Below are 288358 nucleotides of genomic sequence, written 5' to 3' on the forward strand. Positions count from 1 at the left end.
CTTAGTACATTCATTTCCTTAGAAAAATCCAACTTGGGGCTGGAGAGTTGGTTCAGTGGTTAAGACACACCAGAAGAGGGCATCAGATCTCATTACAGATAGTTGTGAGCCACCATGGGGCTGCTGGGAATTGAACTCAGGACCTTTGGAAGAGCAGCCAATGTTCTTAACCACCGAGTCATCTCTCCAGGCCCTAGAATTTTTTTAAGGTAGCTTTGACTAACCTGGAATTTACTGTGTTTAGGTGGTCTCATACTCAGAGATCCGGATGTCTCTGAGTGCTAGAATTAAAGATGTATGCACCCCTATTTGCTTAGAATTTTAATATGAAATGGATAAAATTCATAGGGCCAATTGAAGCCCATCTCTATGGGTCTGATCCCCCTCTGCTAAGCCCCCATGGCCTCAAGTTTGTGACTTGATACCTGCTGCTCATAGCTAGTCCTGCCTCTCAGACAAGCTGACTGGAACCCCACATAGTAGGGTTGCCATCTAATCATCATAAGCTTCTGCCCAACTTCTTTGTCTAACACTTAAGTCCCTGACTGCTGGGCTTTGAGCTTTTGAAGGCCTGATGGGAATATTGATGAGCTGGAGAGGTGGTTCAGTGGATAAGAGCACTGACTGCTCTTCCAGAGGTCCTGATTTCAATTCCCAGCAACGACATGGTGGCTCACAACTATCTGTAATGAGATCTGATGCCCTCTTCTGGTATGTTTGAAAATAGCTACAGTGTACTTATATATAAGAAAGAAAGAAAGAAAGGAGTGCAGATTGATATAAAAATATGGTACTATCCTATTTATTTACAGGACAGATTAGATATATAATTACTTAAGAAAGTTCTATAATTTTCCCGTACTGCCACCCATTAGGAAGCTGTCTGAGGGCTTCCATTGCTATGAAGAGAAACCATAACCAAGGCAACTCTTACAAAGGCAACCATTTAATTGGGGCTGGCTTACAGTTCAGAGGTTCAGTCCATTATCATCATGGTGGGAAGCATGGCAGAATCCAGGCAGACATGGTGCTTTAGAAGGAGCTGAGGGTGCTGCTTCTTGATTCAAAAGCAGCCAGGAGAAATCTGTCTTTCAGGGAGCAAGGAGGAGGGTCTGAAAACCCACTGCCATAATAACACACTTTCTCCAACAAGGCCATGCTTCCTAATAAACTCCCTGGACTGAGTCTATTCAAACCACCCCAGAAGCACTAGGGAAGTTCTTTAGGAAGAAAATCCCAATCCAGATGTTTTAGTCATTCCTTAGTTGCTATGAAGAGACATTGTGACCAAGGCAACTCTTATTAATGAAAACACGTAATTGGGGCTGGCTTACAGTTTCGGGGGGGTTAAGTTCATTAGCATCTTGGCGGGGAGCACAGTGCCCTGCAGGCAGACACTGAAGTAGTAGCTAAGGACTACATCCTGATCCATAGGCAGAGAGAGACACTGGCCTTGGCACAGGCTTTTGAAACCTGAAAACTGACCCTCGGTGACACATTTCTTCCAGCAAGACCACACCTCCTAATACTTCTAATCCTTTCACGTGGTTCCACTTAATATATGAGTCTACGGGATCCGTTCAAATCACCACTTGAGCCAATTAATGGAATATTCCATTTTGTCTCATATCGAATGTATATAACCTTTTCTATAATGGTACCCAACACTCAGGAGGCTGAGGCAAAAAGTAGGCTGTATAGTAAGACTTTATTTTACAACACCAACAGCCTTTCCCCCACCCCCTGACACTGTTCAGTTTTACTAACATAGATCCTTATTTTCTTGATTCTATCATGGGCGACTTTTGATTCAATTGTATATTTTCTTTGCTGTGTTATTGTATCATCAGTTGTTTAAAACACTGAGCCAAAGCTGGGTGGTGGTGGTCCATGCCTTTAATCTCGGTGCTTGGAAGGCTGAAGCAGGTGGATCTCTGAGAGTTCTTGGCCAGCCTGGTCTTCAGAGTGAGTTCCAGGACAGCCAGGCCTACACAAAGAAACCCTGTCCCAAAAACAAACAGCATTGGGCCAGGCCTGGTGGTACACATTTGGAATCCCAATACCAGGAAGGCCGAGCCTGGAGGGTTGTCACAAATATGAAGGCAGCTTGGGTTACATAGTAAGTTCCAGGCTGGCTTGGGCTATGGAGTGAAGTCCTGTGGAGACTCAAAGGGCTCATGCAATAAAACCCTTGTACTCTGGCAAGAACAAACAGAGCCCTTGGGGCAGAGAGTGCGCTGAAATTACCTTTAACTCATCACTTTCTTCAGTGGAGGAAAAGAGACATGAATTCAATGTGATCTGGATTGAGTGATTGGGAGTAGGGCAAAATGAAACCTCTTCAAACAAATGACCCAATTACCTTCTGACCTACATAATCAGTACTGAGCAGGAAGCAAATAGGTCCTTTGGAATCAGCATGAGTTTGAGGGAAATAGGGCCAGAGAATTCCAACAATCCACATATACCTGCTGTTGCCCTCTGAGTAGTCTGCATTTGAAAGTTTAAAAACTTAGCTAGGTGGTTAGTGGCATACACCTTTGATCCCAGCACTTGGGAGGCAGAGCAGGTGGATCTGTGAGTTTGAGGCCAGGCTGGTTTTCAGAGCAAGTTCTAGGACAGCCAGGGCTACATAGAGAAACCCTGTTTCAAAAGAGGAAAAAGAAAAATTTTAAATGTTTTTAGACTTATTTATTTTATTGTATGAGTTTTGCCTGCCTTTTATATATGTGTACCACAAGGGTGCCTGGGGCCCATGGAGGTCAGAACGTGGTGTCAGACCCCCTTAAACTGTAGTTATAGATGGATGGTTTGAGCTACCACATGGGTGATGGATCTTCCAAAAGCAGCAAGTACTCAGCGCCCTCAGCCATCTCTTCAGCTCCTACATTTGGAAAAAGTTTTAGGTCTAGCTTCTTATCCTCCAATGACTTTAATTAATTAATAGTTAATTTTTTGAGATGGCTGGCTTCCAAGTCACAGAGATTTGCCCGCCTCTGCCTCCCAAGTGCTGGGATTAAAGGTGTGTGCTACTGGGGATGGGGAGATGGCTCAGCGGTTAAGAGCACCAACTGCTCTTTCAAAGGTCCTAAGTTCAATTCCCAGCAACCACATGGTGGCTCACAACCATCTGTAATGAGATCTGATGCCCTCTTCTGGTGTATCTGAAGACAGCGACACTGTACTTATATATATTATATAATCTTAAAAAAAAAAAAAAAAGTGTGTGCTATCACCACCTGCTTACACTTTTAAACTTTCACATGTAGACCACTCACAGGGTAGTATTAGGTAAGTATGGTTTATTGGAATTCTGTGGCCCAGGTATGCAACCACTCTTATTTCTAGTCATTAACAGTATATGTGTGTGAAATGTACAAAGAGTATTTGGCAATAGGCAGGTAAAAAAAAATTATGTTAGGGGCTGGAGAGACGGCTCAGTGGTTAAGAGCACTGACAGCTTTTCCAAAGGTCCTGAGTTCAATTTCCAGCAACCACATGGTGGCTCACAACCATCTGTAACAGGGATCCAATTCCCTGTTCAGGTGTTCCTGAAGACAGCTATAGTGTGCTTCTATAAATCAAATAAATGAGTCTAAAAGCAAAAATAAAGAAATAACTTTATTTGGGACAGGGTCTCTGCTCTAGGATATGCCGAGTGAGCTTTTCTAGTGCTCAAATTCTCCTGTGTGACAGTTTGGCTCCTATCAGGTGAGTGGAACCACTTAGGACCTAAATATAGGGCTGAGCGTGCCTGTCCTGGACGGAGAGGACAGGCTGCAGGACAGATCCTTGGCTGATGGCCTGGCCAGTTTTCATGTGACAGAGCTTTCCAAATTAACTCCGTGGAGTCTTTGAGCCTTTAGGGAGTTAAGACATGGACAGGCAAGAGGTGGCTTTAGACCTTCACAGGGACTAGCCTGGAAGTAGAGAGGTAAAGCCCATAGATAGCATCAGAGGAGACAAATGGGGTGTGAGAGGACCCAGAACAGATCTGGGAGACTTAATAGAGGAAAGGTGGTAGGGGGCGCACATGGGTGGTGGGGCGTGTGTGGGGGTGGTGTCTGAGCAGCACGGCACCTGAGAAGGATGGGGAAGCTGTGGGAAGCTGAGGCAGGAAAGTGGGCGATCCTGCAGTACTGTAATTCACACTTCTGAGTAGCTGGAGGGAAGGGGAGGGCAGGAAGGACAGACAAAGGAAGCCTGCCAAGAGGATGGTGAGCAGGGCTTCTTCCCACCTGTGCCAAGAAGCCTCCAACACCTGACAATCAGGGAGGCGCTTGACTGTTTCCTGAAAGACAAATGTAGCCACTGACTGCCACAAGGAAGGGAGAGTGGGCGAGACCCTGGACTCAGACCTCGGGCTCTGCCGTTCTCAGTAGTGCTGGTCTCTCAGACTCCCCAGATGCTAGGAAGAGTGACAGCCAAGAAAGACGTCCAGGAACTGACCACTGACCCTTTACAGCCTTGTGTCCCCACGCAGCTCTAAGGAGCATCAGCTTTTGTTTTTATTTTGAAGCTGTGTGGTGGTACATATCATAGGTTCACCTCAAACTCATGACACTCTTGACAGATTGGTAACATTTATGCAAGAAGATTACTACTCTCTGAATGGAATAAACCTCTGCACCCCACATGCCCTCTCATTTCCTCTCGTCTCTTTTTCTGTATCTCTGTATTTTGAGACAGGGTTTCATGTAGCCCAGACTAGTCTCGAACCCATGACATAGTCAATGAAGGCCTTAAAATCCTAATTCTCCTACCTCTACAGTAAGTACAGGTGTCTTCCACTACACCAGGCTTTACAATAAAGGCTTTAAAAAATAGCCAACTAAACATTTAGAACAATCAAAAACTCTTTAAGAAAACGTTTGGTTAGCTGGGTGGTAGTGGTACACACACCTTTAATCCCAGCACTTGGGAGGCAGAGGCAGGTGGATCTCTGAGTTCAAGATTATAGCCAGCTCTACAGAGTGAGTTCCAGGACATCCAGGGCTACATAGAGAAACCCTGTCTCAGGGCATGGGGGTGGTGGTGGTATCTTGTTATGTTGTGAATGTTGAATTGATTCTTAATAACCACAGTAAAACTGTGTGATTATACAGTCATAGCAAACAAATTTGGGTGCTGCAGAGATGGCTCAATGGTTGAGATCACAGTGCCCTTACAGAGGACCCAAGGCTGATTCCCAGAACTCACAAGGTCACTCACAGGGCCTCCAATTTCAGGAGCTCTGACATCTTCTGGCCTCTGCTGATACCAGGCATGAACATGGTACACATGCAGTCGAAACACCCATACACATAAAAACAAAACAATAAAACATAACTTCAGGATGGGGAGGGGGAATGGGTGGCTCAGTGGTTAAAGTGCTTGCTGTGTGAGCCTAAGGCTTGAGTTTTGATCCTCCAAACCCACCACGTAAAATTCCAGAATGGCGGCTCATTTGTCACGCTAGCCTCTGAAGGCTCACAGAAGGGATCCTCAGAGCAAGTTGGCTAACGACACCAGCCTTATCTCTGAGTTCAGGGTTTGACTGAGAGAACCTGCCTCAGTGAGTAAGAGCAACTGAGGATGATTGTGCACATCAACTTTGGGTCTCTATATGCATCCGCACAAATGCAAACATGCATAGATATGTGCCTGTGTACACACACACACACACAGAGGGAGAGAGAGAGAGAGGGAGAGAGACAGACAGACAGACAGACAGAGGGAGAGAGAGAGAGAGAGAGAGAGAGAGAAAGAGAGACAGACAGACAGACAGACAGACAGACAGAGAGGGAGAGAGAGAGAGATGGAAAAAGAAGATGCACATAACTCTACATGCAATTTTAATTATACAGAATTAAAAACTTGCTCCCATTGCCTGCTTAGCTTCTGCTTGAATGGATCAATTGAACGGATCAATCAATACAAGGCTGGAGATGGGAATTAAAGGGCTATGCTGGTGTTCGTGAGCAGCCCTGGGTCTGAGCTGCAGCCACACAAGCAGAGGAAAGGCATGTGGACTTCTGAAAGAAAAGAGGGCAGGAGTGAGAAGAGACCCTGCTCCCCACAACCCCTGCTCCCCCAGCTGAGCCTCTGAATCTGCCCGACCACCTGGGACAGTCTGAATCAGTGGGGCTATCCTGGGGCCTCTGGACTCGCCCTCTGTGGTATTCCAAACAGGACCACTACTGCCGCCAGGTGGCATCAAACTGTAGCCAAGCCTGGCATGGATTTAACACTGTCAGCCAGGCTCCCAGAGTCCTCACACTGGCCACTGCATTGTCAGCTTCACAAACCCTCATGGCTCACACGCCCGGATTCTTGGCATTTCATCCAGCCGACTGCAGTCGGGTTTTACCGTGTCAATTTATAACTAGAACTGGGGGACGTCCTCTTAGACAGAATGACAAAGGAGAGGAAGTTAGGCATTGTGATAAATATCTCATGTACGTCAGTTGATTGAACCCCCTTTGTGCATAAGGTATTGACAGAACAAAGTGAAAGCCATTTTTGTAAGTTAAGCATTGACGTCGCAGCACAGTTCAACCTGTAAGTTAACTGCTGCTGATTGACCATCCCTAGGGCGTGGAGTGGTGCAGACACACTTATCCGTTGTCTTTAAAGTTTTAACATGGGCATTTCAGAAATCTCAATTTCTCTACTGTGCGGGTGCATAAGGTACGCGTATACTGGGGGGGAGTCGCGGTGAGCTATGGTGCATATATAGGAGACGGATGGTAGTCTCACGCACTTGGCTCTCTCTCACTTATTTTTTAAAAATAATTTTATTTATTTACTTATTTACTTATTATAAGTACTCTGTAGCTGTCTTCAGACACACCAGAAGAGGGCATCAAATCTCATGACAGATGGTTGTGAACCACCATGTGGTTACTGGGATTTGAACTCAGGACCTCTGGAAGAGCAGTCGGTGCTCTTAGCTGCTGAACCATCTCTCCAGCCCCTCTCTCTTACTTCTATATGGGCTTGGAGATAGAACTCAGGTCTCCAGGCTCTTGCGGTACAAGCATTTACCCCCTGAAATATCCTGCCAGTCCCCCTATCCCCTGACCCCTCACTGTTTTCTGAGATAGGGTCTTTCTCGGAACTTAAGCTCCACAATTTGACTAGGCCAGCTGGTCCCCTGGGTTCTGCTGTCTGGATTTTCTCAGTTCTGAGATTCTAGTGCACCTGTGCAGCTGGCCCTGGACTGATGATTGATTGATTGATTGATTGATTTTACATTGGTTTTAGGAACTCAAATTCAGTTCCTCATGCTTGTACAAGCAAGCACTTTATAGACTGAGCATCTCCTCAGCTCTTGGAGTCATTTTCTTCCTTCGTTCGTTCGTTCGTTCGTTCGTTCGTTCGTTCGTTCGTTCCTTCCTTCCTTCCTTCCTTCTTTCCTCTCCCTCCATCTCTCGCCTTTTCTCTTTCTTTTTTGGACAAGGCCTCAAAACCAGGCTGTCCTCGAAGGAATAGAAATCCACCTACCTATATCTTTCAAGTGATTAAAGGGTTATGCCACCAAGCTGGCTTTGTCTGTACTTGTGTGTGTGTGTGTGTGTGTGTGTGTGTGTGTGTGTTCTAATGAGGCTTCAGCTAGCCATGAACTCATGATTCCTCCTGCTTCAGCCTCCCTACTATTGTAGTTACAGGCATGAGCTACCACATTTACTGGATCAGTTCCTGAAATGTACTTGTTAATATTTGTTTCTTCCTACAGTTTGTTCCAGGTGTGTGTCTCTGTGCCTGTGGGGAAGGGGGTTGTGATTTTGAGGTTGTATGATTAGAAACACACAAATAGTTTGATTTTTTTTTTTTTTTGAGGCAGGGTTTATCTGCATAGCCCTGTCTATCCTGGAACTAATCCTGTAGACAAGGCTGGCCTCAAACTCAGATCCACCTGCCTCTGCCTCCCGAGTGCTGGGATTAAAGGCTTGTGCCACCATTGCCCGGCTAAGTGTTTTGGTCATTACATCACCTTGCTCTTTGTTCTCTGGAGCAATAACAGCCTATGACAGCACGGAGCACCAAGCCTGGCTTCTTAAGTAGTGCTAGGAACTCACACTCAGTGCCTTCAGTCCTAGAGCAAGCAGATCCCTGGGAGTAGGAGGCCGGCCTGGTTTACAGAGCAAGTTCCAGGCAGGCCAGGTATACAAACTGAGACTACGTCTCACAACAAACAGACAAAACCAGCATATGATGTCCTTCTTTGTCCCTTATGGTTTTCCTCCATCTTTTACATTTTTCTTTAAGACAGTCTCAGTTGTGTAGCCATAGCTGGCCTGGAACTTGCTCTGTAGATCAGGTTGGCCTCAACTCATAGAAATCTACCTGCTTCTGCTAGTTTTAAAGATATAAGCCATCATGCCTGACAAGAAAAAAAAAAATATATATATTAATTTGGAGAGTATGTCATGTAACCCCAGACTGGCCTCCAACTTGCTAGGTAGTACTGTGGTTTGAATGAGAATCGCCTCATAGGCCCACGCTTGTGAATGCTTGGCCCTCAGTTGGTGAAACTGTTTACAAGGGATTAGGAGGTGTGGCTTTGATAGAGAAGGTGTGTCACTGGGAATGGGCTTCTAGTGTTCTCACTTCTGCTTACTGAAGGCTGGGGTTTCAGGCATGTACCACCCCTACTGTGTGCAACACACACACTCACATGTTGTCTAAAGTCATCTTTTGAGGTTAGGTCTGGGGTGAGGCTTATTTGGTAGAGTGCTTGTCCAGCATGCAGGAAGCCCTGACCTCCATGACTAGCAGCACGGAAACCGAGTAAGGGTCAGGCTTCCTGCTCTGTCATCCTCTGTCTTGCTGGGTTTAACTTAGTTCTTTTTTGAAGCTGGAGGTAGACTAGTGATACAGAATCCAGGAATCCTCTTACCTCTCTGTCTACCCAACCCTACCCCAGAGCTGGGGACACAGGCAGGTGTGAGCAAGCCTGGCTTCTTAAGTAGTGCTAGGAACTCACACTCAGGTCTTCACGCTGTGCACTCTGTCTAACCTCCTTCCTGCTGGGCCATCTCCCAGCCTCCTTGTTCTTATGCTCTACTCAGAAAGGATCATGACTCATTGCTTCCTGACTGTCGGTATAAAGTCTATTTCCTGAGACCCGAGTGTGCTGTTACTGTCTATGCTCACAGATACTGGGGAGTCTGAGAAGGAATGACTGAGTTTGAGGCCATAGTGATTATATAGTGAGTGGCTCCGTTCAGAAGGACAAAAGAAAAATGGAAGACCCATTCCTTCTAACAGCGTTTATTGACCCGGAGCCTTAGTATGCTCGAGAAACAGCTAATTACTAGTGGGCATGGCTGTCTCTATTCCTTCTCCTTTTTAAGAAAATAAATTATTTATTTTATGTGCACTGGTGTTTTGCCTGGGCTTTGTCCATGTGAGGGTGTCAGATCTTGGAGTTACAGACAGTTGAGTTGTGGGTGCTGGGAATTGAACCTGGGTCCTCTGAAAGAGCAGCCAGTGTTCTTAACCACTGAGCCATCTCTCCAGCCCATTTCCATTTCTTTCCTTCTCTGCCCTTTCAGCTTTTTGATGGGATCTCACTATGTACTTCTCTCTCTCAGTCTCTCCAACAAAGCAAGAGAAAATACTATGTCATTTAGGGGTCACAGACTGTGCCCCAACAAGTCAGGTTCAGCCACCGGTTCTCACTCAATAAGCCAGTTAAAGCAGCCAAGTTAACAGTAAAAAGCAGAAAAGTGAGATTTATTCCACATAGCTGCACTGGGAAGAGGGACGGAGAGATTGAGGGGCTCCCCTAAATCCAAAGTCAGATTGAGGGTGGGATTAAGCAGATATATAATAAACAGTCACGTAAGGTATGGCCCCAGGCCCCAGGGGACTCCAAATCTTTCATGCAAGGTCATTACCTCTGGTGACAGTTTGGATAAGAACAGAGACCATAGGCTCATACATTTGAATGCTTACGGCATGAGGAAGAGTGGCCTTACTGGGATAGGGCTAGCCGTGGAGTAGCCATGTTGGAGAAAGTGTATCAACTGGGTGTTGAGGTTTCAAATGCTTTCGCTAGGCCCAGTATTTTCTCTCTCTCTCTTTCCTGCTGCCTGTGGATCTGGATGTAGACCTCTCAGCTCCTCAAATGGTGTGCATGCCGCCATGCTTCCTGCCAGGACGATAATGGACTAACCTCTGAACTTGGAAGCCAGTGCTGGTTAATTGTTGTCCTTTATAAGGGCTGCTGAGATCACGGTGTTTCACCACAGTGACAAAGACGCCTCTCGCTTAGGGGTTTCCTGGAGGAAATTCTATGTTTTGAGGGTCTATTTGAATAGCCATGGCTCTTCTCTCCGAGGGCTCAATAGGAGAATCCCAGTCGGTAAAACAAACTCACGTAAAGGTTTGAGAGAACACCAGTTTGAAGAAAGAGCCTTTGTCACAATGCCCTCTTCTGGATGAGGGCATCAAAGTTGCAGTTCCTGGGACAGGAGAGGTGGTTTCGTAGTTAGGGGCACTCACTAGTTTTTGCAGAGAAACCCCAGTTTGCTTCCCAGAATCCACACGGTGGCTCACAACTGTGTTTTTGTAGTTCTAGGAGATATGACACCCTCTTTAGGCCACTGTAGGCACTGCACACACATTATGCATATATACACATTTAGGCAAAACACTAAAAACACAAATAAACAAAATAAATGAAATTGTGAAAAAGTTGCATTGTGTGAAAATGTCCATTATAGATTAATTAGGCCTGCTTTCATTTCTCACTATTTTAATTAATTTGATAAAAGAGTCCTCAGGGAATACAAAACCATAATTTTCATATTATTTTTCTCCTTCCTGTATTCAGCTTTGTAATGCTGATGTTCAACATAATCGAATGAGCAATTACATGTAATTGTGGAAACGAATGCTGAATTTGCATGAGGCACACACCTTTTACCGCCTCTAGCTGGCATTGTTAACTAGGATATAAACAGTACGGCTGACATCCTACAGACACAAAGAGCTTCTTGATGGGCACATGCTGTGAATGAAAAAAGTGTGGGCTCACTGTGTTTCAATTGGGAGCCTTTGTTACAACAGCTAAAGGGGGAGGCAGCTTACTTCCTATCACAGACTTGCCTAAGAAGCCATATATGAGGATTTACAGCAAAGCAATCTCAAAACAGACGTGTATGTCTCAGGGGTGGTATCTGCAACCAATGGACATAGTTTGAGAATCCTGATGGGCACTTTTAAGAAAACATAGCTGCTTTTCTCTGTGGTATTTTGAATGGGAATGCCCCCCTCCCCCATAATTGAATGCTTGGTGCTCATTTGTTAGAACTGCTTGAAAAGGATTAGGAGGTGTGGCCTTGTTGACAGAGGTATAGCTTGCTGTCTCTCCCTCTTGCCTGTGGACCGGGTGCAATCTCTCAGCCTCTGCGTCAGGATGGCTGCCTGCCTGTGGCCATGCTCCCTGCCATAGGATCCTAGCCCTTTGGAACCACAGACCCCAATACATGTTTTTGTTTATAAGTTGCTTTGGTCATGGTGTCTTATCTAGGCAATAAAAATCCTTGGATTAAATAATCCTGTGAGGAGGCAGAGAAAGTTACAGAACTGAGGCTAGCAAGATAGTTCAGACGACCTGAGTTCAAATCCTGAGACTCACATGGTAGAGGAGAGAAACTGATGCTCCACCTGCATTCACAATGAACACACACACACACACACACACACACACACACACACACACAGGAGCCCAGAGCCTAAGGCCAGCCTGGGCTACATAGTGTGGCCCTGTAAAAAAAAGCAGGAAGGGAGGGAGAGGGGAAAAGAAAGGCAGAAAAGAATAAAAGAATGAGGCAAAGTCCTTTTTTTTTTTTTTTTTTTTTTTTTGCTGAAATTTGAATTGTCATTTTGCTGAAATCTGTTTAGATTTAAAAACAACAAAAAAATGTTGGGAAAACTTTTAATTACTGAGGCAGAACAAAACTATGACATTCATTTTACCTGCAGGACGTAAAGTTAAGGTTAGTAAGATCATATTTTTTGCCGACGTTTTATATCACAGTGCAGGCTGTTTCTGTCATTAAAGCGTGGATACCAGGATGAGCCACGAATTTGGGGAACAACGATGATCACATTTGCAGACATCATGTTTTACAGAGGCAACAGCACGGTTTTCAGTTCGGTGTCTGGTTGAGTCTGTGGTATGGCCGTGCAGAGAGTATGGCACAGATTTAACGCTGACCTCCTCATCCGAATGACAGAGGCAGAGAGACCAGGGACACATCTTTCTTCAGTCATCTATATCTGCCTGACTTGGTGCTACCATGACAACTACTTAGCAACGGTGAGATACATAAGGAAGTGTCCTGGCATGTCAGGTGTGGGTCATCAGTCGCCGGGGCGGGGGGTGGTAGGACACAGGAAGAAATATACAGACGCTGGATGTGTTAAGAAAGAAAAGGGGGAAGGATATGCGTAACCATTCTAGTTGTCTGCCTGGTCCGTCTCTTTATTCATATCTATGTGAGTACAAAGAAGGCACAAAAGTCTGCACGTGTCTACTTATTTTGAATTTTATGTATATGGACATTTTGCCTACAAGTATGTCTGAGCGCCACTTGGGAGCCTGGTAGCTTCTTCTTGGGAGACCAGAAGAAGCTCCCCCCACCCCACCCCACCCTGGAACTGGAGTTACAGATGGTTGTGAGCTGCTATGTGGGTGCTTGTAATTGAGCCTGGGTTCTCTGGAAGAAGAGCCAGTGTTCTCTAATCCTGGTGGGGGGAGGTGTGTGTGTGTGTGTGTGTGTGGGAGAGTTTTAACATTCCTAAACCAGGGGCTAGTGAGATGGTTCAGCGGGTGAACAGGGCTGACTGCAAAGTCGGTGGATGGGGTAGAGCTCCCTCTTCCATGTAAAGGTGGAAGGAAACACACACCATAGAGCTGCCCTCTGACCCCCACGTGTGTGCAATGGCACATGTGCTCCCAGACACAAAAATACTAATATATAAAACTGCAGCTGGATCCTCTGGAAGAGCAGTAAGTACTCTCAGCTACGGAGCCTCTCTGCAGCCAAGGCCAGCCTCCTCTTCTGCTTTGGTTTGAGACGGTGACGTATGTAACCCTGGAACTGGCTATGTGGACCAGGCTGACCTTGAACTAAGAGATCCAGCTGCCTCTGCCTCACAGCTGCTTGGATTAAAGGTGTCCACCACCCAACCCTACCCCTCCCTTCTCCTCTTTCATGAGTGTGGGTGTTTTGCCTGCGTTTGGTGCTTGTGGGGGCCAGCCCTGCAGAGGGTGTTGGATATCCTGAAACTGGAATTACAGTCAGCTGGCTGGGAGCGGCCATGTAGGTGATCGAAATTGATTGCTGGGCCATCTCTCCAATCTTTTTTTTATTGGAGACAGGCTTCCCAGTTCTCTGTTGCCTAGGCTGGTCTAGAACTTGTAGCAGTCACCTTGCCTTGGCCTCCTAAGTGCTGGGATCATAAGATTTATGAACCAACACTCTAGCTGTCTGTCTTCTCTCTGCCCGCCCCTCTTTTTGTTCAGTACTATAAAACCAAACACAGAGCTTTGTGGGCTGAGCAAACACTACTCCTGAGCTGTGTTTCTACACTGTTTTTGTTTTTCTTTTCTGTACTGGTTTACAGGATTCTGTGCTAGTCTTTGTTGTTGCTGTTGATGATATTTGTTTATGTATTGTGTAGTTAGGCAGGTGCGCAGATTGCCCTGGCTGGCTGCTCAGGTAGAGCAGGCTACTGTGATGGTTTGTATGCTTGGGCCAGGGAGCGGCACTATTAGAAAGTGTGGCCCCACTGGAGTAGGTGTGCTACTGTGGGTGTGAGCTGCCTGGAAGTGAGTCTTCCACTAGCAGCCTTCAGATGCAGATGTAGAACTCTCAGCTCTGCTTGCACCATGCCTGCCTGGATGCTGCCATGTTCCTGCCTTGATGATATTGGACTGAACCTCTGAACCTGTAAGCCAGCCTCAATTAAATGTTGTCCTTATAAGAGTTGCCTTGGTCATGGTGTCTGTTCACAGTAGTAAAACCCTAACTAGGACAGCTACCTTGATGCCTGATCCTCTTGCCTCTGCCTCCCAGGTGTTAGGGTTACACCCAGGGTTTTGCTAAGCTTCCCAGGATGCCTTGGGTTTGCTATAGGTTTTCAAAGAACACTAAGAAGGTTCCATGGGATTCAGGGTTTGGTTCCAGTGTTGATGGGAAAGAGACTTGGCGCTTGGCACAGCCCGGTGGGAGGGCACATATGAGTACTGGGGTCAGGCCCCCAATACCCCAACCCCATCCCTGTGTATACACAATTCTTGACCTAAGCTGGTCAGGAGGACCTGGGCTCAGTCTCCAGCAAAGCATACACAGGTGCACACCAGAGCTCGGGGCCAAGCTGGGCATATGAGCATGCCACTGATCTCAGCACTAGAAGGTTGTTTGATTGATTTGGTTTGGGTGTTTATTTGATTTATGAGACAGGGTCTGACTATGTAGCCTTTGGCCGGTCTGGAGCTCAGTGAGATCTGCCTGCCTCTGCTGCTAGAGTGAAATGTGTACTACCCTGACTGCCTTATCCTCCCACCCCGTCTGTCTGTCTGTCTTCCTCCCTCTTCTTTTTCTTCTCTTTTTAATTTGCCTACAACTACTTGTCACTTCTGCTCTACCCTTTTCTGGTCACTGTAGCATCATGTTACCAAAAATAAAATAAAATCTATCCTTGGCGTGAGTTTGAGACACCCTGTAGACTATCTCAAAAATACAGTATCTGCTCTGTATACATATACATACAACACACACACATACATATATACACACAGATAAAAATATATATGCACACACACATATACACAAAACAGACCACACACACACACACACAGAGACACACACAGGTAGCTATGTTTTTGCTATTTTGAGAGAGTATCACATTATGTAGCCCTGCTCGGAGTTCCTCCTGCCTCTGCCTCTCTAGTGCTGGGTTTAAAGGCGTGTACCACCATATCGGGCTGTCTATATTATAAATTAATAGCACTATATCATCTCTGAATCATAAATAAACTATATGAAATGTATATTATATATAAATAGAAACATCCGTATTGTATATTATATAAATTATACTTCACTAAAGATGTTTTGAAAAAATGTGAAACAAAACAGAAAAAAAAACTTAAATGTGGGCTGGAGAGATGGCTCAGTGGTTAAGAGCACTGACTGCTCTTCCAGAGGTCCTGAGTTCAAATCCCAGCAACCACATGGTGGCTCACAACCATCTGTAATGGGATCGGATGCCCTCTTCTGGTTGTCTGAAGACAGCTATAGTGCACTTATATGTAATAAATAAATAAATAAATAAATAAATCTTTAAACAAAACAAAAAAAATTCAAATGTGGTGCCATCTGTTTGTGATTTTTGGTTTCAGACCTGGGGATGAGAGAGTGAGATGGATGTTTTACATATCAAAGCAGACCTGGCGTCTCTGTTCTCCCAGCATCCCTCAGTCCATACCTGGCACACCCTGTCCAAAACCCTTAACTGAAAGCCCAGGGGCTGGGCTGTCCCTTCCCCTAGAGGCTCTTCCCTGTGTAATCCAGGCTTTTTCATCTCCCTGCCCTCTCTCCTCTCTCTGAGTGTGCACCCTGTTTCTGTCTCCCCATGGTTTTGGTCCTTGGGTCCATCCAGTAAACTTCTCCCACCTGAGAGCAGCTTCCTAATAACCTTGCATTTAATATAAACTAATCTGGCTTGAATTGGCTCATTTTACTGGCAGAGAAAAAAAGCTATCAGTAATCTCAACACTTGGGAAGTAGAGGCAGGGGGATTGGGATTCAGGATTATTCTCCATTGCATCCGAGCGCCCTGAGATCCTGTCTCAGACAGCGACAAGATGGCTAAGGGTAAAGGCACGGTGGTCCCCGAACCTGATGGCCTGAATTTGATCTCTGGAGCCCACAGGATGGAAGGGGAGACCTGGTGCCTACAGGTTGACCTTTGACCTGCTATGGTATGTAAAAAATGCAAGAAGAACCTTAATGGGGAGGGAGGAAAAAGGGAAACAAAAAGCAATAGAAACTCACAAGCAAGTAGCCATGTTCCACATACACAACCTACGTCGCTGTGTAGCAGGGCAGATGCCTGGAAAAGGAACAGGAGTGTGAACCGCAAGGTGGTAATCAACCCAGGCTGGAAATGCGGAGAGTCCAGTCTAACTCTCCAAGAACGCTTGCTATAGTTTGGATGTAGTTTATCCCTAGAATACCATGTGGTAGAAACTGGGTCTCTAGTATGTTGATGAGCGGTGGCCGTGTCACTAAAAGTGGGAGGTGACATTAGGATGAGGTCACTGAGGAGGCCAGACACATAATGCTACATGAAGTTAGGGGTCCAGATGTCAGCACCGGCTACCAGAACCGTGAGCCAAATAAAGAACCCAACCTCAGGCATTTTGCTATAGCATCACAAAATGTTTATTTACTGTTTTTGTTTTGAGAGACAGGGGCTATATGCACCCAAAGCTGATTTGGGACTCCCTAAGTACCTGAAGATGACCCTGAACTTCTGATCCTCCTGATCCCCCATGACTCTAATACCTGGTTTATGTACAACTGAGGATTGAATCCGAACCCAGGGCCTCATGCATGTTAAGTAACTGAAGATCTTTTTAAACGTAAACAAACAACAGGGAACTTTGAGGATAGGGTGGAAAGAATTTAAGGACCTTTGGGAGAGCGGAGCACGGAGGAATGCTGCCTCCCAAACAAGACAAGGCTGTGTTACTCCTGAAGTCACAGAAGCCAAGATCACCTGCAGCACAAAACCTGCACAGACATTGGACCCATGAGCAAGAAGGGGCTTGTGAGTCCCATCTCTCACTGGGGTTGCTAGGCAGTTGGTCACTGTGGGAGGGACAAATGTTTTTTTTTAGTGATGTAGCCACTGTTAAGATACCCATGTTCTGTAAGTCATCCTTTACCTGTGCTCCTGTAGACAACCCTAATGAAACTCACAGTTGGGGAGAGGAAACCGATCGGAAGAATGAGAGAGGGGACTAGAGAGGGTGAGCGGGGTGGATACAAGGGGAATATAATATATTCTAATAAACACATACCCAAAGACCCAAACGGGACAATGAACACAGCTAAGTGTGATGGCTCAAGCCTGGATGTCAAGGAAAATAGCCACGAGTCAGAAGCTGCTCTGGCCATCAGTGAAACTTTGTCTTTTAAAACCACCACCACCAGCAGCAGCAGCAGCAGCAGCAGCAGAGAGTGGGCAAAACCAGCAATAGCTGAATAAGCAGCGTGAACAATTTTACATCAAGGATCATTTTGTTGATGGAGTCCCTTTGAATAAACCCTAAGAGCACCCTTCTAAGTTTTTGAAGAAGAGAAGGTAGCTTTTTTTTTTTTAAAAGATATATTTATCTAATGTATGAGTACACTGTAGCTGTCTTCAGACACACCAGAAGAGGGCATCAGATCCCATTACAGTTGATTGTGAGCCACCATGTGGTTTCTGGGATTTGAACTCAGGACCTCTGGAAGAGCAGTCAGTGCTCTTAACCTCTGAGCCATCTCTCTAGCCTGTGACGGTGGCTTTTCATCCCACAAAACGAGTTCTCCATGGTGCTGGCCACAGGAAGCTCTGGCCAGTCTACAGAATGCCTCTTTCGGCCTGAAGACCTGGACTCTGAGAAGGAAGATACAGGTGTGGCAGGGAACTGACGGATCAGTGGTGCCCTGCATGCCACCAGTGCTACTAAGGCACCATCAGTCAGCACGTCCTGCGGCCGAGGCTCACCTTCAGAGCTCGCCCTGTAGCAGAGGCTAGCCTTTAACTCCTGGTGCTCCCTCCCCTGTGCTGAGACCTCAGGGGTGCACCACCACTCCCAGCTTGCATGTTAAAGAATTTTAAGACAGTTTGTCCCACAGTCCTTTGGTTTGTTTAGAGATAGGGTCTTATTCAGTAGGCCACGCTGGCCTTAAGCTAAGGATGACCTTTGTCTTGTCATGGAGTACAGCAATTACAAGTGAAAGTCACCATCCTCGGTTTTCTGTAGGGTGTGTTATACGTCTGTGTTGCTGTGTTGTGTGTAGGCCAAGGGTTGGCATTTGGGTGTCTTCCTCAATGGCTGCCACCTTATTTTTTGATACAGACTCCCGGAGAGCCTGGAAGTCACCAACTTCTCAGACTAGCTGACCAACCAGGGAATCCTCTTGTCTCTAGTTCCTTATGGTTTGGTTTTATCTGGGTGCCGGGGGACCCCCACTCAGGTCCTCACATTTGCTCAGCAAGCACTTTAATGACTGAACCATCTCCCCATCCACATCTATCTGCAGCTTTGTTTCTAAATGTTATATTATGTGTATGAATGCTTTGTCTGCATGTGTGTATGTGCCCCATATGCGTGCTTGGCGATCCCAGAGGTGAGCAGGTGTTGGAGACCCTGAAATGGGAGCTAGGGATGTCTGTGAGCCTCCAAGTGGGTATGAGCTGCCCGGTAGGTGTTTAGAGCTTCTCCGGAGGCCTCTGTAAGACCAGAAAGTGCTCTTAGCCACCGAGCTCTCTCTCCAGCCCTTTGTTTTTATGTTTGAAAGGAAATCTTGCCACACACTTCAGGAAAGCCCGGAACCTATTCTATAGTCCAGGCTGGCCTTGAACTCAAGATCCTCCTGCCAAGCCTACCCGGTGCCAGGGTTACAGATGTTTTACAGCACCCAGCTTTTCCAGTCTTAGTCTGCATTGGTGGAAAACCTACAGGGTCACTGTTTATTCAAGTAGTAAAATATGTAAAGTCAACCTATTGTTTTTTCCTGGAGCTGAGGACAGAACTCAGGGTCTTATGCTTGCTAGGCAAGCGCTAAATCCCCAACCCAAGTCAACCCATTTTAATACACACATCTACCCCAGAGAAACCTGGTAGGAATAGAAACAAGGATGCCTCGTTTAGCATTTAACACTTGTTAGTTAATGACAATGTAGATAGAGACAGAACTCAGGGAGGAATCCATACTATAATCACAACCATGCAAAGAAACACATTCACGACAAGTAAGCTGGAAGAAACCAGACATGGAAGTGTAGCCTGTAACGGGGGGGGGGGGGGGGGGGGGGAAGGGATTGTCGGTAGGATGAAGCAAGAGTGTTGGAAACCATGAGTTTGAGGCCAGTTTGGAAAACAACCTTCTCAAAGCCAAAGAAAATGAAGAAAAACCATCTCAAAGACACAAATAAAACGGCAGTGGATTATTTTAGGCCACTGATTGTGGTTCTTTGTTTGTTGGTTTGTTTGCTTTTGAGACAGGATTTCAAATAGCCCAGGCTGTCCCTAAACTCTCTGTGTACTGAACTTCTGACCCTCCTGTTTCTACCCCTGGAATATTAGAACCATAGGAGTTTGCTTTCGTTGAATTTCATTGAATAGTGGGAATTAAACCAGGGCTTTGTGCAAACATCTCCTAACTGAGCCATAGCCCCGTTTAAAAAAAAGTTATTTATTTTTATTTTATGTGTAAGATAAAATATAAGTATGCTATGTACATACATGCCTTGTGCTCATGGAAGTCAGAAGAGGGGGTGTCAGACAGGAACTAGAGTTGTGGGCTATCACATGGGTGCTGGGAACTGAACCTAGGTCCTTGGAACTAGCAGTTAGCCAGTGCACTTAACCTCTGGACCATCTCCCAACCCCACCCTTTTTCTTTTACTGTTGGATATTGAATCCACGGCTTTAAGGATGCTAGTTGGTGCTCTACTGCTAAACACACCCCCAGCAGTGAACACCTCCCCCATTGTTCCAAATGTCTTTAAATTCCTTATTTGCTTACATTTGCTAGAGAAGCAAAATTAGGCAGACGTAGCAGTGTATACTCTTAATCCCAGCACTCAGGAGGCAGAGACAGGCAGATTTCTGTGAGTTGGAGGCCAGCCCGGTCTACATAAGGAGTAAGTTTAGGATAGCCAGGGTGAGAAGCCAGCCTGGCCTATATGAGACTCTGTCTTTAGGTAAACAGACAAACAAACAAACATTCTTTGATGAAATGTTGATTAAGACAAGTCCTCAAGAAATACTTTGGTCGAGCTCCATTTTGTTGTGTTTTAAAGTTCTGAGGTAGGCTGGCCTTGAACTTGTGTTGGCTTATTGTCTAATCAGTATGTAGCTGATAGTTTTAGTTTACTTTTCTGTTGCCGTGACCCAGTGTGGTGGTTTGAACAGGTATGGCCCTCATAGGCTCCTGTGCGGATGCTTTACCCATAGAGTGGCACTATTAGGAGGTGTGGCTTTGTTGGGGTGGGTGTGGCCTTGTAGAAGAGAGTGTGTCACTCTTGGGGTGGCCTTTGAAGTCTCATATATGCTGAAGTCATGCCCAGTGTGACAGTCTGTCTTTGCTGCCTGACAATCACGACAGCATGGCACCCAGTCTCCAGCACCATGTTTGTCCGGATGCCACGCTCCCCGCACTAACCTCTGAAACCATACGCCACCCCCAGCTGCCTTGGTCAAAGTGTCCCTCACAGCAACAAAACTCGAACTAAGACCTGGAGCTTACGGTCTCAGAGGGTTTGAGTCCATGATAGTGGAGCAAAGTGGCAGGAACCTGAGAGCTCACATCTCGACCCACAGGTTGAAGGCAGAGAGAGAGAACTCTGGGGATGGAATGGCTGAGTCTTTTGAAGACTCAAAGCCTGCCCCCAGGGATACTCCTCCACCTCTACACAGTGAGCCAATGGGAGCCATTCTCATTCAAACCACTGTATTGTTCGTATGGGCACTGAACCTAGCCAATGCCACACGTGCCAGGCAAGCACTTTACCACTTACCTGGATCTCCAGCCTTGAAACAAGTATTTCTTTGTAAACTTTTGTGTGTGTGCACATGTGTGCACAGAGTTCAGAAGACAAACATATAGAGTTTCTTCTTCCTCTTCCTCCTCCTCTTCTTCCTCTTCTTTCTCCTCCTCCTTCTTTTTGAGACAGGGTTTCTCTGTGTTACCCTGGCTGTCCCACTGTAGATCCAGCTTCCTCGGCCTCCCAGTGCTGGGACTACACCGCTGCTCTGCCTCTCTCTATACAGGTCCAGGGACTGGGTTCAGGTTACCTGCCTTGCGCAGCAAGTGACTTTACCTGCGGAGCCGTATCACTGGCCCCGAAACCAATATTTTTAAGTTGAAGAATATTTTATCTTGTTTTACCTAAATGAGAATTTTTCCTGCTTGATGCCCATGGAGATTAGAAAAGAGCACTGGTTCACCTAGGACTGGAGTTATAGACCATTGTGAATCACCATGTGGGTGCTGGGTATTGAGCCCAGCAAGTTCCCCCCTCCCTCCCCTTCAGCCATCTCTCCACTGAACAGTTAAAGGAAGATTTAGGACTAGGGTTGTACTCAGCTGGTCCAGAACTCTTTTAGCACACACAAAGTCCTAGGTTTCATTTCCAGCACTTGCATAAGTCATATGTGGGGACACATGTCTGTAATCCCAGCACCCAGGAGTGGAGGCAGGAGAATCAGAAGCTCAATATCATCCTCGTCTACACAGAAAATTCGGAGCTAGCCTGGGCTGTACTGAGACCCTGTCTCAAAAAAGGAAACCAAATTCAAACAACACAGAAGAGATTTGGGGGCCAAGGGTTGATGTGACTCACCAGGAGAACACTTAGCAAGAGCCAGGCCCTGTATTGTATTTGACTCCAGACCACAAAGAGGCAGGAAACTGCTCTGTAGTTTCTGGAGAAATGCAACCAGAATATCTAGGAAAGACTGTCTCTTGGGGTGGAGTAAGGAGGAGGAAGGACAGTGAAGAGGTAAGGGCTGATCACAAAGGCTCAGGGGCTGCAAGGTGGATGTTGGGATCTGCTGTAAGGAATCATACATGTTCCCATAAGTCGGTACGGACTCAGTCAAACGATAGACTGACTGTAAGGGTTTTTCTGGGTTTTGTTTTATTTTTGGATAGTCTGCACTCTGTAGCCCAGGCTGCCCTTTAGGTTGGAGGTCTGCCTGCCTCTGCTTCTGGAGTGCTGAGATCTAAAGGCGTGCGCCACCACACTCTGCAAGATGGTTTCTCCTGAAGCTGTGAGAGAGGAAACGGAGGAGAAAAGCAGTAGAGAAGAACTGGGGAGACGTGAGCATGTGTAGCCAGTGACGAAGAAAGCCGAGGTTCAAGAACAGCGTGTGGAGCTGAAAAGACAGCTCAGCGGGCAAAGGCGTTCTGTTGTTGCAAGCATGGGAAGCTGAGTTCATGTTCTAGCACGCCTGTCAATGGCTGGCTACGTTCATGCACGTGCCCATAACTCCAGTGATGTACTATGGAGACAGGTGGATCTCGGTGCTTATAGAGAGCAGTTGGGAGGTGGAGCCAAGAATACCAGTTCAAGGCCATCTTCTGCTAGCCAGGGGTTCAAGGCCAGTCTGCGATACTTGAGACTCTAATTTTTTTTTTAAAGGAGAGCACAGAATCAAGGTCACAGAAGCTGCTGGAAGATAAAAAGAGAGGTGGAAAGGTCCCAAAGAAGTAAATGTGGGTGGGTGAAACACAGCACTCCAGGACCATGTCACGTGTCACGTAAGGCAGATGGAGGAAGCTGGGCCAGAAGCTCTGCATTTAGGTGCCTGTCAGAGGCTTTCAAGGCCCCTCCCCTCCTCCCTGGATCTTCTGCAGCACTTTAACTAGGTTGTCAGAGATGACAACTTTGTACGCTTTCAGACAGGGTCCGAGCTGGCCTCTGAACTCCCTGTGTAGCTTAGCCAGCCTGACTGGGCCTCCCAAAGTGTGGGGATTGCAGGGGGCGGCCATTCCTGTGTGGCAGGGGCGACCATTCCTGTGAGACTCACTCACAAACAAGCTTGGGAGGGGACTCGCACTCACCTCCTTTTATCTCTTGTTTCAGGAGAGGAAATTGAGGAGAGAGGGGAGTGACTTTTGAACTGAAGCAGATCTGAGGCGTGGGGCGGGCTCCTCGCTTTGCATAGACACTCAGTAGCACATCCAGGCTCCTCCTCGGGGAAGTTACTGATTAGAACCTGGCCAGAGCTGTAGCATTGTCGCCATAGTTACTAATTAAGCCGTGTTCACTGAGAAGCCACGCTTCAATGTTCTACCGGCAATCTACGCGTTATGAGTGTGACCCGTTCTCTCATTTCGGAGCCCACCCATAACAGCTTGACCTCCGTGGGCTTACACTTCCTCTTCACTGCAGGCCACACTCTGGCCTGGCTGAAACTTTGGGAGGAGGAATTCAACTAAGATGACTTCCCCTAGTGTGCAGCAGGTAATACAATCTGCTTACCGTGTTTTCTGTCTCCAGATAGGGCTGTAATTACACTCACGAGGAAGAAAGGCAGCTGAGTCTCAGTTGAGATCATTTATGTAAACTCAGCCTTCTTGTCAACGGGATTCTCGGATTGCGTTTGTGCAAACCACGAAATCGGCTGTGAACCACACGGAGACAGAGTCCGATTGCAGGCCTATGTGAGCGCTTGCGTTCTCTCTGTAACTCAATGTCTGTGGCTCAAGATCAAACACTGACATTCTGAGGTTAAAACAAATCTCTTCCCGAGGAAGTCCTACAGTTTCATTTCTGAAAGCTGTGGAAACCAGAGGTAGCCCCCCACCCCACACCCAAACAAAGAATTATAAATGGATACACTGCTTTTGAAATTTAAAAAAAAAGCCTTTGAATTGTTTTTTTTTTTTTTTTTTGTTTTCTAGACAGGGTTTCTCTGCGTAGCCCTGGCTGTCCTGGAACTCACTCTATAGACCAGGCTGGACTCGAACTCAGAGATCTGCCTGCCTTTGTGTCCCAAGTGCCGGGTTAAAGGTGTGCACCACCATGTCTAGCTTGAAATGTGTCCCAAATTTGATCTTTAAGAAAGAAAGGCGGACAAATTCTTATATAATTGAATTAACACTTGGTAACACTTTAATATCCAATTTCAAGTATTTGGCAACTTAAGGTTTTCTTCACCTCTCCCAGATCTGATAAAACTCCGATGCACAAGCCTCTCACACTACGCACAGAGACATGACTCCAGACAGCAGGCATCACAGATTTCTGCTTAACGCACCGGGCTGTTCTCCACTACAACAGACTGGTCACCGGTTTTGATGTGTCCCCCCCTGGCTGGCATCCAGTGCTTTGCTTGACACCCGCAGCTTCCAGCTTGCTCTGTCCTCTTCAGAAGGAAAACCACAGGCACCGCCCTGGCGCCATCCCGGGCTTGGTCCAATCAATAAGGACTTATTTCCTGCCCATTTGCTGAGGTCACAGGAGCAAGTCTCATTAATTATTTCTTCTGCTGCAGCCTCAAGTGTGCTCTGGCGTGACAAGCGAAAACCGTGTGACCTTTTTCCTTCTCGTTTTGTTTGTAGTGGTTCCAAAGGATAGATTCATTAAGCCGTGCGATAAAGGACAGGGAAAAATACATATATTTTTAAAGTCATTAAACACATTACATATTTCATCACAAAAACCTCTCCTGTCCACCTCATTCTCTGGGCTTTTCAGCTAAGGAACAATAGTGTCTTTTTAAATTTGGTGTCATGAAAATCTGGTCACAGCAAACACAATGTTTTCTAAAGCAGATCTGGCCTCAGATGGAGGGAAGCTCTCCAGGGCCTCCAGTGCCTTGTTTCCATGGTAACGACACAGGTCAATAGCTGAAGTCACACCTTTGCCAGCTTTGATTGTTTCTCGCAACTGTTAAAAAATAAATGCACAAAAAGTCAGTTTTTGGTTGTACAGTGAGAACCACAACTTAACTGGGGGGAGGAGGCAGGAAACGTGTAAATCCAGTGTTTCTGCTCTTTTGTCTTGAGGAAGAGGACGTGTTTCCAGGTGAGCTCCAGGCCCCAACACCTCCCTAAGGCTTGGAGCAGCACAGTGGGCTCTAATCAGCCTGCCCGACATCTGCACAAAGTCCCGTGCTGAGAAGGCAGTAAAGAGGGCAAGCAGTGCTATCTCTGGCCTTTGGAATTCAACAGCCTGGTATTTTATACAGGGTTGGGGTTGGGGGAGGGGAACCTCCATTAACATCTTCATTCAAACTTAAAACAAAAATTCAAACACCTTGTGTTGACACAATAATCAAAATGAAAATTCAAGAAAGACATATATAAATAAATCTGAATATGACTTATCTAGAAACCAAATATTTTACTTGGGAAAAATGGAACAAAGCATTTTTGCAAATGTAGTGTTTTCCACTAGGCAGCATAGTCATTTCCAATTTCTTTCTGATTTTTAAGAAAAGGTCAAAGGGTAAAGACAGGCAGCAGTCACCTTTAATTCCAACACTTGGAAGGCAGAGGCAGGTGGATTTCTGTGAGTTAGGGGCTAGCCTGCACTACATGGCCAGACTCTATTTCAAAAACAAACCAACAAAGAGAAAAACAAACAGGAGCTGCAGATTTGCCTCGGCTTGTACTTTCCTCAGCCCCTGTGGCTCCCCAAAGCCCGGAACTGCAGGTCCATGGCTTCCACAGGCAGCTGCTCATGTGAGGCCTTACAAGAGACTGACAATAACATCATAAAACATTAGACCAAATCGTTACATTTCCGAGTCGGAAAAGGCTTCATCTTTTGAACTTGAATTGCCTAGTCCTGTTCAGCAGTCTTCTCAGGGAAGGCTTTAAAGGTCTCAGCACGCCCTCTCTCCAGCACTAGGCTAGCTCACCTGCGGCAGACTCCTCTGACCTTAGAGACCGGGTGGGCCCGGGAGCAAGACCCAGACTATGAGTCAAGGAGTACTCTGGCTACGGATGGGCTGAATCATGCAAATCCCTCTAGGGCTTTCCCTCTGGCACTGGGGACAGTCACACAGCAAAGATACTCTTCAGCCTGCATACCTGAGTCACAGCAGGAGCACTGCAGCCTCTCCTCCCTACTTCTTTTTTAAGTATATCCTGCAAAGCCCTGGCTGTCCTGGAACTCAGAGAGCTGCCTGCCTCTGTCCCCCCCCCCAGAGAGCTGGGATTAAAGGCCTGCGCAACCACAGCTTTCCGGGATCAGATGCAGACATTTCACTGACAGAGTCCTCATCTCTGCAGCCCCCTTGAGCTTTTGGATTTTCCACTTTTTCCCCCTTTTTACTGTCCTACACTGGGGTTCTCATCTTCCCCCAGCTAGGTTATTTTTCTCATCCTAAAGAGCCTTTCCAAACTCCATCCACCATGCCACACTGCCAAAAAGGTTTATAGATGTAAATACAGTCTTGTCTAAAATCTGTCACTGCCTTCCAGCAGCCATAGTGGTTGAAGTTCCCCCAGGAGGGAGGAATAAGAGTCCTTTCTCCAGTCTCCCTGGCTTCATTTTTCTCCCTCCCGTCTGAAGCTCCCTAGATTTTACCTGGGTGGAAGGTGCTCAGCCATCTAGGATGATGCACCCCGAACTGGCTGCTCTTCTACCTCTGGAATACCCTGTGTGTTTCTGGAGTATGGCAGAACTACAGGGTTCTACTTTAATGTTCACTTAGTGACTTCCTCGTGAGACTTTAGGCTCATACTGTACAGTGCATAAAACATGAATAAAAATATATGCTGGTACATTATTCTAATTATAGAATCAGGAGTCAGAAGTCCAGGGAAGCTCAGTAACTCAGGATAACAGACAGAAACGGCCATGTTTCTTATTTCAGTTTTTCTTACACAGTGTGTGTGTGTGTGTGTGTATGTGTGTGTGTGTGCGCGCGCGTGTATGTGTGTCACACACACGGGAGTGTACACGCATGCCAAATTGTGGGTAATGAGGTCAGGTTCTCTTCTTCCACTATTATACGGGTTCTGGGGATCAAGTTTATATCAAGCTCATGCAGCGTCTTTATCTGCTAAGCTATCTCACTTTTTGGGGAGCAGGGCAGACAGCATCTCACTCTGCCTGGCTTATTCACTATATATAGTCTCTGCCTGTCTTACACTCATAGCAATTCTCCTGTCTCAGCCAAAGCTGGCCTTGAGCTTGTCCCACTCTCTGTCTTGTGGATACCAGATTATAGGTGAGGCTGTGATGGTTTGTATTTGCTTGGCTCAGGAAGTGGCACTATTTGTTGGGGTAGGTGTGTTACTGTGGGGGTGGGCTTAAGACCCTCATCTTAGCTGCCTGGAAGTCAGTATTCTGCTAGCAGCCTTCAGATGAAGATGCAGAACTCTCAGCCCTGCCTGAATACTGTCACGTTCCCTCCTTGATGACAATGGACCGAACCTCTGAACTGTGAGCCAGCCCCAATTAAAGTTGTTCTTATGAGAGTTGCCTTGGGCATGGTGTCTGTTCACAGCAGTAAAACCCAGCCAAGACAGAAGTTAGTACCAGGGACTGAGGTATTGCTCTGATAGGCCTGATCATGCTTTTGTTTGGAAGAGTGTGAATTTGGGGACTTTAGATTTGGAAAGCAGTGAGATGCTTTAAATGGGGATTAATGGACTATCCTACTAGTAATAGGGAAGACTTTGTTACGGAGAGAGATTGTATGGACCTGGCCCTAGAGGTTTTAGTGGAGAATTTCAGTATGTGGTCTAGAGACTATTTTGGTGAAGAAAGTGGCTACTTTTTGTCTTTGTCTGAAGAGTCTTCCTGAGGCTAAGGTGAAGAGACTCAGATTAATTGCACTGAGCAAGGAAGTCTCAGAAACACCCATCATAGACCCTCTGGTTAAGTCTCATGAAGAGCATTTTGAACAACTGTAGCAAGGTTAGAAAGAAAAAAATATAAAATATATGGTATTAAAGGGACACCAGGAAGTGAAATGGAGCTGAATCCTGTGTTCAAAGATGCATTAAGAGAGTAGGGTGACCTTGTGACAAGATTGCACCCAGCTAAATTTAAATCCAGGCCTGGCAGTACAAACCTTGAATCCCTGGAAGCAAAGACAAGCAGATCTCTGAGTTCAAGGCCAGCCTAGAACAGAGCAACTTCTAGGTGATGAAGAATTTAAATCTAGGTGGACCACACCTTTAATCCCAGTGTTAGGGAGTGAAACCAGTCTGGGGGAAAGCAGTTTGTTGCAGTCAACACAGATGAAAAAGGAGTTGGCAATCTGAAGAGTGCTTTGCCATCAGCCATGGAGATGCAGAGGCTGGAGTTTGCCCAGCTGGTTTCCTGTCTTGCTTTGGGAATTACAGTTAACTGATTGCATGGATCTCAGAAGAGACTTTGAACTTTGGACTTCTAACAGTGTTGAGACTGCTAAAGACATGGGGACTTGTGAAGTTGGACTAAATATTTTGCACTGTGTTATGTTTGGGTGTGGCCTCCATAGACTCTTGGGTTTGAACAAGCCTATGAGGCCTAGGGAGTGGCACTATTAGAAGCTGTGGCCTTGTTGGAGTAGGTGTGTCACTGTGGGTGGGAAATGTAAGACCCTCACCCTAGCTGCCTGGAAGTCAGTCTTCCACTAGTTGCCTTCAGATGAAGATGCAGAACCCTCAGCTATGCTTGCACCATGCCTGCCTAGATGTTGCCATGTTTCTACCTTGATGATAATGGACTGAACCTCTGAACCTGTGAGCCAGTCCAAATATATGCTATCCTTTATAAGAGTTGTCTTGGTCATGGTGTCTGTTCACAGCAGTAAAACCCTAAGACACTAGGCAGCTGTTCTTTTAATTCAACAACACCCCAAACCCTTCTGTGAACTTTGCCGAACCAGGCTCACTGTAATATTTGATGGTAGCTAATAGAACATTATAATAAGAAAATGCAGCTAGAGTCTGGTAGACCATTTTTCCCAGAATATTCAAAGTTTTAAGTTCAATTCTTCTCAGGACCTACAAGCAGAAGAAGAGAACTGAGCCCCAAAAGTTCTTCCCTATCCCCCCTTTTACACCTTGGTACATATATGCCTACATAATATACAAACACAAAATAATGTAATTTTTAGTTTTATGTAATTATCTTTAAAATAGAACTTTAAAATAAAATGTAAAACTACACTAAAAACATAATTTTTAAAAATAATGAGTAAGATATTGTTTGAAAAGACACATTAAGTTGAGCTAAATTTAAAAAGCTGACCATGAGATTCACATAGGAAAATTTTAAAAAGCACTCAGGAGGCAGAGACAGGAGGATCATCTTTGTGAGTTGAGGACTAGCCTGGTCTACACAGCAAGTTACAGGCCAACCAGGGTTACAAAGTGAGAACCTGACTCTTAAAAAACAAACAAACAAACAAACAAACAAACAAAAACAACCAAACAGGCAGATGCCGCCAGCTGTGGTAGCTCACAGCTGCACTCTCAGCACTCCACCAGCTGACAGCATGTAGTGATTGTCTGTCTGTCCCTCTGTCTGTCTCTCTGCAGGTGCTAAATGAGGCCCCACTCACTGAGACAGAGTTGAAGCCTGAGAAATGCTTCCTATACCTTTCAGTGACTATCCTAATTTGAAATCGTCTGCATTCTGGAACCAGCAACAACTCTCCTGCCTCAGCCTCCAAAGGACATGCAAAGCCACCCCACCTGGCCAGACAGGTTTTAGTTTTGTTTTGTTTTTGAGACAAGGTTTCTTTATGAGGTCTAGGCTAGCCCTGAAATTGTGGTTCTCCTGGGTGAACTGGTTCCCGGGTAAAAGGACTACAGGCTGCACTAACCCGCCTAGCTATGGTGGTAGCCTTATCTATTACGACCTAGGAACACTTTTTACTAAATTATGGCAACATAATCAGATATAAAGGTCGGCAGCATCTTGGAAAACAAGCAAGCATGTCCTCCTGACACTGGAGTTCATGAGATAAGCCAGGCATGGTGGCAGTTGTCTATAATCTCAGTACTGAGTTACCTGGTGACCCTCAGGCCAGGCTGGGCTCCCGGGAGACCCTCTGTCAAAAAACCCAACCCAACCCAAACCAAAAGACAAACCATTATGTTTCCAACACTGAGGCAACGCAGAGAGAAACTCAGTGGAAGCGTGGCATAAGGTCATGAGCAGGAGAGCACAGGAATGGACTTCCAGCTACTGAAGGGCTCGGGAGGGTCTCCGGAGGCCACCAACTGACTCACGAGTGCAAGGTGGAACAGATCGCTGGATTCAAGGCAGGATTTCAGAGAGATTATTAACAGATGGTTCCTGGGAAGATAGGCAACTGTAATGGTGTCCCAGCAGAGGTTCATCTTTCTGCAGGAGAGTCCAAGCCCTTGCAAACACTAAGCTCACTCACTGACACTGAGCTACACTGCTACCTGCACTGTCCCTTGGGCTGGGAGTAAAATGGCCTATTTACTGAGAGGCTATAAACTGAGACCAAGCCACACTTGACAGTGGTGGGCAGTGATTCTGTGCTAGTGCGAGGACAAGCAAATAAAAAAGCCATTAAAGCCAGAGAAACAGACTGGGGCCTGCACCCCAGGAACGGATTTCCTATCACGTGAGACACTCTTTCCAGGCCACACCCTGGTGCCACAGCTGTCTCCGCCTCTGTGGAAATCCTTCAGTTAAAGTTGCTGTTTTTGAGGCAGGGGTTGAGTTCTCTTTTCAGCTTCTGCTCCTCCGCCTCCAGCTCCTGAGTGCTGAGACTATAGGCGCGCTCCACCCTGCCTTTTAGTTTTAGTTTTTATTTCTCTGTATATGCGTGTCTTGACTGCAAGTATGTTTGTGTGGTACATGCATGCTTGGTGCCCTCTGAGGCCAGAAAGGGGCGTGTCTGATCTCATGTGGCTCACTGGGTGAGTGCTGGGAATTGAACACAGGTCCTTTAGAGGAGCAACTAGTGCTTTTAACCATGGATCCATCTTTCTAGTCCCCCACACATGGCTTTAATGTGGTATGAGGGGCTTCATGAATGTTAGGAAAGTACTCTCCCAGTTAAGACACAGCCTCAGTCCACAACCCTTCTTTTGTTGATTTAAGAATTATCATTGTTGCCTGTGTGTATGCTCATGTGTCACGGCGCACACACAAGGACAGAAGACAACTCTTGGGGTTGGCTCTGTTCATCCACCTTTATGTGGATGGGGACTGAACTCTGGGTGTCACTCTGTATAGCAAGCATCTTTGTTGTTTTTGAAACAGAGTTTCTTGGTGTATCGCTGGCTGTCCTGGAACTCACTTTGTAGATCTCTAATTCACAGAGATCTGCCTGCCTCTGCCTACAAAGTGCTGGGATTAAAGGTGTGCGCCACAACCGCCTGACCCACAGCAGGCCTCTCTAAGCACTGAATACCTCTTTTAGAGGAGAAAAGCCCACTTGACTCGTAGCAGAGATTTATTAAAGTTCAAATATTTGAGACTTAGCCCTCTGTGGGTAGGGTTTGGTAAAGAATATGGTAACAGATTTGCAGAACTTACTAGAAAGTGTTCATGGTGCATTTATATCAAAGGCGGAAGCAGTCTCCATGCTACGCTGCCAGGGTTCAGTGCTGCCGTCCCTTCCTTTGCTACGTCTATGAGCTACTTAAATGAAGATGAAGAAGGGATGCGTGTTTAAATTTACCTTTCAGATGTCAAGCTGCCAGAGAGAGAGAGAGAGAGAGAGAGAGAGAGAGAGAGAGAGAGAGAGAGAGAAGAGAGAGAGAGAGAGAGAGAGAGAGAGAGCTTACAAACGGGCAACGTCAAGACTGGAATGGTTCTGACTTGCTGGACCATAAACCAGTGTTAGCCAATGAAATGGCTAATGGTACAGTTGTGCATCTGGGTTGAAATAATTGTAAAAATAAAAGCTTTGATTTGGCAGTGATTCACAGAAAGTCTCAGGATCTCTGAAAACAACATTTTTTATGTAAGCCAAAACCATGTTGTATACAGAAAAGGCAAATGCAGGCTTTGTGGTCGCTACCAGATGGCCATGTCTAAAATACAGGCGTGGATGGTCTCACTGCTGACTTGGAAAGTAAGTTTAAAAAACTATGTTTAAGCTAGGTATGCCTGGACATGCCTCAATCCCAGCACTGGGGAGGCAAGGCGAGGCAATCCTGATGTCAACAGTATAAGGACATTCTCAAGTAACAAAAATAGTAAACATGAATCAGGGAGACCGCACATCGGTTGCTCTCCCGATACTGCTGGGACAGAACATCATTCATGGCTGAGAGCACTGTAAAGGCTGGTTTATTATTCCTTACAGATCTAGACGGGAATCCATACTGGCTAGGGAGGAAGATCACATCTTCAAACATGGCAGGAAGCTGAGAGTGAACTGGAATCGGGGCAGGTTATGGACTCTCAAAGCCTGGTGTACTTCCTCCAGTAAGGCTGCACCACCTCTCCAAACAGCATCACCAACTGGGGACCAAGTGTTCAAATACCCACCCAGTCTGAGGCATGTTCTCATTCCCATCGTCATTCCCTTCCCGAAACAGCAGCAGCAGCAGCAGCAATAGCAACAATAATTAAACAATGCTGGGTTAACAGTAAGTCCTAACACTAGCTTCTGGAGAAGCAGGAGGACTGTAAATCCAAGGCCACCAAGCTCTGCAAATTGAGTCGAGGCAGATGTATTAGCACGTAAAGGCAACCCTGGCTGATAACCTGACTTTGATCACTGGGCCCACATGGTAGGAGACCCATGGGATAAGGAGACAGCCAAATCCTGCAAGTTGTGCACATGCATACCCTACCCCAGCAACGCCCAGAAGTCTGGACGACTTGGTGAGACGCTGTGTAAAATACAGCGAAGTAAAATAAATATATACATTTTAAGCCCATTAAACTCTTCTAACATGAAAACAATGGAATAATATGTAACATACTCACACTTTAACATGCCCATCTATGCTTTTGTGAACTAAAACATCCTTTGTACATATAAGGGAGCACATGGTATTAAATACACAGATTTTTGTTTCCTTACAGAGTTCTGAGACCCAGAGCCAACTGAGATGGAAGTTATGGGAGACATGGTCTCTGGGACAAAATGCCACTGTTTCAAGCCACATGAGAACGTTTGTGACATCTCATAGGTAACACTTCAAGCTCAACTAATTCAACAACTACAGGATTAATTCATTTCTACTGTGTCACATAAAGACATAGAGAACGGGACTGGGAAGACAGTTCACTGTGTTAAAGCACTTGCTGTAAGTTCTAGTCTCCAGAGCTCAGATGTATATACAGTGTGAGTCCCTGTAATCTTAGTGCGGAAGGAGATGGGAGGCAGAGACAGAGATGATCGCTGCCAACTAGCCTGGTGTACACAGTCAACGCAAAACCACCACCAAGAACCCCTAACCCCTGCAGAGACCTGCTTTAAACAAGGTAGACCTGAGGCTGTCCTCCGAGCGCTACATGCGCCAAGTGGCAAGCACTGTCCACATTCACACAAACATGGGGGACACTGGGGGCAGAAGCATAGGATGGGGGGGCCACACTGGACCTCCAACAGTCCCCTTGAGCCAGGCTGCTCTGGCTCACAGTTACTGAGAAGAACATCTAAGATAATTCAAACTGGCAACATTTAGAGAGGAAGAACCTGGGGTCACTGTGAAACTCCCATGCGACATGGTCGCAATGCACCTCACTCTAGGTACAAACATTCATAGATTAGTTCAAGTGGGCTCATGAAGGTATTTGATATAGTCCAGGTTTATGATTACTAATGAACTGGAAATACATTTGAAAATGAATTCACAATTCGTGTCGAAGTTTCATTTATTCTGGCTTTATTATCAGAGTTCACTCTGTAGCCCAGGATAGCCTGGAACTTACTATGTTGCTCAGGCTGGTCTCAGTCTTCCTTGAATTCATAATCTTTCTGCCTTAGCCTCCCAAGTGCTGGAATTATAGACTATTTTCTTGTTTTCTAAAATATTTTATATGTATGTTTTGTCTGCATGTGTGTTTGTTTACAATGCTGGCGATCAAACCTAACCCGTGCATGCTAGGCAAGGGTCCAGTCTATGACCACTGTATGGTTAAGCTGTTCTCTGTAAAAGAAACAAAGAACCCCGGATATAGTAGTATGCCTTTAATCTTAGCTGTGTTCTGGAGACAGGCAGGCAGATCTGTGTGAGTTTGAGGATGGCCAGGGCTTGTTTTACAGGGCTGTCTCCAAAAATCAAGACACAAAACAAGACAAAAGAAATAAAAAACAAAACAGATCAACAACAAAAACAACAACAAAGGAGCCAGTGACGCCTCACATGGTGCTCTTGTAGTTGACCTAGGTTCACTACCCAGCCATCATACAACAGTTCACAGCCATGCATAACCCCAGTTCCAGGGCATCTGATACCTTTTCACTTCTGTGGGCAGCAGGCAACCATGTGGTGCCACACATATGTGCAAAGAAAACACTCAAACACATACAAGAAAACACTTTAGAAGACAAAAAAAAAAAAATTATAGCCTATAATTCCAGCCCTTGGGAGGCTGAGCAGCAAACTTGTGGACTGAGGGAGGCATGGGACATCCAGAGACCCTGCCTCCACATGAAGGAAGGACTGTGGATGACTTCGGGACAACTTTTCTTGCTTTCTCTTCCAACACGTTTAATAAGCTCAGTCTGGATGGTGTGGAGGCCTCCTCACAAGAGTGACATTCCAGGAAGTATTCCAAAATTGTTATGCCTCCTTAGTACACTGGTGAGTTCATACACTTGTGTGCTATCCACAGAGAAAGCAATGCCACCCAACAAATGATCATTCCTGAAGAGATACACCTTAACAAACACATAAACAGACTCAAACTCATATATATGCATACTTACTTACATATGCACATATATGTACGTATGGTTACATATGTACGTATTACATAAGTAGTAATCCTTACTGATACAACGTTCAGGGGAAGGGGCTTGAAGTGGAAATTTCTGGTTTCTTTAGAGACTCAATTATGTCATCTGATATTTTTCTGGAAAGTGTTTCATGAGAAAGTGCTTTTGCTGAAGCAGATACATGAGAGAATGCTTTGCTAAGAACAGACACATGATGTTTAAAAAAGATAGAAATATAGCCCAAGGGGCAGTGGATAATACTGAATGGTATTGGTTCACCTTGACATTCTTTTTGGTCATCATTTGTCAGAACCTTACAGAGAGGATCACACCAGAAAACCTTCTGGTGGTGTTCCAGCAGTTTCCTAAGCTTCCTTAGACTTGGGCCAACTGGCAAAGCCTTATGGTTCCTTCTAGCTCATCCCACCATTGCTGATTCATGAATGATGTTTGTGAATAGATCAAGCTATAACTACTAATTCATGTGAACCGAACTGCTGATATCCTGACAATGCAGATTAGATTTGCTCCAAAGAACTATTTCTAAACAGGTCCACATCCTCCTTTTAACTCTTAAAACATTTAAGAACCCTTATTAAAAATAGATTAAAAAAAAAAAAAAAAAAAAAAACTAAGCCACCAGGGTCTTTTGTTGCTTCAAGAAAAAGGCAGGAGAGCCTTCCCCTGGAGCCCTTCCACTCTATGGAGTTCTTTTTCTCTTCCTTGATAAATCTATGTTTGTGCCACTAGAACAATACACAAATGAGCGACACACCACCAGTGAGAGGCTGGGGCCAATCTGTGCAGCTTAGGGCCTGAGCAGACAACCTGATTTTAGAATATAATTAAATAGGACAAGAGTAGTTTAATTCTGAATTTATAAGTTGTTATCAACATTTAGTAGGCTGGGCACTTGAGGTTAGTAGTATGAAATTATGTTAAATTTAGAGTTAACTCCAAAGGAAAAACAGCTATTGTTTCTTGGTTGTCATGTCTGCCAAAGGAAAATTTATGACATATAAGTAACCATAGATTTATTCATATTCTGATTCAAAACTAATATTTAATTTTAGTATCATATTCCAAAATAGGAACTTAATTCTACACATTGAAATTCAGAAAGCCTAACTAGGCCCATAGAGATTTTCAATAAATTCTGTAATAGATATTCAACAAGCAAAACGTGTCATGGCTGCAAACCGCAGCAAATGCCTGTAGCATGTTTTGTTTCGTTTTGAATCAATATAGCCTGCACTGTAATCTCATGACAAATACTATGGCGGGTGTTTAATTAAAAGAAATATCTTGGGGCAAGAACATGCATAGCATGTATGTATCACACAATGCTGGTGGCATTTGAGGCACATATAACCTATATATATGAGAGTGAGTTTGGTTTTCTAGCATTTTATTGAGTTGACCATACCGATTTCTTTTGTTGTTGTATGGCCTACTCATGTCCCCAGCTGTCATCCACTAGCATCTGAGTACTCAATCCTGGGGTCCATTAGCACTTCCCTGCCTCAACCATCCTTATAACCCTAGCTTGGTAACAACTTAGCATGCATTCTGAAGAGCAGAACTTCACCAGAAAGCACCTATCACAACAGAAAAAAGAATAAGAAAATAACAAACAAACGTGACCCTCACCATGTCTTCTGTGTCAGTGGGGCAATGGAGAAATGTCTGTGGAGTGAGGGTGTCACTGTCTGGGTCATGGAAGTGTAACCATACCTGCTGACAAGATCGATAGCTCCTTACCATGTAAGGTGTGTGTGTGTATTCGTGTGTGTCATGGCTCACATGTAGAAGTCAGAGGACAACTCTGTGGAGTCTGTTTTCTCCTGCCACCTTTACATGGGCTTTGGAGACTGAACTCATGTGTCAGGCTTTCGAGGCTGGTACTTTACTTGCTGGGTGTGTGCCAGTATGTAGAGGGTCTCTGTGGCGTGGCATTATGGGTATGTTGTTGATTTGGATACTTGTCTTCCTCCAGGGGATGATGATGAGAATCATTTGGGGCAATGGGGGAACAGGGTCTCACTATGTAGTCCTGGCTGGCCTTGGGTTTGTAATCTTCCTGCTTCAGCTTCCCCAGGGCTGGAGTTACAGCACATGTTACTATGCCCAGCTATGAGAGCATACTATAGGTCTAAGACTTTCTTGGAAGAGTGAAGAGGGCTTTCTAGCTTTTTAAAAGTCACATCAGTCATCACACTGGCTCAACAAACACAAACTCATCCATTAGACAACAGCATTTCTAAAAAACGGACTATGATATACCAGACAGCAATACATGCCATTTTAAGGGACCTCCAAGGCGAAAGCTGGCTTTACAACTTTCTGTAGTATGTCTACAGACCCTAGAAGTAACGGGGCAGAAAATGCACTGTGAAGTCAGCAGATTGTAACATAACCATGGGAACTCAGCATGGTCCTAAGTCAGGTAGACAGCAAACCACATGTACTACCGTGTGTACTAGTAAAAGCACTGAGCGCCAAAAAGGCCACAGCTGCTTCTAAACAGGTCTACACAAATGTCGTCATGGGTCAGCATACTAGTCTTTGGAGCAGGGCAGGAAGCCCTTCCACAGGTATCACTGCACTACACAACAGGCCTGTGTAATGAGCCTGGCTTTATGACATTGTCTTGAACAGGCAACACCTTCATTAGCCATGAAGCCAAGGACCGCCGGGACAGGAGTGGGATCTACTTACTCCAGTCTCTACCTGACACACACACACCACTCAGCTGTGTTTACAGATCCTGCAAGCTCTACTGTTACCTCGGTAACTCTGCTTGAAAATTGAGGGGCTTAGCCCACTTGTTATACAGAAAAGACAAAGCACATCACCAAGGATCAATACTCTGTCTGATGTAATGGGGGCTTAGTGTGCTTGCAGGAGCTGGGCAGAAAACATCGTGGGGGATGCCTTAGGATGCTCCAATTAGAAGACCATAGCCTCCTCATGGACCAGACAGATTGACAGCTCAAAAATCCTTAATGCTGTATAAAATCAGACTGTATGAAGAGTGTGTGAGTTTGAGAGTGACAAAGTCTTCTGACTTACTAAGACCACGTTTGAATCTGTATGGAGGTATTCCTCTTTTCCTCTCTCTCACAATTTCAGAAAGTCTGTTCCTCTCCGGTGGCTTTTAGGACGAGGAAAGGGCGTGCTCCCTTTATATCTACTTCAAACCCATTTTAATGGGCCAAACGGGCTCTCTTAGGGGTCAGAAGCTCTGTCCGCTACATAAAGACTCACAGGCTCTCCCTGTGCACAGGCAGTTCCTGGCACCACAAACTGGGAGAAATAATTGAATGCAGTCATCCTACAGAGCAGCACTCTCACCCACAGAATTAGCCTGCAGGGCATTTTTACTTAGCTTTCCAGACTAAGATTCTAAAGAGCTTCCCAGATAAAGGTCTGTTTCCACCTAAGAGGTACAAGGAATGGAGTTGTAACCATTTGGCTAAACACGGCGTCAGGAGACCTTGAGGGAGCAGGACAGCACAACATGGAGGTGGTATGAAGGAGAAAAGGGAAGCGACTGGGAGGGAGGTTTAAGAGGGAGAGAGAGAGAGAGCAGGGTAGAAGATGGACGGAGGGAGGAATAACTAACACTAAGGATGTTTGAAAATCCATATAGAAACCTACAGCATTAACACCCCTCCCCCCAATAGAATTTAATTGGGATTATTCTACAGTGAAGCCATCATTGTCAAATAAAAGCCCAGTGCCAGCTGTAGGATATCTGCTGTGAAACTGTCATTCAGGAGTGTCTTGGAGGCCCCCAAACAACACAGGCTACTGCTACCACTCTTACTGTCCGCCAGAACTTGATAATTAGGCCGTATGCTGACGACATCACAGACCTCGTTAACAGAACACGGAGCAATCAAGTTGGTTGTTTCCTCCTGCTTTTGTAGGACAGAAGGTGCTATGAAGCTGTTGGAGAAGGAAAGTCAACCACAGTCTCGCTCAGTTGTGAACACTATGAACCACAGTACAAAGCAGTGTGGCAAGATGTGCCCATGGGTGCAACAGAGGCATGGTTGCCACAGATGACCAAGTGCTCTCCAACTGGATTGAAGGCTTTCTCTACCGGAGGAAGTGCACGCCTTGTGCTGTAAATCTGCTCAAGGACCCATGGCTGGAGAGCTAGCTAACTGGCCCCAGGAGCGAACCTACTTTGCTAAGGGGACATAATGTCAAACTACCCAGTGCAGCTCCCAGAGCTTATCAGAGCTTCTTTGTGCAAGAGGGTAGCTAATGTAGAGTCACGAGTGGTCAAAGTTCAGAAAATAGGTTGTCTGTGGTGTGTGTGGCCACCATATTCTATAATGGTACCTCCCTCCTTGGCCAGGGATGAGGCTCTGTAAAGAAAGAGGAGGCAGAAAGAGTATAAGAGCTAGTGGTCAGGGAGAACCAAAGTGAAACTGTCTTCAGAACACAACAGGGTCATTACACTCACGAACTCACAGCAGCTATGTGTGGTAGCCTGCCCAAGATCAGACCAGTTAACATTCCAGCACAGAGAGAGAAGGACTCATGGACCATCAGTGTGTGTGTGTGTGTGTGTGTGTGTGTGTGTGTGTGTGTGTGTGTGTATGTGTAAGATGTATGTTTGTATGTCTGTGTGTATGTGATATGTGTGCGTGATATGTGTGTCTGTGTGTGTGTTTTCTATAAGGATGAGGCCTTTGAGAGGCTGTTCCTGTGGTTAGCCCACACCCGCAAGTATATGGGCAGAACAAACTAAACTCAGTGTCTTATTAAAAAAAAACAAGGCAAAACAAAACAACAAAAGAGCCAGGAAATGGAACTGGGAGGGAGGGTTAGGGGAGTGGGTGGTAGATCTGAAAAGAGTTGGGGGAGCATTGAGAGGTACTGAATATGATTAAAATATATTGTATGCATTATGAAATTGTCAAAGAATTACTAAAAGTATTCTATTTAATTAATAGAAAATATTATATTTAGGAGCTGAGCACAGTGCCATATACTTTTAATTCCAATACTAAGGAGGCAGATAAGCTCTGAGTTTGATGTTATTATACTAGTCTACATAATGTTTTCAGGCTATCTGGGGCTCCATAGTAAGACTCTGTCTCAAACACACACACACACACACACACACACACACACACACACACTTGAGGAATATGAAGAGGACCAAGAAGTCAAGAAGGCTAATAGGTCTTATGAACTAGAGGAGGGAGATATGTACAAACAGCTGGTGTATCTTGAGTTATCTATCCATTCACTAACCAAATAGACCCTGGAAGCTATCATGTGTGAGACCATAAGCCTCCAGTGCAGGAATCAACACACAGACACCAGCCTTAGATCCAGGCTTACAACCAAGGAGTAGTCTTCAACAGTTCTATCTGCTGTAGCCTTAGGATAAATGTTACACAGTAAGATATGAAAGCCAGGGCACCCACATGGTGGCTAACACCTATCTGAAACTCCAGAGGGTCCAATGTCTTATTTTGGCCCTGAGAACCCTGCATACACGTGGAACATAGACGGATATACAACCATTCAAACCCATGCACAAACAATAAAACTCTTAAAAATAAAACAAAAGCCAAAAGAGGAAGGCAGGAGCTGGAGAGACAGCTCAAACAAACAAGAAAAGTGAATTTGAGAAGGGATGGGATGGCTGAGTTGGCAATGCTGTACAATCTTCTGAAGGACACAGGGCAGGAGGATCACAGCTATGAGGCCAGCCTGGTCTACAGAGTTCCAGGACACCCAGAACGACAGAGAAAAACTTAGCTCAAAAAAAAAAAAAAGGGGGGGGGGATGGTTTCTCTAATTATTATTTTCACTGTGAGCAAAGTCACTTAATTTATGTAAAACATCATAATGCAAAGATCGATAGTCACTTAATACTTTCTGCCAAACATCATAACATAAAGATCAACAGCAAGGAATATTTGAAGAAAAGTAAAAACAATTTACAACTGCAAATATTCAAAGAGTATCAGCAGAAGCTGGGCTAATAACTGAGAAAGAGACTTACTTTATCATGTCATATAAAAGAGGCCTGTCACAGAAACCATTAAATAATTTTATTCATGATCCCCAGAGGAGTAGATATAATGATCACCGAATCTATCACTACCATTGAGGCTTGTGGGATTGCCAATACCAGAGAACAGGAATCAAGTTTAAAAATACCATCATCCCAGCAGGACGACTGGCACTGGGGACGAGTGTGGAGCACCACGCTCAGAGAAAGGACAGGATGGCGGGCTGGCTGGCTCACTGATGGGACAGATGCCTGGAGGCTTTGCGGTAGGAAACTTGTTATTTCACATGTGATTTGAAAAGTTTGTTGGAGACAGGATATTGCTATGTAGCCCAGGCTGGTGTTAAACTCTGAGGGGCTGAGCTGGCCTGGAAGTGAAGCTCCTCCCACCCCTACCTCCAGAGTACCAGCTCACAGGAGCCTGACTTTGGGCATTGGAGAGGGAACTCACTGTTTTCCTTTTGAGACAGGTACCATGTAGGCTGGCCATGATCCCCCCCCCCCCCCCCCCCGCCTGCCGAGGGTTTCATCAGAGACTGCGCAGCCCTCCCCCAGCACTGGATTAGAGACCTGCACCATCATGTCTACCTCCAGAAAACGTTTTTCTTCTTCTAACAAAAGTTTCATATAGTACAAAATCTTAAAAACATTTATTTATTTAACACACTTCATCTTTTATTTTATATAAAAGGGCACTGGAGCAGCCATGTGGGTGCTGGGAATCAAATGCAGGTCCTCTGGAAGAACAGGCTGGGCCCAATATAAAAGCTTTTACCTTGTGCTACGAACTGGTCACATAGGAGAAGGAAGGGGTTCAGCACTTACAACCACATGTTGCTTTTGAAGAAGACTGGAGTTTGGTTCCCCCAGCACTCATGTTCGGTGGCTCAGAACTGCCTGCAGTTTCAGTTGTAAAGAAATCTGACACTCTCTGCATGCACATGTGCACACGTGTGTGCATACACACATGCATACACATACAGACACCATAATTAAAAAATAAATTTATAAAAAAGTTGTTATAAACTCTTATAACATAAATTCATTATTTAAATAATATAGGAAAAAGAAGTTGATCAATTATTACTTTCTATCACCTTAAAGGAAATTTGAAATCAAACTATGGGCTGGAGAGATGGCTCAGTGGTTAAGAGCACTGACTGCTCTTCCAGAGGTCCTGAGTTCAAATCCCAGCAACCACATGGTGGCTCACAGCCATCTGTAATGAGATCTGGTGCCCTCTTCTGGTGTGTCTGAAGAGAGAGACAATGTGTTCACACACATAAAATAAGTGAATAAATCTTAAAAACAAACAAACAAAAAACCCAACCAGTGATTGCTAAAAACTGAAGTAAGTTGTAATAATAGATTAGTGGTACCTAGTGGCACATACCTTTAGTCTTGGTACTGAGAAGGCAGAGGCAGGTAGATCTCTGTAAGTTATAGGCCAGCCTGGTCTACACAGCAAACTCCAGGCTAGCCAAGGCCAACAAATAAGACCCTATCTCAAAAAAGAAAGCAAGAAAACCAAATTACAGACAATCTACTTACACTGTTTGACTGAGTTCTAACAGTCAAAAGAACAATAGCCGACTGATCAGGGATTAGGAGGGGCTCAGCCTCTCAGCAGGCAGCTCTGCCTTGCCCTACACTGCTTTCCCCAGTGGGGCCTGGAGAGCCACACGCACAGACCTTCCTGTTCAGTTCACTGGCTTTCCTTCTTCCTCAGATGTTTCTACCTCCTCTGCTGTTTCTGAGGCCATCGAAAAAATCAGTTACATCTCCCAGCTGGGTGTGATGGCTCAGGAGGCCGAGGCAGGTAAGTGAATCACTATGCATTCATAGCCAGACACACACATACGCACAAATGCACACACAGACACACACTCACACACACACAGATGATACACACAGACACACCATGAAGAGAGAATATGGCAAAACCAAACCCTCACACACAAGTTCTATTCCAAATGTGTTTTTTGCCTGTTGCCACAGAAGGAAGCAATTCCCTAGAAGCTTAGGGTTAAATCTGGTTGGTTCATGTGAAACAGGATTTAAGATACTTTAGTTTCAATTCCCGCTATAATTGAATTCATTACCATAATCTTAAAGAAAAAAAAATCCGATTCAAATCAGAGCCTACAATTGTAAAATGAAAATCTTTTAAAAGTACAATGTATTTCTTTTTAAAGAACATGCCTTTATTCACGTATTTTAACATGCGACTTTCCAGTCTTTATTAGGCATGGAATATTTTACATGGCTGCACCGCCACGCTTTTACAGTTGGGCTCTTTCTTTCTAAAGTGTGCTATAAACATCTCATCTTCTGCACCTTCAGGATCAAGAAAGGACAGCGAAGGTCAATGCAGCTAGGCAGTCTCCATAATTATCGCTAATTAAACCAGGAGAGCTAATGGTAAAGCATCTCCGGGAGCCTGGAGAAGTGCGAGACTCCGTGCCTGCAGTGATGCTGTGTGGGATTTTTACAGGAGATGCTAATATGAAATCCCAGGTTGGGAGGAGCAGCATCTGCCTTAGACAAGGGGACAGAGTAGAAAAGAACAATACTTGGGGTCTAACTGTACCACCGTGATAGCTTCTTGGGGCCAGCTAGTGAGGGCCATGGGAAAGGGGGCCATAGAAATAAATAAGTAAATGAACAGTGAAGTAAGTAAATAAATGAACAGACACATCTATAAACAATGATATATATTTTTCCCAATACTCAATTTTCAAAAAAAAAAAAAAAAAAAAAAAAAAAGACTTGCCACTCGGTTTGTAACACTGTTGAGTCATTTGTGGACAGTAAGGAGAAGAAATGGGCACAAGGCATGTGACCCCTTGCGGGGAGTCACGAAGTATGAGGAGATGCTCTTCTCAAAGCAAGTGCTGACATGACCATGTGAACGCTAAGGTTAGTGCCCATCTTTGCTGGTGGGGAGAGAATTGTAATGTGCACCTTATGCAAATGTGTCTTCCAATAACAAATGCTCAGGAACTTCCGGGAGTTAAGTGGGCAAAAGAGAGGCACCAGCTACCAGGCACTGGTTCCTGAGAGGTGACTGGAACTTGTCCTGAAACCAGGAGTCAATCCTGGGAGACGGCATGAGCTCAGTCTAAAGAATGAATATCTGGGGGACCTCCCTTCACCCCACGCTCATCTGTGAGCTGTTCTGTGTTTAGGGTGACCCTCCTAGGAGAACATCAGGGGGCTCAGCAGTTATGAATCTTTCTGTGCCTGGCACCGGTGGTGCCCATCTTTAATTTCAGGACTTGGGAGGCAGAGGCAGGTGAATCTGTGTGAGTTCAAGGCCAGCCTGGTCTACAGAGTGAGTCCAGGGCCACACAGTGAGCCTTCACAGCACCACAGACGAATTCTGCTCTTCCAAAGGATCCTAGTTCAGTTCTGACACCCACACTGGGTGGTCCACAACCTCCTGTAATTCCAGTTCCCGGGTGTCTAACTCCCTAAGCACCCACGTGGTGATAAATACACGAAGGTAAAATATGCATACAAATAAAATAATAAAATAAATACATCTTAAAATACAAACCAGGGTCAGGGAGCTGGCTTGGTGGGTAAAATGCCATCTTGACAACCTGAATTCAATCTTGGATTCTACCCTGGAAGGAGAGAACTTCGGAGCTTTATGTAGGTGTGCACCGTGTACACAACTGCACTCACACATCCCTCTCACACGCAAATAATAAGAACAGGAATAAATGTCTCGAAAAGTAGAAGACAAAAGAGAACAGAACAAACCACACTTCGGTACCGAGCCCCAGACCAAATGGTAAGAAACGTATAATAAATAACGCAGGCGAGTGTAGAAGGAGCCCGGCACCTACGGCCTCTGTGTGTAAATCAGCATGCGTGTCACAGGCTCCTGGGAAAGAGCGAACAGAAGGCAGACCGCACAGTGCCTCAGATCTGCTTCTGATCAAGTGAGATTTGCCAGGGCCTGTGTAGCTGAAGCAATGATTTAAAAGGAGTCGGGAACAAGTCTGCGTCTCTGTGATGGAGATATTTAAACAAGCCATCTTGAAAATGTTAAAGAATTAAGATTGTAGAAAGTCGAACCATAGGTGCCATGTTTTGCCTGAAGTGGTGGAAATACCATCTGCCTCAGTCTTTTAGCAGCAGCTTATTTCAAGGAGCAGTAGGCCCAACTGCAGGCAGACGCTCAGCTCCAGATGGGGAGTACACAGACGTTTGTAGATGTTTTTCTAAGCAAGAGTAGCCAACATACTCGTCTTCTCTTGGACAAGTATATCAGTTGCCATAGCAAACCAATCTCGAGTGTGGTCTGAGAGGCTTCTGCACCAGTCCCCGTGCACCCAGGAATCCCTGCTGTGCAGTAGGTGGCAGCCTTCCCTCTAACACTGAGCAGGTTAGCAGTACTTGATGCTGGGTTGGTAGCTGAGGAACGGAGTAGTCTGAGAGCTACGTACAAAGGACCAGCACGGTCACTGACTGTCCCACAACACTGTACAAACAAGGCCGAATCTGGTCACAATCCATTTCTGGCAAGTACAGTATATTTTGCAAGTCCTGTTCTGTCTTAACCACACACACAGGATACATGTTCTTGGTGTTTCCACCTGACACTCTAGGACTGCCACCTTGTCTGTTAAGAGGAAGGAAAAGTTTTAATGACTGGGAACTCATTGAATGTTTTGATTCCTTAAGAAGAAAGACACCAGAGCAGTATAAAGCACTCACATCCAGGAATTTCTGTGACCAGAACTCAGTTAAGAAGTAGTTCAGTAGCTCAAGGAGGCTGGAGAGATGGCTCAGCGATTAAGAGCACTGACTGCTCTTCCAGAGGTCCTGAGTTCAATTCCCAGCAACCACATGGTGGCTCACAACCATCTGTAATGGGATCTGATGCCCTCTTCTGGTGTGTCTGAAGACTGCTACAGTGTACTCACATACATAAATAAATAAATGATAGAAAAGTAATTCAAAGCCAGGTGTGGTGGCCATGCCTGTAACCCTAGTGTGCAGAATTACATAGTGAAATTCTCTTACAAAACCAAACAAAGGCCCAAATGGAAAAAAAGAAAAGAAAAGAAAAGAAAAGAAACTTGGTGTTACTCAGTGAGTGGGAAGTCGAGCTGAGAGTGACTGAAAATGGCCGCCTCTTCCAGCCCTCTGCAGCATCATCCTCAGCTCGGGCTGATACATCCCGAGTGAAGGACATAACGCTAGCTACCACGCATATGCAACAGGAATTATGTTTTATGGTTCTTTCAGACTGATTTTTTTCCCTGATAAAATTAGGATCTTGGGAAAGACGAAAATTTCAGAAAGAAGTAAATGAGAAAATTTCAGAAAGAATTCACTAGCAGCCGCTGAGTTCTTCAAATACCGTCTTATAGACAGTCGTATCAGGAGGACACCAAGGCTGCACAAGCCAGAACATGAGTAATTAGCAAGGAGACCACACTGAGAAGAACGGAGAGGCAGACTCAGAAGTCCCTGCGTTAGTGCTCTCCCAGCTCCGCACCCATCACATTACTACAAGCTGCACCCGTGAATGCCTCTAACCCTATGAAGAACAGGATCGCCTTCTTCTCCCCACAGCACTTGGGCCTGCGTTTGTGTGAGGGTGACAGAACTGGTTAGTTACTGAAATCTATCCAGACCAACAGTGCTTTGCCTTTAATTGTCAGAATAGCACTGGAACTCAGGGTTGCAGGGGACATTTTGTCTACTGAGAAACACAGTGACTGGCCTCTGGGAAAGGCAACTGAGGCAGTCAGCGACAGGCTATCGTCTATAGCCAGTATGCTCTTAAAATGTCTGAGCCTCCAGCTGTGGATTCCAGACCTGTTCTCCTTACTCTTGATAACAGTGGCACTCACACACTCTGGACCAGTGGGACCCCGTGCACGGTGAGACAGGGCAGGCTCAGGCAGGCTGCTGCTGCCAGAGTACTCATCATGCTCTACTGAATGAAGAAACAAACCGAAATGACCCGCGGATATGTTAAGAAAGGATGGGAGAAGAATGTCTATGCTAGTCAGAGATGCCTCAGTCGGGGGCATGTAATGGCAGGACAACGGAGTCCTGTCCATGTGGTCCTTATGGTATCAGCACAAGAAAGTACGAGGTAGGTAAGGGCTCATACTCGGTTCTGCAGCAAGTTGGAAGCATAGCCATTGCTTGATCTAGAAATGCTTTTTCTTCTGTCTTTTGGAGGCAGTGCCTTACTATATGTAGCCCTAGCTGGCCTGGAACTCATTATGTAGTCCAGACTAGCCTAAACCTCAGGGACCTTACCTGCCGATGCCTCTGTCATGCTGGGCTTAAAGGTGTAGGCTGTCACTCAAAGCCCTTAATTTTTTAAAAATAATATTATTTCTTTGTGTGTGTGCATTTGCTATGGCATACACACAGACATCTACCCATTCGGCCATGAGGTCAAGAATGCTGCTACAGGCACACCATACTTACGTTCTTCCTTCCTTTGTGGACAGGGTCTCAATGGACAGCTGAAACACTTTACCCTTCTGACTCAGTTCTGAAGTGCTAAGATTACAAGTGACCAACTTTAGTAATTCCCCACTGGCTCCAGTCCAGTTTCCAATACCAGCCTCTTTGCTTGTAAAATGTTCTCCTTTGATAAGACATTCTAGAAAGTCTTTAAGTCACAAATAAGCTTCAGTGCTCAACAGCCGTCCCACCTTCTTTTCCCATTCAGGAGAACCCCATCCTTTATCTTCAGGCTGCTTTGCATCAAAGGGAAGAGGTGGAAAATGAGGAAATATGGGATTTGAAGTTGATATAATACATAATGACATGGTTGACTTCTGGGAGGATGGTAGCATCAGCAACAGGACAGAATAAGCAAAGTGGACCACGGGACATCACCAAGTGTGAGCTAGGTCCTGTAAAAACCTCGGGTCTTCTGGAGAGCACCTATCAACAGAGGCTTGCTGATGACTTTTAAATACTATGTATTAATAATGCTAAATACTGACCCCTAAGGCCTGGTTGTCCCCAAGGATGAGAGAATGTGCACAGAGACCCAAGTAACACTATGTGACCATATCCCCCCAAGTTTTCCTTGATTGGTGAATACAGATGCCTACAGCCTATAGCTGGGAAGAGTGAAGAACGAGATTGAGGTTCCTGGGTTTGGAGTTGGAGGACCATGAGGAGAGAAGAAGTGGAGGGAGAAAGACGCCATGGGGTAGGTGAGGCATGAAGACATGGCCATGAGGCCAGCCAACTGAAGCTAAGAGCTGCCCAGATGGAACACGGAACGTTCTAACTCTGGGTTACTGATGGGGAAGTAGATCCTAATATCTGGTTAAGGCTTATTACAAGTATAAAAGATGTGTGTCTTTTTCCTTTGAATGATCAAAGGTGGGGTAGAAGCCCCTGACTGAGATAAATATTTTCAACAACAGGATGGCTTTGGTTGAGGTCAAAGGTTATAATGGAGACTCAATCCTTTTACTTCACCTTGTAGTGAACTTGAAGCAGCTCTAAGAAGCAAAGCCATGAAATACTAACAAATCTGAAAGATCCAAGATACTAAGTAGGGCTGCTGATGCTGGAAGGCCCAGGAAGACATGAGGCTCAGCCTTCCACCCAGGACACCACAGGAAGGAAGCTAAGACACACGCCATTGGAGAATGATGTATGGAAACTGGCTCTAGGTGGAGAGGTGCTTCCTCAGCCTAGTCTTCTGAGAGGAGGCAGAGCAAAGGACATAAGCTGGAGCAAACCAGAGTCACAAGCATGCACCTCTGGGTGCTAAGTGCAGTCGGCCTGAGGAAGTGTAGACATTTCAGCTGTCCCCAAGTGAACAAAGCTCCTCTGGCCCGTTGATTTCCTTTATCTTTTTTTGGAGCACAGATGTGTTCACCCTCCAGATAATCTTGACTGTCACATAAATCAGATGGTTAGAAAGTCCCATTAGTCAAGCAGGCATACACAGGCTACCTACCTCAAGAATGGTCCTTTTTATCTTTTCCCAGTTTTAAAACATGACTTAGATGTGTTCACAGACCACACTGTGTCCTGAGATCTAATGTCTCACAGGTTTATTTATTGATTTAGAAGTTTTCTTCTAAAGGTGTGTTTTATTATTTTATATGGATGTATGTGTACCATTTGCATTTCTGTTGCCTTTAAAGGTCAGAAGAGAGCTTCAGATCTCCTGAGACTAGAATTACAAACAGTTGAGAGCTGCCATATGGGTGTTGGGAATCAAACCAGAGTCCTCTGCAAGAGCAGACAGTTCTCTTGACTGCCGAGCCACCTCTCCAGCTTTATTTTTCTGGTTTTTATGAGAAAGATCTTTCAACATAGACTTGGCCGTTTTGTAACTCACTGTGTAAACCAGGAAGGCCTTGAACTCACAGATCTGCCAGCCTCTGCCGCTCAAGTGCAGGAATTAAAGGCACATCTCCCATAGCTTTATTTTTAATTTAAAAAATTGTTTTTTGAGATGAGGTCTTGTGTAGCCCAGGCTGGCCTTGAACTTAATGTATAGCCCAAGATGATTTTGAAAACTCACCTTGAAGCACTGGGATCACAGTCGTATGCCACCATGCTTGGTTTCATGTGGTGCTGGCAATGGAAGCCAGGACACTGCACATGCTAGGTAAGTACTCTGCCAAGTTACAGAGCCACACATTATTTTAACTATACTTACTTAATTATACTTAGTGTGCATGTGTGTCTCTCTGTGTGTGCACGTGCGAGCACGTGTAACACTGTTGGTCCCAGGGATTGACTGGATCATCAGGCTGTTGGCAAGGGCCTTTAGCTTTGACATATCTCTTTGCAATCCATCCTGTCTTAACTAAAACTTAAAGACAATCTGGTATAATTGTGTGTGTGTGTATGATGTGATAGGACGGGTGCAGGTACATGTGGAGGTCAGAGGACAATTTTAGGAGCTGGCTCTCTCCTTCCACTGTGTGGTCCGGGGATTGAACTCAGGTTGTCAGACTTGCAGGACAACCATTTTACCCACTGAGCTACCCGACTGGAACAAATGTTTTTTAACTTCAATAATTTCTTTTCTGTTTTGGAGATGAGGTCTCACTGTAGTGCTGGCCTCAAGTTGCTGATCCTTCTGCCTCTACCCCCCAAGTGCTAGATTGCACCTGTCTGCTATGGTGCTGACCACAGCCGGTTTTTACAAAGGCGATGTATCAGAATGACCTGGGAAGGCTGTCAAACACCCTGTGTGGCCTCCTCTGCCCTCTCTGTAAGAGAATCGGTGCACAGCCACGCACAGCTTCCCCGTGGGTGCTGGGGACTTGATTTCACAGTAAGCACTCAGTTGCTGAATCACGGTCCCAGCCCCTACCCTCTTTATAACAACACACTTGCCAGGGACTCTGTAACTTACATAATGCTCACGATGGCTCAGAGTTCTAGAGGCTGGGAAACATAAGACTTAAGTGTGCGCCTTTCTGCTGCATCATGATATGACAAGCTCCACATAGGGTAGGAAGTTGTGCTTAGAGATGTTCCGTGTTGTTCAGTGCTTCACTGATGCTACGGTTTGATTGGGCCCCCAAGAGTTCATATGCTAGCAACTGGATTCCCCAGTTGACATGCCAATGGTTTTGGAGGGAGACCCTTTACGGTTGACCAGGCAAGGTTGTGAAGGTAGGACCCCCATGATGCATTAGAAGATACCTAGCTAGTGAGCCTACTTCTTCCAATCACACAATGCCCTTCCTCTCTCAATAGTTCTTTCCTTCCACCATGTGCGTTCTGAGGACCAAACTCAGGGCATCAAGCTTGGGTTTGCGCGGTTTAGCAATGAGCATCTTTACCTGCTGGGCCATCTTGCTGGTCCTCACCATTTATTCTCGATATCTAACACGTTGTGTGGAATAAATGCACACATTGGTGAACGAATCATTTCTATCCACTAATGGCAATCTCTCGGCTTTAAACATCATCCCTTTTAGCCCACATATTTAACTTAAAAGCTTTGTTATTTTCTATGTGTATGGGTGTGGTGCTTGCACGTATGTGTGCAAAGCCAGAGAGGGTGCTGCAGATGGCTGTGAGCCAGGATGTGGTTTTGAGAGAGGCTCTCACTACATATCTTTGGCCAGATCAGTTTCTTTGTAGTTCTTTGTAGTGTCTTTGTAGTTAGGGTGGCCTAACTTACAGAGGCCTGATTGCTTTTGCCTCCAGGGTGCTGGGATTAAGTCTGTGCCACCATGCCCAGCCATGTTTCTTTTATGACCAGTGACCAGACTGTGAAGTACTCACACACTCTACCCACCTTAGTGTAGTTCAACCTTCCTTTTTCTTGAGCCTAGAATAGAAAAGAAGAAATTAGTTTCTAGTTCTGTTTTTGTTTTTGTTGTTCTTTTAGTGAGTATCTAGTCTTCTGCTTCTTAACGAGTACAATCCCTAGGGCTGGACGACGGTTCAGTGGCTAAGAGCATGTACTGCTCTCCCAGAGCGCATGAGTTCATGTCCACAGATCCACAGGCATCTGGAACTGCAGGCCCAGGGGCAGCCGCCCCTCCACCCACATGCACCTGCCTCGCCGAACATACTCATAGTTAGAAAGAACAGAAACATTAAAAAAAGAACAACATTTTTCTCCACACTCCCCTTTTTATCTAACATATATTGAACTATATATTTATTCATATAGTCAGTGGTATCTCTTTGTATATATAAATATATATGTATATTTGAAGAGCTCTTTCAACTTCTGTTTGAAATTTATACATACATACAAATAAGTACATATGCATACATTATACATATGTATGTATATGCATACACAGCAGACACACACACACACAGAAGAACTTGGGAAGTTGGGAAAAAAGAAAATAATCTGCATTAAGGTCAAATTTGCTTCAAATAAAAAAAGATTAAATAAAAATTCAGATCTTCAGTCTGTACTTGAACTTTTTATTTAAAAAGATGTATGTGTCTGAGGATTTTGCCTGAATGTGTGTCTATGTAACATAAAGGCCAGAAGATGATGTCAGATCCTCTGGGGCTGGAGTTACAGATGCTTGTGGGTTACCATGTGTTTGCTGGGAATCAAACTCAGGTCCTCTGCAAGGGCATCCAGTGCTCCTAACTGCTCAGCCATCTCCCCAGCCCACTGATTTAAAGAGCTCTTTAGAGATCTAGGATTTCCAAAGGACTGTGAATAGTTTGCACTTAGTACTAAGATATAATGTATTAATAAGAATATGGGTCTATTCTCAAAGGTATTTAAAAACCAGGCTACTGTCTGCTCAGATACTTTATATGTATCTCTTTGCTCATAAGAATATTTTCTAAAATAAAATAATATCTATACTAAAAACCCTTCCCTTTGGGTGTAGTGGCCCATGCCTTTAATCCCAGCACTTAGAAAGCGGAGGCAGGTGAATCTCTGTGAGTTTGAGGCCAGCCTGGTTTACAGAGTGAGTTCCAGGGCACAGGCCTTGATCAGATGAACGGTTCTGGGATGACTTGTCAAGACCTCAGCAATAGCAGTTCTGTTCCACACTTGGTCCTTGAACTGGTGATCCTCCTGCTTCAGCCTTCTGAAGCAATAATCCCTCTAATGCTAGGATTACCAGCCATGTGCCATCACGACTTCCACACTTTGAGTACTTCAACTCCTGGATGTTTGTTTGGTTTTTAGACAGGGTCTGGTGTGGGCTGGCCTTGTAGTTGATGTGATTCTCCTACCTGTCTCCAAATGCTAGAATTATGGTGAGCACCACCAGCCTGTCCTAGCTGACTCCAGAGTTCATTTGGGACCGACGGACACTCTTCCCATTGTCCACTCTGTCCTTGTTCTTAATGATGGCTATGAACTGTTCAGGCATGCATAGCACTTTGTTTTTCTTAGAGACAGTGTCTCGTGTAATCCAGGGTGGCCTCAGACTGGTGTTGGTAGCTGAGGATGGCCTTTGACGCCTTGTTCTTGCCTTGGTACCTCCCAAGGGTTGGGATTCTAGTTGTGTGCCGAAAAGCATGGCAGATCTTTTCTAAATGGTGCACAAACTGCTATTTGTCTGGCACGTTCCTATTGTTAAAGCACCCACCACACCCCACCAACACCCGAGGGTTCCTCACCACTGGCTTTGTCTGTTCTGCGCATCTCCTCTTCTTGCCTGCTCTTAACAAGCAAACTGTGTAAAAATGTTGTGAGGGGCACTTGTTGCAAGCCCTTGCCTTGGGTTGTAAGGTACACGGTCAGTCTGCTTCCCTACAGAACTGTTCTCCTCCATACTTTGTTTATGCACCAATCACCACAGAGCTCCAGCACCCTGCAGCACTTACGATAGACACATGCTATTGCTTGTCCCACGCACCCCACCCCAAGCCTCTTCCTTTCACCCAGTAGAGATGTCCGTACTGGTCAATGGGCTCTGAAAACAGAAAGGAGCATCTAGAGCGCACAGCCCAAATTTTGCAGTAAACTGTGACTACTGGACTGTGACCCACATTGCTGTCCATTTTCTTGTCTTTCTTTCTTTCCTTTTCTTTCTTTTTCTTTCTTTTCTTCTGGCTTACCAAAGGATTTACTATGTGGTCCAGGATGACCTAGAACTTTTGATCTTCCTGCCTCAGTCTCCTAAATATTGGGCATATGCCAACATACTTGGTCTGAATACTATTTTTATTTGGTTTCAGCAAACATCTTAGCTCTATAAAACTATTTCACCCTTGATTGCTTAGCTTGTATGTAAAAGGATCATATTTCAGAAAACAAATATGGTAAATATTTAAACATTTAGATATAAATAATACATATATTTCCAGTTGATATAATGTATCACACACACACACATGCACGCACGAGCGCAGAGGAAACATAATTCTTTTATAAAAAGCTCTAGAATTTATACCCCTATACATTCTTGAGAGTTAGAAACAAAGAGCACACTCTAGCTTTGTTCTTACATGAATGGCCCTTAGTGCTGCAGTTAGTGAGCGAACACTCAAGTAGCAAGTGCTTGGGCCACACTGGGCCCAGCCATCAACAGAGCAGATGAGGTCTCTGCACTCACTGCTCATACATGTAGGAACCACACAGTATTATTTTACACAGGCTTCCTTCACAGAAATTTCCCGCTAGAGCTTAAGCTCCAGGGAAATGCTCTTTCTTGTTCAGTAGATTAGTGTCTGAATGAATGGAGGGATGAATGTTTTCTATTTATATATGTTGCTTGTGTACTGTCTATTCAGGAGACTGAAGTAGCCTACGGTCTCTAGGAAAGCTGAGGGACTAATATAACGTTAACAGAGTCCTTACTGATGCTTTATGTGGTATGTGTGTATTGTGTATGCATGTAAACGTGGGTGTATGTGGCCATTCTGCACATATGTGGAGGTCTGACAAAGGGTTTCTCATTCAGCTAGAAGCCGTTTTGGGCCAGGCTAGCTGGGCGGAGAGCTCTTGGGCTCCACCTGTCTTCTCTTTGCTGCAGTTACAGGCACATGCTGCCACACGGGACTTTTATGGATGCCAGGTCCTCAGACCATTACGTTTGTAGCTCAAGCGCCATCTTACTAACTCTAAATAAATGTTACCCCTTTGTCTAATGTCATGTCTTCATTTTCTACTCACAGGTAGGTAACAGGGAATCTACACTACCAACTCTACAAACCAACCTCAAAGGCTTTGTTTAAGCACAACAGGCAAAGGGGGGAGAGGGAGCGATCTAGCACCTCTGATCAGGAGCTTCTAACTTAGATTGCTGAGATGGATGGTGGAAGAGGATGACTTGAGCTCATTCCCATGATACCCAAGGCGGAAAGAGAGAGCTGACTCCTTTGAGCTGTCCTTTTTCTATGTGATGACACATGGATGGTGCACACACACACACACAGGTGTGTACTACATAAGTAGTGTAATATAATGTAACTAGTGTAAGTACGTAAATATAAAAATTAAAAAAGAGAGAACACTGAACAGATCAGGCAGGAGTTTCTAAATTCTGGGCTCCCTCAGGTTCAGGGCTGGTGGTTTTAGAATCACCCAGGTTGTGTGTGAAAAGCAGAAATCCCTAGTCCCCTGTCTGTGTGATACTGATTTGTTTGTGATCTCTGGCCTGGTCTACGCCTAACATCCTTTCCAATTTATGCTGATGTACATCAGTGTTGCCTGGAGAGAACTAGGACCTGAGAACGCAGCGCTGTAGTGTTCCCCTTTTCTGACACCTGCCACTTACCAAGTGTACTTCTAGCAGAGCAAGACTTTATTAAAATAACTTTCTCATCGGGGCCCAAACTGGGCTGACAGGAAGTCAGGCTGCACTCCAGCAGCCAGCCCTCCCTTCACAGCACACAGTTCCCTGGGGCCTTCATTAGGAGGGTCTCTGAAGAGGCTCCCAGGTCTCCTCGCCTCCTGTCTCGGAGCTTCTTTCCAGTCCAGGTCACAAGCAGAGCATGTAAGGTTTCCCATCGTCAACTCACAGAGAATGGAGTTTGAACCTTGGCTCATCTTTTAAAAACATGAAAGCAGACGAGGGAACGCTGCGGTGCTCAGGGCCCAGCAGCACTGCTCCATCAGCTTGGGCGAGCACTGAAGACAGCCTTTCCTACAGGAGCACTGCAGGCCGGCTCTGAGAGGCAGAGGGGAGGGCGTGGTTCACTCTCAGGGTTATTCTCAGGTCTGTGAGGACCATGGCAGGCAGGTTCCTGATGGTAAGTGATGGATGCACAAGTGCTCTTAGGCTTTCTATAGGTCAGGTGACCAAGGATTAGACAGCATAAAAAAAACTGTTTCCAGTTTCCAACTACTATGGTCTGTACTTGAAAGCTGTATATTGGGACACCATTTCTTTCTAAGTATACAAAAACTAGTATTTTACAATGTGTGTGTGTATGTGTTGTGTTGTGTTTGCAAGAGACTGGCCATCTTTACCCATGAGGCTACTTTCCCCAAATGCTATTCTTTATGTCTAACTTTGTATCTTAGGCTGGCCTTGAACTCACAGCAATCCCCCTGAAGCTTTTCCAGGCTTGCAGTGTGGGGACTGAACCCAGGGCAAACAAACAAACTGAGCCACCTCCCCAGGCCAAAAGGCATCTTTTTAAACCTCCAGGAAAAGTTCTCTCCTCTCCTCCAACTTTCTTCTCCTTTTGTGATAGATTCAGTCTAGAACCTCCTTTAAGCTAGGGGGCTCTGTCCCTTAGCTCCGCCCCCAGCACTCCCCAACCCAACCACATGTCATCCGCCCATCTTTGCTGGGTTGCTAACACAACTGCTCTTTGCATAGTCTTCCTTTCTCCAGATGCTATTCGGATTAAATTATAGATATGGTGTGTGGTGATTGTTCACCTCTTTCAAAACCTTTTTACTTTCACTTATTTTTGTGTGCATATGTATACCAGTACGTATGTGTGCTTGCTTGTCTGTATGTATACTAAATCTGTTCAGTACTTATAGAGGCCAGAAGGGGGTGTCAGGTGCCCCTAAAACTGAAGCTAGAGGTCATTGCTAGCTGCTGCAAATAGGTGCTGGCTACTGGCCCAGACCCCTGCAAAAGCATAAAGCACTCCCAAATGTCTCCAGCCCCTGAGGCTCGCCTTAGTGATACAGTATTTTCCTTCTAAGAATGCAGCTTTCCTCTGCATAGCCACTAACCCACTGTCACATCCAAAACTGTCATTCACTATAGGTAATATTTATATATTGATATTACAAACATTATATTTAATGTTATTAAATTAAATATATTAAAATATAAAACTACATAAGTACATTCAATTTTACTTTTATGTTGTGTTTGGGTGTTTTTCCTGCATGTACCTGTGTACACAAATGTACAGTGCCCTCCAAGGGAGTTCAACAGGGAGGTGGGTCTCCTAGAATGGGCACTAGGATGATTGTGAGCTGCCATGTGGGTGCTGGGAACTAAACCTGGGAAGGTCCTATATAAGAGCAGCAAGTGCTCTTAGCTGCTGAGCCGTCTCCCAACCCCGCATACTATTACAGTTTTATTTTTTCAGACAGTGGCGAGTAGGCAAGACAGATACACAGGTGACTTTTTTTCCCTACGCAGCACAGTCACCAGTCTCTTTGGTACTGAAGCCAGGCATGACTACTGTTTCCCTTTGGGCTTAACAAGTCATCTGTAGCCTCTGTGCCCTGCAACTGTTTACTTCTCTACTACCATACACACATTTATTTATTTGTTTGTTTGTCTGGTTGGTTGGTTGGAAACAGGGTTTCACTGTGTAGCCCAGGCTGACCTCAAACTTGTGATATGTCTGCCTCAGCTTCCAGAGAACTGTCAGTCATTTGAGTGATCAATAATTACTCTAATAGTTACGCCTCTTCTCACTGTCCCAAAATGCCTGCAAAAAAAAAAAAAAAAAAACCCAAAAAAAACCCCAAACAAACAAAAAAACAAAACAAAAAACCCCAACAACAACAAAAGGAAGAAAGGATTCTTTTGGCCCACAGTCTGAGGGGCTCACACTCTTGAGGGTGCTGTCCATCAAGGCAGGGAAGGAACAGCAGCAAGCATGAGGCAGTCGGGAGCAGATGAATGCTGGACTCTGCTGGACTTCAGCCATGGACTGGTGCACCTACAGTTGGGTGGGTCTTTCTACCCCAAGTGACCTGATCTAGCAAGTCCCTCATAGATATGCTCAGGGTTTGTTTTCATGATGAATCTAAATCCCCTGAAGTTTACACTCAATAGTAATCATTGTCTGGCTATAATAATAACCATACTTTAAAAGTTTGCTTTTGTACTGGGAGAAATAGCAATTATCCCTGGGTTCCTTATAGAAAGCAAGGCCCATTTTGTTTTGCTTTTTGAAACAAGGCCTCACTTTAGCTTAGGCTGACTTAGGGACTCAGTTTGTAGTCTAGGCGGACTTCAAACTTGTAGCAATCCTCCTGCCTTAGCCTCCTGAGCTAGGATTACAAATGTGTCCCATCACGCCCTGCATGGAGAAAACACATCTTCCTGAAAAGCAATTCCCTGTGCGTCTGAGAGGCACCAGGGGAGAACACAGTGCATATTTAAAAAGGAGGCTCAAGAGGGCATAGAGCAAAAGGGGAAGCACATCTCCATCCTTCAGCAGAGTGGTCTGGATACGGGGTGAGACAGAAATGGACCACATCCCCTTGCCCCAAAGTTAGAGCAGTGCAGAGTTGTGGCTGCCAGGCTTTCCCATCACAAGACTTGAAAAGTGGCAGAATATGGGGGAAAGCCTTCTCCACGCTGTCTGAACTGCTCTTTCTTATTAATACAGCACAGGAGGCACCTGGCAAGTCAACCCCACTCAGAGCTGAACTGCTGGGCTATCATCATAGCATTTCTTCACCTGGGAACGGGAGGGAAGTACCAATGCTGCTGGAAACAGTTTTCCATATTCTCTCCTGGGTCACTGGGAGGAAGCAATGCACAGACATGGGAAGCTACAGTGACCAGACCTTAAGAGAGAAACCCTCTGTGCTCAGAGGTCTTAATTACTTCTAGCCACATGGTTTCTATGCTTTTGAAACTCTGGGGAGACATGAACTTAAAGTTGCCCAGTTTGACCAGGGTAAAACAAACAAAAATCTACTGCAGCCTCAGAATTGCCATGAGCAAGAAACAGGGTAACCACAGGGGCATTTGCTGAATAGATGGTCCCACAACAATGGCCACCAACCTGCAGGGTGCACCTCAAGCTTGCTGTGCTGAACCTAACAGGCTGGCTGTCCCATTTCCATTCGGCCTCCTGTCCCCAGCTTCGGCTGCTCGCCCCAACTGCCCCTCATCCATACCTGCCGGCTCTCCCTTTTCTTTCCATCTTACAGTTTTAGCTCAGACCCATTTTTCTCTGAACTTCCTGAACTTTCTAGCATCAGCAGGTGCCTGAGAGTCTTAACTGGTCTCTACTATTTCCTTGTTCCTCAAGTCCCATCAATGTAACCACAAGGTCTTGATGCTATCTGGCTTAAAAACATTCAATGTCTGCTTTACAAGTACTGGATTGAGTTCACAGGCAACTATCCTGCTTCTGGTTTTGTGTTTTTTAATTTAGTGACATTCATACAACATAAAACTCACTACTTTAACCACCTTAAGTGAATCAAGTCACGGGCACGTGCTCCATTCTCCGGGTTGCACAGCCATCACTCTCAAGTTCCAGTCGTTTTTATCCCTGCAAAGGAAGGATGTGCCCTAAACGGCCCCTCTCCATTTCCCGGCCTCACAGTCCCTGGCAACCATTAATCTGGCTTCTGACTCTGGATTTGCTCTTGTTGGTATTGTTTATTTGTTTGGTCATTTTAAAACATTCATTCATTCATTCTTGCGTATATGAATGTGTGCACATACCACACCGAGTGTGTGGAGGTCAGACAAAAGCTTGTAGAGGTGGGCTATGTTTCTCCTTCTGGCTTATAAATCCTGGGGTTTACATTTAGGTTGTTAGGCTTCTTGGCAAGGGTTTACACCATGTCTATACAATGTATCACATCAACATGGAAAACCATGGTTCTTTTGTTTCTCTCTTGTCTCTCCTCTCTCGTCTCTCCTCTCTCTTTCTCTTCTTTCTTTCCTTCCTTTTTCTTCCTTCCTTCCTTCCTTCCTTCCTTCCTTCCTTCCTCCCTCCCTCCCTCCCTTCTTTGAGACAGCCATGTAGCCCAGGATGGTCCTTAAACTTAGTGTGTTGTCAAGGAAGGTCCTGAGCTTCTTTTGATCCCCCAACTTCAAGAGTTGGGATTACAGGTATGAGCTACCATTTTCAACAGCTAAATTTCTTCAAAATACATTTATTTATTTATATTTTTTGATTTTTAGGTTATTTTCTATGCAGGGTCTCTATGTAGTCCTGGCTAGCCTTGATGTCTGCTTCTTGCCACCTGGGTGTTGGAATTAAAAGTTGATCACATCTGGCTATGCAAAGTCTTTTAAATATAACTAATTATTATTTCAGAGCCTTCTGCATTTGCTTTTTTATTATTACCTATGCTTTCTACATTTTATCCAAATTAAACACTTAAAGAAAGAAAGAAAGGAAGGAAGAAAAAAAGGAAGGAAGGAGGCCAGAGAAATAGTTCAGTAATTAGGAACAATGACTACCCTTTCATAGTCCTGAGTTTAATTCCCAGCACCCACATGGAGGCTCACAGCAACCTGTAATGGGATTGGATGCCCTTTCTGGAGTGTCTGAAGACAGCTACAGTGTACTCAGATATATTTAAAAGAGAGAGCGAGAGAGAGAGAGAGAGAGAGAGAGAGAGAGAGAGAGAGAGCGAGAGAGAGCGAGCGAGAGAGAGAGAGCAAGAGAGAGAGCGAGAGAGCGAGAGAGAGAGAGAGAGAGAGCGAGAGAGAGAGCGAGAGAGAGCGAGAGAGAGAGAGAGAGAGAGCGAGAGAGAGCGAGAGAGAGAGAGCGAGAGAGAGCGAGAGAGAGAGAGCGAGAGAGCGAGAGAGAGAGAGAGAGAGAGCGAGAGAGAGAGAGAGAGAGAGAGAGAGAGAGAGAGAGAGAGAGAGAGAGAGAGAGAGAGAGAGAGAAAGACATGGTCTTACTGCCTGGCTTTGGCTGACCTCAAACCTGTGGCTGTCTCCTACCTCAGCCTCCTGAGCACTGTGATTATAGGTTAGTACCATCACACCTGGGTGCTTGCTTGTCTCTGAACTTCCTGCATTTACGCCCAGCTGTGCCGCATTTCGTGGCTTTCCTTCCCGGGAAACTAAGAATTCCCCTCCCTTTATCTTCTGAGTGCTGGAATTCTTTTTATGATTATTTATTTATGTGGGTTTGAGACAAGGTCTCAAGTAGCTCAGGTTGACCTCAAACACCGAGTAGCTAAGGAGAACTTTGGGCTTGTGACCCTCTTGGCTATACCTGCCAAGTGCTAGGGTTACAGGTGCTTACCACCATGCCTAGTTGTATGTGGTGCTGGGGACTGAGCCCAGGGTCTGGCACATTGCTAGGCAATTTCTCTAACAACTGAGCTACATCTCTAGCCCAAGGTGGGATCACTTAAGAGATACTTCAATTCAGAAGATATCTAGACTTACGGCATAATCTGAGGTCATTCAAACAGTTCTTTCCAATGCTCACAAAGAGAACAGTGTTAACAGTATCTCCTTAGAAAAGCCTCCACTAGTGCAGGCATGATGGCATGTACACGTAGATCCAACACTGGGATCAAGAACTGAAGATCATTTACACAGCCAGCCTGGGATGCATCAGACCGTCTCAATCAATCATACACACTTCCTCCCCCACCCCACCAAGAAATGATCCAAACAATCTTAAACAACTAGAATTTTACACATGCAGCTAATGCCGGTTCCTAATGTGTATCTCTTTCATTTAAGAAACCGAATGTATCATTTTTATGCACAGCTGACTTATCTAGCAGTCTTTGTTTTCCTTTTTGAATAAAAAGTAACAGCATGCTATCCAGGGACAAGTGGGTACAGCTAGCAACGGGAATGTGTAATACACTTAAGCTATTTTATGGCTGGTTATGACAGTGTCAGAATGTGGCAAGCCTAAGTGACATTTTAGTACTTTCAGGAACAGCCAAGAATATAATCATAACTCTTATTTCTTCAGGTGACTTATAATGGCAGCAGAAAACTAGCAGGATCATTAAAAATAAAGCTTGCTGATCTGCAATAGCCCCTGGATGCCCTGAGAGAGTCAGAGCTCTGCAGGTCTCTGAAGGATTCACTTTCTTTTGTTAAAGTCAAAATGAAAACTTGGTAATGACTCCCCGGTGAGTCACCCATTCGCTGAGTGGAGTCTCACCCAATGATTACCTTTCAGCAGCTTACATTTACGTTTAAAATCAAGGTAGTGAGGGATCTGTCCAGTATGAAGACAGTGCTCGGCAAGCTCTCAAGCTGTTATGTGGCCCAGCTCTCTGTCCCTAACTGTCTCCCGTGAGGGTGTACATGCTTATGGCTCAGGGGTTGGCAACACAGTATCGATCAATGGATCAATCATTAGCATAGCTGAAGGAGGCTGAGGAGGCAGAGCCAGATACAAACCCCCAAGGTACTTGTCCTTCTAGCTCACACTGCTGCTGAACAAGTACTGAGAGAAAGGAATCTTGCTTCCCTGACCAGTCAGTTATCCTCACTCTATGCCAAAGAGCCAAGTACATTCAACATAAGTGTTTGTACATGGCAGAAAGTAACTCTACATGTGGTAATGAGATATCACACGGGTCTTCCAGCATCACGGAAAGGAATTTCTTCTAGATGTGTTTATTGAATGCGGACGGCACTTTACCATCTATGTATGTGCATACCTTTGTGATGAAGGCCTGCAGAGGCTGAAGGGGCGTCAGATCCCCTTGGAACCACACTGAATCACCATGGAGGTAAGGAAAGCATGCTGGGTCCTTGGCAAAACAACAAGTGCTGTCATCTTGACAGTTCCCTTTGTCTCTCTCTCTCTCTCTCTCTCTCTCTCTCTCTCTCTCTCTCAAATTTTTTATTTTTATTTTATGTCTATGAGTGTTTCCTAGCATTTGTGCGTCCAGTTCACAGGAAGTCAGAAAGGGTATTGGATCTCTTCGGACCAGAGTTTCAGGTGATAGTGAATCACCAAGTGGGTGCTGGGAATTAAGCCCAGGTCCTCTGCAAGAGCAGCCAGTGACCTTAATTGCTGAGCCATCTCTCCAGTCCAGCCTTTTCTCTATCATTTATTTTATTTTATTTTATTTTTGGGACAGGCCTTACTCTGTAGCCCTGGTTGTCCAGGAACTAGCTATGTAGACCAGGCTGGCCTTAAGCTAAGAGATACACTTACCACTGCCTGCCCAGTGTTGGTATTAAAGTCATATGCCACTATGCCTAGCATTTAAATGCATTATTTTTAAGTTTTTAATTATTTGTTATTTTGTAAGTAAGCACATGCAAGTGTGTTGGTAAGAAGACAACATATGGAGTGCTCTCTTCTTCCACCCCAAGGCCTCGGGATTATTACTCTTGGGCCTGTCAGCAGACACCTCTACTGCTTAGTCACCTTTTCAGTTCCTGTGTAAGGGTTAGAGATATATCTTCTTCCTAGATTGTATCTCTTACTTTAAAAATGTATGTTTCAGGTTCATCTGAGAAACTAAAGCATACTTCAGAAAGACCCAGTCCGATGCCATAAATACAGAAGAGAATCCAAAGGATATGAGAAGGTCACAGAGGGTGTGGTTATAGCTATACAATGGTGCAGAAGCCAAATCGGGGCCCAGGCCTAACCACTCCTGTCCTCCATGGGCACTCTGCTTATACCAATTTGACAAAACAGGACTGCCACCAGCCTTCCCCAGAGACATCCAAAATTCACGGGCACTCTTTAGATCCCCCCCCCCCACATGGGTGCCTATTCCAAGCACCTGTGTCCGGATTAGTATTAATTAATATAATGAATTTGTTAGAATTCTGTAAGGATCTTGCAGTCAAATTCAAAACTGGAGGAAGACAGAGTAATAGAAAGATAAAGAAAATAATAGAAGGGCAGGAGCAAACTGGATACTAATGAGGAATCTCTTATGTACAAATCCTGTGCACTATCTCCAACTCTGGGACATTCACAGATCATTATCTTATTGAGGTTTATGTAAACATGTTATCATAATCTAGATGACTAAGATAACTTAAATCGAGAGTTTTTAATCTGAAGAATGAGGCCCTCGCATGGGAAATTCATTTTGAATTTCTCTTCTCTTTGCCAGAAACCCCTTCTTCACAACTCGGACAGGAAAGCTGGTGGGATAAACAGCAAACACCAGTCTTTCCCAAGGGCTGGGGACTTGAAGTGCCCACAGGGTACGTGGGTAGAGGGTGGAAACCACTTGCTCACAGCACCACCTCGGTATGTGCTGGCCTCTACACAAGGTTCGTCTGAGCTGAGCTGATGGTCAAAAGGCATGTTTTCCTAAATGTTTTCCCTTTGAATCTAAAAATTCATCTGGGGACAATGGCTTTGGTTTTAGGACATTTCACCAACGATTTAGGAAACTCTGGACCACTCTTGTGCAGATTTACAATTTTGAGTGTCTGCAAAGAAAACCTGAGCGTTGACACGACTTTCCCTAAAATATCTGCATTATGTCCTCATAAATATCTACCTCCTGGGGAGAGCCGCTAACTTTCATTTAGCTCATTCAGTGTATCTTCTCAACCAAATGTAAATTTGCAATGAATTCTAAGGCAACCCAATTAGAGTTAGGAGCACCATCTGTGTGTGTGTGTGTGTGTGTGTGTGTGTGTGTGTGTGTGTGTGTATTCAGCTCAGCTGTTAAAAAAAATATCTCACACACACATACCCAAGTAATACAATGGTCAATGTAAAATATGCTGTTCTATACATTTCACTGTCTCATACTCAACCCATCATTTTTCATGTTTGTTTCTTTGTTTTGACACTGGATCTCAGGAAGCTGGGGATGAGCCTCCTGATCCTCTGGCTTCTACCCTGGGAGTCTAAGCATAAACCATCACACAGTGCTCACAAAGTTTTAAATACATCAATTTAAAATTTTCTTCTACAATTAATATTTTAGTATATATTTTGGTGTGCTTTGCCCACATTTCTGAAAGTTTTCTTATAACTAGTTCCTAGAAGTGAAATTAGATTATAGTTTTAAAATGGAAACAAATAGAATAGTATCTAAATGCCATGCAGTATAAAACTTCTAAAAATTAAAACAAAACAAAACAAAACAACAACAACAACAACAACAAAAAAAAAACCAGCATCCCATAGAGCCCAAGACATCATTCTCTTTAGTCTGTTCTAGTTTCAAATATTTCTTGTTCCTGGTTTTAAAGTTGTAGACATTATCCACTGATGTATGGAAGAGATTCTTAAATCTCTTATGTGCTCAAACCCGTTTCCTCCACCTTCCTTCTATTCAGTCCTACTCTTCCGGTTAGGCCCTACTCTGGTTGGTGTCAGATGATGACTATTATGTTCAATCCCTGAGTGGCCGCAGTCTGCTGCAAACCCTACAGTCCTGCTCAGAGGCCCCTCCAAGCGCAGGAGGTGTCTTCCCTGCTTCCCAGGGAACTGCTTCAGAATCCACTGCTCTCTGGTGGTTTGGACACAGAGAAGGGAGTATGGCATTAACACCCAGTGCAGGCTAAGAAGACGACCACATACCAGTCCTCATGCACATCCGCCTGAGAAGGTGCTTAGCCCTGGGCTGAGACTGGAAAAGGCTGGAGAAACTACTGAATGCAAAGCCAAGTCTCAACAAACTAGGAGAGAAAGGCAAATGTAGGCAGGAACTGGCTGGGGAAGGGCAAGAATGGGAGCGGACGGCAGTGCGGGCTGACTGTGGGCTCCCTCCCCAGGTGGGCTCCATGGACTTTGATGATGGCTCTGGAATGCTCCTCTTTTTCCTCTCATTCTGGTTCAGTGAACCTACTTTTATAATTTTGCTTAATTATTTTTGAATAAAATGGTATTTGTATCATTTCATAAACAAAATCTATTTCTCATAAAATATCCAGGACTTACAATTTTATGCTACATGCATATTACTCTCTAAGCCATATGGAACACTGTGATTATATTTCCTTTCTTACATTTTTCATTTCACTTTACAGTAGGCTAATATCCCATGTATTCAATGTGCAGTTTTAGTTATTATGTCGTTGGTTTGGGGGATCGACCCCAGGGCCTCCTACATGCTAGACAGCACTTTAAAACCAAACACATCCCCAGCCTTCTAGTATTTTTACATTCTGTTTCGAGACAGAGCCTCACTAAGTTCCTCAGGTTGGTCTTGAGTTAACTCTGAAGCTGAGGTAGGCTGAAACTTGGGATCTGCCTGCTTCAGCCTTCTGAGAAACTGGGATTCCAAGCCTGGCAAATGTTGCTATTTAATCTCTTGGACACTCTTATATAGAAAGATGAGGTAGACACACCAGAAGAGGGCATCAGATCCCATTACAGATGGTTGTGAGCCACCATGTGGTTGCTGGGAATTGAACTCAGGACCTCTGGAAGAGCGGTCAGTGCTCTTAACCACTGAGCCAACTCTCCAGCGCCCTCCCACCCCCTTTCTGGACCATCTTTCTAACCCCAAATCTTTTTCTTTTTTTTCCAGATAGCATCTCATGGGGCCCAGGCTAGCCTCAGATTGGGTAACATAGCTGAGAATGACCTTGAATTCCTCCTTGCCCTGCAAGCACAGGGTTGCAGGTGCACACCCACATAGGCCATCAAGCATAATGGATAACTTATCAGTTCCAGTTTTTACTCTTAGAGATACTTCTCCAGGGGGCGGGGCAGAAGGCTCAGCAAGCATGAGGACTGCGGCTTGGACCCCTGGGGCCCGGTTAAGGCTAGAGGCAGTGAGGTAATCTCTTACCCCAGAGCTCCTGTAGGGAAATGGAAGGCAGACAGGACACTACCTAGAAGGTCCTGGGTGGACAACACAAAGCCCTTCCTCCAATGGAAGCAAGGACTGATACCCGAGGCTGCCCTTTGACTACACATGTGAGCTATGTCACGTGTCACTGACATACACCAACACACTCACACACACATGTACATCACACACACACACACACACACACTTTTAAAGAAGGGATTTCTCCTGGAGCTCTGCCCTCTGGTCTCAGTGTAGCCAGCACACACAGCCACTGGCCCAAACCTTGCTAGCGTGACACACAAGGAAGCGTGGTACTTAGGGATCTGGACTGATCCTGTAGCTGACTTGCTTGGGATCGAGTCATGGAAATACTGTGTGACAGTTCAATAATGACTTCATCTTTCTGTGCCTTGGACTCCTAATTGGTGTGGCTATTGTAGCCTTGGTATTGCTCATGTCTGTGTCTAATAACCTATGTTCTGTATTTTGTTTTTTTAAACAATGCTGGGGCTGAATCCAGGGCTAGTGGAGACCACTGAGCCATGCCCTCAGTCCCATCTCCCATCTTGATGGAATACATATTGCGTACTCCGAGGAACAAAGACAGGAAAGAGAATGTTTCTGAGATCCTCTCACGATGTTCCTTCTTCATCCGCGTAAGCACAGGGAACGTCGGATGCGTTCCATGCCCAGCTTCTGAGTTGCCTACGGCAAGCTTCGTTTGTTTTATTTTTAATCTATTTTTATTTTATATACAAACAATTGGACTGCATATATATCTGCATTTCGTGGCTGCCCGGTGACCCCAGAGGCCAGCAGAGGGTATCAGGTCATTGTGAGCCACCACGTGGGTGCTGGGACCTGACCTGGGTCCTCTACAAGAGCAGCAAGTGCTCTTAACCATTGAGTGACCTCTCCAGCCCCACAAATTTGTTCTTACTAAATAATTTTTATGTTTTATAACCTGTCTTTTGTTCTGGGGTTGTCCTTTTTCATATACTACCTGGGCCAGTTTCTTAGGCTTAATATTGCACATATTGTGTCTAAAAATGCCTGCTTCCTCTCAGTGCCCCTTTGTCGGTTTGCTTTAGGCTCCCTCATTCATGACTCAGTCTTTTCTCAGCGTCCCGCTGTCCTCTGTTCCATATCCTTCTCCAGGGAGAGGCAGCTAGAGAACCTGTCATGGACTTGCAAAGACTGGTCACTGTGGATGACTGTCCAATCGATGCTGACTGAGGGGACCCTCAACTGCCACCTCTGCCGTTCTTTTCTCTGTGGTGACAGTTTCCTAAGACTGGATCTTCCAGTTCTCTCCTTGGCGACTATGAGGGACTTTGAGCTGGCTCAGTACAGGAAGAGGTTAGCAGACGGGGAACTTTATCTTTCAGAGTATAGATCCTCGCTTAGGCGCTGTGCATTGCATGGCTACATCTACAGACCAGTATAATCATGCCAATTACAGCCTGAAGTTAAATAAATACCACAAGATTCTAAATGAAAAAGTAGGAAGTTTTTGTACCAGAGTTTCTATACTAAGATAAACCAAATAGTTCCCCTTAATCTCCTCGGGCCCTTCCAAAATGCTGGAATTTTACCCAATCCTTGCCCCTCTACTCTCCCCACTTCTCCATGCTCCCCCACCCTTATGGCTTTGATAATGTTGCAAAATGGGTGTTTAAGGTCCAAGTTTGTTTTAAAATAACCCAACAAGCTGACAGACGGAGCTCATGTTATTCTGCAGCTTGCACTGGAGTCTACAGATGGGAAATTGCTGTCAGTTAAAGGGTAGTGCTATTACCATGCCCAGTTTCTGAAAGTCGTTAGAAAAATATCCCCAAAGTTAATTAGCATTCTCAACAGGCACTAGTGCTGTATTACGGTAGTTCACAAACTCAACGGAAATGTGGCCCCTAGCTTATAACTAATATTTTACGTCTGAAACATAGGTTATAAAGAGTCTCATCTGTAAAGAAAGCTTTTTTTTTTTTTTTTTAAATGGCTGATCTATTATCTTTAAACCACCATGAAGTAGGAATTTTGTTCTAGGATCAACTAAATAATATCAAAAATAGAAGTGATTTCAACTTACCTCTCCAATCTGCTTCATCCACAAATCTCTTCCAAGAAACTCCTGATGTAAGACTACAGGTGCTGAGTTTAGGTTGAATGTCTTAGAGTCACTGGTCTTGTCTTTAATAAAAGGCTGGAGGTCAGAATGTATCTGGAAGGAGAGCAGGAGGAGAGGGGAGTATGACACATCAATGAGGAAGCTCCAGTTACACAGTGCCTCCTGCACTTTAATTCCATTTGGTAAGCACGTGCACATCTGGATAACCTAGCAACAAGCTTCTCATCTTCAGCCTCTTCTCCTTTAACTTTCAGTTAAAGGTAGAGAGACTTAACTGAAGAGATAATATATACAACTAGTTTATAAAGAACCCAAGTTTTAACAAAATATGAAAAATCTCATCTGGAAATTACAAATATATATATACAGACAGAGATATACACATATATAGAGGTACAGAACACAAACACATATAAACACACACACACACACAGGGACATGCATATATAGATACACACAGACATAGACACATACACATATAAACACATACATGTTGTACTGGCTGTTTTTGTGTCAACTTGACACAAGTTGGAATTATCACAGAGAAAGGAGCCTCAGTTGGGGAAATGCCTCCATGAGATCCAGCTGTAAGGCATTTCCTCAACTAGTGATCAAGGGGGGAGGGCCCAGCCCATTGTGGGTGGTGCCATCCCTGGGCTGGTAGACCTGGGTTCTATAGGAAAGCAGGCTGAGCAAGCCAGGGGAAGCAAGCCAGTAAGCAACATCCCTCCACGGCCTCTGCATCAGCTCCTGCTTCCTGACCTGCTTGAGTTCCAGTCCTGACTTCCTTTGGTGATGAACAGCAATGTGGAAGTGTAAGCTGAATAAACCCTTTCCTCCCCAACTTGCTTCTTGGTGATGATGCTTGTGCAGGAATAGAAACCCTGACTAAGACAAATTGGTACCTGCATAGTGGGGTATTCCTCTGACAATCCGACCATGTTTTGGGGAGGACTGTGGAAGGACTTTGGAACTCTGAGCTAGAAGAGCCATTGGGATATTAAGAGTTCTGTGGGATGTTCTGCAGGAGCTTGGAATATAATGTTAAGAACAGTGCAGAAGATGGAGGCCTGGCTTGTGAAATTTCAGGGGGAAAGATTAAAGACTCTTATTAGGGCTGTTGTTGTTTTGATTGTGAAGATTCTGTGGTTTTGGTTAGCTGGGGCTGAATAATCAGCTGTGATTAACAAGATACCAGAACTATTAAAGTGAAATCTTTGCATTACTGGGATGTTTTGTGCAGGAATACAAACCCAAACTAAGAAACATGTGTTTTATGTGTGTGTGTAAATATATACATGTGCACATACATACATAAACATGTATGTGTTCCTGTGTTATATGAGTTAACTAACATCTGAAAGTATAGAACTGAAAAATTTTTTGAGACTGAGTTTTCTATTATGTAGCTCTGGATGTCCTAAGTTAATGAAATTTTAAAGTTAAACAGAGACAACCACAAAGCAGCTGGCTTTGTTTTGTTTTATATTTCACATGTCACTGAAAAGAATGAGTTATTAAAGTACTCCTCCCTTCTAGCCTCTCCTACTCTTGGGAGTGTTCTCACTTTTTCTTAATAAATTTATGCTCTAGCTTTGATTAAAAATATTAAATCATGAATTAAAATCCAAGCTTTCAACTTTCTACAGTATACCTTCAAATTTCATTAACTTTTCAATATTTGTTTCACATAGGAGCTACAAGGGGACTGTAACAAAAATAAAATACAGTCTACCATTCTGTGAAGGTGATATTGCATGTTATTGACTGACATATTTCACTGGCACCATAAACAACATCTGTCAAGATGTAAAAGCAGCTTATTGAGTGCCGACGGCTTTCTGTGGACATGCAGCACAGTTCGGCATGCAGGGGACAGGGCGCACCTTGAGACTCATGGCCATGTGCTTCCCGTACTGGAACGCCATGTTCTGCACCGCAGCTCCATGCTTTGCTAACTCCATTGCCGCCTGGCAGCTCTTCGCTAGCAAAGCACAGTGGGACAGGAAAGTCCGCTCCTTCCAGGACGACATGCCAACATTTTCTGCGATAGAATTTTCCTGAAAGGGTAAAAAAGGCCAAGATGAAAAGGCTCTGGTGGTATACAGTTGCAATCTCAGTAACTGAGAGGCTGAGGCAGGAGGATTATAAATTCCGGGCTAGACAGGGCTACAATAAATAAAGAAATGAAACAACGTAAGGACAGACAGGTAACATTCCTACTTTTGCAATAAGGCAGTGGCCAAGCTGACTGCTTCATCTTAAGCTTGAGAACCTCTATAAAACACAAGAGGAGACAGACATGTAGAAACTCTCTGGTCTGACCTCTGCTTATACACCATCAGTTCTTGAATGTTACTGAGTGTTCTGAAACATGAGGGTCCTACTGCACGTTACTGTAATGACAATAGTAAGGCACCATGAAGACAGGGCACACTGGGAAAACTAAAATTACCACAAACAAGAAGATACCTGAACATGGTAGCAGGGGACAAAGTTCATAATTACCATAATAAATCATAACTAAAACGAATCAGAAGGTGTACAGACAAGCCCACCCCCAGCAACATACTTCTTCCTATGATTAGACTACACCTTCTGTGGTGGGCTGAATAGGCATGCCCCCCCCCCCCGCCCCCAACTCATGTGTTTGAGTGTTGGACCCATAGGGAGCTGCACTATTAGGCGGTGTGGCCTTGTTGGAGTAGGTGTGGCCTTGTTGGAGTAGGTGTGGCCTTGTTGGAGTAGGTGTGGCCTTGTTGGAGTAGGTGTGGCCTTGTTGGAGTAGGTGTGGCCTTGTTGGAGTAGGTGTGGCCTTGTTGGAGTAGGTGTGGCCTTGTTGGAAGAAGGCTGAAGAATGTGGGGGGCAGGCTTTGAGGTCTCCTATGCTCAAGTTACGCCCAGTGTGACAGTATTTCTACTGTCTGAGGATTAAGATGTAGAACTCTCAGCTCCTTCTCCAGCACCATGTCTGCCTGGATGCTGCCATGCTTCCTGCCATGATGATAAGGGACTGAACCTCTGAACTGTAAGCCAGTCTCAAAAATGTTCATGGTGTCACTTCACAGCAATGGGAACCATAATGAACACACCTCCTAATGCTTTTCAAACAGTTTTATTCCCTGGTGATTAAGCATTAAAATATATGAACTTATGGGAACCGTTCTTATTACAACCACCACGGGCAGGAATAAAAGAGGGGGAAAGAAGACTAGCAAGGGAAATCTTGGAAAAGGAAGGCCATGTAGTGTTATGTGAGTGTGGAGTGGGGTAGGGCGAACAGAAACACCGAGCTTCAGTCCCACCTGGTAATATCAAGACTTGGTAATTAAAAAACAAAGTGGGGCTCAAAGGATGGCCTCATGGCTCCAGGAGTTAAGAGGACTTGCTATTCTTGCAGAAGAGTTAAGTTCAGTCTCTAGCCCTCACACTGGGTGGCTCACAAATACCTGTAACTCCAGCTTCAAGGGTTGGGGGCCTGTACTTACACACACACACACACACACACTTAAAATAAAATGTGTTTTGGACGGGCAGGCAATGGAAAAACCAGAGACTTCAAAAAGTAACTGAAGCGCATGCAGAACTTCTCTGTATTTTATGAAAAAGTCCAAGCCAAGCTGGATTTTCTAGTAAATGTATCATTTTAGAGAAAATAAAATCTGATCTGTGTTTTAGTCTATGATAAACTCCAAATGGCAAAACCAAAGCAAACCAAACCATTATACAATCCTAAGACAAATGAAAATCTTCACATGAGAAAAAGGAACCCCCTCAGCCCCTTCTCACACGCCTACCTCCCAACTCCTGGCGCCTGTGCTTATATAGCACCAAGGGCTTTAAAGACCAGGTGGAATTTAGCATTCTGAGATGAAGGATTAACGGAGTGGGCGACGTGGACTCTTACTTCTTTGTGTCAGGGTCTCATGTAGCTCACTATGTAGCCAAGATGGCCATATCTCCTTCATCTCCCGGGTGCTGGGATCACAGCTACGCACCATCAGGATCCACCTACATGTCCTGGTAAGAGTGCCATCAGAACAGGGGCTAGAAAAAGATGACACATTAACAAGAGAAGCCATGGGTTCACATGAGCTGTTGGATCTGAAGCAACAAAGGTTAAAAACTAGCAGAGGCAACTGCATGGGTTTTCTAGAGAGGTGTCCAGAAGGAACACATTTCTGTCACCTTGATTTTGTGACTTAACACACTTGGCTGGTGGAGTTGGGAACTAGGCAGAAAAGTTTGTATATCTATCAACATTGTTAATGTATTTGCTCCATGACCTAGGAATTACACACCTAGAAGTCACTTTATGTTCTGCACACATGTACAATGAGGGTCACAGTCTTTGATCATCTAGCTGCCACAGTGGATACCTTTAAAAAAGCAGAATCCATGATCACACTGGCTCGTACAATGTCTGCGTGGCTGGTTTCTCACTGCATTGCTTTCTGCTCTTTCCTTCCCTCCAACACTCCACCCACTTCTCTTCCCTTCGCCTCAGCTTCAAACAGCCTTTCTTTGATACTGCTGGGCTCCTCATATATTCATTTGATGAAAGATGCATTGCCTGTCTCCTTCATCAGAACAGAAGATCCATGAAAGCAAGGACAGCAGCTGTCCTCAGGCGACCACGGGCATGTAACTGGGTGGCTGTATTAGCACCAAAGATGGCGTGTGGGCTGTATACTATGTATTAATGAAACCTTTTCTTCATCTTTTAGTATTTCTTTTCTCTATTTTCCTCTGTTCTTCCTAACTTGGTTGAAATAATAAAAATAATTATTTCTTAATGCTTCTCTTAGCTCATACAATCTACGAATTCTAAAACATAATAGCTGACCTTTCCTTTTATGGCGATAGCAATGACCTTTTGGTCTAATTCTTACCCAAAACATCTCAGGGTACACTTATTTCTTGAATTATATACAATTTTATATTTGTGAGAATTTTTAAATATTATTCCCTTCAAAGGTTTTATTTTTCTGTACTCTCAATTCATTAAACTGAGTGTCTTCAGTATAAATATTTTGAATAATATTTGCAAATATTCACACAAATATTTTCTTCTTTAAAAAAACATTACCTACAGTTTGATATCGTGCTTGATTCATATGAGTGACTATGTGTTTCTCTGACAGCCTAGGTGCTAGTCACTTACCTGTATTTTAATCATCTGGGCATCATTCCATTTTAAATAACTTTAAGTTAAGTGACTATAATCCTGTTTATCACTTTAATTTATTATGAGTTCTGTGTTCATTTTAATTTTAAGCTAAAGGGTATAATACAATTACTAAGGAACTACTGATACACAGTGTCCCAGGGATGGACCTCAACACTGGATGCTAACTGAAGAGAAATGACATCTGCTGCTCTTGTAGAAGACCCTGGCTCAATGCCCGGCACCCACATAGCAGCTCACAAATGTCTGCAGCTCCAGTTCCAGGGAAACTGGTGTAGGGCACATGGATACACACACAGTGCGAATGCATATACACACACAGTGCACATGCATACACACATTTAAAAAATAGCTGAACAATGTATGGCTCTTGATCAGTTTGGTTGTTTATGTAACACACTCATTTATGCATCATGGACCAGATCTCTGCAAACCAATTTACATGAAAAATTCTATAAACTGCTTGTCCACAGAAAGCTCATGGGCCAGGGATAGAAAACAACAACAACCAACCAAAGAAACAAACAAACACACACTCAGAAGCATGCATACGGATAGGCAGAGCTTTCAACACACATTAGATGCGGTCATCATAACATTTTCTTTAGCATTTTGAAATTCTACACTAATTTTAATTGTGTGCTACTGTATGTGTGTATACGTAACTGTGAGTGTGTAAAAGGCTAATCGCAAGGCCTGAAACCACCAAAGGCTCAGCTCTGCTCATTGTGTATTTCTTACTGGGATTTACACTCTTCATTATTCACCATTTTTACACTTTTAAATTATTCATGGAACAGACAATCTCTGGAAAAGATTATTCAGATAACCAGAAACAATTAATTTATGGTCCCCTGAAATCTACTGCCATCACTTAATTGGACCATAAGTTAATAACTCTGCTCCTGAGTTAATCAGAAATGTTATTCCCTGAACATCAAGTTATTACTTAGTATGAACTTGGTTATTAAAGAAGCAAAATCCTTCTATTCATTTCTACCAGACTGTCATGTATATACTAAGAAAACATGCTCTAGGAAAACTAATAGCCACATCTAGACCAGTCTCTTTAAATATGAGATATACAAAATGGGTGCACAGGGTCAGAGATAAGAGATTTAGATATATTTACAATGTCACAGAATCTGCAGGTTTAGACAGATTTTATGTATATTCTTTGAGAATTTTTCACATGCAACTTCAGCTACCCATATCCATTGTACTGGCTGGTTTTGTGTCAACTTGACACAAGCTGGAGCTATCACAGAGAAAGGAGCCTCAGCTGAGGAAATGCCTCCATGAGAGTCAGCTTTAAGGCATTTTCTCAACTAGTGATCAAGGGGGGAGGGCCCAGCCCATTGTGGGTGGAGCCATCCCTGTGCTGGTAGACCTGGGTTATATAAGAAAGCAGGCTGAGCAAGCCAGGGGAAGCAAGCCAGTAAGTAACATCCCTCCATGGCCTCTGCATCAGGCTCCTGCTTCCTGACCTGCTTGGGTTCCAGTCCTGACTTCCTCTGGTGATGAACAGCAATGTGGAAGTGTAAGCTGAACAAACCCTTTCCTCCCCAACTTGCTTCTTGGTCATGATGCTTGTGTAGGAATGGAGACCATATCTACATATTTGTGTATTTGTTTTGACATTAGATGAATATTTACTTTAGATGGGAGTTCTTTATTTTGGAAAGGGGTAGTTTTATGCCATTATGCATATGAATACCAGTCAAACGGAGGTATCTTAGTACAGACTACTGTCACCTTGCTCTCTAGCTCGTGGCTTATTTTGCTTGGGTAAAGCTGGTTGGAATCATGGAGGGTGTGCTGATGCTGCCTGAGATGGGCACACTGGTGGTATGCTCAACAACAGGGACACCTAGGAGGGCACGGCCATGGGCACAAATGCGTAAGGAAGAACCTGCTTTTTGTCCAAAGTGTATTTGTCACTGTGGCTATGAGGGCTTCAAGGTTAGGTCCACGGTCACTGTACAAGCGCAAACTAATTGGGCCAGAAAGTTGCCGAATCTGCTGGACCAAACTATTTACTTTCTCATGATCAGAAGAGTTTTGGGGACTAAGCTGACCATCTGCGAAGTTGAAGCGATGTCCTTAAAGTATACAAAGGCTGGGGCTGTGTTCAGCTTAGAGCAACTGCTAGAAATGAGTACTTGGATCTCCAGCTGTGCCCCTCTCAACCACTCTGTGCACAGACGCTTCGGCTTCCAGCTGCCCACTTTCCATTTGTATTCTGGGTCACTGTTTTTATAAATGAGACCTAAATATGGGTTGGATAAGTGACTAGATTCCCTTAATACACATTTTAATGCTTAAATTATTTCCTTTGAATTTTTTGTTTTGAGACAGGGTCTCATATAATTCACTACTTAGCAGGGGCTGGCCCTGAGCTTCTGAATGCTGGGATTTCAGGTGTGGCTGCCATGCCTAGATCTTAACTATTTTCTGAAGCTAAGTAAGAGACAGTCATGAGATGTCGGAGGGTGGTTCAGCCATCAAGAGCACACACTGCTCTTGCGAGAACTCCAGCACCCAGTGAGTAGCCCATAACTGTTTGTCATTCCAGCTCCAGGGATCTGACACCTCCTGGAATCTGTGGGCACTGTACTGGAATCACGTGTACTCTGTCACCTACAAATAATTAACAATAAAAATAAGATCTTAACGACAAAATATAGTGAGACAAATAGAAGAAACCTTCCCAGCCCCATGCAGTTCAGGGAGGAAGAAGTAAGGAGGTGAAGGGGCCTCATTTGTCCTGCTGGCTAATGACCATGATGATGACATTTCTGCATCACATAGCCCATCACTTCCCACCCCAAGTTTTAGGTCTCATAATTCTTGCTTAACAGGTAAGGAAGTTTCAAGAACGTATTTTAAGCAAGACCAGGTAAAAGTAGGTGGTAAATATCATCCTCAGATATATAGCAATTGGATTCTGTTATGCTTAGTATATAGAAATATATGCTATGTTTCATATATTTCATTTGAAAATTTTTATGTGTATGAATATTTTGCTTACACGCATGTCTGTGTGCTACATACACACCTAGTCCTTACTGCGGCTAGAAGAAAGTATAGATCCTCTGGAATTGGAGTTACAAACAGTTCTCAGCTACTATGTGGGTGCTGGGAATTGAACCACAGTTTTTGGAAGAGTATCAAGTGTTCTTATCCAATAAGCTGTCTCTCCAGCTCCCCTCATACCTTTTAGGATAAAAGGAGTTTGTGTGTAAGAGTGAATGATGAATGCCTGCCTGTCTGTCTGTTCATCCATCCATCTATCTACCTATCTATCCATCTGCATTTAACCCTATATATTAAGCCTAGTAGTATTAAAGAGAAGCATTAAAGAGATCTTGTAATGAGGAAGGAATCCTGAGCAAATGTGAGGGGGGAAAAGGATGATGTGTTAACAGCCTCATCTCACAGTATGAGATAGTTTGTTTTGAATTATATCCCGGCTACACAGGACCTAGTAAAGTAACCACCTGGAAGTTTCACATCCATAGAAATCACAGAAAAAAGCAGCTGGGAAGCCGTGAACATGTTTATCATTAAGACTTTTCAGAAGTGTTTCTCGGGGCCAGGGAGATGCTCGGTGGGTTACGTGCTTGCTGGGCAAGCTCGAGGACCTGGGTTTGGATCTGGAGCCTCCATGTAAAAGCCAGAGTGGGAAAGGGCAGAGACAGGCAGGTCCTGGGAGCTCGCTGTTCAGACAGTCTAGCTGAAGTAGCAAGGTCTGGGTTCGTGAGAGACCCTGCCTCAAAAAGAGCCAGTGCTTCCTCTTTGATTCGATATCTGGACAGAAAACTAATACACACTCTGGAGCCCACTCCAGGGGTTACTGGCACTAGGCTTTAGCTGCTTGGTACACGGGCCCTGTTTCGGGGCTACTGCATGACAGGACAACTGGTTTTCCAATGGGAGTGACTCATGAGTAAGTACAAGGCCACAGAAAGCTTCCTAAGCCTTTCTATCCCCATCTTGGAAAGGCGAACCCGGGAGTGGTTGGGGTGGGGCTCGCTGATGAGCCTGGAGCCAGGTGGCCACAGGTGGAGTTCAACGGTCTAAACATTCGGCCAGTGTGCTTTCCAGAAAGAAGCTTCTGAGCCATAGACTGGCCAGACACATATGAGACTGCCTTACCACGGACCAGAATTATTACTTTCATTGTTAACAAGTAAAAGTGAGACATCACTGCAACCTAAGAAGTCACTGTGCTGATCAGCCAGTTCTTTCTTCCTTGACCTACTGAAAAAGTTTGACTTAAGCCAGGATGAGCAGGCAGGGGGCAGAGCCAAGTGCAGCCTATCGGCCACTGATGATGGGAGTGAGGGCATGAATAAAGTACTCGCTTTGACTACTGCTACAGATGAACGTCTGCATCCTCTCAAACGTAAACTCTGAAGCTGTAATTCTGAGCACGGGTATCTCTGTAGCAAGAAAGTAATTAAGGTTACATGAGGTAATAAGCAGGTGGCCCAACTTAATAAGATTAGTGCCCTCAACCAATATTAGATACCAAAGAGTCTCTACTACCGTACTTCTCTGCTATGTGAGGACAGAGCAGACAGGGGATGTATGCAGGCATGGAAGAGAGCCCTCACAGATTAAACTGCCTGGAAGTTTAGATGTGCAGCCTCCAGACTGTGATAAAATAAAGGCTGACTGGCCTGAGAGCTGCAGTAAAGCAAGCTGACTAGAGATGTCTTCCCACATCTTTCAACAAGGGCTTAAAAACCAGAATGTTAACGTGTTGCCTTAAAAGGTTTTGTGTTTGTTTTAAAATATCTATAGTATGGTTATTTATTCCATTCCACCTTAAAATTGGGTGGCTCGGCACCAGGAGCTTAGTCATCACTAGCCACCAATGCCACGCATTTCCATTGTCACCACAGGCTGCACATTTCCCTATGTGCATGTTCCACACCTCTTATAAAGCTCTTGCCTTCACAGCCTGCTCTCTTTTCCACCCCTGCTCAGAGGTAGCCTCTTGTGTACCTCTGCTCCAGTAAGTCTCTCATGTGACATGCATAGTGTGTGTGTGTGTGTGTGTGTGTGTGTGTGTGCGCGCACACGCGCGCGCGAGCGCACACGCGTGCATTTAGGACTGGGTGAATTTTTCTCCATGTCTTTATACTTTATCATTTATAAAAAACTATTTATTGGGGGGGGGGGGCTGGAGAGAGGTCATTACTTTTCTCTTTCCAGAGGACCTGAGTGTATTCTTAGCACCCAAATCAGGTGGTACCGCCTATAACTCCGGCTACAGGGGATTGGACATCTCTAGCCTCTGAGTATCAGCACTCTATCACACACACATATACACACACACACACTCTCTCTCAAAAATATAAATAAATCTTTAAAACAATTATTTATTTACTCAAGGTCTGGCTGGCTTGAAACTCACTATGTAGAACAGGCTGACCTAAATCTCAAGAGTCTGCCCCTTGGGAATGAAGATGCGCAGCACCCCCGGCCCCCCCCCCTGGCTTTATGCTGACCATGCTGTGATGCCTGGCTTTCCATGTGGTTGCTGGAAGGACTCAGGTCCTAACGGTGTGCAGCAAACACTTTACACTGAGCTATCTCCCCAGCCAGTACTTTGCTTTTTAAATGTGGTACTGGATATCTAGTGATTTGTTTTATTTTTTAAACTGAGACTCTTCAAATCTTAGACTTGTGATATGAGTTTGAACAGATGCCCAGCAAACGATAAACACGAGATGACACATTTTATTAGCTCGTTAATGCATGTCCTGGGTATAATATGAGGGACAAGCTGTGAGTAATGGACCAATGACAGACACCCTAGAGTATCTTAATGCTCACTGCTTCACACTTAAAGCTCCTAAACTATACACTTTCCTTTAAATATATGGAAAAACATTTGTTATCAAGCCCTTGCAAATCTAGTGCTTCCACACAACACATGCTCAAAGTCATGTGACATGAGTCAGTAAATCGATGACCCAATTAGTGTCCAGTGTCAGCTCCTGACATGACAGATCTCTAGCAGTCCCCTCGCCTCTCTAAGTTGTTCTCTGCCTTTTCATGTTCGATGAAGTTCGCTGACTTGGCTGACTGTCCAGCCCCCATCCAGCACTGGGGCTTCAGACATCCGCCCAGATTTCGACCCAGACCCTCGGGCTAGTGGGTGGAACATTTGACTGAGTGTGCCATCTTTCTGGTTCCTGACTTTCTTCTGCCTTTTGCTCTACTTCTAAGATTGAGGAAATAACAAAATTACCCCCTCCAAGAGCCCCCTCTCCTTACTCCCCCCTTCCCTTCTCCAGTCCTTCTCTTTCTTCCTTTGAGTCAGGCGGGCTCAAACTCCTGATTAAGCACTGAAATTACAGGAGGGCATCACCATGCCCTGTTGTAGAACATACTCTGAAATGTGAATTCTTACCAGGTTGTCCTTTCTCTTCTTGCACACACAGCCTCTCTACACGTGTGACTTGCATATGGTTTGTGGATATATTGCTGTGCAGGGGTTTCCTGTGAATACGTCTCTTCTGAGCTCTGCATACTTTCAGATCTCAAGGGCAGGTCTGGGCTGTTGTCTTAACTGAAGCTTTGGTTTGGATTTCTAGGAGTACTCAGTATATGTTTTCGGCATAAGCAGAGAGTCAGTATGTTTACCAATAAGCAATTTATCAAGAGTGCCCAATTTAGCTCTGCTTTGAAGAAATAAAAAAAGCAAAACAGAACAAAACAACACAGCATTTATAGCAACTAGACCCAAGCCAGAATCATTTTTGAAGAGGGAAACCTTGACTGAGAAAAAAATAATGTCCCCACCAGATTGGCCTGTGGTGCATTTTCTTCACTGATGTAGGAGGGCCCAGCTCACTGTGGTCCCATCCCTGGGCTGCTGCTGGTCTTGGCTTATATAAGCAACAGGCTGAGCAAGCCAGGAGGAGTAAGCCAGAAAGCAGCATCTTCCATGGCCTCTGCATCAGCTCCTGCCTTCAGGTTCCTGTCCAGATACGACAGATAAAAAGAACCAAGAAAGCATTTACTTCAAAAAAAGGGAAAATTTTCTTTATTCACAAATGCCAAATGACCACCTACATAAAGTTCCATAGAACCTATAAAATCAAAGATTGTTATGACAAACAAATTGATAAGATTGTAGGATGTAAGATAAAACAACTTGATCAACAAATAACAAGTATCTTTCCAATACCAAATAGCTCAATTAAGATGAGTAAAATGTCGATAAAGACACTTTACTAATGGGAAATAAACATAAAAAGGCTACTAATGGGAAATAAATATAAAAAGATGGAAGATGTTCTGCACTGTTATTTACTAGGGAAATATCAGCTAAAACTACAATGAGTTAAAAATGCAGGGTAGGCCAAAATTATACTTTAGAGTGGCTAAAATATTAACTATTGATTACATTGAGTTTTAGCAAGGCGTGGACAACCAGAATTCTCATACACAGCTGAGGAATGTGATCCACTGCTGTGATAAATCACCATGACCAAAGCACTATGCAAGGGAGAGGAGCTGTTTCATTGATGTTCTAGGATAACAATCCTTTACTGAGAGGAGCCAGGGCAGGAACCTGGAGGCAGGAGCTGATGCAGAGGCCCTTGGAGGAGTGCTGCTTACTGGCTTGCTCCCCATGGCTTGCTCAGCCTGCTTTCCTACAGCACCCAGGGCCAGCAGCCTAGGGGAGGCACCTCTACAGAAAGCAGGACCCTCCCCCATCAACCATCAATCAAGAAAATTCACCACAGGCCCATCTGGTGGAAATGTTTTCTTAACTGAAGTTTTCTTTTCCATACTGACTCTAGCCTGGTCAAGCTGGTGGAAGCCAGCCAGCACAGAGCAGGATATACCTACCTACCCATCGTATGGCACACAACGTCCACTGCTAGTTTTCTATACAAAAGAAAATACATAGCAATGTGGTTATTCCTGGGTAAACCCAAGAGAAATGACAGGACATTTTTTTTTATATAGACTTCACAGACAAATGCTCCCAGTAGCTCCATTTGTAATACTTTAGCACTGAAAACATCTCAAATTTTCCCCAATAGGTGGATCACAAACTGTTAGATGCTTACAACTGAATACCATTTAGCAGAAATGAACTATCCAGATTTATATATAGTATGGATACATTTCAAAGTAACTAACTTCTCAAAGACCCCAGTCAAACTGTCTATATTTCTAGATCCATTTATATAAAGTTCTACAAAAATGCAAACTAACTAATAGTGATGATAGATTTTCTACAGTTCACAGCAGAAGCTACAGGATGGAGGAATACAACAAGAAGAAACCATTGGGGGTGATATATGCTTATCAATTTAATTGTGGTAGGTTTTTTTGGTCCTTGCTTATGTCTAGACATCACATTGTACACTTTAACTATTCCCAGTATAGTATATATTAACAGTTCTTCCCAAAAAGATGACAAGAATCTTCCACTACAATCACTCCAGGCTTTCTAAATAATTAATCTAGCAACAGGTGGCTGGGGTTACTACTGGTATGCCATGCACTGTTTGCTACGAGAAACCCAGAGGCGCTTAGATGCTTGTAGGAAGAGACTTAAAGTTGGTAACGATGATAAGAAAAAGAACCCCCCCCACCAGATGGTAACATTTTTGATTAAGATAAAAATAATTAAGTAGAATAATCATTAAAATACCCCCAGCCGGGGTGGAGAAATGGCTTCTGAAAGGGTTTGCTGGCAGGAACAAGAATGGCAACAATGGCAAAAGTCTGGGCGTGGAGCAAAATCAGCCAGCTACCCCTTCCGAGGACCACCCCCAGGACCACTTTGACTCTGACCTTGTCAGAATCCCCTTGATTTCCCACCTTCAGTCTGTAAACGAGTCTTCAATGGTAAACCCAGCACTACAGAGCCTCCACCCTTTCCATGAGCCATCCCTGCAGGGGACTTTTTGGGTTTGTATTTGTTTGTTTTAAAGGCAGGGTCACACTGTGTAGCCCTGGTTGGCCTCTGCCTCTGGAGTGCTGGCACTCTAGGTGTGAGCCCCAGCTGCAGTGTCCTTACTCACTGACCCTTTATTACAGGAAGGAAGCCCTAATCTCCAATGCTTCCTCCATGAGCTCAGTTATCCTATTCCCGTGGCTTAGACAGTGCACACAGCTCTGCAGGCAGGTGGAGGGAGAAATGGAGCAAGCAAGTGGGCGAGCACACACCTGTGATTTCTAATAGACTCGACTGTCTCATTTTTTATACTTACCTTGAAAGTTAAGAGCCACAGGAAGAGAAGTACGAACTTAAGACAAATAAAAGAATAAGACTTATTTTGCCCTGCAAAATCCATGACTAATATGTAAAGCATTAACCGTGCTTTGAAACATGCCTGGACCTCTGCACCTTCAGGGATATTAATTAACCAAGCCTTTCTCCAGAGTGCTAGATTAAACTCTTATTTTTGTGGTTTGGGGCCAAGCTAACATGAACAGAGCCTGTATGAAGTCAGGGGAATCCTGTCTGTTCCTCTTCTCAGGACCACAGGGGACTGTGGCTAGATCTCTAAGTCAGGGTAGATCAGAAATCGGTGCTAAACAAACAGACACAGTCTTAGAAAATGGGCATGTTAGCAACCCCAACCCACTAGCCCAATTTTAAATTAAAAAAAAAAAGTTTATTTCTATTTCATACAGGTGTTTTGTCTGAGCACCACATATGCAATGCCAGTGGAGACCAGAAGAGGGCAATCAATCCTCTGGGACAGGTATCACAGACGGTTATGAGCCTCCAAGTGCTTACTGGGAATTGACCCTGAGTCATCTGAGGGTTCCGAACCACCGAGCCCTCTCCCTCCTCACACCCCCTCTAGTTCTAGTCCCTCAGGTCTGATGATAGTAGGGAGAGTCACTGTGCAGAGTATAGGGTCAAATCTCAGTTTATTGGCCAGGTGTGGTAGCACACGCTTTTAATCATAGCTGGGGGGGGGGGGGCTCTCTGAGTTCAAAGCCAGCCTGGTTTACATATCAAATTTCAGGATAGCCAGTCTAAACAGTGTGACCTTGTTTAAAAAATGTTATACACACACACCGCACACTCGAGTGAAAGGACACAGAGGAAAAGCAGTACAGGGAAGGAGTCTCAGGGGCTGAAGTCTAGAAACCCTTCAATAGAACATCCCAGCACAGCCATAGGGCACGCTTGGCACTCCAACAGTAAGTGTGAGTTGTGCGTGAAATGTGGTCAGTCACTGGAGACTCAGACCCATGGTTTTTTTTTTTTTTTTTTTTTTTTTTTTTAATCAGGGCTGCTGGTATAGGCTCTCTGTCTAGAATGCAAGAAAATTCCAGATTCCCAGAGAAACAGGTGTTCAGCATAAATCTGCTGCAGAAGCAGTAAAGGCACCGTGAACTGGTTTTATCTTGGCATGGGGAGAGAGCTCCTGAACTCCAGGATCCCAAAGGCAACCAGAGCCCAACCTCACAGGTAAGTTTTGCTAAAAACAGAAGAGCATGTCCTAATATTAATTAAGACGTTTTGAGAATTTCATACATAAGTCCGGTATATATGCCATTTCCACCCCTCCCAGGTTCTCCACACAACTCTCCAATCCCTCTCACACCATGACCTTGTCTCTAATTAGTGATCTGTTCACACTCTTATACATACAAGGCACCGTGCAGAGACGATTGTCATGTTCTTGGTAGGGAGAACTGGGTGTGTGTGTGTGTGTGTTTCTGGAAACGTAACCAGGGTCTGTGAAGTACAGCAGAATTATATTCCATAAAGATGTTATTCTACTTAAAAATACATACAAAACATAAAATTTGTGGAATGGTTCAGTAATTTGCAGAGTAGTACTATGAAGAAACTATTAAATAGACAGTAAGATCATACTTTGAAAACATTTTTAAAAGACATTTTATTTTATTATTTTATGTAAATAAGTACTTTGCCCGCATGCACGCCTGTGTGTGCCTCATGCCCTTGGAGGCCAGAAGAGGGCATCAGACCTCCCGGGACTGGAGTGACAGATGTGAGCTGCCATGAAGGCACTGGGAGTCACATGTTTTCTTCCCAGCTTCTTGCAGAGTTTCACCTGTATTTTACATGGCGAGCCTGCATCTCATGATGTAGCTCTGGTTGGTCTGGACCTTACTGTGTAGAACAGGTTTGTCTTGAACTTGTGCTAATCCTCCTCTGCCTCCTGAGTGTTGTGACTACAGTCTGTACGCCATGTGTGGCGGTATTTCCGGTTCTTCACTGACCACGGTGTTGCTTCACCAATGAGGAAATGTGTGCTAGAGCAACAGCCCCAGTGCAGCTCGGTTGACACACTAACATCCTTTGATTTGTGAAACCAAAGTCAGTGTTAACTGTACATCTACCAAGTACAATGGGAACATGAGCACTTTGCACAAGCAGAACTTACCCTTGCAAAGCACTTCCGAGCAAGCATAAAGCCCTGGCTTCTATCCCAGTGCTGACCCTCCCAGGGGTCAGAAGTGGATTGTGCCAGTATGCAATCTGCAATCTATGAACAAAGGTTCTAGTCTCGGCATTGACCGTAAAACCACAGGACACTCTCCTTTAAACGATCACGAACACTTGAGTTACCCTTGTAGTAGTTTTCTTAGGTGTAGGAGTGGCCTGACCCCCCCCCCCCCTTGCATCACTAATACATGAGATAAGGCTTACAGAACTCCACTGACTATCTTTGAATTATTGCAGACAGCACTAACCTATGACTAGCTGGGAGCTCTGAAGAAGAAACTGTATTCCTTTCTATGAACAGGAAGTGGCGTGGAGCTGGTGACGGTGTGACCAGGTGGCCTGGGCTGGTAATGCAAACACGGCACACGACCACCGCAAGTGCCGCTTTGCACTCATTTGGATCGTTTGTTTTTTTTTTTTTTTTTTTTTTTTTTGCTTCTCCTTTTCTTCCTCATTTCTTTGCAGATAAACTGGCTATTTGTGTGTATTTGTGTGTGTCTACCTGAGTTTACACATGCAGATGCCCAGGAAGCCAAAGGGCCTCCTACTGCGATGAGTTATAATGTGGATGTGGGAACTGAAGAACTACAAGTGCTTTTACCCACTGGGCTCTTTTTTTTTTTTTTTTTTTTTTTGAGACAGGGTCTCACTATGTAGCCCTGGCTGGCCTGGAACTCTGTAGATCAGGCTGGCCTCTGCCTCCCAAATGTTGGGATTAAAGGGTTCTTTCATTAGCTATTGTAGACAAAAATGGGTAATTTTTTTTTTCTTTAGGTACATAGTAAAAACTATTATTGTAAGAAAGAAATGGTTTACAAGCTAGCAACTGCAAACACAAATATCTTTTCCATGAGTGGAACAAAATAGTTTTCCTGAATTACTTTGCATATTTCCATGATCACAACTTACCTGCAATCTGCTAAATAATTTAAGTTGTATGTCTCATCGCTGTAGGGAAATTAGGTACTAACTGTGGATAATGTGATTTACAAAGCACAGTTTCAATTCTCTCTTCCTTTAATGCACCCACCCACCCCATAGATGCCACTCCACAGAAAGCTGAGTTGCCACTACCTGATCTCCATTCCTGCATTAACTTGGCACAAAGAAAACAGCATTATTGTATTCTCTTGTCCCTGAGAGATGAGCAAGATGGTCTGCAGCTTAACTCGACTCTCAAAGCACTTCTGCACGATGAATTGCCTCAAGGCTGTGTGCAGAGGCTGATCAGCAGAGACCCACAGCGTGGGCTTCACGGGCCATGTGACCTCTGCTTGTGGTAACTTCTCAGTTACCTGACAGTCTGGTGTGTGTGTGTGTGTGTGTGTGTGTGTGTGTGTGTGTGTGTGTGTGTTGATCTCTCTCTCTGTCTCTGAAACAATTCCTTTCACTGTAACGGCAAGCACACTCAGGAAGGGGAAGGTGCAGGTTTGTGTTAGGGAGGAAAATGTTAACTTAAGGTGGACCTGGGGTGCAAATGAAAGCTGTATCAGTGACTGCTGTGGTCAACCATGCCTTTTCATTTCCATTATTGAAAAGTAACTGATCATCAAAGGGTTTAACCATACTCAATCTTAACTGCTTTGAAAAGACTCAAGTGCTTTAAAGGGCTTTGTCTGGGGAGGTGGGAGGGCAGATGAACAAAGCAGTACTATATATATATATATATATTTTTTTTTTTCTTTTTTTAAAGGGAAATTTATCAGCTAATGGTAAAATCAGCAAACAGTGCTTGCTCAGTGGCTTTTACATCAGTAACCCTTCAAAGCCTTTGTTGTTTTTTGTCTGTTCTTTTTCCATGTGTATTTTAAAAACCGCATGGGACTTGGAATCTAATTTAAAAAAAAAACCAAACAAACAAACCTGAGTTCAAATCTAATCTTTAAAACACCTTAATGAACAAGATTTAGAATATTAAATTTGGAGGCTGCTATCAGCTCTACCTTGTTAAGATTCTCTTCCATAAAATGAGTCCGTCTCCCAAGGACGAGCCTATTCATCTCAGGTAATGTGAGCAACATAACTGTCAAACCTGTGCAATGGTTTATTATTGTCACTGTTAGGCTGACTGACATAGGGAACTCAACATTTTCATAATGATTAGTGAAGTGGGATAATTACAGTGCACAGAGAGTAAGGGTGGGTAAATTAAGAGAGCAAACCAACAAGAACAGCTCACTTCAAGGTCTTAAGTATCTGTGACCTCAGGGTAGGAAGGGGAAAGGCCACGGCTGGCAGAGGCAGGAAGATTACATGGTGTGTGTGCTTGGTTCTGTTTTCTCTGTCTCAGTACCTCAGGCCTAGATGTCATTATGTGGCTCAGGTTAGCCTCGACCACACGGCAGCCTGTGTGAGTCTAGCCAAACTTATCGTGACATCTTGTCTCAACAAATAAACACCCTCAAAAACAGAATCAACAGATACTGGTAATTAACACGCACTTCCTATGGGCCTGAGCTGGATGCCTCAGAGACATCCCAGGTGAGAACGATGCCCCAGCTGCCTCAACAGATGGCTGTAGCAGTGACTTGGTGAGACCTTAGGCGTGGCCAATAGAAGCTACCAAAGCACGGTTAGTTATGGTAGAGCAGGAGTAAGAATGAGGCTAAGAGCACAGGGTTTTAAGTTCGAATCCTGGGTAAGCTGTGTAACCTTGAGAAGTCATTCAGTCTTTTCTAAGTTCCCATTCTCACGCCTCACAAGAGTGAGCAGCACTCGCCCTCTCAGGATTTTTGTGAAGAATAAAGGAGGAAGCAGGTAAGTCATTTAAAATGTCACCTGCTTAGTGGCCATCATCTTCCTATTATGTGCAAGGCATCTTTTGGTGAGTAGAGCTCGATCATAAGCTAGCCTCCTGCCACTGATAACCTTCAGTCACACAGAGAGCCACTTTGTCTTTGAAAACTTTGCAAACAGAGTTCAGTGTGGTCCACATCTTGTGAGGTCCCCGCGTTCCAATGTGTTACTTAGGTGAGGTCAGAGACGCCTCATGGGGATGGCGCATCCGAGTCCAATGTTAGCAGACGTCGGAGGCACAGAAGTCTTCCCAGAGTGCCTCAGTTACACTTCTGATTTAATTTTTTTTTTTTTTTTAATCTAAGGTGCTCGTGCCCTATGTTTCACTTTTAGTAAAATTTGCCTTTATGTTTTTTCCCAAGTGGACCTGTGCTAATGCTTAGGATGTGCACACAAGCATACCTTTTCTAATTCGCAGTGAGTGGTAGTTTGCCAGTGCAGGAGCTAAGGAAGTAGTGAACATGGACTGGAGCCCTTGGAACAGCAGCTAGCACGGGGGATGGCGGGTGGGCAATGGAGCGTGCACCTCACATCTAATCTCCCCTGAAATGAAATAACTGCATTTTAAGGAAACAAAACCTAGCCTTTCTTAAGATGACCTGCTAAATGAGTCAAAAAGCCCTAATTCTAAACCTATAAAATTAATCAAAACAATCCAACTGTGCAACTGTCCTAGTTCCTATCACAGAGCTATAATAACGAGCGCGTTTCTGGACCTTGGATATAAAAGACATTTCACTCCGCCCCCGCCCTTCCTGACAGCCACACTCACACTGTGACACAGAGCCTTCTTTCTCTGGGGAGAGGCTGGCCCAGACACTGAGCAAAAGCAGCCCTTCCTGCCAGCCCCTTCTGACCATGCCACCCGCCAGCCAGCAGTGCCCTGGTGTCTGCCCGGCTGCTGCGGGCCCAACAGACTGAGGCTCCGGCCAGAGAGGCAGAGGTTACTTTAACTGGCTAAAGCTGATCTGTACTGAGCGTATGGCCATGAATTTGTAGCCAAAACACTAGCCTAAAAAAAAAAAAAAAAAAAAGAAGGGAAGCGAAGAAAAATCACGTACAGTTTAAACATAAACAGGAAGCTTGGCAGCACTCTAACCATCAACACTCGACACGTCTGCAGTTCCTACCTTGGTGGAAGCGCAGCGCTCCTGGTATACTCCGTGCACCAAGTCCATAAGAGCACTGGCTATAAGCTCCACAACCTAGAGACAAGAAACACAAATGGAATGAGCATTCCAAGGTGCAGCTCCATTTAGTCACAATGTAGGATTTGAACAGAGCATTTAAACAGAGGATGAATGGACTATTAACTCAATTAATTTTCGGCATGTTTATTTCTGTCAAGTGGCCACTGTTCTAGGACTCCTGTTCTGGAAGCCATTACAATGTTCATTTTAATACTCAGTACAGAAAGAACAAACCACAGTAAAATAGTTCACCTCTCAAGTGTGTTTGTTCTAATGCACTTAAAATACACCATGGTTTTGGATGGGGCAACGCACACTCCTAAATCACAGCACTCCCCATGCAAAGGCAGGCAGATCTCAGTGAGTTCAAGGCTGGCCCAGTCTACACAGAAAATCCCAGAACAGCCAAGACTACACAGAAAGACCCTGCTTCAGAAAAACCAAACTGTTGTGGTGTATTCATTGGCGAAGACTGATAGGCCGTTGGTTTAAGCCAATAAAAAGTCTTTATTCATTGGCTGGCAATTGCACTGGGTGTTTGGGATCCTGAGCTTTTCTCAGGGTGGGCTTTTAAGCACAAGAACCATGTTCTGGATTGACATACTTCAGGTAACCAGAACAGTTAGCCAAAAGCAGAACTGTAGAATACAGCAGCCAAAAGCAAGGTTAGTTGAGAGGCGTTCCGAGGAATGGGCTTTAGTGGAATAGGCCTTTGTTTGGTTCTGGCAGCTCTGCTGTAAGCTGAGTTTATGGCCTGAATGGTGCTCCCCATCATGAAATCTGTTGTGCTACAGTCTGGGGTCCTGTTACCCAACAACAGGTAAAACTGCACTATGGACATATTTAGTGTAGGACCCTGGGTCAAATGTACCATAAACACTGAAAATTTTGACAGAACTATTAAAAAAAAAAAAAAAAAAAACCCTCAAGCAAAATCAAAAGTGTTGAACTTGTTTCACAGTGTGAAATAAGCAGAAACCAGTAAATGGTCTCTTTGTACTTGTCTACATAAAGCATCTTAATTCAAGAGGATAAAATAGCTAGACAGGTGGCAATGTTCAGCAGCCATTTCAAACAGGAGTTCCTCAAGGCAAGCCCATCCTCTTCCTGCTGAGCCTTCACATGTATTCAGCTTCCTTTGCTACTCAGGCTGGATCTGGGCTTTACTCTTGGTTTCCTGAAGTTTAGCTCAGGTCTGATTGAATTAAAGGATTTTGTTTCAGCTTTTATCATTGCTGTAACTGAAGTAAGCCAAGGGATACGCACTGAGACATGACGATACTTTAATCTCTGCCATCTTGTATTTGATACACATTTCTTAGAGGAAAATGACATCGATTTGAAAAAAGACCTGCCTTAAAGTTTTAACACACGGACATTTACCTTTATTCACATTCACACTGCATACTGCTGCTGATATGGAAATTTTACCGACTAAAGGCATCTTTTCCTAGCTCTGCACATGAGCTAGTTTGTATGACCTATAGGTTTTCCCCCTTCTTCAAATAACAATGTCCTATAAGTAACTAAATACTTAAGGAATATTATAGCAATACAAGCTGCAGAGGAACTGGAAGCAGTGACCCTACAGTACTACCAGATGTGCGGAGTTATTTAAGTGGGGAAGAGAGAAAAATGAATGGATGTCTTTCTCCTGAAAGTATCAGATAAGCCCTAGTCCCAAATCCAGAAGGATTGAATATCGCCAATAGGTCTATGAAAGTCTGTAACTAAACACACAGCAGCAGACTGGATTACAGTTTATACAAGCAATATCCCAAGAGCTCGCTGATGGCTGGACACATAATACAGATCACTCACTCCCTAAGAGATGCTATGGTTTTCAAACAGTCGGGGCTCAGAGACCAGTTCTATTCATGTGAAGAGGGATTTACAAAGAGAAAGTCCAATGTGCAATGAAGGCATGAACATTTTTTTTTTAGCTTTATTTTTTTATGTATATACCATTCTGCCTGTGTGAATGTCTACAGGCCAGAAGAGGGCACCAGATCCCATTACAGATGGTTGTGAGCCACCATGTGGTTTCTGGGAATTGAACTCAGGACCTCTAGAAGAGTAGTCAGTGCTCTTAACCACTGAGCCATCTCTCCAGCCCAAGGCATGAACTTTTAACAGCAGATCTGACTCTGAATGACCCTGAAACACCAGAGGAGGCAGAAGCAACAATCTTCAGCTCCCACCTTTCCCCAGGTCCATTCACAGTCCACAGTTCATATGTAAATGACTGTGCATACCAGTGGCATTCTCTGAGCTCGTGCCCTACAGCCAAGGTGGTCAGAAAGGAGACACACGGAGGGTGGAGCGTTCCAAACAGGACCCGGCTAAAGAGGAGGGCTGTGTCCTGAGCTAAGCGGTACACTGCACATAGCAATGCCTGTTCAGAGCCTGCAATGGTCATTCAAACAAGCATGTCAAAGAACGGTGGACTAACTTTTCATCCTCTTTAAAACTGCAGATATTTATACAGAGCTCGTTCATCATGCAGTAACGTAATTTCACATGTTTGTCTGTTTTTTTCTTTTCTTTCTTTAGTTTTTTTTGCTCTTTTTTTTTCCTTCTTTTTTGAGACAGAGGCAGCACTGGCTGGAACTCATAACTCTTAGGCTAGGCTGGTCTCAAACTTAGAGATCTGCCTGCCTCTGCCTTTGGAGTGCTGGAATTATAGGCATGTCTGGTTCAGACGCTTTAAAAGATATGTTTATGCATGTGTATGTACCTGTTTGTTTACATGTGCACCGTGGAGGAGAAATGACCCCCAGGATTGTTGTTACAAGGAGCCCACCGCTGCCTCATTGGCTGCTGGGAACCAAGCCCAGAGTTTCTGCAAGTGGTCTTCACCACTGTCCCAACTTGAGATTCTTGGGAAATAGTTTACGTCATCAGCAGTGCTATGAGGGGCTGGCAAGATGGACTCAGCGTGTAAAGGTGCTTGCTGCCAAGCAGGAAAATAGTGACCCCTGAGACCTGCATGGGGGAAGAAAGTCGGTGTCTTCCCAAAGCTGTTCTGTGACGGCTACATATGTACTCTGTGTGTGTGTGTGTACGCATTTTTGTGTGCAGTTTAAAAATAATTTTAAATGTGACTGTGTTGAGTGTGTGTAATTAAGAAAGACTATTAACACCTAGTGGAGATAATAGCACCTAGAGGTCTAGAACCTGAAACTTCCTCTCCAGGAGCTCTAGACAAGAGTAACTTTGAGAAAAATTCAAGGTCTTTGTTCCCCCGGACCAGGGAGAAGCAGAGTGGAAGCCCTGGCAGCCCAAGGGAAGGCATCCAAGAACGAGAACCCGCACACTGTTCAGGCTTGCTGCATGTTTCTGTGGAGAGTTGGAGTTGATCAGTTTGGAGTTCTGATTTCCTTCGTATGTAAGGTGAAGAGAGCTTCACAAGATGGTTTGCTAGGGTTCTCTGTAGCTCAGAAATTCTATTAGAAATACACATTTCAGCCAGGCATGTGGTACAAGCCTTTAATTCCAGCACTTGGGAGGCAGAGGCAGAGGTAGGCAGATCTCCGAGTTCGAGGCTGGCCTGGTTTACAGAGCAAGTTCCAGGACAGTCAGGATAACAGAAAAATTCTGTCCTCACAAAACCAAACTAACCAAACCAAACCAACAACAAAAACCTCCAAACAATCAAACACCCAAACTACCCCCAAAAACAAACCCCACAAATCTCAGCATTTGTAATCAGGCAAGGCACTCGTGACTTTTACATTGCTGTGAAGACCTGATAGAAACGGCTTCAGGAAGGACTGAGCCGTCTGTCATGGTTGCAGAGTGTCTAGCTCATAACTTAGGACAAACCCACAGCTGTGGGAGCACAGAGCAGAAGACAGCAGTTACATGATGGCTGTCAGGAAGCAGCCAGTGATAGCAGACCCCTGAGGATCAAAATCACCTACTTCCTTTGGCTACACACTTGTGGAATGTCCCAAAATAATGCCCACAACCAAAAACCAAGGGTCTCCATGATGCTTGGGAACACTGTAATATCAGGTACACTTGAGAAAACTTCTGTGTATGAACTTGGGTGGGGTATCTCATATTACTAATATATATATTTTTAAAACTTCCTCTCCCCTACACTACATATATACTTGAGGGCTCAAACTTTATTTTTATAATTTTTTATTTTTTGAAACTATAATACACTATCTCCACTTCCCTTTCTTCTCTCTAGCTCCTCCCACGCACCGCCTTGTTCTCTCAAATTTATGGCCTCCTAAATCTTCACAAAGACACATTCTCTCTCACTCCTAAATATTTAAATATAACCTGCTAAGTTTATATAAAGTAGTATGTATATTCTTTCAAGGCTGACTACTTCATATTGTAGAACCAGTTTTGGGGCAGGGCTCCACAAGTCTCCTCCTTCTAGGGGGCAGGGCTCCACAAGTCTCCTCCTTTTAGGGGGGCAGGGCTCCACAAGTCTCCTCCTTCTAGGGGGGCAGGGCTCCACAAGTCTCCTCCTTCTAGGGGGCAGGGCTCCACAAGTCTCCTCCTTCTAGGGGGCAGAGCTCCACAAGTCTCCTCCTTCTAGGGGGCAGGGCTCCACAAGTCTCCTCCTTCTCGGGGCAGGGCTCCACAAGTCTCCTCCTTCGAGGGGGCAGGGCTCCACAAGTCTCCTCCTTTTAGGGGGGCAGGGCTCCACAAGTCTCCTCCTTCTAGGGGGGCAGGGCTCCACAAGTCTCCTCCTTCTAAGGGGCAGGGCTCCACAAGTCTCCTTCTAAGGGGCAGGGCTCCACAAGTCTCCTCCTTCTAGGGGCAGGGCTCCACAAGTCTCCTCCTCCCACGTTATCGTGCCTACTGGTTCAGATTTAGGTCCCTTTTGCTGTATTTTTATCTATCAGCTTGTCATGCACCTTGGCCCTCTGTGATGATTTTCTCCTTCCTTTCTTTTTGGTGCTACTGGAGATTGACCCAGGGCCTCATTTATGCTGACACTCCACTGCTGAGCTACATCCAAACCTTCCATTCACTGTATCTTGAGAAAGGCTTTCCTTAAGTTGCCCAGGCTGGTTTTAAGGCATGGAGTATGATGATAAAATCATTTCCATTGAAAAATATTATGACTGATGGTCTACCTGGACAAGTGGCAAAGTGGTAGCTGATCTAACTGATCTAACTAAATATAACATGACTACAACTGGATGTGCAGCTTAGAGGCAGGAGGCTTGCTTAGTGTGCTCAAGATTCTGGGTACCAAGAGACAAACCCAAACCAAAGCAAAGCAAAAGAAAACAATGCTAAGTCATGATTCCTGAGAACTATAATAAATTATCTCCATTAAAAAAAAAAAAAAAAGGAAATTGAAACCTAGAGGTGCCGTCACTGCCATACAGCAGTGTGCACACAGAAGACACCCAGAAAGGAAGAAAACTAGAGGCACACCCACCACCATGCAGCAGTGGGTGGGTGGGCACCACTACAACGAGCAAGTTGGTGGCAGAGGAAGAGAAGCAGGATGACATGTGCTCTCTAAAGAGAGGAGGACCTGGAATGGAAACACGAGGAGGGTGAGGACCAGCTTGGAGTAGCCTGCGCTGCCACCTGAGGCCATGGTGGCCTATGTCTGGGTCTGTGTCAATGTCTGCGGCCATGTTGATGTCCTAGGGCTGTTCACTAGCTGCAGCACTAAGGAGAGCGAACCCCGGCCCTCACCCTGGCAGTGTGAGACAGCCACAGGGGTTTGAGAGCTGGAGAGCCTTTGGAACAAGCCCGCTGCCACCCAGGCCCGCAGGCAGGGCTTTGAGTTGTCTCACTCCAGCGTCTTCCTCTTCTATGAGCTGCTGGAGCACATGAAGAACCAACGGCCCGGCAGAACAAAGCTGCAACAACAGGATACCCTAGAGATGTCCTGCTGAGGATCCAGACGCCTCAAACCAGATGGATAATTCGTTGCAATGAACATTTCCAAGTAAAGCTGTTTGAGGAAAAGGGTATCCTGTGTGACTATTTGAAACACACCACAGCTTCCACAGGGAGATGGTCATTATTATTATTATATTTAATTATTTTTATTTTTTGCTTTCTTTTGTGGAGGAGATTGCAAGTGTAGAGGGTAGATATGGAGGCATGGGGAAATGACTGGGATTGGGGTACATGATCTGTGAAAATCACAGATAATCAGTTAAAAAGTTAAAAACAAACAGAAACTGAGGAAAGTAGATGGAGACTCTTGCATTGCCGTACAAAGATGTCTACCAAATATTCTTAAAGAAAAAAAGCTGCTTATGAAATAGAATGATATAATAGGTATTTTAAATGCAACATGAGGTTGGTATTTGGCTTTTACATACAAAGCAAAGGTCTGAGAGGAAACCAGAAGGGGAGAAGGACAATGGGACGTGGCAGAGAGCAGAAGGCTTGCGTTAAACGGTCCAGCCTTCCTGAAGCCCTCCTGTTTACTCGGCTAAATCTACGCAGCTGGAACAGACCCCACGCTGTCTTACCCTCTTTCCTTACACTGCTTTGGCAACTGGGTAAATAAGGTTTCCCCCTTGGGAGGGAGCCACCATATTCTGCTTTTATTCTCTGAGAGAGGCTTCAAGCCGGGTTATATCCACTAAATGATTAGCAGGATACTGTCGGTCAATAGTCTCTAGACCAGCCGAGATAAGCTCAGTCAGTGGTAGGAAGCTCTCTTTGTAGACAAGCTGTGCCTTTCTCAATAAACGTGATTCAGGTGTCCTGTCCGTCCGCAGCTGACGGGAGGACAGGATTCAAAACTGCTGTGGATGTTTAGCCAGTGTGCCAGGCCAGTTTGAACTGAAAACTAAAGCAAAGTATAACTAAATCTTCAGGGAAAAAAGATGAATATAAGCTATTGCGACTTCAGTGAAGCTCAGTAAGCTGACGTGCTAAGGTGGCAGTTGAATTTAATGTAATTTGAAAGGGTTGCTGTGTGGGGCTGGAGAGATGGGTCAGTGGTGGGAGCACAGGCTAGTCTTCCAGAGGACCTGAGTTCGATTCCTAGCACCCATGTGGCAGCTCATGACTACCCATAACTTCAGTTCAGAGGTCGGACATTCCCTTATCCTTTGCAGTGCCAGGTGTGCATGTGGTGCACAAACCTACATGCAGGACACAACAAAAGAAAATGTAAGAATCTATTGTTCCCGCCCCCCACCGTGTGTGTGTGTGTGTGTGTGTGTGTGTGTGTGTGTGTGTGTGTGTGTACACGCTACACATACTTCCTTCACTTGTGCTATCGCTTGTGTGAAGGCTGGAACAGAACTGTGGAGTTGGCTCTCTCCTCAAATGTGGGGGAGATCAAACCTAGGCCATGAGGCCAGTACAGCAAGTACCTTTCCCTACTGAGCCACCTTGTTCTCACAGTCTTTAACTACAGTATGACAATGGGGAACGACAAAGCAACACAGAATCATCATTCTGTCTATGTGGAATGTGAACCAAACACCCAGCCTTTGCTACCCATAAAAGCAATGCTGATGGCGTTAGTCACACACACGTTCACTACACCCTCAAAAGACAGAAGCAAAGGCAAAGTGCTCCTAAGGAGAATGTGTCTTCCAGGGTGGGATGTAGCTCGGCGGGTAGACTGAGGTAGTACATATGAAACCCTGCACCTGGAAAGGAGAAGCAAGGGGGCCCTGTCCATGTTTAAATGAAGTCTAATATGTTGCTTTATCACATCTTGCATACATTATAATATACTTTAATGGACACATGGTCTATGTAGATCACTAAGAAAGTTACCCACAGATGAGCTGGAAGCCCTCAGGCTAATGGCAACCCCCACCTCCACCCTGCCTCGGTTTACTCATGGTCTACAGGGTGAGTTTCAGAACAGCCAATAGGCAGCAAAGGAAACCATTGACAAAAGAAAGCTAATGAAAATGGAATTGACCAAGGGGGCCATGCTCTGGCTCCAGCAAGCAGCAGACCTTGGCAGCTTTGGTCATGTGGTTTGTTCACCTACAGTAAGGAGAGATGCTGAGGCCCCGCCTGTGTCAGAGGCACACTCGTCCCTACATGGAGACCCAGAGAAGCCATTGTGTGAAGCTGTGAAGGTGAAGCCTGGAGACACCTAAATATTAGAGCTCCTAGAATGCTGGAAAAGCTGCCAAGGAGAGCAGCTAATCGGTAGTGGAAGCAGCCCAAGAGAAGTGTGTTTCAGTCAACAAAGATGAAAGGAGGTGGAGATCTGAAGACTGCTTGACATCAGACGTGGAGATGCAGTTTATGCCCAGCTGGCTTTTGGTTTTGTTTTGGTCCAGTATTTTCTCACTTCAGTGTGGCCTCTCTCCTACCCCCCTCTGGAAAACTAATATATATTCTCTGCCACTGTAAGTTGGAAGAAGTATGTGATCTGCTTTTTGATTTGATTTTACAGGGACTTAGGGGAGTGTGTGAGTCTCAGAAGAGACTTTGAACTTTTAAACTGGGTTCAGACTGATAAGACTACAGGGACTTTTATAGCTGGACTAGGATATGGCTACAAGCCTATGAGGGGCAGGGAGTGGAATATGGTGGTCTGAATGAAAATGGCTCCCTTGTTGGAGGACGCGTCACTGGGAGTGGGCTCTGAGGTTTCAAGAGCCCATGCCAAGTCCAGTGTCTGTCTCTTACTGCTGTCTGTGGTAGCTTAGTACTTGTACGCCACCATGCTCCCTGCCACAAAGCTAATGGGCTAGCCCTCTGGAACTGTAAGCCAGCCCTAAGTAAATGCCTTCTTTGATAAGAGTTGTCATGGTCTCTTCACAGCAACAGAACATGACTAAGACACCACACCCCCTTCAAAGAGAAATTGGGGATGGTTGACTCTAACTTCAGATTCTGAGAGTATTAAACAGCTAATAAAGAAGTGAAAGAGAACGAGAGAAGGGAGGGAGAGGGAGAGAGGGGAAAAAGAGATGGATGGGTGCATTCTAGAAAAGATGAACAGTTTGAACTGATGAAACAGCTCAGTAGCACGCACAAAGTCCTAGATTTGGGGGGGGGGGTTGTTTCGTTTTGTTTGAGACAGGGTTTCTCTGTATAGCCCTGGCTATTCTGAAACTCACTCTGTAGACCAGGCTGTCCTCAGAGACCTGCCAGCTTTTGCTCCCTGAGAGCTGGAATTACACATATACCACCATGTCTGGCAAAGCCTTGGATTTGATCCCAGCACTCCATAAACTAGAAATGGTGGCTTATACTAGACTCTTAGTTCTTGAGACCCTGCTGTAAACAATAACAGCAGCAAACCAAAACCCAAGGCTAGACACTTCATTGTCTTTCTCCTTTGTGATATCCTACCTCACATCCATAAAACGGGTAAGTACTAGATTAGGTGCACAATGTTTGGTGTTTCCTAATCTCCAGCTGTCTGAAAATGCCCCCAGAACAAAGGCAATTGAAGATGTCCAGCTGGGTGGGGTGGTGTAAATCTAAAATCTCAAGACTTAAGAGGCTGAGTCAGGAAGGCTGAAAGTTTGAGGGTAGCCTAGGCTACATGGCAAGATCCTGTCTTAATCTTAAAAAAGAGAGAAATGAAAAAACAAAAGACAAACTTTATGAATAATCGAATGAATTTCCCAAAATGCTTAAAGAAACATCCGTGGCACAGCCATACACTCTAACAACCCCACTTTAATGTTTTCATGGTTACGATGTCAGCACCGACCTCGGGGTCAGGCATTTGTCAGTTAATGACCTGTTGGACTAATGGCCTTAAGCTTTGCCTTGGGCACACAACTCCAGCAGGTCATTAGCTGCCAGAAGGGCTCTCCCCAGTCACCACTGCTAAATAAATAAAATCTGCTCCCGGGCTTAGGCTCTATAAGCCAAGTTCGGCTGGTAGCGATTTTTTTCCTTGAGTGTTTCCAACTCTAATAGAGTTAAGAAAATGATGGAAATGCAAAGACAAATTTTCTATCAATACAACTGAGCCATTAATGAAAATGGTCTCAGCTGATGCTTTGAGTTCCCTGAGGATTTCTTTTTCACGTTGGTAGAATAGAGCCGGCATCTAATTACAAATGTACTGCAGTTTGGAACTACACCTGCAAGTCAGTCGTTTGGAGTGTATACCACTCATTTCTAACAACGACAATGTTACACAGAGGTAGCCTGCTAATGGTTGGTCGCTCCTTAATGTTAGCAATGCCATGTTCTTGCAATGAAAAGATGATTAGATAGAAAACAAAATTCTTATAATATATTTGCAACTAAATAAAGTAGGGGAAGAACCAAACAGTAAAATGGTTACATTATCTTTAAATGTTGATGGTTAAAGAAAAAAACCTGGCTAAGAGGATGAGGGTGTCTACACATATTCTGTTCTAGTATTCCCTATCATCTGCTTCTCTACTTGTACAAAGGTTTTGAGATAGGGTCTCATGCAGACCAGGCAGGCTTCAAGCTCGTTCCGTCATGGATGACCTTACACTCACAATCTTGTCCTGTTTCTATCCTAAGCGTGAGGATCACAGTCACACATCACTGTGCATTAAATTCCCTTTTCTTTTCTAACTGTAGCTGGCATGGTGCTGGAGGGCGAGGGTGGTCCTGGAAGAGAGAATGATCACCTGTCTCACTCACCTGGGAACCCCAGAGTTACAGTGAACGGCCTGACAAGATACGCTACCAGTGCATGGGCGGCATAAATGCTATGGGAGTAGCCAACGTGCTCTGGTCGGCTCTAAGGCCTACTCCATGAGAGGAGCCCACTGCTGTCAGTGCCAACAGAGACAAAAACCCGTGGCTATACACTCCACTGGCTCTAGAGGAGAGCCTGATATTACTATGCTGTTAAATAAATGGGCACAGTATTAGAATAACTCTGAATGACTTATAGATCCTATAGATCAGTACATCTCTTAACTGTCATCAGAAAGGCTTTTCAACCAATCAACATCCAGATAATATGAGATCGTAGAGTGCTTAGTCCTCAATGTTATGTATAAATCATAACTCTTCCCTAAGACTCAGGGAGCTTTGGGGGAATGTTGGTTGGAAAGGTTGCAAAGGATACAACTCAAAGTTGGGTGGGCAGGTGGGCTGAGGTAAAGAGGGTGGATATGGAAAAGAGAAATGGATGAGGGATTAAATATGATAAAAATACATTGTATGAAATTTTTAATGAACTAAAATATAAAAAAAATCAAATTAACTATCTGCATGATGATCCACACTTTTAACTTTAGCACTTAGGATGCAGAGGTAACGAATAATTATTTTACTTAATATTATTAGTGCACGTGTGCATGATGTAGAGGGTATATGTATGTGTGCACCACGACACATGTGTGGAGCCCAGAGGATGTCACAGAATTAGTTAATGGGTCAAGCTTGAATTGTTCTTAACTCTTGCGCCTTGTAGCCATTTTGCCCAGAAACTGTGTCTCAAAAAAAAAAAAAAAAAAAAAAAAAAAAAAAAAAAAAAAAAAAGATTAGTATAGCTAGTGCAGACTCAGCTCAACACACTTAAAAAGTTGTGCTCCTAGAGAATGCAGGGGTTTGCTTTGTTTCATGAGGGTTGTGATGATTTGTATATGCGTGGCCCAGGGAGAGGCACTATTAGGACATATGGCTTTGTTGGAGTAGGTGTGTCACTGTGGGTGTGGGTTTTAAGACCCTCATCCTAGCTGCCTGGAAGTCAGTATTCTGACAGCAGCCTTCAGATGAAGATGCAGAACTCTCAACTCTGCCTGCACCAGGTCTGCCTGGATGCTGCCCTGTTTGCACCTTGATGATGGGGGACTGAACCTCTGAACCTGTGAGCCAGCTCACTTAAATGTCCTTTTAAGAGTTGCCTTGGTCATGGTGTCTGTTCACAGCAGTAAAACCCTAAGACAAGTGTGTTTTGAGCTTTTTGCCTCTTCTCCTTTGTTGCCAGATTTGTTGGTGAGACCCAGAAAGAAACATTCACTTTACATGATGGCATGTGGCCTGGCTATGCCAAAGAAATACTACAGTACATTGTTTTTACTCAAGGCTTCAATGACATAAGGCATTTTAAAAGACATGCTATTAGTTTGCTTTCTAGTTTTTTTTTTTTTTTTAGTATATTTTACATATACTAATACTTTATTACTTTAAAAGCCAAGAAAGCAGACACAGAAAGTGAAGTCTATTGAATATGTATCTATGTTTGCAAATGATAAGGAAAAAGCAGAAGAATATAATTTGTTTTGGAATTCTAAAGTATTTTCGTGATGGTATTTTTCACTTTTCTATTTAATTGAAATAGAGAAGGTCTATTAATGTTATAATATATAATAACCTACTAACCTTTTGTACCTATATACTCTGGCCATGAATATCTATACACAAGTAGATTATATGCAGGGCAAATATTAATTTTGGGCGTCTAATTTAAGAGACTAAAGATATTAATGCAATAATTGCTGAGTGTGTGGTGCCTATAATCCTCAGTAGATGGAGGGATGGGGATCAAGAGGTCAAGTCCAACTTCAGCTACAAAGCAAGTTTGAGGAGAGCTTATGAGACTATGTCTCCCAAAAGTACCCCACCCCCAATAAATTACTTCTATAAGTAACATGTTAGCAAAGGTATAAACATATGATCAGAATGCCCTTTATACCCTTGATCCTGAACACTGAGGACAAAGTCCAGGGCCTGCAAGTACTCTATACAATGGATCTAGATCTCAGAATGCCTTAAAAAAATGCTGACTTAAATGTATGTTAGGGGAAGGGGAAACCTTAAGCTCATATAATATAGTATGTTTTTAAGTTAGAATGTAGAACTAATGTTAACAGAACAAACACATTAAAAATCCCAATAGCAGCCTGTTTATTAGAGGCTGAGGAGATAGCCTGGTCAGGAAGTGTCTGCCATGCACAGATGAGGCTTGCTCTCCCGCATCCACGTAAACCCCAGTGCGGCAGAGCATTCTTGTAACCCCAGCATAGGGGATGTACAGACAGGAGGCTCCCTGGGGCTTGTTGGCTAGCCAGTTGAGCCAATCCCGGGGGTCCAGATTCAGGGAGACCCCCGCTTCAAAAACCTGAGTGGAAGCTGGGCATGCAAGTTCAGGCCTTCAATTCCAGCATTCAGGAGGCAGAGCCAGGCAGCAAAAGGCCAAGCTGTTTGTATAGCAAGTTCTAGTTCACTAAGGGGTACAGAGTGAGACTCTGTCTTAAAGTAAGTAAGTAAGTATGCAAAGAAGGAAGGAAAGAAGGAAGGAAGGAAAGAAGGAAGGAAGGAAGGAAGGAAGGAAATAAAGTAATGAACAACTGAAGACACTGACATTAACTGCTGCCTTTACATGTATATTCACATGCTATCTTCACACCCATATGAACACACACCTAAATAAATACAAATATACATAAATACATATACACATGCACACAAACATATAAAAGAGGTTTATAAGCATAAATTGAACATATTTACACAAACAAAACCCTTGCTTGTAAACAGCATATTTACGCCTGTAGGAAGGCAGAATTAACATAAGGAGACACACCACTCGGAAGGAGTACATCTGTGCCGACAGCTATTGAGGAATGTAAGTCACTGACGCTCAATAGAATCGCCCAAGAATGACATCATAACCGTGCTCTCGGGTCAGCCTGATTCCTAGTTTCTCATTCGATGAACAACAAAAGCCCATTTAGTGTAAATGAATGGTGTGTGTGTGTGTGTGTGTGTGTGTGTGTGCACATGCAGCAATGTGATTTTACTTCTTTAAGTGTTAGGCATATCACTATAAAATAACCCTTTCTGAAAAAATAAAAGCAATGACAGGTAGTCCCTAAATAAAATAGTCTTATTTGCACTTTGAAATAATCTTCAAATCCAAATCCTGCCTATATAAATACCAAAAAACCCCCACAAAACAAAAACCAAAAAAACTAAACAAACAAACAAACAAAAAAACCAACCAGCCAACCAAAAACCCACCTGTGATGGTTTCTAAATGATAAGTTACAGTCACTGGTCAGGTGGTTCAGCAGTCTAGAGCTCTTACTGTCCTCGTAGAGGATCCTGGTTTGGTTCCCACATCCACATGGCAGCTCACATCCATTATAATTCCCGTTTCAGAGGCTATGATACCCCCTCGAGCCTCCAAGGGCTCTCCTATGCACATGGTAGATAATTTCACACACTACACATATTTTTTTGAAAAAAAAAACTTTACAAATCATAGTGCTTTTCTATTTTATAGTCCTCCCGCTAAATGTTTAAATGTCTCTGTAATAACTTGGTGCTTAAAACTAGGAATTTCCTCATGAATGAGCACGTGATCGGAGCAGGACAGCATACTCTACTCAAGTAACTATGTCAGTGGCACGAGGGACGATGACTGCAAAGGCTGCAGGTGTTTTAGTCCCAGTTTTTAAGTGACGAAGTACTAGAATAAAAAGTCCTATAGCTGAATGAATGGAAGGCCAACCACGGATCCTTAAAGTCACTCTTGAATTCAAAACTTGTTAATTTGTACTTTGGACTCCATCTATAGGAAGACCATTTTATAAGACAAAAAAGACTATTGTCGCAGGATTAATATGCCAATTTCTATACTCAGGAATGTTTAAAAATCTAAGCGTTACCTAAGGCAATTGCCTAGAAGACCTCTAATATCTTTAGGGAAAAGCCAATGGGAGAATAATTGGCTTCGCTAATTTTACTCTTGGTAATAATAAAACAACTCTGAATTTTGACCAACTGTACAAACCTTCAGCTAACAGCTTGCTCCTGGAGGGAGGGGCACAGAGAAATGCACCATAAAGGTCGTATACAAACCTATTAGCAGAAGAAAACAGAAAACTGGTAGAATGAATAAGCTGTAAAATAGTAAAACAGCACAAACATGCCAAGTTTAATCATCAAGTTAAAGACATACCCTTGAAAAAAAGAGCAGGTTGTCACCCTGAAACCAGAAGTCCTGCTTCATGCTCTGCCTGCTCCCTCATTACCGCAATGTCTATTTATTTTGCCTTTGTTGACAATTTCTTCTTATAAAAGGAAATTAAATAGAGTCTAACTATACCAAGATAATAATCATGTTTAGTGGTAAATCTATTTTAATAAAATAGACTGTCTGCTATGAAATATTCATGTTCCTTTAAATACCATTCTGAGGAACACAGAACCAAGTATTGACCTGAAAGGGTGGGTTCTGAATACAGGGAGGCGCTGTCAGAGAGCACTTGACTTCACACACTTTCTTTCCCCACTGTCTCTGCAGTTCACAATATTGTCACACAATTTGGCCTTCATCTGTCATGCTCAAGTGAGAGTTCAGAAATGCCCACATCTGGAGATCAACCACGGACCTCTGGACATGGTACTCTGGACTCACGGAAAACAAGCTGGCGATGCATCTTTTAGAACCAAGCCTGTAGAACCTTGATGACCCTTTGAAGAACAAGGTAAAAGAAGAGCCACGGTTAGAATAAACGGAGGGATGCACAGGAGAAAAGCTTTAGTTTAGCAGAACCCTCAAACTCTGAAAGAGACAGAGCTGTCTAAAAAGGCATGTTCTGCTGCAGGGGCTTGACACAATACAAATCTAACAGAGCAGGGTTCGCAGAGGCTGTGGAGGGCAGAGCTCTCACAGGGAACGGTCCAGGGCATTCTTATTTCTCAGGTACTGCTGTCAAACATACTGAGGTTTCTTTTTATTTTTCCTGGTCTTCTCTTTGTAAATCAAGTACTGCTGTTGAAATCCAGTGCCTAATGGAGCAGATGGTGGAGGTCTTAGGTTCTGGAACATGTATGGTGATGCCTTTGAATGCTAAACACCATGAGCAGATTTCACAGGCTGTGAATTGGATTTGATTTTGATGGTAATAAAACCTCCATTTTTACTGAATTTGAACCACAGAGAAAGAAAAAAATGTGTGACTGACACAAGCTAGTTAAGGGAAGAGAATGCCTAAAATATTATCCCCACAATGGGAAGCAGCTTAAACACGGTCTGCTTCATTATGGCATGACTGCACTTCCACATAGAGCCACAGCTACGCTTTCCTAAGACAGCACAAAATAGCCGGGATAACATCCACAGTGTTTGCTTGACTGTCACGTATGAAACCACGGGTTCACCCAGTACTGCAGAACAGTGCCAGGGAAATTCACCGGGCAATGAAAGGTAAACAAAGGAAACCTCTCTGAAAGCAAAGAGCCTTGGTGGATATTCCAATGTAAGATTGCGTTGAAGATAATTCCCCAAATACAGAACTAGGTACACATAAGTAGCAGATCTAGAATATTTCCTCCTCTCAGGTATTTGGGCCCAATCCATAGTTGACACTGATTATGCCTGCAAGTTATTTACTGGCTGGTTTGTGTCAACTTGACATAGCTGGAGTTATCACAGAGAAAGGAGCCTCAGTTGAGGAAATGCCTCCATGAGATCCAGCTGTAAGGCATTTTCTTAACTAGTGATCAAGGGGGAGGGCCCAGCCCATTGTGGGTGGAGCCATCCCTAGCCCAGCCCATTGTGGGTGGAGCCATCCCTGGGCTGGTAGACCTGGGTTCTATAAGAAAGCAAGCTGAGCAAGCCAGGGGAAGCAAGCCAGTAAGTAACATCCCTCCATGGCCTCTGCATCAGCTCCTGCTTCCTGACCTGCTTGAGTTCCAGTCCTGACTTCCTTTGGTGATGAACAGCAATGTGGAAGTGTAAGCTGAACAAACCCTTTCCTCCCCAACTTGCTTTTTGGTCCTGACGTTTGTGCAGGAATAGAAACCCTGACTAAGACACTTATCATGTGCAGTCCAACGAGCCCACAAATCTCTACCAAAGCTCCATCTCTGGAGGCTTTCCCTTCTCCAAGCAGGGTCCATACTTCTCATAGATCACAGAAGGTCTAGCAGAAAGGCAAGAAAGACCATAGGGCCAGTGACTCCCAGGGATGACTGAAGATTTGCTCTTGCCTTAACATGTGGATCCCAGTGATAAAATCAACGAGACCCAGCCAAGAGTATGATGCAGATAGAGGAGTCTAAGACCAAGGAAGTAAGCACGGAGGTTAGCTCAACTGGAAGGAGGTCTGAGCCTCTTAATCTGTTTCATGAAGGTAATTCCTGTTCCCCACATCGGTAGAAAAGAGATATTCAGCACTATCATACTATTTTCTCTTAAAAACAGTAGCTATCATTTGTGGTAGGAGCTATAACTTGTGAATATGCTTGACCCAGGAAGTGGCACTATTAGGAGACGTGGTAGGTGTGGCCTTGTTGTCGGATGTGTGTCACTGTGGGGGTTGGCTCTGAGGTCCTATGCTTAAGCTCTTTTCAGGGTGGAAGAGATCCTCCACCCAGCTGCCCACGGGACAACTTTCCTGTTTGCCTTCGGAACACTGAGTCCGGAGCTAGACCAGTGGCCAGAAAACTCTCACAATCCTCTGCCTCTGTACACTTATGAGTCTGAGCCCAGAGAATCACTACAAATTTGAGGTCACACAGTAAAAGTTTGTCTCAAACAAACAAAGCTATAACAAAGACGATCTACACTCAGAAAGCAGTGACCTAATTAATATTTTGATGTATTTCCTTGTAGTTTTTCTTGGTATTCATTCATTCCTTTATATTTAGCGATTTGTTTTTTAACACAGGTAAGGACTTGCTTAATATGTATAAGTTGTTTTTTAATCTTATTTTTACAAGCACATATTATGATGTGGATACTTTCCTATGATATATAACATTTTTTTCTCACAAAACTTTAATGACTATATAACATACATTTAGATACATCACTCAACCCCTTCTTCGACATTTAATCTGCTAACTTTTTACTATTACAAATAAGTCTACATGCATCAATTTTTCCCATTCCAAAATATATTATTCAGATAAGTATTTTAAAACAGTTCACATGTTTTGGGCGTTTTTAGTTGCCTCCTACCCCACTGCCCCCCTGCCTCTCTTTTTCTTCCTGCAATCCTTGTACATGGCAGGCCAGCATTCTACCCCAAGCTATATCCTCAGCCTGCTCTTTTATTTTGGATTTATATTTGGCTTTTTATTTTTGGCTTACACCAGAGACCTGAACTTGTGATAATCCTCCTGAGTGTTTGATTTTTTTTTTTTTTAAGACAGGTCCTGGCTGAGGCCCAGGCTGACCTTGAACTCATGATCAGTCTTCCTCTGCCTCAGAATGCATGCTACCAAACTTGTTCTTCAAAAGTGTTTCCTAGCATATCTTTTACTTCATGTTGACAATGCCAAGCTCACCATAATCAGTTTCAGTGAGCATCCATGTGGAGAAGCTGCGCAGTAGGACACACAGAGCTCATGAGACCCCCGAGGCTATGCGGGCACAAGTGAACCCTCTCTGTTTTTACCTTGGTATTCTGTAGAAGAGCTAATCCATTACAGGCATTTGCTAGAAGGAAGTCTCCACTCAGGATAGCTATTTTGTTTCCAAACTGCATGTCTTTCAGTGGTCCATCAGAAGACTGTAATTCACTTAGGTTCACTATCCCACGATGCACCAGGAGAGCAGTATGAATAAGTTCTGTGATCTCTGCCAAACTTCTTTGACTAAAACATAAAGAGAAGGTCTGTCTGAATGTCGAGAATGTATCACCTTATGACCAGTGCCAGGACTTGGTTCTCAGAAATTAAACCATGCACACGTGACATTGGAAGATAAGGAGTTCATTTTCCAATAAAGCTTTTAGAGGTCTCTCTGTTGACTAACTAGTCTGGGGGGTGGGGGTCTCTGTAATCCTTCTTACTCTATCCTATGAGTCACCACTGTCTCAGAGAGATGGCAGCCAGGCGTGCCACCCTCCCAGTCTCACCAAGATACCTTGCTCTCAATGCACAGTTCTTCCTCACTTAACGCTGAGATTTCTGGTCTACAGAGCAAGTTCCAGGACAGCCAGGCTACACACTGAAACCCTGTCTTGTAAAAACAAAGAAACAAACAACCAAAAAAAAGGGGGGGGGGGGCTGACAATATGGCTCAGAGCAAGGATTGAGTTTGATACCCAGAATCCATGTGAAGGTCAAAGGAGAGAGCAGATTCCCTAAAAGTTCTCTACTGACCTCCACACACGGGTTCCAGCAGTCTTGGTGCTGAGAAGGGGAAGTGAACGTGGGGTCCCACCCCAGCCAAATGGCTATTTTCAGTTGATACCTGCTGAGAAAGGTAAATTATGATTTTTTTTCCTGTTATTGTTATTAGGAGGCAGTGCAGACCACATCATGGATGTCACAAGTAAGACAACTTCTAGGAAACATGTTCTCTCCTTTTAACTCCACATGGCTTACTCGGCAAGTGACCAGTGGAGTGTGGCTACGTACATCAGAGTAGACCAACACTACACAGACTCCATGGGGCTTGTTTTGGTATTTTTTGTCCTACCGAGTTTCCTTTTTTAGTTGTCTTTTCGACTTTCATATTTTGTTGTTTTCCTTTTTCTTTTTTTAAGGGATAGAAAAGAAAGTTGTGTATGAAAGAATAAGATCAAAATATATTGTAAAAAATTTCTAAATAAAATTTAAAAACAACAGTTGACCACTACATTGCTCTAAGCCTGAACCAATTCTCACAGAAGAGGGCAGCAGCTCAGAGGGCAGAGCCAGTGTTACAGAGAATGGGCAATCAGGAAGCTGCTTGTAGGTTCTAGGACTGGGCCCTAACCAAGCATTCCTTGCTTGTAGAATCTATAGTTCTAACATGAGCCCATCTGGACTTCAGAATCATTAAGGACCAGTGGTCCCGCTCTCTCCTAAGAGACAACGTGTGTCACTGTACAGTTGCCCAGGGATCTCTCCTAAGAGATGATGCATACACTGTACAGTTACCCCTGGCCCCCGGCAGCCCTTTTTTACCTGCCCAGCTAGCTTGCTGTCTCCTCATAAAATATTTTTAAGAAGTAGAGCTAAGATATAAAACCATCTTCTCAAAACAGTGACTAAAAGAAAGGATTGTTTTATGATGGGACTGGAAACACAGCTCAGTGGTCAAGAGTGCTTCCTGCTCTGCTCACAACTGAGGAGGATCCGATGCCCTCTTCTGGACTCTGGAACAGTCCTATGTCCATGGCATACACTTGCATAGACAAACACAGAAGGAAAAATAATCTTAAAAAATGTGCTGCTATTGTGCAAATACTTTCTATTTTTATTTCCTAAAAAGAGAAAGAAAAAAAAGACAAACCAAAACAAAAGTTCTGTGGGGAAAAGATCTGTCAGGAGCTAAGGGGTGTGGGAAGTGGACAGAGAACGGCCAATACATTGTATTATGATCCAAATACATTGTATGCATAAATGAAATAATCAGAATTAATAAATCCAGGCTTGGTGGCACATGTTTTTAGTCCCAGCATTTGGGAGAGGCAGAGAGACAGATCTTTGTGGGCTCAAGGCCAGCCTGGCTTATATAACAAGTATTTATGTAGTCAGAAAGACAGAGAGACTCTATCTCAAAAAAACACCAAAAGAATAGAAGAGTTTTTACAATTTATATTGTCACATATGACAAAACTTGTACAATGAAGTTAAGAAAAACTATAGAAGTCATAAGGCTTAAGCTTTTAGGTTAAGTCTCTTATGCAGTTTAACTTATAAAAGAAAGTAATAACCCAGCAAGCAAAAAGCTGTAGGTGTTTTGAATTACCCCAAGGATGCAAATGAGTAACTATGAGCTTTTAATAAAGACACCTATAGTAATAACGGCATTCACTAAATGAATAAGAACTTTAGATGCTACCTCATCAGAAACAGCGGAACAATCGTAGTAGTAACTAAGTGGAACCACCATGTATTGCAGCCACTGCAGGCCCAGGGAGCAGGGAGTTTAGAAAGGACAAAAGTATAACCCACAGTGCCCTGTCATAGTGACCAGTGACAACGTAAAATGTTTATTTACCTAATGGATAATAAACGGGGGAGGGGAAGCCAAGGGTACCAAAGTATAACTGTGGTCCATGTCCACCTCGCTCACCGAGCTTCCAACCTTACTTCTAAGAACCATGGAAAGGAATGTTTATAAGAGATATTATATAAGAACAAAATTGTCTCTAAAAAAAAATTAAGGCTCTTCCTGCTCCCTCTGGACAGGCTTTCACTATGTAACCTTGCCTGTCCTAGAAAATATGTAGACTAGGCTGCCCTGAAACCCTCAGACAGCCCTTCTGCCTCCATCCGCAACATGTTTTGTTTTTGCGTTTTTCTTCCATATTTATTCTGAATTATCTATATCTGTGTGTCTGTGTCTATGTGTGGGCCTGAGCGTTTTGTGAGGTCCTGCGGTGTGTGTCTGTGTCTATGTGTGGGCCTGACCGTTATGTGAGGTCCTGCGGTGTGTGTATGTGTCTATGTGTGGGCCTGACCGTTATGTGAGGTCCTGCGGTGTGTGTCTGTGTCTATGTGTGGGCCTGACCGTTATGTGAGGTCCTGCGGTGTGTGTCTGTGTCTATGTGTGGGCCTGACCGTTATGTGAGGTCCTGCGGTGTGTGTATGTGTCTATGTGTGGGCCTGACCGTTATGTGAGGTCCTGCGGTGTGTGTCTGTGTCTATGTGTGGGCCTGACCGTTATGTGAGGTCCTGCGGTGTGTGTCTGTGTCTATGTGTGGGCCTGACCGTTATGTGAGGTCCTGCGGTGTGTGTCTGTGTCTATGTGTGGGCCTGACCGTTATGTGAGGTCCTGCGGTGTGTGTCTGTGTCTATGTGTGGGCCTGACCGTTTTGTGAGGTCCTATGGTGTCCAGAAGATGGCGTCAGACCCCCTGGAGCTGCAGTTAGAGATGCGTGTAAGACACCCAACATGGATGAGTGCTAGGAACCAAACCTAGGTCCCTTGGAAGAGCAGTAAATGCTTTAACTGCTCAGCTGTCTCTCCTGTCCCAAGCTTTTCTATTTTTAGTTGAAGCAAGTGGGAAAGTTAATCAAGTTTCCCCCAAATTCTTTTATTAGAACCAAATCAATAGATTCATCCTAATCAACAACAGCTTGGAAGTAATTTCCTTTTGTCTACTTCCCAAGATAGCCCCGAGACGAGCTCCTTGTGTGCCCAAGTAAGTCACCACTGACAGGAAGTGCGGAAGCCAGAAAACAGATTTCTTCCAGTTCTCGACTTCCTGGAGTCACGTTTGGGTTACAGTGGTTGTTTCTCATTACTTAGACCAGCAGGCAATTGTTAAAGACAAAACTATTGCTATCATTGGTCCCTGCTTTCTGTAGGAGTAGGAATGGAGTGTTCAGTCATCTTTAAACCTATTCTGTAACTACCATCAAGGGCTGAGCTCTCAACCTCTCAGATTTTATCAGATGAGCAGCTCTGGATCACACTGTGCAGATGTACAATGTAGTGGCCAGCGGGAAGCAGTGCTGGGGTGAAGGAATCCAAGGGAATAGCAATTCATTTAAGCTTTCAGTATACTGGATCTAAAAATTACCTTAAATAAGTCTTCATGCCATCATATATGTACACACAGACACACACACACAGACACACACACACACACACACACACACACACACACACACACACACACACAGAGTACTCTTGGTTATTCATCTTTCCTGCTTGACCTTGACTAGAAAGGAGTAATGAATAAATACGCTGGACATGGTGGTACTCATAAGGATCACAGTGATTTTGACTTGCAGGCCAGTCCTGGCTACTTATGAGCTTTAGGTCAGCCTGGGTACAAACTAAAATCTAGGCAAGCCAATGGTATAATATAAGACTCAACCCTTCCCAGGACTCCCAACCCGCCAAACAACAATGACAACGAAACCCAAACCAATCCACTTACAGAACGTGATCAGAGTGAGGAAGCATTGCCACACTGAAGGAAACTGGTGAATGGCTTTATAGAAATGTATGCCCACCAGCACACAGGATATTCCCAAGGTGCAATAGTCAGCAAGTAATCTTGGGGGTTACCGACCACCACTTAGTTGGACTTACGGCCTGCTCAACAGCAGGGACCTCATGCCTTGTACTGGAAACGTCTGTGTAAGCATGGTGGGTCCCAGAGAACCTACGACCGCTCTCCTACGGTAGTGCAGCATCCACATTTCAGGGATGTGAGCAGCAGACGTTGTTAGCTATGTTTCCCTGGACTCCTTACTGTAACAAAACTTCATTATGTCTCAAATAGCCATATACTCCTTTTAAAAGACCCTCATCAGCGGGGCATGGTGGCATAGGCCTTTGATCACAGCACTTGGAAAGTGAAGGCAGGAAGATCCTCATCCTCTACAGGGGTTAGCTTTGGCCACCTAGGACCCCATTTCAAAATCAAACAAAACCCCAAAGATCCCTTCAGCAACGGATGTAGCTCTGTGATCATAGGACAAATCTAGGCAAAGATATGTATGTCTAGGAGGAAGGGTTTCTGAAACAAACAAACAAACAAACAAACAAACAACTATTACTAACTCTCAGTACAAGGAGACAGATTGATTCAGTTGGTATGTACTTTTAACATTTGGAGCTTAACCCATCTAGAGTATGACCAAGTTCTTAGAGACTCAGTAGAGAGCTGGGGATTGTGGTAGTTTGAACGTAACTGGCCCACTTAGGCCCCATAGCGAGCTGCACTATTAGGAGGTGTGGTCTTGTTGGAGTAGGTGTGGCCTTGTTAGAGGAGGTGTGTCACTGGGAGGTGGCTCACTTCTGAGGTTTCAGAAGCTCAAGCCAGGCCCAGTGTTGCTCCCTGCCTATCCAAGATACTGCCATGCTTCCCACCATGATGATGATGCCATTGAACCTCTGAACTGCTAATCCAGCCCCAAATTAAATGTTACCCTTTATGAGGGTTGCCTTGGTCTTCACAGCATCAAACCGTATCTAAGATGGGGATCTAATGCAGCTCCCAATCTGAGGGATAACAAGAAAGAAAAGTTTGGGCTCTAGAGGGTTCCAGAGTTCCTGCTGCTCTAGGAGCTACCACAAGACTCCTTGTTTTTATCCTTTCCACCTGCCCTGTGCTGGGTGAGCCCAGGACCTGGGGACCCCAAACAAATGCTCCAGGAGCTACACTCTCGACAACTAGACTTGTTTTCTGAGATGAACAAATACTACGCTCCTTAAAGCTGCTGTTATATTCAGCCTACTCAATTCCTAGATAATATGGTCGAAAATGTGCCAAAAATAGCAGTTTATGTCCATCTTTCTACACTCTTGTTTTTATAACGAATATTACTCCCTCGGGTATGGTTCTGCATTATTTCCTGCCGAGACGCTCCTTTCTCATTTAACATATCCAGAGACATGACAGACACTCTGCTTCTTTAGGCAGAGCAACTGGCACACTTTTGTTTAAAGCACCTCTTTTGATTTAGTGTGTGCACCCACATGTGCACTCAGGCATTGGGAGTACAGAGGTCTAAGTCCAACTTTTGGGAAATTAGTTCTATCCTTCTATCTTCTTTTATTTGCTGTTTTTGGGCACGGTCCCTGAACTTCCAGCCAGTTCTCCTGTCTCTACCTCCCATTTCTTTGGGATTGCAGAGGTATGCTACCACGCTGGCTTTTTCACTTGGATGCCAGGGACTGGACATAGGTCGCTGGGCTTGCACAGTCTGAACATTTAAAACTCGGGTTTAGCCAGGTGTGGTGAGGCACACCCTAGTGCCAACTGAGGCAGGAGAAATTCTGAGTTTGAGGCCAGTCAAGGCTACATAGTGAGACTGTCTCAGTAATGATAATAAGAGTGAGCTCTGTATCACTTTTAAATAGTTTCCCACCTTTCCAGAATGAACTCCTTCTGTACTTCAAGGTCTTTAAAGACAGATCCCTGTACCCACTTCCATACACAGCCTACAAAGATTTTGTTAAACGACCAATTTGTTACTTAGCAACAGCGTTGGAAAGGCTGCAGGACTTCTATCATTGATTTCCAAAGGGGAAGCAGGGATATGCACTAAAGTCAGGATCATGGAGACCCTGTGGTAAATCCTCAGGGGTCAATTAACCTCCAATTATCACCTCCCAAGTAGACGGTAACTCCATCATAGGCACACTGCTGCCCTGAACAGTCGAATTCAAGTTTGTTCTGTACAGAAACTGGAAATCTCTATATGCTTTAGACTCAAGCCTGTGCTAAGAAATAGTAGGACAGCCGACACACTTCCCCATATGGAGAGATTAGAAGGCAACGGAGCTCTTTTTTCTAATTCCCCGTTTTCTTCTGTATTCTGTCTCTCCTTCCATTCCTTTGTTTCCAGAGTCTTCAAAGATATGGAAAGAACAGTCAATATTTATGTTGTCTTCTACCTAAATGCTTACATGCTGTCATGTTTAGTTTTTAAAGGTGCATTTAAGAACTAAAACCCTTTTATTTGAGGAACTTTCAAACACACAAGTGGAAAATACTGTACCAGAGCCACCTCAGCAGCCTTCCTCAGGACTCTGAAGTAAACACCACACTCTACGTCACTTCCTCTGAGAAGCCCACAATTGTTCTATTTAAAAATGGCTAGTGGTGGCTACAGGTATATCACTTTGAGCCAATTATTACTATATGCTGAGCACCATGTGTACAATAGTTTTCGCAGGAATAAGTGAGCTGATTAGTAAATAAACTGTTATTTCGAACAGCTCTTCAAGGTGAGCGGCGGCTCTCCGTACTGGAGCTCGGCTGAAAGGCCACACCACACAGCTCAGGGGCTCCAGGGCTCTAAGCCGGGGCTCTCTCCATATCAATAGCAAACTCATCAAAATCCAAAACACAACTCCCACAAGATTGAAAGTAAAATGGCAGGCAACAGTCATTTACTTAGTCATTTTACTTGGATCCTAATTTTTTTTTAATTTGAAAAGAGGTTTTATAATCATGTAGGAAGAATAAATAAAAAATTAAAGTTCAAAAAAAAGATTAGATTTAGATTTTAAAACTTGTTATGAAGCTACATTGCAGCTCTCTCTCTCTCTCTCTCTCTCTCTCTCTCTCTCTCTCTCTCTCTCTCGTGTGTGTGTGTGTGTGTGTGTGTGTGTGTGTGTGTGTGTGTGTGTGTGTTTTCCAGCACAATGACCTGAACTCAGGACTTTGCCAATGCTAGGCAATCACTGGGCTCTACTTTAAACATCTGTAGCTTTAAAATGTACAATAATAGCACAATTGAAAAAATATATATATACATGTACACACACACACATATATATTTACTTGGTAGAATTAAGAAAAAGCCAAATATATTTGAAATTTTTTCTGACAAAGATAACATTTCAAATTATCTTCTATCAGTCTTCTATCTATCTATCTATCTATCTATCTATCTATCTATCTATCTATCTATCTATCTATCACCTATCTTACCTACCTACCTACCTACCTACCTACCTACCTACCTACCTACCTATCTTTTTAGCAAATGCTGTTGGAACTACTGACTGAAGGATAAAAGATCCCGACTCCACCACCTGCATAAATACATATTAAGATAAATTAATCATCTAGATGTGAAATATAACACTATTAACTTAGGGGGAAAGTATGTATGTACTGGAGTGTCCCCCATGTTATTCTATCCCATCTAGTGTGTTAGTAACTTTGTTGGGTCTGTCTTGGTGGGAGTGGCAAACACACAGGCTTATGGGAAACAGGAACAGAGGGAAGCCCATCAGCAGGCAGGAGAGATGGCTCAGTGGTTAAGGCCATACTGCTCTCACAGAAAACCCAAGTTCCAGCTCCAAGGGACCTGATGCCCTCGTCTGGCCTGGACCATGGGCACCTGTGCTCAAATGCACAAATCAACACACATGTACTCATGAGCCTTAAAATTTTGCTGGGTGTGGTGGCCCATGCCTTTGCTCCCAGTACTCAAGAGAGAGGATCTCTGAGTTCTTGGCCAGCATAATCTACGTAGGAGTCCCAGCAAGCTGGGCATACATACGTACCAGGACCCTGACTCAGAAACAAACAAAGCCGAATCAGTGCAATCACAGAGGACCCACAAAATTCCAGCCCAGGTGACAGTCATGTTGGAAACATTCTTGAAAAAAGTCTTGTAAAATGTGGATGTTGGGAAGCCATAAAGAAGATAGCAGATAAGCGTTGGTGGTTAAAAATATACAAGAAATCAACAGCAAAATGTAAACTAAGACTAATAACAGACTTGAGGTAAAATATCTCTAACACATATAACAGGAAAAAGACTGACATTTTAAATATTAGTGGGATTTGTCCAAATTGGACATATTAATAAGGAAACGGTAACCATCATAATAGCAACATGAGAATGGCCATGGGTACTTCCAGAGACCACAGGTTCCTCCTGCGCTCCTGTGCATTCACATTATTCCCAACTGTACTGTGACCAAACTATGAGTGGATGTGTGCTTGTGTGTGTGTGCTTGTGTGTGCATGTGTGTGTGTGCTTGTGTGAGTGTGTGCTTTTGTGTGTGAGTATGTATGTGCTTGTGTGTGTGCTTGTGTATGAGTGTATGTGTGCTTGTGTGTGCTTGTGTGTGAGTGTGTTTATGTGTGCTTGTGTGAGTGTGAGTGTGCTTGTGTGTGTGCTTGTGTATGTGTGCTTGTGTGTGTGTGTGTGTGTGTGTGTGTGTGTGTGTGTAGTCTTGACGGCACTTCAGTAGGAAATTAAGACACCATATTTCCAGGGAAACTTTTCCATGTCTTGACTACCTTCAAGCATCCAACCATCCAAATGTATAATAAGGTGTAGGAGACACTGGTGAGTGAGGAGAACGTGCCCTGTCCCTACACATGGAAACTGTGCTTCATCTTTACTTCACAGTGCGTGAGCTCAGTGCATCACGTCATTAGGGCTGTCCCTTTCCAGATGCTGTCACACTAAACATCCTCCCATCTGACTTCAGACAGCAGCTAAGCTCCTACCCGGGATGCCATTCAACTCTGCGGGGACATTATGAAGACATACATTGCTTTTTCTCATTGGCTTTTGGTTTGTAGCTAAGGATGGCTTTGACCTTCTCACCCTTCTGTCTTTACCTTCCGAGTACGAGGATTAGTTGTGAGGTGTGCACCAACAGGCCTGGGTCACGTGCTGCTGAGGTCAGACAGAAGAACTTACACTCACTAGGGAAGTGCACTAATACTAACTATGCCTATTGTCAGCCCACCGTGCACACGTGTTTGCTGTGTTCTCTCCCTCTCTGTACATGTGTGTATGTGTCCATCTGTTGGTCGACATGATCCCATGTCGCTCTGACTGACTTTGAACTCACTGGAGCTGAAGATGAGCTTAACTTCTGCCCTCATTCTCAAGTCCTAATATTACAGGAGGAAATGTATTCTCTAAAATTGTTTTGTAAGCCAGGTGTGGTGGCCGCCACCTCTAATCTCAGCATTTGGGGACACTGAGGCAGAAGAATTGCTATGAATTTAATTAAGTTACTGGGTTACAGAGCAAGTCCCAGGCCAGCCTGGGCTACTCAATCTCAAACAAAAAGTCTCTAATTTCAGCACTCTGTATGCTGAGGGGAAGAATCATGTTTAAGGCTAGCTTGGCTTATACAGTGAAAACCACCCAGGGTTAGAGATATAGTTTGGTGTTAAGAATAGCTAAGTAGGCATGAACAGTTGGGTAGGTGGGGCATCATTCTTGATTTTAAAAGTTCTTTCTACCTCTCCAGTAATTTCTGAAGCTCATGACAGAAATGTAGACAATAAAGTAACAACAAAGCAGACAACAGGTAATGGAAGTGACCACAGTGGGAAAACTGCAGCGGTTGCACCTCCAAGGGGAAAGACACCATTTCAACACCGCAACGGAATCCTAAATGCGCAGAGAGCACCAAACCCTATAGATACCACCCCAGGAACTCTGCAGGCATGATAAGAGATTGATAATAATAAATAATACAACAGAATAATTATAACAATCTTATAAAAAACTTATGAGATGTATGCGGCATGGTATTCTGGGGTAACCAACCACTTCCTGACTGGTGTTGAGGCCTGTTCCTCAAAGGAGTGAACTCATGTTTGCTACTGTAAAGCTTGTCAGCAGACATGTCAAATTCTGTTAGAATTATTCATGTCTATACCCACAGACTGGTGCTGCTCTCAGCCTTTCTCCGGGAAGCCTGCTTCTTTTTGCAGCGAGTGGCTGTTGCATGCTCAGCCCTAATGGGACATCTGTCACACCACCACCTGCGAGACTCAGGAGACAAGGAAGAGAAGGCAGAAGCCATGAAGAGTCAGTGGGTGGGAGCACCACACCTAGGAAGTCACTGCAGAAGACCCATAAAGGGCTGGGTCTGTCAATATTCCATCATGGATGGGGGCAGAGCCTACGAGGCTTATTTCACCCCTTCCTAAGAGGCTCTTGGCAGCTAATGGTTGCTGGGGAAGTGTCATCTTCTTTAGTGGTGTAGTCATTGATAAGATAACTTATCCCTGCTCCAAGAAATATCTCCCCAACCCATGCTCTTGCAGGCAGCTTCCATTAAACTCAGTGGATCGCAACAAATAAATTAAAAAACCAAGAAGAAGAAGATGATGATCTAAGAGAAGAAGGGGTTTGTTTGGAAGCAGAGTTTCAGTGAGAGGAAGGAGAAGGACTAAAAGGAGAGAGACAAGCAAGGTGTGAGCCAAACGCCCCGTCATCTCTATAATCTGAGATGGTGGCTCTCATGGTTGGAATTGTTAAATTACATAATGGTTACTTGAATTCACGCACTGTCATACCAAGACCACAACAGCGTGGAAGCACTAGACAGTGCAAGATTGATATCCTGGGCAGGAGGAAGGGAGACTGTACAATATATTTCACTGCTGTCCTCCGAATGCAGCCAAAATGGATTTTCATATCTGAACATTTCCATGTAATATTTGGATGATGGCTGGCGTCAGTTAAGTAATACACGCGTGTGATGGAGACTGCTGTGTGACTGAACACAGATGATGAAGGAAGTAATACACGTGTGTGATGGAGACTGCTGTGTGACTGAACACAGATGATGAAGGAAGTAATACACGTGTGTGATGGAGACTGCTGTGTGACTGAACACAGATGATGAAGGAAGTAATACAGGTGTGTGATGGAGACTGCTGTGTGACTGAACACGGATGAAGGAAGTAATACACGTGTGTGATGGAGACTGCTGTGGGACTGAACACAGATGATGAAGGAAGTAATATGTGTGTGAAGGTTTGTCAGATGTGAGACAAGGGGGACAAGCTCCTCAGCTTAATGACCTCCCATAGACGCCTGTCTTGCCCTCCTGGGAAAAGGACAAACCATGATGGCCTTAGATCATAGAAACTCCAGGGCCGAGTATCATCCACCGCAGCTTCTCTGTCCTTTATTTCCAAGTTCATTCCATCCACTCACGCAGGCGTGAGCGTGGGTACACATCCACAGGCAAGTGCACACATACACAGCCGTGTGTGCTTTCTCTCCTGCAAGCCAAGCTTCCTTATTGGTTCTAAAATGCTCCAAGCTGTGGTTGCTTCGGGGCCTTTTCCTTTTGCTCCGTCTGTACTGTATTTCTTTACATTTTTTATGAGGCTTAGTGGTTTCCCCCTCCAGGCTGAAGTGGCCTTCTCTGCAAGGCCTTCCTAACCACTGCACGGATGACTGCAGCCTGCTTGTCCGGACATCCTCACATCACCCTCTTCTCTGTATTTTAAGCACTAATATCTTGCACTTCCATTTGGCACATGGGATGTTTTGCTTGTTTGTGCTCTGTTTCCCTACCACCTCTGGACAAGGTAAAGCAGACAGAAGAAAAGAACCCCTAAGACATACATTAAAAATATATACATTATATATACATGAGATTTGGGGCTCAATTCCCTCAAAAAAAAAAAAAGGGTTAAAAAGCAGGCATAATAGGGTTGGTGAGATAGCACTTCTGTAAAGACGCCAAGCTTGAAAACCCAAGTTCAGTTCCTAGGATCAATATGGTGGAAAGAGAGAACAGACTCCTGAAACTTGTCCTCTGACCTCCACATACGTGCCTTGGCATGACACACACCACCACTCCCCACCCCCACCACCCCCCACCAATAACAACAACAGAAAGCTACCAAAATAAACAAAACACACGTTGTCTAGGAGTGAGGGAACAGACCTCCAAGCACAATTTTCTTCCATTCAACATTAGGGGTTGTTTGCTTTGTTGTTGGATTTTGAGACAGGGTTTCTCTGTAACAGCCCTGGCTGTCCTTGAACGGCAGAGGCTGGGTGCTGGGATTGAAAACATGCCCTACTATGCCCAGCCATTTATAAAGAATTCATATGCTACCACTCACAGCTGGCTGAAAGATAATTTGTTGTTGGTGGCCTGGAACTCAGAGCTCCACCTGCCTCTGCCTCCCAAGAACTAGATTAAAGGCGTGTGTCACCACTGCTCAGCTTAAAATATAATTCTTTAAAAATCACAACTTAATACAAAACTAGTGCTTTCTCTCTTCCCATCTTGATTAATTTCCAAACAACAAGAAGCAAACACCTCGGTGTGGCTGTGCTCTGTAATTAATTTCTGCTGCAACTGCAGCCCATCTACAAAGAGCTGAACTGTCTTAGGTGGCCACGCTTGGAAGAATGGAGCCATGATGGCTCTCAGCAAGGAGGCAACATATTTATCATTCAAAATTATCGCCCTCCCCCAGGGAACGTCTATTACATTTTTGAAGCACAAACAGCCGAACCTGCTTAGTGGCCTCTGAGCACACCTGTGAGCCTACATTAATATAGTACCAACAAGCCAGACAATTTACCATCTTCAAGAATATATTCTTTAAACCCATTATCTGGGTAAGTCAAACACAAACATGACACTATCAACACATAATTATCCTACAGACCAACCAGATGCTCATTATGGGAAGAGGAAGCTAACTAATAGCATCTGGTTTCTGGAAATAGTTAAGCTGGGCTCTCTTCTGCCAGGAAAACAGAGCCAACCTAGTTAGGAGAGTCCTCCTTGTGTTGGCGTCTTTGGGGTGTGGATATCACAAAAAAGGGTTAAAAATACTTGAGACTACCACCACAGATTAGCAGGACATCTGGGTGCTTCTGCTGTCACCAGGAGGGCAGCCCTCGGAGGGAATGTCTGTCCCCACTCAGGTTATCAGATGGACAGCTGATCAACATTAGACAGACTTGCTCTGGGCAGGCTGCGCTGAGCTTCCTGACATGAATCCCAATGAGAGCCCTCTGCACTCCACCACTGAGCTCTGCCATTTTTCACTGCTGCAGCTCCCTGGACATATGGGAATCCCTAGTGATGAGCACATAAAGCTGCCTCAAACTCAAGTGACGGCTCATTTCCCCCGGCTGAAGGCAGACATTAATATCCTGAGGAGATCACACCCGCCTCTCTGACCCTCATCTACCCAAGCAAAACCACTGTCCTATTTCTTCATGTAATAAGCTTTTAATGAAGAAAACCAAAACCTCGTCCCTCACTGCAATGCAGTTCTACATGAGGAGGTTATACAAATACATCAGATCTCCTGACAGTCCAAATTCACTGTCCCCCGCCCCACAGGAGAGTACAGCCTGTCACTCCCTCCTCCCATAGAGCTCATTCTTTCTGCTGAGGTCCTGGAGTTCTCTGCTCAGATAATTACGATTTTCTCCAGCATGGCAGGTAGAGGATTAAAGAAGTGATTACAAAGAGCTCACTGCTAGCTCCATTTTCATTACAAATCCCTCCCGTCCAGGGCTCATTATTTAGACATGAATCTGCTTCAGGCACAATCAAGACTGGGAGAAATGACAGTCCAGTGGCAACCTCGATAATACAGCAGCAAAGTGTCCAAGCTACACTAGTGTATGAGAAAGCCAGAAATACAGGATGAAGCGGAGCTGGCACACTGAGCGTTAGCCTCCGAAGGGTTAATGGGAAAGATGTGTGAAAACAAAGGAAGAAGACAGCAGATTTTACCTGTGACTCTGGAGAGATCACAACAAAGGGGGTTTGAATAGTGACTGCCATTTAGCAATGGGCTCAGAGGCCAGTGCCAGGCTCAGTCAGTTCTGAATGGCTTCCGGAGAGGTGGGGGCTGGAGTCTGTCCCTCATGAAGGGAAGCAGGGGTGAGGAAGGCTGCATGTGAGCAGGGGTGAGATGATGTTCTGCAGAGACCTCTGTGAGCATGTAAGGGACAGAAAAGAGCCTCGCTCAGCAGGGTCCTTTAGACCACAAACTGCCCAGGGCGGAGAGATGTGGAGGTAAAGTGAGAATAGGGGCTGAAGACCTGTTTCCTATGAAGAATGTCAGGACACAGCCTGTTCAGTTACACGCTTTAAGTTAGGTTATTTACTGTTTCCAGATATGTCTGGATATCTAGAAACGCAGCAGTACATCCTAGTGTCGTAGCATGTCTAAACCAGCCACGCAGCAGGCGCAGTAGGCCAGTCGTCAGTATTCAGCTGAATCCGTGTCCACAGCTCTCACTGACATTAGGATTCATTTACCTGTTTTTTTTTTTTTTTTGGTGTGTATGTTTGTGAGTGTGGTGCAAGTGTGTGTGTGTGTGTGTGTGTGTGCATACACGTGTGTGTTCTCCCAACACCTAAGATCAAGGACTAATCTTAGGAAGACTGAGAAGAAAAGGAATGCGAGTGAAATTTTTGAGAGATAAAAACTGTCAAGAGCTACAGAACTGATTACGTGATTCTGGGCATAGGCTGAGGTCCAGAACCACTATCTTTACCACTACAAGCCAATGCAGAATCAGTCATGTGTGGCAGTGTCACAGCTGCAACCTCTGAGGTAACTGAGGCAGAGTAGGTACTGAAACTGTGAGGTCAGCTTGTTCTAGATACAAGTTTGGAGTCATCCAGGGCAATACAGCAAAACTGTGTCTCAAAAAGACAAAACGAAATAACAAAGGAAAGTGAGGGAGGGAGGAGGGAGGAAGAGGAAAGGAAGGAAAAGGAGGGAGAGGGATGGAGGGGAATGGAAGGAGGGAGAGGGAGAGAAGAAAGAGGGAAGGGGTACGTACACTCAAGGGCAGATGTGTCGGCATCTACTCTGAATGGAGGCTGTTTAACCAGCTTTGAACCTGAACGACCGTGTGGACACAGCACAGGAATATGAAGTGGAAGTCTGTTTTGTCGCCATGACATTTTACAACCATTTGTCACTACAGTCTAGTTTTACCTTAACATAACGCATGGAAACAAGCGTGACACCTGCTTTTGTCTAGAACGAGTGACCACGTTCTATGGGTATGGTACTGGGAACTAAGCAGGAAATAACCACACAGCAGCCTTTAAGCATGGATCCTAACAAATACGTTAGAAAACACTGGATGCTTACTGGAGTTGTAAAATAACTGACATCCCAAGAGAAAGTCTTTTCCCCTCTAGTGTTTGACCACTGCTCTTCACAGAGCACCAGCAAGAGGGCAGAGACAATTGTGATGAGGAGGCCTGGGAAGGAGACTAACCTTACCAGGCCAGCCACTGAGGCACAGTCTCCAACACATGCAAAGTGAGGAAGGACAGTAGTTCATCACCCAGACAGACATCTTACTCTCTTTACCTGCCAGCTTTTCAGAACACTAACTAGTTTATGCCCTGATTTGTAGTGACAATGTGCACAGACACAGACACACATCAAGAACACTTGTGTACAGCAACATGGATTGGTCACTGGAAAATCATTTCTTTTTCAGCATTCCAACAGTATTCTACTTTGAATTCTACTTCCCATCGAGAAGAAAAGTGTCAGGGAATATTCAGAGGGACCATTATCAGTACAGGAAAAGATATATAGCAGAATGGTAAAAATAAAAAGATAATTGCATTTCTGAATATCTTTTGAAATATTCAGATCCTATAGAATATTCTTGCTATCATATATGAAATTTCCAGACAACAGAAATGGTCATAAAAACTGTGACTATATTCAGTGACCCCTGCTATTCCTTAATAAATGAAAAAAATTGCTTTAATGAGGCATAACTTGTATATTATAAAAAACTTCACATTTAAAGCTTATTCTTCAATGGATTTTAAACAATTGGTTTGGGGTTATAATTCAATGGGAGAGCACTTGCTTAGCACATAGGAAACCCTGGATTTTATCCCTTACCCTGTGAAGATGGTGGTGGTTAAAAGTATCTCCACAGGTGGGCGGGCATACACTGCTGTGCTCGGATGTCAGAACATTTCCATGCCCCAATCACGTGAGGTCAATCCTCATTTAGGCTGTGCTACTTGACTGTATATATATATTTTTTTTAAGTATTTGGAGTTGTTACTGAAATTAATTATAAAAACAAGAAAGTAAAATAGGAATGTCAAAATGTTTATTGAAAAATATTATGACAAAAAGGAAAATACATAACCTTCCTTCTCCCCCTCTCCCTTGCTTCTGTCTTTCTCCCAAAAGCCAAACATAAATAAAAGACCTATTTGGTGCTTAAGAGTAAACTTTAAAGAAAATCTACATGTAAAGTATTTTTAAAATTGGATGCAGGAATTGTGTTTCTGCACTGTGTCTGTGTCCAACTTTCAAATGAATTACTTAGTAAATGTTCAGTTTGTTTATTTGCCAAAAATAATATTGTTTCTCAGGAATCACACTGCATGCGCTGCCAATCCCTAAGTGTGAGTTCTTAACTGTATTTTTGTATAGTGCTTCTATTAGTCACTTCCTATTGCTATGCTAAAACACCACAATCAGAGCAACTTACAGAGGGAAGGGCTTGTTTGGGGCCTGCAGTTCCAGAGGGTGGGGTCCATAATGACAAGGACAGTAAGGCAGTGGGCAGCAGATCAGAGACTGGAGCTGAAGCAGAGAGGATGAAGTAGGAATGGCAGGAAGCTATGAAACCTGAAAGCCTGTCCTCTAGTGACATACTTCCTCCAGCAAGGCCACACTTCCTAATCCTCCCAAAGTATCACTACCATCTGGGAACAAGTATTCTAATGCCTGAGACTATGGGAAACACGCCATTCAAATCACCACAGTGATCAATGGATTGGTTACTGACTGACTGACTCTTTTTTTTATTCAGTTCTGGAGATGAAACCCACTATAGCTAAATCTCCAGGCCTGTTTATTTGTTTAGATCCAAGGAAAAATGCCTAAAGAATCATCACAGCCATGCACAGAAAAGAAATACATACAGGTTAAGCAAGAAATACGAGTTTTCATCACAATTTCATGCTATAATGGTTCTCTTCATTCATTAACTAAAAATTGTGTGTGCGCATGCGAACATGGCATGGCACATTTGTGGAGGTCAGTGGACAACTTTTAACTTAAAAGAGTCAGAACATATATAGTTGAGAGAATTAACCCAGATTATTATTATTTTAATTACCAAGGCACTTCTTACTGTGGATCAGGCTCTAGAAAAAGGGTGCAGAACAAAGCATGCAGTGCATAGTTACCCATTCTTTTCAAATGTGGTTAAAGCACAGTCTAAGGGGTCAAAGCTTAGCTGGAGATGGAATATAATGACAAAATCCATTCAACAAGAAAACAATGGAGAACACACTATACCATGAATACTTCAGTCTGAAATGCTAGAATAGTGTTACATAGTTAGTGGCAATTCCTGAGGAAGGGCCCACTCAAGGGCAACAAAAGGCTGACCATGAGAATCAGGACTACTGCTGCCTGCTCCCAACTCCATAACATGTTTGGTGTTGGAGCAGATTTCTGGGACTACAGGTGAGTAGCTGCTGGTCAAAAAAGAGCTCACTGTCCTTGCCAGACAACGCCGAGTCAGCAGCTGCTGTGCAGTCTGAACACTGTGGTAGCAGGCAGACTGAAGCTGAAATATGGGTGGGGCACAGGCTTGGGTGCAATCTATTCCAAATTTATTTCTGCTCTACAGATTTAACTGTTTATGAACACTGTCTCGAAAATGCTGTTCTGTTCTACCAAATTTATATTAATTTCTACAAGTATAAATAAATGTATCTTCAATGCTTAAAAGCAAGGGAGAGGGGAAGTAATCTCTCCTCAGAGCCAAGAAGAAAAGCAAAGAGAACACAGAGGGAAAAGCTGGACTAGCTGCCTTTTCTGGTCATGGGCCCACATGATTTGGATAAGCTAAAGAGCATGGAGTGGCTGAGTTGCTACTCTCTGCCAAAAGTCATCCGCATGCAGAGACAAAGAAGAATGAACAAGCTCTTGTTCCGTCTTTTGCTAAGTAAGATTACCTAAGCTAAAGGAATGAGAGCTGACAGTCGGTCTGAGACAACAGAAGAAGACTCACTGCAAGTTCCTGATCAGAATGTCAGGCCGGTTTACTGCCTAACTTCATCAGTACACTTTTTGTCTGGATGCAAGTGCCCTGCTGTGGCTTTTAAACAGAGGCCTACTTATTAATCAGAGCAGCCTTACAGAGCTAATCTAGTTTAGAAGAGTAAAGAAACAAAAGAGGCTAGCTTGGCCCTTTGTCTTTATACTCATTCTTGAAGAAAAAGCCTCTTACGTGAAGAATGAGGCTTTCTAGCACATCTGATCCCCTGCACTGCAGAGAGAGGGCTTGGTGGTCCTCGCTCCCGGGGTGGAAGGACATCCTTGGCTACACAGTGAGTTCCAACAGTCTTACATGAGACCATGACTTTACATATCGGGCAGGATGTTGGGTAGTTTCTCAGCTGCCTTATAACAGCACACTGTCATGCTGAAACTGCAGTAAGTCAACAACTGTTGTCTGTGCTTCTACAGTCTGGGTAATTCTCCTTCTCTTCCTTCCACTGCAGTGATGAGCCTAGGGCCTAGACAAGAACAGCATTACTGAGTCCTCTTATATTTTAATAGCAAAACTCGAGTTCTAGTACCTCCCGAAGTTAGATACTGAACATGTTAAACAGTCAATTGTGAGCATTTCTTCAAATAACATTTGATTTAGATTCTAAAGAGTGTCAGTCAGAGTCATCTGAGAGGAGGGAGCCTCAATAGAGAAATTGCCTACATAAGCCCTGCTGTAGGCAAGCCTGAAGGGTGTCTTCTTAATTAGTAATCGATGTGAGGCCCGATTCACTGTGGGCAATGACACCCTGCAGTGGTTTTCCTGGGTTCTGTAAGGAAGCAGGCTGAGCAAGCCATGAGGAATACTCTAGCAAGCTGCATTCCTTCAGTTTCTACATCAGCAGGAAGAATCCAGCAGGCAGCACTCCCCTGGCTCCTGGATCGGGTCCTGCTTCCTGCTTCTCCACCGGACTTTCTTTGATGATGTCCAGTGATGCACAGTGTGAGCCGAATAAACCCTGTCCTGTTCATCTTGCTTTTGGTCATCCTGTTTCGTCATAGCAATAGTAACTCTAAATAAGACATAAAGCCCGAGAGTCTAGCATGACCTCCTATATTAACTGTTGGGCTATCAATACCAATAACAAAATCATCGAGGACAACTCAACATTAAGCTAGACATTTTCTCGTAGTCCTAGAGGCTGGAATTTCACAATCAAAAAGGCAGAAGATTTAAGCTTCTGGCAAGGGCTCCCCGACTGCAGACTGCCCCTTCTCAAGGAGTCTTTCCAGTGTTTCCTGCACATGCACCCTGCAAGAAAGACCTCTGTCTCTCTTCTTAAAAGGCCACCAGTCCTGTGACCTCACTTAATCTTACTTGTTTCCCTGACAGTCCTGTGTCGGAACCCAGTCATAGCTGGGGCAGGACTCTCACATATACACTTTGAAGGGGACAATTCAGTCCATGAACCCTACTGAGAAATAACTGTGTGGAGCCTTATAGTTTCATAATATATCGAACCAAAAGAAGTAATAATAACCCAGTACAAGGCAAAATCCAAGTACATTTAGTGGAAACAAGCACATTCTAGTAAGTATCCTGTCTCTCCTCTAAAGCACAGTTTTGACAGGGTTTTATACATATCATGGGTAAGCTACAATACAGCCATTAAGGAGTTATCATCCTAATGGTGAGAAAGACAAATATCCTTTATAAATGTACAGCAGTTACTAAGGGTGTGTGTTTAGAGTAAGAAATATCTGACCCAAATCTCAGATTTACTATTTTTTGGCTATGCAGATCTTGGCCAAATTACTTACCGTCATCTCCAAGCTTTAGTCATTACCCGTTTAGAGAGGCTACCACCCAGGCTGACCTTGCCTGGTGGGGCTGCTGGGGAACATACATGAGATGACAAATGTAAAGCGTTTTCAGTGTACTGATCTGCGCTCAATACATGAGGCCTAGGCTGACACATGACTGTGAAGGATGCTATGGAGGCCTAGAGAGGGAGGGTTCCCAGGACAGACGAGGGCAGAGCTGTATCCTAAGGACTAGGTAACAAGTTAGCCAAGGGGAACCACAGCAGTGTCCCGGTGAGCACGGGGCACTGAGAGGGTCTGCCATTAGTGCAGGAATCACTAGGTCCTCCTTGTCCTGGCCATTACAGCACAGTCTCTTCACGGGTCTGCCAGGACCACCCGCCTCCTTGTACTCACTCTTATGAACCATGTCGCCTTTGTCCTAGAAAGGACAAACTCTGGCAGATCTGGTTCTTGCCCTCTGTCCTATAAACATGAAAAGAGATTCTGAGCAGAGGGAGTTTAGCTAAATAGCTAAGAGTCTGGGCTCTGAGTAAGACTACTTGGGTACAAACCCTAGCCCTACGATGTCACCTTGAGTGCCCCTCCTCCACCCACCCCTGTGCTGTGTGCTTCACTAGCTCCTGTCTGTTAAGAGCTGAGTGAGTCCACACAGGGCAGTTAGAAGAGCACCTGCCCGATGCCAGCCCTGCTCATCCGATTAAAGGTCTAATTCATAGACAGGACGCCAGAGACAACAGAGAATGTGTCAGACAAGGGCCATTGTGTGGGCAGAGAAAGAAGAGAGAATCAAGAACAAAAAGAAGAAAATTAATATATGTTGACTTCCTACTAGGCAGCAAAACCTCCATCTCTATCCTTCCGTTCGACAATGGCTCTGCTAAGGAGGCGATACAAGCCCCCATGCCTTGTGCACACAGGGGCTCAGAGGCATCAGGAGGTGTGAGCAGGAGCAGGTTCGGATCCACAGGTGGGTGAACAGTAGTGTTCTCTCCACTTTTTACGTCCTCAGGCCTCCATTTTCTTGGCTTGCAAATTATGTCATATTTTATACTAGTGGGAGAAATTTTGAACCCTGCCTGATTTTCAAGGTCTTCTGCAAGAAGAATAAGCAGGTGTGCATGTTCTAATTTTACATGGTAAACTAAGCATTCTATTTTATAGGAAATCTGAATTATAGTATATAAGCTAAGAGTACAGTTTCCTGTCCAGAAATTTAGAACATATAATTACACAGGAGACAGCAGAAATATTATTCTCATAAAACTTGAATTCTGTTTTTTAAAAAATTACAATTAATTAGACCTAAATGTTTCCTAAAATGAAGCAGGCTCCAACTCTAATCTTGAACTTAATGCTTTTCATTCCCCAAATATTATATATAATATTCTGTGCATTTTCAATATTCGTGTGATTCACATTTCATTATAATTTGGCTTGCCAGAAATCCTTTCAGTTCTCTTCTCAAAAAATATAAGATTCTTTTAATGAAATAAAAATAAAGTTTAAAAAGTAAAGTTTAAGAAAGGAAAAGACAAGAAACGTGAGCAACTGACCATCAAAACGGTAAGGATTAATTTCAGCTGACCTGGGTGCTGAGACCAGGCTTAGGGCTCTTAACATATGCATGCACACTCACACACACACATGCACATGAACACCATACTCCCGTGCACACATGTGCACACACACACACACACACACACACACACACACACACACACGCAAATGTCATAGGGTGAACTCTACACTAACAGTTGAATTCTAATCCTTCAGATACTCTGAGAAAAAAAGATAGGGGAGGGTGGCACAGACAGGTTTTAGAGTTTTAAAATATACATATGTATTCTTAACCTAAACAATCTTTTCTTTAATTACAGTTGCCTGTATAACTATTAATGGTCTCCAGTGATGCAAGCCATATTTATTAGAGGCAGCATGTCAAATAGGAGTTGACAATTACAGTCTCTATCAATACATATTATGCCAGACGGTAATGAGCCATCTACAAAGGGCTAGCCATCCAAAATAATCATGCTGCTTTCCAGCAAATGTCGAAGAGGTTATGGTTTATTACACAGGGCTCATTAGATATACAGTGGCAGCATTAGCAATTTTTCCTTCATTTGGGTCTCACTTAAGGACCTGCCCCCACAAGCACAGTCAAATTAGAACACAGGGTTAAAACCATTATGCCCAGAAGAAAAAATTAAGTTGCATTTTATTTTACAGTAATGGTGGATCAAAGGTCCTTGGAATCTATTATTTGTGAAACCATTATCTAACACTGAATATTAACAAAAGGGAGAAGAAAAGAAATGTCCTGCCAGCGAGGTTCTGACAGGAACAAAGGCGCACTGTCTGGAACAAGCAAACACCACATTACTTAATTAAATTACCCTAAAAAAACTATTTTAAAAATAATACTAAGGTTGTGACACCAACTGACAAAAGTCACAAAGTTAAAGTTAATGGTGAGGCACCAGCCTATAGTTTGAAATGCCTCATTTACATCAACTTACTTTTAAACAATTTTTACTGCCTGTGCATACAATTTGGTTCTATGCTCACCGAGTGCTATAAATATTTATTTTCTCAAGATGACCACCAGGCTTCCCTGCTTTGTGACAAGCCTGAGCCGCACTTATTGATATTTAAAGAATTTTAACAGGAGAGGACAAAGCTCTCATAATTTGTAGTTACAAAGACCTGGTCAAATCTTGTAGAAGTTGCAAATTTTTAAATGGATACTGCTAAAAACCTACTTACTGGGCTTCTGCAATCAGCAGGTAACTGTTTAATGGGATCTGAACTCTCAGCTGATCAAACAAGAACAGAAGTGATTGCAAAGAGGTTTCTAAGGAACGGAGGATGAAATGTTAAGATTCCTGGTGATACAAAGACAGCATTGGCTGCAGACTAACGACCCATTGTTCCACTACAATAGCAGTGATCACTCTCTTTAGTGAACTGAGTACTTGTCACGGGTAGGACCGGGGACAGACCCTTTATCTCAATAAAAATCCAGGACAAGTGTGGAGATGCTTGAGGCCAGATCAGTGAGGGAGCTGAACAGAAAACCAAAAGATTTCAAATTTTATGCTGGCTGCCAGGAAGCCTACAGGACAGGAAGGGCCCTAACCCAGACTGACAGAACTCTGCTCTGCAGAATATTCAGTTTTAAGAGATCTCGTTACAAGCTAGAACAAAACAACGGCCTTAAAGTTGGTGGCATGGACTTCAGCAAAGGGAACAGCTGAGGCAGTTACTCACTCGTGTGTTTAAAGAAGAGCATGTCCTGGCCAGGCACACATATGAGCAGTCACATTTCAGAGTTGCTAGTACGCCTTACTGAATAATTTCCCACGGCTAATTTGAACTCCGGTGGTTATTTCTCTTAGTCTTTACTCTGGCAAGCAAGATAAGAATACTTTCTCATCCTTTGGCTGACAAAACTGTAAACTTTATATAACAAAATTGCTTCAATTCTACTGTTATATCTCTATGGACTAGGTCGAATAACATTTTTCAAAGATGATCAACTTTCAGGTGATAAAAGATCAAATTGATTTCATTGTTTTTGACATAGTGCCTAATAAAGCTCAGGTGTGGTCAGAAGCCAGCGGCATAGAGCAGTGTTCTCAACCTTCCTGTGCAAATTACAGTCCCTCGTGACCCCAACCATAAAGATATGTTCGTTGCTAATTTGTAACTGTAATTTGGCTACTGTTATGAATCATAATGTAAATATCTAATATGCAGGAGACCTGATGAGTGACCCCGTGAAAAGATTGCTAGATGCCCCCAAAAGGGCCACGACCCACAGGTTGAGAACCACTGCAGAGATGCTCAGGGGCTAACACCAATCTGAACAGGTTGTGATTCATTTTCCAGCACCTAGATTGGGCAGCTCATAACCACCTGCTACTCTAGTTCAGAAGATCCAACACCCTCTTCTTTGCCTCCTTGGTACTAGACATACACATTGTATATATACATATACACTTAAAATAAAAATGAACCTAAAAAAAAGCCCAAAATCAAGAAGACTACCCTGACCCTGAAGAGGTAGATCAGTGGTTAAGAGCACTGGCTGCTCCTCCCAAACACCAACGTTTAATTCCCAGTAGCCAGTTGGTAGGTAACAACTGCCTTAATGCCAGTACCAGGGAATCTGGTACACTCTTCTGGCCTCTGTAGGCATACATATGGTCCTCAGACATACATTCAGGCAAATACTTAAATATACATAAAACCAAATAAAATCTTAAAGAAAAAAACTTTTGAAAGTTGTTTGTTTTTTAAAGATAACAGAGCCAGGAACAGTAGCACGTGTCTGTAGTCTCAGTACTTAAGAGGCAGAGGCAGGAGGATGGTTGAATTTGAGGCAAATCTGGATTGAAGACATAGACCCTCAAAAACAAACGTACAAACAGGAAGTACTGACAAGCCGAGCACAGCTCTATGTATGACTCTGGTCCATGGCCCACAGATAGTGTCTCAAACTTACAACAGTTTAACCAACACACACATCTTACAATGTCATGACTGTGAAAACAAATGCTTGAGACCCACACTTCAGATGAGCTTTGGAGTTGTCCAGGTGGCTCAATAGGCAAAGTGTGGGCCGGCAAAGCATAAGTTTGCTCTCGGGAGCCTGCATGGCGGAAGGAGAGAACCAACTCACAACGTATCCTCCACACTTACCCAGAGATACATGTAGGAAATAAATAAATGAAAAAAAAAGCTTTGATTCATTTTTTTAAATGAACTCTGATCAGACTGAGAGGAAGACAAGCATTCATGGCTTAAAAATGGCACATAGCAATGGCATGTGTCTGCAGGGAAACTGAGTGTCAGCTTGAACTGTGGTTTGAGGAGCTGCTCTCCTCCTAAGGACACATAGGAAGAGAAGAGTTCTTAGGGACGAGTTACTGCCCCTTCCAAATGTACTAAGGACAGTCATTCACTACTGGGAAGGTATGCCTATAAATAAAAAGTTCAAATTTCTTTAATTTTTAAAAATTGAACAACTTTATTTTAAAAAACAGAGATAAATGTACAGATTTTAAAAAGTATTTTTGCATAAAAGTATATGAATACATTTTTGTCAGTACTTGATTTTTTTTTTAAAGGTTTGATAGCATGCATTAAAATCTTACTAGTTACAATGAGCATAAAGTACATGTAAAACAAGATGTAACCTGGAAATAGTCAAAGTTTTCTTGGTGTGTAAAGATTACACATAATAGTTTTTTTTTTTTTTTCTTTTTTTGGCCTTTGTTTTTCTTGAACTTCATATAGGCTATGAGTTGTTTCTGGGGTGCTCAGAGCCTTCTGGGATTAGTATCCAATTATCAGTGACTGCATATTAAGTTTGTTCTTTTGTGACTGGGTTACCTCACCTGGGATGATATTCTCTAGATGCATTCATTTCCTTAAAAATTTCATAAAGTCATTGTTTCTGATAGCTGAGTAGTACTCCATTGTGTAAATATACTACAATTTTTGTATCCATTCACCTACTGAAGGACATCTGGGTTCTTTCCAGCTTCTGGCTATTATAAATAGGGCTGCTATGAACATTGTGGTGTATGTGTCTTTGTTGTATGTTGGAGTTTCTCTGGGGTATATGCCCAGAAGTGGAATAACTGCGTCTTCGGTTAGTACTATGTCCAATTTCCTGAGGAACTGCCAGACCAATTTCCAGAGTGGTTGTACCAGTTTACAACCCCACCAACAGTGGAGAAGTGTTCCTCTTTCTCCGCATCCTCGCCAGCATCTGTTGTCATCTGAATTTTTGATCTTAGCCATTCTGACTGGTGTGAAGTGGAATCTCAGGATTGTTTTGATTTGCATTTCCCTGATGGCTAAGGATGTCAATCACTTCCTTAGATGCTTCTCAGCCATTCGATATTCTTCAATTGAAAACTTTTTTGTTTAGCTCTGTACTCCATTTTTTTAAATAGGATTGTTTGATTCTCTGGTGTCTATCTTCTTGAGTTCTTTGTATACCTTGGACATTAGGCTTCTATCAAATGGGGGTTGGTAAAGAATTTTTCCCAATCTGTTGGCTGCCCTTTTGTTTTCTTGACAGTGTCCTTAGCCTTACAGAAACTCTGCAATCTCATTAAGTCCCATTTTTCGATATTTGACCTTAGAGCATGAGTCATTGGTGTTCTGTTCAGGAAATTTTCTCCTGTGCCTATGTGTTCTAAGGTTTTCCCTACTTTTTTTCAGTTTCAGTGTACCTGGTTTAATGTGGAGATCTGTGATCCACTTACACTTGAGCTTTGTACAAGGAGATAAGAAAAAGTCTATTTTCATTCTTCTGCATGGTGAGTGCCAGTTGGATCAATACCATTTGTTGAAGAGGCTGTCCTTTTTCCATTGAATGTTTACAGCTCCTTTGTCAAAAATTAAGTGACCATATATGTGAGGGCTCATTTCTGGATCTTCTATTCTATTCCATTGATCCACATGCCTATCTCTGTACCAGTACCATGCAGTTTTTAACACAATTGCCTTGTAATATAGCTTGAGGTCAGGGATGGTGATTCCCCCAGATGTTTTCTTGTTGTTGAGGATGGATTTCGCTATTCTAGGTCTTTTGTTATTCCAGATGAAATTACACATTGCTCTTTCCAACTCTATGAAGAACTGGGTTGGAATTTTGATGGGGATTGCACTGAATCTGTAGATTGCTTTTGGTAAGATGGCCATTTTTACAATGTTGATCCTTCCAATCCACGAGCATGGGAGATCTTTCCATTTTCTGAGATCTTCCTCAATTTCCTTCTTTAGAGATTTGAAGTTCTTGTCATACAGGTCCTTTACTTGCTTAGTTAGAGTCACACCAAGGTATTTCATATTGTTTGTGACTATTGTGAAGGGTATCTTTTTCCTAATTTCTTTCTCCACGTTTGTCCTTTGAGTAGAGGAAAGCTGATTTGTTTGAGTTAATTTTATATCCAGCCACTTTGCTGAACTTGTTTATCAGCTGTAGAAGTTCTCTGGTGGAAATTGTGGGGTCGATTAAGTACACTATCATGTCATCTGCAAACAGTGATGTTTTTACTTCTTCCTTTCCAATTTGTATCCCTTTGACTTCCTTTTGCTGTCTAATTGCTCCGGCCAGTACTTCCAGTACTATGTTGAATAGGTAGGGGGAGAGTGGGCAGCCTTGTCTAGTCTCTGATTTTAGTGGGATTGCTTCAAGTTTCTCACTGTTAAGTTTGATGTTGGCTGTTGGTTTGCTGTATATTGCTTTTATTATGTTTAGGTATGGACCTTGGATTCCTGTTCTTTCCAAGACTTTTAACATGAAGGTGTGTTGAATTTTGTCTAATGCTTTCTCAGCATCTAGTGAGATAACCATGTGGCTTTTTTCTTTGAGTTTGCTTATATGGTGGATTACATTGATGGATTTCCGTACATTAAACCATCCCTGCATCCCAGGGATGAAGCCTAATTGATCAGGGTGAATGCTTTATTTGATGAGTTCTTGGATTCGGTTTGCAAGGATTTTGTTGAGTATTTTTGCATCAATGTTCATAAGTGAGATTGGTCTGAAGTTCTCTTTCCTTGTAGGGTCTTTGTGTGGTTTAGGAACGAAGGTTATTGTGGCCTCGAAAAATGAGTTAGGTAGTGTTCCATCTGACTCTGTTTTGTGGAATAGTTTGGAGAGTACTGGTATTAGGTCATCAATAAATGTCTGATAGAATTCTGCACTGAACCCATTTGGACCTGAGCTTTTTCTGGTTGGGAGGCTTCTCATGACTGCTTCTATTTCTTTAGGTGTTATGGGATTATTTAGATGGTTTACTTGGTCCTGGTTTAACTTTAGTATCTGGTATCTGTCTAGGAATTCATCCATTTCCTCCAGATTTTCCAGCTTTGTTGAGTATAGGCTTTTGTAGTAGGATCTGATGATTTCTTGAATTTCCTCAGTTTCAGTTATGTCTCCACTTTACTTTGTGATTTTTGTTAATTTGGATACTCTCTCTTTGCCCTCTTGTTAGTCTGGCTAAGGGTTTATCAATCTTGTTAATTTTCTCAGTGAACCAGCTCTTGGTTTTGTTGATTCTTTGAATGGTTCTTTTTGTTTCTATTTGGTCAAGTTCTGCTCTGAGTTTGATTATTTCTTGCCGTCTACGCCTCTTAGGTGTATCTGCTTCCTTTTGTTCTAGAGCTTTCAACTGTGCTGTCAAGTTGCTAGTGTATGCTCTCTCCAGTTTCTTTTTGGAAGCACTCAGAGCTATGAGTTTTCCTCTCAGTGCTGCTTTCATTGCATCCCATAGGTTTGGGTATGTTGTGTTTTCATTTTCATTAAATTCTAGAAAATCCTTACTTTCTTTCTTTATTTCTTCTTTGACCATGCTATCATTTAATACAGCATTGTTTAGTTTCCATGTGTATACGGGCTTTTTGTTGTTTTTGTTGTTATTAAAGACCAGCCTTAGATTATGGTGATCTAATAGGATGCATGGGAGTATTTCAATCTTCTTATATCTATTGAGGCTTGTTTTGTGACTGATTATAGGGTCAATTTTGGAGAAGGTGCCGTGAGGTGCTGAGATGAAGGTGTATTATTTTGTTTTAGGATGAAATGTTCTGTAGATATCTAATAATTCCAATTGGTTCATAACCTCTGCTAGTTTCACTGTGTCCTTGTTCAGTTTCTGTTTCCATGATCTGTCCATTGATGACAGTGGGGTGTTGAAGTCTCCCACTATTATTGTGTGTGGTACAATGTATTTTTTGAGCTTTAGTAGGGTTTCTTTTATGAATATGGGTGTTCTTGTATTTGGAATACATATGTTAAGGATTGAGAGTTCCTCCTGACAAATTTTCCCTGTAATGAGTAAAAAGTGTTCTTTCTTCTCTTTTTTGATAACTTTTAGTTGAAAATCTACTTTATTCGATATTAAAATGGCTACTCCAGCTTGTTTCTTGGGGCCGTTTGCTTGGAAGGTTTTTTTCCCCAACCTTTTACTTTGAGATAGTGTCTGTCTTTGTCTCTGAGATGAGTTTCCTGTATGCAGCAAAATGCTGGATTCTGTTTATGTATCCAGTCTGATAGCCTATGTCTTTTTATTGGGGAATTGAATCCATTTGTGTTAACAGATATTAAGGAATAGTGGTTGCTCTTTCCTGCTATTTTTGCTTTTAGAGGTAGAATTGTGCCTGTGTGTCTTTCTTCTTTTGGTTTTCTTGCTTCGATATTTTCTTGTTTTTACTAGGATGTAGCTTCCCTCCTTGTATTGGATTTTCCACCTATAATTCGTTGTAGTGTTGGGTTTGTGGTCAGATATTGTGTAAATTTAGTTTTGTCCTGGCATATTTTGGTCTCTCCATCTATGGTGATTGAGAGTTTTGCTGGGTATAGCAGCTTGGGCTGACACTTGTGTTCTCTTAGGGTCTGCATGATGTCTGTCCAGGATCTTTTAAGTTTCATAGTCTCTGTTGAGAAGTTGATGTGATTCTGATTGGTCTGCCTTTATATTTTACATGACCTTTTTCCATTACTGCTTTTAGTATTCTTTCTTTGCTTTGGGAACTTGGCTTTTTGACTATTATGTGTCGGGAGAAATTTCTTTTCTGGTCCAACCTATTTGGGGTTCTGTAGGCTTCTTTTATGCTCGTGGTCATCTCATACTTAAGGGTAGGGAAGTTTTCTTCTATGATTTTGTTGAAGATATTTACTGTGCCTCTTAGTTGATATTCTTCGCCCTCTTCTATTCCTATCATCCTTAGGTTTGGTCTTCTCATTGTGTCCTGGATCTCTTGGACTTTTTGGGTTAGGAGCTTTTTGGCTTTTGCAGCCTCTCTAACTGTTTTTCTATGTTTTCAATGTTGTCTTCAGCCCCCGAGATTCTCTCTTCCATCTCTGTAGTCTGTTGGAGATGCTTGCATCTGTGACTCCTGATTTCTTTTTTAGGTTTTCTACCTCCAGGGTTGTCTCTTTTAGTGTTTTCTTTATTGTTTCCATTTCCATTTTAAATTCCTTCTTCAATTCCTTCATCTCTTTGGTTCTGTTTCCCTTTAGTTCTTTCATTTCTTTGAGTATTTTTCTTGTTTCCTCTTTAAAAGCTTCTATTTCTTTATGCTTTACTTCCTGTTCTTGTTTAAGGATCTCTATCATCATCTTGAGGTATGATTTCAGGTCTGAGTCTTCTTTTTCTGGAGTGTTTGGCATCCCGCTGCTTGCTGTGATGGGAGAGCTGGGTTCTGACATTGCCAGGTTGTCTTGGTTTCCATTGGGTAAGTTCTTTTGCTTTCCTCTTGCCATCTTGTTATCTGTGATTATACGTGGTCTTGTTGTCAGTGATTGGTTCCCGTCTCTCCCGAGTACCTGGCCTGTGTCCCTGGATCTCCGCTGTTCCTGGTGGCAAATGGCCTGAGCGTTTGGTCCGTAGGCAAGGGACTTCTAGGTGGGACTCGAGTCTCTATGGTAGAGTTCCTGCTCCCCTGAACCAAACGGGGGGGGGGGTGTGCTTTCTGCGCGCTTGGCCCAGACCTCTCTACGCCCCGGCTACTCGCAGCAGTCTCACCAGGCCTGTGTCCCTTTTTTTTTTTTTAATTTTATACTCATTAATGACCAAGCAATAGTGATTATCTCGTGGCCAGCAGATGCCCAGATTGGCAGTTATAAATATATCTAATAAAATGGAAAATCAAGTCATTATTGTTATATACAGTGCTGGTAAACAGACGGCTTAATTGTGAGAGAGGGTATAACTCTATCCCAGGTTAGCCTCAGGCTTATGGCAATCCTTCTGCCTCAGGTGCCATGTGCTGAAATTACAGTCCTGCCCCCACCATGCCTGGCCTTCCGCTCTACAAGGGGCCAAAGAAGAACAAAAGAAGTCCAGACTGCAGGGGCTGGGAGGTGACTGGCAGAGTCTATGCTGGAGGCTGGTTCTCTGGCAGTCTTCCCACCAAGGCTACTCAGGAGAGCACTCCTTACTTCAAGTCTTGCCTTTTCTGTTTTTGAGACAGGCTCTCACTATGTAGCCTTGGCTAGCCCAGAAGTACTCGATAGACCAAGCTGGCCTTGAGCTGAGAGGCCCACCATCACATCTAAATGGCCAACTCTCTAAACCCCAGACCAGATGAGAGTGAAGTCATTGAAGCAGTCAGTCCATCTTCCCTTCCTCGGGGTGGGGCAGTTTACCAAAAAGCAGACATAAGAAACACAACCAATTATAACAGTTAATTTTATTATTTATTTATTTATTTAAAGAAATTAGTTTGCCAACCAACTTCCACTTTATTCATGTGGGTTTTATTTTTGTTTTGGGTTTTTTTTAAATATTAATTTATTTAATATACATGAGTACTCTGTGTGTCTTCAGACACCAGAAGAGGGCATCAGATCCCATTACAGATGGTTGTGAGTCACCATGTGGTTGCTGGGATTTGAACTCAGGACCTCTAGAAGAGCAGTCAGTGCTCTTAACCACTGAGCCATCTCTCCAGTGCCCCAATTTCATTTTTTAATTTTAAACTCAATATGAGATGACTTTAAAATTATAATGTTTCTCTTAAGAGGGTTTGAAACAGGAAATAAAGAAATTTTCCCATGTAGTTATAAAACTTTGTGCCAGAAAGTTCTTTGAAGGAAGCAATACAGACGACAGATGACAGCGCCTTGGTGCTGACATAGACATCCTATTGTCACTGAATCAGGGACACATTACTTCTAAAACAATATGGCTACAGCTGCACAGAAATTCCTGTTTAAACATGATCCATACCTAATGATCTGTGCTACAGGGGAAAAAAAGCCAAACCAAACCAAAACCCATGCAGTTGATAACCAACCAAACCCACAAAGATTCTAGATTCTAAGCAAATCAGAAAACAGAAAAAGATGTTTAGAATATTTAGTGTAACATTTTCCCCCTTCAGCTTAATGGAAATGTACACGTAATAGATACAGTCTCAGCTGGCAAGCTGGAAGGAAAAGGCCACACATAGACTTCTGGGTATCAGTTCCTGCTCTTACTGCTTCTTCAAGAACTTCCTTCCAGAAAGGACCATTCATACTGGGCACCAAACCCAGTCTTATCTCCCTTTCTGCTATGCTGGGATCAGGCTTGGCAGAGAGAGGGACAGAGGGGTAGAAGGACAGAGGGACAGAGGGATAAAGGGAATGGCCCAAACCAGAGAAGGTGCTCCCTGGCTTTAGGAACTATGAGTCCATGAAGTCAGAAAATGCAAAGCATGACACAGTCTGCAGAACCCCAGGGCATCTCCCTATCCCCATAAGCTTTTCCTAAGAAAGATTCCTTTTCAGCCAAAGTGCTGCAGTCAAGAGAAAACAGAGCTTACACCAGGTACCCCTGAGAACAAGATACTGCACTGCAAGGTAAGTTATAAAAAAAAAAAAAAAAGTTCCAACTTGTACCAGTAAGGGAGGGTCTGTGGATAAAGAGGGCATGGCCAGCCTGGTGCTGAGTGGTCTCTGGAACCAAATGGGGAAGGAGAGAACAGACCTGCAAGTTGTTCTCGGAACTCTACATGCACACACACCTCAAATAAATAAACACATGCAAATGGAAAAAAAACAAGGATTAAAAAAGCCGAAGCCATAAGTTCTAGTTCATTTCAATTCCCTGAGAACTTTGGTGTTTTCAGCTTATTGATTTTGTTAAATTAAAACTATTCTGGCCCACCTATAAAAAGAGTTAAAAAGCAAATATCCCCCACCCTGCTAGAAGTTTTTAATTGAAAGACAAAATTAAATACAGAAATACATTTTAAGTGCAAAGTATCCTCCTGATGCCAGAAAACAACTAACAAAGGGGAGTTAAGTAATTTCACAGCCATATTTTCTCACTCTCCTTCACTGGAACACTGTCATTTGCATGGTATAATAAGCTGTAAATTATAAACACTTTTACATAGCCTGCTGCAAAGGAAAGTCTGCCAGCTTTCTACTGTATTGGCTAGTGTTCAAGCGATTAACTACAGCGTTGAAAAGAAGGGGTGGGAACTTGTTTTGTGTCTCAGTTTGTTGGTTATCTTATGCATAGCCTCTAAAAACCTATTGCATCACTATCTGTGATGAATATGTAAGTAATTACAGCCTTGTAGGAGATTCTGTGGACACTGCAGGACACAATTCTCCCCGGACAGCAGCGAATCTTGCAGGTACATATCATCTACACAATGCCTTGAAACAGTGTCTCCAATGAATGTGAGTGGAATATCAGAATTTAATGAGCACGGAAGAACTAATGTTAAGTGACACGCATTTTGATGTCCAGCTACTGAAGCAACTCATTAGAATACAACTGTTTAGGGCAGAAGTCTAGCTGGGGGGAAAACTGGTTTCTAGAAAACATTCAGGTATCAGTATTTCACAAAAGATGAAGAGCACATCAGAGCAATGGAAGGGGCTACGCCTGTAAACGTGAGTTCTTATCTTTAAAATGTACAGACTCCCCACCTTCCCCACTGCCCATATTCAACTCTATACGGAAAGTGTGTCCCAATAAACCAACAATAATTTATAGAATACTTGAATGCTTATGATAATGTTGGGGCTTCAGAGGTTACAGGAAAAGCTGGTGACTTGTTTCTACTCACATAACACAGCTCTGCCAAACTCAGAACATACGAAGTTATGCTCAGTGCTAAGGATGGATGTCAAATGAGTAAGGGTCCCTAATTCAACATCTGTCCGTGGCACTGAGAAAAGCATGGGTTCTATCATTTGCTTCCCTATAGTCTGAAGCACGCTACTTCATTTCTCTGTGTTCCAAGGACAATGCTTTGTTTCCAGCCAGGGTCATGAGAAGTAACAGTCAGTATGTATGAAGATCATGGAGTAACCCCAGATCTACAGACATCTTGGTATATGTGAGCTACAGCAGTGCTGATTATATTTCTGTGTATTACACAGAAGTGCTCAACAGGTGTTGGTTGACTCAATTAATCAATGAGCAAATGAACAAATCCAGTACCAGGATAAATGAGTCAACAAACAACCGGGCTGGGACTGGGCCTCACCTCCTCAGCCGCTTGGGAAAGCCACTGTTCTTAGCCAGCCCCCCTCCACTGGGACCGTCCACGATGGCACTCTGTGTATGTTCACTCTTGGCAGCGTCATGGATCCATTGTTCTGACTGGATTCAGCACCGAAGTCAATCTTGTCATCTGTTTACTCAGTCCAAGTGCTCAGGCTCTAAAAGCCTATGTTTGCATACCTGCACCTTGACCATCCAGAACTGTTCAGCATTTGAAACCTGTAAGTCTCCTGCCTTCTACCACAACCTTAGCATTTCTCGGCTCACCCTGTGCATGTCTAACCCCTGCCCCCAGTGTCTGACTCCTCCCGATCTCCAGTCCTTAGCCATGACTGCCTCCTTCACCTGAACCCTCACCAACATTTCCTTTCCAGCAAACACAGGCTGTCCTGTACAATAGTTAGTCTTGCATCTGTCCTTTCTTGGTGAGTAAAGAAAATACTCTAGGCGACACTTCCACCTTCTTTGGGTCCCTTTAAGGGCTACTGGAAAATGCAGGTTCTGCTGACAGGAAGGTGTTTTAACCTGGAGGGAGGGAGGTGCAGGTGAAGAGTTAAGTGTATTCTACTCTACAGATACACTGGAGGATGGGGAGAATGGGGGGAATCACAGCAACAGAACTGTGGGACTTAGATGCCAGCAATTCCAAGGGTAAAGATGCATTGTTAGAGAGAACCAACTGGAGAATGTGCCTGTCTTATCTGGCCCACCTAGCTAGGGTGTTGAGGGGGAAAAAGGAAAGCTAAGAGCACATGAGGAAGGGTTTCCTGGACTCTAAGGCTGTCGTAAAGCTAGTTCACACCAAGCATCTGCAAGGGATGGGTAAGGACTGCTTGCCCTTAGTGAGACAGCGGCACAGCTGATCCCAGTAGTGACTGTGGGCAGAGCTCCAAGAGCTCACACGAGTGTGCACTGACATGTCAGGAAGACTGCCAGGTGCAGGACTTGTTTTCTTCCCAGTAGTTTGAGAATGTTCGGATTCACATTTGTTCAGCAGCGTGGTGGCCACAGCAGCAGGACTGAACTCCTGGTTAACTGCATCTGGCTGCACAGGTGCTACTGCTGATGATGCTCTGGCTTGAGACTCACTACTGTCCCTACTTTATAGACGAGTCAGTTGTGTGCGACTTGCGTAAGGTTAAATAACTAATCAGGTACAGATTTGAGACAAAACCTAAGATGTCTTTTTTTACAACACACTACTTACTACTGCGGCGCTCTGAATGTGGGTTTAGAGGATCAGAGGAAGCATAACACTCGTAGCTAGTAGCTACTGGCTTCCATTAAAAAAAATGGAGTCTGGTCATGCTGCACAGGCTAAACTTGCTTCTTACCTCAGCCTCCCGAGGGGTTGATTCTAAGCATGTGTTGTGTTATGCATCTGAAGTAATTTCAGGTTCTCTGTACATAGATTTTATGTATACCCTCAGACACGGCCATCAGCACTGTGAGCCTCCTAGATTCTGCCGTCTGCGTCTATACACGCCCCTGAGGAAATGGCGGATTCGCTGTTTTTAAGCACTACACACCAGGAATCCAACGGCACTGAGGATGGAGAACTGGGCGCTGGGCATTGCATTTGTCTTCCACCTCTTATTTACTAGTCCACATGCAACACCCCCTTCAGAAAAGGGTTTAAAGACCCCTAGCCCGCAGAAGACCACTGTGCAGCTCAGTTTGGCTGTAATGTAGTTTCGGCAGGCTGATCTATGCCGCATTATTTATATATGATCAACTAACTCTCCGGCTGAGTACATTATTAGCAGCTTAGCCCACCTACTTTTGGTGTTAATTATACTTGTGCTATCAGAGGCTGATCTTATATTGTGTTTTTCTAGACGCTCTGGCAAAGGAATGGCGTCTGATGTACAGAATGTTGAACATAAAGTGCCTTCCCTCCTCGCTCAACATGTAATTGCTGTATTTGTGCATGCTGTGTAAGTTGAAAATAACAATAAAAAGTTAATGAAGAAAATAAGTACGGCTCGTAATGAATCAGTAAATAGCACCACATTTGTATGTATTTATTGTTGTAAGTAGGATATTGTCGATAAGGGATATGTAACCAAACCGCACTGGCTTTCTTGAAATTGCTCTGAAAAACAGCAGAGGTTATCTTTTGAAATCATTTACCAAAGCCTATACTAAAATTATGTGGCACAATCCCTTGGGATCATTGTCAATAAGTCAATAAGCACTCAGAGTTTGGGGGGTTTTGGTTTCGTTAGTTTGTTTTGCTTTTTCTGAGACAGGAGCCTGCTAGGTCGCCCGAGCTGGCCTCGGATTTGAAGTGGTGCTTCTCCCGCCTCGGTCTCGAGTTCTAGGCTCACAGGCACATGCTACTCTATTCAGCTTATGATCCTTAAGTGTGCACGGATAGATTTAGCGTCATTGTTTTACTACTTGAAAACTACAAAATATCATTGTGACTTTTAAATGGCCTTTATGGAGAATAACATGGGTATATCAGTAAAAAACTAACACCGTAGGAAAAGCTCCCTGGATGGTCTTCTCACACTTGGGTTCACCCGTCCTTGGCTCCCCTGGCCCCAGAGAGTTATCACCATTCTGGACTTTCTCCCTGATTCTATTCTGTACCTTTACACACGACCTTAGCGAACAGCCACTACACTGTTTCTATGTTACTTATGTTTATTTTTATGTCGTATATTTATACCGTTGAATCCGACATAAATAATATTATCAATATGTTTCTGCTTCAGCTTCAATTCTCGAGATGCTCTTTAACTTACCCAGCCCCCAAGGCACTACAGTTGGGCTGTGCTCGGTATTTTGAAGTACTCGTGGAACCCTAATGTATGGAAAGTAAAGCCTCATAGGAACAGCCTGGTGTTACTATAATTAGAAGTCACCAGCTGCTTCTTAATAACGTACTAAAAAGCAAATTATAAATTCTAATATTAACAGCTGAGACCAAGTCCAACTGCCTAAATTCAAAGGTTAATAAAAATCCCTCTGTCTTCTTCAGGTCTTAGATATTCTCCACACACGAAGAGTCATGCGTGTCATCCTCCGACACAGCTGACCCAGGTTCACGTAGGAGTGGAATGGTAAAAACAATAAGCTAATTTTAAGATGTTTTCTGGATTTGACTTACAGGCATATTAATAACACTGTAAACGTATTTATTAATTATCATTTTGTGTGTGTGCATGCTATGTGTGGGTGTCCACACCAAAGCACACATGTGGATGTCAGAGGACAGTTTTCCTTCCACTGTTATCTTGGTTCTGGGGACTGAACTCAGGTCAGAAGGCTTGCATGGGATGCCAATACTCACAAAGCTATCTTATTTGTGGGTTTCTTGTTTTTTTCCCGAGACAGGCTCTCACTTTGCAGCTGTTAGCCTGTCTATAGCTTACTATGTAGACCAGGCCGGCCTCAACTCAGAGACAGGTCTGCCTCTACCTCCTGAGGGCTGGATTAAAGGTGTGCACCACCATGCTTGCTAACTTTTTAAAGATTTATTTATTTATTATATATGAGTACACTGTAGCTGTTTTCAGCCACACTAGAAGAGGGCAGGAGATCTCATTACAGATGGGTGTGAACCACCATTTGGTGGCTGGGAACTGAACTCAGGACCTCTGAAAGTCCTTGTTTTTAACTGCTGAGCTATCTCTCCAGTCCTTTGTTTTGTTTCTTTAAGATATACTAAACTATGTGTACATGTGTGTGTCTCTGTGTGGATATGTTCATGTAAGCACACGTTCTTGATAATGCCAGAAAAGGGCCTTAGGTCCCATATAACTGGGAACTGGGAACTAAACTTGTGTCCTCTGAGAAACCAGTATGTACGTGTGCTTTGTAACAGCTGAGCTTCCTTGACAGCTCCTTATGCTGAGCTCTTGAGGCCCAACAACTGCCTTACAGTATGTACCACTAATTTAGTCCTAATTACTTCAGTTAAAAACTGAGTTGAATGAAGATTTAACAGTCATGGTGTCATCTTTCATATGAACAGATACTCACTTTAAGAAAGCTAATCTGGAGGTGTGTGCAGTGGTACAGAATTGTGGTCACAATAGTTGGGGGGCTGAGCTATAAGGGTCACAAGTTCAGGGTCAGCAAGGGCCACCCACCCCACTATTAGGCCACCTTGTATTACATAATGAGATTTACCTCAAAGCAAAACCAAAGAAAGCCTACCTAACTGTGCCATTTAGCTTCATTCTTGTCATTTTTTAATTAGAAAAAATATACAATTTATGCACTTTCATATAATGTTTGATCCTGAAGGTGAAAGATACAAATCCGTTCCAGCCAGGTTTCTAAGTTTGTCTATGTCCTTTGTTCATGTCTGTGCTGTGCTGACATCGTAATACATAAGACCTTCAACTTTTTCCCACTGAAGAGTTATTTCTATAGTTGTATATTAATATTTTAAATGGAAATTTGTAATTTAAGAGTTTTGAGACATTTTAGGAATGTCTTCCCTTTAAATGCTAGTAGCAATAATTTAGCCTCATCAAGTAATAACTGACTGCTATGTCCTAGAAACACATTAAATGGTAGGGTGCTATGGCTGTTATGAAATCCTTTCCATTATTTTTAGTTTTAAAGTTTATTTATGTTAATATGTTTGCTTGTGTGTGTGTGCATACTATGTATACACGGGTGTGTATGGAGGCCAGAAGAGGTACTGGGTCCCCAATCAGCAGTTCAGTCCAATAGTAAACACCAAACACAAATCAGTAGCAGCAGCTCGATCATCCAGCAGAAACCACAAGGCTCCACTGAACTGGTGAATCAGCAGAAGTCCTTTAATACGTTTCTCTCTACGAAGTGAAGACCAGCAAGAACATTGCGAGACAAAGCAATGCAAGAGCACCATTCGGTGTTGGGTTTTATTTATACCTTTCCCAAACATCACACGTCCTCTCACGTGTCTGCTTCAGACAAACATCCTCTCACAAGACAGCTTCCAGAAAAACATCACATATCACATTCTCCAAAAAACCAGAAATCTCCACTTCAACCTAGGGCTGGCAAAGTCACGGATCCTGGAGGAGAACCCACAACCATCACTTTACTAAATCAATGCAATCCTCAACTATATTCTAGATATTTATCTTCATACTACAGAGAAGTCTAGTCTTCACCCCTCAACAAAGAAACTTCTCTTTGTAACAGACAGAGACCATTCCAGAAAAGCACAACCAACCATAATACTGTGGAGGCCAAGCCCAACCGGTACGTCTACAAAACAACTCACTAGCTCAGGGAACACTGCAGAGGAGGGAGTACTGACCAGTGTCAGAAGCTACACCACAATGTCTCATTGACATGACCACCTGAACACACGCTGAACAAAGTGCATGAAGGAGCTCACCGGCCTCAAGCCTACAGGAAGAACTACAGGTAAGTAAGGAAAGCTGAGAGCAGAAGAACCAAGTCTTCCCAGAAAAGAGCACCTTCTGGTTCTACAACACCTAGTGGTCGGCCCTAAAACACACATACAAACAACACCATGCAGACCGCACAGGTTATAGTCAGAAATGTGTGTGTGTGTGTGTGTGTGTGTGTATCTGTACATATATACATGTAACAACAATTAAAGAAGAAAGGGCCATGAATCTGAAAGAGAGTAAGGAAGAGTACATGGGAAGGAGGAAGGGGAATGGGAGACATGATACGATTATAATAATCTCAATGAAAATAATTAAAATAGATTCTTTTAAATATGACTTCTTTTTAATTATGTTTATGTAGAGTAAAAAGTGAGTGTGGGTTCCTGTAAAGGTCAGAAGAGGCACCACCCCTTTGGAGCTGGAGTGAAAGGTAGCTGTGAGCCACCTGACATGAATGTGGTTCTCTGCCAGGGCAGCAGGAACTCTTAAACCCTGAACCATCTCTTCAGTCTCTTGCATTATTTTTCATGATATTCTATTGATATATTTTCTTTCTTTAAAAGTTGTATTATATTTTGCTTTATATAACAAAGGTTTTGTTTTGGTTTGGGTTTTTTTGCCTAAAAGACAAAACCTGTGATTTGAAAGTTTCTTTCAGTCTAGAAGAGAACATTTATGTTATCATGAAGACATGGTCATCTAAACAAGGGTTTAAATGAACACAATGTCCAGGGCACTAGATGAGATGAGGGTATTCGAGGTAAGGGCAGCGCCTGCCCTTGTGGAGTGAGCAGTCTGATAAAGGACACAAAACAGGGACAGGGCTTGGAAGTAACAAGAGAATGCGAGTTCAAGACACGACACAGGTCTCACTGTGTGGTCCAGGCTGTCCTGAGTGCTACTCGGGCCTTTGCTAATCGAAGCAGCAGAGCCGCAAGGGCGCAGGGAGCTTACCTGATATCACAGCTGTGCTGTCAACCTGACAGCTGGAAGGGCATGCCCGAGAGGACAGCCATGCGGGGAAAATCCATCCCAACTGTGGCCCTGACTTGAGCTTGGAAGGTGCGGGGGGGGGGGGACTGCTCTCTTCGACTCCCCAGTCAGAGTTGGTTACACAATGTGACCAACCGTTACAAGTTCCTGCCACCGTGACCTCTTCTCCATGACAGTTAAAACTGGGAACTAGGAGCTAAAGCAGAAGGACAACAGAACCATCTCTTCCCTAAGCCGCTTTTGTCAGAGCACTGACCTTATCATAGCAACTCAGCTAGCTTAGGGACACATGCTTAGGGTCACATAACCAGGGGGCAATGGGATTCAGGTTCAGTTTAAAAACTATTTAAATATAAAGCATATAAGCAGATCTTTCTTTCCTCACTTGGCCCCTTCAAGTGGGAATTCAGAAAGTTGCTTCTCTAAGCCTGGTTTCTCATTAGGAAGTGTATTGCTGCTTCACAGAATTCCCAATAGGATTCCAGGCTAGGCACTCTGAAATAGAATACATTTCCCAAACCTTTGCAGTGTTCTACAAGATGGACTACTGACAGCTCAAATGGCTCTGTAGTCAGACTCATTAGTCACACATCTTTTTAGGAATTCTAGAGCATACCTTATGCCCAAAGTGACGCCTGGACAGGAAAATCTTTTAAACTCTGCTTTTTACCTAGCATACTAGTACATGCTGACCTGACTAACCTTTGCATAACTCTACTAGTGACAGCCATAAGCTCTGGAACACAGATTGGGAGATGCTGGCAGGAAGGAAAGCATGGAGCAACAGCACACAAGGGGTCTGAACATAGCCGATGTGACAGCCTTGTGCTTGGGGTAAAATCTCCATTATTATCCTTCCTTTCCAAGTCTCTGCTTTTCCCTCTCAAGTACTGCCCAGAACATTCCTCTCGCTGGCCACTTCTCTTTCTCTTAGACCTCACATCACACAACCATTCGTGTGTGTGTGTGTGTGTGTGTGTGTGTGTGTGTGTGTGTGTGTGTGGTGTGTGCTTGCACATTACTACATTACTGGAGATGGAACTAAGGGCTTGGCACCTGCTAGGCAAGTATTCTACCAGCCTCACCCCAAGATCATCTGTTGGGCAAACACTAACTGTGTCCTACAACACGTTTCACTGGGGCCTCTGCATGTGTGTGGCTGGCTCATTCCTCCCTCCCCTCCCTTCCCTTTTCCCGCTGTGGTATTAGGAACTGAACCCAAGGTTTTGTGCATCCCACGCAAGTGCTTTACTGGGCTCTATGGCTGGTCCTTATCTACTTATTAGTATTTATTTATATAAGGTTTTACTATCTATCCCAGTTGATCTGAAACTTATCCCCCTGCCTCTGCTCCTCAGTGCTGTTATTAGGAGGAAGAGGCTCCAAGCCTGATTTTCACTTATTTCTTTAAAAATATCATTATTATTATTACTGTGTATGTGTAATAATAATAATTCACACAAGCCATGGTACACACGTGGAGGTCAGGGACAACACCATGGAGTTGGTTCCCTCCTTCCACATTTATGTCAATTTAGGGGATTGAACACCTTCAAGTCATAGGCTTGAATAGCAAGGACCTTTACCCACTGAACCATCTCAATGGCCCTCATTTAATTTTTAAAACCATTCTCTCAGGCCAATGAGAAGGCTCAGCAGGTAAGGTGCCTGTTGCCAAGTCTGATGATGTGAGTTCAATGCCTGGACCTGATGGAAGGTTTAAAAAGGAACAGCAAAAACTTCTCTGAAGCATATGCCAAGGTAGCCATCGTCTTTTCCCAGGGTCTACTCTGCTGCCTAATTCTTCGGGCCCTTTACAGTCTCACATCAGCTTTTCCTTAGCACCATACTTCCTCCTTTTTACCGTGTGAGTCTGCTCAGGATATGAGGGAAAGATCTATTGCACACTGTTCTGGCTCATGAATTCTGAGTTCCCAGGTTCACACATTTTCCATATGTGTGTCTCTGTCCAGTTTTCCCCTGAAAGGACTCTGGTTATATTAGGTTAGGACTTATTCCAATGACTTTATTTTAATTTGATTACCCCTGGGGGACAAAAAAGTATCTCCTAAATAAGTCCACACAGTGAGGCAGTAGGGGACAAGACTAACTCAGTAAATGAATCTTGGGATGATAATGAAGCCACAACACACAAAATGAAGTCAGTCTCAGGCTATGAATTCATATAGCCATTCATGTACCAACTGTAGATAGACTGAGTGCCTGTTCCGAATCCACACTCAGTGGCTCCCCCAGGTACTTGTCTAGCCCATGGCTTCAGCCAGTCAGTGTCTCAATTCCTCTGCTTAAGGAGACACACTTCGCTGTGCCTCCGACTGACTCATCTGCTTCCCCAGAACTGAGTCTCTCCTTTCTTATCAACATTCATAATTGTCCCCCATAGAACTCTGTCCATACTCAGTCTATAGCATCTATAACATGGTGTTACACTTGCTTTGGTTTTGAGACAGGTCTAACTACGTAGTTCTGGGTAGCATGCCAGTCACTATATAGCTCAGGTTGGCCTTGAACATACAGCAATTCTCCCGTCCTTTCTTCCCAAATACTTGGATCACAGGCATGTTCCACCATACCTGACTGCATTGGAGTCATTTATACACTTACGTGTTTCCTAGCTTGATGCTAAACTCTCTGTGGGCAAGTAATGCCCAGTATTGAGTTTATACTGCCTACCATATACGTAGTGCCTGATACATCAAAAGCACTTAATGGCTGTTAAGCAGGACTTGGGTTTGAACACAGGAAGGTCTAAAAGGTAAAAAAGTAGGAGGAGTGATAGGAGACAGGGCTGGAAAGACAGCCGTTGTTAAAATCTAGACTCGAAGTAGCAATGGCTGGTACAGGGGAGTGGTAGTGAATGGCTAGAAATCAAACCTGCAGATGTGATGTGTGGCTCACAGGGCATAGAACATAAAGGGTGGGGGTTCCTGAGATTAAATTTTTGAGGATGAGGGCTTAACAGACCGGTGATAGCACTGGCCTCAACAGAAAGGTGTATTATGTTAACACCTGCTGCTGTTAACAGGGTAAGCATCTATTTAAGTGTTGTAGACTTGATTCATTACTTATTGGGTTCCCAAATTACGAGGGAATTCACAAGTCTACCTGTAAAATGCAGTGTGTCCCCGCTCCCAGTTGGCTTTCATTGCTGGTAGCCAATGGCTGGGCAAAGAGGCAGAGGCAGGACTTTAGATTTCCTGGACAAGGGAACCATGGGAACAAAGATGTAATGCCTCCACGTTGTGGAAGCAGAGAGGTCAGGCCTGAGATCTGGGGAAGCAAGAACACACAGCCATTTAATAACAGGAGAAGGTCGGCCCTAGGGACCCCCTGTCCTGACTGACTCAGGGGTAGCAAAGATGGAATGTAGATTTTAGTAAGTAATAACTCAGGAGTATTGGAGGGGAGGTGTTAGCAACATGAAAGTTTGGGAGTGACCTGGTCATTGGGCTGTTTAGGACATATTAAAAATAAGGCTGTGTGTGTGTGTGTGTGTGTGTGTGTGTGTGTGTCTTTCTTTCGAGAATCCAGAACATTTTGGCAGGTACTGAGGAAACACACACTGCCACCGGCAGGGTGATTTGAGTAGTGTTTGTAATTTTTTTTTAAATGTACATTTTATTTATTATGCATACTCTACTTGCATGTACATCCATGTGCCAGAAGAGGGCCTTAGATTCCATTATAGATAGATAGTAGTGAGCCACCATGTGGTTGCTGGGAATTGAACTCAGGACCTCTGGAAGAGCAGTCAGTGCTCTTAACCACTGAGCTACCTCTCCAGCCCCTACATTTAAGCGCCTTAAAGTGGACTTTCTTTTATCACGCTGGCATAGATACCGACGGTCAGGTTGGTGCTCTTCCAAGGAGTGATCCAGAGAACACAGCATCTTTGAATGGGCCTCCAAGAGCATCTGCTCAACATGCCTCATGGTGCAGTATTTTTATGGTGTAGGAAGTAGTAACATTTTGAGGTTTCTATCTATAACATGAATTATCTAACACTTGATGAAAGTATTAACTTGGGAGCCTTTTTAATTTATCTCCAAACTACTGAGGTTACACTGTTAATATAAACAGCATTTTTTTCTGTAAGAATATTAACTAGATTTCAGATATATAGCCTAGCTAACTGCAAGGGAAGGTGGGAAACATAGTCTAGCTGGGTACTAGGGAAGAGAAAATAAATATTTGTTAAATGTGTTTCAGGAGAGAAAAATGTAGTCCATTTGTAGGAATTATTTTGGGTTTTGACACTGAGTCTCCTTATATAGCTTGGGCTAGCTCAGAACTCACAAACGTAGCCCAGATTGGTCTTAAATTTGTGGTCTTGCCTCTACTTTAGCTTTTGATGTTCCAGTAAGCGCACTGTTTTTAACTGCTAGTTACAACAGAATAATTCAAATTGGTTCTTGCAAAACAATTGAGAAAGCTGAACCATCAGGAAATATTTCACCGAGGCCTACTGTGTTGGCACACTTGTACTCCTAGCATGTGAGAGGCTGGGGGTGGGGATCATGATTCAGGGACATCCTAGGTTATACTGCCAATTTCAGGCTACCCTGGACTCCACTGGCGGCCACGCTGCCTATATAATAATACTAACAGCAATGACAACCATTTGGATTTCTTTAAATTTAATAATAGTACATTAGAAAAATTTCAATTTAAGTACAATATGTATTTTATTTGCTACAAAATATCTTTTATACACAAAACAAAAATATTCTATTATTACTAGTAAAATGGGACATTATAAAAGTTCTCGTTATAGTTAGAGATATTTGCAAATTTAGTTAAAATTGTACTGGGAAGTGAACCCAAGGACTAGAGCATGCTAAGGCAAATGCTCGACCACTGAGCTGTCTCCAGCCCTTGCTGTATGCTCTATTTTTTAAAGTTAGTATTGATAAAATAAACTCTAAACCTTGTATTGCTGGCAAATGGCTTGGATAGACGTTATAGCACAATTTTATAAATGTGGGTCTCTTGCCTTTCCCCCAAGTACACTTATTACATTGTAGCCTAAATTCTGTCTCTCTTAGCTATTATGTGATAAGTTTGCAGTACCAGTTATATCCCGAGGCCAAACAAAAATGATCACTTAACTCACTTTGGGGTCCTTAGGAAACTCACTCAGGTCCCGTTAGCTGACATCAAAGTCACGCTAAAGAGAAAACCCACCAACAAAATAAACCCCAGTAGTTGGAGGTAAATTAAAAAGCTCCCAAATCAGTACTTTCCTCAAATGTTAAATAATTCACTGTGGCATTATAGATACAAGCCTCCAGCAAAAGGTACACTTGAATAATTAAGGAAGCAGGAGACAAACAAATTGACTGCAGTTGTATAGAAACAAACTGGTGGCCTCCCAAACTCCTATGCCAAATTACTTTTTACATTAGCAAGTGTGTAAAATACTCAGGCAACTGATAAATTACTATATCAAGTCTGATTACAGAAAATGGCCTAGAATTATATGTCAGGGTTATTCCTGAACATAACTGAGATTCTACCCACTCAAGTAAAACTCATTTAGATTATTTTAAAAGATTTCTGATGTTTTTTTTTGGGGGGGGGGGCTGTTCTTTGTTTTTTTGTTTTTTGAGACAGGGTCCTGTTCTATAGCTCCGACAGCCTCAGATGTGGTTCTTTGGCCTTGGTATTCCAAGGTAAAGAGATTCCATGTTGCAAGGATGAACAATAGATTTGTTTCAGAGCGGGTGATGAGAGAACAGAAACCTGAGCAAATATCATGGGGTACCACATACATACAGGTAACATGCACCTGAGTTACAGAACTATCTATCTACAATAAAAACAGGATTTCAACTTATCCAGCAGATTTTTGATAAAGACTTGACTTCTGGAATGGCTGTATCTTCTGTGACATAAAAATGATTCACTTCCAAACATCTGTCATGTATGGAGCATCACTTTTAAAAGGCTGAGAAATAGTCAAGTACAGCTGGTGTTTACCTCATACACATGTGCACAGCTGACATTTACCTCATACTCATGTGCACAGCTGACATTTACCTCATACTCATGTGCACAGACATTTACCTCATACTCATGTGCACAGCTGACATTTACCTCATACTCATGTGCACAGACAACATTTACCTCATACTCATGTGCACAGACAACATTTACCTCATACTCATGTGCACAGACATTTACCTCATACTCATGTGCACAGACATTTACCTCATACTCATGTGCACAGCTGGCATTTACCTCATACTCATGTGCACAGTTATTTGGATGTACAAGCCAACAGCTGACAATCAGGGCATGCTTAAAGTCAGGAAGCAGGAAATCAGTGGGACTCTTGACAGGATGGAGATGTGTGACCCATTCACTTTCCACTACCATGGGTTGCTAGTAATTATTCTAAACCTTCGTATATTTTCTCTCATAATTCAGGCTAAATTTACTCAAATTTTCTACAAACTACATAAGGTAAAGTTTTAAGCTCTAACGGAGGCAATTTGGAGAAGCTAGATAAACATCTAAGTAGATTTTCATTTGCAAGCTTCCCAAGACATTCTTACAAGAGGATCTGGGAGGAAGGGAGAACACAGCAATTTAGCATCAACCGTAATGTACAAGAGAAACAAACTATTTGAAAGGGAAAAGGCAGGCGAACAATGAGAAATGAGTGACCTTGGTCTGACCTTTCTGCACTTGCTGTATGTAATATATAAAAATGTCTCTGGGTTTGGGAATTTGTTCTCTTAAGAGTGAAGTCTTGACAGCTCTTCTAGCGGCATCAGAAAGAGCAGATGGGTAACTCATTACATAATACAAATAAAAATCAATTCAAACAGTGAAATTGATCTCTATATCTCCCTTCTACTGAAGATTCTTAGATGGGAAGAAAATGAGAGAGCAGGTTTTTGGGAGTTTTATGTGACCTAGACTAGACGAAGGGAGAACAGTGACCCCGCAGTAGGACAGCGGTGCTGCTCCACTCACCATGAGTATATCCCGCTGACCACGTCGTAGTTCTGACTGGAGGCGTCCCCAGTGCTGGGCCCCGCTGCCTTTGAGATGAGCAGCACGACCAGGCCCCGCAGCTGCAGGTTATGTCTGCTGTCGTGCACGAGGCCCCTGGAACAAACAGAGAAGAGGTCAACGCCCTTCCCAAGATGGGGCAGATGGAGCTAGAAGACGGCTATAAAAATGGTTAAATTTCTAAGACATAAACAATGGGACTTTTTTATACAGAGAATTAAGGAGGAAACACTAATGCACAAGCAGCAAGTTCACAAGACATCTAGAGAACGTGATCTGGTTTTATAAAGTAACACTCTCAGTGTGGGCCTGACAACATGGCTCCCTTCTCTTTCTGGGTCCTGTGCTGGCTAATACCTAACTTGCACCTTTTATTACAGGTGCCAGGTTGGATCTGCGGCAGGGCTTTCGGCATGCTCAGTAAGCTCTTCACAGCCTCGGTGCACTCCAGGCTCTCCTTCACAACCACAATCTGCTCTGAGATCAAAGGGAAGCTTGCAGCTTAGACCTGCTCTGTAATATATTGGCTTTGCTACGGCAGACTGACTCCAGCAGCGGCTCCAGGACAGGTAGGCCTGTGCTTGACAAGCCTTTCTGTCATTCAGCAGTGATGTGACTCAGAGGACTGATGCATGGGATGTGGAATGTGGCAAGAAACTCTTCACAAGCTCTGTTCTTTTTGTTATTGTTTTGACAACTTATTCTCTCTCTCTCTCTCTCTCTCTCTCTCTCTCTCTCTCTCTCTCTCTCTCTCTCTCTCACACACACACACACACACATTTTCTGTCTCCTATTTTTGATTTTTCTATTCCCATATCTAACAAGTTTTCCCCACTTTTCTAATAAACAGGATCTACCATAGCATTTCTACTTCACCAAGTAGTAGATCTCCAGTGGGATTCCCACTCCAATGGCGTCTCATTGAAACATTTACCTCTTTCAGAATGTGATTCTGAAAGATGAGGGAAAGAATATGAGAAGGCTGGTAGGCAAAACAAGAGAATGTTCCAGGAGGCACAGCTTCTTACCCTTAGTCATATAAGACTAGGGCTGACAACTTAGAGGGCAGATGAATGGTTTGAGTAAATAAAATTTTCCCCAAGCAGTCTCTTTAACTCTACTAATACCATTAGAAATAGCACTCAGCTAAACTGATACCAAAGCTTAATATTCATTCACAACGAAAAGAGATCAAGTCTATCAACTAAGCAGAAAGCCTCCAAGATCTAAATGGGCAGTGCCACTCTTACATGGAATAATCCCGGCCACTCTTGGAGAATTTGACCTCCTTTCCACTTAGAGATACTGGCAAGCAGAACCACATCCAGAAGCTGGGCAAAATCAGAGGGATTGGACAGCTCCTGGGTTTTGAAGATTTCTACTTCAGATTTGAGATCTGCAACCAGTTTAAAGTCCATGCAAAAATTCCCTAATCTGAAAACCACGAAATGGAAATCATTTCTGGTCCCAAGTATTTTGCTAGATGATACTCAACCAGTATTGCCACAGGTGTGGTTGTTGGGTAGGAAAACAGTGATGCTTGTGTCTTGGTTTTATTCAGTCAAACACTCAGTGAACAGCAACCTATGTCGAGCAGTAGTGAGATGTGGTCTTTCTCTGCACAGATAACACTCTGGATGAGAAGCATTAGTCAAATGTAGTATGATCTGCTTTAGTGAATGAACGAGGGCTGAGAGAACCCAGAGTAGTACTAAGTAGGTGGCAACACCACTTCCTGGGGCTCAAAACATATCCATGAGAACAAGAGAGTCTGAAGAGGGCTAACTAAGCTGGAGTACATGTGGAGACAGGTGTCCTGGGGGAAGCAAGGGTGTGGAGGTGAGCAGAGACCGTGCTGGCAGGGGCAGGCTGTGAGGCAGGAGCAGAGACACAGCACAAGAGGAACTCCAGCCACACGGGGAGGAGAAGCCGGGTAGACTTCACACTTACAGTAAGAGATGGAGCCTCAGCACACCAAATGGCTTTACATGACTAGAAGACTAGAGCAGCCTCTACTGATGTTTAACTCTTGTTGTTGCGATGCAGCCGCTGCTATACCCCACAGACAGCTGGTTTTCCTAAGTTTGTGATTGCCAATAATTTCATTTCACTATATTACTGATCACCCACAAGTACAACAAATATAAAAGCGAAAAGCCCTTTATTGTTATTGGTGTTGTAAATGAAGCAGCACTCAGTGGAAGACTCCCCGCAGAGGGCAGACCCTCAGTCAAGTCTTGGGATAACATGACCCCCCCAAGAACTTATGAGAGACCGTCCTTGCTGCAATTACACGAGGTTTTTTAATGGACCAGTGCACTGGGGTCAAGACTCATCCCACGCAGGAGTAGAGGAGTCTGACCCTGACTGGCTGTGAGATGGGGGTTTTAAAGGAAACAAACCACAACGGGGGGCGGGGGGTACGTCATTGGAGAATACCAAAAATACCAGTGAAGAATCGAGAGAGGAACATCGGTTTCTCAAGATTGTTTATGATGTGTTATTTAACTTTTATGTTTTTATGGTCAGCCAGTTCCTGAAACAGTCACTGAACCTGCTATCCTACATTTTTGGCTCCACTCTAACTGCTAGGGGTCTTCTACTTTACCTGTTAGGGGCTCAGGATTTATCCTGGTCTTTCATTAGCACTATTATTTAAGTGTTATATTAAGACTATTTATGTTCTGCTGGTATGAACAAGTCTCACTGCTCACGTATCCATTTGCCTAGTGACCTCTGAAGCCTTCCACGCATGAGGCACCATGCTAGGTACAGGTGCTACGGCAGGCAAAACCAGGCATAGAGCTGAGGACCTAGCAGAAGAAATGGAAATATCACTAATAAAATGTAAGACCACGATCGTAATCAATGCTTCCGTGGACAACGAGAGAAAGAGCTGACTACATCAGGAAAGCCACAGGCTTCCCTGAGGAAGTAGTGACCAAGCTGATGTCCAAAGAACAGGTGGAAAAGGAACCTGAGAAGGAAAGGGGAAGAAGAATGGGTCCCCAGGACACCGGTGACCTGGGGCACACAGGGACTAGACCACTCCGGCTGAACAGTCTATGGCAATAGGTTTGCTGTTTATCCAGGAACAATGGGAGGTGCTACAGTATCTTATTAAAGCAAATGAAATGACACAAAACAAAAGCTGTTGTATAAAGATGACAGGGTGGTGGCAGGTGTGGGATGTAACCAAATGGTGTAAGACATCTGGAGAGGTGGCTTTTGTGATCCTGAGAGTTATAGGACGAGCTTAATATACATCTAGAGATGAGTCAAACCTAAAATAACAATTTTAATTCAATTAAAATAGAATTTGCAGTTTTGAAAGTCCTAGGAAAATCACTTGATATGAATGTATAACTAATTTTAAAAACTATTAATTCTAAGAAGTCTGTAAAATATATTTATTTGGGAGTAAAAACCAAACCACACCAAACCAACAAGCCAGACAAACAAGAAGCCAAACCTACTTTGAAGTTTAGGCTGGCCTGAAATTCTCTGTGTAGCCCAAGCTGGCTTTGACCTTGAGGCAATTCTCTTGTGTCCATCTTTCAAGTGCTGAGATTACAGGTATAAGCTACCATGCCCAGCTCCGCTGAAATCTCCGCCTCTCCCAGAATTCTAGTGTAGATCTAAGATGACTACTAATGTGAGGGGAACTGAGTCCTTCCTTGGCAGGATGGCTGAGAAGACGAGGCTTTGGGCCAGGCAGCCTCCCACATCAGAGACCTGGTTCATGGAGCTGCAGACATTAGAGGCTGGTTCAGGTCAGCTGCACCATCACATCTGCAATGATTAACACACTTCTCTACCTTAATTCATTTTTCTACCTCAAGGTCTCAAATCGCTTCTGTGATACTTTGTTAAAACACAGCCTCTTAAATTGTTTTAATACAAATATATCAAGATGGAGGGACATACAAATAGGAACTGTAAGAAAGCAGTTATTACAGGGAGCACATCATATATTCGAATATATTCTCAATCCTATAAAGAACAGCGAACAGCACACAGAGAAAAGCTTCCTGCCAGGGTGGCCCTCAGTACCCACTGAAAGATGGCCAGATTTCCTTGAGAAGGGGAAGAGAAGAGGCTGTGAGGGAAAGAAGCATCTCACAGAAAGGAGCACAAGAAGCAGTGACAAGAAGGGGAGGGTGGGAACAGGTTCAGAAGCTAGGGGACTATCCAGTTAGGCACGAGGCTCACACAAACAAGCCCAGAAAAGCAGACAAAGGATGAAGTGCCTTGGGACTTAGGTGTGTCTGGACTTCTGAAAGCAATCTGGAGGCTTGGGCAGTGTGTCAGTAAGATAGCGATGCAATTGGTGCTAAAGACTGAAACTGTTCCCTGGGCCTGATACCATGGTGACAGCATGCTGGATGCAGAGGAAATGAGAGGGAAGACCAGTAAGGAGGTGCCTCAGCCAGCAGCCTGGGGAGAGATAGTGAGGGCTGCAATTAGGGCAGTGCAATGAAGGGGTGAAGAGCAATGAAGGTGGCCATGGGCAGAGGGAGGCAGGGAGGGAAGAGTCGAACCTCTCTGTAAGTGTAATGATGCTACACCTAGGAGAGATTGGAAATAAATCTAATAAGGAATTGGTGAGTTCATTTTTTGACATGTTAATTTTGAATGCATGGAGGGTTTGCAGATGAAGATGCCCAGTGGGGAGCTGAAAATGCTATGGATACAAATTTAGCTGGTTCTCCCTGGAAGTAATGGCTGAAACAAGGGAAGCTGGTAGATGACGGTGTTTGGGGAGAAGAAAAACAAGAAGAAAAAGATGATGGAAAATGCTAAGAAAAGGAAAGAAATAGGTGTGGTGGTACATACCTTAAGTTCTAGTTTCAATTTTGGTTTTTGAAACAGGATCTCAACATAACCTTGGCTGTCCAGGAACACACTGTACAGACCAGGCTAACCTCCACCTCTTCCACCTGCCTCTTCCCCCAGAGCTCCATACTACAGATTCAAACATGCAGGAGGACTGAAAGTTGATTGCAAGTCCAAGGCCTGTCTGGGCTACACAGGAGGACTTTGTCTCAAGAGACTAACTACATACATGCACGTATACATGCATACGTGCTTAGAATGAAATAAATCTTGAGAACTCCTAGGTTTAGGGAACATAGGAAGAATTAGTAAAGAAATGAATGCTGCCCACAAACATAAGGGATACATAGATGAAGAGCTATGAACACACTGATGGTGGGAGAGAGGCCTGCAACCACACTGTAAACAAAGGCCATGGCTGCCTTTCAGAACTTACTGCACTGCGTTTTCCGTCAACCTGACACAAGCTGTAGTCATTTGGGAAAGAGGAAATCTCAACAACAAAATGACCCTAGCAGACTGGCCAATGGGAAAGCCTGTGCTCCACTTTCTCAATGGATGATTAATATGAGAGGACCCAGCTCACTGTAAGCAGTGCCACCCCTGGGTGCTGTAAGTTGTGGGCTTTGCAAGCCACTGACTGGACCCTGCATCAGACCCACCTGCAGGTTCTTGCTTTCACTTCTGTGAGTGATGGACTACAACGTGTAAGATAAAATAAACCCTTTCTTCCCCAAGTTATTTTCGATCACCGTGTCTTATCACATCAAGAGGAAGCCCGAGGCATATACACAGTCCTCTTAAAATACTATCTATTTCTGTGTGGAGGTGGGTGGGGTGCTTATGTTTGTGCAAGAGTGTGTCTGCAAATATAAATGCAGGAACGTGGAAGCCAGAGAACATGTGGGAATCAGTTCTAGTCATTATGACATATGGAGATCACAGGGCTTAAGCTTGGGTCACCAGATTTTGCCAAGAAGTGCTTTTACCCCGCTGAGCCATCTCAACAGTCTAGTGGCTTCTTCTTTCAGGCCTTTTGGGGGTACTTACTATGTACCTGTAGGTCAGCATTACCACACCGAGTAATAAAAATCCCCGCAGAGTGACAAGGATGACACACTGAAGTCAAGGACCAGCTGTTTTCTCTCGAAAGCCACGCCAGAAGTTCCTACTGCCATCCTTTTTTAAGTGAGAAAAATTCGAAAGGAGGCTTGGGAAAGAAAGTTTAATAATTACTGGGTGCATTAGTCAATTAAAAATGGAAGTGCCAAGATTTAAACAGTATTTGGGCTTACAAGCCCAGTCTTTTATGCCTTGAGGCAACTATGCAAAAATTCCAGATGACTGTCCCTCGGACAAGACTGTATGAAGTCTAAATGACTCAGCATCCATTTAAACACACACACACACACACACACAATTTGTGCACACACAGGTACTGGTGTGACTGATCCAAAACACAGGTGAGCCTCTATGGCAGTGAGTGGTTCTCAACCTGAGGGGGTCGAATGACCCCTTCACAAGGGCTGCACACCAGATATCGTGCATGTTAGATACTTACATTATGATTCATCACAATAGCAAAACTCGTCAGGAAGCAGCAATGAAAATAATTTTATGGTCGGGGGTCTCCACAAGATGAGGAACTGTGTCAAAGGGTCACAGAATCAGGAGAGTGGGGAGCCACTGCTCTACAGCTATGACTGGTCCGGCACATGGATGGGATTGGTGCAAATACCTGTGGGACCACAGGAGCAGATTCCTCAGGAATACTGAGTCAGCTGGGACATGCTCCCCTATGCTGCCTGCAGCTCTGGTTTTCCACTATCAGGCCCTCCAAATGGCTTCTCCTTATCTACGTTCGGTGGACAAACCGGCCTAGTAACAGAGAAAGGCGTATGAGCAACAGATGACAGGGAAGTGATGACTGTGGAGCAGTCCTGTAGACAGCGGCTAAATTGTACAGGGGGTTGGGCAGCCAGCTGCTTGCTGGCCAAAATCACAGCCGAATGGCTCGGTGGCCAGGGCAGAGGGAGAGGCAGTGAGGTCTCTGACAATACAGAAGGATCAGAGGCTGTGAGGAGCCAAAGGACATAACCTGCAGGTTCCAGTCACCAGGATGCTGTCAAGTCTTCAGTGCCTAGGGTCTCAGACCTTAGGTGAGAGTTATAATACTGGCCTCTGCCAAAGGTTGAGGAATCTTGGTATCTTGGCCTGCCTGGGAACTGCGACACCATTTGCAGAGAAGGGTTGAGAAACCCTGACTGGCCAGGCATACAAAGAGCTCATACTCGCTGGCTAAAGGTCCCTGTGGTGGTGTGAATAGAAATCGCCTCCACAGACTCATGTGTTTGAATGCTTGGTCACCAGGGAGTGTCACTATTAGGAGGTGTGTTCTTGCTGGAGGAGGAGTGTTACTATGGGGCCAGGCTTGGAGGTCTTATTTTTTCAGGCCACACGTAGTGTGGCAGTCTCCTCCTGTTGCCTTCCAATCAAGATGTAGAGCTCTGAGCTCCTTCGCCCACACGACGCCATGTTCCCCTCTGAGCTGATAATGGACTAAACTCTTAACTGTAAGCCAGCCCCAATTAAATCTTGTCCTTTATAAGAGCTGCTGTGACCATGGTGTCCCTTCACAGCAATGGAGCCATAACTAAGTCTCCTTATCTGAGGCTTTCGTGAGTGTTTGAGGATGGGGGGGGGGGGGTTACACTTGCTGCTGCTTCAGCCTGCCCACTGTTGAACACTCTATGCAGCTGAACACGGGAAACTACAGCCGACAGACACCAGCACTTAAACAACTCCCCGCTGACCCATGAGTCTATGCAAAAGAACCCAGCTGATTGGAAATATAGTCACTCTATTCTCAAGTCCTGACTCCCTCTTCCTAAATTATGACGCCTTTAAAAGTTATGAAGTTACACACAATAAAAGCCCCAACACATTCTAGCCAACATGCTGTGCTGCGTTATTTGAATACTATGTTAATGAAGTTAGTTACTTCTGATAAAAACGGGCCACAAGGGACCTAATCCTTACGAGTGGTCTCTGCCTTCCTTTTCCACTTGGAAGAACTGGCTGGCACCACTGTCAGAGTGAAAGTGGACGCTGTCCGATGGAGGGCAGTGGTAGATACCAGAACTGGGGCACAGGAAACCCTTCTTCTCTTCAAGAAGACTTCCTTGTTGTGCTTTTCAATCAAGGGCAAGTGTGTCTGTGTGCTGGGCTGCAAACACGGGTGTCTGCACTAGACAGAGACACTGGAGTTCCTGGAATATTGGGAACCAAACTCAAGACGTCTGCAAGATCAACACTCACTCTTAACCACATCCTCCAGCCTCATGAAAAGATCTTTTTAAGGTTCATGTTTAAGATTTCAGAATTCTAGGTAAGTGCAATTGCGCAACAGTAAAGACACTTGCAGCCAAGCCTGACAACCTGAACTCAGTCCCCAGAACTCACATGGTGGAGAGAACTGACTCTTGAAACCTGTCCAGTAGAGACAGACCCCTGGGGCTTCCTGGCCAGACAACCTGGCAAGTGCCAGACTCGGCCAGTGAAAAATCCTGACACTCACAAAAGGTAGAAGAACGAACACACACACACACACACACACACACACACACACACACACACACACACACACACACACACGGAAACAACTCACCACTTAGAACCTAGGTGGCAGAGACTCACCCTGAAGAGGAACTCCCCCTAACACTAGGGTTAGGTGATAGTAAGATGCTTATAATGCTTATAACTGTGTCCCCAGCTAAAATGGAAACTACAGGCACTCCTGCGGCACCACAGTAACTGGAACCCTGGGGATACTCTGATCTTTTCCTACCTTGGGGAATTTTGTCCGTTTGTTTGCTGACTGAAACTCTCTAAATTGAATTTGTGACTAACTAATAAACTACAACTATGGCTTTCAAATCATGCAATGTAATATGTTAAAGAACTGGAAATGTAAGTCTGTTTAAGTAAGAATAAGCCAGCTGTGGCAGTACACCCTTTAACCAGCACTTGGGAGGCAGGCACAGGAGAATTGTTTATTTTTTAAAGACTGTGGACCTTTAGGAGTCTTTATTTTTGTTTATTTAGTGTGGGGGGGGCAATTTGTGGGAATTAGTTTTTGTCCTCTTCTATGTGACTCTTGGAGATCAAATTCAGATCCTCAGATTTGGCTGCAAGCACCTTTACCCACTAAGCCCTGATGTCTGGTTCTAGAGACAAAGTCTCATCATGTAGCCCAGGATAGCCTTGGTCCTTCTGCCTCAGTGTGGGGACTGCAGGCATATAGACAGCCTCAGTCACTCCACAATTGGCAATGCACAGAAACACGCCCTGGGACCCAAGCCGGAGGCAGGACGGGAGGGTGAGTCTCTGGGATCTGGGATCTGGACTTCTGTGTTCTGCATTAGTCTGTGCATTGAAATATTTGCAAATGACAGAAAGAAAGGTTATACTACTCGGCAGAAACAGTATTAATTGACAGATGAACATTTTACTCTCTGTTTATTTGTTTGTTTTTAAGTCTGGAGGAAAAAAAAAAACCCTTACCAAAGCCTGCTTTTTAAAGACAGCAAAAAATTTTAAAGGTAATAAGTTTTCCCATTTGAAGAAACAGAGTAAAATAACCCATGTGTGATGATCCTCAGAGACCTGGGGTTTTTTTTTCCTATTGATTAGTTGATTGATCAATTGATTGATTGACTTTTGTTATTGTTTTCCAAGACATCTCTGTGTAGCCCTGGCTATCCTGAAACTCACTCTAAAGACTAGTGGCCAAGCTCAGAGACTCAACGGCCGCTGCCTGCAGAGTGCTGGGGCTAAGGGCGTGCTCCACCTCTACCTGACTGTCTAAGATTAGACCCAGAGCCAAAGTTAAATGCCATCACACACACACACACACACACACACACACACACACACACACAGAGAGAGAGAGAGAGAGAGAGAGAGAGAGAGAGAGAGAGAGACAGAGAGAGACACAGAGAGAGAGAGAGAGAGACAGAGAGAGACACAGAGAGAGAGAGAGACACATACACACAGAGAGAGAGAGAGAGAGACAGAGAGAGACAGAGAGAGAGAGAGACACACACACAGAGAGAGAGAGAGAGAGACAGAGAGACAGAGAGAGAGAGAGAGAGAACACATTTAGCAATTTAGTGAAAATATTACTCATTTGTAAACCCGGCACTCCTGACAATAGTCTGAAAGTACTGTAATTTAAGAGTCACTAAAAATAGCCTGCATGTCAAAGATTGTTGTGTGAAGTCGGCAGGAGAGCTAGAGGTTAATTTCCGATGACAAAATGACCCAAACTGTATGATTATTGCCACTTCTATTCTAAGACTAAGTTGTGCTAGACTTGAAACAATTTTAGGGCCTGAGGTGACCAGCCTTTAGAATCTGGGAGTTCTAGCAGCCACTGAGATGGCCAGAGGGCCACATGCACATCCCACATGAATTACATTCCTAAGAGACAACAGTGCCAAGAAGTGCCTCACCAAAGCTCTCCTGAAGCTGCAATTAGGTTTGATGGGCATGTGGCAGAAGACAGACACCTGAGGGAAAAGGAGAGAGAGAGGGAGAGAGAAAGGGGGGGGGGGAGGGAGGAGAAGAGAGCATTGAAGAGGAGAGAAAATCAAGCCAGGGGCTTAGCACAAATGAGTACTGACCACCAGTGGTTTGCTGAAGTAAGTATAAACCAATGTCAAAATTGATCACCTTTGCAGGTAGATGTGACCCACCTCCTTAAAATTAAACGTACAACCAGAAAGCAAGAGCAACACAGAAATAACTGAATATTTAAAAATAGTAATGGGATGAGACGAAGTAATTCAAAACAATCTTTAGCTCCACTGCAAACTGCTCAGTGAGCACAGGCTGTTGTGCGTCTGCCCTCTGTGCTCATAACCAATCCCACCAACGTAGTGTTGAAGCAAGGGGTGGACGAACACAAGCATCCCTGCAGTGCAAGACACAGACTCATCACCCCCCCCGGGCAGTGACAGGGCGAAGACCTAATGTACTGTGCGTCATACTTCCCACTACCACAGTCCATCTGTGCACGGAAGAAATCAAACACGTTTCCAAAGTACTCCGTGTCTTCTCCACCAGACGGTCTGAGTGTTGAACGCCACCACTCAAATGCAAAGAGCCTAATGCTCTCAGATAAATCTATTCTTTCCTCTGGCTCTCCTCGGTACTAATAACGATGAGTAGTTCTAATAACGACTGCTGCGGTAAAGCAGTGCACATGGTGCTAGAGATCTGTCTTCTTACCGAATGCAGAAGCCCAACTGTGCACAACTGTGAAAGCGTGCGCTCGGACAAGCTGAGAAGACAAAGGCAGACGGTCACGGAGCTGGCATTTACACAGCACACTGAGCAGAGGAGAAAGCCAGTAAGTCAGCAAGCTGGGGAAATGACATAACTTAGAGAACACCAGGTAACCCCTCAAGGGTGAGTTAGGAGGAGGTGAGCAGCAGAGGGAAGTGCACCAGATTTCAGCAAGAAAAAATGTTTTCAAAAATGACTGGAAAATAAATACACAACAGTATTACTGCAGCGTTATGGTTCACAAGAGCAAACTTTTAGAGGAAATCTCACTAATTTTTCCAAAGTCAACGCTAATTTAGGGTCCAGAAGACCAGGACATCAGGGAACCGGAAATAACAGGACAGTGGACCACAGATGGTATGTGCCCCTCTGGAAGAGTTCCCACCAGAGAATGAACCTGCGGCTGAATACCTGCTTAGCCCTGTTAGTCCTCATGATCATGAATGCCACCCCTCTTCTGTGGACCATGACACTGATACTCATGGGGATGGCCAGTCTGCTCCACCTCAGACATGCTACATGTTTGTCATGTATCATGCGCTTCGGCTGTCTTCCTTGACTATACACACTGTAAACATGTTACAAGACATGGACTTCCCTATGGTTGTATCTTCAGTGTTTACAGTAATGCCTGGTACACACATTCACTGATGAATTAATAGTGTATCCTGTCTAATAGGATGTACCTCACAAAGGAGACACTTGGGTCCAATTTGATATCTGTCTCTGCAATTCAAATTCACCCAATTAGAGAGATAATGACTTCAATAGAATTAAAATATAGAATAAACAGGGGGAACAGCTCAAAATTAGGGAAAAGTACTTTATAGGTAAGAGATATGAAAAAATAATGCACTTTTCCTGCACACTGCCTTGAAATGTCTTTGGGTTCCAGGTCTGATGTGCAGACAGCTGGAGGAGCAGAAGGCTGTAGCGTCCTCCTTATGGGCATGCTCAAAAAGGTTCCTAGGCAACAGTACTACGGGAGCTGGAGACTCCTTAGACATAGTCACAGGAAGTCTTGAATAACCCCCATTCACACAGAGACCTAAAGAGGTCTAGTACAGTAATAGTGCTGTGCAGGTTAAAAAAATCAAAACCTTTTAGTCTGGTATTAAATAAATAAGTAAGTATCTCACAGACTGAAAGAGAAGCCAGGGTCTAGCCCTAGCCCAGGCACGCTAACTGAAATGAGGCTCTGCAAAGGCCCAGCTTGTGCTCTGTGGCACTGTGCCCTTCTGGTGGGCTGTGACAGCCGAGCCTCCAAAATAGTTCACAAATTCACAACTTTCCAGGGAGGGAAATCATGATTTTTTTTTTCATTCTGAGTATCTTGAGCCCCCCTTTTTTTTAAATTGGGAAAAATATCAACTTCTCCACAGAAATAATTTATACATATTCTACATTTTTATTTCCAGAAAAGAAAGGTAGGAAGCTCGCACGTCAAGCTGAAGGATGAAGGCATTGCTGGTGTGTGCCCATGCCTATATGAAACAACACACAGACTGTATGCTAACGGTATTAAAACCCAATTTTGCCAAGGCAAGTGCTTTGCCAACTGAACCAGCTCAAAACAATCCACTTTTTAAAGGCATCAAAAGGGTTGGAGAGATGGCTCAGTGGATAAGAGTGCTGCTTTTTGCAAAGGATCTGGGTCTGATTCCCAGAACTCACATCACTCACAACGACCAATCACTCTGGTTCCAGAGGATCCAGTGCCCTCTCGTGGCCTCTGGGGGCTCTTGTGTGTAAGGTGCACATAAACTCAAAGCTACCTTAAGTGACTCTTTAAACAAGCAACAAAGAGTAAATGCTAACACTACAGCAACAAAACCTAGAAAATGCTGGAAACAGCGGGGTAACTGTTAGGCTGACATTTTTCCTTCTGTCTTCCCTCCTAGTTACTGGCCAGCTGACAACAGCCTTTGTTTCACTAGGGATGAGAGGAAACGCTACGGAAGCCCCCAGAGACTCCCCTCCCTTTCACTGGTTTTAGAAGACAAAATAAGACAAGAAATAAGAGCAATTTGTATTTTTAGAGCACCCCTATGGACTACCTAGTTCACATATGACCCCAAAGGTAGGTACTATAGTTAGTCCTGTCATAGGCGGAAGCTAAGGCGGGAGACGTTAGTTTCTTGACAGTCAACAGTATGTAACAGAGTCAGAATTCCAAGCCTGATGACTAGACTACAGTTTTATAGTCTGATAACCACTTTACTCTTACCTAAGTACAAGTTACTTGTCGTCCTTTGGATCCCTGGGACCAGCAGATGTTGGAAAATGTCTCCAGTGTTTACAGGGAGATGTTACTCTGAATAAAAGAGGGGACTAGGCTATCACTAACAGACACAAGCCGAAGAGCCTGTTAGCTCTTAACCAGTACTTCAATCTAAACTAAAACACATACACACAGTTCTTAGGCTCTATTAACTATCCAATTTAAAAAATACCTGCTACTCACCTTTATTGCAATGTGTTTCATTGTACCATGTTTATTTCATATTTCACTGAAATGTTTCCGTCAGTACATCAGCCATTTGATAACAAGAAATAAATAACCCATAATTACAAATATTGCTCATTAATACATTAATGATCAAATATAAGGTACTTTATCCAGAAAGATGAAAGTGTTAAGCCTAAAAGGATAACACAACAGGTACTATACTTAGTAACTGTAATGAGCATTTTTTTAAAGATGTCTTTAAATATATAACCAGACCCCAGTGACAACACTCACTTAAGATAACTAGACACAGTCCTAGGACCGCATGATGCCCACTAGATGGTATAAAAACAGAGACCAAAAGCAATGCTTACTCTGCACATCTGGAGAAATGCCACCTTGATCTGCCCTGCAGCTAGAGAGTCTCCCCCAGAATGCTGATGCTTGAATCAGAGACTTCTGCTAGAGACTGGATCTGACCCTCAGCTAAGACACACTGCACAGGTGAGCAGCCTTGGGGAGATAGGATTAGAATCATAGGAATTTAAAAGTGTGAACTTTGTGTGATAGATGACTCTCAGCATAAATAATATATTATATATATGAAATAAGTATTTAGTATATATGTATAATATAATTTCCATTTTACTAACCATGAATATCTATCTACCTTCTTGTTTGCAGCAGCACTTCAAAAGGAAAAATCTATGTAAACCCATAAAAGATGGAAGGTAATATTTTACTTTTAACTTAATGTACACACACACACACACACACACACACACACCAGATACATGCAGGAGCCCAGAGGCTGGGAGAGGGTGCTAGAGCTCCTGGGACTGGAGTTAATGGTTGTGAGCACCCGGGTAGGCTCAGGAAATCAAGCTTGGGCCCTCTAGAAGAAGAGCAACTATGGCTCTTTACTGCTGACCCACCTCTCCATCCTTAAGGGTACTATTTTTATCCTAATTTTACAGATTGGGAAACTAAGACCCAAAGTAGTAAGTAGTAACCTGACACTAGAAACTCTGGGGGAGTCTTCTCTCAGCTTCCCCCTCAAAGGCAATCTCAAAAAAGAAGAAATTCAACTACAGAACAAGCTTTTCTTGAAACATTTAATGTCAGTTGCAGGCTGGGCACGATGCTTGCTACTAACGTTTAAATCCAGCACTTGGGAGGCAGAGGCAAGAGGATCTCTGTGACTATGAGGCCAGCCTGATCTACACATTGGGTTCCAGGACAGCTAGAGCTTCATAGAGACTATAAAAAACACCCCATAAAAACAAATCAAACAAACAAGTATGTGAGTGAGTGAGTGAATGAATGAATAAATGAATGAGTGAATGGATGAAAGCAGACAGTTGCCAACTTGAACTGTCCAAATAAGCAGAAGGCACCATGGAAACTGAAATTAATAGGAGTGTGTTCTTAGTGCCTGAACTGCAGATACCTCTTAAACTTAACTAGTTATTTCAGAGATTCCTTTTCAAAAGAAAAGGCTGAGCTCAGCTCTAGGCATTTAGCTGTCATGTCTCTTGGATTTTTAAAACGTGGAATGGCTTCTTGGGCATTCTCAGACTTTAGGTCCTTGACTATGTTGAATATCTCAGGTCAGGTGACCTTGAGAAGTTTTCTCACTGTGGGTTTGACTGATGGATCTTTGCAACTGCATTCAAACTATGCATCTTTAACAGGAAGGTCACAGAAACAATGCTCTATTTATTTTTCCCGTATCAATTCCAGTTTGTCCCATAAAAGTAGATTTCACTTTGACCATTTGAATAAAGCGATGTTGCTGTCAAATACTTTGTAGTTAAATCAATACCTAGAGAATGGTTCTAACTACTCCTCATTATTCAAGAGCAGAAAAATGTTCCATAGAATATAAAATAAATATACTTCTCACTGCATATTCTGGTTCCCACTGAAACTGTTAGAATATATAAATACCATGAAAGCTACTGCCTACATAAAAATTACAGTAGTTAAAACTCAGCATAATCATTTTGCACAATTACGAGTCTGGAAGGTCTAATATTCTCATAACCTAAGAAAACTATTACTCTTTACGCCTGCATTCTTCCAAATGGCCTTTTAATTAATGATGGCGAGATCTAGTAATTTCCTACCAAATAGCCCCGAGCCATGAATTGACACATTTTGTGAAATAATCTCTTAGACAATCAGAAAATATTATTATACTCTAAAGAGAATTTTAGGAAAGACTTGAACCATAGCTACTTGACAAGTTCAGAGACCTGCTGTGTTTCATTTCACAATGTCACAATTTTAACACATCACTAAGAAATGGATTTTGCATTAAAGCCATTCTTCACAAGATAGATGTAGCATAAAGTAAAGAAAAACAACCTTAACTATTTAGTTGATATTAAAAGTTCGCCTTAAAAAACAAAATGAAAACTTCTTTAGTTTTGAAAGATGGGTCACAACTGATTACCCTTTAATTTTTTAACACCACAGAAAAGATTCATACAAACTATACTAAATATTCTCATATAAGTTGATATTAAAAACAAAACAAAAAGGATAACCTTTGCTGGGAATAGATGTATAGTAACAGAACTTTGCATTTTTAATATACCGAGCTCCAGAATTTATTTATTTATAAACATGATCTTACTTTGTAGCCCTGCCTGGCCTGGAACTTGCTATGTAGGCTAGGTGGGCCTGGAACTCACAGAGATCTATTTGTCTCTGGCCTCCAAGTCCTGAATTAAAAGGCAAATGCTGCTACATTTGGCTAAGCAAGAAAGTCTAAAATTGTGTTTAAAATTTCCCTGTTGGCTCTGTGATTTTAGAACAATCTATGTTGACTAATTTTGTTTATTTCCTTCTGCTACCAGTCTTCAAAACTCAGGACCCAGGAAGGCTACCACAGGACTAGGAGTTTGTACGTGTCCGTGTGAATGGAGGTCAGAGGAAATGTTAAGTGTCATCCTCAAGAATGCCTACCTCTCTTGAGGAATAGTCTCCCATTGGTCTGAAGATCACCAATTAGATCTTGTCTTGCCTGAGAGCTCCAGGGACTCTATTCTGTCACCCCAGTGCTAAAATCATAGCCATGTGGCACCAGACAGCACCTTCATGTGGGCTTTGGGGACTGAACTCAGTTCATCCTGTTTTCAAGACTCTGCTGACTGATGTCTCTCTCAGCCCCACAAATATTTTTTAACAGCTGCAGTTTTAAATGTCTCAACAATTTTGCTTAAAGTCATGAGCTCCCTGTTGCAGTCTCTGCCACATTACCTAAGATGGCAGCCGTAAAACGGGTAACCAGCGTGATTCCAAGCACCTTTATACACCAGATATCATGTTCTAACACTTGACGGACTCCTTCTTACTGTTTTTCCAGTACAAAGGTTTTCTGAAATAGCCATTTATTGTCTATAAGAAAAATACGGTACTTCTAAGTAGTACAGAATTTACATTTTCTCCCCAATTCTTGAAAACACCAAATTCTCAAAGAGCCTACAATCAATGAGGTCCTGAGGCAAAATAACAATCTTAGCATAAATTTTACAGAAAAAAAAAGTTTTAGAAGAACAACATCAACAACAAAATCCCACTGGACATTTTAATATTTTAATACTTTTCCCTTTTTATTTTTGCTTTTTTGGATAAAGCTTATGACTTTAAAAGATTGGAGATTTTAAGCAAACACTCAGTGGTTTGGGAAATGCAGTTTCCATGGCAACCAACATGGTCTTCTTTATATAGCATTATAAACAGATGGTAAAGAGTGGTCATGTTTGTTTCTTTGCCAGTATATCAATAAAACGACTGTAATTCTGTATTGAATACACTTAAACTATTTAACAAATTCAACATACTAACCACAAGATGTAGTAATTCAAACGAATATAATTAACTAGTATCTGGGGTTTCTCCCTTTTAATAAACACATGAAAATCTTGAACAGTGAATGCACTGTACTCCACACAGGCAACAGTCTTCCTTGGCAAGATGTTGTACAAATGTTTTCCCAGCACTTGCCATGCAGGGCAGATAACCACAAATATGAATCTGATGAGAAGCAAAGAATGGGTTGAAACAGGAGCAGCACCATGTCTATAAGGATACTCCTCTGCCGGGGTTTCTTAAATACAAAGAAGAAAGTAAGAAATGCAGTTTCCTTAACCACGCCAAGAAAGGTGTAAAGCAATATTGTTATTTAAAAATCCATGTACATAGTAATGGCTTTCAGAAATACAGGTGCTCTGAATTCCACTGTGGTGACTTGCTAGCAAACTAAAGGGAGCCAAGAAATTATGTGATTAGTCTGCCAAAAACTGTGGAGTAGCCATTCCAGTGTGCATTAGCAACTCAGTAGGAGTACGTATCTTGAACCTGCATAATAAGTCAATCCAATGGGTCCAGAAACTTTCTTTCTAAGATCATCTTATAGGTACTGTGATACATTTCCCAAGCTGGGTTGAAGAATGCTTACTGTGATGGTTTGTATATGCTCTGACCAGGAAGAAGCACGATTGGAAGGTGTGGCCCTGTTGGAGTAGGTGTGTCACTGTGGGTGTGGCCATAAAACCCTCATCCTAACTTCCTGGAAGTCAGTCTTCTACTAGCAGCCTTCAGATGAAGATGTAGAACTCTCAGCTCCTTCTGAACCACGAATACCTGGACACTGCCATGTTCCCACCTTGATGATAATGGATTGAATCTATGAACCTGTGTGCCAGCCACAACTACATATTGTCCTTATAAGAGATGCTTTGGTCATGGTGTTTGTTCACAGCAGTAAAACCCTAACTAAGACACTTACCTTAAGAACAGTTTTATTAATGTAATTATATAAAATTATTTTTATATATAGTTTTAATTATATAAAATGATTATTTGTATCACACTCACAAGTATTTGGTAAATGGTATTTGTTCTAAATTCTTATCCCTATAAATTCCTATTTCATGTCTGCCCCTAAGTTTGCCTGTTTTTGTCATTTATAATTTTTTTGTTTTTCTTACACTATAATTAGTTTATTAGAAGTGAGATACTTCACTGTACAGGACAAGTCATGGTCGGAGTAGGAAAGGGGGACGGATGTACATTTACCAAAGGGGTGAACCCGGGCAGTGTAAGATAGGCATATTACGATCCAATGGAAAGACAAGATCTCTCCTTTAAAGAGGACTAGAACCAGCACTGGGAAGGGAAGGTGGGGGATAAAGTCCCACAAATATGAACCTAATGTGCAGCCAGTATTTAAAACCTCCCTTTACCCCAGTGAGGAAGTAATCTCACAGCAGCACCTACAGGCCATGCACCTCAGTGTTGTTTCTGCTTTCATCCCAGGAGGCACTGCACTGAAGGAAAGACCGTGGGGGCTGTGCTGACTCCAGGTACAGAGAATGCCTCGGTAAAGGGAGTTCAACAAAGTACAAGACCTCTCCCTATGAATGATTCCAAGCAACACTGTCTACCTGCCAGAATATCATTAGCAAGAACTTAAAACTAGTTCCTCCATAAAGAACAAAACAAATGCTTTCTGTGTTTCCAGTGTACTTAGCAGAGATTCCTATCTGAACAGCTCAGGAAACAATCAGCAGGATGACACTTACCTTTTAAAAGAGAGTGTGCATTCATTTGTATTCAAGGATGACCCGGGTAATTCAGTGCCAGTAAGGAAAACACCCAGGTGTCTGAAGTGTAAACTGAAGTGCACGGTCCCTCCTACCTCAGCCCCGGGCTCCAAGCCACATCTGAGATAAAGATTCCACAAGGCTCACTGAGATCAGTACCTGTGAGTGTGGTGCCTTGGACTGCTGCAGATTTTTGTGTAGTAATTCCATCGGAGATAAAACCTTCTCACTTAGAAGGGTCTTAAGATACAGGCTGTTCTAAAGCAAGATTTTCAAATTTCCCAATGCTGTTATCCTTTAATACTGTCCCTCATGTGTGGTGACACCCCAACCGTACAATTATTTTTGTTACTATTTCAATAACTGTCATTTTGCTCTTGTTATGAATCATAATGTAAATATTTGATATGCAACCTCCTGTTGGGGTAGAACCACAGTTCTAAAGCAAGGTGAAACATTAAATCCTACAGTGTTCCTGGAGTCAGGAAGTAAACAACTCAAAGGTTTGAGAAGTCCCTGAAACTAACAAGATAAACTCCACCCGCCTCCCCACCCACCTCCACCCCCAATGCACCAGTCGTGAGGGCTGGTGGGACTCTCAGATCAGTCGAACTGGTGGGAAGAACAGAGACCAGATGAACTGCCTAGAAGAGGCTCAGACCAACTAAGCCATCAGGGAAGGGAACTAACTCTCCAACCTGCCCAGCTGTGTGCAAGCACAGTTCAGTTTGCTGAAGGTGTTAGTGAGTTGCCATCCGTGCTGCCAGGGGCTGTGGTGATGCAGATGTCTGTCATTTATGTCCCCATAAGTAACCCCTCAGCCATCCTCCTGTGAGTGACCAATTGGACTTTGGTGGTATCCTTCGTGTCTGTCACTAGTTCCTTTTAGGATAAGTAGATACTGTTCATGGTTTCCAGGTTTGTGTCCCACAGCATGGATCCAGAGCCAATCTAACGTGGGCTACATTCAGTTCATTTAACAGCCATTCGCTGCCTACTTTTGCATCTAACCTAACATCCTCGTGGATATCAGTAAATCTTTTGAGTGGAGGAATGTATTCATTTAACAGATCACAAGTTTTCACCATGCAAAAGTCAGAAGTGGTGGGGCCTTAGCTAGGGACCTGGGCACGCAGGAGCACCTGGAGCTGACTATTTTCTCCCTAGTTAGCTGGCTAATTGTTTCATCAGCTGGTTGTGTTTTATCAATCAGAGGAGCCTGCTGTGCTGTAAACGCCTGCTTGGTGTTTGTACTGAAGTATCCAAAAAGCTCCTTGATACATTTCTTTTTATTGTTGGTCTGTAAGTATAAAACCTTCTTGAAACCATTCTCACAGTGCACTGTGGTTCTTGAGACAACGGGAAGTTGTCACCTCAGGCAGTACACTTGCAAACTTTTATTCCCTTTAAGGTGGGAGGTGTATTTCATGACAACGGGACATTTGGCACATTTCTTTTGTACCAAACATCCAAGCATGTTTAAAAGGCTTCTCGGCGCACTGTCCTGTAAAGAATACATGCCACAGACTCTAAGTCTACCCTGCGGAGAGGAGCTCTTGTCTGATGGACTGCAACAGTCTTTACTCCTGTTTGTCTCCACTTGCAAGCCAAGTACCTTCTCTGCTTGGTTAAGAAAAAGTAAACAAAATAATCACAAATTCTGCAAACTATCAGTGAGGGGAAATGCACAGGTGTGGCAGGCGACCTTGGAGGAGGAGCCCTGACCCCATTACTGCTCTGAATCCGCTTCCCTATTGTTTGTTCTCTACAGGCTACTGGGATTTCTCTTTGTGGATCTGGTGCTATTCCGTCAACATCACATTATACTGAGCCCTCACAAAATAATATGATGGAGGTTTGGTTCTTTAAAAATTTCGAAACCCGGGGAATGGGAAAAAAATACCAACCCTAATGCATTTAGGAACAAACAACCTATTACAGAGAATAAGTGTGTCTGGCAGAATTCTAGAGATGACAGAAAACAAGAGGAAACAGCATCTCTTAATGTCATTTAAATATGCACACAGGAGACAGGGAGATGTGCTAGGACAGAGAATCAACAGGAACTCCACTATTCCTGCACACACAATAGGGCCTCATTAGCAGTAAAAGAACAGGTGTCTGGGGACCCATTTATAAAGGCTATTAACTATTACGAGCTGCTGGGTCCCAGATTTATTTTAGTTCTAGGCAACAGATTTAAAAAGATACAAATTTAAATCTACCCATTAGCATGTGAAAGCAATGCCCAGCTTTGCAGCCTTGTTTAATGGAAGGTATTCTCCTGTAGTCCTGCCATGAGGACAGTGAAATTCACAAGCATTTTCCAACTCCCACAACCATCTGCATGCTATACCTCATTTGAATATTAAAAATCTGAGGAATGGCCTTTTGTTTTGACTTGTCAAAATGAAACAGGATCAATCTACAAACTTAATCTACAAGACCTAAGTTTTTGTCAGACTTACAGAGAAATGGCAAATGTAGCTATGTCATAAATAATGACAAATGTGGGTGTGCTTTTTAAAAACAGAAAAGAGCTGGAAAGAGTAAGAGGTAAAGGGCACACTCACTGCTCTCAGGGGAGGACCTGAGCTCAGCTCCTACACTCACTTCAAACTGAGCCCTTGGGGATAGAACACCCTCTTCTGGCCTCCACAGACTCTACACACACACACACACACACATACACACACACACACACACAAAGTAAAAATAAATCTAAAACAATTTTCTTAAAAAGCAGGAGAATCACACAGACTTCTTATCCTGAATCCAGTGCATTTCACCCTATTTTCTATTTACTTGGGAATCATTGAGTGACAACAGTTTTCCTCTAGTTTGACTTCCAATGACTAATATGTGTCTCCTCCCCTCCTCCTGCCCCGCCCCACCGCCAGTGTCTTGCTAAACTGCCCAGGCTGGCCTCAGATTTACAGTCTCCTGCCCTAGCCTCCTGAGTAGCAGGGATCGTAGTATTGTGCACCACGCTAATTTTCTCTAATGCACTAACTACTCAACACAAAATGAGAGCAGTTAAGTACAGTAACATCCAAGGACAGTATGAAGGCCAACGAGCCAGTGGTTACTGTGGTGTCAAAGTCAAGCTTACACTTTCCTGTGTCTAATACTTTCACCTATCTGCTTATATAATTTTCTGCTAGTGCTACTTTTTTCACTAAATATGAAGAGTTTGTACTTGTACCTTATGGAGACTAAAGACCTACAATATGACTATTCAAAGCCACTGTAAACATGAAATGGTAAAAGGAAAAGATGGAGATATTGATAGGAACAGCACAGGCAGAAACACGATTCTTACAAATACGGTACTCTTTTAAGTGGAACTGGTTTGATAAGGAAGGCGCTCTCAGTTTGGGTACTCAGAGCAGCATGTGCCGGACCTTTGCTGTGATGAACTACAGAGTGTAGGTTTGTTTTATAGCATCCCAACTTCTATCTGCTAGATGCCAACAACAGGCTCCTTCCAGTTGTACCAGCCAGAGTTGTCTAAGATCCAGCCATTGTCCTCATGGGGTAAAATTAGCCCTGGCTGGAAATCAATGGGTGATGCTTTTCAGACTAATGACACATACTGAGTATTACCTCAAATCAGTCAGATCAGTAGCTCTAGTATTGTCTCAAATACTTTTGGCTCTAAGGCACCAAATATTAGGATAACTGAGGTAAGAAATAAAAGCATGTGTAGTTAATAAAGCTTAGGTTTTAATTTTATGATTTTGTTAGTAACTTGCCCAAAAAAAAAAAAAAAAAAAAAAAAATCAAAGAAACTAATGAGGGAGAGTTATCTTTCTTTATCCAAAGGCTTGTCAGATTAGAAAAAGTCCCCTGAAGACCTCCCTCAGAGGGATCCTTATTTCCTGTGCTCTCAATTTTTGTTTACATACAGATTTCGGGCAAGTACATTCTAGATGCCCTGACAACTGGTGTACTTCCTCCCTGACCTAGCAATGGTCTGGGAACACTAGATAATAACCCACTGTTTTGTTGTCTGTGTATGGATTTGATGGGCAAACATAAAGTTATAAGACCATTCTTAGACTTTATACATGTAAAGATCTCAGGAATACTGAAGGGTTGCTCCAACTAAAGAAACAAACTGTCAGACCAGGCCCAGCACCTCCGGGTACTTGTGCTAGCAAGCACACATAAACTTCCTTAGCTTAAGAAAAGAAGTCTTCTTCCTTGAGCCTTCTCTTTAGTCCCCTCCTGTAGTGTGAAACTGAACTACTGCCGCCAAGAGCAGCACCTGCTTAAAAACATGGGGCATAAGGCAGGCGAAAGCAGGTCAGGATACACCGAGACCCGCATGAGACCCAGTGACCAAATGTGAAGTGGCTTAGAGTCAAACTTCTAAAGCATCTGGCCCACTGGAGGAACAGTCTAAGAGACTCCCACTGGGGCCTTCTGTGCTCCTCACTGACTTGGAAGCTCTCACTGGCCTGGATAATTGTTGAATTTGACAACCAGCATTATCAAGACAGAACTGTTCATTTTGGTTTAGACTTTTCATTGGAAAAGTTACCAAGCGGTTTCAAGTTCTCACAATCAACAAACTTGTTTCTTCAACACTATAAAGAAAGAGAGATTTGTGTTTTCACAAAGGAATGCTTACAGGCTGTAAAGCTCTCTTAATATTGTTTTGTTTTGATTCCATGTATAGTGATATCTCCAACATGAACTATTTGGACATAACTTGCTATATCTTAATTTACATGCTGGGTAATACTTTCTTTACCAAGAATAGTACTTTGTAGTACACACACACACACACACACACACAAAATCAACGCAAGTGTTAGTGATACATGAATATTTGATTTCTATAGATGACAACTTATTTTTAGTTGGAAAACTGCAATGCCAAACTATTTGGCATTTAATACTATAATCTGCATACATTACAATATTCATGTGTATTATAAATATCCAAATCCCATTTGAAAATTTGGAATTAGAGTTTTAACAACATTGTGCTTCTCATTTCAAAGAATTTTTTTAAAGAGGTAAACATGCCAATTTGATAAATGAATTTCAACTTCTAATAAACTGAAATTCCTTTGACACTCCTTGAATAATTCTAAATCTCTATACTGTAACTTACATTATAATATATAATTGTCTATACACTATACATATAACAGAAATGCCAATAAACTTCTAAGGCTAAGTTACATTGGCATCACATGAGTCCTTGTGTAAAATAAGCACATTTACACAGGTTCCGGTGTCACTGAGGCACAGGATTAGCCTAACAAAGGACCCTTTCTCTGTACTGGCCATGGGCTGGCACAGGCTACCGAGGAAGAGCTCTGAAATGAATGATGCTCTTTGATCTGCTTCACTTTCCAATTGGTATTTCAAGGGAAAATTTAGGGTTGATATTTTCTACTTGACCTTACAAGAATCTTTCCACTAGAATACTATTTCATTTAAGTAGCAGACACTGGATATTTTTATGCAATGGATATTAGCCTTCCCTCAAAAAAGACTAAGCAAATGGTGCCTCAATTAGAAATAATATAGATAAGATATTAAATCACATGTGGGTCAGCAAGATGGCTTAGTGGTTAAGGCACTTGGGGTCAATATTGATGACTTGAGTTCAATCCCTGGGACTCACTGGTGGAAGTTGTCTCTGCCACGCATGCATACACACTAAACAAATAAATAAGTAGTATAATTTTTAAAATTAAGGTCACTTATATAATACAATCCAAATCACTAACACTTGAAGTTTAGAGATTTTGAACTATCATAATGGAAGAGCTAACAGGAAATTAGGAATTGTGGTACTCTGCAATCCAATCGAAGGCAGACAGACACTTCAGGAAAAGCTGCCGAATTCTCCTGAGAACAGTATGAGCTTTGTCAGGGCTGCTTCTACCTTCACTGTCAGCTCTGTTGGCCCAGGACTGGCTTTGTCCCTTCTGGAGGAAAAGACTCATTTGCTAGCTAACAGTGAACTTCAGAAGCAACAGAGGTGGCCTGTGGCTCCAATGTCAGAATAAGTGGCTTTCATTTGAGCAAGCAGTGGAGTCAGTAGTCAAAGGCTTAGCTTAACAGGAGTTCCAACCACCAGAAGGGGAAAGACTCCATATACTTTGGGTTAACCAGAGGCTGTGTCATTGCAGTTGAGTTCCAGGAAATCCATGTATTCCCAGCTCACAGTGTGTGCAGATGACACATGGGAGAGTCCAGCAGGAAGCAAGCCAGGGCAACCTGAACCTTCAATGTGCTCCCCATCTTGCACGTGGATTCACTGGGCGGAGGCAGATGCCTTACTGGTTCCAGGTGTTTAGGCAGAGCTTATGCCCAATGTCTGGCTAATCACTAAGCTGTATAGACACAGGGGCAACTGCTAGAAATGAGACTTACAAATAAAATCAGCAGAAAAAAAATGCAGAGCACAAATGTTGCAGCTGCATACCCTATCATCCAGGGAAGCCATAAAACCAGAAAATAACAACCAAATTGCCAACAGAGAAAGTAAGTCCAGAACCTAGACTTGCTATCTAGAATGTCCAATATTCAACAGGAAGTCATGACTTGTGAAATAAGAACATATGGTCCATGAGAACCAATCATCAGAAACTGTCTAGAAATGTCTTTAAGTTAATATACTTAGCAAAACTTTCAAACCGGTATTATAAGAAAGCTTTGAAGAAACCCAAGTGTTGTGCCAGGAAAACATTCATGAACCCCAAAGACCACCAAGGAGCTGACTCTGATGTAGTCACATTAGGGTCTCTTTATTACAAACTCGAGTTTGGGCTGACTCACTGCAGACCCACAGGAAGGTTTGGTGAAACAACTTCAAACTCTCATTGGGACAAGGTTTTATAGGAAAATGGGAGCAAGTGAAGGGCTGGGTCCAGCCTGGCAAGTATCCAACTGAATGACTTTGTAAGCCAACAGGTGGGTGCTCTGAAGTAAGACCATATCCAATCCCCTGAAAGTCCATCTGAAACAATCAGACTAATCTTTGATTCACTGTTGCTAGGAAGTACCCAGGGAGTAACTCTGACCAAGGATAAGCCTGTGGGGTTCTTCCTGGTACTTGGATGCAATTTCAATTCAGCTTCGGGCCAAGTTCTCAGGCTTTTTTTTTTTTAATTTAAGATAGAGGCCTGTTCCAAGATGGAGTAGGTTTGGCCTCTCACAACTTTTTAATGATAGTGTGCACACCTTTAATCCCAGCACTTAGGAGGCCAAAGTCAGATCTTTGTGAGATATAGGCCACTCTGGTCTACAGGTTCCAGAACAGTAAGCACTATACTGAGCAACACTGAGTTGAAAATAAAAGAAGGAGAAGGAAGGAAGGAAGGAAGGAAGGAAGGAAGGAAGGAAGGAAGGAAGGAAAGAAGGAAGGAAGGAAGCTTAAAAAATTACATGCCTCGGTGAATACAGAACCTAGCAAATGCCTAAAATTATTATTTTATTATTGTTGTTTTTTTTTTTACAAAACACAAATAAAACATCCAGAATTAAGAAAGATCTCAAGGGCTGGTAGATGGCTCAGTGGTTAAGAGCACTGACTGCTCTTCCAGAGGACCTGAATTCAATTCTCAGCAACCACATGGTGGCTCACAACCATCTGTAATGAGATCTGATGCCCTCTTCTGGTGTGTCTGAAGACTGTGACAGTGTTTTCGTATGTATGTATGTATGTATGTATGTGTATGTATGTATGTATGTATGTATGTATGTATGTATATATGTATGTGTAAATAAATATATAAATCTTTAAAAAATAAATACCTCAAATGCAAAAAAAAATGGGAATACCCAAATATTTGGAATTTAAGCATACTTTTAAAAAAGAAAAAAGCATACAGAAAAAAAATAAATATTTTTAACTGAGTGAAAAGCCTAAAATCCATAATTTTTACATCTTAAGATATATCTTTCCTATGACTTCATTATGTAAAGATTATTCTGAATGATTTTGTTCTGCTGCTTTAACTAAAATTACCTTTTCTAAATGAGATATAAGAATGTCGAAACAAAAGGATACTTTAGCGGAGAAAATCCCCAATCCATTGTATTTCTCATGTACGAAAGGGAGCTGGAGAACACAAACTTAACAGAGTTTTAAGCATGTAACATTTATTTTGTGTGTTCCTGACTGTGTGCATGTGTACCACAGGTGTTCAGGTGTCCTGGGACTGGGATTACGGGTGGCTGTGAGCTGCTCAATGCAGGTGCTGGGCCCTCTGAAGCACTCTAGATACTAGCTCTCTGTTCTCCTCTAGTGAGAGACTTCAAAATGCCAAGAGAGAAGTCCTCATCAAAAAGTTTTGTCGGGGCTGGAGAGATGGCTCAGCAGTTAAGAGCACTGGCTGCTCTTCAAGAGGTTCTGAGTTCAAATCCCAGCAACCACATGGTGACTGACAACCATCTGTGATGAGATCTGATGCCCTCTTCTGGTGTGTCTAAAGATAGCTGCAGTGTACTTACATATAATAAATAAATCTTTAAAAACAAAAAACAAACAAACAAAAAACAACAACAACAACAACAACAAAAACCCAGTTTTGTCACTTCTGCAAAATAAACCATGGAGCCACCCTTGAAAAGTCCACGTCACAATCTTATAGCTTACAGTTCTGAATTATGCTCAAGAGTTTAGAAGAGTTTGCTAAAATTTCCAGTAGCATTATCCTGAGGTCCAGGTATTTTTTAGGACATATGACTGGTAAGGACTTAAAGAATTCAGAGAATATTCACCAACAGTTGATAAAATACTTCAGCAAAAACATCAACAATTTCCCATTAAATCATTCACAGAAGATCACATCCAAAAGGGACATCAACCTGGAGAAGACGAGAGCATTGAAGATCCAGATATGCTACAGATGATTTCCACAAAGGAGTTTACCAGTGAAAAAAACTCTGAATCTGCAGTTTCCATTGAGAATTCTGCACTTAATAGCATCTGCAGAATTAGATTCTTCAAAGATAGCAGAGTGTGGTGTACAATGTTGAATTTTAAATCTACCATTTAAACACTGGAGTGCATTTCAAAGCTAAGGAAGTACATATTAAACAATAACATTTCTCCCTCTTTGGTCACAATGCAGAAGTAACAGTTTTGTTCACTCACCATTTATCAAGCATCAATTCTAGACCCACAGATAGCAACTCTAGGATGATTTAATCTGCCAAGTCATCTCCGTATAACAAAGGAAGACAGTTCTTGATGATGCTAAGAAGATCTTGTACCTTTGAGCCTCTAGCTTCCAGGTCACAAACAAAGCAATCCTTCTTTTATCTCTTTAAGCACAGATGAAGTAAATGTGTTAAGAAAATGTCAGCCAGGCTGGAGAGATGGCTCAGTGGTTAAGAGTACTGACTGCTCTTCCAAAGGTCCTGAGTTCAAATCCCAGCAACCACATGGTAGCTCACAACCAGCTGTAATGAGATCTGACGTCTCTTCCTTGTGTTTCAGAAGACAGCTACGGTGTACTTATATATAATGATTAAATAGATCTTTAAAAAAGAAAGAAAAATACAGACACAGAATGTGAGGGTTTGCCATAAAATATCAGTAAGGAAGGCTCATCTAACTCAGGAGAGTGGGTTGCTTCTTTTTACCAGAGGGGTCAGGGAATTTAAACTTAGGTAAACAGGAAAGGACACAAACTAGCTTAGGGTTTCTTTTTGAACTCCTACATAAGGAGGACATGGCTGGAATAAAGAACAGCTTGTACAGAGCCTGCCTACAGGTCTATGTCCTCATGGTTTCGTTGCTTCAACCGATGGAAAGATTTCAAGTGTCATCTACACTCTATTACACAATAATTCTAGTTCTTTCTCATGTGTCAAATGCTCTGTGGCATGTTGAATTATGTTGTTTGAAAGTGAAAATACTTACAAGGAATATCAAACCAACAATAATACAATAGATGAGTGAATAGAAATAAAGACAGGCAATTCTTAAACAAAGAAAACCCACTGTGTCTTAAGCAGTTACGGGTCTAGGCTACCTAAAGGCTGGTTCTTCAAGGAATTATTCACGAGTCAAATCAACAATTTATCAACAGCTTTAAGGAGGGAGGGTCTTAAAATCTGCAGCTTCCTTTTTTTTAAATTCAGGACTCAATATGCTGAGAGAATATAAGAATTACCTCATGCAGTTTTTATGCCAAAGGACAGGTATTTCTTCCACTGACTTAGTGACAAAAATTCTGGGCTCACAACTTGAAGGTAAGAGCCTATTGCTGCAGACCCTGCGTATTTAAGACTTGTAGGAATGGAGCTGGCACTGACCTGGAAGCCTCTTCCCTAAGGGCTCGCTCTCACAGAACTGGAGGGTGCTACACCGGATGCCAAGGGAGAAAAGCTATCAATCGCCCTACCCACGAAAACCAATTGGACCCAATCATTGCTAGCGATCGTTTTGCAAATGCTTAGTGAATAAAATATGAAATCGTGTTTCAGAAGAGATCTCTTGAGCTGATAGGAGGGAGAAAAGTGCAACAGAAAAGACAGTACGTGGTCGCAGACTTTCACCACTAAGAACTTCCTTTCCATTCAAGTTCAAGTTATCTCATTGCTGAACAAGAGAAGCAGCCGTGGCTGGAAACGAACCCCCACCTTACTCCTTGATCAGGGGTGAACTGAGAGTCCCTCCCTTATCAAGAGCTTCTGAGAGATAAGAAGAAAACCAAACAGAAAAGAAAGAAAAGCAGATACTGATAAGGGAGTAAAGGAAGACACTTGATAGTTGTCAGTATCAAGTGGATTTTCTAAAACTTTGTCCAGCAGTGTCAGCTGTGATAGGGTTGACAACCTTGTTCTGAACTGCCCGCAGAAAGGGACAGACACTGCAGAGTGGGCACAGCAGTCACCTGAAAGCAAGTACTGTTACACTCTTCTCTCCCTCCCCTTTGTGGTCTAAGAGTTTCAGGTCTACCCATCTGCTTCCTATAAGGGTGATAATAAACTAGAGTTACTGCCCAAATTACTTGCTAGTATGTTCAATACACCAATATAAATTATGACAAAGCCTAACATATTGTAACCATTACCCTTACTTTCCCTTCAAAAATCCATTTCATTTGTTCATTCAACGCTTTTGTCTCTTGTATGACTTAGTGGGGTTTCTATTGTTGCAATGAAACACCAAGTCCAAAAACCAAGCTGGGGAGGAAAGGGTTTACTTGGCTCACACTTCATGTCACTGTTCATCACCAAAGCAAGTCAGGGAAGGAAGCTGCAGGCAGAAGCTGATGCAGAGTCCATGGAGGGTGCTTCACATCTAGATGGAGTGCCTCTCGGCACTGCATTTTATTCCAATGTTTGGTCTGGGTTTGCAGTGCTCACTTTTCCTGTATTACAACCCACCATCACTGGATCTTTTTTATACGCGTCCTTCAGCAGTCAACCAGACAATCAAGACAGCCATAAAGAACAGAGCGCATGGGCCTCTCTCAGCCTTGCCTAAGAAAGTGATCAACTCCATTCGTGAAGGACATTTTTAACAAGTACTGTCGTGTAGAATGTTGCCTTTGTAAGCTCTTGTTGTGACAGTGTCAAGTACGTCCTGGTAAAGACCCCATGTACCTCTGTGCTCATGTGGCTTTTTCTTCCATCCACCTTCAATGTGAATGTTTTCTTTGTCACTTACTTTCAGCAATTTGATTATAAAACATCCTATTGCTTTGCTTTATTTTACTTGGGGCTTGTTGAGACTCTGAATTTGTGAATTGATATTTCCCATCAAGTTTGAAATTTTTAGGCAAGAGGCTGTGGCACCCCAAGCCCAGCACTCGGAGGCAGAGGCGGCGGTGTCTAATCGCAGGACTTCCTGTAAATACTTTGCTCATTGGTCTTTACTTCTGCAGTATCTAACTTTCTGTGATCCCATCGAGCAGAATTTATAACAGGTTTCACAGTCCACCTCTGTAGGCTCTGTTTGGGGCTTTAGAAATATAAAGACCTTCTCTGTCAGCAAAGTGTGTGTTTTCCTGTAATTACTGGACCGCACTTACTGTGCTTACAGAAGATGTTTCAGTGTTGTCCAGTCCCTTCATTTCCTCTTTCTAAATGTTCGGTTACACCGAGTATGTTCCTACTTCTAGACCTGCCTAGTATACTATTGAATGTTTCGTTTCATTATCTTCTTGCAAAGAGGGTTGAAGTTTATTTTATTTGACAGTTAAATTACACATGGACTAATTTTTTTGGTGTGCTATTTCAATTAGGACAGATATAAAAAAGTCTTTGGGGTTTTTTGCTGTTTCTGAGATAAGGTTGCCTTGAAAGTCACTGCAATCCTCTGGCCCGTTCCCCAAGTGCTATAATCACACACTCAGGTTTATAAAGCTTGTTTACAACTAATTTAGCTATAACCCAAAGGTGTGGGTTCCAAAGTCCACAGGATTTCTCTGTACCCATATGCAGGACTTGGGGTGACTACACAGACTTCTAGACCTCCATCTGCCTGTATGCTCTTCCCATCAGGACCTCCCAGAGCTCTCAGTGACGTCCCAGACAACGCTGCACTAACGGGATACTGCTAAGGTCCCTCTTCCCTGTGCCACTACCCGGCAGTTACCTCAAGGCAGAAAGCCAAAATAAGCATAGAGCTGTGTCTTGTTTTCCTTTCCTATGGGATGACAGTGCCGTGTTGCTTTTTGTCAGTGTAAGAAAACAGTTGTTTCATGAACACTGTCCAGTTTCCTAGCTGCTTATTAAGAAAAGGCAATTCCTGATCCTGCTGTTCCCTGTGGCTAGAAGCAAAGTCCTTTCTCAAACACGTGATTGCATGTCAAGCACTATATAGAACTGCAGGGCTGCAGTCCATGTCATTTCCCACAGCACACTTGTTCTTCTCTCTGATAAAGACAGGACCTACACTGGGATGGGGCGGGATAGCAGATACAGTTAGATTCTGCTTACGCTGTCTGTCCCAGCATCTCAGGGTGAAGCTGTCCACCTTTCCTCTATCATGGTCTATGACCCCAAGTGCCCCTAAGTTTTCTCTGAGGATCTATGCAATAAAAACCATAATACTACCAAGATATTTTACCCTTTCCACTGTGTTGAGATTGTCACTGACAATGCAAAAGCAACAGTTGTAATCAGCACAACGTAGCTAGTGGCCTCAGCCACATGCAATGCCATGTGCTCATTGTTTATTACCTTTGATAACAGAGAAATGACTAATTATAGTAACTCATGAGGCACGTCTTTTTTATGGGCTAAGTTGTAAAGTGAGTACTATGTGTCAAACATGTTTGCTAAAAACCAAAATATGGTTGCTATCTCAAGGAAAAGCACTCATCTGGCTCTTTGATTTGCACGCTGGATTAATATCATCTCCTCTCCCTCCATAAAGACTGCTTTTACTTGAAAGAACAATAGTCAAATTATGACTTTTCACCTTCAATGGTTAATACATGTCTTCCCAAAAGCAATAATACTTGTTGCAAATGATAAAAAATTGGGTTCTCTGGTGAGGATTAAAACTGTAAAAAAATTTGTGTTAGACACTATAACCTTGGCAATTATCCATCATTTTCCAAGTGTTTTAAAAATATTTTATGTAAGTGGTGTGTGCTGAAGTATATGTGCACCACATGTGTGCAGGCCCAGAGGTCAGAAGAGGCATCAGGTCCCCTAGAACTGGTGGTACAGACAGGTGTGAATGCCATGTGGGTGCTAGGAATCAAACCTAGGTCCTCTAGAATGACATCCAGTGCTCATAACTGCTGAACCATCTCTTCAACGCCTATTTTTCTTACATGAGGTCAGTATGCCCTTAGGGACAGTATAATAAAATATGTCAATATTCAGAGAATCCAAATACTTTAGTGAACCAGTATTTCCAATGACCAATACATGACACAAAATTACAAACTGCTTAAAGACTCACTTAAAACACATGATTGATCAATGTGCTTTAAGGTAATAAAGTACAAAAAAGGCACTGATTTCTGTTTCAGATTCACACTACACAGGAGCAAAGAAGATTCACAAATACCCAGAAAAGCTACTGAATTACTCCTGTTTTCTCCAGCTACCCAACGATTCTCCTCAGTAACATTTCTTGGGGAAATTTTTAATTAATTTTCCTAAAGAAGTTTATTAATAATAGAATGATATGAGTTCACTGTTTTTAAGTTAATACATATTAAAATCCTTCCTCCTTTCACTTTCTAAGTTTCAGCCATACGTATCAACAGACATGTGTCATAGGAGCAGTTTTGCAGGCTCAGCGTTGCTCTGTAAAACTGGAATAAGGTCCGGAGACCCATAGATTGTAAAGTGAGCACGTCTCCTGAGCCGCAGGAGACCTATTCCTACTATGTTTGCATGTGTGCATGTTTCCAGTACCAGTCTGATACCGTTAGCTTGCATTTATTCTACTTTTATTTCTGCTGCTGTTAAAACTCTCTGACCAAAAGCAACCGAGGGGAAGAGTTTTCCTGGCTTACAATTCCAGGCTCTAGTCCATCACTTAGGGGAAATCAAGGCAGGATCAACCTGCCCAGCAGAAAACACCCCCAATCTAGAGCAGAGAACAGCTGGGCAGGGCAGCACATGCCTTTAATCCCAGCACTTGGGAGGCAGAGGCAAGTGGATCTTTGTGAGCTCAGGGTCAGCCTGGTCTACTCAGTAAATCAGTAAGACCCTATCTCAAAAAGAATTTTTTTAAAAAAAGTTTTTTTTTTTAATTGTAAAAAGAACAGAGGAATAAATGCACCATGGAGCCCACCTGTTTGCTCCTCTTTTCATCTTCCCCTGTCTCATCCAGCAGAGGACACCTCTGTCTAGGTAAGAGTGCCATCCACAACAGGCTACATCTTCCTACCCAACTATCAGGCAAGGCAATCCCCAACAGACATGCCTGGAGACCAAGTTCATAATTTCTCAACCAAGACTTTCTCTGCAGGTGATCCCAAGTTGTTTCAAGCTTAACTAAAACTAACCACCAGAATACTAGTCCTAATGATTCTGTACACAAGTACATATATCGTACATGTCTGGGGAGGCGCATGTGGGTAGGTAGGTATCGATGCCTGTAAGGGTTACAGGTTGCTATTAGGGGTCTTCTCAATCATTTTTCACCTTAGTTTTTAAGATGGAGCATCTTTCTGAACCTAGAGCTCACTGACTGGCTACAGTGGCTGGCCAGCAGGCTAGGACCATCTGAAGTCTAAATTTCTGGTTTCCTTGGAAACTCAGTTGTGTCAGGTGATGTTTTCCTAGAAGCTGTCTTGTAAGAGGATGTTTTGATGAAACAGAAATGTGAGAGGGCATGTGATGTTTTGCTGGATTGGACACTTAGGGGGTTATGATGTTTGAAAAGTATAAATGAAACCCCACAAACAGTGAGAACAGGTGCATTGTGGAGTCATGCAACTCTTCGCTGGTCTTCACTTCATAAAGAGAAACATACCAAAGAACTTCTAGTGGTATTCTGGCTGATTCTGGCCACTTCTGCTGGAGCCTTGTGGTTTCTGCTGGGTGGTGCTCCCACTACTGATTTGTGTTGGTGTTTAGTATTGAACTGGTCTGCTGGTATCCTGACAATCAAGAGTGGAACCAGCCCCCAAAGAACTACTACTAAACAAGTCGACAGTCAGCTTTTCCTATTAACCTTCTTTCTCCTCTATCTCTGATCAGTGGACTAGAATGGAGGTTGAAACTGGTAGGAACCTAAATAAAGTAGGTTTAGAGAAAAATCTAAGCCTACTGGAGGTGCCTGACATAGGGAGTTATCTATAAAAATAAATTTCAAATTCATATTCTTTTCTGCTCTCTGCTCCTGGAATGACAGCTCTGGAACTAGTTATTACTAAATGCCTAGCCCATAAGCTTTGGCTCATTCCATGACTAGCTCATAAGTTATTTAACCCATTTAAGCTCTTCTATGTCTACCATACGGTTAGTCACCTCTTCTTCCGTCTCGGCCCACTTCTTCCTTCCTATCTCTTCAGTGTCTCCCTCAGCATTCCTGAGCTTAACTACCTGCTTGTTTGCAGCCGTCCTTCTGATCTATCTCCTCTCTCATCTCTTGTGGCTCTCCCTGTCTCTCTTTTACCCTTTACTAGTTCCCAGTATCCTCTGCTCTTCCTGCCAGTGTCCCACCTCCTACTTCCTGCCTCAGCTCATTGGCCATTGGCATTTTTTATTGAGAGGTGATGTTTATAAGAGATTTTCTCTACAATCATCCTATATGCCTTCCTAGCAGCGGGACTGCAGGCACACAGTAGAGTGCTCAGCCTTTGTGCATGTGTTTATGTAAGGATGGGGGTGGGCTAAGGATCTGTGCTCCGGTCTTCCTGCTTGCCCAACCGAGGGATCACCCCAGCCCCACTTGTCATGTTGGAAAATGTCTACTCTGCCCTATTAGTCTATGCCCTGGAGGTTTGTACTTTAACACCTACTAGTTTGAAAAGAGGTGTGAGGAATGTTTAAGTAAAAGACACTGTCAACAGTGCACTAAGAGTGAATGATAAAGTAGAAATCTTAGTAAGATGTATTTTAGGAAAATTAAAAGGCTAGCAGCCAAAGTGGGGTTTACGTTCCAACACAGCCAAATATGGTTATTTGGTCTTAATTTTATTCTTAAGAGTGACTTCCTAAAGGTCAAAATGCTTCTATTTCAGAACATACACAACAGTAATTTTTCTTCTAAAATGAAGCTCAAACATATTCTCAGAGAGGGTTCTTGAATAATTCTCTCTCTCTCTCACTCACACAGATAGACAGAACATACTGCCAATAGAAGGAAATATAAGGAACCTAAGTAGGAAGTAAAAATCATGTAGCCAAAGGAACAACAAAGTCAGTGTTCTCTAAGCAAATGAGGCCTGAACTTGGGAAAGAGACTTGTCTTGGCCTTGGGTCCAGTGAGTACACATGCACTGCCAAACACAGCAGAGAGCTCTGTGAGAACACAGCTGCCAAACTGCATGCAGTACAAGACCGGATGATTAGAAAGCCTCCCTCCTGCCCCACTGTAAAGAAGTAAAGGTATTCAGGGTACTTCCCAACCCTTGCTGATTTTCGAAGGTAGGATAACAAGCTAATACAGCCATGAAGAGATATCGAGAGCCCAGGGAACAGAGGGTCAATGTGTGGCAACAGTGACAATGTTTGGTCAGAACCAGAGTAGGGTTGAGTAAGACCTAAGAACTGTAGACACCAGGGGGCCTTGGACTGTGGGAGTATGGAGATTATACAAAGAACGGAACAGCTTTGAAGAGACCTAACTATGAAATGCAGTTTAAGACAGGGTCTCACTGTGTAAACCACAATGGTCTTGAACTCATGATCCTCCTCATATCAGCCACCACTGTCAACACTAATAACAAGAATCTTTACTTTCTGTTTTGCTGCTTGTACAGGGTTTTGTGCTGTGCTATAGTCCAGGTTGGCCTGGAGCTTAATATATAGACCAGGCTGGCCCCAAAATAATGGCAACCGTTTCCTGCCTCAGCCTCTCCAGCACTGGCATTATAAGCATGAGCCACCACACTCAGCTATAATCAAAGAATCTTAACCGAGGGAGTAAGGCCTTAGATATTATTTGAGTCTGACAAGGTAATTTTACACTATGATTTAATATTTCCTGTCTAATTTTGCAGAACATTTCCATGCTCCCCCAAACTCATGTGCATGCTCTCTGAGTTGAGTGTTCTATTGCTATGAAGAGACCCCATGGCCACAGAAACTCTTACAAAATAAAGCATTTAATTGGGGCTTGCTTACAGTTTCAGGTTTACTCCTTTATGGCTGGTGGGAAACACGGTGGCATGCAGGCACACAGGTGCTGGACAGACAGATGATCTACATCTGGATCTACAGGCAGCAGGAAGAGAGACACACTATCCTGGCTTGGGCTTTTAAAACCTCAAAGCCCACCACTTCCAGGGACACACTTCCTCCATTAAGAGCCCACCTTCTAATCCTTTCAATACTGCCATTCTCTGGTGACCAAACATTCAAATTTATGAGCCTATGGGGGCCATTCTCATTCAAACCACCACACATGCTAAAAACCATATATTCCTTCAGAAGACAGACCAATGGTTTCTCTTCTATTTAAATTAATTTGGACCAAAACTGAAAACCAAGTACATCATAGACTAAAATGTTTAAGCCACACACCCCTTTGGCCCTTACCAGGTACCCACAACTACAGATGCTTTGGTGTGACAGAACAGTAGCCCAAACACTGGTGAGGTGTGTTCTAGGGTTAAGACCTTAGCTCCCACGGAGAGATTCTCATGTCAGGATCAGTATGCTCTTTACTCGCTAAACACACTAAGCACTATCAGCAGGTCTGACCACTGAAAGAGTCTGGAGGCTGCAGAGTGGTTCAACAGTAAAGAGCACTTGCTGTTCTTGCAGAAGATCTGGTTTTAGCTCCTAGCAGCCGCCCTGGGAAGTCACAATCCTCTTTTAATGTCAGCTTCATAGGATCTAATGCCCTCTTCTGACCTCAGTGGACACCAGGCACATGCAAGGCCTACACTCACACACATACACACACACACACACACACACACACACACAGAGAGAGAGAGAGAGAGAGAGAGAGAGAGAGAGAGAGAGAGAGAGAGAGAGAATGAATGAATGAATGAATGACACTTGACTCTATTTGCTATTACTGAGGGAGATGCATCTTATTTCTATGGCAAAACTACAAAACTCTGTTCCTATAATTGTAGCTAACCCTTATTTCAGAGAGAAAACAAAATGTAACACTGCATCCCAGCTTACAGCAGGGAGGACGGAAGCCCAGAGGCCATGGCATGGGAAACAAACAGGAAAGAAACTGGACTCAACAGGAGCATTTGCGTGTAATAAACAGATAACAACCCAGAAGAGGGGCAGTTGGTGTTGTTATGATTAGTCTGATCTTCCTCTAAGTGCAGAGGCTATGCAGTAAGTCATATCCGGGCTAATTTGTCAGCAAGGAACTTTCATCGGATAATAAATTAGAGTGTAATTAAAGTGCATTCCGTCTGTCTACCGAGGACTAAGATGCTTACTATAATTCTCAATTATCTGCATGAATACACAACATGAGAGAATGGGAAACAATCGTCCTAGGAGAGCTTAAGAGACAGCTCAGGCCTGGGCAGAATCCGCTAGATTGCTTCTCCAATTCTTCAAGACAACTGTTTCCAATACTAATAAGCTAGACCACAAGTTCTCCCCCTTGGCAGCCTACTAGCAATCTGCTATGGCCATCATGAAATCATAAAGGACAGAAAAGAGCTGGATATCCAGCACAAACCTTTATAGTGGAAAAGCCTGTGTGTAGACAGAATGGAACAATCATAAAGAAACAAACAGCAGCATTTCAAGATAAAACCTGGTAGTTTTAAAAAGTGGCTGTAGTGGATAAGACAGTATCACTGTCTTGATGAGATTAGTAATAAGACAACCTGAAATCAATGATGAATTAAAAACAGGAAAGAAAAAAAAAAAAACCCCAAAAACAGGAAATAGGGCTGAAGAGATGGCTCAGTGGCTAAGAGCACTGACTGTTCTTCCAGAGATCCTGAGTTCAAATCCCAGCAACCACACAGTGGCTCACAACCATCTGTAATGGGATCCGATGCTCTCTTCTGGTGTGTCTGAAGACAGCTACAGTGTACTCACATACATTAAATAAATAAATAAATAAATAAATAAGCCTTTAAAAAACCAGGAAATAGAAACCTATTTTAAAATTACATTTTAAATAACTAAGGCAACATTTTTTAAATAATTGCTGAGTCTTTTTACAACAGTGACCAGTACAAATTGGCAAACAAGTCACACCGCACTTGGCTGACCTGGTTAGGACTTTTCCAAGCTGCAGTCAGGCACTGCGAGTTAAACAGACCAAATGCTTATATTTTAGATTACTACTACCACACCATGCATGCACTCTAAAAGAAGCAAAAGTACTTATTACAGCTTGATCTCTCAATCCTAAGAGTCTGAGACACAAAAACCCAGCTGAGCAAAGTTCTGCACGCTATGCAACAATTACATGCAAATAAGATGTGCATATTAGAAAAGAGTAGGAAGGAAGATATCAAAGTGGTAACAATCTTGCTAAGGTAGTGTGGTAAGATAAATAATTACCTCCCAGATGTCTACTTCCTAACCTCCAGCCTATGAACAGTACTTTGTGTGGCAAGAATAACTTTTTGTTTTGCAATGCATAGACATGAAATCAGTGCCTCAAGCATGTGAAGCTAGCTTAACTCTAATGAGCTACACCCACGTCCCAATATCGAATACTGCAAAGGTGAGTATGGATTTCCCTTGGGGAGATTTATGACAGAAGACACCGTGTAATCAAAGGCTGTAAGACGGAGGGAGGATGGTCAGATCCTGGTGTCAGGGTCATGGAGGCAGCAGTGAGGCCGTGCAGGGCCATCTTGGAGATGGAGAACCAAGGAACAGATTGCTCCAGGAGAATGCAATTCTGTCTACATCTTGACATTAGTCTTCAGAGTCACTTCAGGCTCTGGTCTCCAGAACACAAGTTCGTGGACGTCTAATAAAATGGTATTTCAAGCCACTAAATTTGTAGCTACTAAGTATAACAACAGTGGGAAACTCTGCATATGGTAAACCTAACATTTTCTAACTTTCTTTAATACTTCATATTACTTTTCTTTTGTTTCGTTTTGTTGTTTTTCTCTGTGTAGCCCCCTATTTATCTCGAAAGTCACATTGTAGATCAGGCTGTTCTCTACTCAGAGATGCCTCTTCCCCTGCCCCTCTGCGCCCGCTCTGAGTGCTGGGATTAAAAGCACCGCTACGCCCAGCTGTACTTCATACTCCACCTGTTAGGCATGGTAAATCAAAAGCCTAGCTAAGATTTCTGAGCATAAACAAACCCCCCTTTTGCTTCGAGGTGTTCAATCCTGAATAAGCAAGAATATCAAGAGGCCAGAGTGAAGAGAGACAGAGACCAGCAATGGCACACGCCTTTTCCCATCCCTAAAATGCTGACTTAATTTTATGCTCTGACACTGATGTTTTTAAAAGCCCCCCATGTTAGAGTGCAGCCAGGGTTGTGAACTGCTACTCTAAATCAGCAGGTTCACAAAGACCAGTTACCCCAGCTGAGGGTGTCCTTAACCCAATGCACAAACTGGAAATCAACCCAACACCCATTCTTTAAACACAAACAACAAAAATTATACAAATAAAACCACTATATTAATTTTAAGTCAATATAAGCTTAAATTTTTGAACTGAGAATTGAGTTCTGGCTTAAATACTTTGTCAAAGGAAAGGCAAAAAAACTAAGTCACTGTGTTTCCTAGCTGTTTCTCTTTGTGGATATCAAAACACTAGTCAGAGAGAAGTTCTCCAAAGGAAAAGGTTCATTAACTGATAGCCCAAAAGCCCAGGGAGCCACATCCAAATAGACCAGTGCCTGAATACCTGTGCTTTCCTCAGCCTTAAATAACGACTGAGCTTACCATAAAACAACGACAACTACATACAATCAGGCTGATCTTTCACAGTATGCCCTTGCAAAGATGGGCTCTTACCCCGGTCTGTAAAAAGTCCAACAATGAGCTCCTTTGCTTTTGTACAAACAGGAACTTACTCTGGTAGCTTAGGCTAGCCTCAAATTCACTATCTTCCTAAGGCAGCTTCGAGAGCGCTGGATAGGAAGTCGGGTCACCTGATCAGGGTCCTACCTGATAATATTTTCTCTCTGTCTTCCTGTCTCTCTGCCTCTGTCTTTTTCTCTTTTTCTGTGTTATGTGTGTATATACATATGTGCACATATGTACAAGTGAATGCGTGTGTGTGTATGCTTCTGAGGTATGTTGCCAGGGGCCAAATCCAAGGCTTTATCCCTAACCCTTTGAGAAAGGGATCTCTAGCTCGGACTGGCCTCAAACCCAGTGGGTCTTCTTGCCTCTGCTTCCTAAGCGCCTGGATTGTAGGTCAGCACCAACACAATCTGACCATATGCTTTTTCTATGCATATTTTGTTTCGGTTTTTGAGCGACTCTCAGTGTGTAGCCTAGACCAACTACAAACTCATGGCAATCCTGCTTCAGCTTCCCAAGTGCTTGGGTTAGAGGTGTGAGACATCACACCTGATCAGGTGTGTTTTTAAGAGCCATATTTTCCCTCCTTTTGGAGTATCCTATCCCAACATTTAAAGAAGTTATATAAACTTTAATATATTAATAAGCAAATGTTTTCACACATGAGAGGAAGGCTTCAGAATAGTTACTGACAGTCACATGCATCCCTTGGTCAACTTGGAGCAGCATCTCATGAAAGACATCATTATCAATGGAGTGTGTCCAAAGATTGATCTCCATAGCAACCGTAACCCTGCTACATGTAGTATATAAGGTCTCAGAGTTAACACCACATGCACACAGAGCACTGGTATTATGTAGTCCCGACTATGGTTGCTGTAGAAACCTAAACTCTGGTCCCCGACAGCAGAGGAGAAAAAGAAAACAAGAACAAAGGGTCCCCGAGAACCAACCCATTGACTCCTTGGCTCTCAGGAATGGTGACATTGTCTAAACACTCTGTTAACAGCCCCACATTGACAGCACTAAAGGAAATTTTTTTTTCCATAGAAAGATTTTAAATGATGTCAAATCTTTAAGAACCATTTCCTATGTTCTAAGCCCCTCCTTCTATTCACTGCTAAATTAGATGTTTAGAGGCTCATCCAAGAAGTACCACCTCCTACTCCTAACCTCAGCCAGAACAAGTCCCACACAGGCAAGCTGGAGCAGTGCCAGTTTTGAGCTGATGCATTAAAAAGTAGATATTTATGGGGTACCATGTGATTTTTCAATACATTTATATATTGCATAATGTCCAAAAGGGAGTGAACACATGTATCTCAACAAACATTTATCATTTACTTATACTGAAGACATCCCAAATCCTTGCTTTTAGCTTTTGAAACATGCTATTGTTATCCACAGTCATACTTTTATGCAGGTCATCAAAATTTCTTTTTAATTTTTTATTAGAGAGTGTGTACGAGCATGCACAGGCCACAGTTCGCATGGAGGTCAGACAACTTTGGGAGTTGGTTCTTTATATCCACCTTGCTTAGGTTCTAGGCACTGAACACAGATTGTAACTCTTGATGGATGGGAATGGCCTTTATCTGTTTTGATCTCTCATGACAACTTAGCTCCTACTGGACAATCTTCCCCACTTCTCAATTTCTGTTCCACTTTCCAGCTTCTGGTAACCACCTACAACCCTATTCTCAACTCCTATTAGATCACCTTGTTTTAGATTCCATAAGTCAAGTACAATTTGTCTTTTATGCCACCAAACTTATTTTTGTTTAACATAATGGCTTCCAGTTCCACCCATACTACCAACCAAATTTCATCCTTTTTATGAGTGAATAATATCCTGTTGTCTTATATACAACACATCTTTATCTATTCATTAGTTTGTAGACAAGTAAAATATCCTATTGCTTGTTCACTGTAAACAGTCCAGCAATAAACAGAAACGTCCTGATGTCTTACCAGACTAACTTCATTTCCTGGTAGAGGGTTTTTTCCTGTAGTGGGACTGTGATATCACAGATCTATTTTAAGTTTTCCAGACGCCTCCACAGCATTTCCCATGATGGCTCTACTAATTTACATTCCCACAAACAATGTACAAGGGTCCCTTTTCTCCACACCTTCACTGGCTGGGTGTCTTAGTCAGTGTGTTATTGCTGTGAGGAGACACCATGACCAGGGCAACTCCTATAAAAGACAGCATTTCATTGGGAGCTTGCTTAGCAGTTTCAGAGGTTTAGTCCATCATCACCATGGCAGGGAGCATGGTGGCAGGCAAGCACGTGCTAGAAAAGGAGCTGAGAGCTACATCCTAATCTACAAGCGAACAGAAAGAAACACACTGGGCCTGGCAAGGGCTTTTGGAAACCTCAAAACCCACACTTAGTGACATACTTCCTCCAACAAGGCAACTTCTACTCTAACAGGGTCACACCTCCTAGTCCTTCTCAAAGAGTGCCACTCCCTGGTGACAAAGCTTTCAAATATATGCGCCTATAGAGACTATTCTTAATACAAACCACAACTGTATGTTCTGGCTTTTTGATAAGTCATTCTTACTAAAGTTAGGTGAGATCTCACTTTGATTTTAATTGCATTTCTTAAAGTAACATGGCCCTTTGTGTGTCTTCCTTGAGAAATTTCTAGGTATATTTATACTGATCTATTCAGTTTCAATATCTATTGGCTTATGGGGGAGAGGGGTGCACTCCAATGGAGTTATTTGAGGTTCTCACATACTTTGATTATTAAATCATCTCAGGTGTATATTTTTCTCCATTTTGTAGATTGTCCATTCGTTCCAATATCTCCTTTAATGTACAGTTTTTTCTTAAACTTTAGATTTATTTGTATTTATTTACTTTTATTTATTTTATGTATGAGTGCTCTGCTGCATGTACACCGGCATGCCAGAAGAGGACATTGGATCCTTTTATAGATTAACCACAGTTAATTACTGTGTAGATGCTGGGAACTGAACTCAAGACCTCTAGAAGAGCAGCCAGTGTTCTTAACCACTGGGTCTCCAGCCCTAATGTAGTTTTTTAAGTTGATGAGATCCATCTGTTTACTTTTGTTTCCTCTTCTTTGGGGATTTCATCCCCACAAACACTCCCTCATTTCTGTGTCCTAAAGCATCCCCCTATATTTTCTTCTCAAAGTTTTAAAATATCTTGCTCAGTATATTTGACCACATTGTGAACTCCAGGATTATGTTGTTTATTGGAAAAACCTGTTTCTAGTTGTGGTATGGCTCAGCCTTAGTATACTTTTAATCCCAAACAATGAAGGTAATATTAGTTTGTAGAAGGAAGCAGCCATGTTTGAAAGTGATGTCTATTTAAATGGCAGACAAAATGATGAACCAGAGAAAGATTTGACAGAATAGGATGTGGCCAACTCTCAGGAGAGAGGAAAGGGAAGCTACTCAGAGAGCAGTGCTGAGAGGGGGCAGTTTTACTGGGACAGATGTACAAAGGTTGCAGAGAGAGAACAAGCTAGACACAGGCGAAAACAGAACAAGCCAGAGAATAAGAAAGAACCAAAAGATTAGAATAAATTGCCACAGTTAGTACCAGGCCAAACAGAACAATTCACCAAAGCTGAAAGAAGCCAGATTGAATCAGTCAGCTTGGAAAGACGTTTGAGCCAGAACAGCTGAGTTGAATCATCCAGCCAGAGATCAGAAAGAGGTAGAAATGGTAAGCTTATTCCTCAGAGGCTGAAAACATTCTAGATGTAGACTAGATTGTACGGAGGCTAGAAGCTTCCAGGATTAGGCCTAGGTTAGCAGACGGAAGCAGTAATCTCTGAGATGACAATTACACCAAGCAAATAAAGGTTAATCTTACAGTCTCTTACATGTAGATCTGTCATCCATTTCAAGTTGGTTGCTTTTTATCAGATGAGATGGGGTCTGGTTTCATTTCTGTGCTTACAGAGATCTAATTTTTCAAGGCACCAATTACTTATTAACATGTCTGTCCTTCCCTCGTGGGCATATGCTTTTTGCTTCTGTTGGCAATAACTGGAGAAGAGTCCTGGTTTATGCTCAGACTCTCCATCCCACTCCCCTGGTCTGTACATCTGTCCATTTTTATGCAATGACCACATTATTTTAATTACTGTAGCTCTGTATAGATAAGTTAATGGTTAATCTGTTAATAACATACTAGAAAGTGAAGTATTGAAATGTTCAACAGGAAAAACAGTCAAAAGAAAACAACTATAAGAAAGCCAGGCATGGGTCTGGAGAGATGGCTCAGCAGTTAAGAGTACTGACTGCTCTTCCAAAGGTCCTGAGTTCAATTCCCAACAATCACATGGTGGCTCACAACCATCTGTAATGGGATCTGATGCCCTCTTGTGTGTCTGAAGACAGCTACAGTGTATTCACATAAAATAAATAAATCTGAAAGGAAGAAAGAAAGAAAGAAAGAAAGAAAGAAAGAAAGAAAGAAAGAAAAGAAAAGAAAGAAAAAAGGAAAGGAAGAAAGGAAAAGAAAAGAAAGCCAGGCATGGAGGCTTTGATCCTACCACTCAGGAATCAGAGGCAGGTGGATCTCTATGAGTTTGAGACCAGCCTAGTCTACAAATAAAGTTCCAGGACAGCCAGGGCTACCCAAAGAAACCCTGTCTCAAACAAGCAAATGAAAGGTAAGAATTGTGATATATCTTCCTTCAAGAACTGTGATCTTGAGAAAAGGAATCGTGGCACATCTGTAGTTGAGAAAGGATTAAAGTGCATTTATCTAAATCAGAATCCTCAAAAGATTATTTGAGCGTATGCGGTTACCGAGGCTTGTTCAGTTCAAAGTTCAAGTTTCTCCAGTAAAGACACATGGTTTTATCAGTGTATTTCTCCCTCAGATAAATTGCTGGGAGTGTCTGTTTAATAATAAAATATTGCTGCTTTCAGAGTGAGTGTTTAAAAACATATTACTTACCCTGTGTTTATAGCATCTTAAAAAATTGTTTTTCTTCTCTGATCCTGAATGAAGATAATTTAGAATATGCTGAAGTCATCACAAGGTTTCTGGAGTTCCCTGAGTCAAGGTTCTCTAACTTTGACTCAGAATTAGTATACTACTAACTCTGCTCTTCCTAACTTACACCCTTGGCTTTGCTGCTCCCTGTGGTCCACCTGCCTAAACCCTACCAGTCTACAGGCAGCTTTCCTTCCAGAAGCCACTGGTTTAACGAGCTCACGGTGACATATCCTGACACATGCTTAAACTCCTTTAGCAATTACTAAGTTATGATTCCTTGTGATCCGATATCAATCTCATTCTTTCGAATCCAGTGAAAGTTTCACATGCATCTAGTATCCTCAAGAATATGCAAAGTGGTCTTAGAGAAACCCTTTGTACCCCAACATTCCTTGGTTAGATTTAAATAACAAAAGATGGCACTAAACTTCTGCTGACTTCTTATGAAGTAAGCAATCTTTGATAGCAGTATTGTTTCTAACACTCAGCTACTTCTTTCTACTTATCTGGTCTTGAATAAAGAAAGCTACAGAACAAAGAGAATAAGGCTAGGAGGTTTGAAGGGCATGCCTCCTGTCTGTGTAAAAAACATTAAATGAATTTATACCTTTCACACATGCCTTTGAAAATATAACCAGAGTATGACTAGAAAAGCCAAGGGACACTTGTGGGCTAGCGTGTTGTGTCACTCCCTCTCAAGACACATGAACAAGTCTGCTAGTCTTGGTTCCTAGTAGTCCCCATCTGTATATGCAGGATGAGAGAGCTTGTATGAATACAGACATTTAAAAAATTAATTATACACGGAGGGGGAGGAGGGATGGGAGTTAGGGAGAGAGGAGATAACATTTGAAATGTAAATACCAATAAAATATCCAATAAAAAAGGAAAATAAATAAATAAAATTGGGTGTTTTATAAAACAAAAAATAAACATCAATTATACAAATACTATCTATCCAAAGACTTTTTTTCAGTGTCAGAAAAAGATTTCTGAATAAGGACCTGGTCTTTTAAAAACAGTGTCTAAGTGACTCCAGATGTTGTAGTTATAGATTTTTAGTTAAGAGGTAAGGAGCAGTAGAAAGGTTTGTGTTCTGCCCCAAATGTCTATTCTTCTAGTAGTATTGAGAGGTTGTTCAACAAAAACTTCTGACAACTTACATAAAATGCCAAAATGTAAGAATTTCCAATAGCACTGCTACTTTCAAATGTGGTTTGTGGTTAGCATACATGTCCAGTCACATGGAACAGGTCTGATGAGCTGACCACCCATATGAAGCAGAATAACAGAAGAATACATTCTGCAGGAATAAACCTTACATATTCTCTGGAGGTTATGCAACTGTTGACTGGAATTTGTTCTCCAATTAAAACTAAACCTCCAATATCCTAAAACATTTATTTTCATGCTATACATTGAATATAATCATATTTTTCTGAAACACAGAGTGTTCACTGTACAGACTCATACAGAATTTTATGTTGGCCCTTGCTTCTGTCTTCAAGGTAGATGCCAACTGCCTGGAAGATTTCAAATCCAAAGGATGTAACTAACTACACCTTGTAGCAATTCATTCTTGACAAGTATTACAGTCAGGAAAAGTTTCCCCACCTAATTTTAATTAACCCTGGTAGAATTTAATTGCATTTTCTCTTGGTTTGTTTCCAGGAAGTGTTGATCCCTATCTTTAATCCATGAAGTATATGTAAGATGGAACACCACAATCTAATTAAAGTAATGACTAAGGCAAAGGTCAGGGAAAGGGTATGAACTTCTGGTTAGGAAGCTTTATTCTACCCACTTCAATTTGGTGTGCGCTTGCTGAAGGCTTTCTGCATTGACTATAGGTAAGGCAATGGGAATACAGGGAGGAAGTCACCTATTTTGAGCTCATAGTCTTGGAAACACTTATTCTCAGTACTGTATGCGTGTGTGTGCATGCCTGAGTGTATGTATGTGCACCACACACAAGCTGGAACTGAAGTTATAGATGGTTGTGAGAGGCCATGTGAGTGCTGGGACAAGAACCCTGACCTCTACAAAAGCAGTAAGTGCTCCTAACCACAGAATCATCTCTCTAGCCCACAAGACACTTTTTCTTTCTTTTTCTTCTTGGAGCAATAGGAATTATATTTTACAATTACACTGCAGAATCATTCACAATCCTGGACCACACACAAATCTGCACACCCCTTTGCACTGGACTTCGGTGGCAGAACCTTTCATCTCTACTTTATGTTTTGCTATGACCCCTGCAGAAGACATCCACCCACCTTTTCTTACATGTAACCTTCTTTGTTGAATTACCACTTCTGGACCTTTCTTCTTAACTGTGGCCATCACCATGTCACTCAGGCCAGCAGCGGGAAGTCTGTCCAACCATCCCTTGGTTCCCTCACAGAAATAATATACAAAATTTTGCTCCTATATTGTCGGCACAGTTGATCATAGCTTCTACTAGAAGACACAGGGAAACCCAGGATTTCACTGTGGAGGTCCTACCGCATCCTAGCTTCAACATCTTGAACACTCAGAATGACAGAAACACCTGAACTCATAATCCAAACCATGGGACCAGGTTAACCAGTTTGATCTGTGGTCAGAAGTGAAGCAAGAGCTCAAAAGTGTGGGCACAGTGGCACAGTCCTTTAGTCCCATGGCTCAGATGGCAGAGGCAGGTGGAACTCTTTGAGTTTCAGGCCACCTTGGTCTACATTGTGAGTTCCAGGCCAGCTAGGGCCATATAGAGACACTATCGCAACAAAACATAACAAAACAAAACTGAAAAGCAGCAGCTCACGTGGTCATCTGGAGGGCATTTCCTAGACTAGTGGAAACAGCCAGCTCTTGAGATGACAGAAGGAGGCCACATAGCTTCTAATTTTTGACAGGACAGAAGGGATAAGCAATTTGACCTGAAACAATCAGAAACTGCTTGAGGAAAGTGGTAACATTTGCCTTCGACCCTGTGGCTAGGTAGAGCTTCCTCAATGTGAATGCAGGTTTATTTCCTGTGACCCCAAGCTTAAGGTAGAAAGTGGGGAGAGACAGAAACAGCTAAACAGGAAGAAAGTTCTGCAAAAGCCTACCTGTATCCTCCATAATATGGGGTGCTCCTGATGCCTTTAATGGAGCTCCATGCACAGACCATCTGTCTCCAGGATGCCTCTCTAAACTGGCATTCCTCTAAGACTGATTTGGTACCTGCCTAAAGAGGCAAGCACCTTGTATTTAATGGAACTACAAATACTCCTTCCCCTAATTCCTGAGATATCTAAGTGCCCACATGGCTCCAGCAGCAGCAGTGGCTCGCTAGCAAACAGCAGCTGAACAAAGACTGTCAGATTCTGAAAGAAAGCTGCCATAAGACGTGCTCCTCCCCTCCATGGCAGAACCTTGCTCATTACTAACCCATATTAGAAGTTACAAAACCTATGTTACAGTGCTAGGGCTTTTAACACTCACAGTAGCTAATTATACCCATATTTTACACTCCCTTCTTTAAATTAAACCACGTCAACTAAAAAGGCTCTAATTGTAAACCACATTCTAGCCAGCATCCCTACTCTCTTCAGCTTCCTGATGTTAGTAAATTCCATGCTATTCTATGTTTATTGGTGGAATATTATTTTGTTTCTGAAAGGATGGCTATTTTGTCAAGTCTCTAGTTAGGAATGAGAAAAAGAAAACTATTCGTGGCCTATTGCCTGAGCCTTTCATCCAATGGGCCTTACAGGGTAAGTTTCAGTAGTCCCGAGTATAGGAAACAGCATCCTATCTTTGCTGAGAAAGCTGTAGTTCTGAGAGGCTAGCTTGTTTAAACAGGGAGCAGGAAGCCTGAGGAGATCTGAAGTCAGGTCTGCTGCTTCCTAAACCCCGTTCTTTCTGGTACACCGCACAACTTTACATGCCGCCATTTCTGGTACTTACTGTCAGGGTCTCATCTCCACCTCAAGTTTGTACAACACGGCACACCTTCCAGAAAATTTTAATCTGTACCATTTCTCTGGGAAAATGGTGGAGGATGTTGGTGAGCCTGAGACCACAAAGAAATTATTAGACACAAATAATAGCTAAAAATGGCAGCTGTGTTTGTTGAACACATAAAGCCAAGCATTTATCCTTATGTTATATTGTGATCCTCATTACAATCCTGGGAGGTTGGAATAAATACCATCCCTTCCACAAGCAAGGAGACAGGCCCGAGGAATTCTGCCAATTATACAACTAGGAAATGGCAATTTAAGGACTGGTAGGTGCACAAGGCCACAGTCTTATCCATAACATTATACAGGCCTCCCCCCACCCCAAAGTGCAGTGCCCTTTTAGATAGTATACAGTTGCCATAATTAAGTTAAACTTAGATTAGTTAGGATTTCAAATGTAAATTAAAATCAGCCTGCATTCCCAGCTCAGTGCTAAATAAACAGGGCAGAAGCATCAGACAGGTGGCAAGATAACATCTTCCAGGAATTCACTGGGTCACAGACAACAGATGGCCAGAAACACAATTTTGGGAGAAATTACACCATCAAGATCCTAGGCTATCTTCTTTGGGACAAAAGATATTACCTGGACAAATTAGCCATTTAAATATACTGTTATCCTAAGAATCACTCACAAGTAAGGATATAGAAAAGTTCATCTGATGAATGAGTAAAGTCGTGAAAAATGAAAAGCTCCATCCCCAGTGCCCTCTAGGCTGACTAGGGAATACTGTTAAAAGTCTGTAACATTAGATTAAAATGCTAGGTCTGTACTGTCAGACACTCACTCTGGACTCATGAAACCATGTCATGAACACTCTGTTGTCATCCTTTAAAAAATGTGAGAAAACAATTTAAAAGAACACATAAAATGCTTTTAATAAAAGTCTAGATAAACTATAGAATTTGTTCTGGGAAACCAACCAGTATTCCTTTGGAACGTACCACAGCATAAAGCAGCCCAGGCTAAGGGTCATGGGAGCTGAATGCTCCTGCAGGTGTCTTTAGGAGTTAGTACCATATCAGAAGAGGCCAAGGTCAAAAGAAGAAGTGAGGCTGTCCACCCAGAGGCCACTTCAGCAGACAAGGGAGACCAGCAACCACTGCAGAAGGACCTGGGTGTTCACTATCGCAGAGAAGCAGGGAGCATGAAATGAAGCAATGCAATGCGTAGTCCCCAGCAGTTCCCTCCCTGTTCATCTTAGACGAGCTCTCAGGGGTCCGTGATGTGAGTGAGACTTCCATCCTGTAGGGGGCTCCTTCAAACCCAGAAGGAAACAACTCAATAAGCACTCCACACATTCCTGAAACTGACAGATTCACTAACCCCTCCCCCTCCAAGCATATGTAAGTGATAAGGACACTCTCCAACAGCTGAGCTGCCTCTGGGCTGTACAGAGTGCTACATGTTCTTAGCGTTTGAGTCACCATCCATGTTGTGTCAGGCTTTGGTGACGTAGCTGTCTCTGAGTGATTTCTGCTCCTGAGAGTAACCTCTCACCCATACTCCTCTAAATAACACCAATAAACCCACTGGTTCACCAACTGGGTTTTGGCGTTATCTTCACTTTGGTTTGTTGTCAGTTCCTTCTCTGGAGTAAGCAGATTTTGGTTCACATCTCCCCAGAAATCCTGCCATATTACTGGGTAATAGCTCCAGGTACAAATGGCACTGTTTATGAGCAAGTCCTTCTGTCACACTTCCTGGGTTTCTAACTGGGACACTGTCCTCTGCTCTGTCCTCCAGTAATGATGGGGGACCTAGGCACTCAGCAGTCCTTATTGTGACATCTTGAATCATGACTTAGCTAATAATGGGGAGGGAGCCTAAAGACAGACCAGTAGAGAAAAGAATGAGCGATAGCCTGAAGCTGGAAAAGTCAACAGTGATCCAATGTGGCACTGGGGTGGACTGAATATGTTTGGTCCAGGGATTAGCACTATTAGGAGGTGTAGCCTTGCTGGAGAAGGTGTGTCATTATAGGGGTGGACTTTTGTGAGACCCTCCTCCTGGCTGTCTGAGGATTCTCAGTGTGCTCCTGGCTTCCTTTGGAAGAAGATGTAGAACTCCCAGCTTCTCCAGCACCCAGCCTGCCTGGACGCTGCCGCACTCCTGCCATGATGATTAATATTTCTAAACCTCTGAACCTGTAAGCCAGCCCCAATTAAATGTTTGCCTTTGTCATAGTTGCCTTGGTCATGGTGTTTGTTTGCAGCAAGTGCAAGCCCTAAGATGGGCACTTTCACTCCAGGAATAAACTTAACTTGGTAATCTTTAACAATCTGACAAAAAACCATGTTGAAAATCCCTTGGAATATTATAAACACTATCAAGAATATGTTCATAAAAATTATCAATGTTTGGCAAATTCAAAACACTAAAGTATAACATAGCATTCATTAGCTCTATCTTTCTGCTCACAATGCTGGAAATGAAACCAATTCATTTTGCTTAAAAAAACAAAAAAACCTTTGAACCCAATGAAATAATATACCAAGAGGAATCTAGAAAAATAGTAATTTTTAAAACTATTTTTAACTATTTGTTAAAATGAAGTTTCAATGCACAAAAAAATAGAAAAAGAAATAGAAAGTCTGTTAAAACAACAACAACGACAACCAGGTGAACAGGGAAAAGCAAGTCTAGCTGCACAGCAGAGAGGGCAGTTCATTTCTGGACTTCACATTAAGTATGCAGCCTCTGAGGGTTAACACACAGAACCCATTTAGAAACCCCTCCTTGAGTTATTTTTACATGAACATTATTTGAACTATTCTTTGAACCACAAGCAGATGTTTGCTACAACTGATGAGCTGTTATGATATTTTTTGCTTGCTTGCTGGCTGGCTTGCTTACTGGCTGGCTTGCTGGCTTGCTTGCTGGCTTGCTTGCTGGCTTGCTTTGATACCAGTCTAACATGGCACACACTAGTCTTGAACTTCTTATATAGCTGAGGATAATCTTGAGCCTTTGATCCTTCTGCCTCCACCTCCTGAGTGCTGGGATTACCACAAAGTGCCACCACCACATTCAGCTGCATATGGTACTAATATGAACCTGAATGAACACTGAGGCTTTGTTCGTGCTAGACAGACAAGAGCTCTACTACGTAAGCTACATCTCTTCTAAGGTGTTTTTGAAGAAGATTCTGAATCCTATGGAATAATTAAAAGCAATCATATGGGCTGAAGACACAGCTCGGTGGTTAAGAGTACTCACTGGCTGCTCTTCCAGAGGCCCTGAGTTCAATTCCCAGCAACCACATGGTGGCTCACAACCATCTGTAATGGGATTCGATGCCCTTTTCTGGTGCATCTGAAGAGAGCTACAGTGTACTCATATACATAAAATAAATAAATAAATCTTATAAAAAAGAAAAAAGCAATCATGTACCACAATAATAATGGAGACCAATTGTTACTATTGTAGTAAGGATCAGGATAAGAAAAATGTCTGAACTCTGATTTGTCAAATTGTAAGCACAAAGAATTAATTTAAAGATTATAGCACTTCGAGCAACAGGCAGCCCACTAAGACTGGTTTTGATTTATATACCTAAAGCAACTGCAGATCTGGTGAACTATCTTGAACTTACAAAACTCTCACCCAAACCCAAGACCCTTGAAGAAGTTCCTTAAATGAAGAAGAGACTGTATATACCACACACACACACACACACACACACACACATTGTGTGCCTTTCCCAAATGAATCATAACTTGACCAAAAAAAAAAAAAAGTAAGGCAAAAGAAAAATAATAATCTGCTGGGAGCAGAGCACTAAAGTCCCAGCACCCACAGATCTCCAGAGAAACCAGGAGCATTAAGCATACAGGATTATCCTCTCAAAGGAATATACATAAAACCCATTCTTCAACCCACAAAGCTGGGAACTGGAGGTAATTAATAACCTGGTCATCTGTGGTATCTGTTGGTCCAGACCAGATCAAGTTCCTTTGACTAGGACTGGCGGTGGCTAAAAGTCTAAATGACCCTTACAGCCAGAGACTCCCCAAGCTCCCACAACCAAGACTGGAAATACTTGATAGTCTAAATGACTGTTACATTACATATAAGCCAGCGGTTCACCCAAGCTTCCACAACCAGGAGCAAAGGTGGCCAACAATTGAAATGATCTCTACACTGTCTATATGACCAAGACCTAAGCTAATGCAGGTGGCCTATCTCCTCTTCTTCTTAAAGAAATGACATGTACCCTGAGTTGAGTTTCAATTTAATTATGCTTTCTTGTGCCCCAGAGATTGTATTACATCAGAAATATTTTCCCGCATTTTACTGGGTTTAAATATGTCGGCAATAAGTGGTCTGGCATCAGTCTCTAGAAGGTTGGATCCAGGTCAACAAAGTCAATCTGAACCGAGTTCTCATTCTTCCCTCTTCATGGCTCCCCTTCCTGCAGAGACCCCCTTAATAATCCAGTGCCCTGTACAAGTTATTAGCATGGGACTGGAAAGATGGCTCAGTAGTGAAGAGCACTTATTCCTCTTGCAAAGGACCCAGGTTCAAGAACCAGCACCCATATGGCAGCCCATGGTTGTCAGTAACTCCACTTCTGAGAGATCAAACACCCTTTTCTGCCCTGTACAGTCACCAGCATGCACACATACATGTTGCACACATACATGCATAGAAAACACTCAGGCATAAAATAAGTATTTTCTTTTTAAAGTTATTAGCATAGGGCAATCTAAATGGCCCAGTGGGTACAGGTACTGACCACCAAGTCTGATGACCTGAGTTCAATCCCTGGACCCAAATGGTGGAAGGAGAAAGTTGCCTCCCACAAGTCAAGAGTCCTCTGAGCACCATACACATACTATGGCATATGCTTGTTCACACATATACATAAATAAATGGCAAAATTGGGAGAGGCATGGGTGAATGTTATCAAGATACATTGCATACATGTATGAAATTGTCAAAGAATAAACAAAACTATTCTTTTAACATTAGCAGTGCAGGTCCATCAGGTGAACTGGAAGGGGCTATGTAAATGGGGTGGGCTGTAGAGAGATGTGCTGAGTCAACCCCTCTCACAGGAGTCATCCTGAGAATCTACAGTTACCCCACTTCTCAGCCCAACATCCTGTCAGAGTCCCTCCAGTAGCTCTCTAGGTCAGGGGTAGGGCTACTGTATCAAGACACACGAGATAGATGCTGATCAAAATGCTTATTATCACCGTATTCCTCTGTAGAAGTTTGCCAAGAAAGTGAACTGTTCAAAGGCACTGACAGGTTCTGGGTGAAGCACCTGTGCATGTACAATCCCCCTTCCTTCACCTTCTTATTGGACAATTTTTTAAATGTTTTGATATAAAATGATATTGTATGCACCTATGTAAACCCTCAACAAAAAACAGCCTAACCTTGTTTTATAAAAGCCAACAGTCATTTCAGCAAGCAGCTAAAGGAGCTATTTTCTTTTGAGAAACAGCTCGTGGGTTGCTACTGGACTCCAGTGAAAACTGACTAGACATTAAGTGACCATACAGTCAAGCTGTTCATCATTAGTTATTATTGGATGCATTTAATTCGAAATTCTAGCAGGTCCAAGTGGATTCTCAAGGCACGGCTGAGTTGTAAATCAGATCGCTGGCCAAATATTTCCTGAGTGTCCTGCTACATCCATCTCTCTCACCCTGTTCCCATAGCTCCGAGTTCTCTATGAGCACCAAGCTTGGAAGGAATCAGGTGGCCCCCTGGCTACAGAAAGAATTCAACACTGTATTAGAATTAACAGCAGTGCATTCACAGGCATCCTGAGAATCGGGTGACAGGACAAATCTTCTCTGTGGAGCTATGCATGCCCGTGTTCATGATGTTTAGTAATAGGCAGTCTGAGGATAGGATTTACATGGCAATTTTGAACATGTCTAATAGACTGGCTAAATGATCACAACTGAGATGGAACATGTCTGGACAGTCAGTGACAAGGTGGTTTTCAGAAGGGTAATTTGGGTGAATCTGTGGCATGGGACAGTATCTGAAAATATCTGTGTTCCATGTGATCATAAAACTACCTCACTGCAGGAGACAAAGTGGCTAGTCTCAATGTGGCAATCTGAGGCTAACTTGGTGGCATCGCTGCTAAGTATCCTCAAAATGTAAAGTCCTCCATATGAGCCATTTACTCAAAAGGGGTCACCTCTGGTGACTCCTCACAACAGAGATATTAGCAATTTGTCAAACTCCTTACAAGAGGCATTTGTTCTATGTTTATATGTGATTTCTTTGTTATACTGATACTAACACAATAACCTGTGAACATACTTGTATGTTCATATGACGCCCAACTCAACTGTGCCTCAAATGAATAAGAGCATGGTTAACTGGTAATCAAGGACTTCTGTGTTCTTTCTTTCTTTTCTTTGAGATTTACTTTATTTATATGAATACACACTGCAGCTGTCTTCAGACACACTAGAAAAAGGCATCCGATCCCATTACAGATGGTTGTGAGCCACCATGTGCTTGCTGAGATTTGAACTCAGGACCTCTGGAAGAGCAGTCAGTGCTCTTAACCACTGATTCATCTCTCCAGCCCAACTTCTGTGTTCTTAAACATGCATTCTCCCTGTCTTCCATAAGCAACTGGCTCACATTATTGTAAAACAGCCCATAACCACATGGGCCAGGCTCCCACAAGGAGCCACCCTGTTGGAAAATTGTGCTACTTTTGGGCCAAACCATATATGATTAAACCTTTCACAATGAGGCTAAGAATCAACCCACCAAACAAAGAATCCTAGCTAGCTGAGGTCATGGCCATTTGCAGCTATAACCCAAGATCCTCATTTGGTACACATTTAGCAGTGACCCAGCATTACTGTTTGTAACTTAAAATTCAAACTACTAGTGTATGCAGTAAGAATTTTTTTTTCTTTCATGCGAAAGCAGGCTGGAGAGAGGTCATCGTGGAGACTGTAAGGATGCTTCCTATAATCCGCTCACAAGATGATACCATCAGAACTTACTTCCAGTCGCCTAGCTACCACATCTGCAGTCACAGCAGCAGGGTGAAAGAAGAGGTTGGGGGAGCAGGAGAGAGCCCCCAACTCCTTTTGAGCATTTCTACAATTTTTCTTTAGTTTCTAATTTATTTTATTTTGCTAAAAGTTAATGGCATGGCCACTCCTGGCAACAAGGAAGGTCAAGAACTACAGTCCCTGGGCTGGGAGGCACTGGTGCCCTGAGTTAAATGCTGGTGGGAAGACACAGGGATAGCTGCAAAGGCTGCACCAGCCACTGCTTGTGGCAAGGCCTCCTGGTAATGCTTTGCCCTGCTCTGTTCTCTATCTAGATGGGCACAACAGGTTCGCCCAGTCTAAACAACATGTAAGGCGAGGGAGGCAAATATAATCAGAAGATCAGATAGCACTCAGCGGTCATAAGCCCGACAGGAAGTTACCTCTTCAGAGGCGACATGGAAGACCAACTACATCAGCATAGGGGGACATCTTTTCAATTCCCTGCACAATTAAAAAAGTGGGGCACAGTAAATTCAGGCAAAGGACATGCTACCTTTTCTCTTGCAATGTTTCATTTTTCCTTTAAGGAAATTTCTTTCACCTACTCTATGAAACATATCTACTTATCTATATATCTATTTATCACCCAACTGACCAAGGGGTGGCCAAGATTTATGCAGGGCTCATCATGGTACACACTGCTAGCATGCAAGGGAACTTATTTGAATTAAATTTATGATGCAAGAAAGGCCAGACTGCCTCCCATGGGACTCCAAAGCTAGAGGATCCATCCAAAGATTAAATGCAGCCAGAGTCAAAGTTTGACACAATGCAGTCCAGTAGAGACAGAACTACCACAGCCGGACTTCCCTGCCACATCTCCATCCTGTGAGAGGCTCTAAGGCCTTTCTGGCTCCTTGTAGCTCAAGTAATCCCAAACCAGTTTCATTGCTTGTAAACTATGCTGACAAAGCTCTAAATGCTATCCTTGAGAAATTCTGTGGCTTTCAATCTTACCTGGACTGAGGACTTCCAACTCTAGCTCTGTCCACCCTCCTTAGCAGTACACCAGCCACTTGTAGCTGCATTTTAGACATCGATTCATGCCTCAAACCCTTCTTTCTGTGCTCTCCAAACATTCCCCATGCAAACAACTTGCTGCCTCAAGATCCAGGTACTCAGCTCCCTTCAGACGGGTTCTCCAGTCCAGTTCTCTAAGCCCCACTTCACAGAAGTACTTGGAACCCATTGTTCCCTCGTAATTCACAGCTGCTGCCTACACTCACACCCCACCCCATTCTTAAGTCCCCAAGAACATCTCGATGTCAGTACTCAAGAATAAATGTGACTTCCCAATTCAATACCTCTGACCCCGAAACCACTCTTCTTTTTTAAATTAAAAAGCATTTAATTTTTAAACACGGTAACCATAACACACATGTAGCATCATATTGCACTGTTAGCTTTATATGTCTCTGATTTAACTAGAAGTCTTATTGAGGAGTAGGCCAAAGGGACTAACAATATCTGGTGGGTTTTATAATCTCTGTGATAAGCACAGAACATGGCCATTAGGGGACATATTTAGCTAGCAGCTAAAGAAGAAATAAATAAACTACAGCAGGCTTCTTCCAGGTGTTCCTGCACCCAGCATGTCTTTTCTACAGCTCATGTCTCTATCTCTGCCAAAGCCAGCTCTTACAAGGCTCAGCTGCTCATAGATCTCTTACTGGCAGTGGGTGAAGATCAGATCTTCTTAAGGCAATTAAAAAAAAAAAATCATCTCAAAATCTGGTCCCAACCCTTTATCTCTTAAATCATCTTTATTTGGTTCACAGAGGCTTCATTAAAAGTAGCCAAAAACTAGAGACAGTCTCCCTCCTCATATACAGCATATATGTAAACAAGCTGCTTATATCTGCAGTGCCAAGCCTGTCCCAAGTGGTTTTCTGTCAATCTGAGAACTACCTCAACTGGGAAAATTCTTCCGTCACATTCCCTGTAGCAAGTCTGGGGAACATTTTCTTGATTGATCATTATGTTGAAAAGCCCAGGCCACTATGGACAGTGTTTTGCCTGGACAGGTGGTCCTAAGTCATATAAGCGAGCAAGCTGAGCCAGGGTGGTGGCACACACCTTTCAGGAAGATTTCTATGATTTCAAAACTGGCCACACAGTAAGCAATCCAGATCAGCAAGCTGTAAGGAGCAAGCCAGTAAGTACTCCTCATGACTTGTGATTTAGGTCCTGCCCTGACTTCCCTTCATGACGGACTGTAAGCTATAAAGGGAAATAAGCCCGTTCCTCCTCACATTGCTTTTGGTCATGATGTTTATAATAGCAACAGAAACCCTGGAAGAAGCTACAAACAAGAGTCCTATGCAATAAAAAATGAAAGACAGTGTTGCAGGATATTTGGTCATACTCTGAACCCCAAGATTGTCTTTTTTACTGAGAAAACCTGTTTCTAGTTGTGTGTCTTGGCTCTAGTATGCGCCTTTAATGCAAGGGCTTTCTGTTATTTAAAACAGGATCAAATAAAGTCAACCATAGGTCAAGAGGTGGAGCAAGGACCGGTGACAGGGAACGAATGGAGGAAGAACGCAGAGCGAGAGGAAGTCAGGAAGACAGAGAGACGCACGGGAAGTAGAAGGGAGGAACGGTTAGTTGGAGGGGTTTTCGAAACATCATGGAGAAAGAGTGCTTGGGGCCGTCAGCTGCGGAGAAAGGCCAGCTGGGTGCTTTCTCTGCCTCTCTGAGATAGCAGGCTTCCACCACAGCATCGGCTCCTGGGCCTTGACTGGTAAAGTCTAACAATGCAGTTGTTGTCTATGCTCTGCCTGGTTTCTGGTTAGTGACAGGAAAGGAGCAAGTCTGCCATCACTTACTCCATTATGGCCGCAGCACACGCTCTGGCCTCTTCTGCAGTTCTCATGTCTCTATTATCCCGCTTTAGCCATTTCCTCCTCATCCAACATAGGTCAGCTTAGAGGCCACGTTACCTTCAGAACCTTCCAAGTCCTGGGACAGACATTTCTCCTTGTCTGTCTGTGGGGCATGCTACTCTTCTCTCAAGGCACTCTGAAGCCGGGCTTATGTTCTCGCTAGAACAGATTTCTAATAGTAATGACAAAGGCTACCGTGTGGAGATCTGTTGTGTGATCTGTAGTAACACTGACTTAAGTACCACTTGTCATTACTTACAGAGGGGGAGGCTAAGGCTCGGGGAGCAAAAGGACCGGAATGCGAGGCCAGCCTGAGCCCAGAGCGCCTGCTCACTGCACTGTCTCCTGAGTTCCTGGAAGACAACTGTGTCTTATTCATCTTTTACACCCCATGCCTGGAATACCTCAAATATTTGTGGGAAGAATTAAAATTTATAATTTTCTCCTAGTCATCCAAGAAAAAGTTCTTTGTAAGAAATACAGGTTTTTAGTCCGTAATTACAGAACTGAAACTAGAAAGGGCCTTTCATAAACATGGACGACTAAAGTTACATTTCTAATAACAAACTGGAAGAACGCTGATGAATTCCAACATCTTAAAAACAAACAAACAAACAAGCCTAACAGTCTCTCTAGATAGCCGAGTAACTGGAGTGGGCCTCGTTGTCTCTTCTAAGCACTCAACGCCCCCTAAGAGAAGAGACTAAAGCCATACTTTATCTCCTATAATTGACTACTAATGAATCCCACCTAACTGAATCTAAATTAGAGAGCATTTGGAGGCAAAAGCAAAACCACAAAGTATTTAAACAAATTTTAATCCTAAAAAAAAAAAAAAAAAAAAAAAAAAAGTTTAGCCCTAAGAGCCCAATCTGTCCAAAAAAATGAAGAAAATAAGGCCACACATCTCAAAGTCAGCTGCATTAACACTTTTTGAGATGACCAAGAACCGCCTGTGAGATATCAGAAGCATTCAATCTCTAGTATCTGTCTAGAGCAGACAGTTACTCTAGTTTGTTTTTTTTTTCTCCCACTGTGATAAAGACCATGACCAAAAACAACTTGAGAATAACCAGGTTTATTTCCGTTTTTACTTCCAGGTTAATTGCTAAAGGAAGTTGAGGCAGAAACTAAAGCAGAGACTATGGGGGAGTGCTATATACTGGCTTGCTTACAGGCTGGATCTCTTCCAGTTTCTTCTTGTTTGTTTATTTCTTGAGTCTCACTATGTAGCCCTGGCTGTCCTGGAACTCACTCTGACTCACAGAGATCTACCTCCTGAGTGCTGAGATTAAAGGCACACCAGGCTCTGCTAACTTGGTTATACGGCCCAGGTCTGTGGGACCGAGTTGTCCGGTATGCTGAGCTCTCCCACATGGATCATCAATCAGTGCATGACCACAGGCCAATCTGACCAAGGCAATTCTTCAACTGAGGTTCCCTCTGTCCCAGTGACTCCAGCTCCTGCCAAATTGACAATAAAAACTAACTAGTGCAGTAGTATACTAGGTAATCTTACTAAAGCTAAAAATACTTAAATATGAATGATTGACAAAGAAATATAAATGATTAAAATATGTATCATGCACACATGAGTACTGAATTGAATTAGACAGGCAGCAACAAAACCAGAGGGCACAGTTGTGCTGGCAGGAAGGGAGAGACCAACTCACTGTGACTACATTTAGTTTCTTCCACACCAACAGTCCACCTGGGCATTCCCACAGACCACTGTCCAGCTTGGACAGGTCCACAGGCCCTCATCCAAAGCCCCCTTGTCTTAGTCACTGTTCTACCACTGTAAAGAGATACCATGACCAAGGCAAGTCTTATAAAGTAAAACATTTAATTGGGGTTTGCCACAGTTTCAGAGGTTTAGTCTATGTTCACCATTGTGGGGAGCATGGCAGCATTCATGACAATGGAGCAGTAGCTTTTAGAGCTACATCCTGATCTGCAGGGAGAGAAAGAGACAGACAGACAAGAGACAGAGAGGAAGACAGAGACTGGGCCTGCATGGGCTTTGAAACGTCCAAGTCTACTTCCAGGGACAGGCTTCCTCCAACAATGTCACACCTACTCCAACAAGGCCAGACCTAATCCTGTGATTAAGTATTCAAATATCTGAGCCTATGGAGGCCATTTTTATTCAAACCACCACTGCCCTGAAACAAGTTTCTTTTGGAATATGACTCTTTTCTGATTTTAGAAAACTGCTTTTAACGCTACATTCAAGCAAGAACTAAACTGATCCTGTATTCAAACACTAATATTTTTGCAACAGAGTGAATATTCACATTCACTGGGACTAATAAAAGCTGAAAATCTCACACCCATTAAGGTGAGGTTATGAGTCTGAAAAACACATGGTTTTCACTGAGAAGGGCTTTCTTACAAGCCAAATCCAGGTCCAGCAGAACTTTCCAGACAGTTTATAGAGTTAGCCATACGGATTGGAAATCACCTTGGGAAACCCCTTACTTAACTTATGAAATGAGCTGCCTGGGGTCACATGCTGTGTGCTTTCAGAACTGATAGAGACACAAGTCATCCATCTCCCAAGCCTTTTCCTCTCTCCCCTTCTCTTCCTTTCCCTCCTAGTCTTCTCCAGTCCACACTATGCCTTGATTTTAAGTGATGTATAGGAGACATTTTTAATCCTAATCAGGGGTTTCTACCCCACCTTTGACTATTTAGTTCCTGGATAAAAGACACACACACAGCCTTCATATTTACAATAAACCTTCATCAGCACTAGAGCTGGGCAGGTATCTACAGTCTATGCTATTAAAATCTATTTCCCATTGATAACCCCGACTTATTACTATGTTTCATCTGGGCTGCTCTTCAGTCCAATTGGCCAGCCCTCAGGGCCAAAGTTTCTTTAGTCCTAACCCATGGAGACTTTATCTTCCTCCTCACCTTGTCTCCTTCCTGGTTCTCACCCAGACCCCCAGGCCCAGGAACCCTAAAACCTGCCTATGTCTCTTGTGCCCAGTTATTAGCTGTCAGCATCTTTATTCACCAATCAGAAATAAATATCTACATGCAGACTCTCTTGATCTCTGGGACAACCAGGTCTTGGGGCCCGCACTTAGACAGCAGACATTACACAGCAGAAGACTAAACCTCAACAATTCCCCTTTTCAATCCAATAAAAGGCTCCTTTCCTTTCGGATATAAATTGAATACAATTTTAACAATTCAAAATTATAAGATATACATTTATAACATCTAGTCTACTTTATTTAGCAAATTTAAATAAAACATTTTATCATCTGTCCTAACTTATTGAGTTTACAATTCTGCACCTCAATTATCTTTGAAGTTTTGCTTTATATCCAAAACCCATCTTTTTAAAGTCTAGAACACCTTCCTTAATGCTAAACCACTTAAGCTTAATTGTGAAACTATAACCATTGAATCTTCAACAGCATCAGAGACTTGAGAAGGAATAAATATTTAGGTATGCAGGAAGCACAGGAATGCAGCTATAACTCCAAAAGTCATAGAAATCACAGAGATAGCTTACTGCTTGACAGTCCCCAACATGCCTTATAACACTGGAGCATCTATCTGCAGCTGTATGGCCCACAGCATCCGACAGACCCTAGGTGACACTGGAGCACCTATCTGCAGCTGTATGGCCCACAGCATCCGACAGACCCTAGGTGAAGCAGGAATTATGAAGGACTAGCTTATCCTGTCTTGGCAACGCTTAGCAGGAAACTGTCATTCATCCATTTGTCATTTTTGGACAGCATTTTGTCTGTAGATAGTTATGACATTTCTTGCCCAGTAGGTAGCTTGCCACAGTTGAAGCAGCTCTATATGAAAGTATCTTGATAAATAATACTAATTATCTCAATTATCAAGATGAAGGCGGTTATAAGTTCAGTAGTTATAACTGTATTACAAACTCTCTATGAAAGAGGTCAAAGTAGAACAGACCTAAGTAAAAAAGAGGCTGCAAAACTGAACCAGTCCGTACCTTAGATGACTTCAGGTTTCTAGACCAAGGGCATATTTTGGGAGAGGGGCTCTGTATTTGTGTTAACAGGAAAGAAAAAAGGGGGGGGCTTTATAATCCTCCCAAAGTAATAAGAATCAGATTTGATAAAGGAAGACCCCCTGAAGATCTTGGCTACAGTCAGGAAGGAAAAATGAAGAAGACCAAACAGGACAGGTAACATAGCTTGGTGATCTTTCTACATGGGAACAAACCTAAAACTGGCTGAGACATAAAAATGTCTCTAGCCAGAACTTCAGCTATACATAGCCAATGAATATGGTTAGCAACAGAATCCTTAAAATTCATCAAGCCATCCTTTCATGTGGCATGAATGAAGATTTATTACAATTTGGTTATTAATCAAACTAACTTATAAAAAAGACAGTTGTCTTTCATCTGCTCAAACAAGGAACAAAAAAAAAAATCATCCTTAACTCATGCATGTACATTGTACATTCCATACAAATATATTTATAGAACTAAACATGGGGTTGTAAGATTTATATACTAGAGAACGAACACCAGGAGGGCAGCCCTGACAAGATTCACCCTGAAAGATGCTGAAATGACCTGCTGTTCCAGCTCCTTGTCTGATCCTGCCTCAACTGATTGCTGTTTCCAGAGACTTGCTTCCAGAACAGCTTCAGGAAAGATTGCTAATCCCCAATTATCTCAGTTCATCCAGCCTTTGGCCTGTTCCAGTTAGGACTTCAGTTATGCTCTGAACTTTCTCAACACACAAACACTGGGCAACTAATAATGCCAGCTAGCTTTATTTTGACTTAACCATTTTTCCAATTTACTTTTGGGCCCCTAAACAGGAACTCTTTGCCCCAATTCAGCAGGAGACAATAAGAAGCCTGCTGTCCCAATCCCTTAAATTGGGGTAGATGGTTTTGGTTATTTTATAAATTATAGAAATATTGTCATCGTAAAAGATAAATTACAAATAATTATAGTTTTGGATGAGGAGCTTAGACTCTGGGATTTATATCTTTCTTTTCCTCTTCTCTATCCTTCTTAAGTAAAGGGAAGGGTGTTGAAAAGAAAAAAGATATAGTAATATTATAAAAAATTAGACAAATATGAATGAATTTTTAAATCTACTCATAAACAAAAGCATTTTATAGTCATAATCTTACATTGATAGAGATCTTTATATTTGATACAAAATTAAGGTTATATTTTCTTCCACCGATACAGATTTTTATATTGATACAGGTTTAAAGTTTCCATTAGTATAAATCTTTGTATACTGATACAAAATTTAAGACTACTTTTCTTACTCTTAGATAGTGTCTTAGTTAGGGTTTTACTGCTGTGAACAGACACCATGACCAAGGCAACTCTTATAAAGACAACATTTAATTGGGGCTGGCTTAGAGGTTCAGAAGTTCAGTCCAAGATTTAATCCCATTCCTTTTACTAGGTGCTATTATAAACTGTTCAGGATAATTTAGAATAATACAGATTAACATTCAGTCAATCAAACTCATGGTCTAGTAAGATACTCGTCTGTATTATCACAGAAATATACAGTCTGGGTTTTACAGATAATAGGTAGCTGGAGACAGGCAGCATTTGCTTGTTCAAATAGGCTCTGAGTAGATAGATGGTCTTCAAAACCTTGGAGACTCACGGAATGGGGCATTGAAAGATTTTATTTTATCATTAATTTAAGGCTTATAAATAATAAAAAGTTGTGTGTCTTTTATCCAAGAACTGAATAATCAAGGTGGGTAGAAAGCCCAGAGTGGAAAAGAAAATGTCTACAATGAATCTAAGTTTTTTTTTTTTTTAAGATATTGAAATAATTACAGACAATGAATACACTGCAAAAATAGGACGGAGTTCTCCGTACCTTAGCCGTGGCTTCACTCGATGGTGACAAAACTTGACTTGTATCATAATTCTAAGATCCTACCCCCAAATCAACATTATTCTAGTCCCAAGTTCAGCAGTTTTTCAATCTTGTATTCAGTTCTTTGCAGCTTTATCCCTTGTTCAGATTCATGGAACAGTCATCACGAGACTCTAAATTTCTATCAGAATGGTACACCTCTTCATAGTTTTTGCTCCTGCCTGCTTCCCAGACTATCACCTAACTGGAAACCACTTATCTGTTCTCCATCTCTACAGTTTTTCACTTAAAAATGATATAAATGTTGCTAGTCTTAGTTTGTCTCCTATTACTATGATAAAATACTAACCAAAAGCAACTTACTGAGGAAATGGTTTATTTGGTTTATGTATCCCAGTCATGATCACACTGAGGAAAGCCAAGGCAGGAACCTGGAGGCAGAAGCTTATGCAGAGACTTTGGACAGCAGCTACTTACTGGTCTATTCCCAATGGTTTGCTCAGCCGCCTTCTTTCTCACACAACAAAGCACCTGCCCAGGCTGTTGGCCCACCCTAGTGCACTGGGCCATCCATATCAATCAGTAATCACGAAAATATGTCATAGTCTTGCCTTCAAGCCAACCTGATAAGGGCATTTTTTCAACTAAGGTTCTTTAAAGATATTATATCCATTTTTCCTTCCTAGTCCTGTTCCTGGAATGATGACTCTGAGACTAAATGTTTATTATTAAATGTATAGGCCATAGGCTACAGCTCTGACTAGCTCTTGATTAGTTACCTCTCCTTCAGTCCTAGGCTGCTTCTTCCTGTCTCCTCAGCGTCTCTCTGAGCTTATCTGCTGGCTTATGTCTGTCTCCCTCTCATATTTCTCAGCTCATCTCTCCCATCTCTCCCTGTGTCTCTCTTTTGTCTCTTACCATTCCCAGAATCCTCTCTTCCTGCCAGTGTCCCACTTCCTGTTTCCTGCCTCAGCTCATTGGCCATCAGTTTTTTATTGACAGATAGAAATTCTCTCTAAAGTTCTTTTCCCAGATGACTTCAGCTTGTGTCAAATTGAACAAAATAAATAAATAAGAATATAATAATAAATCACATCGCATAAATGGAATTATATATAACATAAATGCATGAAACTGAGTTCTTACAAAAACTTTTGTTAGTAAGCTGGGTTTAGTGGCTTTAATCCTAGCACTCAGAAAGCAAGGTAGAATTCCACTGAGAGGTCCAGGCCAGTCAGGGTTACAGTGAGACCCAGTCTTAAACAAACAAACACACAAACAAACAAAAGCCTTAAAAATGCACACTGATGAAACACATGCCCTGAACATTTTGAAGTGTCTGTAGCTAAGTAACTTAGCTAAGTAACTCTTGTTTCTACACCTTGTCTCTGAGTCTGACTACTTGGGATGCTTGAGGAAGTAGAATCACACTGTATGTGTTTTTTATGACTTGCTCATTTCATTTACCATATACTTTCAAGATTTATCTCTGTTCTAACATGCCATTTTTTTAAGGTTGAATAACATTCCAATGTATGCATACACATTTCATTAACAGATTTACCCACTGATGAAAATGTGATCTTCCCTATTGTAAACAATACTAGAAACATAAATATATAAATATCTGAGACTCTTCCATTATTTTGGAAATATAATTAGAGGAAGAATGGCTGAGTCACATGGTAACCACTAATTTTTGAAGAATAAAAACTCTTCTGTTTGCATAACCCCTTTGGGACTCATTCAGTTGTATGCAGTGATATCAATATTCTTTTTTTTTTTTTTATCAGATTGTGTTTGTATTTGGGAGGACACATGCAGGTTGTAACATGAATACATGTGTGAGGCAAGAGGTGGAAGTGTCCAGCTTATATTTTGAGACAAGGTCTCTCATTAAACTCATTAATTATGTAGACTGGCTGATCATTGAGCTCAAAGAGACAGCCTGTCTCCACAATGTACCCCAACACTTGGGTTATGGAATCCACTTGCACACACTCTTGGGGCCCAGCTTATCTACGGGTACTTGGGATCTAAACTCAGGCCCCTCAAGCTTGCACAGTAGGCAACTTAATGCCGGAGATATCTTTTCAGCTCCATCAAATAAAATTGTACGGTTATATATGTATAACAGTTTGATCAACTATTGAATGACTTTGGGTTTTATCAGGTTGGCGTTATCCCAAATACCCATGCTGGCATGCCAAATCTAGTTTTCTGTTTCTTCACCAGGATGTCCTACTGTAAGTCTGTATTTCATTCTTTCTCATAACTTTGTGACAGACCTCATAGTAATGCAAATCTGCATTTCTCCTAGGGATAATGGTTTTGAACATTCATAAGCCCACCCATCATCTTTTTGTCCAACTCTTGTTTCTTTTTCACTGTTGAGTTTGAGACGGAGTTTCTTGTTTAGCCCCAAATTAGTAGGTTTAGCTGGACTAAATGTCCAGCAAGCTACAAAGATCTCCAGTTTCTATATCCTCAGTGCTGGGATTACAAACCTCCAGCCTTTGTACAGGGTTGCTGGGGATCAAAATCAGGTCATTGTTCAACAAGTACTTTACTGGCAAAGACATCGCCCCTAATCCTCGTTATACTATTTTTATTCTAGTAACTTTTCTGTGTGCTTAGAATAAACTACAAAGCATGAAGTGTGCTGGGTTTTTTTTTTTTTTTTTTTTTTTTTTTTTTTTTTAAACCCTAATGGCAAGTTTAACACTAGTCTGGCATTAAGTGGTAAAAGCCTTTGACCTGGATAGTTCAATACCTAGATATTTGTTAAAAGCTGTCTTTTCTGTGTCTCTCTCGTCTTGATCTTTCTGTAGGTGAACAATTTAACTTGCTTTGTAGACCAGGATAGCCTTGAACTCAGAGATCGGACCGCCTTTGCCTCCCAAGTGCTGGGATTAGAGGAGTGTGCCACCACTGCCCGGCTCTATTCCATTTTTAAAATACCACTTCTTGAATGTGACTAAATAAGAATACATCTCTGATATCTTGACAAATCATGAAACATCTGGATCTTAACTAAATCTCGAATTTAGTTAAGCTAAACTGTAAAATACATTCGAGTTTTTAAGAAAACCATTTAACCAGTAAGCTGAGCCGCCAAGTTGAATGTTAAAGGGTCACCAAAGAATGTCTTCAAAGATTAAACGAAAGAAGGGATAAAAGAACTGGCCAGACCCAGAGTTAACATGAGTGTCCGAACCAGAATAACTTAAAAAAAAAAAAAAAAGGCTAGTAGGTCCGCTGGGTCAGTGGGAGAGGGGTTCGCTCACCTGGCAGTGGTAAGCAGTGGGTGCTGAGTCCCCACCAGCTTCCGCACCTGCATCGCGATGTTGCTGAGCTCGTCGCTTAGCAGGCAGCGGAGGCTCATGAAGGAAGCGGGATAGCCCACGATCTTCTCTGCCTCTGACACCACCTGGTTCCAATGGGCTGGCGACCTGGAGGACCGACCACGCCAGGAGCCTACCGAGGAGATGGTGTCGAGAGATCTGAAGCACCACCACTGGCGATTTGGGGGGGCAGAAGCCCCGAGGTAACCGGACAAGCGCAACAGCAGCTGCCGGAGGCTCATAGTTCGAGTCTGAGAGGGTCAGGGACCTGAGAAAAGTGTCCAGAAATGACACAGGAAACAAACAAGGGCTGAGGAGAAACTTTTAGACACTAAAAGGAAACGGCGATTCCAAACCCTCAGAGAAGTGTGGCTTTCTGGAGCCGTAACAAGGAACAAAGTTTGCTGCTTCTGCAGCGCAAACTGGCGTAACCCCAGCTACTGCTCAGAACTACACTGGCCACCTGCTGTAGAAACCACAAGTGCCTACATGGGGGACGCCATATTGGAGGCACGAAATGCGGCCTGCCGTAAAGTTAGAGGCGGGCTAATGAGCGGCAAAGTGTACTCTTTACGGCACAGCTGAACCCCCCCAAGGGGGCGGGGCCTTGGCGATGACCGGAAGGCGAGGGGACGGATAGAAGGTTCTGCCCTTGGACTTCTGTGTCCGCCCTTTGGCACCCCTCTAGCCGTGGATCTAGGCAGACTTGGGGGATGGGGGGTGGAGGGCTCTCTGCAGCATTTCCCCCGGTCCAGCGCAGAGCGAAGCTTATGTAAATAAATGTCTGTGTCGTGAGTCAGCTGTGCGATCGTAGGGCCGTGGCGCCTTATGCCCTCTATGGGGACCGCGGACGCCGGAGGGCGGCCCCTCTAGCTGGGCGACGACGTCTCCGCTACAGTTCCCGAAGAAGCTGGAACGCTAGTCGATCGGTGGGGCTGAGCCCAGCTTCCCTCAGCTCCCTGGTGAAAGTGCCAGGATTTCTGTGAAAAACCCTTCTGCATAAGGATGCTGTGAGAATGGGATGAAACGTTGCTTGCTCCGCCTTCTCGTTTCTTGGCTCCTGGATTGAAAGTTTACTGGCCTGAGTGCATTTCACATGTTAGCTCACTTAATCTTTTCCTGCATTTTAAAGATACTACTGTTCCCTAGACTTTAGGGGGAAAAAAACTGAATGAGACACAGCCAAACTGTAAGTTGCTATGGTCACATTGAGCAAGAATGTGAACCCAGAGAATCTTGTAACTTCTTTTTCTCCTCTCCTTTGGATATTAGGAATAGAGGCCAGGCTTCATGCAGTAATGCTAGGCTAGTGCTCTATTTCGGAGCCACATACCCGACATAACAATCTGGTTATTTGAATACGTAACTCTTAACCACAACATTAAGTAATATGCTACCAAAAAGTCTTTATTCTCATTGCTAAAATAAAATTGTCAGTGTGACGATGCTTTCAGAGCTGGATGGAATTTTTTTTCTAGGCATGTAGCAAACTGACCTGGAACTTCCTGACTTCATCCGTCTCTCAAGTCCTGGGTTTACAGATGAGGGCCACTCTACCCTTCAGGTGCTACCTATTCAAGCATGTCTGACATCTTGCCCTTTCTGATTAGACAGAACAAGTGCTGAAGTCCTTGTTAATCATAAAAAAAAAAAAAAAAAAAAAAAAAAAAAAAAAAAGTATTACAAATTCATTCCGTTGGGAAGAAACAGTAACATAAAATAAGTAATGTAAAAACCGTAAACTACTTGGTGCCTACATTTTACTCTCAGAGATGGTTTTTAAATTTTACTTGAGCTTTCAAAATTCATAGTTGATATTTTTTAAGTTCATGTCATGTAAATGAACTAAAAAGACAAAGAAATTGTTCAGACTGCAAGACACGATGCTTTTAGCCACAGAAGGTTTAGCTGCAGACTCCCTTTGAATGCCAAATCTGCTGCTATTTTTGAGCCAGGAATGGTGGTACTTACCAGCACTCGGGAGGCAGAGGCAGAAGGATCTCTAGGTTCAAAGGCAGCTTTGTCTACATAGCCACTTCTAGGCTAGCCAGGGTTCCATAGTGAGGCCTGTGTATGTGTGTGTATGTGTGTGTGTGTATACATGTGTATTAGTGTAGTTAAAACTTACCATATTTTATCAAAGCTCAATTATATTTAAAAACAGTCTCCCCACAAGGGAGATTCTTTGTAAGAGAGAAGTTCCTAGCAGTAAAGTCCAAGTATGCTACAATGTGAAAATAAATGTAAAAGGTGAAATTTTTTACCATTCTAAAATGTTCCAAGGCCTGAGCTTCTGGCTTATCCAAGGAGAAAGAAGTCAGGAAGATCCAGAGAGAGAGACTGAATGTGATCTATTATACACCTGAGGCTGATTCTTCAGAATCATGGTACCTTAAGAGTAACTTTTCACACATTTACTTGATAACTATTCACAGCATGTACTTTAATTTCTCCACAGAAGCCAAGTACATTATTCTCTGGTCTTGGTCTATTAGCCAAGTTTTTGATTATTCATAGGACTTCTGCTCCCATTCACTTTAAATAACCAGCTCTTCCCTTTATTCTGGACAGTTAAAAGGTTACATTGTATCTAATGATAATCAGTTTAAAGAAGATTAACATGATATTTGTTCTTTAGTCATACACACACACACACACACACACACACACTCACACGTCTCCTTAAATATTTATAGCTAAAGAGATGTCCGGATTTCAAGTGACAGGCTACGAGGAGTAAGGACATCTACTGCCACTAAGAATGCAAAGTAGTAGCACACGGCAATTAGATAATCACAGTTTTGCGTATACATGTGTGTAATGACCCAGAAATATCAATTCTAGGAACATATTCCAAAATGCAAAGTAACTACAGCAAAAGGTTGTTCATGACTGTGTTGATTTTAGTAGAAAATAATCTAAACCTCAAAGTGGGGACAGTGGGAAAAATGAGGATCACCTCTATATATCTTGCTGGATATACATTGGATTAAAAAGTACAAAGTGCAGATCAGTATAACACATTTTTTTGTGAAATAGATAAGACTATAAATGTATTTTGGCACATATTCTGAACAGGAGGGAACAGAGATCAGCAAGGAGACTAGTAACAATTTTATAATCCTTGGCTATGTGAATTTGGTTTTCAAATCATGTATCCATTTTATATAGTCTAAATAATTTTAAATACAAAAGAAAAGTCTAATTCCTAAAATTCGAAAATTCACATCTGCAAATGAGGTAACTACATATTAAGTGGCCATGTTATAAACACTCCAAGCAAATAACAAATGACTTTTAAAATGATATTTTCATCATGTATCAACCATAGGCTATGTTCCCTGGAAGAGCAGAGCTACAGAAAGGTCTTTAGCTTCACTCTTACAGCTCATAGAAAGACAGATGCTATTACTTTCTGATCCTATATGTTATATGCAGAGAATTGTTAGGAATTCAGATTTTTCAGAGTAAGTAAAATCCATAATACTAAAGTGGAATTAGAAATAGTAAGTTTATACCTTTTTTCAAATGTTTCTTACACAGTAAGAAAAATGTATTTATTGAAAAAGCAAAGGCTTTTACTTGGTTATCAGTTGTGCAGTGTAAGAATCTTTAACATTGTGTTGTATTTTTGATGCATTACTTTCTATTACTTTCTATATATTTTTCTATAAAAAGTAGGGAGATGCTTTGGAGTCTTACAGGCTGGGAACCTACTCCCCCTCGCCAAAAAAAATGTATGTGGTGGATATCTTGTATTCTCAGAAATCAAGGAAGTCATTTAAGTCTAGACAGGATAAAGATCCAAAGACATCAACGTAGAGTGTTGAGGAGGGACAGTATGACCATCAGAAAGTAGTAAGAACTATAACTGATTGAAATCCATTGATTACACATGAGCCCATGCATTCATAACTACATGCAACTTGGGCAATAATCTAAGTACCACCAATGAGTCAGAGAGTTGAGTGTTTATCCTGCCTTGCTGTGTGAATTCTACTCAGTGGTCTTTTATCCTGGCTCACGCCCTTGAAGACTGAACCTGAGACACCTGAGACAAGGGCTTACTCTTTAGGCCGTTGATTTTGGACCGTGATCTCAGGTTAACTAGGGAAAGTGAAACAAGGAAAGGCAGTATGAGAGTGTTCTTGAATTAGTCACCACCCAGGGCAGTGAGGCCTTGAGCCACGTAGAATAGACTTCAGCATTGCCAGCCGAGGTAAGAAGAGAGCACATCTCAATCATCTTGCACCTCTGACTGGTCCAAGTTTCCATCTCGGTGGCTCCTCACACCTCCAGAGTGTGATATATGTGTTAGGTGGCTGTATCCCCCACCTCAGGGAATCAGGGGGTTGTGGTGGAGAGACAGAAAATGAGATCTATGCATGTCCCACAAATGTATACAGTGAGGAGAGGTGCTGTTGAGCGCTAGTAAGCAGGTAGTCACAGAAATGGTCACAGCAAAAGGTGGTTTGGGAGGATATAAGACAGGAAACTGGCCAGTACTAGTGGGGTAACCAAGTTGCCTATATGGTAAAAAAAAAAAAAAAAAAAAAAAAAAAAAAAAAAATTCTGCTAAATAAAAAAGAAGGGATAGAATTAAGGAATCAAAGTTTTGTAATTCTTTGTAGATTCGTTGTTCAGGCATCAAACATTCAGTCAACTGGAGAGAGGTTGGTGGAGCACTGGGCCAGCGAGAACATGGCAGAGACCCTCTGAAACTAGTAGTCCATCTCGGTGTGAACAGGGGAGGTTCATGAATACCTATGTCCAGGTGAGGGACATCATGAAGGACACACCTCCACCTAAGCAATATTTTATCAAAAATCATTGACTCTAGAGCTCAACAGCTCTCTAGTTTCCAATCTTTAACGGGTTTGGGAGCGGTAGATCAGTAAGCTATCCACTTGAGTTTTTCCCAACAAAGAGACAAGGAGAAAAGGAGACAGTGGGTAGGGGGGCTCCTCTAAATGAGATGTTAAGGAGAGCTAACCACTGCCACGCTTGTTTGCACTCGTTGGCCCTCGCTCTAACAAGCCGACTCTAAAAACTCACAGAAACTTGAATATGCTTTTGATATATCAAGTACTGCAAAGCAGTTATTAATTGGCGTAGGTCTGTAAGAAAACTGTCCGTATTTTCAACTGATGCATTCTAAAGCCTATAGCAATAAAATAGCAATGTCAGGAATTTACCCTGGGGCACAAAAGAAGCCTAGGCCAGTGACCCTGGCTACTTACGAAGATGAAGCAGGGGATCTTAAGACCAAGGCCTGCCAGGGCTTCAAAGGCCTGAACTCCAAGGTCTTAACAACAGAAACAAAAACACTCCCAGGAAGAAAAAAAAAAAAAATCAATGAAATAAGTACACTGAAATCGAGGACATTTTTGGTTTTGGCTCTAGACAAATAGCATTCATTTTACTATTGTGTTTTATGTGCAGATATTTTTTGAAGAAAATAAGTGGTTTTGAGACAGCTGTCACTATGTAGCCCAGGCTGGTATCAAATGTCTGCTACCCCTGCCTCAGCCTTCTAAGTGCCAGGATTATAGGTACATGTTCCATGTCCAGCATGCTAAACAAAATTTTTGAAGAAGGAAATAAGTGTCTTCATTTCTATTTTACAAATAACTTAGCCAAGTGTTTTTCTTTTAATTGAAAGTGGAGGAGTCGGAACTAAAATTAGCCCATCTCTCTTCTTACGTTGTGTTACTTTCAAAATATGTTGTGTTTTATATGTTTACTCATTTATTTTCCAATTTCAGCTACACAAGTTTTCTTTGACGTAGTTTTATCACTGGTCCATGCATGGTACCAATGGTCTCTGCCTCCTGGTAGTCGCATACACAACTCTTCCAGATGTCCAAGGGCTAATCTTTCTGATCAGTAACATCCCACAGACATGGGATTTTACCGCCAATGTAAGTTTTTTAGCCAGCTGTGACGACCCATGCCTTTAATCGCGGCACTTGGGAAGCAGAGGCAAAAAGGTGATCTGTGAGTTTGAGGCAAGCCTGGTCTACAGACTGAGTTCCAGCAACCAGCGTATGTAGAGAGACACTGTCTCAAACAAGAAAACATTTGCAGCTTTCACCTTTCCACCTTAGTGTTCTCTCTCTCTCTCTCTCTCTCTCTCTCTCTCTCTCTCTCTCTCTCTCTCTCTCCTCCCTCTACCCCCTCCCCAGGCTCACACGCCCACACCCTTGGCTTGGGGAAGCCAACCCCACAGACAATTCTAGGGAGAGAACCTGATAGTGAGGAATAAGCCCCAGGGAACAATGATGTAAATGAGCCATTTGGAAGTAGATCTTGCAGCTCCTCCGGGTCTGAAGCCGCATCAGACAAGTTATCCCAAACCAAACACAACCAAGGTGGATGCACTGGACTCCCGACAGTCCTAATTACAAAGAGTAACAATTTTAAGTTGATAAATAATGAAATAATTTGTTATGCTGGAATGACTACTTGTCAATTATCTATTAAATTTCATAGCATTTAATAAAGTGAACCTGCAACTAACGCAATATAGGAAATACCTTGCTCTCTGTGGAGACAGTCTGGTCTAAAAGGACAGTTCTGGTCCTTTTGCCTTTCCACCCTGAAGTTGACTTCATCTTGTCTATCATTCCTTAAAAATACCGTGTAACACTGTGCGTATACCATAAAGATATCATTTGGCTTATTATTTTTTAACTTAAAAAGGAAGTTTTGTGCTAGTGGCAATTTTTTATCTTTTCTGATTTACTCAATGTTGTTTTGTCGAGAGTCACCTGTAGAAATGTAAACAGTGAGATTTCATTTTCTTGTCCCTGTTTTGCAGCATTCATTGTGTGACAACACCATACTTTCTCTAGTCACTTGTTGGAGAATATATAATTATATACGTAATTTGGATTATATATATATATAAAATTATATATATTCCATATATAACCCAAATATTTTTCAACAAGTGAATATATGTGTTTGTATGTGTGTGTGTGTGTGTGTGTGTGTGTGTGTGTATAGTTTGTGTGATGTAAATGCATGTTCTCATTTGGAGCACATGCTGTGTGATCACACATGCACACATGTATACATGAGTGTGGAAGTCAAAGTTGAAGTTGACTGTCTTTCTTGGTCACTGTACAGTTTATTTACATGGGCAGAGACTCTAACAAGACCCATGGGCTGACAATTTGGCTGCTTGGGTTAGGAAGCTTGCCTCTGGACTCCTGCCTCTACTTCCTGAGCTTGGGTATTCAGGACAGCATCACACCCTCCTGACCCTTTACCCAAGTTCTGAGAATCCAAACTTCTATCTTGGCTATGATGGTTTGTTTAAGCTCCACCCAGGGAGTGGCACAATTAGAAGGCGTGGCCCTGTTGGATTAGGTGTGTTACTGTGGGTTTGGCCTTTAAGACCATTATCCTAGCTGTCTGTGGAAGCCAGTATTCTGCTAGCAGACCTCAGATGAGGATGTAGAATTCTCACCTCTGCCTGCACCATGCCTGCCTGGATGCTGCCATTTTCCTGCCTTGATGATAATGGACTGAACTTCTGAACCTGTGAGCCAGCCCCAATTAAATGTCGCCTTTATGGGAGTTGCCTTGGTCATGGTGTCTGCTCACAGCAGTAAAACCCTAACTAAGACACTGGCACTTGCCCAGCACAGGCTTATCTACCACATCATAGAAGAATGCCATGCTGGAAAGGTTCATGTATGCGTCCCATGCATATGGCAAAAGACTACGTTTAGCCATGGAATCTGCTCTTGGGCATGTGAATATTTAATTTTAGACAATTATTATTATTATTACGATTACAATGTAGCTTTTTCCAGTTTCTACTTTATCATCCACTTATGAGGGATCCCATTGATCAGATCTTCTCAAAACTTGCTATTGTCAGACTTCTGAAGAATTCCAATAAACCAGCATCACCCAGAATCTCATTGCAGTAGGGCTCAGCTTTTGTCTTTTTCCCTAGATTACTAATGACATGTTCTCCTTGAAGATAAGGGGAAAGTATTGAAACCCACAGCTCTTCCGTACGGCTTTCTTTCACACATACTCACTGCTCCTATGCACTACAGTCTTTTCTTGCCATTTCCTTCTAATGGTGGAAGTGTTTGACCTTAGAATTACTGTATTTATGGAGGAAATGGACCAAAACCCACTTTCCCTTTTCTACAGCGTCTCCCTACAGGGCTGCAGGGTCTAGCAGCACTGACTAGCAGGGAAGCTGGTTAATTTCACACTAGGATTAGCTCAACGGGAGAAATTGGTCCTTTTCTCTTACAAGGACTCTTGCCAGGGGACTATTTTCTTTTAGAAACTTGGATTGGGAAGATTTCTGCTGAGGGTTTTCACTTGAACATAGACAGCATTATAAAAGGCCAGCCACCTGGGTCTGACGGCTCTGTCTGAAATAACTACACACTCATAAGTCTCATCATTCAAGTCCTCTGAGTTTAATGTTACTCAACTGTAAAAACAAAAGTAGGTGGCCTCTTGGGTTCTTTTAAGTGCCAAAATGATTTTAAACAGAATTAGTAGACTGCTCCCTGGGTCATTTTCTTCTCTCTCTGGCTTCCTCTCCTCAACCTGCTTAGTCTTAGTGTTAGCCTTCATTTGGACCTGAAACCTACACAGAGGATTTCAGAGAGCACCCCATTGGACTGCATTTCTTCTCTGTGTTTATTTGAGACAGATTCTCATGTAGTCTTCCTTGATCTTGCTATACAGTCAAGGATAGCCTTGAACATCTGACTCTCCTGCCTCTACCTCCCATTATAGGCATACATCATCGAATGCTCCAGCACGATTCTTTAGACACTGTTTGCCACTGCTTCGGAAACACAATAATAAAACGTGATCATATAGTGTCATGGCATAATCTCAGCAATGGATACCCCTAAAGGACATGAATAGATTTCTTCTGTCTTATAACACAGTTTTCCCCTCTAACACTAGATAATCTTTCAATCAAACCTACACAAACAAACATCTCATTTTATCAGTTAATGCTAAGAAATCCCTTTTTACACATTTATGGAAAAGCCAGCCAATCTTTTTGTTGATCAAAGTTCAGTGACCAATTCAGTCAAATAAGTCAGTTTGAACTGCTGTGTAGACTCATTCTCATAATCTACATTATATATTACATTCTCATAACCATAGAAATAACTATGGCTCACTGCTTATTTAAGAGTACTTGCTATTCTTGCAGAAAATTCCAGGACACTTCCCAGCACCCTCATGGGGGCTTATAACTCCACCTCCAGGGGATCTGGTGCCCCCTTGTGGCTTCTGCATGCACACAGATGAGAGAGGCACAGGGCCGGGTACCCTGTTATATGGGAACAGAGACTTCAATTTGATGGGCTTCGAAGATCACTTCAGGAGATCAGATGATGGTGGCAAATCACGTACATCTGATGGTTCCCAGAAACCCACGTGAGGGAGATGTCACTGTCAACTACTGTAGTGTCAGAGCTGATCCTTAAGATGGTCCTTGTTTAGATCACCCAGAGGAACTCTGCTGTATTCTGTTCTTTGAAATCATGCCACAAATAAACATCTGTAGTAAATATGTTTGAACATTACAGGGCTCGTAGGATTGTGTTGGGAGTAATCGGCTTGAAGTGCATAACAAAATAAAAAGAGTATGCTGGTGCCCAAAGCACTAAAAGTCACTTTATTTTTCCAAGAATGAAAGAGACTAGGTCTCTCGAGTCTAAACAAAGGATGACTACAAAAGCTGTTCTTTCCACGGGTAGTGACAGAGCCTGGAGATTAAGAGGTCAGACCTGGGAGCCAGATGCTCTCTGCTTGAATCCCAGCTTCGCAATTAACTAGTAGTGCGACACACTGAAAACTCTGACCTACCAGCACGGTGGTTTCCTTATTTGTAAGATGAGAAGAAGAAGAAGAATAGCAAGCACTATCAATGTGCAACTATTAAGATTAGCATGAGCTCATAAATACAAGGAGCCTAGCTCAGCGGCTGGCTTGGAGTAAGCGTCTAATACAAGCTCCCCTTGCCCTCCGTTATTTAAGGGAAGGGCTTTTTACCTTCAAACCAAAATGAAATCCGAAGCTCCTCTATTTCTTATACTTCTAGGAGGACAGCTGTTTTTAATTCCAGAACAAATAATACAGTTTACCCACATGGCACAAGAGCATAGATGCAAACAGGAGACAGTTGAAATACTGTGACGTTTTGGAATGTCACAGTAATTTTGTTTTAAGACTGTTCCCACTTATAGGGCTTACGGTTTATAATTTAATTTTTTAAAATATCGAGACATGGCCTAACTCAAGCCCTGGACTACCTGGAACTCATTATGTATGTAGCCCAGGCTAGCACTGAGCTCACCGTAATCCTCCTGTCTTGTCTTCTCAGTTACTGGAATTGCAAGCATGATCTACCATGCTAGTCTTTTATAATCTTATTTTTAGAGATTGTTATTTGTTATGGTTTGTATATGCGTGGCCCAGGGAGTGGTACCATTAGGAGGTGTGGCCTTGTTAAAGTAGATGTGTTGTCCCTGTGGGCATGGGTGTTAAGACCCTTGTCATAACTGCCTGGAAATCAGTATTCTGCTAGCAGCCTTCAGATGAAGATGTAGAAGTCTCCTCCTGCACCATGCCTGCCATGTTCCTGCCTTGATGATAATCGACTGAGCCTCTGAACCTGTGAGCCAGTCCTAATTAAATGTCGTCCTTATAAGAGTTGCCCTTAGTCATGGTGTCTGTTCACAGCAGTAAAACTCTAACAAAGACATTATTCATTATTAAAGACATCTTTTTACATTTTTGTTTATTTATTTTACATGTGTGGGTGTGTGCCTGAGTGTATATGGACTTCATTTATGCAGGAGCCCTGTGGGTGTCAGAAGAGGACACTGGACCCTCTAGAACTGGAGTTACAGGTTATTATATAAGCTGCCATGTGAATCAAATCTCGGTTCTGCAAGAGCAGTAATGGTCTTAACTGCTGAGACATCTCTCCAGCCCTGAAGAGATCTTTTGAATTAGGCTTTTCATGGTGTTTCTTGAAAAAGAAATAATGTTTAATATATAATATTTGTTTAATATTAAAATATATTTTAGCATGATATATGCCAAGTACCAGCCTCAGCTTGGACTGGGATTCTGAGAGAAGTGTCTGGAAAGTCAGACCTGTGTCCTGCTCGATCCAGCTTTTCCAGTCTGCTTCTAATGTTCTGCTTTCTCTCCAGAGATCTATCTATATTCTTGCTATTCTAAGCTATCTCTCTGTCCATGTCCTGCTTAGAATAGAGACTCTGTCCACGTCCTGCTTGACTGAGTGTGTCGGTTCCCAAGCAGTGCTCTCTTGCTAGTCTAAAATATTCTCTGGATAGCTCAACTCCTGCAGAACACAGGTCCAACCTTTGATTTGACTTACTGATTCAGTCTTTTACTCAAGCTTTCCTTTTGATTATCTTACAAGCCAGTATCCCTTGACCCCAGCCAGCCCTTTGATCCTGGGGACACAGCAAGCATACATTTTTTTCTTAACTTTGTAAAAGAATTTAGAGATCCGCCTGCCTTTGTTAAGCACAGATGACAAGCTACTTGGGTGAGACCCTGCCCTGAAATTACCATTTCCACCAAGCTGGAGCCGAGCCCTGGTCTGCCCTAGGCCAGTCTTGAACTCAGGCATCTATCAGCCTTTGTAAACACAAACCAAAAAACTTAGCTGGGGGTGGGAGGGAATCTCCTGCAATGACCACTCCCAAAATTCTCTTCATCTCCTTCCTTAACATCTTTCTGATAAGTTGGCTCACAGCACAGCTGCTTTTATTCCTTTAGATCCATGAACCCCCTCATAAACTCATATTGCATTCTTATATTTTTTGCGTAGTTGAGAAATGATATATTTTCAAACTCATGTATTTAGAGCTCTTCCCATAACCATAAGGGCAGTCCCGAAGGCCCCAGCACTTTCATTTTGCTAAAATAATAGCCACACCTTTGTCTCCTGGACTCATGCTGTCTCAGGTTATCATGGAGTCATGAATGTTAACAGGGAGGACATTCCTCAGAGGACCATGAAAGCCTTATGCCCAAGGCAGCCATCGACCCTCTTGGTGGCCCACATCCACTGGCCCTGTTTCAGGGGCAGGAACTGTGTCAATCTGTTGCCACCAAGGCCAGCAAATGGACACTGTATTATATGCATATTATCTATTATTTAATGTATATTATATATAACCAGTACATATATAGATTTGTCCTAGTTTTTTGGCTCTTTGGGCTCCAAGATGACAAAGTAAGACAGACAGACAATGCGTGCTTGCTCTTAAGCTCTGAGCTATCTCTCCAGCTCTACTGTAGAAAACTAAAACTTCATAGGAAACTAAGAAGCATAGAGCAATGGGCCCTTATGTACTTAGTATGGAAAATTACCAGCATTTTGTATTCCCTTTCCCAACTATGCCAGAATATTATGAATCAAAATTTCAGCTACTAAAATGTAAGTATTTTAAAAATTAAAAAGAAAAAGTATTTCCAGGACAATTGCGCCCAACAAACCCTCCAAAATGTTTAATATTCAAATGACTTCAGAAATATCTTTATATAATTTATTTACTTCAGTTTATAACTATTTAGCTTCATAGTTTGCAAATGGTTGGGTTTCACACTTACTCCCCAGGACTGGCCGCAGTTATAAAGTCAGAATAATAAACTGGATAAAGAAAGGGGTCTTTCAGTCTGGTTAGTTTCTGTAACACTGACCTTGGATTCCATCCTTTGGCATTAGATTATTTTGCTACTGGAGAAAGAAGGAAATGATGCTTGTAGTGTAGTTATGGACCACTGTGGAGGTTCAGTGGCTGAGGCTCTTTGCCATCAAGCCTCAGGAGCTACGCTGCATCCCTAGAGCTCAGGATGGGAAGAGAACAACTCCAAAGGCCATCCTCTGATCTCCACACACGCTATGAACAAACACGTGGACGCGATCACTGACACAACATCTTAAAAAGTTGAAGTGGTTGTGGCAGAAGAGGCAGAAACAGCCTTCTGTGGGCATTCAGACCCCCTACGCTGCATGGTCTGGCCAGCATCTGTCTTCAGGAACCCTTTGGGTGTGGCTCCAGCTGTTCTTCTATTCCCCTACTCTCTTCCTTAAAAATATTCCCACAGGAGTTATTTGTGACATTTATACTTGGGTTCTCATATTTTATAACCATGCCTGAGGGTTTTGCTTTGTAATTTTTTCCTCTACTGAACCATTTGTATACCTTTGAAGATTTAAATCCGAGTTCTTATTGGACTTCATTTTTAGTGTTTTTAATGTTGATTTAATGACTGCCAAAGCAGCCTCCGAGGGTTTGGATGAGGCGACACTTTGTAATTACTTTATAGGTTACTTATAATTATCAGAATAAATAAGGTTTCCCTCTCAGAGTAGGTGGACAGGAAATAAGTAGCAAAGGTGGTATTTAAGCAGATAAAATGTTAATATGTTTGTACGGAGGAATTCTAAAAATAAGTGAAGCTGCATCCTTTGGTGGTTCCCACTATATTCCCATTGCAGCCAGGAAAGCGAGTGAGAAAAACAACTTCATTGATTAGACTCTCAAAATAGTTAATGTTTTACCTTGACTGCTTACTTTCCTCAGGTCTGATTTATTATCACAAAATCAGCATTGCTCTTCCTCCTCATCCCTCTCCTTCCTCCCTCTCCTTCCCCCTCCTCTCCCTCCTCCCCTTCTCTCCCTCCTCCCTCTCCTTTCCCCTCCTCCCCTCCTCTCCCTCCTTTCTCTCCTTCCCCTCCTCTCCTCTTCCTCCTCCCTTTCCTTCCCCCTCCTTTCCCTCCTTTCTCTTCTTCCCCCTCCTCCCCTTCTTTCCCTCCTCCTCCTTCTCCTCCCTTTCTCTCCCTCCTCCCTCTCCTTTTCCTCCTCTTTTCCCTTGTTTTTATCCTTCTCCCTCCTCCCCCTCTTCTCCCTCCTCCCTCTCCTTTCCCCTCTCCCCTCCTCTCCTTCTTCTCCCTCTTCTCTCTCCTCTCCCTCCTCTCCCTCCCTTCTCCCCCTCCTCTTTTTGCAATGCCTTTTGGAATTTGGTTTTCGAAAGCCAACAGAATAACTAGGAGACAAGGCTCTAGAATCAAATACAATGGATTCAAATTCTGGTTTTATTATTTCTTGACTATGTCTATGAGCAAGTCGTTTAGCCTTCTGAGCCTTGGTTTCTTTGTGTACAAAACAGAGACACACCAAGAAGAAGAGAAAGAGGAGAAAGAAGAGGGAAGAAAAAGAGATTTTTATTTATTTAGTTTTTCAGTTTGACAAATATTTACCCCTGTTTCCCTTGAAGTAGGGTATTTCTTCCCTAGTGGTGTGAGTCCTCGTTAACAGAATGTGGGTAGTGGCTACACAGGGCTGATCCCAAGCCTGGCATCTTGTAGTTCCAGTTGCTCTCACACACGACTTCTATCCTGAGAGAAGAGCAAGCATCAGGGAGCTATGAAGGGTACAAACCATGGAGCCTCAGCGAGACCTGGGCAGCAGAGCCCAACCTAGAACCTGGAAACCTAGTTGGCCTGTAAACAGATAGGAAAGATAACTATTGCTCTGAGTTACTGGTTTTTCAAGTGGTCTGTTACAATAATTTCCTTTACAACAGTCAAAGCTCATTAATAGGTAAAATTATTGTCTTGAATAAATGACATTATTTACATAAATCCTTTAGTAGGTGCTAGGCATAGGGGTGATGCTCTTCTCAGTTAGTATTAACAATTAATATTGTTATTACATTATTATCATTTTAATTACTGCTCATTTAGTTTGCAGGAAGGCTCACTTCACAAGCATGCATTCAAATACCCAGCCCCATGCTTACATCACCAGCCTTTCATCTCCACTTGTGCTGCCTTACACCTCTGGATTCCCTGAATATGGTACATTTGTATCTGGTTCTCTGGACTATGGGGCATGAGCAAAAGAGGGGGGAGTCCTTGTCATGTGGGATAGTAGGAGGGAGGGAAGAGCAAAACTGTCCGCAAGCCACCGCTAACCTTCTTGGACTTGAACTTTGTGTCCATTTCATTGTTCTGGCCATTTCAGTTAGGACCTGAGGCAAAAGTGCTGCATATGGTATTCTAAAATGGAAATCTGTTTATCAAGGAAACGCTCATTACAAAGATGAATGCTATAGCATCATGACTGTAATGCCTGAGCGTTGCATATCTTGCACGGATATGCAACAGCCATGCTACGTATCATATTCTATGGACTTGAAGACATGCATTTGATCGTGTTTTTAAATCTGTGAAATCAAGGTGTAACTTCTCATTGATGGCAAGTAGTCGTCTAATTGCTATAATGTTTGTTGTCATTAGCAAAATCTCAGTAGCTTTCAGTGATACCTATTTTGATGTGTGTGTGTGTGTGTGTGTGTGTGCACGCACACGTGCATGTGTTTACACGGAGAGGCTTTGGCCCCACCGGCTTTTGCTGTTGTAGATTTGGCTGGGCTGGACTCTATATTCCGAAACCCAGACAGGACTAACCATAATCGTGGACTCTGGATAATGGAACAGAAGCTGAGTCAAACTTTACTAACACATAGAAAGCTGCTTAGGGAAGGGACCCTAGTTTTCTGTTTCGGTGATAAAACACCCTGACCAAAAGCAACTTGAGGAGGAGTGTATGTATCTCTTACACTTCCACATCACATCACAGTCCATCAGAGAGGGAAGTGAGGACAAGAACTCAAGCAGGAACCTGGAGGCAGGAACTGAAGTGCAGACCATGGGAGAGTACCACTTACTGGCTTGCTTCCTGTGGTGGTTTGAAGATGCTTGACCCAGGGAGTGGCAATATTAGGTGTGGCCTTATTGGAGAAAGTGTAGCTTTGTTGGAGGAAGTGTGTCACTGTGGGGGTGGGCTTGGAGACCTTCCTCCTAGCCACACAAGAGACAGTCTTCTGTTTGCCTTCTGCTCCTTCAGCTCCATGCCTGCCTGGATGCTACCATGCTTCCTGCCATGATGATAATGGGATGAACCTCAGAACCAGTAATCCAGACCCAATTAAATGTCATCCTTTGTAGAGTTGCCTTGATCATGGTGACCCTTCAGAGCAATGGAAACCCTAAGACACTTCCCATGGCTTACTCAGCCTGCTCCTTATACAACTCAGGACCACCTGCCATGCCTGGATAGACTCACATCAACCATCAATCAAGAAAATGGCTCACAGACATGTCCACAAGCCCATCTGATGGGGACATTTCCTCAATTGAGGCTCCCTATTCCCATGTGACTCTGGTTTGTGTCAAGCTGACAAAAACCAACCAGCACATATGGTCTCTGTCTTACCCACTTACACTCAATTGGTCAAAACAAGTCACATGGCCAGGCCTGACAATGGAGTGCAGATGTGTGCTCTACCCACTGTTAAGCTGAGGAGGCATGTGGGGACAGAGATTGGGAACAGCAACAAAATGTACCATGGCAACATTTTTTTTTCTTTTCTCGTGGTACATTAAACAATGGTGTGTTTCACAATGGCTGGCATTGTAGAGGCAGCATAATAGACCATATCACTGCTAAGAGAACCTGTCCTCTGGGCATGGTGTTTTATAAGCTCTTTTTGATTTTTTTTCTCCTTGATCTCTACAAAAACAGAGACTTCTCCATTGTTTCTTTAGGATTTTCCCTCTCCTCAAACCGAAACACTTGATGAGGGAGGTGGAGGAGTTGTTGACACATTTCTGTTAACTTTGTTCTGGTAACTTGTTATTGTTACCTAATTTTAAAGATAAAGTAGGTTGAATCATGGACCATGATTGGAGGGCTATATTCCCAACATTCTTAACTATTAACTAATCACTAATTAATTAACTAATAATTGGGTTTTTTTTTCACACAGTGGAGACTTACACAGCATCACTATGTTAATGTCCTTTTTGTCCTTGGAAATCAGCAGGAAACATAGCATTGGTGGGTTTTGATGTATGGATTGGGCAGTGACAGGCAGTAAGCCACTGGAGGAGAGCATTTCAGATGCAGATGGCAGCCATGAAGAATAGTACTCCCAGTTTTGGAGCAGAGAACCAAGGTACTTTAAATACAACTGAAGCGAAAGTTTCTGTCATGTGACACAGACTCATGTGGTGAGTCTGACTCCCATGGTGCTTTGCTGAGACAGGACTCGTGGGCGGACTTGTGAGGTTTGCAGAGAGTATACACAGGACTCAATGGACAGCGGCACTGTGCTTGCATAGTTAGCTTTGCAAGACTTTGTTAGTCTCAAGTCTCTCAAGTCTTGGCCTTCGCTGATCTTCGATTTGTGGAGAGGGGCCATGGCCGACAGCTTCTGTCATCCTGGCTGGTCCTGGCTGCACCCACTGACTGAGAGAAGCCTGGCAGTTTCTGCTGACTCTTGCCACTGCTGCTGATCTGTGTTTTGTATCCTGACAATACTGAACTGGACTGCTGGTATCCTGAGAAACAGTTTGGAATCACCCCCAAAGAACTACTTCTAAACAGGTCTGCATCCACCTTGTCCTATTTACCATCTTTTTTCCTCTACCTTTGGACGGTGGGCTAGGAGAGAGAGGTCAAAGCATTTGAGAACCATTATTAAAAGTAGGTTTTAAAAAAAATCTAAGTCTACATAGAATATTGAAATCTTAGTAGCAAAGAGTCATCCTTACAAGGACCTTGGGAAGCATCCCAAACAGACTAACAGTACATAGAGCTCAGAGTAAGTAGAGGATGGACTACAGTGAGCAAGCATCCGGGTATAAGTTAAAATGAAGCCCGCAAACACAGAGACATGCACACATGATAAAGCCTTGTGTTTTCCTCACAGCAATGAAGGCTCAGATAGACAGACCTCAGTCCTTTGCTGTTCTCACTATGGGACTTCTGTCCTGTGTCTGTCAGTACGTCTACTTCCTGTCCCTTCATGCCTCCACTCTCTTACCATCTGTACCGATACTCTAGTCAGGAAGGGTGAGGGAAGTGAAGTAGAAGAAGAAGTTTGCACGCACCTCTTTGCTCACGCCTGCTGATCACACGGTCGTCATACGTAGCTGGGGGGAAGTAAAGAAACGCCATTATTTGGATGGATGTAACTGGATAAACTTTGCTGACTATCTCCAGTCACGAAAGATGTAGGTAGTTGTTAGAGGATAAATAGTTTCATCTGCAATGGGAGTGGTAGAGTTGGCAATACAGGCAGAATCTCAAGTGTGCAAAGCTGTGCAGGCCATAGCAGGGAGTTTGGATTATACAGGAAACGTATTAACTGTCTACCGTTGCTTTTCAATCCACACCTCAGCGTGGAAGCTTAAAATCAGGATGTAGCACCTCACCTTTTTCCTCTGTGGATCAGGACTTTGAAATACATGGATGGGACAGGTTCACCTTTGGGTCTCTTGGGTCACTAAAATGAAGTCATTGGCTAGGCCAATAATACACTTTGTACAGGTAGATGGGTGGAAGAAGGGAGCCCAGAAACCACCACAGTGTTGTTTGGGCATCATTTTAAGCAGGAGGCCATACAATCTGTTTTATATTTGAAAGAATTATTTTGTCTATTTTGTACCTGTATATAATGCACTTTTCACAGGTAGATGGGTGGAAGAAGGGGCCCAGGTAGGAGGCTATTACTTAGTTTTAGCAACTAATAAATGTGGTTAAGCCTATAGTAGAGTAGAATTAGACAGAAAGGTGTGAGCTATGTCTCAGGCGTAGAGCAGAAAACACTACCTACTGAGCTCAAGTTACAAGGTGTCATTGCCTCTTCGCATCCTCAGTGACAGTGCTGTCTCACGCTATCAGAAGCCCCGATAAACTGAAACCGTATGAATTACTTAGCTTCATTTCCTGACAGTCTACTTAAGAAGGTCTAAGATAGGGAAATTATCGATCAAAATTGGAAACTGGAGCCAAGCAGTGGTGGTGCAGGCCTTTAATCTGAACCAGAAGCAGATCTCTGAGTTTGAGGTCAGACTGGCCTACAGAGTGAGCTCCAGGACAGCTGGGGCTATGCAGAGAGGTCCTGTGAATAAATAAGTGCACAAATAAAAAGGAAACTGGCTGGTAAGATGGCTCAGCAGATAGAGGTGTGTACATCAAAGCCTTACAACCTGAGTTCAAACTCCAGGCTCCACATGGTGGGAGGAGAGGACTGATTTCCCGAACAGCTCTCCTACCTGGCTCACGTGTGTCATTGGCATGCTTGGAACACAGAAGCTCCATAAGAAATAAGTAAAAATGCAATAAAATTAAAACAACAACAAAAAGTACAGACCACACTTTCCTTTTTAAATTAACAATTTTTGTTTGTTGACAATTTGATACATATACACAGGCACATGCACACACAGAGACACACATGCATGCATACACACAAGCACACACATGTATACACATACACATGCATACACAAACACATGCACACACACATGCACACACACACACATGAACAAACACACTACGTTCTGTTGCTCTTCCTTAGCTCCTTCAGGTTTCCCTCTCTCCCCAGTTCTTTTTTACAGATTCTTTTCATATATATATATATATATATATATATATATATATATATATATATATATCTTTATTTTATATTCTACAAAGTTTAACCAGTGCATCCCCATAGCTGAGTTTGGGACTATTAATTAGAACCTGGGAGGGTGACCTATGGAGGACTGAGTGCTGTGTCTTAGGGTTTTATTGCTGCTAAAGGACACGGTGACTGTGCCAAGTCTTATAAAGGAACATTTAATGGGGGCTGGCTTAGGGTTTCAGAGGTTTAGTCTATTATCACCACGGTGGGGAGCACGGCAGCATGCAGGCAGGCGTGGTGCTACAAGAGTCAAGATGTCTACATCCTGCTCCGCAGGCAGCAGGAGAATGTGAGCCTCGCCACCGCACACCTTGAGCCTCAAAGCCCAGCCCCATAGTGACTTAGGGTGATTTGAACCCTGCTCCCAGGCATGATGATAATGGACTAAACCTCTGGACTGTTAGCCAGCCCCAGTGAAATCTTTGCCTTGGCCACGGTGTCTTTTTAAAAGAACAGAAACCCTAACTGAGACAGAAGTTAATATCAGGGACTGGGGGCATTACTGGGCTAGGCCAGACCATACTTTGGGACTTTGGACTAGAAAAGCAACTGGACATCTTAAGAGGAGCTTGCTGGGCCATGCTAGCAGGAGCATAGAAGACAGCAGTTCTCAGGGTGATTGGAACTGCAGGACCTGACTGGACAAGTTTCAAAGGATAATATTTGTATGTGACCTAGGAACCAATCTTGTGATAGTTTGGTGGGGGAAAGGTGGCTGTTTTCTACCCTTGTCTAAGAAACCTGTCTGAGGCTAACTTGGAATGCTATGGGTTAACAGAAGAGATTTCCAGATAGCGTAGTATTGTCAGTGCTGCTTGGCCATCAGTGGCCACACTTATGCAGATCTATAATGAAAAGGCGCAAGCCAGTTATCAGCACCCCTCCATGGCCTCTGCATCAGCTCCTGTCTCCAGGTTCCTGTCCTGTTTGAGTTCCTACCCTGACTTCCTTCAGTGATGGACTCTGGATATGGAAGCACACACCAAATAAACCCTTTTGTCCTCAATGTGCCTTTGGCCATGGTGTTTCATCATCGTACTAGTGGCCAAACCCAGACACTCCCAACAGTCTGCATAACCCCCACCTGACCCCACAAAAGCCAGCCAACAGGGAAGAAGTTTCCTTCCCAGTTCCACTTGGAGTTTTCTACATTTTGTCTCTAGGATACCTGTTGTTTCCAGCAGTACAGTCTTATTGATTCATTGTGGTGGACAACTGGTAAAATAAACAGTCTATATAATTTGGGAGGGCTCCTGGAGCCTCTCTAACAACTCCTATAGAAGAACGACCCACTTGTCACTGGGGTTTCAGTTTAGGGTTACACTGGTTCTCGGACCAACATTATCTATTTGTAGGGGGTCTGGTCTCATGTACTCCTTTGTATCTCTAACTACGGTCATCAAATAGTGGGCTGCTATGTGGCTTTTCACTTATTTCTCCGTACCACTCCATGTTTGAGCCTTTCTACCCCCAGTATTCTGGTCTCCCTAAGCCTCTTTCTGTTTGAGCCTTTCTGTGCCCAGGATCTCCTTCCTCATTTTACCTATGCACTACTGATCCCATTCCCTCAAGGTAACCCCTCCCACTCCCCCATTCCAGTTTCCTGACTTCCGGGTGTACTCCTAAACACAGAGTCAGATCCACATACGAACAAGAACATGAGCTATTTGTCTATCTGGGCCTGGGTTACCTCACTCAGCATAATGTTTTCCAGTTTCATCTGTTTCCCTACAGATTTCTCAATTTTATTTTTCTCTATAGCTGAATAAAAATCGTATTGTACATGTGCACCAGGTTTTCGACATCCATCACTTGATGGATAGATAGATTGATTCCATCTTCTAGTCACTAGAGACAGAGCTGGAAAGAGCGCGAACATGCAGCCATTTTGTAGGGAGATTGAGATTTTGGGGGGTATGCACCCAAGGGTAGTATACCAGGGTCAGACCTTGGTTTCATTTATAGTTCTCCAAGGGAGCCCTAGATGATTTTCAGTTTCTTCACTAGTGTACCCCGCCACCAGCCTTTGTTGTTGTTTAGATTCCTGATGATGCCTGTTCTGACTATAGTGACAAAACATCAAGCATCTTAAAATACTTTAGCCTGCATTTTTCTGATGGCTAAGGACACTTTTTAATGTTTAACGTTATCTCCTAGCCATTTGGTTTTCTTCTTAATCTGTTGTGTTCTGTCACCTGTTTTTCAAGTTGAGTTGTTTGTTCTCTTTGAGTTTAGGTTGTTTTTTGTTTGTTTGTTTGCTTGTTTTTTGAGTTCCTTGTATATTTTAGTCACTAATCCTGTATCCAATGTGTGGGTGTCAAATATTTTCTCCATTTTTGTGGGCTGACTCTTCACTTGAGTCACATTTTCCCTTGCTGCACAGAAGCCTTTTTACTTCTGGACGTTCCCACTTGTTGATTATTGGTCTTGTTTTCTGTGATACCAGAGTCTTACTCAGAAGATTCTAACCCAGGCCTGTATGATAAAAGGAACTCTCTACTTTTTTTCCTCCTGCATTGTCAGGGTATCATTTCCATTCTTGAGGTCCTGGATCCATTTTCTCCCCTGGGGTGACAGGTAAGGATCTAGGTTTATTCTTCTCCACTTGCTAAACCTGGATACAGGATTTCCAGCACTATTTGTTGACAAATGCTATCCATCCTTTAGTGTCTGCCTTGGATTTCTTTGTCAACGCTTAGACAGCTGTATTTGTGTAGATTTTCAATGGACCTACTGCCCCAGTTCATTTGTGGACATGTCTGTCTGTTTGTCTGCCTCTTGCCCTGCTGTTTTTATACCCTTATGGTATAACTTGGAATCAGGGATGGTGATACCCCGAGCAGTATTATTTTTCTCAAGGATTGGTTTGGCAATCTCTGTTCTTCTGTGCATCCATATAAAATTTAAACTTTTTCTTTTATTCTGTGAAGAATGTTGCTGAAATCTTGATTGAGATTAAATTGAAGGTGATGGTTGCTTTGGTAGTATGACTATTTTCAAAATACAGACTCTTTGTATCCATGAACATGCCAGGTCTTTCCTCTTCTAGAGACATCCTGCATTTCTTTCTTCAGAACCTTGATGTTTTCATCATAGAGGATTTTCATTACCTTGCTTATATTTATTAGATTTTTTTAAAAAAGAGGATTAATTCACTGATTTCTTTTTCAGTGTGTTTGTCGTTGGTATATAGAGAGAATACTGATTTTTGTGATTTTTGTATCCTGCTAATTCAAGGAGAGTGTTTTATCAGATCTTAAGGGTTGTTTGTTTGGTGTGGTCATCAGGTTTTATTATGTATAAGATTATATCCTTTGCAAAAGGCTACACTGATTTCTTTTGCTGTTTGTATCCTTTTGTTTCCTCCCTTGACTGAGTGCTCTGGCAAGGGCTTCATTATTGGAAGAGGAGTAGAAAGGTGGTCAGACTTTTGTTCCTGGTTTGAATGGAGATGTTTCCAGTTGCTCTCCATGTAGTGTAGTGCTGGCTGTACTTCTGGGATACACAGTCTGTTTTGGTGGCATATGCTCTCACCATCCCCAGCCTCTCTGTGACTTTTTATTTATAAAAGGATGTTAGATTTTGTTGGAGGCCTTTTATGCATCTGTTGACATGACCATGTAATTTAAATTTTTTTAAGGCAGAAACTAGATTTCTTTCTATTTTTTTTTTTTTTTTTTTGGAGATTTACTTATTTTATTTATATTAGTACATACTGTTGCTGTCTTCAGACACACCAGAAGAAGGCATCAAATCTCATTACAGGTGGTTGTGAGCCAACATGTGGCTGCTGGGAATTAAACTCAGGACCTCTGGAAGAACAGTGGGGCTCTTAACCACTGAGTCATCTCTCCAGCCTGACCATAAGATTTTTTTGTGATGAGTTGTATTTATTGATTCCCATATGTTGGATCATCCCTGCATGCCCGAAATGAAGTCAACGCGATCACAGTGAATGATCTTTTTGGTGTAATCTTGAGTTTGGTTTACAAGCATTTAATTCATAATTTTTGCACCTCTATTCATCAGGAAGTTCTGTACTTTCTCTTTCTGTTGTGTCTTTGCCTGGTTTGGGTACCAGGTTGATAATGGCTTTATTGAAATAATTTGGAAGCATTTCTTTGCTTTCTCTTTTGTGAAATAATCTGATGCTGATATTAGTTCTTCTTTGCAGAACTGATAGAGTTCTGCAGTGACTATCTGGTCATAGGATGTTTTCTGGTTGAGATTTATTATTGTTGTTGTTGTTGTTACTGCACATGGTTAATAAGATTTTAAATTATTAATTTTATCTTCATTTGATTTTGATAAGTCATATGCATCTAAAACTCACCCTTTTGTTTAGAAATATTATTCTAAATTATTAAAATATACACTTTAGGCTGGCTTAGTGGTTAAGAACACTGACTGCTCTTCCAGAAGTCTTGAGTTCAATTCCCAGCAACCACATGGTGGCTCACAACCATCTGTAATGGGATCCAATGCCCTCTTCTGGTCTGTCTGAAGACAGTGACAGCGTACTCACATACATAAATAAATAAATAATTCTTAAAAAAAAAGAATATACACTTTAAGTTACATTTTATAGTTTTTTAAATTTTATTGTTAGCTATTATCTTTTTATCTCAAATTTTATTTATTTGTGTATTCTTTCTTTTGGTTAATTTGGATAAGGGATTTGTCAATATTATTTATCTTTTATAGGAAGTCAAGGAATTTTATTTATTTTTGAAACATTTGTTTGCTTGTATTTTATTAATTTTTTTCTGGCCTTCATCTTCATATCTACTGCATTCAGCTTTGGATTGAACTTATTTTTATAAAGTCTTAAGTTGCTCTATTGAGTTATTAATTTTAAAATTCTCAAAAATTTAAGAATATTTATTTTGTATGTGTGCATACATGTGCACATCTGCAACATGCTTCAGGGGTTAGACGAGACATTGGATTCCTAGAACTGGAGTTTCAAATGTTGTGAGCCAACATGTGGGTGCTGAGAACTGAACCTGGGTCCTCTGCAAGATCATGACATGCACTTAATCGCTGAGCCATCTCTCCAGCTCCAAAAATCACATGCCTTTTTGTGCTACAAACTTTCCTCTTAGAGCAGCCTTCACTGTGTTCCACAGATTTTGGTATGTAGGGTTTTCATTCACATTCTAGGAATACTTTCCCCTTCTGGTTTTTCAGTGGCCCCCTTCTCTTTCAACAGTGTGCTGCTGTTAGGTCTCCATTAGTTTGTTCCTTTTGTCTCTTACTGTTGACACCATTTTTATTCCATTGTGTTTGGACAGAGTACAGGATGTCATTTCACCTCTCTGATATTGGTTAAGGCCTTCTTTTTGTCCCACATGCTGCTGAGGAGGATGTGCATTCTTTAGTGTTTGGGTTGGCGTGTTCTACAACATCTGTTAAGTCCATTTGATTTATGGTGTCATTTTACACCATTCCTTCTGCATTACATTTTTGTCTGGATAATTTATTTATTAGAGAGTATGGGGTATTAAAGTCCCCCACAATGACTATGTGGTGTTTATTCTGTGGTTTTTCTCTACGAGTTTTGTTTTATGAAATTGTGTGCACCTGTGTTTCATGTGCGTATGCTCAGAATTGTAATGTTAACTTGATGGGTTGTTCCCTTAAAGAGAATGAAGTGGCCTTCTTTATCTCTTCAAACCACTTTTGGTTTTTGTTTATTTTGTCAAATATTAAAATAGCAATGCCTGCCTGTGCACTAGTTCCATTTGCTTGGAATATCTTTTTCTATCCTTTTACTCAAAAGGTAGAGGTCTTTCCTTGATGGTGAGATGTGTTTTTTGGAAGCAGAAAAAAAAGGATAGATCTTGTTTTCTAGTCCAACCTTTCAGTTTGTGCCTTTTTATTAGGGAGTCAGAACTACATATTATTAAAAAGATGTATACCAATTTCTACTTTCAAATGTTTTTTTTAAATTTTCTTAGACTTTTTTTCAAGATATAAGCTCCCTTCTGGCTGGCTTTGAACTCATAGACAGATGTCTACATCTGCCTCCCATGTGCAGGGATTAAAGGTATAAACCACTACACAGTGTCTTAAATATTAACTATCCTGATGTTGTTTGCTTTTTCCTGTAACCTCTAGAGAGTAATTATGCTTCTTTTCAGCTTAAAATATTTCTCCCAGTTTTCTCTTCAGAGTTGGCTTAGAAATAGTAATAAAGTTATTTTTTCCCATTTATATAGGAATGCTTTGCTGGATATGGTATTTTAGATAGAAAATTATGATATTCTAGAGCTTGGAATACATCTTTCCAAGCCTTTCTGGCTTTAAAATTTTCCATCACATACACAACTGTTATGTGATATTTGAGTTGGCTCTTTAGCAGATTTTAGTATCTGTTCTCTATTCTGTGTTTTTAGTTTAAACTATAATGTATCATATGGGGTTTTCTTTTATGGTTCTATCTATTTCATATTCTTTAAGATTCTTGTATGTGTGTGGGTATCTGTTTCTCAAGATTTGAGATTTTAAAAAATTATCTAAGGAATTTTCTATGTCTTGGAATTACTCTCTACTTCCCCTGTTTGTAATTCATGTGTGTGGTCTTTCATGGTGTCCTAAAAACCTTGCATGTTCTGTTCATGAGTTTTAAAAACTATAACATTTTATTTAAGTAATTAAATTCCTCTATCTTATCTGTCTTCCAGAGGATCCATTCTGTTGGTGTGGCTTTTGAGTGAACTTTGTATATGACCAGTTGAAGTTTTTGTTTCCAGCTTCATTTTAAGTTAGGTTTTTCTTTAGTATTTGTATCTCTTTATTTAATTAAAATTTCATATCATCGTTTCCCTATTTTATTTTGTTATTTGCTCATTTTGTTTTTCTGTTTCAATCAGTTCATTCCCAACCTCTCTCTCGTCACTTGGGTATTTGTTTATGTCCTCTATAAATTCTTTAAACTCTTTGAACATTTGCACAGTTGTTCCTTTAAATTTTGTGCCTTGAATTCCATCTAATTTCTTCTTCTAGGGGACCATTACTATGGGGTTAGTGATTTTTCTGGAGGGGAACATACTGTCTTGGCTTTCCATAGTGCCTATGTTTTCCCAATGGACTTGGGTTTCTGAACTTAGGCTGTTGGTTGTGTTTTTTGCTCACAGGGTAGGGGTTGGAGATGGAGGCAGACTATGTGACTTGAAAGGAGACCAGACTTGGTTGAATTGAATGAGGGTGATGGAGCTGCATTCTGGGTCCCTGTAAAGTCAGGCAATCTGTGTACATGGCTGCTCCACTAGAGGAGGGTTTTCCAGGGCCCTACTGTTTCCTTTAGTTAATGAGCCAATAGAGATAACATAATCGTTGTTGCCTTTGCAAATGTTATTACACAATAAACTCTATTACATAAAATATTAATTTCATCATTGGTCCCATAGTATAATAATGGATACTAATTTCTATAGATTCTGTTAATAATGTACATATCAGAGAGGAAACTGCTCCTGATCACTACCTCCTAAACTCATCTGTTGCCTTTGGGACTGCAAATACATTTATGTGGCTTATTTTTGATCTCTCCTCCTTATTGTCTGGCTGATTTTACTGGATTAAGTTTGTATATGTGATTTTATTAGTCCTTTTTTAAAATTTTTTACTTTATTTGCTTTTGTGGTGCTTGGGATCAAACCAGGGCTCCCTCGATGCTAGATCATTGCTCTACCACTGAATTACACCTCTTCCTCACTATGATATTTTAATATTCACTGGCTCAAAGAAATCCCAGGATTAACATATTCACAGCATGGTAGCATGAAGTCACTCCTGATCGACTCCTTATCTTACCCAGGGACTCCCTTGGACATGTTCACCACAGGCACACTGAATGATTTTGCTCCCCTTAACTCTGTGCATATTCAAATCTAGACACCTTTGTACACCTGCTCCTTCTGTCTAAAGCACTCTTTTTCTTCTTTCTTATCTGACAACGCTCTACTCATTTTGCTTCTGCACCAAGCTCACATGATTATTCCTTCTGTTTGTGACTCAGAATCAGCTTTCTGCCTTTAAAAATGTACATTATACTTTACTTGTCAATTAAACCTTCCAAAATGGAGTGGGGAGAAGCTCAAGGACACTTGTTTTACTGAGAAACTGCTGGCAGGTGGTGGCTGCTGAGATGGACAGCCACTTTTCTTTACATGCGTGGCCACTATATGTAGAAGAATTTTTATCCAGTAACATGGCTGCTCTGGCAAGGTATCCCATCCAAAGACCTAGGTCTGTGTGATCCAGCTGAAATGACACCTTTAACACCTTTGGTTGGAATACAGGCACACACTTAGTACATGCTTTTCATCCCAAATAATGTGGGTAAAGTTAGTTTGTAGAAGGAAGCAGCCATGTTTGAAAATGAGGACAGACAAAGTGATGAGTCAGAGAAAGATTTGACAAAATGAGTCAGAGATAGGCCGTGTCCAGTTCTCATGAGAACAGCCAGTAAACACAGGCTACTGAAGAACAGCACAGAGTGAGTCAGGAAGGGAGGACAGTTTAGTGAGTGCAGGTCAGTTGAGTTTAGGCAATGCAGTAGAGTCCAGTTCAGTGAAGTTTTTGCAGTGCAGTTGAGTTCATTGTGAGTTCCGTTTAGTTTGTGCAGTTCATGCAGTGCAAGTCAGCAAAAGCAACTGGAGGGAAAGAATAAGAAGGAGCCAGAAGAGTAGAACAAATTGCTAGACTTAGTTTGAGGCTATGCAGAGCAATTCAGTGAGAAGCTGAGAGAAGTTAGTTTGAACCAGTCAACTTGGAGAAGAGTTTGAACCAGAACAGCTGAATTGAACCAGCCAGCCAGAGTTCAGAAAGAACAGAAAGGGTAAGGTTATTCAATAGTAAGTCTCAGAGCTGAAAACATTTTAGGCCTACAGATACAGAGGCTAGAAACTTCCAGGCCATGGCCTATATATAGTCAGAACAGAAATGGAAACACTCTGGGCTCAGCCTAAGCCACAGATTTGTAAAGCTTGAGTATACCTCTTATCTCATCTCATTACCTGGTGAATAAAAGTTATTTTTATAATTGTAGGTTTCCCAAGTCCAGCTGTGAACCTATGCCTGTGTGCATATAGAAAACACTAACTGGATAATTAGACTCAGTACATTAAAAATAGGAGAAGCAAGTTTCCTTATGGAGTAATAGAGGGTCATTTGGGTGCATGCCCAGTAATGGTATATCTGGATCCTGAGGTAGATTGATTCCTAACTTTCTGAGAAACCACTGTGTTGATTTCCAAAGTGGTTATACAAGTTTGCAGTCCCACCAACAATGGAAGAGTGTTCCCCTTGCTCCACATACTCACCAGCATGTGCTATCATGATTTTTTTTTATCTTAGCCATTCTGAACAGTGTAAGATGAAATCTCAGAGTCATTTTGACTTGCATTTCTCTGATAACAAAGGATGTTAAATATTTCCTCAAGTGCTTCTTGACTATTAGAGATTCCTCTGTTGAGAATTCGCTGTCTAGCTCTGTACTCCATTTCTTTATTGGGTTATTTGGTTTGTTGGTGTCTAATTTCTTGAGTTCTTTTTGGCTCTCTGTCAAATGTAAGGTTGGTGAAGATCCTTTCCCATTTTGTAGGCTGCTGATTTGTCCTATTGATGGTGTCCTTTGCCTTATAGAAGCTTTCTGATTTTATGAAGTCTCGTTTATTGATTGTTGATCTTAGTGCCTGAGCTGGTGATGTTCTGTTCAGGTCGTCTCCTTTATCAATGCAGTCAAAGCTTTCCCATTTTCTCTTCTATTAGACTTAATGTATCTGGTTTTATGATGAGGTCTTCAGTCCACTTAGACTTGAGTTTCATGCAGGGTAAATAATATGAATCTATTTGCATTCTTCTACAGACAGACATCCAGTTAGATCAACACAATCTGTTGAAGATGCTTTCTTTTTCATCGTGTGGTTTTGGCTTCTTTGTCAAAACTCAAGTGTTTGTAAGTGTGTGGGTTTCTATCTACATCTTTGATTCTATTCCATTTACCAACCTGTCTATTTTTATGCTAATACCATGCAGTTATTATTATTATTTCTCTGTAGTACAACTTGAAATCAGGGAAATCCTTTTATTGTACAACATTGTTTTAGCTATTTATGGGTTTTTTGTTTTATTTAGTTTAGTTTTTTGTTTTTGTTTTTTCATATGAAGTTTCAAGATCTGTAAAGAATGTGTTGGAATTTTGATGGGGACTGCATTGAATCTGTAGATTGCTTTTGGTAAGATGGCCATTTTTACTGTGTTAATTCTACAGACTCATGAGCATAGGAGATTTTTCCATCTTCTGGTAGCTTCTTCTATTTCTTTCTTTAGAGACTTGAAGTTCTTGTCATACAGGTCCTCACTTACTTGGTTAGAGTTACATCAGGATATTTCATATTATTTATGGCTGTTGTAAAGGGTATCATTTACCTAATTTCTTTCTCAGCCTGTTTATCATTTGTTTAAAAAGAGGACTACTGAGTTTTTTGAGTTGATTTTGTATCCAGTCACTTTTCTTAAGTTCTTTATCAGCTGAAGGAGTTCCCTGGTAGAGTTTTTGGGGTTACTTATATAATTCTATAATACCATCTGCAAATAGTGATACTTTGACTCCTTCTTTGCCAATTTGTATCTCCTTGATCTCCTTTAGTTGACTCATTGCTCTGGCTAGAATTCCAGAACGACACTGAATAGATACAGAGAGAGTAAGCAGCCTGGTCTTGTCCCTAATGTTAGTAGAATTGTTTTAAGTTTCTTTTTGTGTAATTTGATGCTGGCCATTGGCTTGCTGTATATTACATCAGGACAGGGGGGTTAGGTATGCTCCTTGTATCCCTGATCGCTCCAAGACTTTTATCATGAAGGAATGTCAGATTTTGTCAAATTCTTTTTTCAGCATCTAATCAGATTGGAAACAACCCAGATGTCCCTGAACTGAAGAATGGAATCAGAAAATGTGGTACATTTTACATGGCGGAATACTACACAGCTATTAAAAACAAAGACATCATGAAGTTTGCAGGCAAACGGATGAAGCTAGAAAATATTGTCTTGAGTGAGGTAACCCAGATCCAGAAAGACACTCATAGTGTTTCCTCACTGATAAGTGGATATTAGCCATAAAATACAAGATAGCCATGCTATAAGCCACAGCCATATAACAAGGAGGGCCCAAAGTAGGATGCTTGCATTTCACACAAAAGGGGGAAATAAAACAGACATTGGAGGTAGATGGAGGGAAGTGGGCAGGAGAAGGGCTAGGGAAGGGAATGGGGGGGTCAGGTGTGTGATTGAGAGGGCTGGGACAGAGAAGAGAAATTCATGGATAGAAGGCATCTCTGGGATGGGCTGAAGACCTCGGACTGGGTAGGCTCCTGGGAGTCTATGGAGGTGACCCTAGCAGAGACTCCTAGCAGCAGGGGGTATAGAGCCTGATGTGGCCACCTCATGAATAAAGGAAGCACTTTCAGTGGAGGGACAGAAACACCAACCCACAAAATCTTCGACCCAAAATTTGTCCTGCCTACAAGATGTGTAAGAATAAAGATGGAGCAGAGAGCAGAGGATGGCCAACCTATGGCTGGCCCAGCTTGAAACCTACCACACGGGAGAGAGCCCAGCCCTGATGCTATTAATGATACTCTGCTATGCTTACAGACAGGAGTCTAGCAATGCTGTCCTCTGAGAGGTTTCACCCAGCAGCTAATGGAAACAGATGCAGAGACCCACAGCCACATATCACGCAAAGCTCAGGGACTCTTGAAGATTTGGGGGAAGGATGAGGAAGCTGGAGGGGTCAAGGACAACACAAGTCTGGGCCCATGGGGGCTCAGAGCCATTGGATCACAAACCAAAAAGCATACATGACTGGATGGCTGGACCCACCCCCCCCATATACAGAAGATGTGCAACACGGTCTCCATGTGGGTCCCCTAACAAGTGAAGGGGACCAGAGGAGTTGACCCTTACTCTGTTGCCTCCTTTTGAATCCCTTTCCCCTAACTGTGCTGTTTTGTCTGGTCTCAGTGGGAGAGGTTGCATTTAATCCTCTGTAACTTGATGTGCCAGGACAGATTGGTACCCATGGGGGTACTTCCTTCTTAGAGAAGAAGAGGAAGGGGGTATAGGGGAGGGGATGTGAGGGTGGGGCTGGGAGGAGAGGAGGGAGGAGGGCTACAGTCTGCAATCTGGATGTAAAATGAGTATGTATGATGGTTTGTATATGCTTGGCCCAGGGAGTGGGACTATAGGGAGGTGTGGCTTTGTTGGATGAAGCGTGGCCTTGTTGGAAGAGGTGTGGCCTTGTTGGAGGAAGTGTGTCACTTTATTTGCCTTAGGGTAAGGTGTAGAACTCTCAGCTCCTCCTGCACCATGCCTGCCTGGATGCTGCCATGTTCCCACCTTGATGATAATAGACTGAATGTCTGAACCTGTAAGCCAGCCCCAGTTAAATATTGTCCTTATAAGAGTTGCCTTGGCCACAGTGTCTGTTCACAGCAGTAAAACCTTAACTAAGACAGTGAGTAAGTAAATAAATTAAGGGAAAAAAATTAAAAATTGAGTACACACACACACACACACACACATACCTACACACACACACACACAAATAGGAAGGGAATTTAATGGGAAGTCCTAGGGTATGTTGAAGGAAAGAATGAGGGGCTGATATACTCAAAATATATTGTATATATATGTGTGGTGATTTCAAAGAATACATTTTAAAGTATTGAGTAAAACATTATTTTTATATCTATAGAGCCTACTAATGTGTTTGTGTTTGATAGGCTTTAAGAACAATGCTTGTTTCTCTTTTTTCTTTATTTTTTTTCATTTTAATCTTTCTATAGGTCTCTCTACATATCCCTGGGTGTCCCAGAACTCACTATTAGACCAGGTTGGCCTCAAACTCACACAAACATGCTTGCCTTTGCCTCACAAGGGCTGGGATTAAAAGCCTGTACCTCCATGTCCGGCTTTATTTTGTTTTGTTTCAATTAAAACTTTATTATAAAGAACTTTCAAATAAAAAACATCGCATACCCAAATTAATCAGTCCCAAAGTCTATACATCTCAATGAATGTCTATCAAATGCATGTTTAAATGAAATAAATCTACCACTTTATCTGCTGTCTACACAGTGAAAGACCAAAGATAAGCTTCTACCAGAAGCGTAGTTAACAAAATTCATGAATGAACACAGACCCTGGGACTTGGGCACACTGAGACCAGCCCACACCCGCTGCACTGTTCAATTCCATACAGTGGCATCAACAGTTCTGAAGCACTGCAAAACATTCTCACAATTCAAGTGTGTGATTAGGAATTTTAGTGGCAAGAACTGAAATATATGGGTCTATGTATCTTTTTAAGGGTTTAATCACAGCTAGTCAGAAACTTCGGCTAATAAGAGCATTTCATCCCTTAAGCATCCTAATTAATTGATGCTTAGCATATGGGTTACCAAATTTGCCTTTTAAAGTTTGCATTTAGAGGCTGCAAATATACCTATTAGTATGAATTTTTAGGTCAGTAAGGTTTTGATTTGCAATATTTAATGTTTGCATAACTTAACCTTAGTCTGACTTTGAAGAATTATTCCACAGACCCACATTTCCTTCCTTAATAGAATGGTTTGCTACAAAGTGGCCACAGGGATGATATTGTCATGGTCTTTGGGGGCACTTCTCATTGGGTCTGGTACAGTTTGAATCTTGGAAGCTCCTTTCCGTTCTAGAAGCCGACGGATTTGAGCCTCATTCTCCTCACCTGTAGCACATGGGACAGATTCCTTGATGGTTTGACCTTCGCCTGCTTCTTACCTGATGGAAAGAACATTCAGGCAGCTTGTGAGACTCTGTTGTGTTGTGCTGGTTCCTAAGGAGCTGCAAAATTAAGTCTTAGATGAAGTCCTGCGACCTGGTGTCCTGAGCCCCACGCCCTGCTCTCTAATCTCTTACTTTCCCCTTCCTTCCCATTAAAATAAACACGTGTCTCTGTGTATACATATGTGTATGCATATATTCTTTTTTAAATTAAAATTATATAACACACACACAAACATAAAGACAAAGACACACACACACACACACAGAGGGTTGGGGGTAGCCCTAGCTGGCTTAGACCAGTTTGGTCTCTGTCTACCTTTGCCTTCTTCGTACTGAGATTAAAGGCATGTTCTACCACACCAGGCTTAAAATGTTACATTTTATTTAGTTTTATTTCTTTTCTTGTTTTCAGATTTATTGAAAATCTAGCATAACAGATTAAACAGCTCCATGCAGTGTTTTGAAATTTGTTCCAACCGTAGGCTGAGTGACCTGGAGGTTAGAGAGACTGGCAACCTCCAAAAGCTTCAGCATTTCCTTGGTGTCAGGATCTACCTCAGTGATCTCTTGATCTAGGGCCAAGACCTCAGGAATTAATTATCTCTCTCCTCTCTCTCTTCTTCCTGCAACTTGATAGAGATAAAATGTTACATTTTAATCCACACATATTTATGGGTTTCAGCCTGACATTTCAACATATGTATATAGTGTTTAATAGGCAGACCGTTAGAAATGGCATATCTATTAACTCTCATCCATCATTTTATATTTATCACTTTTGGCATTGGGAACAATCAAAACTCTCTCTAATCGGTATTTGAAATGTTCAAACAAATAATTGTTGCTGACCATAGTTACTCTACAATACTATAAATCACTGGGGGTCGGTCCTCTTGGGCCTGTGAGAAGGCTTGACAGGTAAGATCTCTGTGTGTTCCAGGACATCCAGACTATAAAGTGAGACCCCGACTTTAAAAAAAGTTGAGGCAAGAATTCATCCTTAACATCTGATATATGAATTTAGTAACTATAGTATAATTAAACAACAGACATCCAGTTGCTATCCCAAGACTCACTATTAAATCTTTCACTTATCTGTTTAGTTTTGATGAATTTTTTTTCCTATGGAAATGTATAATACAGTCTCATATTTAAAACTTCAGAGTCTTTTCAGCTCAACATCTCCCCTCTAGGGTATAATAAAAAGACAACACGTGGTCCAGGAGCACACTGAGGACAAATCTTCTTTGGTAGAAAAATGTTTCTGGCTACACATAATGTTTCTCAAAGGATGTAGGATGAAACAGATCTCTGTCCTTTGTAACTGTTTACTGAACACCATGTTTGATTGAAAAATATTAAAATATAGTATGCTACTTTGGAAGTGTTGAGCATTTTGTTATGGATGATTTAGTTTCCATAACAACCATGCAAAAATTAGAATAAAGATGAAGTTATAATTATTTAACATATCCATGAGCTTGATTCCCAATCCAAAAGTGTTAAAATGTCTAAGCACAGAAGAGCAGCTTCATCTCTTGGGAAGTCAGCAAGATCTCCTTTTTCCCCCTATGCTGTGAAGTAAGTAAACATTTTTTTAATTATTTATTTTTATGCATATGACTACTCTTTCTACATCTACCTCTGCACACTGGATGAGGGCATCAGATCACATTATAGATAAATGTGAGCCACCAGGTGGGTGCTAGGAATTGAACTTGGGACCTTTGGAAGAACAGCCAGTGCTCTTAACTGCTGAGCTATTCCTCCAGCCTGTAAGTAAGCATCTTTAAGGTTTCTTTTTATTGGTTCACATCTGGAAACTCAGAACTCAGAAGGCTGAGGTAGGAGACTTCCCTAGAGTTCAAGAACAGCTTAGGCTATATGTTGGTTCAAATGTGCTTGGCCCATGGAAAGTGGTACTATTAGGAGGTGTGGCCTTGTTGGAGGAAGTGTGTCATTATGGGGGTGGGATTTGAGGTCCTATGTTCAAGGTCTGCTCAGAGCAAAATACAGACCCTCTTCCTGGCTGCCTGCAGGAGACAGGATGTAGAACTCTCAGTCCCTCCAGCACCATGTCTGCTGCATGCTGCCCTGCTTCCTGCCATGGTGATGAAGGACTGAGCCTCCGAAACTGCAAGCCAGCCCCGATTAAATGTTGTCCCTTTTAAGAATTGCCTTGGTCACGGTGTCTGTTCACAGAAATGGAAATCCTATCTGAGACAGGCTACATAGTAACAGATCGTGTGTGTGTCTGTGTGTGTGTGTGTGTGTGTGTGTGTGTGTGTGTGGAGTGGTGGGGCGGCTACATAGGTACATAACAAGACTTTATCACAAATTCAAGCAAGAAGGCAGGGAAGGATCAAGAATGAGGTTTTATTTTATCAATGAATGGCATCAGGGAAGGCAAAGGAACTTAAAGAGAATTGAAATATTAAGGTGATATTTATATTTACCAGAACTTTAAATCTTTGAATTAGTTAATGTGTCTTAACTAATATTTATTGTTAAAAGGTTTTATTATTTTTCATTATGTGTATGTGTGCACGTGTGGTATGTGCATGAGCTGGATCTTCTTGGAGCTGGAGCTATAGATAGCTGTGATCTGCTACATGTGTGTGCTGAGAACTGAGCTTGGGTCTTCTGGAAGAGCAACACACTCTCTTAGCCACCGAGCCATCTCTCTAATGCCAAGCTTCTCTTCCCTTTCCTTTCTTTTCTTTCCCCTTCTTTTCCTCCCTCCCTCCCTCCCTCCCTCCCTTTCTTCTTCCTTCCTTCCTTCCTTTCTTTTCTTTCCTCCCTCCCCCACCCTCCCTCTCTTTCTCTCTTTCTTTCTTTGAGAAAGGATCTCTTTAGATCAGGTTGGCTTCAGTCACAGAGATCCATCTGCCACTGACTAGAATTTAAAGGCACACAGTGCCATATATGTCGGTATTTTCACTCACCTGTTAAAGGATAGGATTGTCATCTGAGATAGCCCAAATATTATGTGTTAAGGAATATGTTTTTCTTAGACTCTTAACCGATACATAACACCTCAATTAACTTTTGACTAACAACATTTTGTGTTTCAATGGGTCTTATGATATTTTTAGAGCCATAAGCTATTTTCATTTCTATTTCTATAAAAAACAATGAGGCAAATAATGCCTAAAAAATTACTTGAGATGGAAAACTCTATTTTTCAAACTGACAAAAGCCTATTTGAGTCATAGAGTAAATAAACATGTAAGCTACATTGATGTAAAATCCACAAGCATTTGCTAAGTATGATTTTATATATATATATATATGTATATATATTCAGAGAGTCAGTCCAGTTTATAACGCTGACATGAGGAGGTGGAAGTGAAGTCTCCAGACAATCTCAGGGATGTGGGCTTCTCTTGATCACACCTTTCATGCATTCCTCACTACGCTGGTCTGGACCTGGGATTTGGAGAGTGGGTAGCATTGCTCCTTAGTCATGGCATTCTTTATTTGTCATACATGGAGATGGGAGAATCGCTGAATCTCTATCTAGATAATTTGGGTATAGGTTACAGCCATTCTATAGAGCCTCAGAGTCACACTTGTCCCATTGTCAGTCACACAGAGAACACGGAGGATGGAGAGGACTCAGGACTTTCTGGTCAAACCCCTTCCATCCCCATGTACCATGTTGGGCTGATGCAGTCTCGATGGCTAGCTTCTGTTGTGGGTTCCATCTTGGAAGGAAAGCGTGAGCCACATCTGTTCTTTCTCTCCTATCTTCAGAGTCCTTTAGGCTTTGCAAGTGTTTCATGCGCTCTCTCCCTCTTGCTCAAGCACTGGGGCTGGGCTGGGTCAATCCCTCCAATATCTGTGCTCCATTTCTCATCTACTACTGCCTTTTCTCCAACAGAGGAAGTTGTGATCTCTTTCTGAATAGGTGAGACTCCCCTTGTGTCTTATTTAGGGTTTCCATTGCCGTGAAGAGGCACCATGACCAACACAACTCTTTTAATGACAAACATTTAATTGGGGCTGGCTTACAGTTTCAGATGTATCAGTCCATTATCATCATGGCAGGAAGTGTGGGGGCATGCAGGCAGACCTGGTGCTGGAGAAGGAGCTGAGAGTTCTACATCTTAATCCGAAGCCATCCAGGAGAAGACTTGCTTCCAGGAAGCTAGGAGGAGGGTCTCAAACCCTATGCTAAAAGTGACACATTTCCTTCAACAAGACCACATCTCCTCTGACAAGTCCACACCTCCTAATAGTGCCTCTGGGCATAGCATATTCAAACCACCACACCTTGGTTTCTCATTTTTGTAAATGTTAACTTTACACAGACTTTATAATCAGAATCTTTCATACCACTGAGTTCTGATACTCAAAATCCAGGGGTTTCAGACTTAATAAAAATTACAGTTTTTCTCCTGACTACTGCTATTTCTTTGAATTTCTTAAACTCATTTTAAAACTCAAAAGTCACTGGGCAGTGGTGGCACACCACACTTTTAATCCCAGCACTTGGGAGGCAAATATAACCAGATTTCAGTGAGTTCAAGGCCAGCCTGGTCTACAGAGTGAGTTCCAAGACAGCCAAGGATAATCAGAGAAACCCTATCCCATCACTCCCACCCCTCAAAAAGAACCCTACTAACCAACTAATCAAAAAAACTTGAAAGTCATAGGCAAGTAATACTGATCTGTGGATTTCCTGCATAATAGCCTTCTCCTAGAGCCCTAGATGTCAAAGCCTGATTTGAACCAAAGAATACATGGGAAATAAAAGAAGTAGCAGAGACAAATAAAACACTTCTCAGCATATCAAAACATGACCTCACCACAGATGGGAGCTGCCTTATACCTAGTCTTTGATCTGGTTTCTCCTTGATTTTCAAACTTACTTTATTTTCTAGTTAATGACCCGAGAGATTGACAAATGGACAATAGCCAGCCCACATATGGCAACAGGATTCAGACTGACGGGCTGCAGCAAAACCCAGAGCAGCCAAACCACTACCTCTGGCTGCCAGCAGAAGGGTTCAGACTTGGTCAATGCTGGGCAACTTTCCAATTCCTTACCAATTCACTTCTAGCTCATAGCAAACCAGAAAGAGCCAAAGATGCTCTCTAAAGAGATCGTGTAGTATAACCTGCTTCCACTCCGCTGCTTCTTCAGTTAGCTTGCCCACCACCTTCCCTTGTGAGCAGCCTCCAATCAGAGCACACCTGGAGCCTTTCTCCCCCCCCCCCCACTATGAAGCCTTCCCACTCTCATGCCTGCCTTTGACTCTCTGCCAAGTTCAAGTGATGGTGGCTGACTCCCTTGCTCTAAATAAATAGCCTTTGTTCTCATTTGGGTGGGCTTCATTTGTCTCCCCGGGCTTACTACACATAAAGAGATTCAGTTGTGTACTTTGATAGCTGAGCTTAACTCACTGTTTTTTGTTTTTTTTTTTTTTTTTTTTTTTTTTTTTTTTTACACAGAGACATTTGGAGTAAATAAATACTGGGCTCTGATTTCTGCTTTGACGAGTATTAAAAATTATAACTCAAAATCACTTTGTCCTTGAGTTTATAGGCTCTGGCATGCTTGCCTCAGATGGATATAACTATAATATTCTCAGAAGTGCATCTGAAATTATCATCTTTGCAAGTCGAAATTAACACACTTTAACAAGTTAGTATCCAGAGGGACACTATTATGCATTCATCTGCAAATGAAGGATGTTTTTATTACGTAGACAACTGTTTCTCATGTGTCAGTTTCCTTTGGTTGTCATATAACTGTATTCGTATGTACAGATAAACCGGAGGCCTTAGTGAAATCGGACGTGTCCTTAGGAGAGCACATTATGCAATTTTGTGTACAGAAAGCTGTGGGTTATTTCCAAGTCATCGAAATACATAGTTTGTGGACATCACAGCAATGTTTCGAAATATCAAATACGATGTTCATTTCACAAATGAAGAACTGACCGGTAAACTAGGATGGTGTATTTGAGGCCCCTCCCCTGTCAGAAAGATGAGGTCCCTCATTCTGCTGTAAAGCACATCAAGTTTGCACAAAACTGATATGAGATGGGGAACTTCTTCCATGCCCATCCTCTTCCGGCTAGGGGGTAGTCTTCACCTAGCATGGCCCAGGGTATGAAGTGTTCCTGTGGCAGCAGAAAGTGGGTCTCCACTCAAGGGTGTGACTGTTTGGGCTCTCTTGGTGTTTAGGGGTGAAGCATAAAATGGCCAGGTGCCCTACAGAAACAAAGTAGAGGACAGAACTTGGTCTTTCCAGGCCTGACAAAAAGCCTTTCCTCTGGACATCTGTCCCCCCTGCCTTTCAAATCTCCTTTTTTTAAACCATAGTTTGCATCCTCACCCCAATATTGCTATAAATTGCTCCCACATTTCTGAAGCACACTGTCGACATTGTCTCTGTCTCTGGCTCCACATTTCCTCAACCCTGCTGAGCATCCAATCCTTCAGCTCCTTTAAAATTCTTACTCCAACACTTTTCTCCTGGATCCTAGGTCACTTCCTTCTCATTTAGTCCTCTTACAAGTCAAGCCTTCCCACACAGGGGTTTCTGTGTACTACGCTTTCTAAATTCCTTCTTCTTCTTCTTCTTCTTCTTTTTTTTTTTTTTTTTTTTTTTTGTTTTGTTTTCTTTATTTCTTGGACTTCATACAGTCTGTGGGTTGTTTCTGGGGCAGTGCGAGCCTCTGGGGTTAGTATCCCATTATCAGTGACTGCATATTATGTCTGTTCTTTTGTGACTGGGTTATCTCACTCAGGATGATATTCTCTAGATGCAGCCTTTTTCTTAAGAATTTGGTTAAGTCATTGTTTCTGGTGGCTGAGTAGTATTCCATTGTGTAAATGTACCACAATTTTTGTATCCATTCATCTTCTGAAGGACATCTGGGTTCTTTCCAGCTTCTGGCTATTATAAATAGAGCTGCTATGAACATTGTGGTGCATGTGTCTTTGTTGTGTATTAAAGTGTCTCTGGGGTATATGCCCAGAAGTGGATCTAAATTCCTTCTTAACAGTTTATTGTGGTGGCTGATGTAGGAGGATTGCTACAAGGTAGAGGACCGTGTAGATGACATAGTTAGTTTTAGGGTAGCCTGAGCTACCAAAATGAGGGGGGGAAATATCTTCTCAAGAATAACTGGACTTCAGAGATGGCTCATTGATTAAGAACACTGGCAGCTTCTATCAGAGGACCCACGTTCAATTTCCCAGCACCCACATGGCAGCTTACAACTATCTGTAAGTTGTTGTAACTAATCCAGTTCCAGGGGACCTGATACACTCATGCCAATGCATGTGAAAATACAATTAAATAAATTGTAAAAGTAATTAGCCAACAAACCAATAAAATAATACCATTTGCTTTGTTATTTGGTTGCTGCTTTTCTTTCAGACTCTACCGTTTGTGAGGTTGGGACATCTGTCACACACATATAATCCTAGCTCCAGTAAGGCTGAGGACAGGGAATCTTAAATTTAAGGCTAGCCTATGCTACAAAGCAAGATCATCACAAAACAAACAACAAAACAAAAATCCAAATACATTGTGAGATTTGAGTATCTGTCACTTATGTCTGCTTCTGCCAAGCACTCGGACAGAACAGTGCAATAAATAACACATATTTATTGTGTTAATGAATAAACAAACAATAAATCTAGACAGGTACCCATTCTATGAAAAACAAAACAAAAACAAAAGGCAAACAACAGCTACAACAAAACCTACAAAGAAGCAGATGCATAGGAGACCCAGGGCAGAGTTTCTCTGTGATTTCAGGAGTTCACAGACACCCTTTAATGCCTCTTGCATGGTTAAAGCCCAATGTCAACTAGAATTGTGTGGTTTCTAGAAGCTCTTATTGAAATTCACTCTAGGATTTTGTTCTTTTCAGTTAAACATAATTGTGAATTCTGAAGTATATTTAAATAAAAAAGACCAGTCATGAGACATTTGGTCTTGATGTTTACTCTGGCAGACCCTAACAACCACGTTTCAATGAACTGAAGACGTGTTTGTAATACAAAGACTAAATAGTTGCCTCTACTTCTCCTTTCCTTTGGAGGACTTGGAAGGGTTAAACTTCCTAGCTTCTCTATGGGTTGGTCAGCTCTCTATGATTCACTCTAGACAATGTACTGGTCTCTGTTCTGGATGTTCCCCAAACCTCCATTTTCCCTACAGTGACTGTGCATTCATGAAGTATACCCCAAGCCATCACCTGGAGGAAAACTGCTGAAGAGATCCACAGTCGTCCTTAGCTGACTTTGTTGGAGCCAGAAATACAAATCTTGGTTGTTTTAAGCCTCTGGGATCTTCCTAAGAATGGTTGCTTCCACCTAACTCAAAGAAATCTAATGCCGGGATGACTGGCGAATATGATGTTAGCTTATGTACCATTGGGAGGAAATAGATACCACTTAAAGAAGTAAGAATTTAAGGCAAAAATGTATTTTAATCTGTGAAATATGGGCCTTAGGTAAGGTGAAATGTAGATTGTTACAGGAATTTACCAAATCAGATTAGCACAAAATTAAAAACTCCAGAGCTGGAATTGGACAGCAAGTTATAAGTCCGAGTCCCGGTGCTTCTTAGCAACCAGCAAACGGTTCTGCTTCCTTCTGTGATTTGGAGATAAGAAAAGCAGCTTCACAGGATGTTATGAATATTAAGTGAGATAAATCCTATCACGTGTCCAACATCATAATCATATTTTAATCCTCACCTTTAGCTAGAGCACAGAACTTGTACAAGACAAACACTCATTTCAAATATTACACAGAAAAACATTTCAAGATGGTTTTAGGGCACGCTAATCAATTCTAGGTGACAGCAAACACATCTATTGAAGACCACTCTGGGGTCTTCCCATCTGTTCTCTGATGTATTTTCCAGGTGAAGCGGACCCAGATGGAGATCAACAAGAACTCTAAAGAAGGGAGAACACAAAAAGGTAACTGAGGAATACACAGAAGATTGGCCCCGTGCCTATCTTGGTGATTGGCAGGGCTAATGGGGGAGGAAACTGAGTCTAATTGTGTACCAGGAGGATTGGGCACTGTGTGTAGGGTGGAGGAAGAAAGGAGTCTCCAGAAACATACTTATGTGATTGTTTCTACCCACAGTTACACATTTACAAACAAGTTATCCAGGGAACATGATTTGACTCAAGATTCTAAGTGCATAAAACATCAACTCTTGGTGGAACTAAGTACCTTCTAGGGTACATTTGGGAAAACAGAGGTTTACCAACATGTAGCAACAGTTCCAAAGTTCAGGGCAGGTTAACGGTTTTTCTCAGCTATCCTGAGTTTCCCTTGTCAATAAAGATCTGCTTCATGGGTTCTGATCCAGTCTTACCTCAGTTTTCTAGAGGGCAGGAAGGAACAGGTGGCTGATCAACATCTTTATTCTCGTTAAACCCCTGGGCTGTTTCTTTAAAGTCACTGCCTTGGAAAGAAGCACAGCTGCTTCTAAATATAAATCTGGACCATAGTTTACCTTTTCCGTTGCCTTGGTTCTTAACTTGTGAAACTGTATCTAAGACGGGGGTACACAACTTGTTACTCGATAGCAGCTGAACAACAGTGAGCCAATTGTGACAGCTCCCGCAGCAAAGGAAGCAGAGAAGATGTAAATATGTTTCCAAGAGACAAAGGTTTCTTATTGCATAGTTTAGTTTACAACCTGTGTCTGTAGTTTTACAAAGCGAGGGGGGAGGGGAAGTTTTCCCACCACCTTTTTAGCTAAACACTAAGAGGACAGAAAGAACAAACCTGTTGTGGTCTGTGTACTGTTTGGGTAAAATTGTGATTTTCTTTAAGAAAAAAAAAAAAAAAAAACAAAAAACACCAAGGACTTCCTCTTTTCCTCTACCAACAACAGTATGATGGAGATAGCCTCTGTCTAAAGTACAACCCACCATACCCTACACTCCTGAGTGATCTGGGCTTCTCTCAGCCTCCTTAACAACTGGAGGTTTTCCAAGGTCTACTGCAAAATTCGACTCCCAGCCAAAGGACCCAGCACAGTCCCTCGGTTTCCATCTATCCCCCGTCTTAATCCCTTGAAACCTTGTTAGGAATACCGACCCCTGGCCTATCACTATAACCCCTAAAAGGCAAAACCTGGCTCTTAGTAGTTCCCACAGGCCTCTTGGATGGCTCAGGATAGACAGGTACTAGAAGAGGCCGGTACTGCTTCCCCTCGCACCCCCAGCAAGGAGTTGTTTTCCAGGGTACACTGCCAACTATTTGGAACTCGGTGTGTACGAAACACATTATGCTAAAATACAAAACAGGCCTCTTAGAGTTGTTCAGCCCTGCAGAGTAGCTCCCAGATAGCTTTAATTCGACGCTTAAGAGACAAAACAATGCTAAAATGCAAATTAGGCAAGGCAATACTCAGAATGAACCCCACTTGATAGGCCGAACTGAGAGTTTAATGAAAAGCTTACTCATACCCCCACACCGAATTCATTCTATCTTTTAAGTACTTAAAAATGTGTAATTTTAAATCTCACCACTGTCATAATGAACACTCCGTAATAACAAGCCGGGAACAATGGACACCCCCATATCACACTGTGTCAGGTAATTACAAAGTGGAGCCGCGCGGGAAAGCTGAGCTGGGAACGTCTAGGTGTCGTCCCTATGCAGTGTGTGTAGGAGCTTTTCAGAGCTGTGTGTTGTCTCTGGAGCCTCACTGAATGGTTCACGCCAATACCTCAACCCAAAAGAGGGACAGGCTAAGCCGACCTTGGTCCAGGGCGTGGACAGAGGCGGCCCGAGAGGAAACACGTGAGCGCTTGGAGGATGAGCTGGGCACTGGAACCGGCAGATGCGAGTCCGGTGTAAGAGTGTGGAACCCGGCGGAGAGGAGAGGGTCCTGCCGAGCGTGGCGAGGACGTGGGGCTTCTGGAGGGAGGGAATCCTGTGCGCACAGTACCCACTAAGCCCAACCCTTCCCATTGAGCCCAGGGCATGCTGAGGGTGCCAGCCCGGTCACGGGGTAAAAATGCTACTTTGTAACAGAGCATAAGCCTGCGTTTGGGGCAGAGGGGGAAGGGAGAGAGAAAGAAAGAAAAAATAATCAGGGAGCTGAAGGCTGAGTTGTCCTACTTCGAAGTCCTTCTTAGGAAGGCGAGAGCTTCCTGGCGAGCAGTCTGACGGCGCGCTGTTTTGGGGACCTCTCTAAAAGACATACAGCCTCGACACAGTCTGAGGTGGCCCCCGGAACAGGACACTGGAGCTTGAGCGGTGGGTCCGGTGTACGTTTCCCTCCGCTCCCCAGCGCTGCCACCCCGGGGCCGAGTGCTCGCTTTGCCTTCTGGTCCCTGCGTCCCTTCACCGCTCCACCTCCACCCTTCACCCCGACACGTTTTGGCTCAGCGGCCTCTAGGTCACCCTCAGAAGCCAACTCCGAGCCCACCGGAGCCCAAGTCACGGAGCTCGGGAGCAGGCAGGGGTCGTCGCGGGGAGGTGGCGGCTACGAGGAGGGCCGGTGCCCGCCGCCCCGGAGCAGGCGGCCGCCAGCAGCCCCCGGAGCCGCGCAGCATCCGAGTCTACAGCGACCGGGAAGCCACGCCCGCTCGCGAGCGGGGGCTGGCCTTGTCTCCCCCCCTCTCCAGCCTCCCTTCCCTCGGACCCCTCCCCGCTCAGTCCCTCCCTCCGCCCGCGGCTCGGCTCGCGGGAGGCGCAGGGCGCCGGGGCTGGCGCGCTCTCCCGGGCGCACACACAGATCCACGCACGCACGCCCAGAGCAGCTGTCTCCGCCGTGGCCGGCGCTCCTCTCGCCCATGCGGACAGACAGAGCGCAGGAAGATGGCTGACGACTCCTTGGGGCCCCGAGGATGCAGCCCGGCGGCGGCGGGAGCGGGAGCGGCGGCGGCGGCACCGGCAACGGCGGCAGCAGGAGCGGCGGCGGCGACGGCAGGAGCGGCGGCGGCGGCATCCCCGAGACTCCCCGGGCTACCCTTCCCCGTGACGGCCACTGACGGTCTCCGCCGCTAGAAGAGACCCCGCTCCTCCCTCGCCTGTCTTCCCCCCCGTACCCCCCCATCCGAGCCCCGGACCCGCCAGCACCGCTACCTCCGCCAGCGTTGCCACCATCAGCACCACCTCCACCTCCGCCACCGCCACCGCCACCACAACCACCGCCGGCGGCGGCAGCAGCCATTTCATCTCCACAGAAACCAGACACAAAAACATGGCAGAAATGGAGAAAGAAGGGAGACCTCCGGAAAATAAAAGGAGCCGGAAACCGGCTCACCCCGTGAAGAGGGAGATCAACGAGGAGATGAAGGTATTTTCGGACTCTGGGGCCGGGGAGACCGAGCTCTTTATTCCGTCCGCTCCCTTTGGGCTGTTGTGTAGGCTGCGGGGGGGAACAGGGGCGCGCTTGTCAGTTTCTGCCGGGTCCCCGGGACGCCTCAGCTCCCCCTCCAGGTGCAGAGCCCAGGCCAACTCGTGGGCTGCGTCTCCAAAATCTGCCAACCTCAGATTTGATGGGGGCGGGGGGGCATACTATTTAACCTCCCAAACCCTAGATTGGTGCAGATGTTGCCGGGCGAGGGCACTAAACCCCAGCGGCGAGCGAGCATGGTGCAGAGATTTTCCCCGAGGCTCGGTTGTAGTCTTTCTCCCTTTTTCGGAAATGAACCTCCGGACCCCTCCAAAGTTAAGAGGCGCCGGGCCGGGACACCCGGGATACCTGGATTCCACCCCTCTTCCCTGTCCATCCCCAGGCTGGGTGATCCCGCTTTGCTCCAACTCGCCAGCTGCGGCCGTGTAGCTGTCAGTGCCCGAGGCTTGGGCCGGAGTGGCGCGGGCCAGGGACGCTGCAGCCAGCGGGCTCGCCTCGCCGTCCCCGACCGCTCCTCTTCGCTGCTGCCCGGGGGTCTCCCGCTCGCCTCTGCACGCCTCACTTTCCAGTTAGCAGACCCGGCAAGTCCGGCTGAAAGCCAGCTGTCTGAGGGGCGGCCTCCGCAGCCGCCTGCCCATTGTTCACGAAGGCCAGCCCCGAGTCCTCTCTGCGAGGCCGGGCGCCCTGCCAGGCCAGCGGTGCTCCAGAGGTGGCGAGCGCAGCCTCCTGGCGCTCCAGCTGTTCGCGTTGGAGCCCAAGAACGCGGCTCAGCCTGGACTCTTCTCTTGTCACCCCCACTTCTTTATTTTCCTCAAAGTTGTGTGTGTTGTTGCCTGGGCGAGGATTTCATCTTGTGTGTGCATTTCACGAGTTTCTCGATTTGAAAAGCGATTCACTCTACCTATATAGATTTGTTTCTACGACATTAAAAAATATGTAAGGCTTGTTTTTCGCGTTTCTCGGTGTTCCCCACGGCTGCATGGAATCTTCAATACAGTCAGGTGACTTGGTCAGCTTTGGTTGAATTTGCATTTGAAGGCAAACTGGTTGAAATGATATAGGACTAATTCACAATTATTGCGTTTTTGGCATCTGCTTGGTGATAGCAAGCGTATTTGGTGAGGGTGCTCAGATGAAGCCCATGTTTGAAGGGACAAACAGACACACATCTTACATGTGAAACTAGGTGTATCTTCGTAGCTTTACCTCTCTACTGGTGAGTTGCACTTGGATTTCGTGTTTTGGAAGCAGGGCTTTTATTTTGGGAGGAGGTGGTGGTGAAGAATTTAGTGTCTGCAAGCAGGAGGTATCTGTCTGGGAAAGTTAGGAAGCTTTGCCTTGGAAATTAATACCATTCCCTGTAACAGAAACCACCATTGATTCTAATGATAGACAGTTTAAAAAAAGAGTGAGAGAAAGAAAGAGATCTGTAAAAGTTGTTTTCTCTCCACGAGGCAGTGTGTTCCACAGTTCTGGACCTTCCCTCCTGTCTTGAATTTCTGCATTACTTTTCCGTGTGTCATTTTTTTTTTTTAAATGGAGTGTGGGGGACGACTAGGGAAGGCCACCAGGCAACCACAGCTAGCTCTGGCCCTTTAAGATGCTGCCTAATGCCTTCTATATGGATGGCAGCTTTTAAGTTTCATAGGTTCTAGAATTACAAATTAGCTAATTTTAATCAAAACATGTGAAATGTTATCCCGGCTGGATATAAAGGCTGACTGTGCTCCATGCTTGGGGCTGGTGCTGTTGGCTTTGGCTGCAGGCACTCCGTGGTTTGGGAGATAGTTGTCCTTCTACAGTATAACAGATGTTTGTCTGAACTGGCGAGGGAGAAACAAAAACAACATTGTGTGAAGGGGAAAAATTACACAGTTTTCAGCCCATGCTGCAAGACCGAGTATGGGATTAACCTGGATGCACAGAACTTCCTTTTAAAAAATGTTATTTTTCTTTCTCTAAGTTGCCTTCCACTATGTGAAGCCTCAATCCTTGTTTTATTCTGTGGCATTAAAAGAAGTTTTTTTTTTTGTTTTTTTTTAAAGCACATAATTCAATTGTGGCATTTTTCTCTCTGGTTTGGAACAAAATGAAAGGGTCTGGCAAAAATTTTTAGCCATGTTCATGTATACTGTGCCAGGGTGTCTATGGGTCTATAGGCATTCTTCTGATATAACAATCATCAAAAAAAATCTTTGTTTAAAGTAGCTTCTCAAGGTCACAGACTCACTTTGAACTCATTAATATATTTTTCTGATTTTAATATTAATAGCCACACCAGCATCCCCCTCCCTCCCCCTCCTGGTATTATTATCCTTTCAGCTTCCTGAACTGGAGTATATGGTAACAGAATAAGTTGGTTGCTCTGTATAAAAATGTATGCAACAAAATGTCATCCAGAACACAATGTAGCCTTGTACAGCTTCATATCAGTGCCTCTGGGGCTGCTTGGCTGTATTTGCCTTCATCTGGACCAGTGTAAACTAAGCCCTAGTAAGTAATCACTGCCCAGCAGAAAGAAAGGAATGTATACAGCTAGCGGGGCCTAAGCTGTAAAAACGGAAACCTGAGCCCCCACTTCGGATCACATATCAAGGCTGGAAGGTAGGGGAAATGAAAGGGGAAAGGAGAGAGCGAATGGAAAAGTCAGCCTGGGAAGTGGAGGCTCGGGAGGAGGCCCCCCTTGGGGAGATTTGGCCCAGGGATTAGGGAATTTTATCGTGGTGTACAGTGACCTACTCAGGTTTCAACACTCCTTGGATTGAGTTGCTTCTCTGTGAGCTGAAAGAAAAGGGACTGGTGTGTATGTGATTTTTTTCTCCTTTGGGTAATAGAAAGGACACTGGTACACGTGTCTATTTTAAGTGCAGCAAATGCAGAGCGTCGGGAATGGCCAGCAGAGCTGTCCCACTCAGACACTTCAAGACTTTCCTAATGTGACAATCACATAGTTAGCTAGAGATGGCCAGAGAAGGCAAACTGGCTGCGGTTTAGCTGACACCAGCCATGGCAGTGGGGGTGGTCTTCCCGCGGCTGGGAGCTAATGTTGGTTGCTGTTTCACTAGATCAGATATCGAGTTACGTTTTCGTTATCACTGGTTTAATGGATATGGCAGTTGTAACAAGTTTAAATTTGATACAATATAATTTTGTGTGTGAAAAGTACACGACTTGGCATAGCTTGGCGATGGTGTACTTCAGGGAAAAAATATCCTCCCAGAAGGAGTGTTTGTCTTACTGTGTGAGCTTTGTGGTGTTTCTTTATCTTTTCTTTTGATTCTGATTTTTTTCTGGCTTAAAGAGGAACTGAGAAGATTCTTTTGCTGCTGGACTTAGTCATGATTACTATACCTTACTTAATAGGCATAGTAAAGAAGTAAATGGTAAAGAAGATGTTAAAAACTGAACTAGCAATCAAAAAGCTGTATAGCTTGATTACTTTGGGCTTCTAAAATGACTTTGGGGGTTACATCTATCTAAGTCGATGTAACTCTGATAGGCTGTTAGCTTGCATGTGTCATAGTCACAGAGAAGTCAGGGCAGAGAATTCCAACATATGGAAGAGTTAATTAGCTCAGGACTTCTCTCAGAACGTTGGAGATATCATATAAAAACTATGTATTAATAAATGTACAGATATAAATATATGTATAAACTTTCTGCAACCAAGATACTTGTTTGTGTACATAAACCTTAGTAAACTGTGCTCAGTAGGTCTCAAACAATAGCACAACTCAAAAATTCTAAACTATAAATAGAGAGGATGAGTCAAATTTTTATCTTTTAAAACTTTGACAAATCTAATGTACTCAGATTGGGCACTCTGACCTGGAAACCTCCCATTCTTAATTTGCTTACAATGTTTAGCTTCATTATTAAATACTCAACTACAGGGTCATTTGTGTGAAATGTTACAAGCTCTCACCTTTGCTGAAGGTTTCTGTCTACAGATATCATCAATAACTAATCTGTACCTAAAATTATACTTCGGTCTTGTTTCCCACAGTTTGAGGGGTGCACATTTGTTAGTATTAGTAGGAACATTTCCATGGGATTTTCTGGTTTGTTCTCTAATGGTATCTGTTGGGCTTTAGAAATGGTCTCTGTTAATTACTGGGACAGGAGAGCAGGCTTCAGAGTTGAATGATTTGATTTTATAAAAGAAAATGATAGAAATCAGAGTATGGATTGGAAAAAACCCATGTGTTTAAGGCTGAAATGATCTTATGTCCAAAGTCGGTATGTCTTAAGTCTTAGCTTGGGACACATCATTCTGGGCTCAGTTGCAGTAGATCTCAGGAGCTTAGTAAGTGGATTTGGGACCAGCTTTTACCCAAGACCTTCACACATTATATCAGTCTGAGCTGGGGCCTCGGGTGTGCTATGTGGCAGAACTAGGGACTGAGGTAAGCCGGGCATAGCCCTAGCCCCTTGGGAGAAGGGTTGGGACCGCTGAGCCTTTGGTATTTCTCTCAGCTGCTCATTGTGACCAACCTTAAGAGATGGCACAACAAGGGCTCGGAGAGTTAAGCATTCTGCCTTGGCACGATGAGATTTCTGTGAGTCTCCATTGGTAAGAATGGTGCACAGTACAATACCGGCCTCTAAGCCTTATTCAGCGCGTAGGGTCCAAATACTAGGAAATGGAAAAGAAGCACTCCACTTCCTCCAGAATCTGAAATAAGTATTTGAAATAGAAGAAAATGAGTCTGACAGACTCATTCCCTTCTGTGTTTCCTGCCTCAAAGCTTGCCAAGCCCCGCTCCAAGGAGCCAAGGCCTGCTTTTCCTCTGTGGAAGACAGACTTATAGGAACCAAGAAGTAATGGAGTTCTAAGGAAAGTCAAAAACAGGACCTCAATGAAGGGTAAATATTAGTGAGCCCAAGTATTTTCTCAATGGAGACTTCCAGAGAAAGGCCAGACTCTTCGGATCTTGACGTCTAAAGAAATGTCTGTTGGACTTAATAAGGCTTCACACTTCTTTCTGGGGGAAAAAAAGGTGTTAGAATAGAAAAATGAGAAGGTAAGTTATAAACAATATTCTTGGTGTTTATAAGTTCCTCTTCTGGACTGAGATATCTGCCTCACTTGCTTTCTCTAATAAGATTATTGAATATTTTCCTGAAAGAGAAGGGATATTACAAGATAGAAGGAGGGGAAAATGACCCCCTTTTTAAAAAACGGTGCCAGTTGAAACATAGAAGCAGACATGGATGCTCCTTTGAGCAAGGTCTGCTGAAGGTGTATTCTAGTGCCTGTAGACTGACTGATGGATGGTCATTAGTATCTCTCCTCTAACAAAAGCCTTGGGAACACCAGACTTTGGGAAAGCCAGTGTCTCTGACCCAGACAGGAAAAAAAATGCAACAAGTTTTAGTGACTTAAAAAAAAATTTTTTTAAGGCCAATTTTGCAGCTGTGATAAGAAACAGCTGCATGCAGCTGTGCACCTGCCGTGACTGCCACTGTGCCAAGCCAGGGCCACTGTCTATACTTTCCCAGCATTCCTTTGACCCTTTCCAGGCAGTTGATGTCTTGGCAGTAAAGTACAATGGGACACATGATTGCTTACTGTACCTCTCATGAAAGCAACACTGATTTTCTGTGCGGCAGGACATGGTTTTGGTTTTATATGACAATCGTATAGCGGTGGAGTTTGGGAACCATCAGTAGAGGAGGACTCTGTCAGGTTTTCTAGTCCGGTATAGATGTGTCCCCTGCACTAACTACGTTATTAAGATCAGTGTGGAGATGGCTGGTAACAGTGTTGCAAAGTGACATAAAATAAAGCACTATGGCTGTCTGTAAAGGACTTGAAGCTAGGAAGCTCTAGCCAGACAAAGCAGAGCCCCTGTATAAGGTCTATGCCATGAGTGCTAGGCAGGCTACTTGTATTCGTTTGTGCATGGTTATGGGCACCTAATCAGTCATCCGTGGGGAGTCTGTCTTCTGCCATCTGACCCAGTGGGACTATAAATGTAGAAGCACTTTGCAATCTGCGAGGGGCTTTTTACACATCTCTTCTGCACTATCTAAATTCCACTTCCTGACCTTTCTCTTAGCATAACCATAAAATAAAACTAGTCCACTGGGTCTGTGTTATGAGAGACAACTTAGACTCGGTCGCAGGTCCCTCCTGAGCACAGGGCTGAAACTGATCTAAGTGAGTCCATTTGTGCTCCATTCTGGAATGGAGCAAGGCTCCACCCCTCTGCCTTTCCCTAACTATCTCTCTTAGCAAGTCCACGAGACTTTAACAGTTGACCCCACAAGTCAGGCAGAACATATGGACACAGTAAGAGAGAGAAAATATTTTCCAAAGCTAATTATTATTCTAGCAGAGAATCTCACAATCTCCTCTCCCTGGACCCCTCTCCCCCAGTTTGTGAATTGTTCTGGATTGGGAGTTTCCTTTTCCTTTGAAAGCACTTCTCATGAGAAGCTACTTTTTGATAATACATGTCAGAATGTTGTGAAGTTAAGTAACGTAACTGACAGATTCTTTTTATTACCACTTAAATTGTTGGTATGACTGATATTGTTGCCTATGAGTGAAACTATAGGTTAATTAATTTTTAATTGAAATTAGCATTTTGGTTTTACAAAAACAGCACACAGTCATGACAGAGACAGTAAAATAAGTAAAAGAAGTGGGCAAAGAGTGAGATGCTTGGCTGTTAGGAGCACACGTTTCCCGCGCAGAGGTCTGGCTTTAGTTGGGTGGCTCAAAACTGCCTATAACTCTTCCTCCAGAGGATCTGATGCCCTCTTCTGGCCTCTAAAGGCACTGCACACACATGTATAAATACTCCCACACACTATAAACACACAATACACTACAACACAAATATTAAAATTAATCAAATAAACCTCAGACAAACAATAGAAAGTAAAATAAAGCTTTAACCTTTGCACTAGACATAATTATTATCGGCATCTTATATATTTTTTGTTATTTTCCATGTGTGATGTAAAATTTTAAAAAAAGCAACCACCTTTTCTTTGAAAACTATTGTATTGCTAAAGACTTTCCAAGTCACTAAAATGTATTCACCACATATATCTTAGTGGCAAAATAGTATTTTATTGCATCATTAGACTGAAATTTATTTAACAACATTTCAATTGTTTGGCACTTAGTTTTATTTTATTTTTTCCAAGAAAACAACATTGAGATAAAAAATTTCTGAACATATCTTTTTTTAATTCTATTTTCACCCTTTATTTGGAAAACAGGGCAATATTAAGTTTTAGATTTTTAAATGAGTTAACATGGTAATAAAAATACAGCCTGAGTTTGGAGTAAGTGGTTTTCTGGTTTGGGGGTAGGGGGTGCAGAATGATCTCCAAAGGAGAAGAGAACATGTGCTTTGTGAGCCATAGAGGGTGTGGCTTCCACTCAATGAGGGCAGGCAGTGCAGACCAGGCTAAGCATCCATGATCTTTCACGGCAAATCAGAGTCTCCAACTGTTCAAAGTAATTGTAGGTACAGAGAGAAAGCAACTCCAGACTGACTTATTAATTGATCTGGATGACTACGAAGTGTTCCCCATTCCTGAGGTGCCAAAAATCTTCAGAGTGACTGTTGGAGCAGGGAGCCTTTCATGTGCTAGAACTGGTGAGCGTTCTTTCAACAGCGCATAGAGACTGGTGAGCGCCAGTCCTGCCCGGCCTCCATGCGCTATTCCTCAAAGTCCACCTGCACATTTATACAACATTCCCGTCATGGTTCCAGCTGCTGCTGTGTTGAGGTCATCTTCTGCACCCCGTGTTTTCTCAATGATAACACCAAAAGCACTATAGAGCAAAGCCAGGGAACCTAGAGTATTAGCCCAAAGTGCCCCTTGACTAGTCACCATATTCAAAATCTGTACATTTTCTTGCTTTGGACCAGGCCATGCTCTGGGTTTCCTTCAATCCTAAACAAAGACCATTCATTGCCCGAATGCAGCCTCTGCCATTCAACATCCTCCAATGGTAAAGTAAGCTAGTTCAAATTTGCCTCGGGTTTTATTAGCTCCAGTTGGCAAAATAAATTCATCCGTATCCTGAACGAGGTACCATGGATCTACATTTAAATAAGGAGACAGGGGGTTCACACCAGACAGCCGGAGAACAAGTAACCTGCTCCTCTGGCTCAGCTAGGCTCTGAAGAAGCCAGCTAACCCACTGGTGGATTTGTTGCCACTTCCTCCGCCACCCTCCATGAGGTCGCAACAAACAGCGGTGGGCTTCCCACCACCACCTCAGGCAGGGGTCGTGTGCTGGGCCGTGGCCCCCACAGCAACAGTGGGAAGACCTGCGGTGCCACTGCCACCTTCACAGTTGACCTCTGAACAGATCCTTTTGTACCTATTTTCTTAGGATAGTTGCTAATGGATACAAATACAGTTGTCAAGTCAAATGGCATTTAAATGTTTAAAGATTTTAATTCACAGTTAAATTATCTTTTCTAAATGTTGTAGCAACTAGAGTTCTCAGAAGTGTGAGGGTGCTCGCTAGCATTATCATTTTCTTTGAAGAAAAGCAAGATAGGTCTCACTCACATAGCCCAGGCTGACCTTGAAATCCTTATGTAGCAGAGTCAAACCTTGAGTTTCTGATTCTCCCACGTCTACCTCTGCAGAGCTGTGATTACAGGCATGTGCCACAATACCCAGCTTATGCAGAGCAGGGGACCTAACTCGGGGCTCTGTGCATGGTAGATGAGTACTCTACCAACTACATCTCTAGCCCTGAACTTTGACGTTTTGCATAAGACCTCTAGTTGGATGAGGAGAGTGTCCAAGGAACATTAGGGGAATTAAGATTCAACAAGACTATATATAGCTCACACAGGTATATGACATATATATTATGTATAATTATATATAATGCAATTATTTATTATATATAATCTGCTCATATCAAAAGCACTTGAGAGCTGTAAAGGGGCTGGAGTGGATAAAGTCTTAGTGAATAAAGTGCTTGTTGTACAAGTCTTACGACCTGAGTTCAGACCCCCAGAACCCATATAAAAGCGCAGATGCAGTTGCATGCCTGTCATCCAACTCCAGAGAGCCTTGGGGACAGAAACAGGGAGACTCATGGGGCTTTATAACTGCCAAATCTAATTGAATCCGCAATCTCTAGATTCAGTGAGAGAATCTAAAACAAATAATGTGGAGAAGCAACTGAGGGTACTCCCACTTCCTCCTGCCCTCCATACACACGTGTACACACGTCCACACACACATGTGCACACACATGCACAAATAAAAAGAAAACAAGAGGAGGAATGAAGAAGTAGTAAGACTTTTCTCCTTCATCTCTGTGGCCCAGCTGTTTAACTAACTTTATGAGAACATGCCTTCAGACTGAGCAGCAGAGCTTCGATCTATCCTTAGGAGGCCTAAGGGTAAGGGAGGGAAAAAGACGCCGTGAGAGAGAGATGGGGGGTGGCTTTTGGAAAGGGCAAAGCACTCAGCCATGTGTGATGTCCAAAAGTTGTAGAAGGAGAAGATTCAGTTTAGTGTCAGCTTAGCATGTCCCAGCTGCAATATTGCAAACGGATTAAGGGGGTCTAGGCCAACGGCAAAATGCAAAGGCAAACAACAAGCCCACAGAGACAGATGTGCTCTGGTCAGAGATCACCTGATGACACCGACGCCCTCCCCTGTGACTTCTTTGTAAATTCTTGGTTGATCCTGGAGGCAAATTCTTTGGAGTCGCTGGCCCCTTGCCACGGAATCTATAGTAGAATCAAGTCTGGTATAAGGATCAGAAGATTAATCACAGCAATGTGGCTGCCAAAACAAGACCCACACAATGACACTAAAGTTGACATGCCAACATGGATGGAAGAAGTCTCACTAGGCCTCGCCCCTGAGTGAAAAGCTCTGGGAAGTTAATGGCTGCTGAAAGGAGTGGAAGCAGTCTCCTTCATGGATAGTTCCCAGACAGTACCCAATCCCAGGGGGTCATCCCTCTGACAGTATCCAATCCCAGGAGGTCATCCCTCTGACAGTACCCAATCCCAGGGGGTCATCCCTCTGACAGTATCCAATCCCAGGAGGTCATCCCTCTGACAGTATCTAATCCCAGGGGGTCATCCCTCTGACAGTATCCAATCCCAGGAAGTCATCCCTCTGACAGTACCCAATCCCAGGAAGTCATCCCTCTGACAGTATCCAATCCCAGGAGGTCATCCCTCTGACAGTATCTAATCCCAGGAGGTCATCCCTCTGACAGTATCTAATCCCAGGAGGTCATCCCTCTGACAGTACCCAATCCCAGGGGGTCATCCCTCTGACAGTATCCAATCCCAGGAGGTCATCCCTCTGACAGTACCCAATCCCAGGAGGTCATCCCTCTGACAGTACCCAATCCCAGGAAGTCATCCCTCTGACAGTACCCAATCCCAGGAGGTCATCCCTCTGACAGTACCCAATCCCAGGAGGTCATCCCTTTGACAGTATCCAATCCCAAGAGGTCATCCCTCTGACAGTACCCAATCCCAGGAGGTCCATCCCTCTGACAGTATCTAATCCCAGGAGGTCATCCCTCTGACAGTACCCAATCCCAGGAAGTCATCCCTCTGACAGTATCTAATCCCAGAAAGTCATCCCTCTGACAGTATCTAATCCCAGGAAGTCATCCCTCTGACAGTATCTAATCCCAGGAAGTCATCCCTCTGACAGTACCCAATCCCAGGAAGTCATCCCTCTGACAGTATCTAATCCCAGGAGGTCAACCCTCTGACAGTATCTAATCCCAGGAGGTCATCCCTCTGACAGTACCCAATCCCAGGAAGTCATCCCTCTGACAGTATCTAATCCCAGGAAGTCATCCCTCTGACAGTACCCAATCCCAGGAAGTCATCCCTCTGACAGTATCTAATCCCAGGAGGTCAACCCTCTGACAGTATCTAATCCCAGGAGGTCATCCCTCTGACAGTATCTAATCCCAGGAGGTCATCCCTCTGACAGTATCTAATCCCAGGAGGTCAACCCTCTGACAGTATCTAATCCCAGGGGGCCATCCCTCTGACAGTATCTAATCCCAGGAGGTCAACCCTCTGAGAGTATCTAATCCCAGGGGGCCATCCCTCTGACAGTATCTAATCCCAGGAGGTCATCCCTCTGATAGTATCTAATCCCAGGAGGTCATCCCTCTGACAGTATCTAATCCCAGGAGGTCATCCCTCTGACAGTATCCAATCCCAGGAGATCATCCCTCTGACAGTATCTAATCCCAGGAGGTCATCCCTCTGACAGTACCCAATCCCAGGAGGTCATCCCTCTGACAGTATCCAATCCCAGGAGGTCAACCCTCTGACAGTATCTAATCCCAGGAGGTCATCTCTAAGCACATACAACACATGCACAATAGAAAAAAGAACCCAGTAGTGTGTTTATGCATGTTCATATATGTAACAATAGTAAAGGAGAGGAAATAAATTTGAGAGGGAGTGGGGGCACTGGAAAAATTGGACAGGGAAGAGCATGAGTGGGAATGGTATACCAATGCATGAAAATTTTCAAAAACCATTAGAGGAAAAGAGTGAAAACATGTCTGTTTTGGTTTTGATGTTTCATGATCTGCCATGCTCCAATCTTTTGTTGTCAAATAAGGATTTCACTTCAGTTCACCCAGAGTTTACTGTGGAAACTACACACCCAGCACACAGGGCTATTGAAAGGCACATGAGATTTAAAGAATGTGGTAATGCTGCAAACTGCTCTAAGACTTAGAAATTATCACTGTAATTTTAGTGACCTATTTTCCAAACCCAAATTGGACCACATGGTATGAGAGGGGATTTTTGTATCACTTCCAAAGGCAAGAAGCAGCCTGAAAAATACAATTCAGATGCCAGAGCATTGCAGTTTTCAGCACATCTTGATGGTTTATGAGAGTAATGACAAAGGATTTGAAATAACGACTGCTCAGTAAAATTTATGTGAGCACCATCATTTTGAGAGTTTTTTTTCTTTTTTTTTCTTTTTGCACATAAGTAGAAGCTCCATTATTTCATATGATTCTAAAACTAGGAGAAGCTTTTGCAGAACCTTTATGCATGTGGGTGTTTTGCATACATGTATGTCTGCACCACACCTGTGCCTGAAGAGGCATCTGATTCCCAGGGACTGGATTTACGGATGGTTGCCAGTTGCTATGTACATGCTGGGATTTGAACTTGGGATCTTTGGAGGAGCAAACAGAACTGTTAACTGCAGAGCCATTTCTCCAGCCCTCAAAGAACTTGTAAAGGCTTCCCGCCACAGGTCTTCAGGAAATAAAGAGAAACTCAGCTTTGAAGGTTTGAGGCAGAAGCAGATTTCACACCCCATCTTCACCTAATGCTTCGCACTAGTCCTATTCAGAAGTTTAACTCTTATCTCTGTCCACCCCTTTTAAAACAAACAAATGAGCAAGAAACAACTCGAGAAAGAAGTAGGAAAGGACAACATTCACAGGAAAGAACTTTTAAATCAAAAATTGATTTTTAAAGAACACTATTTAAGAACTCTGAAACGTGAATCGAGGTGTGCCTTTAATCCCAGCAGGAAGTGACAGAGGCTGGCAGATCTCTGGGACTTTGAAGTTAGTCTGGTCTGTATAGTGAGGTCCAGGGTCTGGGCCAGTCAGAACAACTTGGTGAGACCCTGTCTTGATTTTGTTTTTGTTTGGCTTGTTTGTTTAAAGCTGAAACAGTAGTTACTGGGATTCTCTACATGAAAAGCTCAGAAACATGTCTAGGCCATAAGCGTTTTGCAGTTTACCTCATCTGAAATTAACGTTAGACGACAGTGGTAAAAGTACTTCATTTACTTTGGTTTAGCACTATAAAGCTATCTAGTATATGAAACCCCGTATAGAAACTTAGGCTATTAAATGTTTTTCTCCTAGAGGATATTTGATTTCTTAAATTGTGGGTGTGGCAGAGGTTATAGTCTATGTGTTTTTTATTTTATTTTTGTGCATATATATGGATGCCTGCGTGTACGTTTGTCTCATATGTGCGCAGTACCCACAGGGGTCAGAAGAGGCCATCAGATCCCCTAGATCTGGAGTTGTGAGCCACCTTGTAGGTGCTGGGAATTGAACCTAGGTCCTCTGGACCTGTCACTCTTCACTGCTGAGCCATCTTGTTAGCCCTATATATTCCATTTCTCCTTTTCACTGTACCCCTCCTTTCCCAAGACTTATCACTTGGTCTTCTATATGCGTGTTGTTTTCTGTCCCCGCACTCAATATATCAGAACAACATGGAATTATTCTCGTTTTTAGTGACAAGGAACGTTTTATAGTTACTTCCCTGACATTTATAGTAACTTGAAAATCATGGAACAGATCAGCTTCATACTGACTGTCCCATGATGAGTTTTCATCAGAGAACATGAACAAAACGATATTTTCTTTTGGTTAAAATGCCCAAATAATATGCTTTTATTGTTAAGGTTTTCAGTTTTTATCTGATGTCTAAAAATTCTGCGTCTGTCCCTCAGATTGGTTCTGAAGGGATGAATGGATTTGCAGCTGGACTAAGACGAACGAATTTATGTCCCTTGTTGGGAAGTTGACACATGAATTATGCACTTGTGGCCTTCGTGTGGCTGCAGAGCTTAGACACAGTGGAGGCGGCTGCATTTGCTGAGCAGGGTACCGTGAGCCTCCTAGCCTGGACTGGGAAAAGGTGTGCAAACCCAGATGTCATAGCCGGGAGCCACTATGCAGATCATCTGTCTTGTTGGCACACTTCTCTGAGAGACTGGGGCAAGCAGCAAGCAGACCAGTAGGATGGTTCGAGCTCCGATCAGCTTTTAATACTGTTGGGAGTTGATCTTGACCCAAGATTCATCCCTGTGTGCTGAGACGCTGACACCTCTGGGTTAGTGAAAGGATTGTGTGTTAGGGGACAGTGACATCGCATTTAAAGGAATCTCCTTTGATGAAATGGAATAGCATTTAGCCCCGTCTTCCCTGGTGTCTGCCCCTGACATTGCTTTCCTTATTACTCATAGCAAGCGTGTGATCATCATGCATTCAGGGAAGAATGCCTGTTTAATGTGGACACGGACAGCCACCAGAAAGAATGAATGCCTCACTAAAGTTTAATATGGCTGGCTGTTACTCACGTGGATGGTGGCACTAAATCAATCTGGCTATTTTTTTTTTTAATTACCAGTGCATTAAACCATCACAGATTGACCCAGTTGGATCTCAGGACTTAAGTGGGTACTAAAGGGAAAAAAAAAGTAGCATCCTGTGGGTGGCTTGAAATGACAGGTTTCTTTCTGTGGTCCTGTACTATTTTATATGAAACTTCTCTGAGATCTGAAATCACAGAATTTAAGAAAACATGAGACACACGTTGAGGATCCCACACTTGGGCTCAGCCTTGGAGATTCATTCAGGTGTGTGAGTTATATACCCCAGTGGGATTCAGAAATGACACCTTCAAAGAAGAAAATGAGATCCTCTGAGCTACAAAGAAGTAAGGACATACGGTGTTCCTAGCTCAGAAGGCTCATGGGCCCTGCTTGGCAGCTGTCGAAAGCATAAACGTCAGCAGCACAAACAGGCGTCGAGTTTTTGTTTCTGGAACTAGAATTGATAAATTGCTAGACCCGGTGACATGGCATACGTACTTAATCTGTCAACTGGAAACCTACTATTTTCAAACCCGGGTATCTCCAACAACAGTAACAACACTTTACAGTCACGTATCAATTTACAGTTTGTAAAGTCGTTTTATCCGAGATGTAGCTGAGTGGTAACCTTCACGTTTGTTGGTGCTTTTACAACAGAGTGAATCTGTCACTAATAAAATATATAGAACAAAGTAGCCATCAAGCTAACAAATACCTTAGCAAAGGAGGGAATGTCAAGAGGGACCCTTGAAATCTACTCTTTTTTTTTTTTTTTTTTTTTGGTATGACAATTGAGAGATTATTAATTTTTAAGACTTTTATTGGCAGTAAGAAGCACATTGAGTAAAAACACGGAATCACAAAGTAATTCTAACTTAATTAGAACTACAAAAGCTCTTTTATTTCTAAAATCCTTAGTTTTTTTCAATATTTTTGTGCTAGTGCAGAACTGAGACTTTGCAGAAGAACGCACTAAAGCAAGACTCTCTGCCCGTAGATGAAACTGACAACTACTTCTTTAATGTCCTTAAATTGCGGATGTCTGAAGGCCTGTCACGATTGGAGGAGTCAGTCTGTGACTTAAATGCATCACAACTCGAGCATGATTGAAAAGGGAGCAGCCCTCTAGGGGATGCAGGGCCGGCGTGAAATGGGATATGGCTAACAGAATTTAGGTGTGCGTCCTTTTCAAACAGTTACTGATCACAGGACTAAGTAGCGGCTGGTGTGTCTCTTTCAGAGCTTCGCGGAAAACACCATGAATGAACTCCTTGGTTGGTATGGTTATGATAAAGTTGAATTAAAAGACGGTGAAGATATTGAATTCAGAAGCTATACTACTGATGGAGAAAGCCGGCAACACATTTCTGTTCTCAAAGGTAAAGACATTTGATGGCTTGCTTGAGCAACGGGCCTTCTCCATCCCCCAGAGCCGAGTGGTTGTGGGTCTCCTTGTGTTATGCACACAACTTGTTTAAACCCCAGCTCCTCGTGCTGTGGGTGGTGACTCCCATATGATATTGAGTAACTAATGTGGGAGTTGGTGCAAACTTTGGCAACAGTAAACTGTCTGGGAAGATACACTGGCCCCCAGATCAATTTGCAGATCAACGTGTAATACGTTGGAGGCATTTCTGGCAGTGTGTACATGTAATGGATCATGAAACTTCAGTGTAGTCTTGGATCTGAAGATGCAGCATGAGCACTTTGCTCTGTGTGTGCTATACAGTGCTCACAAATGCCTCCTGCAACAGCCTATGTTCCATTGGAGAGTGTTGTGTAAGTAGCTGTGTTCTTACTGTCCACACTAGCTTCCCTGCTCTTACAGAAGTCTAATTGCTTAATCATGGGAAGCAAAGGCTTAATGTTTTCTAATGTCATTCCTCACTATGCAAGTACCAAATTACTATATGTTTAGATTTATTGCCTTAGACTATTTGGCTTTTTAAAAGTGTCATTTGAGTAGCTGATTTGAATTGCATTTTTTTTCTTGAAAAAAAATCAGTAAATGGATTTTTGGATTGGGATTAAGACAGAATTTTCAGTGATTTACTAAATAATTTTAAGCATACTCCTGCCGTTCTGGACTATGTATTCTGCACAGTGGCATCCTCAGGACTGAAAAACTTAGATCAACACTGAGAACTTTTGAAGCTATTCTACATCTCACACTATCTGATATTCAGCCACGATCTATTTCCCCATGTGTAAATTTACAAGAAATCAATCTCAGTGGCACACAGACTTGCCTTCCTCTTTCATAAGGGGCAAACTTACATGTATACTTATTGTTTATGACGCATTATCAGCAAATGTCTGACTTGGACACGTACGTTAAATACCTGTGTCCCCAGTGTTGTGTAGAGATCGCTTGGGTGAAAGGGAGTTGGGAGTGGGTTTCAGAAGGACTTCTCTATGTCTCCTCCGTTGTGCATTCCTGTAAGCAGAATTCCACAGAACAGCAGAGCTCAACAGAAAACAAAAATAGACATCGCTCTGTGTCCTTCCAGCGATTGGAAAAACAGGCCAGGGCTGGGGACCTTAAGTCTGCCGTCCGGCTACACCTTCAGGGAAACAGTTGCTGACTTTGAGCTCTTTGTCGGTTTGATACCATATCAGGGTTGGGCCTCCTGTGAGGTGCAAGGTTGGGTCTCTGTTTTCAGATAGCAGGAGGGATTCGTGGTTCTCTTGGGAACCCTCTTTCCTTATGTTTGGGTGGGTTCAAAAAGGAAGTCTTGTTTTCATTCTGTGAGTCAAGTTTTCCATCATTTCCGCTCCATGCTTTCACCAGGGGAAGAATAAATCGTAGATGATCAGATCAAAGTCCGGCTAGAGTGTGGAGATGGTAGAGGAAGGGCCGAGCCGAGCCAGGCTGACTCTGAGTCAACAGCAGTGCCTGGTACCTGAGCCCGGAGCCCGGATGACTCTAGAATTAGTAAACCCAAATTTGAATGAGATACAAGAGGAAGAATGTGACAGAATTCTAGTAAAATGCGGCTACAGCTAACTGTTCCTTACCGCTGCCTGCTTGCTCTGTGATTGTGTGTATCCAATTCTATCAGCAAGATACCTGTTCAAACATCTAATTCCCAATTCTTAAGAGAGAGCCTTTTCTTCTTATGTGCCAGGCAATGAAATGTAAACGAGCCATCCAGTAGGCATGCAGAATTGAATGTATATGACAAATTTTATGTTAAGCTTGCTATGAAATTAGACATATATCACCTTATGAAGATAGTATCAGTTTCACTGTACATGAAAGATGCAGGTCCGGAGCTGAGCTTACATATACGAACTAAGAGCCTCAGTAATACTCCGCCTGGGTGATCTGCTTTGCTTCTGGGGTACTTGGGAGGAAGTCCAGTGCTTCTCTCATAGTTGAGAATCTGTGTATGTGTGTGTGTGTGTGTGTGTGTGTGTGTGCACACGCGCGCGCTCATGTCTGATACAAGGATATAAAATGAACCATGTTGTAAATTTGATTTCTACTTTAGCTAATTTTTAACAATATTAATATTGTTATCAATCATTAATAAATATTATTAATATTATCAATGCCCAGGGCAATAATAGCTTTTTAAAACCATTGGTTTATTGGATTATACCATACCATTAGATTTAGGACACAGTGGACATAGTTGCTGTTCTGGGCACTTTGGACTTTCTCCCATAGTCAGAGTGTGATGCTGGCTTCATATCACTTTGTACACGGGAGACATTAATTACCTGTCGGTCTTCTGTGGGATTTTGCAGTGTTAAAATGCATCACCATGATTCACCAGGGATATTAGCTATCGCAGTGGAGCATATCATGAAGAAAAGCCCATTGGAAATCGTTGGTAGCCAAACTCTAAAGCTTCAGGAAGGACTGTGGAGTTCTGGGAAGTCGCTTTAAAGGGGTGAAAGGAAGATTTTGTTCTGCTACATAATGAACGTACCTGAAAAATAAAGGGAGATTTAAGTGTAATGAGTAAGTTCTCGGTTATATTGGGTGATATTTTTTTTTTTCTCTTGCAGAAAATTCTTTGCCAAAACCCAAATTACCGGAGGACAGTGTTATTTCATCTTACAATATAAGCTCAGGCTACTCAGGCCTTGCCACTGGGAACGGACTCAGTGACTCCCCTGCAGGGTCAAAGGACCATGGCAACGTGCCTATTATTGTACCGTTAATCCCTCCACCTTTCATAAAGCCGCCAGCAGGTAAGCACGCCTGGGATTCCCGCCCGCAGCGATCTGTACTGGTTGTCACCGTCTTAAGACAAAATAGCAAAGACTCAACTTGAATAAAGATGTTTGAGGGATGGTATAGATAAGTGTTAGTGCACTGCACATATTACTTAGAGTTTTATTGGTATTATCCAAAAAGTTCCCTTATCTACTTCTGCTTGGGCTAG

At 43.0% G+C, this 288358-nt stretch overlaps 2 protein-coding genes and 1 pseudogene across 3 annotated transcripts in view; 1 reads left to right on the forward strand and 2 right to left on the reverse strand.

Moving 5' to 3' along the window:
- Positions 1-23887: 23887 nt before the first annotated feature.
- PDSS2 (decaprenyl diphosphate synthase subunit 2) lies at positions 23888-224523 on the reverse strand. Its single transcript, XM_080938452.1, has 8 exons — positions 223979-224523; positions 155048-155182; positions 107045-107243; positions 88695-88769; positions 69991-70164; positions 68066-68197; positions 50944-50976; positions 23888-24681 (listed from the first exon to the last, which is right to left on the reverse strand). The coding sequence occupies exons 1-8, from the start codon at positions 224275-224277 to the stop codon at positions 24523-24525; spliced, it is 1206 nt and encodes a 401-aa protein (XP_080794578.1). The 5' UTR covers positions 224278-224523; the 3' UTR covers positions 23888-24522.
- Positions 224524-269071: 44548 nt separating this feature from the next.
- SOBP (sine oculis binding protein homolog) overlaps positions 269072-288358 on the forward strand; it is a 167169-nt gene continuing 147882 nt past the window's right edge. Inside the window, exons 1-3 of the mRNA XM_080937831.1 lie at positions 269072-269765; positions 285202-285340; positions 287979-288164. Of these exons, the coding sequence (XP_080793957.1) occupies positions 269670-269765; positions 285202-285340; positions 287979-288164 (421 nt within the window). The 5' untranslated portion in view covers positions 269072-269669. The remainder of the gene's footprint in view (positions 269766-285201; positions 285341-287978; positions 288165-288358) is intronic.
- On the reverse strand, positions 277400-278033 carry LOC308437252 (mitochondrial import inner membrane translocase subunit Tim23-like; annotated as a pseudogene). Its single transcript has one exon. The product of its transcript is annotated as a mitochondrial import inner membrane translocase subunit Tim23-like (transcript).

Source organism: Micromys minutus, assembly GCF_963924665.1.
Source record: "Micromys minutus genome assembly, chromosome: 25".
NCBI lineage: Eukaryota > Metazoa > Chordata > Mammalia > Rodentia > Muridae > Micromys > Micromys minutus.

What these genes read in the sequence shown, in the direction of transcription:
- PDSS2 (XM_080938452.1), bottom strand. Translation starts at nt 224,277, where the DNA reads ATGAGCCTCCGGCAGCTGCTGTTGCGCTTGTCCGGTTACCTCGGGGCT. An exon ending in ACATGGCCATGAGTCTCAAG is followed by an intron (nt 68,198 to 69,990) that starts GTGCGCCCTGTC and finishes CTCTCCTTCCAG; the next exon opens with ATACATTCTGACCTCCAGCC. An exon ending in GGATGAAGCAGATTGGAGAG is followed by an intron (nt 50,977 to 68,065) that starts GTAAGTTGAAAT and finishes TTTCTATTCTAG; the next exon opens with GCTCAAGAAAAAGGAAGGTT.